This window comes from Hirundo rustica, chromosome 1 (genome assembly GCF_015227805.2).
Source record: "Hirundo rustica isolate bHirRus1 chromosome 1, bHirRus1.pri.v3, whole genome shotgun sequence".
NCBI classification, from domain to species: domain Eukaryota; kingdom Metazoa; phylum Chordata; class Aves; order Passeriformes; family Hirundinidae; genus Hirundo; species Hirundo rustica.
The window spans coordinates 139,286,027-139,574,384 of NC_053450.1; the positions used below are offsets into that span (position 1 = coordinate 139,286,027).

Consider the following 288,358-nt stretch of genomic DNA (forward strand, 5'->3'; position numbering starts at 1 on the left):
ATTTGTGTTATTCCAAGGGGGTTTCCACAGAGCAGGAAGAAAGCTGGGAGATCAGCCTGTGCTGCTTCGGCTCCACACAGGTGCTCTGAAGGTCAGTGTTAAAAGCCACTGGATTAAGGGCTTAGTTTTGAAAACAGCTGTAGGAATTAGCACCTTGGAGTTAAAACACTAAGGGAAAAAAAAGATCATGGTTACAGAAATACAACCAGCCAGCCACCGTAGTTGCCGGGAGAGGGAAGGTGGCCCGTGTCCCTTCCGTCGGGATGCGCTCCGTGCCTGGGGCAGGTGAGGAGGGCGAGTGTGGCAGCCCGGGCGAGGGCCCGGAGATCCCGACGGCGCTGTTGCCATTCCCACCCAAACGCCTCCGTCCCGGGCAGCCCGGCTGGCCCCGGGCGCAGCCGAGGAGCCTGTGCCCCCTCCACCCACCCTAGAAAAGCTAGAAGCGAGAGCGCTTTCCCCAGAGCGGCACGCAGCCCTGACAGGCATCAGCCCACGCTGCGGATCTAGCTGGAGCTCTCCTCCCGCGCAGCGCCGGGCCCCTCCCGCTGCCCGCGGCGGCGGGGGAGACGCGGAGCGGGATATTTTGGGCGCCTCGACCCCTCTGCCGCGCTCGCCCCCGGCGCGGAGGCGCAGTGCCAGGGCCGGCCACCGGGTGTCGCTGCCACGCGCCGCGGGCCAGCCCCGGCCCGGGCCCGGCGGAGCCCCCGCGATTCCCGGCCCCGAGCCCCGGGAAAGCGGAGCGGCTCCCGCCGGGCCGGGCGCCTGCCCCGCCTCCGTCCCGAGCCGAGCCGGCTGCAGGTGAGGCCAGGTGCCTCGACGCCTCTCCGCGGCAGCAGCACCGCCTCCCCCGGCACCGCGCGGCGCCGTCCTCCTGCCCCGTGAGTGGCTGCTGGCTGACTGACAGGCGAGGCGGCCACATAGGGCGGCCGCCGCCTGGCGTACACCTATAAGGGCCGGCGGCGAGGGGAGCCGCGCGGTGCGGGTTTGCCCGTGGCGGAGCCGCCCGGCGAGCGTCCGTCCTCCCACGGCCGCGCGTCCTCGCTCGCAGAGCCGAGCGCCGGCGGAGGCGGGCGCCTGCCCGCTGGCTCCCCGGCAGCAGCCCCGCCCGCCGGTCCCCGCAGCAAGTGGCAGTTCCGAGCCCCGGGCCCCTCTCTCCGGCAGCGGCGCCCGAAGGATGCGGAGCGGCGGAGCGCGGGCGGCGGCGGGGCTCCGCGGGGGGACCCGCCGCTGCGCCGGGCGCGGGCGCCGCCGCCCCTGCGCGCTGCGCCGGGCAGGAGCTCAGTGAGCGCGGTGGCCGCGGCGGGAGGAGGCGCAGGCGGGCTCGGCTCCGCCGTCGCCGGAGGGGCTGCGCGCCGCTCCGCGCAGGCGGAGGGGCTGCGCGGAGCCCCGCGCTGGGGAGGTTGCGGGCGGCACCGCCACAGGTGACTCGCGGGCCGGGGGTCGCGTTCCGCCCCGCTGCCGCTCGGCCGCCTCTGCGCGTTCGCACTCTTTCGCCGCGGCCGCCTGCGCGGAGCCCGTCTTCAGCCGCCTCGCCGTGCCGGCGCGACCGGCAGCGCCGGGGGACATGGCTTTGCTCCGGCTTCTTCTCCTCTTGCTCCTCTCCCAGCGCGGGTTGGGGGCTGCCGCCGACCAAGGGCAGGCGGCGCGCGGCCGGGAGCGGGCGCTCGGAGGGAAGCAGCCTTTTTACAACCACATCAAGAGCCGGGAGCCTCTGCCGGCCCCGCGGAGCCGCTCTACGGAGAGCACCATCTTGGCGCAGCGGCTCGCCGAGGAGGTGCCCCAGGACGTGGCCTCGTTCCTCTACACGGGAGACTCTCGGGAGCTGCGGCGAGCCAACTGCTCCGGGCGGTACGAGCTGGCCAGCCTCGCCGGCAAGTCGCGCTTCACCTCGCACCCCTCCCTGCACGGCGCCCTGGGCACCCTCACCCACGCCACCAACTTGCTCAACATGATCCTCCAGAGCAATAAGTCGCGGGAGCAGAACTTGCAGGAGGACCTGGAGTGGTACCGCGCCTTGATCAGGAGCCTGCTGGAGGAGGACCCTAACATCTCCAGGGCCGCTATCACTTTCAGCACGGAGCCTTTCTCCTCCACTCCCCAGGTTTTCCTCCAGGCCAGCAGGCACGAGAGCCAGGTTCTCCTGCAGGACTTGTCCTCCACGGCTCATCGCCTGGCCAATGCCTCTGTGGAAACAGAATGGTTCCACAGCTTAAAGCGCAAGTGGAGGCCACATCTGCACAGGAAGGTCTTAAACACGGGCCCTAAAACTTTGGAAAACAGTTGGAAGAGGCGGGAGAGCTTCACTGCTGATAAGAGCCACATCAGGTGGTCCTCACCGTACCTGGAGTGTGAGAATGGGAATTACAAACCCGGCTGGCTCGTGACTCTCTCGGCGGCTTTCTATGGGCTGCGGCCAAACCTCCTGCCCGAGTTCAGGTAAAGAGGAGTGTTCTGCTTGCTTTCTGTCGAGAAGGGGAGGGGGGGAAGCAGGATGGGGGTTTGGTTCTGCGCCCCGCCCCCCCCCCTTGGGAAGGGCATTCTGGTCTCTGGGTGACCTGATCAACCCCTGCCGCACGGGCTGCTCAGTCACACCGCAGAGCGACCTCGGGCCTTCCTGTTGAGCTGTTCCCTCGTGCCTTCGGGAGCTGCTGCTCCGTGAAAGAATCGCTGTCGTCTCCCTCTGTAAGACGGCGTTTGCTTTACCTGCTCCCATAGGAGCAGGCGAGAATGTGGGTTACGTTCCTGGTGTGCCTGTGGTGGGAAGAGGAGAGCAGCAGTTGCCAGTCGAAGTTTATCTGTATCTGCAAGAGCAAAATGCTCACTGAGGTGTTCTCTCTTACTATACTGCGAAAGTGCATCTAGCTTTACCCCAGCTATGCTTTAACCTGCTGGGAAATAACACTGTTGTGCTGGTAAACTGCTCTTTCTGCTCTCCAGAGCGCATCTGTTGTGGGGTGCTTGAGCCTGGTCAGTGGTCAGTACACTTGTAGGTAAATAACTGTTGGTGGCTGCAGTTCTGTCATAGTTCATGTGGCTATAACCTGAATTGGCAGTAGGAAAGCTTTCCTTTTACACCACCAGCTCTATATTTGATACCTGGCATATGTAAGTGTTTGCTTAATGTTTATTGCTTTAGATACTTTTTGTTGCTTTGCCACTGCACTGCAACAGAGAGGAAGCTCTGTTAAGGAGCTCCTTAAAGGCTCTTCCTTGTGTCTTTGTATTTTGACACCAAAGAGAGGTTCGCTCAAAGAACGGGAGCAACCTGTAGAGTGTGAGATACCACTTTTCCCCCCAGCAGTCCTGTGGGGGGATCACAGGTAGCTCTCACTGGACCATGGGGAATGCCCACTGCCAGCAAGCAGCTGGCATCTCTCAGGATGAGAGAGGAACACAAGATTTCTTTTGTGCTATGAATTAGTACTAAATAAAGATTGATAAGAATGTAGGCAGACGCTAAAGAGATTTTGCCTACTTAGGTGGCAAGGCAATAGTGTCTGTAAATGCTGTTTCTCTTGGCTTAGTCTGAAATCCTATGAGATCAAAGAGATACAAGTGTAGTCGTAAATCCTTGAAAAAACACATTTGTTGAATGGATAATGGCTGCTTATTTCTCTGTTGAATTACTTTTTCCCCTGAAATTTTTACACTGATGGGGATGGTAGGGTTAAGGTAAAATGAGCTCATCTGTAGGCTGTTTGTTGCTGAATTCCTCTTGAGACAAAAACCCAGGAATAGGTTTACTGTAGAGCTCTTCTGAACCCTAGGGGGTCCAGAGAAGTCTGGAAGCTTATCAGAGATCATTGAAATGCAATGTTCAGCATTTGATGAACTTTGGGATGTGGATGAAAGTTAATGTAGGCTGCTATTCTCTTGTTGGGGATAGAGTTTTGCAGAACCACTAGGCTGGAGTTGTGGTGGCAGCCACAAACCAGCTCCCTGAGAATATAAATTTTGATATAAAGCTTAACTCAAAAAAAACTTCAATCTTGATGTAATTGAAGAGGAAATAAACCCACGTTTTAAGCAAAAGAGCCTAAAGCTCCAATCCCAGCTCTGTGCCAAGATTCTGTGATGCCAGAAAGGATCTCAGTGATGTAGATTTCTGCTGCGGTAGCTTTGGCGTGCAGGACACACCAGGTCTGTTTTGGCATAACCCTGGCCAACCACGACAACCAGTAGATGTCCTCATGGATGCAGTACACAGCGCTGCCTTCCCTGCCTCATCTTCCCAGCCTCTGTTTGCCATGTGGGGCTCACTTCCACTGAAGAAATAGAATGACCTGATATAACTCTGGTACTTCAAAGGGTGTTCACTGAGCTCATCTGAGCTTGGAGAACCACTTCTTAGAAGATCTTGAGAGGGAGCATGCTGTGCAAGTTCAAAATGTTGTGTTGCTGTTATACTGAACAGTTAGGACAAAACTAACAAAGATTTATTGTATCAACAGAGATGAGTTTGCAAGCTTTTCTAGAAAATGGGTTATGTTTTTTTGGCCAAACTGTTAAAGAGGCAGGTGGAAGAAGTAAGATCATAAATACATACACACTCTGGCAAGGCTAAAGGATAGTTCCTGTGTTCCTGATTTGATGTATCCTAGATGAAAGATGGGGTTTAATATAAGATTATTACTTGGGATATTGAGAAAGTAACTTCTCAGCTACACAGAAAATAGTATACACAAAATATGCTTCTGAGACTTATAGTTTGTTTCAATATTTACACAGTGTTTTCATTGCTTAATAGGTACACAGACTCAATGCAAATTTTTACAAGAAAAAATGGTTCAAAACATGAACACATAATAGAAAAATGTAAAATCTAGTGTGGTTACTGGAAAATTAGTGTGAATTACTATAAGATGTCTCTTCAAGTAAGCTTTATTTCCCCTCACCATCAGTCTTTGAGTGACATAACATTTTGACTTCAAATTCTTATTTAAGGCCCATATGAAAAAACAGTGTCCATTAACCTCCATCTTTTGAGACAGCTGTGTTGTTTCTCCCAAAAATATATCTTTGAAGCATCTATTAGAAATATTTTAATGAATCAGTTACATGTTCCTCCTATTTAGTAGTCTTGCATGATACCATTAATGGTAAATTAGTGTATGACTCTTTAATATTATTTTAACAGTTTGTGTAATTTCTTTGCTTGCATTAGGTTTAAGGCATGGTACGGTAGGGTAAGATACATTCAGGAGCATGCTATATCTGTGCAGAGTTCTTTCACATTTCTTTCTTTCAGAAGGAATAGCCATTGGTCCTCCTTGATATCTCTTCTGTGGCAGTAACAGCTGGGTTTGTTCATGTGGCATAGCAATGGAAAGAGTTTGCTGAAGGCAGTACTGATAACTACTACTGGCTGTGTTCAGTGCATGCTGCTACTGCAGTGCTGTTGTCAATGACGTTCTGGAAGTGCAGCAGAGAGCAGCAAGCTTTGTTCTTAACATTGTGCAGAGTTCCAGTGCTTTTGGCCCGAGGATGCAAGTGTTACAGGCCAGGGGGCTCTTGCAAACAGCTCATCTGTCTTCAATTTCACCTCTCCCCTTCCCAAGAGATTACTGCCAAACTGCCCCAAGTGAATGCCAAGGAGAGAATGTGGTTAAGTTATCTTGCCATGGCTCTAACACTGTAGACAAATACTGAGATAAAGTGGAGGAACCAAAGGCAACTTGATTGTGCTGATAAATTTACCAGAAGCTGCTCAGTCCCAGTGGGGCCACATTAGCCTAGTACAATGCTAAACTAGCAGTGCTGGCTGTCTGCAGCTTCTTAGCAGTTCTTGCTGGTATTTTGCGATCTGCATTTGCTGGTCTTTGCACCCAAAATACATGGAGAGAACATTACTACTACCTGCTTATTAGATGCAGTGTAGGCTCTCATTCAGAAATCAGGATCCACAGAGACTCGAAGTAATCACTTGATGTTAACCATCCCTTCTGTCTAAACTGATGCCATTTGCAGCTTAAATTCACCACTTAACGTGCCTAATCACTCTACTACTGTAGTGCTGCAGGGGGTGGAGCACAGTAGCATCTGTCACAGATCTTCTGTGTCCCTTCTCTGCTGCTGCCTATCACACGGTCAGAATGAACCATATTTTATGGCATGTGACGACCCAGCTTGCCCTCATTGCAGCCTTGTTGAGAAAGTGGAAAAGTGTGAGGAGTTGCATGTTGTAAATATGATTCCTTTTCTAAAAGTATTTTCTTGGTGCCTGGAGAGGAAATGAGAGGTCTTCATTGCTCTAGCAATCCAGGAGACAAGTGGGAACAGTCACTTCATCTAGAAGAAAGATGACAAAATACTCAGCTAATAGGAACGCACAAGTTTAAAAAAAAAAATCCTCCCGGGTCACTGAGTCAGTCTTCTGCTGTCACAAGCCCACTTAATGTCATCAGATGACAAATCTCCATCTTTAAGTAGGTGGGGTTCCCTCTCGACTCTTCAGTTCACTGGCATGAACCTAAGGGTTGGATAACTTCTCCTGATTTCTGATCGGAATTTATTCCCAGTCAGTTCTCATGCATTTATTCTGGTCCAGAACTGTCTTCCATCTGACTTTGCGCTCTTAGCTGGTGTTTATTGCCCTGACTTATTTATAGGCAGTGGCTCCTTCTCCACCTTTGTTTACTAGACTACACAAACTGGCTTTCTTTAGTCTCTGTCGTAAGCTCTCTGTTGCCATGGTCCCCCTTTCTCAAGTCCTGTTCCAGTATTTCCTGAACGTGGTTAGTCAGATTCGTGTGCACTGTTTCAGCCTTGTGCAATGACATCAATTATCCCCAAACTCTGATGAATGAGTTGCTGCTTTTGCAGTTCAAAATGTTCCCTTGTGTGCTGTTCTCACTTTCTTCAACGTTGTAATACGTCTATGTTTTGGGAACTGGTCATCGGTCTCACGTGACTTCTCATCGTGGAGGTCAGATAGTTTTCAGAATACAAAGCATTGGATTTCTTTCCCCCTCCCACCATATTCCAGCAAGTGTTTTTCCAAATCCAGCACAGCATTTGCTATTTTTTAAAAAAGATTTTTAGGGAGGATCTAATGGATTAATATCTGTTTTGGCAGAAAGGTACCTAATCAGCAAGCTGAATAAGTTTGGGGTGGCTTTTTTTTTGTTGTTTTGTTTTTGTTTGTTTGGGTTTTGTTTTTTAGTTTTATTTTATTTTGAATGGTTTTGTTCTAGATTATTTACAGGTAACTTCATTCTGAAGTTTGGCCAGATTGTGCTGCATCTTAATATTTTCTGTCTTCCGGAGGTTTGCTACTTCTCTCAGTTATTGGAAAAATATCCCTTGATGCAAAGATAATCTTTACTGCACAGTTAAATGGAGCTGTTTTTTCCCTAAAGGCAGTGTAATGTAGTGATTTGCACTGTACCGTTTACAATTACTTGGACCACTCCAGTGTTAGAATATGATGGGACTCTGTTTGGGAATCATTACTAAAGGCAGATTAAACAATGGAGGTAGAAGTATTTATGGCAAATAAGTAGTTTCTTAGGGATTATATAAATTATATGAGTTATTATTCTGCTAAATATTTCAGAGCTATTAAATTGCTTCATAAAAAAAATCTCCAAACAATTGTAGACATGCAAAAGGGAATTTTAAAAATGGGTAACTTTTTTTCTTTAGATATGGTTTAATTTCTTCCTTTAGCCCCCTTTTTTAGTTTCCCCCAATGTCTCTTTAGTCTGAGTACTGAGCTAAGACAAAATTAATTTTAATTGTTTAAGGAGACTTTAATTTTTTGCACCATTATGATGTGACATTACTTATATAATACAGAAAATACTTTAAAATGGTGAGATTGACATTTTTTATAACATGTCCTAGCCCTTAACATGATTGAAGGTGTGGGTGGATTTAGAACAGGTTTCAAAAATGAAAAGGAATAATTTATTTAGTAGAATTTCTAAAATGCTTGGATTTGTGTTCCTGAAAAGAAGCTAAAACAAAGGAGCCTCTTATTATACTGTCTGTTTGTGGAAACCCTCAGGATATTCTAAGTATTCTCTAAGCAATCAATTATGTCCCTGCCAGAACTTCTCATATGAGGTCATGGCTAGGGATAGAAAAATGGATGTTGATGAAACATAGGAAAGGAACAATAAATAAGGGATTTCTCCTTTAGAACCATGATTCAGCTTTCTTCATTATTGGAGAAACTGATCTTTGAAGAAAGAAGTTAAATATGGCCATGAGATGATTGAAACACATACTGCATTCATGTCCACAATTATGTAGCACATGCTAATTTGCAATAATTTTTTCTTTGGGTCAGACTTCTGTTTCCACTTCCTTTGTTCTCCACCCCTGTCTCCCTTGGGCTGTCCTTCCAGCACAGCAGGTTATCAAAGCTCTTTTGAAGGGGATGGACATGTGGCAGTCCTTACTGAGACTGAGCTCCGGGACTGTCATCTGTTCTATTTGTGAGTGTGGGCCGAGATAGAAATCTTCCTAAAGGTAAGAAAAAAATGTACCGCTGTGTTAGGTCAAACCAAAGGTTTCCATAGCTCTTGTTCCAAAAGCAGCTTCTGGTAGGTACTGAAGGAAAAATGTCAAGTTCTCCTATCCTGGTTATATCCACTTTACCAATAAGCAATAAAAATGGATTGTTTTTCAGACTTTATCTGAATGACTGGATAGTAAGTACATATTAAACTGACCTTCATGATTCTTACCCATGTTAACAAATTTTTGTCTTTTGCAATGTAGTTTGGCATTGTGTTCTGTAATATATTTATATATTCAATAATACCCACCTATTATGACTTCCAAAATTTTCTGTTTTTTAATTCACCTTGTGAATCTAAATTCATTGGGAGATCTCAGATTCTTGAATGGATACTTTCCAAAGTGTTTTATTGCATTTTTTCTATGCCAGCCACGTTTAGTTGTGGGTTATATTAGGTTTTTTTTTATCACTTGCGGACTTTGTCACTGGCCACTCATTTGTGAGATCCTGAAGAGACAGTTGTCAAGTCCAGCTTGTAAACTTCTCTGCATGTGAAAGCTGACTTTTGTTTCATTGATTCTTTCCAGAGTGATGAAAATAACTCATTTTCATCAAAAGCTGTCTTTACTCTGAGCTATTTTTGTAACTTGGTTGTGTATTGTTAGAGATTCTACTTCAGCCTTCCACCTTCTGAGGTATTTGAAATGGTTTTAATTAGCAGAGCCTATCCTTTTAACATGCTGTGTCTAAAAATATCTTGGTTTTGTCTTTCATTCTTGTGATTTGTATGTTCCTTCTTGCCCAGGTTTATGCCTTTCCATTTACCTTTTTTTTTTTTTTTTTTTTTTGAGGTTGTCTTCCACTTACTTTTGAGTGTAAAATGACCTTGTTACCTTTAAATAAATCTTCAGGGTCACAGGATTTGGTATAGTTAGGCTGAGACCATCCCTCCTGTGTAGGATTCTTCTATTTCAAAAGCTCTTTGTGTTCCTAACATATTTTCTTCTATCATGCTCTGTTCCTTGGGATCCTTTCCTTCCACCTGCCTCTTTGACCCCATGGATAGTAATGGAAACTTAAAAAAAAAAAAAAAAAGTGACCTGAATTTGGCTCCAGGACCTCTTTTCATAAGGACAATCTAATGTAAGTGATACTCTACCATCACTGACACCTGGCATTCCTATACAAGGTAATGCTTTGTGACAGAGTTTGGATGCTAGCAGCAACTTGAACATCCTCAAGCAAAAAAAAAACCAAAACAACCCCTGCCCCTCAGAGTATCTAAGAAACTCTCTGACTAACTGCAGGGGAATCCCCAAGGAGGCAGCACTGCATGCCATAAATCTGAAGGCAGATTTAAATTTGAAAATATTCTTCAGACGACAGAGAATTCAGCTTTAAGTATTCTGCCCTTGTAGCTGTTTCAGATGGCCTAGAGGGTTTTTCTTTGCAGGTGAATCCTAAGTTATGTGTCCACACTGCTATACTTTATTCCTCAGTTAAGTTCATTTTTGGTGAAACCTGGTTCTCCTATGAAAATGTGTGCTGAAATGCAGCAATCATGCTAGAGCCGAGGAACTGGGGAAGTGTCTGTCCTGTTAGTAGGGAATTTGTGGTAACTCTGTGTTCAGGCCAAAATAGTGTCATATCCCAGTAGCCTTTTGTGAATCTGGCTGGTTATGCACGATAACAACTTTAACAATGTCCAAGTGATGCAGAATTCTAAATCTTTACTTTCAAAGGCAAGCTGAACCTGCAGAAGCTGCTGTTTGTCAGTAAGACTTGTAGCTGAAATTCACTTGTGAATTTGACACCAGAATTATTTTTGAGTGCTCAGGTGATGGTACATGGGAGGGAGCATGGTACGTGTCAGGCAGTAGGCAGTATTTGAAGATTAACATTCTTGAAAGTGGCAAGATCCAAAATGAGAGTGGTCAGAAGAGGCATCTGCCTTGAAAACACTGGCTATGCTAAATACAGTGTGTTTGTCTAGAGGAGTGGGCATTTGCAGATTTCTGATGGCTGTGGAGAGCTTGTTTTTCTTATCTCCTTGTTTTGTGGTAAAGAGGACTTCTGAAGGACAGCATGGAGGGCTGAATGAAAATGCCAGCAAGAATCAAAGCAGGTGTTTGGATGTGGGGGATGATGCCCACTTTGGTGCGTGATAGCCATGCCTTATACCTTAACTGTGTGTGCTTGCAGCGCTTACGGGCGCAAAAGTAAGTGTACAAACTTAGAAGGCAAATTGTGTGTTTAGCTGAGCTGTGATGACCTCTGCCAAAAAAGCTTTTGAAGATGTAGAGCACAAGGATACTGTTTATCACCATTTAAATCTTGGCAGACTGTTATTTTGTATAGTTCTGGCTTAAGTTGACTGGGAGAAAAAGAACATGTTCCTTCTGTTTTTTTAATGATGTAACAGTAGAGGCAAAAAATTATTCTGTAGATAGGTTTTACAACATGTTGTTACAATGAAATATTATAACTACTGAAACTATCAAGATAGCTAGTAGGTTGGGAAAATAAGCTTAAATCAATTTCTGGCACAGATTTCAAGGCAAGCGGCATGCCAACAAACAGTAGTACTGGAAATACAGATAGACATTAAAGCTTCTTAAATCAAGCCTCTGACCTGACAGAAAATCCTTGATGACATCATTCTGCAATGATTTTCTTATGTATAATTCAATTAATTCCTTCTTAACTGCATGTTTAACATGGACATCCAATCCTCAGTTACCTCTTGTGCTTATAAGGACTGTAAAATTGTGTCAGGAAACAAATATCTATTGTTACAAGGAGATTAACAAAATATACTTACCTGCCAGATGGTCCACAATTACCAGTAATACTGTTATTAACTTAGGGCTGTGGCTTGGGTTCAGCCAGGCAGCCGTGCCAGTGTGGATGGAAGTGTTACGCTGACGAGCTGAGTGTACTCTTACACCCTTGATATTTGTCTTGATTGCTTCCACCAAGATAGCAAGTCTGCAATTATTCCCAATTAGTTCGATAAATATAACACAGGGAGTTGGTCCATATACATTCTAGGAGGATGTGTTCTTCCATATGCTCCATTTTCTGAATGCTGAATCAAAAATAACTTGAAATGTGGGTGGGTAAACAGGCTGTGCCAGCTACTGTATTAATCACAGATGAACTTCAGAAATATATCGTGTACATATTAGTGTACTCTGTGTAACAGCCGTGGGGTACCAGTCTGAGATGATGTTTTAAAATGGCAAAGGATCTCAAATGAACACAGTGGAAGTCTTGTACCATCCTGACACTTTTTGTAAACACCACATATATGCTTAAAGAAACTTTGCATATGAAAGCACTGTGTCCTTGGGTAGTTTCATACCCTGGTACTACAGAACCGTGCTGTTACTATGAAACACGTATTGCAGAGGTCTGGTGAAAAAAGAAGAATAATATGGGGGGAAACAGTTGAAATCCTATGGCAGCTTGTAACATTAGGAGAGATTGCTTTCCTGTTCCTGCTTCTGCACTGTCTGTTTCTTCTTCCTGTTGATTTTCACCCCAGGAACTCACAAAGCTCTGAGAAAAAGGAAAACCAGAACAACTTAACTATATCAAAAGTTTAAGTTGTGCTACAAAAGAGATGCAGTTGGGAGAAGAGTGTAGGTAAAAAAGTTTGCATTTAGCTCATGAAGATTGGGTTTTGTGAAAGACAAACATTCTTATAAAAGAAGTTTTAGTACAAGAGAAGTAAAAGGAACATGGATTTAGTTGGAAATGAAAGAATTTTATAGTGTTTCCGGAAGAAGTATTATGAAAATCTTTTCAAGATTGCATGGCTTAACAGGGAGATCCTGAAAAAACTTAAACATAAATTGAAAGTGCAGGTGGCAGTGGGGCCAGGTAACCGGGGAGGAATATGGAGACACTGTCTGAGCATGACTGTGATCATGGGTGTCTTGTATCAGCAACGGTGTGGCCAGCAGGACCAGGGAAGTGATCATTTCCCTGTGCTCATCACTGGTGAGGTTGTACCTCAAATCCTGTGTTCAGTTTTGGACCCTTTGCTGCAGGAAAGACCTTAAAGGGGCTGGAGCAAGTCCAGAGGGGGGAAGTGGAGCTGGGGAAGGGTCTGAAGCACAAGTCCTGTGAAGAACAGCTGAGGCAGCTGGGGTGTTTATGCTGGAGAAAAAGAGGCAAGGTAGGGGTTGGTTTCTTCTTCTAAGTGACAATTGATAGGACAAGAGGAGATGTCTTCAAGTTGTGCCAGAGGAATTTTTCAGTGGGTATTAGGAAAACTTGCTGCACTGAGAGGATTATCAAGCATTGGAACAGGCTGCTGGGGTTGAGTAACTATCCCTGGAGGTATTTAAAAATGTGGCACTTAAGGATGTGGTTTAATGGTGACTTTGGCAGTGCTTGGTTAATGGTTGGGACTCAATGATCCTAAAGGTTTTTTCCAAGGTCTTTGCTGGTGAATGGAGAAGTGTACTTTGTGAAAAAGGATGTTGCAAAGTCCAGGGTACTTGACATCTCCCAAGAGCTACAGGCTGATCAGTCTCACCTAAATCCCTGGGAAGGTGGTGGAGCAAATGGTTGTGAAAACCCCTTCGGGAACACAGGAAGAGGAGGAATGTGATTGGGAGTAGTCAGCATGGATTTCTGAGGGGGAAATAGTGTTTAACCAACTCAGTAGCCTTCTAGATGACTGGTGTCCAGTTGGAAGTCAGTCACTTTTGATGTACTCCTGGTGGGAACCAGTTTGACATGAATCACCAACGTGTGCTTGTGGCAAAGAAAGCCAACAGCCTCCTGGTCAGTGAGAGGAAGTTTTGCCAGTGGGTTGAGGGAAGCGATCCTTCCTCTTTACCGAGCCTGGTGAGGCTCCATCAAGAGTGCTATGTCCACTTCTGGGCTCCTCAGCACAGAAGACAAGGATATGCTGAAGCAAACCTAGTGAAGGGCCACACAGATAGTTAAAGGAGCTTCTGACACACAGGAAGGACTGAGTGAGCTGGTACTGTTCAGCCTGGAGAAGAAAGGGCTAAGTAAGTACCCAGTGAAAAAGTGTAAAGGAGAGAGAGACAGACCTTTTTCAGCCTTATTCAGTGAAAGGATGGAAAGCCCAAGAGGCACAAACTGAAATAGAAGAAATTTCATTTAAGCATCAGAAATATTTTTTTTCGGACACTGAGAGTTTAGTTAGTCACTAGATCAGGTTTCCCAGAGATGGTGAAGTCACCATTATTGAAGGTATAAAGAACCCCCAACTTAACTGAGCCTCCTTTGAGCTGATTGGATCGATCACAAGAGGCTTCTTCCAGTGATATTTGCTGTATGAATCTAATTTTCACATCTATTTTTAACAAAATAATAGTATTAAAGAGCTTTGAAAGGATGTAAATTCTTTAATCAATTCTGATGTAAAAAGTCCAGAAGTATATTCCTTTCTTTCCAGTACATGGCTCTGAGTGTTAGGATGTTCTGCGTCCTGATGCTTGTCCCATTAGAACAGGCCATGGATTCTCCAAACTGCAGCACTTCTGGTGCAAGGCCATGCTGAAATGCTTCTTCAGTGTACTTACTGACCCTAATTTCTCTGGCTTGTGTGTGTTGTCTTTCTCACAAATTTTCTTTTGAAAATATTTATAGCCTTTTTTTACTGGCACTCTGCTTCTGCAGGGCTTGCTCATGACACCACAGAGCAAACTCTTAAAGGTGTTTCTTCTCTTCTGGCAGTGATTGGTTTGTCCTTTATTTGCAATCTGTACTTCCCTTTGCAGAAGTGTTTGAGGAGGGGAAGGTGAGTTTCCTCTCCTACCAGTTAAAGACAAAATGTACACAAGGGAAAAACTTTCCATGTAAAGGAAATAAAACCTCCCCTCAGGTGCTTCAGGTCTCCCAGGTAAATGGGTTGCATTTCTATTAAAGCTGAATCATCACTGCTTTTCCTACTGTATAAACTGGTATCTTTGGAGCAGTCAGGATGATGCTAATCCTTGATAGCACTCCCAATGTGACTGATGTATATAACATGAATTAGGGGAGCAAGGAGTAGTGTTGCTCCCGGTCCTGCTGCCTGCTTTGTGCCTCTATGCAGCCATGGGGAGATTATTCACTTGCAGAACAGCTCCTGTCCTCATCCCACACACTAATATTTGTATTATCTCATAAAGGTCCAGAAAACCTTATAGGAACCTACTGGGTGGGGTCTACACATGACTTGATGAGTGATCTGTTATCTGTACTGCTATGGGCATCTGAATCAGGCACCTTCTTGCCAGGTTAAATTTGTTATCCACTGATATCAGCATTTTAAAGAGATAATTGTTCAGTATGGCAGTTTTTCCTCTTGAGGTTATTGCTTACCCAGAACATGGGAAAAACAGTTCCTTAGGGTAGAAGTATGGTTTGAGCAGTCCCTGATGAAACTGCTGTTCAAAACAAGTGTACAAAAGCACAAAGCTGTAAACTAAAAATGTCAGAATGTTGCAGAAGTGTGGTGTGTGATACTTTAAATTTAGCTTGCTAGAACCAGCACTTAAATATTTAAAGTAATTTCTATATGTGCCTAGCATTAGATTGCTTAGATTCTAATCAGGAGACTGAGTGGGATTAAGTGCTCCTGTACTGCCTAACTTCCTACTGTCTGTTTTATGTAATTTTCTAATGCATTCTCCTGACCACTTACATGATGTAGTTGTGTTTCTCCATTTACTATATAGCATGTCTGAGGGTGAATGTCTGAATTTATCTGTTGTGGACTCTTGTACTGGGGTCAGGTATGAGGGAACAGTATTGTCCTGGTTTTGATCAAGCTCATTCTTATGCCTGTTCTAATTTTGTTTGTACATATCCACTCAAATATATGGCTCTGTAGCTATCTCGTTACTATTATTGAGCATTAATTAAAAGAGAGAACACACTTTGAGGTGAATGAGGTGCTTCTGAGATGGAGGCGGGGCCATACCCTTATTAGTTCATGGCCTGAAAGAAGGGAGATGATGGTGTTTGTAGTTGTGGAAATGAAAACATCTGTCCCAAGTGTCTGAAATGATTGACTTGCAAGGAATAGTATTTAAGAAATTAGCACAGAGCATTCATCCACTGTGAGTGAGTTTGTGTAATGCTTTAGCAGCTAGAAGTTGCATATTGACATTTTCGTCAAGTCTCGACCGCAGCAAAGCAGTCACAGATGATATGCTCTGACAAAATGATGCTATAAATGTCCTGGGTCATTCTGAAGAGTATGTGAATCTTTGAAGGCTGCTTTTTTTTTTTTTTTTTTTTTTTTTTTTTTTTTTTTTTTTTTTGGCTTCACAGACATCAGTGGTCTATTGCTGGCTTGTGCAGCTTTCTGATGTTGTTTCAGGTTTTATTGCAGGGCCAGGTGGCAGAAGTGTGGGGAGAGGGCTTGCATGCTTGCTGGAGGAGGATGTTGAGCTGCAGAGAAGAGGCTTGAATGTCTCTGGGAAGAGTACAGAAAAAGGCTTTTGCCAGTTGTTTTGGCAAATAGGATTCCCTGAAGCAAAGGGGAGAATGTAGTTTTTGCTGGATATGGGCGATGTGCAGGGTCTGGTACCTTGCACTCAGAACTGGCTGGGAAGGTTGCTGGCTTCAGAAAAAGCAGTGCAGGTCTTTCACTGTGTTTATATTGGGTCTTTGCTGCATGGTAAAATGTGAAGAGCATTACATTGTTTGAACATACAACTTGTTCTTAACTGCCACCCTACTCAGTAAATTTACTGAGCTCTTGTCATAGAACATCTCAGTAAAGTCTAAAATAAGAATGTGTTTCTGTGACCGTGGCTCTAGGAGCACAAAACTTCTCTGGTTTTAGACGTTTTATCGAATTCCATATTTAGGAGAAAGATGTCGTTCTGCTTTTCAGCCTACAGCATCATAAAAAAGTTTAGCCTATTTCTGTAGTTGTGTTCAAGGCTGTTTCTCTCTGTTTTCAGAGGTGTTGTCAAAGTCGACATCAATCTGCAGAAGGTGGACATCGACCAGTGTTCGAGCGAGGGATGGTTCTCAGGGACGCACAGGTGTCACCTCAACAATTCTGAGGTATGTCTGTCCCTAAGGGACCTCGCTTCAGTAACAAAGCTTTACAGAGTAGTGTTCTGCAGTATAAGTGTTAATTATTTTATTGACATTAAGTGTGGTTTGTAGGGCTGAAGAAACCTTTGTGTGAGGTGCTATGGATGGTATGGGTTCCAGGAGTGCCTGCATTTCAGAATTATTGGTGTTAAAACAGAAGCAAAGTTGTGAAGAGATAAGTTACAGGGAAAAAGATTACCAATGAAATAATTTGACGTTCTGCTTTGCAGGTCAAACAATTATTTTGTGCTCAAAATCAAAATAGGATTTTAATGTCAATGTCAGCTTTGCTTGGACAGCTTTGCAAAATATAGTAGAAGTAGTTGAAATGCTAATGGTAATTATTCAGAAAAACATGGTTATTTGATGGAGTGATACAGAATAACAGGCAGAATTGGATACTGTAATTCCTTCTTAGTAGAAATGCCAACATTTTGACAGAGCTGACTAAAATGTTTGTGCTCAGCTCCTTCCTGCTTCCCCTTTCTTCTGAAGCTCTGTGTCTGCTTCCATCTGTCACCAAATCATTGATCATTCAGACTGGCCAGTTGTATGTGTTCAATGAAACTTTTAAAGAAAATTCATTTTGATTTCTCTTTTAATTCAGCTGTGTAAAGGTGATTTCAAAAGCACACATTTGTTTTCCCTGAGAGTAGGTACCATGTGCCCTTCTGCACTTTTGGAAAGGACAATTAAAATGCAGGCAAAGTTGACATTTGTCTACCAGAAGTCAGGAGTTGTTTGCCTAATTTTCTGTAAAATTCCAATTTATCAAAGCCAAGTCTAAATGTAGAAAAACAGTTGGCTTTGGTGAATTCAGCTGCTAACATATTTGAGCAGGAAGAACTCAGAGGTTTTTGTAAACTTTTTTTTTGTATTTTTGTCTTTGATTTTTGTCATAAAATAAACTGGAAATGTGAAATGAAGTCTTTGATAAAGACTGATTTATGAGTAAATATTTCTGCAAGTGGAAAAATGTTTTTCTTTGTCAAGTACTTTTTGGCTTCTGAATTCAAGGCAAAACTTTTACAATCACTCCTGTTTTTTCCTAGAAGAAAATATGGTTTCCCACGAGGTCTGGTAAACCTCAATTTTTAATATGTTCTGTGATTATATACTTTGGCAAGTGCTTCTCCTTCCCCTAATGCTTTGTGGCAAAGTATGTCAGCAGAGGGGTGGGATTGTAAGTTGCATCTCTGCAACTGAGAATAAAAGGGGAAAAAGCCCAGTCCTAGATCTCCTGTGGTTTAACCCTAGTTGGCAACTAAGTGCCACACAGGCGTTCACTTATTTCCCCTGCCCCCACTGCCATGGGGAGGAGAATTCGGGAAAAAAGATAAAACTGCTGGGTTGAGATAAGAACAGTTTAATAATGGAAACTAAGTAAAATATAACAGCACTAATGGTAATAAAATATACTATTACTAAAATGATGGGAAAAACAGGAAAATGAAACCTGAGAATGACCAGTGGTGCACATTATCACCTGCTGCCCGATGCCTGTCCTGTCCCCCAGCAGCAAGTGACCCCTCCTGCTCAACTCTTCCCAGTTCATATAGTGAGCATGATGTTCCATGGTGTGGGATATCCCTTTGGCCAGTTCAGGTCAGCTCTCCTGCCTCTGCTTGCTTCTTGTGCACCTCCTCGCTGGCAGAGCATGGGGAACTGAAAAGTCCTTGACTCAGTGTAAGCACTGCTTAGCACCTGTGTTTTGGCTGATACTATCAACATTGCTCTCCCAGAGATTGCAAAACACAACACTGTACCAGCTACTGAGAAGAAACTACCACAGCTGAACCCAGGAGATGGTTCCATGTGCTGCTTTTCATACTTGTTTCATTGGAATCCACTGTGTGAAATAAGGGTGACTTACATAGCTGTGCAACAATATTTTCCACACAGTTTTGCTTATAAATGCTAATGAAATCATATTCCCTGTGCTCTCTCTTTTCTGCCTAGGAGCAGTTAAACAAATACCTGCTGATGGCTGACTGCCCTGTCCCCATTTACAGTCTGTCTCCAGCAGAGTAGGAAGAGAAGGGAGATCGCTGGATTTCCAGTTCTGCTTTAGTTAGACCCTCCTTGCTCACTTAATTTTTGTTAGGTGACTGAGTATTTACTGCAGCATAGCCTCTGTGCAGATTGTTTGATAAGCCTTTGCCATAATGAATTTATGATTTAGCTCTGAAAGTGTTTACTGCATAGCCCATGCCATGTGGCAATGGCACCAAAAGCATTAAACCAAAGGCATAAAGCTCAGTATTTCAGAATATTTAAACATTTCATAAATAGAACTCCCTTTTTCCCTAATGCTATGGAAACATAGAGTGTAACTTTATGCAAGAACAAGAGGAAAAGACCAAAGTTATGGATTAATCAAAATGCTTTTATAGTGGCTAAAATCTATGAGATATATGGCAGACAAATTCTCCTACTTCCTGTGCTGTTCTGAAGTGTTTATTTTCTAAAAAAAAAATCAGTTGAAATAAGAGAGATGGAGGTGCATGACAGTGAATGGAAACATATGGTAAGGCAGTGGTCTGTATGTGCTAGACAGAAAAAAGGGAAGGCATGGATGGGATCCAACTTCCACCAGAAAATAGAGCCTGCTGTTGAAAGTACTGTAATTTCCTTCACATAGTCTGGCACAACAGGATTAGGAGATGATGCTAACTGTGGCACTGGGATTTGTCTTTGGAAGGTCATCAAGAACAACGTGATTGTGATGGAATAGTACTAGTTCTTGCTTGGGGAAAAAAGTGTCATGTTGAGTGATTTAAGAGTGTTATGACTCAAATATGCAAAATGTTGAGACATACTAATATTCCTTAAACTTCATCTGTCCTTAGATTTAGGTTTTCCTTAGGATTGGTGGCTCTTAAATAACTTGCTTTATGTATGGTGCCCTCAAGTACAAAACAAAAACAAGCACTGAGAACTTTGGATTCCCCATTTTTAATTCAACTACATAAATTCCTAATATGTAATCATTTTTTTTCCTGATTTGTTCTTTTGTGGACAGTACACATACATCTCTGATTTCATAGCAGCCTAGATGAACAAGAGTGCCCTCCTTTGACCTCAGGGTAACTGGACACTGCTCAGCCTAATTAGACAGGAAGTTAGGTGGTACTTAAGACAGGAAAGCCAAATTACAGCCATGGCTAAAGTCTATTTCAGTTGTTACATTTTTCTCCTTTTTTTAAAATTACTGGATCAAAGAGAGGCTGATGGCCAGGTGTTATTTTTGTGTGAGAGATCTACATTTTGCTTCCTGCCTTCTAACTTGACTTCCAAATAGGCAACAGCTTCCCCAAAAGCTATTGGGCAAGAGATTTGGTTTCTCTGGGGCTGCAACAAATATGACAGGTAATATCTGCAAGTTAGAAATAATTAAGTTGGGTAGATTGTAAAATGATGCAGACAAGTCTGAAATTAATGAACAGAAAAAATGTCGTACCCAATAACAAATGCAAAGTAATTTCATTGTCCAGGCAGTGCTGTGCGATGTACAGTCAAGGCTGGTTATGGGAGTAAGAAAGCATGCACTTTTACTCTGTTTGAAACCCTTGAAGGCTCTTATAATATTGGATTTCTTCTCCATAAATGCTGACAGCAGCTGCTAGCACTTTTAGAAACAACTTTAGAGTCCTTGTGGAGACACCGGCAATAACGTCAAGGCTGAGGAGCATCTGAGGAAATCAGCTGGTGTGGCCCCTTGAGCTCGGCCGGATCCTTCCAGCCATCAGCAGCAGACACCACGCTCTTCCCCGGGCCTTAATGAGCCTGCCAACAGCTTGCAACGTGAGGCAGGCTCAGCTGACATCCCTTTGGGTTTCAACAGTATTCCACAAATGACAGCATGCAAAAATATCTAGAGGAAACGAGGGAAGCAGAGTAAACAAGAAAGCTGCATTGCTGTCTGTATACTGTGGCTGATATCTGTGTTTGTAGAAGGATGCATAGGCCTGCTGCATGTTTGTTTATTGTGCACAAACACAAAACCAGTTGAGAAGGGAAATCAAATGAGCAGTGCAGCCAAAATCTTTTTTTCTATTGTTTTGCTAAAACATTTAGGACCATCATATTTTATTATACTGTGTGCAAGGTTACAAACAGCTGAACAAAGGGGGAGTCAGGGGCTGACTAAATATAGAATTGTAATGTGGACTGAGTTGGGGGAGTGGGGAACCCAGTGCTTTCCAGGTTTTTCAAGCAAATGCTTTTCAGTGCCCTTGTCAGACTGGGAAAATGCTATTAATGTGCACAGTCTGTGGGAGGGGAACCATGGCAAGAGATTAGCATCTGAAGTCATAACCCACTGGGTCATACTCCGTGTCATTGATTTTGCTTATTACTTGCATGTATTTTCTGTCCTATCCATTAAGAAAAGTGCAGTCAGAATTAGAAAATTTTGAAAGCAAATACATTTGATGATTCAGTCTGAGTGAATGGTTTTATGGACTATAGTTAGCTTCTAATTTGGAAATAATAATTGTTCTTGAAGCTGCAGATTGCATCCAGTGTCAGATAAGAGCAGTACCCAACCAGAGCAGAGAGCTTGTCAGAATATATTTTGTATTAAAACAGCATCTTTAATGGTAGAAAACAAATATTAAATGCTATATCAAATCCTGGGCTGAAGAGGGAATTTAGGGCAGAAAGGGCAGTGGCTCACTTCAGTATGCAGGTAAAGAAAACATAGCCAGCAATTCTTGGATTCAGAAGCAGACAGGTGTATCTGGTTCTCTCCACCAGATCAGGGTATTTGAAGAGCATGCAGTACAGACACAAAGAACATTTTGGATGCTGTTCTAAAAATAACTTTTGCATCATCTGCGTTCATGGGAAAAGTCCACTTATGACAGTAAATCAAGATTTAATCTGGCACTCCCTCAGACACTGTTACATAAAATAAGGTGGAGGTTCGTCGGAGTTCTCAGTGATAAACAAGGTGCTATGAGAACCAACTTTCCGTTTATGGAAGAGCCAGGTTGCTTAGCTACAGCATCTTTGCTTTAAAGACAAAAAATTTAAATTACTCTGTGTTTTGCAGGAGCTAATCTTGGTTATCAATGTTTTCTTCAAAGAAGAAAACCTTTGCAAAAATTCCTTTCATCCTAGTTAGCAGTCGTAACTTGAGCATTTAAATTTATCTGGTCAGTTCTTTTTGCTCTGTTTTTCCCTCCCCCAGGGCTAAAACTTGAAAAGGAGTAGATGGTTGGCTGAATGATGTTGTCAGTCAAATTAAAATAGCTGGGAGATTTTTGGTTTATCTTGCATATGACAGGTGATTGGTAGCATTTACATTCCTTTCCAATTCTTTCAGATCTATGATGGCAATTTTTGGATCTTTCTCTGCTGAACAGAGATGTTGAGATGATCCTGTCAGTTGAACTGGTGCTTCTTCCTGTTGTGTTTGGGAAGGGAAGAGGTGAGGCTCAGAAGTTTAGTTGGCTGGTGGAACATGAACAAAATATACCCGGTGGGAACAAAGGGGAAGTTGCAGAGAGGGGGATGAGTGCAGGGAAGAGCTCATCCCAGGAGAGAGATTGAGAAACTGTGACTGGGGCAAGAGAAGGGAGATCAGGGTGTGTTGGGAGGCACAGAAAACCTTGCAGTGAGGAGCATGGGGACTGTAGCCAGGCTGCACCATTCTCATGGCAGACTGGCTGTGAATTGTCTTTCCCAGATGTGAAATGGCAGAAGCTGTAGCAAATCCAGGTGTAAACAGCACACAGCTTCATTCAGAATTCTCATTTGTTATCACTACATTCAGAGGCCTGTAAAATGTCTGAAAAATGCCTCCAGTAGCATTAAGCAGAACTAGATATATGCAATTAGAGAAATATACAGCATTTTGGTTTCAAAGCATCTGGTCCATTCTGTAAGAGGTTTATCAGGCTTATCTTGGAATGTGTACTCCTGGACTATAACTTCCATTTTACAGCTGGCCCACAGGCAAAATTATTATCTCTAAAGTGATAGACTAGAATTGAAGAGTGGTCTTCAGATGTGTGGATTACCTTCTCCAGAGTTTGATTTCTGCAGAGAGGTGTGCCAACCATGTGAGCTGAGAGTCCTGATGTGCCCCAGCCAGGGCTCAGGCTGGATCATCTTCAGAATGGGGTTTTGGGGTGCATCACAGCATGTACCCACATCCTACTTCAGATACAGCCAGCAAGACTTAAGCATCCTAATATATTTTAAAAACCTGTGTCTGATGAGCTTCATAGGTTTCTTTGTGATCCTGACTTGTGGTAGAATTTTGGTCAAAAATGAAGTCACCCAAACTCCTCTTAGATAAACACACCGTTGCTGTCATTGCAAAGGACATGGCTTCCTATGAACTACGCAGACTCTGTTCTTGAGTTAACTATCAGTTTACTCAGGTAATAACCTCAAAGGTTTTTTTCATTGTTAAAATAGGAAAATTCTGCTCATGCATATGTACTGCAGTTAATTTTATTTACTTTGAAAAAACCTCGGGTTTTTTTTAAGACTTGAGAAACAGTTAACCAATAGAAAAAAAATTGTCTATCTTACTTTAAAAAAAGCTTTTTTCATCTGTAGAAACTGTTTTTCTTGCTTTTTTCCTACTTTGTCATTTCTACACAAGAGACAAGTTAAATTTAACCTAGAGAAGAAAGTTAATTCTTTATTCTATAACAAATTAAAATTAGCTTGAAGACATATTAAAGATCTTATGAAGAAAAACTGGAGACAATAGCTGCTGAATCTTTGTATTGAAAACAATGTACTGAATCCTAGTAATAACTTAATGGAAAAAAATTAGCTTTATTTTTAAGCACAATTTTATAACACTAGACATTCAAATACAGTCACTTTTATTGGTGACTTCTGGTAGGAGGTAAATGCTTTTTTGCTAATGAAAAATTACTGGTTTTGGGTTATCTGTGCTTTTGTTTAAATCTCAGTAATTAGTATGATTATTTTTCTTCTGGTTTGCATTTGCCAGTACTGTAAACTGACGGCTATCATGGACTGGCCTTCTGGAAATTTCTTAGTCTTTACTAACCTACTTGGAATCATCTTTTGTGTTTTAATACTTTCTTGCCTGTTGCTGTTTAAGATCATGAATATTCTAAGTATCGGTACTAACATGGGAATGCAAAACATTCAATTTTTGATCTTCAGATTTTTGAGTATTACTGCCTTTTTGTGTTTTGACTATTTTGTAAGCTATTTCTGCGTTTCATCCTACGGCATTTTGTTATTGTTAATCTATAAGAATTTTATTATTTTTTTTCTATCATTGAAAAAATAATGAAAGGAAATACACTTTGCAGCATTCTCTCTATATATAAACTTCCTAAGATAAATATTTGTCTTTATTCCTTAACTTATAAAAGATGGTGAGGGAAAGTAGAATTGCTTAGAGGCCAATCAGACAATATTTGTTAAACAGCGTGGTTTTCTTCTTGCCACTTCTTCTTCCTCCCCTCTCAAGTTAAATTTGGTCCCCAGACTTACCTTGACTATACTCAAGACAATCAGTTGCATGAAATAGGTAGTCAGATTTGCTTACTGAACTCTACTCTTTTTTGTCAGAATGTAATGGCTAGGTTTTTTTCAATACCAATTCTCTCTAAACATTCTAATAATTTTTCCTCTTTCAAATATGGTTGGCTAGGGGAAAAAAGTATTTGTGAAGTGGTATAACCATGCATTCTAATTTAAGCAAAGGGAGTCCCATATTTTTCATCTTAACCAGTATTAGTCTTACTGTTACATTTTGAAATAAAACAAACTCAGTTGGCTTGACCTGAGGCTGCAGGGCCGAGCCACTGGCAAGCAGCTTTGTGCAAAAGGTGCAGGGGTCCTGGTGGGCACCACATTGACCATGAGCCAGCATTGTGGTCTTGCTGCCAACAGCTTCAGGGGCTGTGTTAGGCAGAGCTTTGCCCAAGGAGCTGGTCAAGGCCTCCTCTGCAGGGCTGTGTCCTCTTCTGGGCTCCTCAGTTTGAGATGTGGATGCTCTGCAGGGAGTCCAGCCAAGGGCCACCACAGTCATCGAGCGTTAGGAGAACCTGTTGAATGAGGAGAGGCTGAGCAAGCTGGGACTCTACGGTGTAGAGAAGAGAAGGTTTTGGGGATTTTCTCTACGTAAAGGAGACAGACAGACTCCTCTCAGGGGTAGTCAGTGACAGGGCAAGAGGCAGGGCTTCAGACTGAAGCAGTGAAAAACCCCGTTGTTTTCATTACACTGTGAGGATGGTCAGGCACCAGAGCAGGTTGTCCATAGATGTGGTGGAGTGACCACCATTGGTGATGTTCAGAGCCTGAATGTACGTGGCTCTGGGCAGCCTGGTTCAGCTGAGCCTGCGCTGAGTAGAGCTTGGGTGATTTTCAGAGGTGCCTTCCAGGCTCAGCTGCTGTGTGATTCTGTGGTCAGCTGCTCTTTCATCCTTCACATGATTCATTTTTCCTGTCTGATTTATGTCCAGAAAACATGGCATCCCTTCTGAGCTTTGCATTTCTACTCTGCTTTATTTATACTTGTGTCAACACTGTCTTCCATTGCCAGCTGCTTTTGCTCATCACTTTTTTTTCTTTTAGACTTCTGATAAGTGTGTGAAGATGTGTAAGTTTTTTGAGAAATCATTTGCTTTAGACATTTTTTTCTATAACAAGCTCAATACTTCTTTCTTCTACTACAATAGAAGAAAGGGAATCATTATGTCCAGATTCTTATTTTTAGATAATAGCTGTAAGCATGTCAACTTATTTACTGTCAAAACTTCTCTGAAAGTTGATTTAGTAGAGATAACACTAAATTTTGAATTATACTGGCTTGCTGCTTGCGCAAGATTTGAAATATTTTTATGCCTTTATATATATTATCTAAGTATCTAATGGTTAAATCTTTGAGTGGAGGGAAGATCTAAAATAAAGATTTGGTGGTACATTTAACTGGACAACAAATGCTGCATTATAAGTTGGGATTTTTCAAACTAGACTACAAGCTTTAGAATACTGTCATAGAGTTGGAGGATTGCTAGGGCTGGTTTAGTAAATTGTTATAGGTTCTTTTGAAATGAAGTCATTCTATACTTGTTTTTATCCTGAAATGCAGTGAAGAACACCCACAGTGCATTTTCCTGAACTGACAATTTTTAAAAAAATGTAATTTTGAAATATGATGGCATGTATTTTAGGTAGCTTGTCTTGGAAAATTGTATAATTTGAAAGACTGGTAAAACTTGATTAAAAATGTGCATTAATCTTAATCCTTTCTTATGGGGAGAAAATTAAAACAACAACAAAAACAAACAAAAATGAAAAAAACCCTCCAAAAAAACCTCTTGGAGAGAGTCCTGCTGTCTGATAATGGCAGATGGCTTTGCAATACACTTTGAGCATTTCTAGAAACCTATCTATCAGTCAAAGTTCTACCAAATGCATGTCTTTTTTTCCTCTTGAAAAGTTTAGAAACTTTTGATACCATTTGTCTAGTTCCATCACTAATCATATCTTATGCTGTTGGATATTCATTGTGCTGTTTTAGCTTATCCAAGGCATCTTATCTCTCTTCTGAGAAAGGAAGTCAAAGAAAGCAGCACTCCAGAACCTGCAAATTTTTACCAGATGTGATAAAACATCATTACCTTCCAATATCTACAAGACATGGCACAAATTGGTTTTAAGCATGTGAGAGCAAATATTTGCTCTGTAGAGCTTAAACTCTGTAATTCATGTTGTTCCGCTACCCTTCAAAATAAATACTGCATTATACTGGCTGAAGGAGGCATTTCTTGGAGCTTAGTTATACAGATTTTTTCTATGGATAACTAATATATGATGCTTCTTTGAAATAAATGTCTAAATAAAATGCTGCTGCCATCCTGATATGAATATTCAGGAATATTTTTGTGAAAAATGGCAAGACTGAGGTTTTTTTTCTTGGTAGTAGAATGAATTTTAATATTTAAATTTGAGTTTTCTCTATAATGATTGCTTTCTAAGGAACCACTTTATTGCTACATAGATCTGAATTATAAAAAGCAATTCTCATGAAGTATTATTCAGTAAACTACTTAAGGAAGAAATATTTTTGCATGTTTAATAGACATCTCAGTTATGTTTTGTTTCCATAGGTGATTCATAGTTGCCTTTAATTACGCATAAGTGGATTTTTTCTAACTGCTTTCTACATTGTTTTTTAAAAAGGTTTGTGTATCTTTGTTGTAACACCACTAAATGGTGAAAACATTGAAATACCTGTAGTAACTGAGATGCATCAACTTTGAAGTCCTTACTTCTCACTGAATTTCCCATAGGCTTTACATTAATTCTGTGTTTAAATTCGTATGTGTGTAACACAAGAAATGACTGCCCCGGGTCACAGATGGGGAAAGAAAGGGAAGTTGATGTGGGTGGGAAGCACTGTGTTCATCACTGGGGCCACGGGAGCTGTCCCCATAACCTAGGGCCACAACTTTCAAAGCCCTCTCCAGGAAAGAGTGATGGAAGAAGAGGAGGGCTTGAAAAGCGTGAATTCTGTACAACAGCTGTACATTTGCCTTTTTAGTAAGAGTTTCACGGAAGAATAACAGTTGCCATTAAGAAAGAATACCTCACTCGTCCATTGTAAACATCAAATATTTGACTGTGCTCTTGTTCCACTTTTGCTTTCTCCAAAGATATAAACACTGGTACAAAGAACAGTCCTTGTGTTTTGTGAGGGCTTTTTTTCCCCCTACTGTTTTTTTGCCTTGGGTAAGTCCCAGATAATTTTGGGTTACAAGTGTGGGAATGTTTGTAATTATCCACTCAGGTCATCCATAGCTGTATGACTTTATAGCAATAGATTTACATTAGGAATTGGTCTTTCAGAGTCTGTAGCATGCAGACAGTTCTCAGTAATGTCATTGTACTCCTTGTTGGTCCGGAGGAACAGAGGCAGTGATCTGTGATCTCGGCAGAGAGGAGTGGAGCTGCTGACCTGTTGTTTTGGCCCTCAGGACTCCAGTTGTGCTTTTTTCTAGGACCAGCATTTTTGAGTGCATCCTCTGTAGAGAGACATTTTAGGTCCTGGAGGGAGAATGAAGGCAGCTTGGGATATGTTTTTCCCTCTTGCAGCAAAGGCTAATCTGCTCACTATTCAGGGGGTCATTCTCTATATCACCTTTCCAGGTACTATTGATCTTTATGTTCAGTTTAGCTATCAGTACAAGCACCGTGCTCTTAGTAAGTACAGTTTTGTGGACATGATCCAAATCATTAAGATCAGTCTGGTTTCTGGCAGGCCTTCATTCTGACTTTTGGAGTACCTTTGTGCAGGTTAAAAGGAGTCTTTTTCTGCTTCATCTCTTTAAAAAGTTTAATTTTTTTTTTTTTCCTTTTGATACAATGTCATAATTGGGACAATCAGACACCTTTCTTTTTACCTTCTCTCCCTACCAACTCCCACACCACATATTGCTTTTTTGGGAAAAAAACAACCCCAAACAACTATATGAATTTTTGTTGAGTCTGTAGTCTTATTTTAAGTTGGAGTCTCTACTTAGATTAGCCTTGGGTTTGGATTGTGTTCCTTGTTTTGGGATGTAAATTCTGCTACCTGTGTGCAACTCTGCCTTAAATCTGGTTTTGCTTTTCTCCTCTCTGGATTGACTACCCAGTGAAAGGCTTTGGAGTTGCAGCTTTTCTAAGATGATTTATTTTGCCCTGATGACTCTGAGTGCAAATACATAGTGATGCTGGGGATATTTGCTTTGTTAACCAGGATAATCAAGTACAAATATGGCCCAATTTCTTTGTCTGGTGTTTAAATGCATACTAGCTACTTTCCTGGAAAACCCTTATTAGCCATTCCCATGCCACTGGAATCCAGACAGAGATAATTTGAATTTGTGTGGTGGGTTATTGTAGGTGGTCATATCATATCACTCCTGCTTTTGTCTTAAATTATACAATAAAGTCTCAGAAGAGCTGGATTGTTTTGTCATCTGTATCTTTGGTCCTGTGCTCTTACTGGGGAGCACCCCTGGACTGGTTACATCTCTTTCTGAAAATAGTGTGTAAGAGGAAAAACAACAACTAGATTTTGGATCCCTGCCTGAGACTGGCAGTTTGGCTTTTACAGAGGAAATGCTACAGACACGAACTGAGTGTATCTTCTTCAGGATAGATAAAAGAAACATCCCAGCTTTTAAAAAGCAGCTTGTACAGTTCACTCATTCACCTCAAATCACTGTGGCCATCTGTAAGGAAAAAGTTCAGAGTCAGAACAGTGAGCATTAGACTATTTTTTTTTTTTTTTCTATTTTTCTTTACTTGTAGGCAGTCGGTTCTGCCTAAACTGCTACTAGCACTGATCTTCTGAGAGTAGACTCAAGAAACTGTGCTCTGAGTGACAGGAAAAAGTTATGTGTTGGAAGGTTTGGTGAGTTGTCAAAACACCTAAAGATATTTAAATTGCTTCAAAAGTGACTGCCAAGTACAATCTAATTTTTAAATTACTGTCCTTATGCAAGAATTAAGTTGATGGGTACCTTTGAGGGGCAGAAGATGACAGGGTAGTTCAACCCAGGTAGTTGGTCAGGTAGTTAGATGTATTCATAAATATTTTCACTGAAGTCATGAGAAAGAGTAGTTACTTTCCAAGCTTCCTGTCCCTTTTCCTCAGCTTGAGTACAGTATACTTGGTTTCTAGTATTTCTAGTCTGGTTTACAGTTGCTTTTAAGAACACTTTCATGGCAATGAATGTGTCAGTATTCCTTCTGTCTGTGAAGTAAACCCCATCACACTTTTTCCCAGTAGAAGTGGGCTTTTTAGGCAGGAGTTCTTAACGTTTGTTTCCACAACTTCATAGAACTGGAACAACTCTGGTATATTATCAAATATATTCTCATTTTCATTTCTCCTGAAGAAACAGCGGCTCTTCCTATGAAGGTTAGATTGTGTCTCAACATTCAGGACCATCAGAGCTGAAATCTCAGTTAATGGCATTCTGACAAAACAATTCTTTGGGAGAAAGAAGAGTAGATAAAAAACACTATTTTGAAGGAGTACTGGGAAAAAAATAGTCATTTTTGAATGTACATTGAAAGGACTGATGGCCAGTTTGTCAATACACGCAAGCAAATTCTGACAGAGAAGCTGTGAACTATTGCTTTGTGCAGCACATCTCAGCATCTTCTAGGTCACAATGAGAAGATCCTTTCTTAAGGAAAAAACCTCCTAGAACTCAAAATTTACAATAGTAAGTAAAAAGTACTCATATATAAGAAGTAATGAGGGAAAGAGGTTAGCTAAAAAAAATAGTATAATGGCAGATAAATAACAGGAGCCTCTTACTTCTAGATGTAATTATTTGCAAGAGCATAGTGATGATATCAGCTAAATAAATCAGATGGGAAAAAACCCATTTTATTAAATTTCAAATATGTAAACTGAGAAAAAATGCAGTCCTGGGAATGTAATTGTTTTTATTAAGACCAGTGAACCATTTTTATTCAGTAGGGCACTCTTTAGAAAGTTGTTACATGCAAGTTAGAACTAAGTTATATTTTAGACTCTAAATTTAGACTCATATAAATCTTTATCAGACACTAATTTTTATTGGTAAATCCCTGGGTTTACTGTTAATTTTAGGTTAGCTAGAATGAAAGTAATGCTGGAATTGTCCTGTAATAAGACTTTTTTTACCCAATAAATATAGTTCTGCCATTATAGGAGACAAGGATTCCTCAGCAATTTTCAGACAAATCAGAAAAAGAAGTTGTTCCCACTGAGATGCTGATGAGCACCTGTAAAGTTAAGTTTGTCCACACGTGATCTCAGGGTTTAAATATACCATGTGCCTGCACCCTGAAATCCTACGTGAGAGTCATTTTAACAGTCTGGGCCGGCCAGGCAGCACTGCTCAGCTGCTGGAGCAAACCTCCTCAGTTCTGGTGTACAGACTTTAAGCACTGTTCATAGGACTACAGAAATTTGCCAACTGGCAACTTATGTTTTGTCATGAAATGAGGGGGGAAATACGCTATGGTTGCAGAGTTATGTCTTGGTTATCACCTCTTTGTCAGTGGTGTTTGGCTGTATTTTTTTATGATGGCAGAGTAGCTTCAGCTGAGAAGTAGAAAAATTCTTTCCCTACTGCAGAGTGTTCTAGCAGAAAATTAGTGCAGAGGAGCCACTAAGGGAAGTGTGTCTTTTGGTTTTGAGGTGACTGTCGTCCTTTCAAGAGTAGTTTAAAATATTAAAAAATGGAAAAAAAAAAATGTGGGCAGTAACCTGTGTACCTGCACAGGACAGGTAGGGCGACTACATGTAAAGTCAACAGAAGCTGGTCTGGTCAGGTGTTTAACTTTTCCTCATTGGAGGGTGCTGCCCTTGACTTCAGTTTAGGACTGAACCTTTCACTACAGAACTTTGCTGTTCAAATGATTGAACATTATCAAACAGCATTTGAATTCATGAAGTAGTGACAAAGACATTTGAAAGCATTTAGAAGTTTCCAGAGCTTTCAAAAATGCTTATTTGGAGAGAAATTACTGTATTAAAAATTCCAAAAAGTATGTTTTGTTTATGGGTAAAAAGACCCTCAACCTGTTAAAATAACCCCTCAGGAAGACCTTTGTCCTTTGTTTTCTCTGCCGTCTGAGCACGAATGGACGCTTGTCTGCCACCTCCTGCATGAGTGCTTGAGCTTCACTCATTAAATCAGGCAGAGGTGCCCAATTATTGGTATCCTACCAGGGGACAAAATTGCCCCAGTTATTTTACAAGCGTACCTGCAACAGCTGGAAGTTCATTAGTATTCTATAGCATCCTGTGGCCTTTCAAAGGACAGGAGTTTCTGAGGACTTTCTTGGAAAAAGTTGGGAAAACCATTATGTTTTGGTTTTGCTCTGCCTGAGAAGTCAAAGCAGATGAAATAACTCCATTATGCAAACAAGTAGTGGATGCATTATTTATCTCTGTCGCTCTCACTTCATGCATTTTGTATATGATCTATTTCTTTCCATTTAATGAAGAAGATAAAGCCCCCTTGGTCCTGCACTAAGTAGCTCTTTTTTTCTTCATTTCCCCCCACCCCCTTTTTATTTTTATGATGTTCTTGCCAGTGTTGTCTGGTAATATGTCAAATCAGGGTCAGGGTGTCCAGTTTACCCAAAGTGAAAAGACTGGACCTACTTTTAATTCAGAACTCCAGCAGTGGACACAATGGTTGAGATTTGTTTTACTGCTGCAGTTGGTAATGTATACATAATTACATGCCTAGATGGAATGAGAAACACTGGATTTGAGAATTAGACATTCTAAGAAAGAACCCACCCGGCTCATGTGGCAGTGAGCGTATCTTGCAGTTTATTTCACACTTCACTCTTACCTTGATGGGAGGAGTTATAGAAACTTGATTAATAGGCTGATAAAGGGTTACATTTTCCCCTTACTTACACAGGGTTTACTTGAACGGGTCTGCACAGATTTCAAGGAGCTGTGTCTGAATTCATAGGCTGTGAATTCATCACCAAGTTTTGTGTTTCTGAGCAATTTCAACCTGAGGCATTTCGCTAGCAACTGGCACGTGTAAGGTGTTTAGTTCTGCCAGAGCTTTCAAAATATGACTCAAAAGTTTTTAAAATCATTGCTTCTTCCCTTCCTTGTTGTTTTGTACTTGTGCCGACTACCTAATTTCTGTGTTCACATATTTTCTACACTCTTAAATTCTACCCATCCAAACTCAAGATCTCAAAATTAATCTGTGCTCTGGCTTCTTTATATGAGACAAAATCAGGTTTATGTTTGTCAAACCTTATTAGTGCATTTTATAGATACCAAGGATTGAACTTGGAAATATTCATTTATTCACCTGAAACTAAGTTACTTTGTCTTCAAGAAACTTGAGGAGCATCTTTCTCTGAGGTTGTGTGTGTGTTGTGTGCTAAAATTAGGGGGAAAGATTTTCTGGACTTTCTTCATATCCAGGTCTATTGCAGGACCAAACTTACAAATAATTTGAACAATTCAGTACTGTGTTTAACACTGAGTGTTAACTGCAGGTATATATCTTTATAATTTCCAGTTCAGTGTTTTAATATTCTAGGTGTTGTTTTGAACTTGCTTTTCTCCAGTATTTTTATGCACTTTGCCTACAATGTTTGTCAATTAATCATTAGGTAGCAATACCAGTAAGGAAAGGTAAGCAAACTAATATGTACATGTAGTCTGTGAAGAGGCCACCAGGGCTTATCTTGTATGCCTGACTGTTCCAAGATGAATTTTTATTTATGAACCATTGCTATAATTATATTCCTTTTTTTTTTTTTTTTTAAGGTTTGTATATTCCCACCAGAAAATGAGAAAAGGAGGTCAGAAAGAATGACTATAAATACAAACTGCTTTTGGAAGCAGAGCTCAGCTCGTAGGGACTTTGAAAGTTTACTTCCTTTGTGACAGATAGGTGCTGACCAGTCTAAATATTCTTTTTCTAAGAGTGTAGTGAAAAATAAAGGAATTGCTTTTCTTGGGGATTTAATTACAATTATCTGTGTTGTCTTTAGTGGCTGTAGGGTAGTAAGACCTTAATGACCTTATTTAAAAAAATCCCACCATGTTGGGAAGCAAGGTTTGAAAGTGTTGTTTCAGTGTAACAGTGCTAACAATATGAGAACCAGCAATAAAGGAGCCAACAATGCGGTTGGCTTTCATCCTCAAATGAAGACTTTGACCTTGAATCTTTTATCCAGTTGGTTCAAGGTCCTAGGTCAGACCTCTTCTGCCTAGAGAAGTTGTGGATATCCCATCCCTGGAAATGTTCAAGGCCAGGTTGAATGAGGCTCTGAGCAACCTGGTCTAGTGAAAGGTGTCTCTGCCTATGGCAGTGGGGCTGGAACAAGATGATCTTTAAGATTCCTTCCAGCCCAAAGCTGTTCTATGATCAGGAACACATTAGGAACAGGGTAGAACGGCTTAAACCTCAATGGTATTGAAATGCCACCTTAATTTTCAGCACAAGCTTAAGTGCATTCATGATATGAAGTCTGGCTTGGGAGTGACTGAAGAAATGAGGTCAGCACGCTGTAAAACTCATCTTCAATTAGAAAAGTGTATAAGAGCATCTCTTTGGATTTGTGGGCTACTGCCTCAGTCGGAAAGATGGCTTGTCCTCAGGACAGCTGTCCTCCTGGGTTGGTAGATGGTGTCAGGGAGCAGAATGATCCCCCTGTTATCCAGGAGGAGGCAGTCAGAGAATTGCTGAGTCGCTTGGATATTCATAAATCTATGGGCCCAGGTGGGATCCATCCCAGGGTGATGAGGGAGCTGGCAGATGAGCTTGTGAAGCCACTCTCCACTATTTTATCAACAGTCCTGGCTCACTGGTAAGGTTCCAGATGACTGGAAGCTGGCCAGTGTGACACCCATTCACAAAAAGGGTGGGAGGGGGGATCCTGGTAATTATAGGGCAGTCAGCCTGACCTCAGTACCTGGTAAGGGAATGGAACAGTTTATACTGAGTGTCATCACACAGAATTTACAGGCTGGCCAGGGTCTCAGGCCCAACCAGCACGGGTTTAGGAGAGGTAGGTTGTGTTTGACCAACCTGATCTCCTTTTATGACCAGGTGACCCACCTGGTGGATGCAGGGAGGGCTGTGGATGTTGTCTGTTTGGACTTCAGCAAGGCTTTTGACACTCCCACAGCATGCTCCTGGATAAGCTGGCAGCCCGTGGCTTGGGCAGGAGCACTCTGTGCTGGATTAGGAATGGCTGCATGGCCGGGCCCAGAGAGTGGTGGTGAACAGTGCTGCATCCAGCTGGGGCCGGGCACCAGTGGTGTCCCTCAGGGGTCTGTGCTGGGGCCAGTTCTGTCCAATGTTTTTATTGATGACATGGAGGAGGGTATTGAGTTTTTCATTAGTAAATTAGTGGATGACACTAAGCGGGGAGCATGTGTTGAGCTGTTGGAAGATAGGATGGCTCTGTAGAGAGACCTGGACCAGTTGCATGGGTGGGCAGAGTCTAACGAGATGAAGTTTAACAAGTCCAAGTGCCGAGTCCTGCACTTTGGCCACAATAACCCCCTGCAGCGTTACAGGCTGGGGGTGGTGTGGCTGGACAGTGCCCAGGAGGAAAGGGACCTGGGGGTGCTGGTGCCAGCAGCTGAACATGAGCCAGCAGTGTGCCCAGGTGGCCAAGAGGCCAGTGGCATCCTGGCCTGGATCAGGAATGGTGTGGCCAGCAGGAGCAGGGAGGTCGTTCTTCCTCTGTACTCGGCACTGGTCAGGCCACACCTTGAGTGCTGTGTCCAGTTCTGTCCCCTCAGTTTAGGAAGGATGTTGAGATGCTTGAGCGTGTCCAGAGGAGGCAACGAGGCTGGTGAGGGGCTTGGAGCACAAACCTGTGAGGAACGACTGAGGGAGCTGGGGTTGTTTAGCCTGGAGAAAAGGAGACTGAGAGGTGACCTTATCACTCTCTGCAACTCCTTGAAGAGTGGTTGTAGACAACTGGGGGTTGGTCTCTTTCTCCAGGCAGCAGCTGACAGAACGAGAGGACACAGTCTCAGGCTGTGTCCAGGGAAATACAGGTTGGACATTAGGAAAAAGTTTTTTACAGAAAGAGTGATAAAGTACTGGAATAGTCTGCCTGGGGAGGTGTGGAGTCACCATCCCTGGATGTGTTTAAAAAGACTGGATGTGGCACTCAATGCCATGATCTAGTTGAGGTGTTAGGGCGTGGGTTGGACTCAATGATCTTGAAGGTCTCTTCCAACCAAGACATTCTGTGTGGTTCTGTGTGTGAACTTTCATCTGCCTAGACCAGTTAGCAGTGGTAATGAAGAAAGGTAACACAGAATTTGGGGCAGTTTACTCAAATCCACACAGGTCTTTATGCTGCCTGGTTAGCTATAGGCAGCTGAGTTGTTCCTGGTCATGCTGAAGATAAGATTTCCTGCGTGTTGCATAGATACATACAGGACACCACACCTCATAAATAATGTCCAAAAAGTATGAACACTATCAAGAGGAAAATACCTGAGGAAAGTACCACAATGGACGACATAGCCTTGTCTGTGGTAATCAAATGGATTTGTCAGTATTTGTCTCAGTAATTGAACACTAAGTAATTTAATTATGTTTGACAGACACAAGGCAAGCCATTTTTATTTGAAGACTGATAAAAGCATACAGACAATGCTGAGGGTGCTTAGGTATCATCTAGTGCGATGAGACTCCTCAGGAAAGAAAAGCCATATTTAGAGTTTGTTTCGTGGTGGGGTCAATAAAAGAGGTTTGAGGAAATCAGAGATGGGTTGAGACCTGTGGCTCTCATTTGTTATCTACTGAGAATCTCTTCAGTCTCTCTTCTTGTCTTGGTTTGAAAAGACAGATGTTTGCTAGGGAGAGGTGGGGCCTCTCTAGGAATGGGGAATTCCAATCCCTTCTCTCCGTGTTATTATAATTTGAAAGATTAAAAAAACTTTTCAGGCAGAGCTATGGGGAAAGGAATAACAGCCCTTTACTACTAAATATAACAGGACAAACAAACAGCAACAGCAATAATAATAATAATAAACAGAACCAAGAACCCCGAGGGGCTTTGTCTCACAAGTCCCGGGCAGTCTGATCCCTTGCGACCCCGAGAGCACCAACCCAAAACGGTGGAAAAAACTCCTTCCACCGGGGGCTGATGGCTGGAAACGGTGGGTAGTCCCGGCAGGCAGGGGGGTGTCCCGGCAGGCAGGGGGGTGTCCCGGCAGGCAGGGAGGTGTCCCGGCAGGGGGGTGTTCTGGCAGGCAGGGGGGTGTCCCGGCAGGCAGGGAGGTGTCCCGGCAGGGGGGTGTCCCGGCAGGCAGAGGGGTGTCCCGGCAGGCAGGGGGGGTGTTCTGGCAGGCAGGGGGGTGTCCCGGCAGGGGGGTGTTCTGGCAGGCAGGGGGTGTCCTGGCAGGCCAGGGGGGTGTCCCGGCAGGCCAGGGGGGTGTCCCGGCAGGCAGGGGGGTGTCCCGGCAGGCAGGCGGCTGTGTCCCGGCAGGCAGGGAGGTGTTCTGGCAGGCAGGGGGTGTCCCGGCAGGCAGGGGGTGTTCTGGCAGGCAGGGGGTGTCCCGGCAGGCAGGGGTGTGTGTCCCGGCAGGCAGGGGGGTGTCCCGGCAGGCAGGGGGGTGTCCCGGCAGGCAGGGGGTGTCCCGGCAGGCAGGCGGGTGTCCTGGCAGGCAGGGGGTGTCCCGGCAGGCAGGGGGGTGTCCCGGCAGGCAAAGGGGGGGTGTCCCGGCAGGCAGGGGGGTGTTCTGGCAGCCAGGGGGGTGTCCCGGCAGGCAGGGGGTGTCCCGGCAGGCAGGTGTGTCCCGGCAGGCAAAGTGAGCAGTGCTGAAGAAGCCGCGACGGCTGGATGGGGCTGACCCAGCTCCAGCAGGGCAGGCGAAGAGCTCTGAACTGCCAGGCGCTCCAGCGGATGATAGAATTCCCAGGGCCAGGCCCTCCGTTAACCATGGACTCCTCACGCAGCCAGCAGTCGCCCGACCTCCTCTCTGAGACCGAGGGCAGAAGAGACCGCCCTCAGCTCCTGGAGCCTTTTCCTCCCTCTCAAACTAAGTGATCTACTACCTTTTGTGTGGGTCAAGTACCCTTTAACTGTCAGTATTTAGTCTCTTAGCAACTTATGGGGGGGGAAAATTCTATAGGAAAACTTAACCCCCAACACCAACACTTCTCTGGCAAAAATTATATTTTCCCTACTAAAATTCACATTTTTTGACTTACCAGCATTGTCACAGTAGTAGGACTGATTAGCTTTAATAGACCAGAAAGAAATTTTAGAATTTTATTGTTGTGGGTCACTGTCTCTACCATTGCTTGGTAGAAATAGGGAAAGCTTTTTATGTATTCAGAATGATGTGTAAATTGTATCACAACTTTGTTGTTAGAAGCATGATGAATATAAATTTAATGAAATACAGGACAATTTCCATTGCATTTTCTGAGAAAGATGCTTATTGCCCTTCTGTATGTTTGTTACACCTCAATTCACAGGCTAATGGGTATAGCCAGGTGATACTAGAAAAAAGTGCTTTTAAATATAAGACTTGCAGAACCTAGGAATCTTGATTTCTTTGTTAAACAAGACAGAGTATATTTTAAAGCATCAATTTTTATTTAATGAGAAATTATTTTCAAGTTTGGTTGGTTTTTTTGGTTGTTGTTGTTGTTGTTGTTTTAAATCCTTCTACCTTCAGTATCACATCTGGGCAATCTTCAGGTTTCTTAAAATATAGAACATTTCAGGCTGAATAGTACTTTTTTCAAGGTCTGGTATTAGCTGATTCCAAGGAATTCCTTGCTGAAAAAGGAAAGAAGAATATTTACTGGGTGGTTAACACAGATAAGATATATTGCCCTCTGTATCCACAGCTTGTTCTCATTAAGATCAGTTGACTTGCCATTGGATATTCATTTTTCATTAAGGCTTCATAAGGGCAAGAAAAAGATCTAGTTTTCTGTGTGTCTTTATGGCTTCTAAAATAATTTATTTCTATTTTTTTTTTTTTTTTTTAATGAACAGTGATGCTGATTTGTTTCTTAGGAGGAATTATTCTTATTGTCACCCTAGTTGCAACTAGCCTTACCTATCATGAACATTAAAAACAGACATATATTTTTAAATTAAAAACCCCTAAGGTATTCTGCTATCCATTTTTACAGAAGGAATAGCCATATTCCATCAGTCTGCTGTTACTTTATTTCAGATTGCTTTTCTCTTGCTCTCAGGAAATTTTCCATGGCTGTGTTCACTATATTATTGTAATAGACTGGAGCTGCTCTTTCACTGTCTCCCACCTTTGCAGGACACAAAGACTGTAAGTATTTCAAGGTGAAACAAACAGAAATCAAAGGCACCAGCTGAATTACTGAATTAGAAATCATGGAGTGGTAGCAGGCATAGGGACTGAACAAGAAGCATTCTCATGTTATTACTGAGAGTACCCCAGGCTTTTTTTGTTACATCTTTTGTGAAACTGTTCTGTGCAGTAGTTTCCTGAGAAAAGGAGCCAAAACCCAAAACACACTTCTGCAGCACAAGTTCACAGAATCACAGAATATGCTGAGTTGGAAGGGAGCCACAAGGATCATTGAATCTGACTTTTTCAGCAAGGAATCCCTTGGAATCAGCTAATACCAGACCTAGCAAAAAGTACTATTCAGTCTGAAATGTTTTTCTATTTTAAGAAACCAGAAGGCTGCCAAGATGTGAGACTGAAGGTAGAAGGATAAAAGGAAAAAAAAAAAAAAAAAAAAAAAAAAAAAAGGCTTGAAAATAGCTTTCAATAATTTCTCATTAAATAAAAGGACCCAAGAGTCTCACCATGTTCCTGAGAGGAAGATCCCCTTTTGTTTTTAGATTTCAAATGGAAAATGAACTGTTTGGTGGCACGGTAGTTTTTTCAGCAAAAATCTCTTACTCTGTATCTCCTTTACTGTTGGCTAACTTGTACTATAGATACTTGGTAATCAAATGACGTTTGCCTTGTATGTGAAAATGTGTTTCAATCTAAACTATTCAGCCTTGTTTTATCATGAAGTAAGTCTTCTTGAAAAGCCCGTTTTCTGGTGTTTAGCTCATTTTTATGGGTCTATCTCTGGGTTTACTCTTGTGTGCCACTGATTGTCACAAAATGTATACACCAAGAATGGGCACACATTCCAGAATGTGCTTCACCACGGCTGAATTCAGAGATGATGTAATATCCCTACTTCACTATTTGATATTTTTTGTGGCATTATAGTCAAAGATTATGTTATCTATTAGTATTTCAGGTGACTGGAATGTTTGCCTTTGGCATTTTGAGTTCTAAGTGGATCAAAACTTAGGAAAGAAAAAATTTTAAAAATTGATTGGTATCTTTGAATGGAGCATTTAGTGAAATAGAAAGTGGTTTTCATAAGTTCTCTATGCATTGATATTTTAACTCAGCTTTTTGCTGCTCTTGAGAAATTAGAATACGAATTACATGGAAGTATTGGGTTTGTATACCTGTAACTGATATGAAAAAGTAAAAGAAAAGGAAATTTGAAGTGAACTGCACTTTCAGATCCATAATTCTCCGGTATGTAGTTAGGATGCTTCCCTAAGCAGGTGGAACCTGCTTGAACCAGCTGTGATTGTCTTTTTGTTTGGCCAGTCACTGGTATGTCTATTTCATCTTACAGCACTTAAAAAGTGTCACTGAAAATAGCAGGTGGCATAATACCAAATGATTTTACTTAAGATTCTTCTGAGGCAATGTTCAACAATATAACTTGCCTAGGTATGGTTTTTCTTAAAACTTCCCAAATATATTTACTTCAGATTGAACTGGATGCTGTCAGCTGTTATGTGTTACTCAGAGGCATTGTGCCAGTGCTGCATGTCAGATGTATTGAAGTGAGTCTTGGATAAATTACCTGAAATCAGTGAAGTTGCCCTGATGCACTGAATTTTGAAACTTAGGAGGGAGAGGAACCACTGTTTTTGTATCACTTCAGTTAAAAATATTAATTTGCCTCCGCAGCATGTTTGTAATTACTTATTCAGTTTCAATAAGGTTTCTATAAAGGTGTTTGGTCCTAGTTGAATTTCTTAGAGTCATCTCTTACCAACCATAGCAGGCAACAGGTTGTTTCAAAATTCTTTAACTAGCAAAAGTAATAAACTTATTTACATTTTGAGCTTATGTAACATCAATTTCTAGTAATTGAAATCACTCAGGTCATTTTGTTGAATAAAGACAACCAGTAATAGAAGTCTGTCTGGCAGGAAAGTATTTTTGAAAATAATTGATTGTTACTTTATTTTTTAAAATAAATTATATTTTCATTATCTCCCAACCTTTAACTCATTCCTGTAGCAGTTTTTGACATTTTATTTGTCCTTATCTTTTCTGATATTTGGATGCTAAGACAAGACGCTACCTTTTAATTATGAATGCCACAATATGATATTAATGTTGTCTCTTCACTCTTGCAGTATTCCTGTCTTCATATATGTCATAGAAGTCAAAAGTAATTGGTGATGATCTTTGATCACTGATTTCTAATCATTCAAAAGTCCTTCAGAGTTTCCTTTTGCTGATTTCAAGTTCAGATTAGCAGTTAGCAGATTCCTGCGGATTTTCTGAAGATCTGAACTTCAGTCATGTTCTGTGTAACTGCTTTCTCTGGCACTCTTTCATCTGTTTTAGCTTCTTGCTCCTTTAAGTGTAAAATTCAGATTGCATGCTCTGTGAGCCTACTTAATTGGCTATGAAATTCCCGTTTTTCCTATGTCGTCTTGGTAGCACTTTTTTCTTGATTATGCCTTGCTTTTAAACAGTGGTTTTCCAAGTTTGACTCTACATTTCCTACATCAGGAGGAGTTTTCCATATATTCCTCTTTTGTGATTTTTTTTTTTTTAATATTAACTACTTATGCATTTGCTCCTAGAGGAAGAAGATGATTGAATTTATTCATTCAAATTAGATAACCTCAATATATGGCTGAGTTACCTCCCTGAACTTGGTTTTCATTTAAATATCAGAAGACTTGAATAACACTACCCAGACTGCTGGCCCTGGATTTCTTGCTTCTAGGAGTTAATGCTTGTTCTTCAGAACTGAAGAATTTTGAATCATCATTTTGGGTAAAATTTTGTCCCACTTATAAAGGTGGGAAATGCAGGAGAAGGGCAGTGTAGCCTTTTGGACATATACTCTTCCCTTTGTAGTTTCAGCAGTAGCCTGGCAGCACCAGCAACCAGGGCACAGATGAAGTTTCATGACTGTAGTAGCTACATAACAGGTCTAGACATCCCTGTCTGGCTAGGACAGTTCTGAAAACAGAATATCCTGGCATCCTAATAGAAATGGTCAGGATGGTTTTGTGCTGTTTCTCAGGGCAGGAGGTTTTCTTTCTGCCCCCCTGCCCCAGCTGCAGCTGTAGCAATTAAGTGGTTTCTGGAGCTCGAATGTGAAATGTAATCTCTGCACTGGGTTATGGAACCTGACACAGAACAGGTCCCTGTCACATCTACTAAGTGGCCATAAGGAATACAGGGGAAAAATTTACAAAAATTGCAAACAGGAAAAGAGAAAGCACACGTATTTAGTAATAGAAGAAATGACTTTGTAATTCTAAGGCTGTTCATTGAATGTTTGAATTGCCTCTAAATATTAGCTGTTGCTGTTCATTATAAATCTTTCTTGATAAAACCGATTATCGCATGTTCTGTGGCCTTTTAAAATTGACAGCATTTAATTTTCAAGACCTACAAATTAATAAGGTCCAGCCAAATGAGTGAGTCATTAAAGAGATGCAGCGTCCTGTTCCTGTCTGCTCTGTAGCCATATCATCACCCATTTCTTGTGTGTTAGAGACACCCATAGGCGCTTCTTCTTGGGTCAGTAATTTGGAGCATGGAGATCACAGTCAGTTGCTGAAGCTCCCATCAACTTGAACAATTTAAGATCAACGGTGGGAACAATTTGCAGGCTGATTAGGACTAAATCTTTTGTAATAAATTTTCTAGATATCTTGGCCCACATTCCAAACAGAGTAGCTGGATCTCCATTATCCTGAAGATGTTGACCTGCTTCTGCCCTGGGCTACTCTTGTCATCCAAATGCTTCTCTCTCTCTCTCTCCTCTGTGATACAGTTAAATCTTTCCAAAAGGACAACCTGGTGGGTCAAAATCAATCTTGTCATAAACGTAAATGGAAAAATATATGAAATATTGTGAATCCTTTATGGTCTATAGAGTTAGGACAGTTCTTCATCTGATGTAACTGTTGGCCTGGGAGAAGCAGATCTGCCTCTCTTAGCACAGAAAGGGTAGATCTGTGATCTTCAAAAGTATTCTCAGCTTTTTCAACCAAGTTCTGAGAGTTTCCTCTGTTCATGTTTAGTGCAACATATTTTGCTTTTAATTAGCAACCACTGCCTATGTAGAACCAGAATTTTCTGAAAAATAGATATTTTCTATGACTGTAATTTTTGGTTATATCTGGAAACTTGCTCATTGATATTTTTAGCCTTTTCTTCTCTGCACATTTCTAATTTTTGCTCTATTTTCTTGCCTGTGTCTGAACAGTTTTGTTATTTCCTGCTGGCTAATGGCTTCTAGTAGGAATGGCTGCTGCTGTTGTAATGGGTTTTGATAGGCACATTTCAAAACTTCAGGAAAACAAATATGGTCTACTTAGACTGTCTCTACTATAGCAGAAGAAAGATAATTCTGTAGAACAAATGAAAGGCCTGTGGCCTTATGAAATTTTGTTTCTGCTCTTCTGGAGTAATTTTTCTAGAACTGATACTCTGCTATGTTGAGAACAGCAAAACCACTAACTTTATTTATTAATATTCATGTCTGTGATTTCTCTGTTAAAATCAACACACACAAAATCCTACGAGGCTGATCAGAGTTCAGTACTGACTTGACTGGGATAAAAAGTCTCAGTTCCTTACCCCTGCTTGGTATAGTACATCTTGTGGGGGAAAAGTAATTTTCTTCTGGCTCCAGCTGTATTATCAAAAATTGTGATTTGTCCCTCCCTGTTTGCTTGCTTGGTGTCTGTCATTTTGAAAACATCAGTAATACCTCTAGTGAAGCAGGATTTTGCCGAGTGGGAGAGTCAGTGAAAACACTACTTGGAATACATGTCTGGTATGGTAAACACCAGCAGAACCCAGTGGATAATGTTTGAAAAGCAGAATGCACAATTTGTCATCAAGTATCATTCCCAAATTTAATCAGTTACTAAAAAAGTAAACAGGTAGTAATCAAAACTAAATCAAATGGGATTAAAATCAGAATGAAAAATCTAAAGTTGCCCTTACTTGTTACTAATGTCTGGTTATTTTTACTATTTAAGCATTAAATTGAATTTCGTGTTGATGAAACACATAGTGTGAGATGCTTATGATATGAACAGTCAAGTGAGATGGTGAGTAAATAGGAAAGGGAAGAGATCTTGGATTCTCTGCTGAACATATCTCTGTTCTTGTTTTGTATTAGTGCAAACAGCACAATTTTACATTAGATGGACAGAGTGTTGAAAATTGTCTTGGGAATGTGCCTGATTTTGACTGAGGGCTCTCTTTAAAACAGTGAATGTGAAAAGGCTGGCTCTGTGTGTATGTGTGTACATAACATAGATGCTGAAGATGTGCATTTTATTTTGGACAGACAGTTGTTTAAAGAAGGGTTAACAGAAAAGGATATTTATTCCTTTCGCCAAATAACAAAACAGAAAAATGCGAAAGCAGTAAAATCTAAAACATAATATGCAGCAAAGTCAAAGTGGAGCTTTGTTTTTAAAATAGGTGAATATCTCTTAAGTTCAGAGATCTTTTTTAAACAGTTCTGTACGGTATGGGCTAGGTGTCTACAGGGGATTTTGTGTATCATGTGCAAGAAGTGCAGGGCTGCTCTCCTTGTTGGAATGGGGGAGGAATTCTTGTGGTAGATGACATCTGCCTCTAAGCCCGAAGTGTGCTGTTCCCAAAGTGTGCCATCAGACAGACTGTGCCTTTCCTGGGATCTCAAGTACAGGCCAGCTCTGCTCCCTGTGTATTCATAGTTGTGGTTGTTATTTTTAAGCAGAATCTACTGTCTGTCTCCCAGGATGATATGACATTAGTGGATGCCTGTGGTGACAAAAGCTCTGCAATTTTTCTTCTTGTTGTAGGCTGGTTATTTTCTCATTACTTTCAGCTCTCTTCCTTGGGATTTGCTTTATATTAGTTAAATTTTCTTAGTCCATGCTTATTGACCCTCACATATTTAATTGCCTGCCATGGTCACCCGAGAAATGCAGTTGGAAGGAGTTTTCTTGTAAAAATATGAGCATTTATTTCTGTTTCTCCTGTGAATATTCTTTCAGCATTTATGTAAAATTCTTGTTAAGTTGCTGGATATAAATACATACTGGAGCATGCACATAACTCCTTTGAATGTGAGTAATTTTATTAATTAGTCTGTTGTTATATAGTGTATATAATGTTGTCTCCCATCACTCCCAGAGAGGCTGAGAGACCCAGAAACAATTCAGGTTCCTCTCTGGCTGTGACCCGTGGCAATGCCTTTCTAACAAGAGCCCAGCTAGGCAGAGCCCTGTGATCTCCGCTACTGACTACAATCACAACCACCAGCTTGAATTGTTTGCTGTAGCCTTTTGGATACAGCTCTGTCTCAGGGAAGAGAGGTCTATTTTTTCAGCTTGTTAGGAGAACACCATCCTTCATTGTCTTTCCCTTCCAACACTGGTTCGTTATTGTATACAGTAACATCTGTTTTATTTTCTTTAGTCCTTCCTGCTCAAGTGGAGAATAAGTACCAGAGATACTTTCTCTTTCCATAATAGTGACAGTCTGTGAAGGAAGATACCAAAGGTATCGAGCGGGTGACGAAAAGAAGAGACAATTCCTTTGTTTGCTGAGTAGTTCTGCCCTGAAATTCCTTGAGAGGGGGCACTGTGGAGGCTAAAAGTTCACGTATGTTCAAAAACTGTCTGGATACATGAAAGGAAGCAAAATCAGATGGGGATTAAATCAAATGGGGATTATGAAATTCAGCAATATTGCCTCCTCCCCCTGCGCTGGAAGTTGGGGGAGTGTTGTAGAGGAGTATATTGCTGTATATTATTCCAGTCCATATGGGCTTTCCTACATTTCCTCCTAGCCATGGTACCATGTTGGTCTGATTTAATGTGACTGTCCTGTCCTCTTGACAGTTTTCTTTAAAGGGTGCTCATAATAATGCCAGATGAGGTCTCTGGATGTGTGGAACAGAAAGTAGGAGCATTGTTGGCACAGTGTAGCTTTCTGGTGGTATGGAGAATGAGAAGGATTAAAAACAGTAGTGAATTCCTAATTTCTCTCCTTTGCTTAGTTTTTGGAAGTCTCCCTTTGTTCTCTATCACCATGCCTTATTGAATCCTAAACCTATCCTTTTTTATTATTATTTTTTATTTTAAAGAGATCCTCTTAAAAGCAAATTTTGGACAGGATGCACACAACTGTACAGGGATCTCTTAGAAGTGAAAACAAAAAAAATTCATGTTAAAACTGAAAATCTACACCACAAATCACACAAAAATACATGAGAAGATGAAAAAAAAATATCCTTCTGCTGAGTATGGTTACATTTTATTTTTCTGCTATGTCTGCTGCATGCATGGTTATATTTTGATTGTCAATGGCTGATAGCTTCTTGAGTTCTGCTAAAGTCACCTTGTGCTGTCCCTCAAGCCAGGAGTGGTTCCTAATGCATGGCTGGCCCACTGGTCTGCTCATCTGGGGCTGTGCTGCAGATGATTCAACCCTGGGTTTTCAGGATGAAAAAAAGAGTGGATGATAATTTCTTCTTTTCTCTGCAGTTTTTTTTTGAGCTGCCTGTCGTGAGCTGGTAACTCCTACCAACAAGGGGCCTTACTGACTTTTCTGCAACTCTCTCTGTGTGCAGTTACTCTCTTCCTGGAGCCGAGCAGCACCTCTGCATGATGCATCTTTCCATGGCGAGCTGTGAGCTCGCTCTTACCTTTTAGCCTCCACAATTTCAGGGCCATTAAGCCATGAACATGATCCAACAGCAGAATTCCCCCACAGATCCACACAGGGTAAGCTTTGCTACCCTGCATCTTGGTTCATAGGTCTTTTCTTATCCAGTACATCTCCCAGTGCATCACGTCAGGCAATTGCTACTTTTCACACTCCGCGTGCATATTTGTGCCCAGTGCCAAAATATGGGAAATTTGCTCCTTTTATTCCTTCATGTTTTGTGTACACCTGAAGTCTGTAGTTGTTTCAAATTATTATGGTAGGCAAAAATTTATATACTGTCGTTACAAATCTAGTTATTTTCAGTTAAAGAAGCAAGTACTGCAATTTAATTGAAAGCATTCTATTTTTTGTTAGCTTTGCTAGATCTACCTGCCTACTCAACCTTGTCTGTACTACTGGGATCATCATTATTATTTTAACTCATCCACTTTGTGCAGTTACCACAGTCAGTGGTAAAACAGTATTGCCTGTTGCCATGTGCACTATATGTTATTTCAATGTATGAAATATCAAGCTGTCTGAGACCCTGCTGAGCTGTCATAATAACACAGCCAAAAATCCCACTGCCTGATATCCATATGGCCAGCTGGCAACATTCCTCAGTCATGTGGTTTCTTTGGGTGAAAATGGTCAAGAGCTCATAAGACTTTTGATGATACTTGCAGTAATGTCAAACTGGTGACAAATCCCTTCACTGGTATGGAGAGATACTCTGGGTACTCCTGTCATCTTGGGTTTGCACTGTTGCACTCCTCACCTCAAGGAGACTTGGACATGGCATCTCATAGAAGCTTGTGTTGGACAGCTACACTACAAAATTCAGAATGTTATTCTACACCACCATTGGAACAAAGTAAGATTTTTAAGATCGTAGTATTTTTTTTTTTTTTTAATCTCTGTGTAGGTACTGAAAAAAATAGAGACTTCAAATTTCATGTGTAGTGGGATCACTGGATGATTGCTACAACTTTGTATTGTTTCTATGAATATTTAAAAGAGATTCTAGTCTTTTTCTGGTCAATTTTGAGAATCCTTTAGAGTGAGACAGAAAGTAGGACAATTTTATTTGACTCCCCAGATTTAAATTTCTTCTAGATTAAGCCTGAATAGAGCCTTATATTTATCCCCTTTTGCTGCCCCTGGAGTGTGATATCACAGAAGGACTGAGTGTGGTCCCTGTTTACTTGCCTTGCTCAAATTTAGCCTTAATGATATTTTTTTCATCACAGTGGTTTCATGCAGTGTAAAAAGCAATGAGACGAGTATATTGCAGTTGGTAGCAAAGTGCTTTATGGTGCTGCTACAGAAAGAGCTTTTAGGGTGTACTTGGAAATTCTTATGTAACCTTGTATCATTTATGCCTTTGCCAGAGTATTTACTTACCCTGAATTGTGAGATGTGACTCTTTGATATCAGCTTCTCGTCTTGCCTCTCCCCAGTTCAAATATAACTTAAGGATCTGGTATATAACAATTTTTCTAAAAAATTAAAGGAGAAGGTTAATGCTTCATAGCCTTTGAAATGTTTTTAAGCTATTCTTGGCTAGTACAAGGTTCTGATTTCTATTTCTGGCTGCACTTGAATTATTGGTTGCTAATATTGCATCCAAATTGAAATAAGGGGAAAGAAAAGTAAAAATGTTATAAAATTGAAGTTATGTGATTTTAATATCTTCTATTGTGCCATTTGCCAGGAATAGAATAAAATGCTTTCTCCTATTTGGTAATTGAGAATTGCTGTGTTCCATTAGCACAGCCGGTATTCTGCTGCTGCTGGCCCATGAGGTATTAACTTTCCCAGCCTTGAACGATTTTCTGTGGAGAGCTGTGGAAATTTGAGTTCACTGAATCTTGCAGTGTAACATTTAATCTTTGAGTTCTTCAAAGACATAAAAGTAGTATGCTAAAGATTACAAAATCACTTAGTATTCCTCTATCTCAAAATAATTGCAGGCTAATAGTTATAAAAATTAATGTATTAATGTTATTGAAAGAAAATATTGGTGGGTTTTGCTTTCTTTCCCCCATACAATCTAAACCTGATGGTTAATTTACTGTAGGGCCATGGCTCATGCATACGTGAAATGTTTCCTGATTTTGGACTTCAATGAAACCAAAACTGAGAAACATGTCATTGGGGGTTAGGTTTGTTCCTTATTGTCTTAAAGAATTTTTCCCCATAAGTTGCTAAGAGAAAAAGTACTGGTACTTAGATGGTGTTTGATCAACACAAAAGATGTGGCCAATCGATCAGGAGGGGAAAGATGACACGAGTTTTTGAGGAGGGAAAAGGACAGGGCTGGGGGAGCTAGGTGTTTTTTGGTTTTGCTCTGGACATCAGAGAGGACGCCCAGGCTGCGGTTTGCTACGGGAGAAGTCCATGGTCAACAGAAAGTCTGGTCTGCTCGTGTGCCCAGGAATTCAGAGCTCCCTTGCCTGCCCTGCTGGAGCGGGGCCAGCCCTGCCTGGGAGTCACGGCTTCTCCAGCACTGCTCTTTGTGCTAAGCTGTAGCCCTGCACCCACTGTCTGCTGGGGACATCCTGCCATTCCATCCACCAGCCCAGGAGTTTGCACCACTCCAGCTTGGTGCTCTCGGGGTCCCAAGGGATCAGACTGCCCTGGGCTTTGTGAAACAAAGCCCCTCGAGGTTCCGAGTTCTGTTTATTGTTAATGCTGTAGTTGTTGTTTGTTTGCCTTGTTATATTATCCTTACTAGGAAAGAACTGTTATTCCTTTCCCCATACCTCTGCCTGAAAAGCCCCTTTAATTTTCTAATTTATAATAACTTGAAGGGAGGGGATTGGAATTCCCCATTCCTAGAGAGGCCCTGGCCCTCCCTAGCAGATACCTGTCTCTCAAACCGAGACACATGTTCCTATCCAAAAATACTGGGAGTTAGAATCAGTCAGGACCCGGTAACTTGATGAAGTGGGCCACCTTAAAATTGTTCTGGATGAAGACCAGTCGGTAAAGTGAAATATTAATTTGGAAGGTCTAGGCCACATCAAGTGACATATTGACTTACTAGAGAAATATGGGTATTGATCTAGTATCGATACCCAACTGTGATGGACAAAAACTCTCTAACAGTTTAAAGTTAGAAAGTGTGTGTTTATTACGGCCGGGCAGCACGCGGGATAGTTCCCTAATACACACTGCGAAATTCATAGGTAATTACAAACCTTTTATTTACAAAAGTGTTGAATACCCAAAATACAGATACATATTCATACCCCTGTCACCTCCCATTCCTCCCTTCGTATGCTAACTGGAAAAAAGGCTATTAAGCATGTGTAGTTTGTTTCTTAAAATTGGTCGGGGGTCTGTTCTGAGGAGGGGTCACCAAAAATGAGGAAGTAAAATGAGTCTTCCTCATCCTGACCTTTCTACCTTTTCAATGCATTTGTGACAAAGAATCCTTGGTAGAACTTATAGTTTCCTATGTTGAATGGGTTCTTTAAGCAGGAAGTCTGCAGTTATTTATATCTTATTTACCGCATATTACAAGCGTTTTGTTACAAGCACAGCTACATAAACATAAAGCTGACAAGCAATTAGTTACTAAACCTGGGATATCTTATCTAAGGTCTGGCCTCTGTTAACTACAAGCAAAGCTTATCTACCTACTTCAGCTATTCAGCAACTTATTATCTTAACTTTCATAAAATCCCTAATTCTTCAAATTTAATGTCTCAATATCATGGCCTCGGCTGTGGCTCACCAATCTCAAGGCCACAAAGAGAAAATACAAATAACTTTTCTGATTGCTGCATAATTCAAAGCACAAAATATCACTCAGTAATTCCTGCTGTGGTGGAAATTAATCTGTTCTAAGATGTAAGTAAAAGCTGTCAGGTCTGATAAATTGTAACTGAACTCAGTACCTTTGAGAGAAACCTACCATCTGAAACTAAATACTAATCAAGGAATTCCTTACTTCCTTTGGTAATCACTTTGTTACTCATGGCTGTGACCAGCTCATACTGTGCTGTTGGGCTGAGTCGAAGGAGTTGAGTGGATTAAATGTGTGCTAATGCTGTCCTTTGTCCATTTCTGCCTTTCTGGTAGCACAGGTTTATCAAACTGTAATTCTTCACTTGGTGAAAAATGTGCACAGGGATGTGAAATGGCTAAATTATAGTAGACTGAAAACTAGCAGGAAATAAAATTACCAGAGAAAAGACAAAGAAAGGAGATAATATCAACCATGGAAAGCACCTCACCCTGTGCATATTGCAAGTTCTTTGCCAATGGGCAGAAGTGGTGCATATCAACTGAGATAATTACGTAGTGGTGTTGAAATCACCAAAGTTGTTTAAGTTTCATTGAGAGCAGAATTTGGCCACTTGCAATCCAGTTTTAGCATATTACGCATATAAAACCACAAAGATCTGTTTAGTTTTATGAACAGATGTCCTTAATGTTTATTTGAGCAATCCCATCCAACTGTTGTGGAACTTCTGCTCATCATGTAGGGTATTTCTTGAAGCTCTAATTGAAAAACTCTTGGATAGGGAGAATGATGTTAGGTCTTGCAATGCAAGTGTGAATTTAAGACTACACAACCAACCTGTATTTTGAACTGGAAATTGTGGACAGGGTGATAGGAAGTTATCTCGCTTATCTCTTTATTGATTCAGGAAGGCTTAGCAAGGCAGGATTTTGAAAAACACATCTCTGACTTGAATTAGCAGGCCTCTTCCTTGTCTGCTGTGCTTAGGTTATTTTTACTTTCTCACTAATTCTCACCCAATCTTTTGGTAACTCTTCTCTTAACAAGCTGTTAATTTCTGGATACTGAGCTCAAGAATGTTTTGCTATAGAAAATACTTTGGGAGGGGTTGTTTTTCCCAATGTCACCTATCTCTGTTACACTTCTCTCTCTCTGAAAATCTGATTACAAATGAATGATCGTGCTGTAATTCCAGCCTGCAATATGGTGACACCATTTTTGGTATAGTCCACTACTTTGTCAGAATTAAAAAACTGTAAAGTGATTTTATAGAGCTAACTTCTGAATATGACATACTGTAGGTTTCCATAGATTCTTCCAGTTTCAGTGTAGCCCAACATCTAGGATGTTGAAAGATATATTCAGATATGCTCCTTTATCCACATAACTTTACATTATGTTTCAGCTGGCTGTGTAAACAAGAAAAATCACAATATAATCTAATTCTGCATATTTTTATAGTAAGGAACATTGTATAAAAAGTTTTAATTTCCTTCAGAACATGTTTACAATTATCTATGTATTATATATACAACCACTGTACATACTATTGTATTCTGAGCTGTGTTCTTAAGCAGTGAAAACCATTTACAATTTCTTTTATTTCAAATTTAACAAGACACTGGTCTAGTACCTTAAGGTGTAGACAGATGTCTCTAGCAGTATTTATTTATATTCAAACATAATGCCAACAGTTGTGAATTGAGTTTCATCAGCAATGTTGTTCTGGAGAATTTAGATGGGTTATCCTGATCCCTGAATGCAAGGGGAATCTTTAGCATCCATGTGCTCAGCCGCCAGGGATAGGCAGAAGGGACTTAGTTCTATCCTCTTATCAAGGCTATAAATAGCTTTATAATTAAAACATACAGCCTTTGTGAGTTGTGGTTCTGAAGTAATTTCGGTGTTGAATAGCATTGATGCCTTATCGTTAAACACATGGTCTGCTAATTATGTCTGATTTGGGCTGTGCCTGGAGTCTCCTGGTGAGGACCTGAATTTTGGCCTTGGTTTTATGGAGGTTGTGGATTAATAGAGGCATTAGCACTGCTGTGTAGAGGCTCCCATTTCTGTTGTTGATGTAACTCAGGATCTTATCAATTGCCTGCAGAAGCAGCTTGTTAAGGTAGGGTGTGATGCAGGGGATAATAAGTGTCTTCCCTGTTCACTCAGCATCTTTGAGTGAGTTTTTGCAGAGAGAATGATAAGAGCTAAGGAAAGAGCAAAGTTTTTTGCACTGGGAGACTGGAGGGCTCACAGATTGAGACGAGAGTATGGACAAGCCTGAGCCTAATCCAGGTTTTACTCCCGAAGCTGCTGAAGTTCTTTTTATCAGTTCTCCTTATATGTGTGTACTTGCTGAGGTGTAAGCGTGTTTTCTAAGCTACAGTGGCTCCACTGTTCTCCATCCCAGCTTTACTTTGCAATAGCTCCTGAAGTCTCATAGAAGTTATTCTAGCTAGTGGGAGAAATAATAGCAGGGGGACATGCAGTGGCACTGAAGATGCTTAAATATGAAAGAGCACCCAAATTAGGAAAGAGCCACTCTGGCTCAGGAAAGCTGTACTTTCTTGGAGCAGCCTGGAGTTCAGTCCTGGCTGTGCCGCCTGACTGCTCTGCAGAGAGCATGGGCAGGTGGCTCTGCTTCTGCTTGAGCCTTTTCCACATGGTTTGCACAATGGCTGAGAACACCACCATTGCAACCTGCTTCAGCATGCCCCCATCACACTGACTTTGACTTTAGCACTACAGTCAGGGAACCAGGGATTAATGAAATAACGTCTTTGAAAGTCTTGAGGTGTTAGCATGCCAGCCTGGGTGGATGTGCTGGTCCAAACTGGCGCTCTGTGCTGCTGCAGTACCGTGGTCTCCCAGCGTGCCAGCCAGCTTGCTTAAAGATGGTATCTCTGTGCTGCACTGCGTCCTGCAGCATCCACACACCCACTGTCTCCTGCTGTTTGATTCCTCCTGTGCTCAAGGAAGTAGGACTTTTATAAATATAAACACACTTGTGTCAGAGGATTTTGTGCATCTCTAATCAATTGTTTCTCTTTCTGCAGACAGCCCTCAAGCCACTGATTTTAGTAATGTGTATCAGAAAAAGTAGCAGTATCATGCAGTCACATACATACACACAGATTAGCAAGTCACTTCAGCTTGTTTTGTACTTCTGTTTTATTCTTTTTCTTCTAAGCTGCCTTTACTTGCTGCTTCAAGATAAGTGCTCTGTGGTGTGACCTCAAGCTTGCTTCTAAGAGGTAACCAAAAAATATGGAAAACAGAGAACTGAAGGGCAATATGTCTGTGTCAACTGAAGTAGAAAATCTGCAAGAAAATGGTCTGAAAATTTCTATTAGCCAGTGGAATTTTTGCTGATTCACACCTGCCACAGGTCTCCTAATGAAGAAGAGTGAAGGAGACAGATTGAATGTTTTGGCTGTGCAGAGGGACCGGGGGCTTGGCTTCCTCCACATGACCTGCTTCTGGAGAGAGATGGCACTTGGTGTGTTTGTTAACAGGGTCTTTTCAAGTGTATCAAGCTGAGGGGCTCTGGAATCAGAACACACACAAAAGCAGGCTGCTGGAGAAAATGTTACCAAGATTTTCAGATACCTTTGAGGTAGCAGTAGAAATGTCAGAGGGTAGCGTTACTCCATCTGCATCCATAGGAAGAAAAACAATTATCTGAATTTAAGTCCAGGGAATTGGCAGATGTTTCCTAGCAAACCTGTGTATGGTAGATTGAAGCACTGCTACCCCCAGCCTTCTATGTGTCCCTGCTATCAGAGACTTACACTCCTGCCACAGGGTGCTGCCAAGAGATTGTGGGCAGGTACATTACCTGCATCATCCTAAGCTTTAATACAAACCCACCTTTACCAGCTAATAATGATAAGGCCATCAGTAATTCAGCTGTGTCTGAGGCAGAATAAACAGCCAGGGCAGCACTGTCCTCAGCAGTGGCAGCTGGAGCCAGCCCTGCTGACTGTTGGGCTAAATATTCAAGATAATTAACAACAGGTAGGTTCTTCACAGAACATCTGCAAAACTTGTCTGTTTAGTATGTTTGTGTGCCTCCTTTCCTTGTGAAGTACTTGAACACGGCCAGCCTTTTGCACAGCCCTCTGTGTGACTGCCCATGCTTTAGACATGTGCTGTTAGCTGTGCCTTCAGATGTTGATGTGGTCTCAGACTGCTGCTTTTTATTTGAGGCACTGTGACTATCAACCTGATAGACTGCCAGAGTGATTCACACTGGAAGGCCCTCAGAAGTTTATTTAGCTATTCCTAGTCTTCCCAAGTAAAATGTATTAACTTTAACCTTTTTGCTGAGGTTTTAAGTGAAGCTACATTGCCTCATAACTTTAAGTCAAATGTGGGGAATTGAAACATAAAAAGAAATTTAGGGGAATGGGAAGCAAGTTGAAGAGAAGGTATTTAGAGACAGCCATTGATTAGTCTAGTCCATGAGACAGTGTGCTTAAAGGACAGTGCCAGAACAGCCATGGGTAAGATGCTCAATTTGAAGGAAGGAAAATCAGATTTCTAGTGCCAAATCTGGCAGCAAGGGCTGAATCTTGAAGAATAAAGTGATTTTAACACCGGAAGCACTCAAAGGGCAGTTTAATCAACAGCAGTGCAAACCCTGTGGGCAGCAGTAAAAAAAATGAATGAGACCATCTTCCAATTGTTTAGAAAAAGAAACTGTTGCACATTGTGGTTCACATAGCCTACATATGGCCCACAGCTGGGAATTAGCAGGACTTCTGCCATCACATTTGGGTTGTGACTTTAGATCTTTGCACAGTTTCTGATAAGTAGACTTATAATTTCTAGTTTATATGTAAATTATGATAAGCAGACTTGTATGTTCATGCTGTTTCAGATTATCCTGTCTGATACTTTTACTACCATCGTGTGGAGCACAGTGCATAAATGCCTAATCATGCTGACATCTAAAACCATAGAAATTTGTTAATCAATGTGTCATATTTATCCACTTCTGCTGACAGCTTTAATGAACAGAGGTCTTAGAAGTTTTATTTTCCCTGTGGTCACTCATGAAATCATTATTGAAGGGCCAGCAGAGTTAAGCAACCAAGCACTTCAACAGAAAACCTAACTCCATTTAATTTCCCATTACAAGAAAAGGAAGAAGCTATGTATTAAGTGGGAGATCTAAGAAGTATGATAAGTCACCATGTAACCAGTGGGTTTATTTTCTTTCAGTAATACACATGTTGTCTCTTTAGTTTTTGATGATAGAATTCCACATCAATCCTTGCTCCTCCCCTCCCCGATTCAATCTGCCCCTATGGGAAGCTCCTCTCTAAGTTATATATTTGGAAAAGTAAGAGAATTTCAATTCTTCCTCCCAGAAAGGTGCCTTCTTCTCAGGCTTCTGAGTCATCATGGCTGTGACTCACATGGTTTGCTTTCATGAAGATGAGTCACTACAAATTTTCTGGCATTAAGACTGTCCTACTCTCTATCAGTGTGTTATCTGCTGTACACTGGAAATGTTCTGTAGCACAGAGTTTGAAGTAGACAATAGTGAGGGGTAACAAATGCGAGGGAAAATCTTCAAATGATAGTTTGATTTATCTTCTTGGGGGAGACAGGAAGTGGAAAAAGATGATGGCGGTAAAGATTATTCTGGTGGCATTCTTCCTTGGACTGCCAAGTTCCATGGACAACAGTTCAGGAGACTGTTAAAGAAAAATTCTTTGCAAGCTAACTGAGAAGGAGAGAGAAAAATCTTTAAGAGGCTGAAATAGCTGATGTCTGAAAATAAGAAGCCCTTCTACCTTCCAATAGCTGTAGGAAGTGTACCAGCAGGTGTAACAAAAGCCAAAGTGGGATAATGATCATGTGCTGTATAAACTACAAGAGTAAATATTTACCTTTTTTGTGAGATGATATTTCTTCTCTTCAAAAGACCTAGAGAAGAGAGGTAACAGCAAAAATCAGTTTTGCTTTGATCGTGTGTCCACAGACATGTGCTCTGAAAAGGCTCCCCAGAGGCTGGGCAGGTTGTCTCATTGAATCTTCCTGCACTTGGCTTTTTCTCTCCTCTGTCCTTTCCTTGAATGCGCTGAAGAGCTTCAGGAGCCTGCAAGGCAAACTGAAGTAAAGCTGAGGAATCTTGGGTGGCTGGGCTCTACTTCAGCACTGAAAGTTGGGAGGTCAGAAGATGCAGCAGAAAGGGCTCTGGGTTAGGAAGCAGATTTAGATTCAGTTCCCCATTGTATGACTTCTGGCAAGTCACTGAAGGCAGCAATGAGGTTTCTTTCTGTCATGCTGAGGCCCCCCAGCATTATGAGCAGCCTTTTTTATGTTTCCTGTGGAACCTCACCATGCCTCACCATAAAACTCGTCTGGAGGAACAGTTCCAGCTAGTATCCTCATGCTGCAATGGCTCAGTGATTAAAGCTCTTGGACAAGAAGAAGGAGACCAGATTCTAATATTATTCTTTCTGAGATAATATATAAAACCACTAGATCAGAGGGGTAGCATGCCACCTGGCTTGTGCTATTCTTAGGTGGGACTCTAACCTTCTTCTTGTTGACTTGTGTAACCAAGGAACTAAGATGAATCAGATGGGAGAAAAGGTTGTGGAAAGCTCTGTTCTGGAGCCAGATGGTCAGAGACCTCACTAGATCTGGAGGAAACTTGTCCTCTTCCTCCTGCATATGTAATTTCTGGGTCTTGTACAATGACTCTTTAATTGTGTTTAATAATATTTTAGCTACATGGCTGAGGAGCACTCTTACCTCCTTCTGCCCTTCATCTCCTGTCACATGTGCAGAGTCTGGTGATTAATGCTTTTTCTTGGGATTTACATGGTGAGGGTTGAATCATGTTCAGACAAGAGAGACCTAAATCTATGTCTCTCCATGTCTTGTACAACTGCTCTGTTCCAAAAACAGCTAGAAAAATGGTGGAGGTGGCAGGATGCTCAACTAGGCAAGTGCAGCAGCTGCCTTGGGCACGGACCTGCTCCTGTCGTCACCAACATGCCTGCCAAGTACCGCTGCAGTAAGGTCGGCAGTACTTGAGTTCTACACCTTCCTCAGGTGTCAGCATCTGTTCAAAGAGTGTAAAAGCCTGGTGAGCTCTTGTTAAGGGACACTGTCAACAGACCAAGGGCCTTCGGTACTCTGTGAGCCAAGTTCTGACTTTTTTTGCAGGGGATGGGTGGGTGGGTCATTAAGGTTAGTAATGGAGTGTGTGTTAAGACTGAAGTCCACCTGCCATTTTTGGGTGTCATCCTGAGTGGTCTGAGGTAATGGATACTCAGAGCTGAAGGCTGGGGAAGGTTATTGTCACTGAGACCAAAAAGTTTTCAAACTTAAAACAAGGTGCTTGAGCTTCCTTGCAGTATTATCTTTTCTTTAGAGCAATCTCTTCAGAAGATAGCAACAATGGAACAAAGAAAGATCTTTGCTTGGCGATGCTTGTGCAAAAACAGCAAAACATTTAAAGTAATTTAAGAAATTCCATAATTTTGATTATGTGACAGAGTTTACATAATTCTTGCTACTATTTATTTTTTTGGTCATGTTTTAGAAGGGGCTTCACAATTTGTGGAAGATAATTTGAAGGAATTCAGTTTATTCTGAATAAATATTGTTATTTGTTGCAACATGCATTTTTGTTGTTATTAGATTTAACATGCAAGACTTCCAAATACATGCTGAATTCGAGTCAAACCAGTTGATAGTGTCTCTTTAAATTTGTTGCAGTGCTTTCATCAAGCTAACTAGCACAATAGTCAGTGCCATGAAGAAGCTTAAAACATGCATATTTTATGAGTATTTCAGAGAACTGCCACACTAAAAGAGAAGTAGGCTATGTCTACAGCACTATCACTTCACCTATTGTAATGTCCTCGAGGGTTTTTTTTAGATAAAAGGAAAGCTGCAGTGTATGATCACTGGAGAGCAGGGTCAGAGATCATAAGAAGTGAAAGGAAAACAATGGCTTGTGTCTGAGGACAGTTTCTTCTTGTCACCTTGGCGCATGCCATCTGATCTTCAAACTGTTCAGAGCTTTATTCAAAGGTTATTGTTGAAGTCATTAAGAACATATTAACACCCAACACTTGTTTCTGGGTTTTGGTTTGTTTTTTCTTTTCCTAAATGGATTGAAATGTTGGCTGGGTGTTTCCTGTTTTGCGTTAGCTCTGAAGGCTTGTGACAGCTGGGAGCCACACAGGATTCATAATATATATAGCATCCTTTACTCAGTTTCTATGAATCCCTGTGAAAACATCTTTTCCCTTTAATGAGAATGAAGGGAAAGGCTTGCTAGAATGAAATGCAGTAGTTACCTGTTTAAAAATAAACCGGCACAGTGTGTGTCCTAGAATATTCACAGGTTAATTCACCTGTAAAACACCGTTGGGAAATGTAGCTTAGATCTAGCATTACACAAGTAAAACTGAGTGTGCAATGCACCTTGTGTTTACTAGGCCATGCAGAAATACGTGGAGCAGTGTTATTGCATATAGATATGTAGGAAGAACTGCAGTTGTTTTTATCCATTGTCAAAGGCGGCAGCCAGGGACACGGGTGACCTCCACACAAGATGTAGCTGGTGTGTGCATAGTGCTTTGGGGCCGGGTGGCTGCGCAGGGAAGCCAGCAGAGCTTGTTCCTGCTGCCAGCGCTGAGTGGTGTCAGGGTCTGTGTGGCTGGGAGGGTGAATGAGCGCTTGGTGAGTCCATGAGGATGGTGCTTCATGTGCAGGATGCTCCTAGTCTGTGAAAACCTGCAGGCTGCTGAGCACTCTTGCCTAACATTTATTTCAGATTTCTCATGAGGTGACCTTTGAAGGACTATTTACACAGAAGTTTTAGAGGCACAATTAAGATAACTCTCCCTGGAATTATTTTCCATTTTATATTCCTCGGCTTTGTTTGTATGCCATCTTTTCTTGTTCGTGCGCCTGTCTGGCTGGTCATACCACGTGTGATTATCAGACTTTCAGCTGGCTTCCCTCACAGCAGCAAAAATGTGTGATTCCAAAGGCATCTGCTGGGTACTTGTTTCTTTCTTCTGATCTCTGCTGCTTGGTTCAACCAAAATCCTTTGAGCCGAGGCTTTAGCAAATCTCTGCCTCTTGGAAAACTCTTATTTTCCCCATCTTGATAGGATAGCTGTCAGGAGGAGTGCCCTAAGCTGCACAGCTGCCTTGCAGCAACTGTTGAGACAGGGCATGAACTATCCCTAACTATGATGGAGCTCAGCCTAACAGACCTCAGTAGAAGTCATGTTCTTAATACTTCACTAGACTGATTTCAGACACTTTACATGCAGCCAAGAGCCTGAGTTCCTGCACAGGGCCTGGGCTTTGTGCTCCGGATGTGGAGTCTTGGATCAGCTCATTGGCAGGGTGAGCTCGAGCCTGCCAGATTGACTGCAGTACCCTTTGCAGCATGGACTGGAACAGGACCTTGTTCTTCATAGCTAACTGAATCATGATATCGTCCTGCAAACCCTCTAATGTTTGCCTCATTTTCAGTGTCCTGCTCAACTACAGCAGCAAATGAAGCAAAGGCTACTCAGAAAGCAGGCACTGTCAGCGCTGAGATTTGTCCCAAATCCAGGTCTATCCTGTGTCCTGAATGAAGAAGAGGCAACAGCCTTGGACAATTATGGAAACTATTGTGTGATTATTTTGCTTGTCTCAGTGTTTGCTGGGCCATCCTAAATTTCTCTCCTTGCTTCCACTGTGAGATAAAGCAGTCCTATAAGGGTCACAGAAATATGAATTTCTGATCACAACTTCTACCTCCACCCCTTTCAGTGGGGTGCCGGTAGAAGATGTTGATCAGACAAGCTATCCTAGAAAGTCTATTGCAATGTGAAAAAATAAATTTAAAGAAGTCTAGATAATTTAGTCAGAAATGGCATCAGGATACAGCTGGATGTGATTTGTAATGGAACAATCAGTCACGGAATTCAGAGCAAGTAGATGGGTAATATTTATAGTATATAACTTGGGAAAATGGTAGGAAAAGGATCCAGTGCAGGGCATTCAGAAATGCAGCTAATGGCAGGGTCATGAAATGACAGTCCAGGGAGTCTGCAATGGAGACCAAGGCTGGCATGTCCCCAGGAGTGTCACAAGATGGTCATCAGGAATGGTCCTCACCTGCTGGCATGGTGTATATCTTGGTGAGCTGTGTTGGAAAAATCAGAAAACAAAGGGAATCAGAAGAGGGAAGTGAGGCTGCAGGTTGCTTCCCCCAGCTTTCCCAGGAGCAACATTTATCTCCCCTATAGGAAGGAACTGTGACTGAGCAAGAGAGCTCCTCGGAGCCATGGTATAAGGCAGAGCTGGGACACTGTGCTGGCTTGAAGGCAAAACCAGTGAGAGACTCCAGGTCAGAAAAACAATTTAATAGGAGGAAAAAACAAACAAACAAACAAACAAACAAAAAACCAACCAACCAAACAAACAAACAAAAAAAACCCAAAAACCAAACCAAAAACAAAACAAAAAAACAAACAAACAAAAAAATGCAATAGTACAAAAGATCACTGACAGAATCAGAATACAATCTGACACCGCAGTGGTAGCAGTCCAGATGAAGCGGTCTTGTTGAAGCAGTGATCCTGTACAAAGGTCTGGTAGCTCTTGTCCTCTGAGAATCCAATGGGTAAGGCTGCTTGTGCTGTCCCAAATCCCAGATTATATCCAGGTGGGAATTCCTGGCTCCTCCCCCTGGGCAGAGCATCTCACAATGGGCTGATATCATTTTATCAGTCTTGTAATGGATCCTTGATTAGCCATTAAACAGAGATAGCTCCTGGAGAGAGTTACCTATGCATCATGCAGCAGGGCATTGATGGGCCATTAACAGAAGATAGTCTGGAGGGAGGGGGCAAGGGAAACACTGCCCAACCTAGTTTCAACAGCTCATGTAGATAGTGATAGAATACATACTTACACATCTTACATTGTAACCTAGGACAGACACCCAGCGAGTAGTTGCTCCTTCCCATCAGTCAGAAGCTGCAGCTGGTCAGAACTGGAGGCAAACTGTTCACAGTTCACACTGAAATCCCTTGAAGTGTGAAGTATATTTTGTGTTTGAGACAGGCTCATGCATTCTGCAAGCAAAACATTCTAAGTATGGGAAGATGATTTTTTTAGTCTAGAAGATAGCAGAGAGACCAATGATCTCTCATGTTTCTGTGGTCTGGTTTCCATGCTCCAGCATCACTGGTTTACATACATAATGCTACTCCTGGCAGTCTAATAGTACAGCTGGTAGAATTATGTGTTATATGTCTATGAATAAGATGATTTGCTTTGCACCATTTGAATGAGCAGTTTCTCTGAAAGCTTTCTAAGGTGGTGGTGTTGTTGCTGCCACAAATTGCTCAAATGGCAGGAGACAAACCCCAGCATAACTGTGAAGCATTGAATAGGTAATACTGGAATTCAATTTAATGGTGAATAACAGGATGGGTAACAGCTTCTAATGGGAATGAATGGCCAATAATGACAAATGATCCTGGGGCAGATTGAAATTATTCCCATATGGTCTGAGAAAGATTTGTGGTATCTATAAATATGCAATTAATCTTGTGAGGGAAGGAAAAAAAGAAAAATAAAAGAAGGAAACTACCACTACTTGAGTAACCTTAGTCTAGCAGTTTAAAAGAGTGATGAAATGGGAAAGGAGTAAACAACAAACAGCAAAGATGTTATGCAACCAATTATCTAGTTAAGGCAAAAAGAAAACAGGATGCTATGAACTATTTTTCTGCAGAAATTTGTAGTGTCTTCATGTTGATATCAGTTTAAAGCTTGTTTCAAATGCAAGAGGGGTTTACTAACTTTGACCATATTTAACTTAAATTCTTTATTGCACAACTTTTTTTTTTTTTTTTTTAATGCATACTCGTTAGAACTGTGTAGTGGTTTTACGTTCATTAAATTCTGATCTTAGTACTTACTTTTTTTTCTGGGAGAGAGATTAGGAGAAAAGCAAAGCAGGCTCCACTTTAAAAATTAACAAATAGTTTTATTAATATGAATTAAAAGAATAGAAAAGAAAGTTGGGAAAAAAACCTAAACCAAAATAGAACGAAACTCTAAAAACACTCTTCTTTCCCTTTACAAACTGTTCACTTTTCTACAAAACAACATAAGAGACAAAACTTGTAATTTTTAGTCAGTTTCACTATTTGATAATAGTTTTTTATTTTTTAGGAGAAGAGTCTTTCTTTGAGTCATTGATCTTACTGATAACTTAAAATGGTTCTCTTGTGGGTTTTTTAACTGTCACAAAAACAGCCACTTGGAGAAACCTGCTTTTGTGATCCTTCCCATTAGCAGGTTCTTAGGCTGCTTATCGGTCATGGGTTTTATACTTTTGCATATTGGGGTGTCAGCTTTTAAAGATGAATAACTTTAAAGGCAAAGGATTTTTCATTTCAAGGTACAGAGATATCTTCTCACTTCTTCACTGGTGTAGAGGGCTTCTCATCTTTATCTCTGTTTAAGCATCTTATAAGATTAATATTACTTAGTCTATTACAAACACCTTTGCTTAAATCCACACACAAATCTATATAATCATCTCCTTAAATGCATATCTTTCCTATGATTTAAAGGAATGATCTAAATATAGAGTTCGTTTCTATGGCTCAAATCAGAAAGGAACTTTTCAACTTTCTGTCTTAATAGTCTTTTCACTCTCACTCTACTGACTTCATGCTGTTTCTTCTTTATGTTCACTCTGTTTCTTTCTTTTCTCTTTCAGAGCAGGGCCAAGCTCTGGAAGCTTCATGTTGTTAGGAAAAAGTTAAATCTGCCCAGAGTCTTTGTCTCTCTCTCTGTAGCTTGTGGTGTTAGATGTTCAAGGCCGAGCTGGTGAGGGAGGAAGGACTCACAGAAACATCAGAGATCGGAGCACTCGGGCAGTCCAGAATCACAAAAAAACCCAGGCAGGGTCATAAATGCCTTCTCAGTCCACTCCTCAGTGTAAATCGGGGTGGCCTCAGTCTAAATAGTGCCCATAGCTCTTATCAGGGCCCGGCAGAGATCTCTCCCTGCTCCACTTAGAGAAGGTAGTTGTTGTAAAGCAGCAATCTCTCCTTCCCTCCCCTTCACCGGGAGCCGATGGAATCCGGCCAGGCCTCAGGCCAGCTCCCATCCCCCAAAAAGGGGGGAGCAGCAGGCCCAGCTCAATGTCACCTGTCTCTCTCTGGCCAAAGGAAATCAGGAAAAGGACCCACCCCCAGGAAATCAAGGGGGTTTATATGGTACTTCCCAAAGTTGCAGCTAACAATTTTCAGTGGTCGGAACAGATGCCAATATTCCAGCTAACCCTCTGATAGGTCCCTGTCTTTTCTAAAGCAATTCCCAGGTCCTGACCTGGAAAATTACTCTACATTCTTCTATAACTAAAAAACTAAACTGTACTAACCCATGACAAAATGAAAAAAAACTGAAAAATGTACAGGTTTGTTTTAGAAATTGACTTTGTAGATATGGTTTTTTCCTTGATTTTCTCCACAATGTAATATTCCAAATTCAAGGAATCTCTGTTGGTTTTCTTGGAACATATTTGTCTCATATGTTCTGTACTCTTATTTATCTTACAAATATCCATCTATTAGGCATTTGTCATTTGGTTTTCATTGTTTGCACTGTTACTTCTTTTGGTAAACTGCTTAGCTGTTTATATGTGGGAGTTTAAATAATGGAAGATTCACTGAAACTTTTACTCATTCCACAGTATTATGTGAAAAATATTATGAAAAGATATCAAATTTCCATTTAAAGATTTATATCCATTCTTATGAATGATAAAGATAATGTATATTTGGAATGATACCTATTTATACTGGTAGAGAATTAAAGAAAGCATGACTTGTTATTTATGAGAGCAATTAAATGGTCGTAATATAAGCACTTTATTCTAAATAAGAGCATTTCTTGAACTGCACAATCAAAAACGAAGAACGTATATAAAATTTAAATCCTCTTAAATAGTCACTTCTAGAGAAGTATCAGCATCGTGTGCTATCAGTCAACATCAACTGAGAAATTAAATGAAAAATCATGTCATTTCCAGACCAAAAAAAAATCAAAAAGTCCTCAATTTAGCTGAATGAGTAAATACATGTCTGCTAATTAGAAATCTTATTTGAGTGTTATTAGAATTTCCCAATACACCAAAAAGCAAATCTTAAATTCAAACAGGTAAGCACAAATGCAAATTCATTACCTGTATCTTCACTGGAAGGAGTAGCAGCACACAAATCAAAGACATTTTTATTTGTCAGTAAGGTTAGTCAACTTTGAACTTTATTTTATTTTTTTTTAAATTATAAAATTACCTTAGTGAATTGGCACTTCAATTCCTATGTTTTCTTGCTATTCATGTGTTTCTCTTCTGACATTGAAATTCTTCCTTAGCGAAGGCATCTCATAATTGTTAAAACCCTGGAGACTTACTAAGAGGAAAAAGAAAATAGATGTTGCTGTGTCCTAGACTCTGACTTCTATTTCTCCTAGAAATCTTTTGACATCATTGTTGCAGTGCTTAGGGAACAGCAAAGCAGTGTTCCTCATATGTGGGAGAAAGAATATAGGTGTCTTGCTGTGTGCTTGCTTTTAAACATAGCAAACCAGAATGTCTTGAATTGAATCCATCAGAAAAACAAGACTAGAAAGTACATTTTTTTTTTGTTCATAAGCATTTCTCTGTAGGCCATTCTCCTGTTATGCCTGTAAAGTTGCATCTGCAGCCTTGGTAAGATTGAAGACAGTCTGATTAACAGTGTCTGTCTCAACAAGGTGCAGCAGTCCCCCAGCTGTGAGGAAATTTCCAGTGATTCTCCAATTTCCAGTGATTCTCAAAGTGGTAAGGTGCAGGTCAATGCAGATCAGCTTGCTATCAAGGCTACAAAGGTGGCGGATGATGGATCAAATGCTAATGTGTTTTTTGGCTGGGAGTAGGACAGTGGTACTTACCAAACTGTTTAGGCTGATTTGTATTATCTTTGGACACTTGGATTTTAGGACAGATTCTTTTATACTGCAGGTGAGTGACCTCTCTGGTTGGGAAAGGTTCATGAAGGAACAATTATGGCAATTATTAATGCTTGCTTTTTTGCCTTTTTTTTTTTTTTTTTTCCCCCCTTTTTTTTATGGGGGAAGGATAGAGTATCTGATGGTCGGGCTGTTGGATAAATTTTGCTCAGAAAGCTGGTTTCTGCTGCTGATAAATTCATTAACGATCTATAAGCTGTTTGGATTGTATAATGATCCTTGCTTCATTGATACTTTGAAATGGTTGGAAATTATATTAGAATCCCTTTACTCAGAAAGCAAGTTTTGGGCAATTCTCTGTCTTTTCAAGATACCATCAATCAGTAGGTGCCCATCTTCTTTCTGTTGTTGGGTACCTGCAGCAGCTATTAGTGTGCTAATGACTTTTATCTGATATACTTCTCTCAAGTGGTGGTGCTGGACACAGGAGACATGCTCTTGATTAGCTGTAGTGACATGACCCAGTCTGCAGCCAGGGTAGTGCTATGATAGAGATAATTCTAAGAAATAGAATGTTGGGGGTTTTTTTCTGATGATTTCTTTTAAGGGATAAAATGTCAAACATATAGGAAATTTCCATACTTCTACAATCACTTTTCTATCCAGGTCACACAGTTGAAGTGATTGCAGAAATCTAAAAGCTCAACAGTAAGGAGGTGCTGAAATAGAGTCCAGCACCTCTGTAATAGTGTCCAATGCAGCCTTGGGATAAAGAGAATCAGAGCTTGTCAAATTTTGTCAAAAATATATCAACACATTCCAATATCACCATTTTACTAAACTAGAAGTCCACTAGAAGTGTTCCAGAGGTCAGCCACCTGGGTTGAGCTGGGACAATCTCGTAGCTCAGTGAGTAATAAGCACAACAGCCTAGGTCTGTGAGTGACAGGAGTGGGGGGAGACTGTTGTTGTTGGATGTATTTCTATTGTAATTTTGGCTTGGATTCCCACTGAAAAGATGTATTCACCAACCATGTTGTGTGACTATTAGGTCATCTCAGAAAATTTTGAGCTGCTTGTCAAATGAAGTCACAAATATGTTCTGATCGTGTGTGTTTTATGAAGAGAAAAGAGTGAAGGAAAGGGGAAGGTCTCCATGAGGTGAAAGATGTGGGGTAAATTCATGTGTTTCAGGCAGGAGATGTTGTCAGAGTCCCAGCCACGTGAGATGATTGGAACTCACAATCAAAGATGAGGTACATCTGTTAAGAAACCTGACTTCCTTCGTTGCACTGACTACAGAGATTTTTTTTTAGATGGTAACAATGGCATCCAGAGTAGCAGGAGAGATGGTGAATCCTATTGCCAAGCACCCTTTATGTAGTCTAAGGTCTAAAAGCAGGGACTTTGTATTCTGTCAATACTATGAAGCACTGCACAACCTGGACAAGCATTTTTCAGAAAACTAATTTCTAACAAAATTCAAGGGACAAAGCTTTGTTCCAGCCCATGAGCTTGCTGAATTCTTGCCTACTAACCACAAAAGGTACTTCTGCAGATTGCTTTGATGGAGCTCTGTTCCTATGTGGCCTTTTGACGATTTGCTATTCCTATAGCACACAAATGGGTAGTAAAGTGTTACACAAAGCAGCATTTCACTTGTCAGCTGCACCCTGCTGTTGATGCTTCCCTCCAGGGAGCCATTGAGTTAAATGCTGCGTAGTCAGCTGGATGTATTTTTCTTCTCTCCCATACAATGACTTCACCTCATTACCTCCCAGGTGAAACTGGATCTGTCTGCATCAGCAACCTGCTTCTGATTTCAAAGAATGAGTTAGAATTTATGACTTGAGTGTGTGAGGCCAGGACATTGGAGCACTAGTCTATTTTAAATCTATTAGACCAACTTTCTGTTGCAATAACTGCTTCTGGAATTAATTGTTGGACTTTCTTGGTCAGTTTTGTTTTCAAGTACTACAGTAAAAAGTTTAAAAATATAGGAAAGGAAAGGAAGGCAACACTACAGAAGAGAATTTAAACTTTTCCCTGTGACTCCTGAGAAATGGCACAGTAGTCTTAGATGTAATGTACAAATAGTTCTTGCAGGTCTCAATTTATCAGTTTAAAAAGTGTATTGCTAAAAATATGCAGAACATAAAAATGCATTAGGAAAAGAAGGGGGAATGATGTTGGTTTGTTTGCTTCTCTGCTCTAACAGCTTAGATAATACAGGCTGAATGCTTTAAATTGTCTTTGTAAGAGATGCTTGAAAATTCTAAAGCAGTTATTTAAAAAGATGTAAGTCCTTTCATTTCTATGGAGATGAGCAGTAACAAGTGTAAGCTAGGAACCGGTGTATCTGCAGTTAAAAGCCTGTGCTCTCCCAGGGTGTCTGCATTTCCAGAGTGCCTGAATCCAGGCTGCCCAGTGTGAGATTCCGTGGCATTCATCTCATAGTAGGCTAATCCTACAGTCAGCTTTTAAGAAGATACCTTGTTTGTTCATTCGCCTTCAGCATTCAACATAACCTATTTAATGCAGAGGCAATGGCTAAAATAAAAAATAACACGCTCAGCTGGTTCCATTACTCTAAAAGCCAGTGTAGAAACTGAAGAAGTTGGATCACATGGAGCAATTTCACATGTATTTACGGCAGCTGCAAGCAAAAAATGAGTGGACTGAAAAAACATTGTCAAATTCTGTCCCCAGGTGTTGTTTCATACTACTTCATGTGGTGCTGTTTGCAGCACTGTTTCTTGGAGAGCCCAGGTGGGAGAAGCATTTCCCACGGAGCCCTTGGGAGCGCTTAGTGTGGTGGTGCTCTACCAGCCTGCAGGCCTTGTTTCTATTTCCCTTGGAGCTTACCAGCTCTCCATTAGCAACTGCTCTGATGGCACCAAAATGCTATGTGATAGAGATCTCTGGAGACAAAGTGCCTGGGGAAGTGGACAGAAGTTGTTCGGGGTTGTAGGGAGCTGGTTCATCCTGCTTGAGGATGCCCAGCTTCTCCAGCCAATGTAAAGATGCCTTCTGAGTTGCTGTTCTTTTTAGATTGTGTAGTTTCTTTGCAAAATAGTTCACATAACCCTCTGCTTGATGACTTCTTAACTCTTAAGCAATTCATGTGACCTGTGTTATTGTGAAGAACAGTATGTTTGAGTTTGTTCTTCATTCATTAATCAAAAGTGGTAATCGTATCAAACTGATCTAACAATAGAGTTGAAAAGAAGGGAAAAGTCAGAAGCAGAAGAAGATTCTGAAGGAAATTAAAAAATGAAAGAAAAAGATTAGCAGAGTAATTTCTGCAGACACAGCTCAGGACTGCAAAGATGCCTCTAGAAGGCAAGTGCTCCAGAAGGCAGACAGGAGAAGATGCAACACTAAGTGAATTCCTGGGCAAAAGCCTGGGAAGGGCGTATCCCAGAGCTCAGAAATTCTGACACTGACTGCTTCTGCTATTCTGCTGCCTCGTCCCTGCTTGTTTCTCCAGGCTGTGAGTTTCTTGGGCAGGGATCATGTGTCTCTGCCATCCAGTGCTCTTGTGAGTGCTATAAAATATTTCAGTGCTCTGGTGAAACATGAAAACTGAGAGGGCACCTTGAGGAGGGAAGTATGTGATAAAAAATGTAACAGGTTTTTTTGGTGTGAGGAAATGGGACACTTCAACTATACCCTACTATGTGTCACTTAATAAATTACTTAGAGTGCTGCCATGAGGCATGGAAGCACCAAGGAGGTGTGAATGGATTAGCTGCCTGGTAGCTAAAGGGTGCATTTGAGAGATGAGATGCTTCTTCTAAGGCACATTCAGACACTTGAACTAAAATGCTCAGAGATCATTATTTTACATTGCTCTATTGAATCTGAGACAAACTACTCCCAGAATAATTCTGAGTGCTGGAGTAGTCTCTGGGGATGGGAGATGCAAGTTTGGGTCCTTCAACACAAGAGAAGGACCTGCACCTGTGATGCCTACAGTTCAGTGGTACGTGTAGGTTCTCCTGGTTTTTTAGTGTCCACTTGGAAATGACCGGTTCTGCAGCCATTATTGAATCCATGTTTTAATCATACAAAATTTAAACTCACCTTCTCCTCAGCAGTATTTTTTCACTGTAGTGGATTCAGACAGTTAAATAATTTAAATATGACCCTGACAATTCTTATTTTGCAAATAAAAGTTGAAAAGTATTTGCTCAGCCCTGACCTGAGGTAGTACTAGAGCTTTCCTTCAGCCTATATCTCGTAGCTGTAAGTTAACACAACAGGAATGACTCCCATTTTTCAATGAAGGCACTGATTCTGCTCTCCTCAGTTGGTAAAATTCAAGTATTTGTGATACATCCCTCACATTATATAGGTTTGTTTGGGAAAAGTTGGTGTCAAAGCTGCATTGCTGCCATCAGCACTTGCAGGCAGATCTGGTGCACATCCGTGGGATATGGCATGAGGAGGTGTGGGAAGGGTCTTCAGTTTGATCTGCTGAGTAGGATGACTGCAGGAAATGTGTGTGGATAGCCTGAGAGATGGTCCTTTCCTCCTGAAGAAGGGTGGCTGTGGTCCCTGTGTAGTCAGCAGGGACCCCGAAGAGGCAGCTGGGTGTGAGGACAGGTGCCCAAATCCTCCATCAGGCCGGAGGGGAGGGGGAACACAGGGGAGGTCAGGAACATCTGTGCTGTTGGCTTCCCAGGTACAGGCTTAACTTCACTTTGGAACTGAACACTTTCCTCTTGCTCTTGTTGGAATAAATTATACTCACATCTCCCAGGCATGCTTTTGAGGCAGGATTCTGTCTGGTAAAATTGGGGTGGACCATGGGCCGCAGCCTTTGCCGCTGGGTGGGATTGATGCTTTCAGACCATTTACTACCTCCTTGTGATCCACATTAAATAGGGCAGAAAGTACCATAGTGCTGTGCTAGGTATTTTTTTTGGCAGAAATATTGTGATTTGCCGATGGCCTCTCCCCAGTTAAATGCTGTTCAACTACATTCTTGTAATTAATATTTAATCAGACACTAATAGTACTTTATGCAGAATTCAGATGTGCTGGTGAGACCTTGCTGCATCTCAGAGCTTAGAGCTGTGCTGCTTAGAGAACAGTTGTGTCTATATTTTAAAATGGTACATTGACAGATAGCTCTGCTTGCATCTCTGCAGTCAATGTAGAGGAAATCTATTATAACCGATATAAGCACGACTGCAGTTTGCTTCTCTCTAAGAAATTTAACAACACTGACAGAAAAACAAGACCTTTGGGGGCTACATTCCTTCAGAAGACTGGACAGTGGATTTAGAAAAATATCATGATTATTGGAGTGGAACCAGTATTTACTATTTTGTTTGGTTTGTTTATAGTTGGTTACTGTTCTGAAATTTTTACCTACAAAATTGAAAGTTAATAAGAATTATAGTAAGTTTTCCTTTCCTTCCACTCCATTCTGACCATCAGATCTCTTAACAGTGCTGTCGGGCAATGTGGCTTGATCTCTTGCTTTCCTGAGAATAAAACTTTGGGCTACACTGCCAAACAGAAAACCTCAAAGTCAGGCTATGATTAAAATAGTCAGTGAAATCAAACTGAAAGCTACTTGTGTACAATTAAGAATAATAATGGGGAAAATCAATCTTCCTGGTGAAGCGAGTGTTGACATAGTAGATACTGCCTTTCAGGTTTGAATGAGACTGCTTATAATGTTTTTCTTTAGTTGTCATTCAACGCAATGTTAATTACACTGAGGGGTTTCCCCCATGCCATGTTTGTTGAGCTCTTTGCAAGTGACAAGATGATTATGTCTAAATGATTGGTAAATGTTTTGGCTTTGAGGGCTTAAATATTTGTATAAATGATTCCTCCAAAATCTGAGAAACACTTGATATCTTCAAAGGATAACAGCTTTGTTATGCACCTTATTTTAGGGCTATATTTTACTTGTCTTGCTCATTTTCATAGTTTCTTACACCAGCAAAACAGCCGTGAGAATCCAAGGGGTTATTCCAGCATAAGAAGCAAATCAGGGTAGGGAAGGTGGCAGACTCTCCCATGCAATGAAGAAATTTCTTTTGTAGCCATAGGACAAATGCAACCATGACACCTACTTGTGTTAGAGCAGATGAGGAGAAAATCTCTCCAAAGTTAGTGTCTTCAAGTGCTTTTTACCTCTGTGAAAGGGTTTAATAGAATTCTGTGGTTATTTTAAAGGATGAAATTTTGAATCCTGACTGAAATCTGAAATGTGATCTTAATAGGAAGAATATTCTAATAATTTTCATTTCTAAGGAGCTGCTGACACATCCAGTTAAGGAGATGTGTAAGGAATATGAGTTCCAGGGTGGTTGCCTAAAAATATTTTGTGACTTTCCCCCAGTTTTTGTATAAATTAAGAAGCATGTCTTGGACTGAATTGAAAATTGGAACGAAGGACTATGTGAAGTGGAAAGGAGAAAGAGAGAGTTTTAACTGGCACAATTTCAAGTTGTGCAGGTAGGAAAACCCTCCAAGGCAGCAAATGGGCTGCAGACAGGGCGGGAGAAGGCAAACCTGACCTCTGCTTTGAGAAAGATGACATTTTCAGTCCGGCAGGCAGCTCTCAAGAAAAATGAGTTAGGGTAGAGTGGATTTATACAGTGAAGGAAGAGGATGCAATTCGTAGAGATCAGGGTGATGACTGAAATGGGAAATTCTCACAGCTCAGATGAATGTTACTGCTGTGTAAAAACAGCTAATTTACTGACAGGGAAAAGTGCCTCTGGGCTGTTAATTCTGCCAGTGAAACTGCTTTTTTCCAACAAAGGATTTTGCAACTTAATAGCTATTTTGGTTGTCTAATAAAATAGGAGTCAGGCATAGCACAAAAGGCAACAACCAGAAACTGATGTGTAGAAAGTTCCACCTGAATATGAGAAGAACATCTTTTCTGTGTGATGACCATGCACTGGAACAGGCTGCCTAGAGAGGGTGTGGAGTCTCCCTCACTGGAGATACTCGAGAGTCATCGGATTACAGCCCAAATTAATGTGCTTGTAGGGAACCTGCTTAAGCTGGGAGGTTGGACCAGAGACTTTGAGTGACGCTTTCGAACCTTAACCATTCTGTGATTGTGTTCTGAGCCAGCTTTTGCTGTAATCTCAAGTGATGCTATAAATAAACATTCCAAAGTATATTTGGTTGTCATGGTAAGCACTCATAGAATTGTATAATTCTCTTCCTCCCTCAAAGATCGCACAATCCACTTTATTGAGTTCAAGAATAGCTCAGGGATTTTTTTTTTCCCACCTGCTAACACTGAAATCCAGCTGTTTCAATGACAAAACTTGGCAATTGGTTGGCCCCTCAAGGCGAGTTTGCAGTTTACAACAAGGAGAGGGGCTTGCTCAAGCTCTGGATTGAAAAGGAAGATTTTGGCATTAAACAGTTTTAGGAAAGTATTCCTTGATAAAGCTGGAATTTGGTGGGGACCTGGGAAGTCTTGTGGCTTAATGAGTGTTATTTGCTACTTGGCAGTAGTAGCAGGGGTGCCCTACTTTCTGTCCTTCTAGAATCCTCTGGAAGCTGATGTCAAAGGTGGCACTTAATGCTAAGGTGATCTTCATCCTTTAGGTTTTATGATTTCTTAATAGTCTCAACAAATTAGTTTATATTAAAGAAACTAAGTATAAATTAAAGTATAAAAGCAGAAGGAGACAAGGTGGGTTTGATTCAAGCATTGTTAACCAGCAGTTTCAGTGAGGTGACTGGAAGCACTGGAGTCACTGGAATTTTGGTTTATTTAAAATAAGGGCAAATGAGAATAGAATTGGATCCTTCTCATTTTGTCTTCCAAGTGTCTGTTACAATAAACTTCATGCAACAAAGATTGTATATGTCTTTTGTTCTGTGCAGCTCTATGCATATTATTGTGATTCTGAAAATAGCCACTAATAATTTCCTGAAGAATTGTCCTTTTCGATGAACTGCTGTGTATTTTCAGCTGCTTTTGATATGCCACTAAAAGCTGGTTTGCCTTTCAAATGTTTCCTCACTTCTAGTTTGGGGTTCATCAGCACAGGATAAATGTCTTTGTCTGGAAGATTTAGAGACTGCAAGAAGTATGAGGGAGAAAGATACTGTATGGGGTCCATTTTCATATTAACTTTATATGGTTGGTAATCATGTGGATTTATATAATTCATTTTTATTATTGTAAGTTAACAATAGTATTTACTTTTATTGCTGAGAGACTAGTACAAGATGAGATTTTTTTTTCACTCTCCGTGTATTTATTTTGGAGTTTTATAATAGGAGTTATTTAGGATAAATAACACAGGCTGAGGAGCCTGTGCATATTTCTAGGGAGAAAGACAGTTTTAAGAATGCTAATAATTTGTATTAATACAATGAAGGGGCACTGGCACTCACCTGGCTGCTGCTGCAGGGATGTGTTCTGTACGTGGGGGTGTTTAATGCCCACTCATGTCTTCCCATTTGGTCCTTACACAGGGAACTTTGTGTTCACAAAACTAATCACTCTACCACAAGCCTATAAACACGGTGGATTGCAATTTGAAAAGTAGCCAAATGCTGAGTGCATCCCAATACCTTTCCCAAATTTGCTTTAGTTTGACTATAATTAATTTTAGTGTCTATAACTTGCTCTGTCATTACCAGCATCACTGCCAAAATTTAACTGTTTGGGCTTTTCTTTTTACAAATCAGAGTAATTATAGCAGCATAACAGTCTCAAAAGATAGCAAAACCCAAGTACAATTTAGCTTGTTAGGTGACTTTCTGTATGTCACAGGAATACTTTAAAAATATTTGCGTTAGAATGGCAAGTTACTGGTGTTTTAGATCAAGAAAGCTGGTGAGGGTTTTGTGGGTTTTTTGTTTGTTTTTGTTTGGTTGGGTTGGGGGGGGGGAGTTTTTTCTTTTTCTGTATTCCCCAATGGGTATGATGCTGACTAAACAGCCAGGTATATATACTACTCCACCAAAACATTTCTCATGGTACAAGGCTGTATGAAATCCCTAATCCTGAGATGTCTTGAGAATTGGAAAGTGGGATCAAAACAGAAAGTTCCCCACCCCAGAGAAGTCCATAGATGAGGCAAAGTATCATCTGCAAGACAAGTGAGAAAGAAGCCTGTAAATAAGCAAAGGAAACATTTTCCTGGTGAGAGGTAAGTAAGGATTGTTAGTAAGTAGGTCACAGTAAGAGTCTGTGGAAGCATTTATCCTGGAGTGACCACAACTGTGAACTTTTGAACATTTTGAACCTTACCAAGAACCTCCAAACTTGACCTGGAAGCTTGCAGGCTCTGCAGGGCTCTCGTGCTGCCAATAGAGAACGCTTTGCTTTTTCCTCCGATGTTTCTGAATTTTTTGAGCTTTCAAAACATTGCCTCTGGGTTTTTGGGTTTTGGTTACATATTCTGTCTCACTGAAAGGTTGATGTGAGAGAGAGTAGGATTTCACCATGAGCTTCTGCCATGGTCCATTGGCAGTTTTGTAATTCTATAATACAGTGAATGCAATCCTATAATAAGATAACTATGATGGAACTTTTGGATATAGTTATCATATTATGGGATTGTATTCACTGTATTATAGAATTACAACTTTAGTTTATAGAATTCAGAAACTTCCTGGAATCTCTGAAGCAATAACAGTACTTTTTGAGAGTTTGCTCAGACTCAAGAAAATTCCGTAGAAACCCTTTTCTACAAACTTTGCTGGTTTATAATTTGCTTACCATGCAGAAGCATGTTAATACAATTTATTTTTTATTATATATATATATATATATATAATTTTTGTTTTTATGGTTTGTGCTGGTTTGTTTGTGTGTCTGTTTTAATAAAGGGAATGGTTGAGATGGAATTTTTCAAGTCTCAGGATAGAAATCTGGAAGACCCAGTTTTATGTCCTAATTGCACTTTTAGAAGATTGAGAAAAATACTGATCAGTGCATTTGAACTGGAAAGGCTCTTCAGACTAAATGGGCTGGTTCCTGGACTTGTGTCTTGCTTCGTGTTTGAAATATGAGTCTGTTGGAGTGAGGAAAATGGAGAGTCTGTGCCCTTCCTGGGGATGAGGTGGGAGGCTTTTCTGGGGAAGTGGGTCACAAGTCCCATGTCTTTAGTGATGTGTTGTCTTTGGCAGAATGAGAGATGAAAGGACAGAGGGGGGAAAACAGTAACAGAAAATGTAGTAGTAAGGTTATTTTACAAGCTTCTGTGCTATAATATTGTTGTTTTGGAATTATGAACCCCATAAACTGTGACTATTATTTATTTATAAATATGAAACAAAATCTGGAAATAGTTTCCTCTTCCACTGTGAACTGTATAACATCTACATTGTTACCAGCTAAAATCTATGGATGCGAGAAAGGACTTGATTCCTCCTTGATTTGTGCCGGCAGTAACTTCACTGGTCTCCAGGATTTTTCTAGTGGATAGAAGTGGTAACTGTTGCCACATCTTCAAGTTATTTCAAAATGAGAGTTACAAAGTAATGATAGAGGGTGAGTGCCTGTGTGCATACGACTGTGTCACATTAAGGCTGGCAGGTCTTTGGTGCTATTTCTGTAGCAGCTTCCAATAAAAATGGGTTTGCTCTGTCAGATGAAAAGTAAACTTGACATTTTGTTCAGTCTGAGGCAAACTCTTCCAAGCATCCTGTTGTCTGCTGAGGTTTATATGTCTACAGTGTACTGCTAGCAGATGCTGTTTCACCATTTCTGAGAGCGCTGAAGAGGGACATTTCTATAATTAATAACGGAAAACAATTTCACTTTTAATTTTAATGATGTCAGAAAAGATCTAGTCCATCATGCTTTGTGAATCAGCTCCTGGCAGCTGCTGAATAATAGAGAGAAAAGTCCAGCTTGCTTTCTCTTCAGATGATGTACCACGTTACTTGTTATTCATTAAGCCCTGTTTTCATGCACATTCATTAAATAGAATTGGTGAGTGATAGGTACTGTACTGCCTGAAGACCACTTTGATTTCTGAGTTTTAGTGTTACTCTTCTGCTACTGTGTACTTGCCAGTGCTGGAGGAAGAAATAATTGCAGTGCAAGTAAACTTGCTGATGTCTTGACATTCTTAATGATTCCTAGGAAACTGGCTTCCAAATTTGCAGTCATGTGTGTTTCAAATAGTGTTATCAGTAGTTCCCCTGCCAGGGGAAGGAATATAAAGTTCCAGAGTTTCTGGTTCTAGAGACTAATGCTTTGCTATAGCTTCGTGCTGCAAGCCAGAACATCATTGTGCATCTCTGTGGTGTGGCCATATGCTGTTTGGGTTAGCAGGGAACTCCTTTTGGAATTGGGCAATCTGTCTCAAGGTTTGGGACCTTGGCTCAAAAACAGGGCGTTGCTAAACCAAGGGAAAGCTGTACTGAACAAATTGAAAAAAAAAATATGTATTTCATCTTTCCAGCCTACATTTGAACTTAACCATTGTTTTGGAATGTGTAGTGTTATACATCTCAGAAGACTGATTAAATGTGGCTGCACTTCTGTGATAAAGATTAGTTATACTATAGATTCATACAAGAAGAAAGCTGTCTTGCTCAAAGATCTCACAAAAGAGGAGGACTGCTACCAAGATTTCAAGCCACCTTGGCACACTTATGAGCCTGGACTGTTCCGTGGATTCCCTGGGGTAACGCTGTCCCAAAACCCCTGCAGGGCTCTGGGACCGGTTAAGCTGTGGGTGATGTGCTCCAGCAGACATCCACTTAGAATTCCTGTGGATGCAAGAGAACTCTGTGACATAGGGACTCCCTCTTGGAGACAGGACAAGGGAATATTTCCATTCCTATAGATATCTGGCCACAACCCTTGTTCTTAGTCTGAATGCTCTTTGCAGGGCTGTCTGAAAGCTCATGTGACACTGTGACCTTCAGAGGGCAGCTTTATGGTGTGTGGCTTTCCTGATGTTGAATGGAGGACAGTTGTAGCCTTGTATGAAGGAGGAGCTCAGCTTGGGCAGGAAATGGCAGTCAAGCAGAACAGGGAAAAGTGTGTTTTAATCACCAGGGCACAGGAATAGCCTTGTTGGAATAAGTGCAAACCTGAAGGAAAAATAGTGATGGGCAGAGAGAAGCATAATTAAATATCAAAAGCAGCCATTTAGAATGAAACTTCTAAGGAATCTACATTCATGGCCAAACCCTCCAGCTCCAGAAGGCAATGGAGGAGTGAGATATGAGTCATCAAGGCTACATTGGCTTTGGAAAAAAGTAACAATCTAGATTTGAAGTAAGTGAAGCAAAAGAATAGAGGAAATATTTTCTAGGGGTCTGTCTAGAATATGGTGGCTTCATGTATGGTGCTTGGTCACCAACCCTCTGGCTAGCCTTAGACCTATAGGACTTGCCTATCGAACAGTTGCTACTCAAAATTAGGACATTTTTCACCAAATCTGATAAAGATTGCAGGAAAAAGGCAAGTATTCCGAGCAAAAGCAGGATTTCATTTTCCTGGCTGATCTCTGAGGTGTCCTGGATGAGAAGCAGTATGCAGCCAGACAGGTAGTAATTTATCAAGTGTATGACTGTTCCATATTAGGTTGTTATAACATTTTGTTTCTGATTTGTTGCCCAAAAGTTTAACTGTCTTACCCTAAGCATTTTTAAAAACTCTTGGGCTTGCCTAGTGCTGAAGAAGAGGTGGAATGAGCTATCAAATAGCTCATATTGTGAGCTATGTAGGCAAATAGTGGGTGCTCTGTTTTCATGGTGCTAGTGGGACATGCAGCACCTCTGTGGGATTTGTGCCTTGTAATGAGTGAGTGTGCAGCTCCAGGCTGTGGAGATCAGTATGAAGCTGTTGCTGTCAAGTAGTGGGATTTGGAGAGGATTTTTTTTCTGACAGCAACAATATGGTGCTTCATCTCACTGTGGGATTGAAAGCAATCAAGAAGAATGTGTAATTTAACAGAGCTCAGATCATGGTTAAACCCAGAAACTGAACTTAGGTTCTGATGGGCATTCCAACCCTGAGGCTGACAAATAGAAAAACTGAAATTCTGATAGTATCTTGTATGTAAGATTAACTTTTCATGATGAGTTGACACATTGTCAAGCTGTAGAGGCTACAGTCCAGAATGAACAAAATTAATGAAAAGAAATTGATCAAGTGGACAGAGCGAGCGCTCTGCTGCAGGACTTGACTGTCTTTTCAAATTAAAGAAATACACATTTAAAATGCATGCTGCTGATGGACAGAATATAGCTGTGTGTTTAGTTTTACCAATGACCACCCAATAGACAGAAAGACTCATGCAGTTGACTATGTCAGATTCTGTTTTGTGGTAGAAGATGCAGTGTCTTAATTTAAGTAGTAACGAGGTGGGTATTTTCGTTAAATTTCTGTCTAATGTGACATCAATATAAAAGGGGAGGAATGGTGTGAAATTGACCAAATCTATTAAAATTTGAGCCTCTATGTAGCTGTCTTCTCAACCATATTTCACCTAAATTCCGCAAGTAGAATTTCAGTAAGAAATAGTTTTGTAACTAGGAACATAACTTATTCAACTTTACCCAGTTGGGCTCAACTCAAGACTCCTGGCAGTCTTGAGTAGTCAAAACCTCTGGAAAAATAGTGGGAGTCCTAAAGATGGGCTGAATACCAAGGCACAGGAATATCACATTATTATAGCCTGGTTTCCTAATATATTTTCTTATCACAGATCACAGAATGGGTCAGGTTGGAAGAGACCACAGCAAGTTATCTGGTCCAAACTCCTGCTCAGTCCAGGTTGTTCTAGAGCACGTTGCACAGGATTGTGTCCAGATGATTCTTGAGGACTTGCCCATGTTGAATTTCAGTCAGTTCCTCTCTGTCCATCTCTCTGACCTGTCAAGGTCCCTCTGAAGGGCTGCACAGCCCTCTGGGGAATGGGCCGCTCCTCCCAGCTTTGTGTTGACAGTGAACTTGCTGAGGAGGCTCTGCCCTTTTATCCAAGCCATCGATGAATAAATAAAACAATTCTGGGTCTGGTGTTGAACTCTGGGGGACTCCACTAGTGACAGGCCTCCAGCTACACGCTGTGCTACTGATTATCACCCTCTGGGACCTGATGTTCAGCCAGTTTTCAATCTACCTCACTGTCCCCTCATCCATTCCACTCCTGCTGAGTTTGTCTATGAGGACTTTATGCTGTTCACTGATGTCTAAGACAGCACCAATGCCAGCTAAAGCTTTCATTGTGAATGTGGCATGTTCAAAGGGCATTCTCTGGTGTCTAATAAAAGGTATGTCCTTGTGGTGCAGTCTCCCCCTCAGCAGGGACACTCTTCTCTAGCAGGATATTAATTTCATGAAGCTTGTGGGAACTTAGCAAGTTTCTGACCCCTGCTGCACTGCCTGGAACCATGCAGTAAGTCCAGAAAGTGATTGTGGGCTGGAAGAACAGACGCAAATTTTTGCAGATCTTCTCAATGTGGTTATGTATGTCTTACCTAGTGTGTGGAATCAGCCTAAAAATTATGGTTTAGGAATAAAGAAGTAATTAAATGAATGGTTGCTAGGAAATGCAATATAAATGACAGATACATCTGCTGGCTAGAAAATGTTGGTTTAGCAATGTTGTCCACGTGAACTTATTAAAATATCATGCACTGATACAGTTTTATTCCCCTCTTTAATTATGAGTCTAAATTATCTACTGATTATAGCAGCTATTTGTTAGCTGTTGGATGAACCATATGAAATTTTTTCCCTTCCCTGCTAGCAGGGCCAGCAGGCTGTCCATGCTGGAAGCTCTTCAACAGTCAGACTCTTTCCAAAGAATGGTGCAGTCTCCTGGATGTTTGGCTGTGCCCTTCTGTGCGATGAGCTGTGCAATTCCTGTGCACCCCCACCCCCTGTTACTCTTTCCTATCCTGTATAAGTTTTCTGTGCTTAAGCACAATTGTTGTGATGAGTTACTGGGTTGGATTGGCTATTCTAGTATTTCCTACTGGCCTTTAGAAGAAAATGTGGAAGTCTGGTTTTAGTACTGTAAATAAATATTTTTAATAAAGTTTATAAGCGTGCAGAATGGATTTCAGAACAGAACTAGTTTGCATTGTCATAGAGCCACTAATTGCATTTATTGGCAGAGATGGACCAACTGAAAAATTGGTTAAAATATTGACATTGATAAGTAATACAAAGTTAGGGGTTTCTGCATTTCTTAAAACACTGCGTCTTTTGTAGAGATCAGGAATAGATACAGCTTTCCTCCCTGCCCCCCTCCCCAAATGTTTTCGGAAATGACTCATATTCTTGCAGATATTGGCAAGCTTTCTTAATCCCCTGTCTCACTGTGTGGCTCATCTTCCAGGCAAACTTTGCAACAGTTGCTGCCAAGCTACAGATGAATGCAGAAGTAGCTGGCAGAGCCAGACATTCACAGGTAAAGGGCCTCTGTGTGTTTTGGCATATTATTTGACAGCTTCTGGAGAGTCTTCTGCTGATAATGTTTGATATTTCTAGTATTTCCCATGTGTGGAGCCTGCAATTACACTAGTGATAGGAAGAAAGAGTTAGAGATAGTATGAAGAGAATTCTCTCTTGGTTAAGATACTGAGGAAGTGAACTAAACTTCGCTCTAAATGAAGTTTAACCTATGCTAATGGTGAAAAATGTCTTAACTCATCTTCAAAGCCAAGGATATCTGGCCCTGAGAAAGTGCCTTTGAATTAATTACTCTGCATTATTTAATGGCTATAAAATTCTCAGTCCCTTTGGTGTCTGTTAACAGGTTCCCCTGTAATTGCAGTGCAGTTTTATAGGAGAGGAGACATTGTAATTTTATTGTTTAGTATGTTAACCAGAAGTGAAGTCTGATGAGTTTTAAAATGATATTCAGGTTCTCAATGTCAATTCCACACTATCAAATAAAGAGATTTTTATTTTAAAGTAGTCTGATTGTATATTGCACAGATATTTTCAGCAGTAATGCAAAATCTGTCTTAAAAATATCGTTGCTGAGAACCTGTGAGTGTCCAAGCTACCCGTCCTCTGAAAATTCCTGTGATTGTTGTACTTTGATCTGTCTGTAAAGAATCCTGACTATGGGAAGCTTAGTTTGTAAGTAGACCATGGGTTCTCCATGTGCATGACAACAGCTGTTGAGTTTTCTGCTCCTTAGCCCCACCATGGCCCTGCTTTCAAACATTGCTAAATTAAACTTATTCCCCTTTCACCATCTTCCAAGAAGGTACTATGATTTGTACATATTTCTGATCTCCTCTCTTAGTTTCTTTGCAAGATGTTGCACTTCCACCGTTTGTTTTTTTTTCACTAGTGCTTGCATGTTTGTAGTGTTTCTCCACCAAGGGGGTGATAACACCATCACCATTAAATTGAAGGAGAACAGAACCAGAAGGGAGTCAGTTCTGTGTGTCCTCAAACCTGATCATCAAACTGAGACACATTTCAAAAGAAGTTAATTAGATGTTAAAGACTCTACAGTCCCTTACATTTAGTGAATGACATTAACTTTTCTGCTCATGGTTTGTCAGTAGTCATGTGTCACCTATCATTATTTGTGTGAATGAGCTGAGGCTCCTTTCCATCACTATTTATTCTCATCCTATGCTTAACAAAATCAGAATAATGAAAAACCAAATTAAAAAGCACTGAAGAATTTTTAGCAAAGCATCAAACTATAAAGAAAAACATTGTCCTGACAACTACCTTTGCTCTAAGCTGAATCAGATCATCTGTTGCTGTTCTTTGACTGACTCAGATTTAAACAAACCAATGTTATTCTAAGTCTCTTGTTGCTGGAAAACACATTTTTAACTTGAATATAAAAAGTAATTAACTCCACCAATGCATTCAGAAGGAGGAGAAGAGCTACAGGGACCTAACTAACCCAGCAGTGAAGGTATAGAGTGGCCAACCCTGTCCTGTCTCTTTGAACCAAAATGTTGTGTTTGAAAAGAAAAGTTAATGAGTGGTGTGGTTGGCAAGCTGGCTGCCTCCCAACTCTCTGGAGGCAAGCAGGGCCTTCCAGGTGATGCACAAGGTTCTTGGATGCATGGATTCTTGGATGCACTGCTCACTTGTGAGGCTGCAAACACACTAACACAACACTCTGGTCTTGAAGGGTAAATAAAGTGAGAAGAGACAATGGGTAAAGCCTTTTCAATGACAGAGCTATCACTGACTTAGGCAAAGAGATTTTGGCTTTTATCTTATTAAAAAAATATTTATTATTCAACAATTATTATTGTTATTGTGGGGTTTCTTTGTGTGTTTTGTTTTGCCTTTTTCTTCTTTTTTTAAGAGTGAGTGTGCTTGACTTGAGTGATAAACGGTATCAGAAAAATCCTCCTGGGTTTTTGTAGGACACCAACCTTCTCCAGCTGCTGTTGTGTGCCAGGTTCAAAATGACTCTATACATTGCATTTTCTAGAAATCCTTTATGTGCTGCCCCTAAAAGAAACATGGGCTTACTTGTATTATCTTTGTTGACCTTTTCCTGTCGTGACATTGCTCTTACTACGTCCTTTGAACAAGGAGTTGACTTTAGAAAAGGAGACATTCTCATTGCTGTATGCATGTGGAAATACAGATTTTGAAAGCAGCTCTTTGAAAAACTTGAAGTACACCACTCAAGACTGGCTGTATTTTCAGTCTTTTCTTTCTTTCTTATCTTTCTTTCTTTCTTTCGTTCGTTTGTTTGTTCGTTCGTTCTTTTTCTTTCTCTTAATTTATAAAACTACTGGTTTTACCTCTCTGCTCCAGAATTCCACGGTATGGATTTGTTTAGTTCTTTATCTGAGTTTCTAAATTACATCTGGGACATGTTTTCTCTTGAACTGCTTGTTTGTTTTTGCCCTGTTCTCCCTTCTGGATATCTCACCTGCTTTGTGTGTCTGCTGAATACTTTGTCACTTGGTTTCTGGCTAATCACATCTGATGAATGGCTTTGTCCCTCTTGTGCCAGAAGATTTGGCTCAGCCTTCCAAAGCAATTGCACATGTTATTTGAAGGGTTTATTTTCTTTCCAACAGAGATAATCTTTATCGCATTAGATTTTACTGACTTTATCCTTTACAACAAGCAGCAAAAAATTAAACCAATAGAGACTTTTAAAAAACTGGTTTAGATGTTGTGTTTAAATGTGTTAGAATCTTGTGTTGGTTCAAGAGCTATTTGTTTATAAATAATCTCAAAATAAACATTCACAAAATACCTAAGGTTTTTTTGAGCTGAATGTATTATTTAAAACTTACTATAAAAAGCTTGGGAGTCATTACATTATACTAATACTGTAAAGCTAAAAATATAATACCAGGGAAGAGACAGATGAAATAAATGCTCTCTGTGAATTCTACAGACACCAATTACTCTCTCTTTAGCAAACATGATGATAAAGCTGATCTTATTTGTAACCAAGCCATCTATAAGAACTGGAAGTTAAAGCGATACAAATTCCATTTAGGAGTGTGGTGTCCTGAAGGGCATATCAGTGAAGGATCACTCAGTAGCCACCTGCATCTTTCACTATTTGCCTCAACACTGGCTGCTGGCACATAGGAGGTGTGATACAAGCCTAAATTGAGCTTCTGATCCAACCTAAGGTAGCTGCTTTTATGAATTGATTAAAGCATGATTTTTTAAAAGCTGATGACTACTGATGGGGCAAAAATACTCAGGAATATGGTGGATTTATTACCAGAGCTGTGCTTTCACATTTATAATAAAATTTGAAACCAGGTCAGTTTTATGCTTCCTTTTTTTTTTTTTTTTTTTTTTTTTTTTTTTTTTTTTTTTTTTTGGCTTGTGTGGAAGCAGATATTTTTCACACGTCTGCTTTTATTCAATGCTAAGTTCTATATGTATCAAATCTTAAGTAACTTAGCAGCACATGAATATTTTACTGGCTGTGTCTACAGAGCCTATTGTGCACTACTCAGTTCCTGTGCTCCTGAGGGTCTGAAGCCCATGGCCATTTCTGTGGGCTGGGCTTGTACAGCTTTGCAAGGCTTGGGCTCAGTCTGCCACTGGGGCCACTGGAACCAGGACAAAAGCTGCTTGCTTGTGCCTGCTGTGTGTCCTGTAGATTCACCTACAGACAGACAGGAAAAGCCTTTATCTGTAAATAAATAGAACAAACAAATCTGGACTTTGTTTGCTAAACTCCTTTTGTACAGCAGAAAACAGTTTATTTATTACCTTTTTGCACCATTGTATTTGTCACCATTTACTGTTAAAACCATTACTGTTAAGTCTTTTGTAAAAAGAGGGGTGTTTTTGTGTTGTTGTTGTGTTTGTTTGTTTGTTTGTTTTTGTTTTGTTTTTTCTTTCCAGAGATTTTTTTTTCCCATTTTTGGCCTCATAGTATTTAGTGTTTTTTCCTGCTTAGGTGCTGCAATTTCTTTTAAAAAGTCAGGCTGTAAATACTTCTGTTTCCATGCAAAGCTGAGCACAGTGGAATTTCAGAGTTTGAAATTGCGTCTAGAGGGATCTAGGCTTCTTTCTCTCCTTCTCCCCATCCCACCTGTCAACATGATATTCTGATCCCTATTGCACCTTTGCCTGGGATCATGTGGACTGCAAGAAACAATTTGATGATGGTTTTTAAGTTGTATTACAGCTGCCAAATTCTGGAAAAAAGGATGATGTCCTAGACCAATGCAAGATAACAGCATTTGAAGTATTTTGTCCATTTTCAAGTTCTAGACTGGTCAGTGACAATAAAATAAAAATTACAGGTTTTTGTTTGGTGTGAATATTGGATGTTTGTGAAAGATTCATCAGTAAAGCATTTGTTTTAATGCAGAAAAGGTTCATGAGCCTGCAGCATAACCGATACGAGCAATTCTGTGATTCTATAAATTTGTTCAGTGGCAAAGGATAACGGATACAGTACTTGGGGTGCTGCATAATTCTCATAATACAGTAGGAGCTACTCTTTTCTTCCTTTTCTTCAAAAGGAAAGTGCATTCTCTACAGCAGCATGTACCTTCATCCTACAAAGCAAAAAGCCAGAATGCAGAGGAGAATTTTTCTCAGAAAAATTCTTTTTACTATTTTAACTAACTTTCTGTGCTTGGTTAAAGAGGTTTGGCTGTCATTGGACTTGCACACACTCTCATTCCACTTCAATTTTTCCTGTCCTCCACCCTATCAACAGTCATATTTCTGCAGGGTGAAGATAAAGTGTGAAAAAAAAAAATTAGTTTTGGACCTTCTCTCTCCTTTTTTTTTTTTTTTTTTTTTTTTTTTTTTTTTTTTTTTTTTCTTTCTTTCTTTCTTTTTTTTCTTTTTTTTCTTTTTCTTCTTTCTTGCTTTTACAAAGGCTGAATGAATTTCCAGTGTTCTTGCACACCAGTTTCCTACTTACTAGCTGTTTTCCAATAGCACCCACAGACATGCACTGCCTGCACTGACATCAGATTGGCAAAGAGTGTGAGAGAAGATGATGCCATCTGGGGAACTGAGGCAAAGACAAGCAACATGGTTTCCTGACATCAGGCAGAATTATGTCACAAAGCTGAAAGCTGAGATAATAAGAAATTCAGCTTTTTTTCCCCTGAGTTTTTCTAGAGTGTCTGCTGTGCAGACTGTTCTCTTTTGGTGTACATTTGATATTTTTATACAGGTATTTTTTACGGAAACCCTCTCCTCTGCATCTTCCTCCTAGTCACAGGCAGTTAGATGTTGAAGCATATCCTAAAGTCATAGTCACAAATAAGTGAAAAATATGGAGGTGAGAGGACAGAGGCTGTTTTAGTTAAACCATTCAATGGGTCATTGAGGAACTGCCAATGTCTAGTTCATATTCATGGTGCACCTGTACTCACAGGAAAGACATCTAGTCTAGCAGTCTACTATCATCTGATGAAGTGAAATAAACTGTACTGGAAATCATCATTTTATGAGTGTTCCTTCCTTTATGTTGTTAGACTGTTTCTTCCCTCTGTACTAGGCAAAGTCCATTTTTGGACTTTTGGATGTATAGAATGGTCTGACAGTAGATGTTCTGTCATGGTAATAAATTTGCTTTGGCTGACCTCATGTCAAAACTAAGCAAGAGTGAAGCTGAGTTTAAACAAAATTTGATTCATGTATTGCTACCTTGTAAAATTACAAGATGTTTTAAGATTATGGGGCTCCTGTTGGGATAGTTTTTTTCTCTTTCAGCCTGGTCAGATTTATGTCTGCAGCCATTTTTCTCTAACAAGTTATTGTCTTTCTCTTAGCTGGGCGAGCTCCATTTTGCTGTTGTGGGTGCACTGGCAGGTGCCTCCAGCAGAAGGTTGGGGCTTGGCTGCAGGTGTTCATGTTCTTCCTCACACAGTGTGAACTCCAGCTGTCTGAAACCCACCTGCTGTCCTGGGGAAAACTGCTGGAAATCCTTCAGGAAAAAAACACAGCTGTCTAATATCTGCCTAGATCAAATGTGCAAGAGTCAAATTTGTGACTTGGTCAGTTTATCAGTGGGACAGGCTTGATTACAGCTGTCTTTGCTGTTTTTTGGAGATGAACAACAAGGCAAAAAACCTGGAGTGATATATGACTATGGGAAAAGCTGCTGAGAAAATACTGTCAGTCTGTAAGGACTGCCTATTTGTTCTTAGACATCTGTGCAGAGTATCTTGTAATGTTTTTATGCTTGAACGTACATCTGAGTATACAGTTGTGTGATCCTCTGCATGACTTTTCTTTTTTTCCTTTCTCACAGTGCATGCCAATTAAAGGCCTTGGATTTGTGCTTGGAGCCTACAAATGTATTTGCAAGGCTGGATTCTATCACCCCAACATCTTCTCAGTGAACAGCTTTCAGAGTAAGTGCCTCTGCTTGAGTTAAAAAAAAAGAAAACAGAGCTAGCATTAATAATGCAGGGCTGCTTTTTATCCTCATCAGGGTTATACAGTAAAATCCCAGTGGTTTGCAACTCTTGGATTATATAATCACTTAAGGAGTTCTAGCCCTTTGGTTTGTCATTCACGATGCTCTTGAGGATCCTGTAAAACATACCCACTTGAAGAATATTTGATTTGTAAATAAATTAAAAAACATGAAAAGAAGCCTTGCTAAGGGGAAATACAGATTTCTGGCATCTGTGCTCATGCACAAGTATTCTGGAAATTAATCTACTCATTTTCTGTTTAGCCAGAGGAAATGAGAATGCCCTAGCCTCTGGCTTTGTGCGGGCTTTAATTGTTTTCATTTACTCCATTTGCAAAAGAGAATTCAAAGGAACCTCCAAACTCTAATATGTGCTGATGAGGTAATAGAGATGCTTCAAGCCTGGGAGTCTGTATGGCTGGATGTATGGATAACATACATCCTACACCTGCCCAGGACACACATTGCGTGGTTCTTAGACTGAATTGCCCACAACAGGAGAAAGAGAACTTGGTTGATGCTCCTCAGGGAAGATAAACAAACTGCATGCCCAAAGCTGGTTTCTATTACTGTCATCATGTGACCAAATCTCTGTATGGATTTTGTGCAGAAATTATTGCAGTTGTACTGGTAGAACTCAGGCTGCAGTCGCAGGTGCAAAGCTGCTGCTTGGAGGTGTAGCAGGACATCCTTCTCTGCCTCCTGCTTTCAGGTTCATCTCATGTCCAGCTTCTTTGCACCATCCTTTAGTCAGAGGTTCATAAAATCAGCTCTTGCTGTGAGATCAGTTTGTGTGAGATATCCAGGGAATGGCAGTGAGTGACTTTCACCGAGCTTGGTCCAGGACTGCATGTATTATCTCCTGCCTTGTGTGAAAACAGCTGTTTCTGTTCCCCAAGAGAAATACCTCTGGTACTAATCATCCCTTAATACACACACACACATATAGAGGATATGTCTCCTGTACATATTTGTAGAATAAATAACACGGTTTGTTCAACAGTTTATCTGCTGAGTGTTTTCCTTGTCTTTTCATACTGTAAAGTGTTGCAGAAGGCAGCCTTGTGCTAGTACTATTTCTCTGGGCTGTGTGAATCTGTTGCTAGAGAAAGGAGGATGTTTGGTTCTTCCTGAAGTGCAGTGAGTTCTGGTTGAGTTAGGATTTAATTCCTTAAGAGAGCATATAAAGAAAACTTCATACCAAATGCCATAGAACACACAACAAAAAATGTGACTAGAGATCATAACAACATTGATCATTAGGGATGAGATTAACTTTATTTCATACCAGTTGTGCAAAATATATATGCTTGGTATGTATTAGTCACCTTAGTTTCAACTGCAGTCAGCATCAAGAGCATGGCTCCCCTGGAGGGTGAGTTGTCTTCAGATATGGATAAAGCAATACCTCCATTATTTCTCCATTTGCTATAGAATGGAGAGCCTTAAAATGGCTATTTAGCTCCTAATAAAGTGAAATTTGTCTCAAGGAAGTTTGTAAATGCTGATATTGTAGGACATAGGGGGCCAGTTTGATTTGAGCCTTTGTTGCTCTGAGGTAACCTGAGTTTTGGAACAGTAATGAAGAACTTTTTAAATTCATCCAGATGCAGCTCCATCTGCCAAGTTGTATAGATGATTTCAAAAAGTGAACAGTGAGACTGGAAATGACCAAAGTAATAAGAAAAGCCTGTGGTTCAAAGGAAATTTGGCTCTGTCACACAGCTGCAGTCCGTAAAAAGAAAAGAGGAAAAAAATGACATGGCTGAAATGGCTGTAGTATGTATTTGGTAGTTCAAAATGATGTTAACATAGGAATTCTAGACACGAATTCTGCAGGCAATTTTGACAGAAGCTGTCTGACCTAAAGATCTTTTTGTGGAGCTAGGTTGGTGAAATCTGATGATAAAAGAGATGAAACTGAATAGGAATGTTAATCATTTAGAAAGTATTCCTAGTGGAAGAAAATAAAGAGGCAGCAAAGATTTTCAGGTCTCAAGATATCAGAAAGGAGATAGAAAAAAATGTCCGGCTTTGTACTTCACTGAATTGAAAAATTGGATTGTGTTGTGTCTTGAATTGGGAGCATTTCTCAATGATGCTGGGATTCTGCACCACAGAAAATTATGGATAACTACAGTTTCACATTGTGTCTGAGGTGTCCAGCTTTTGAGTGGGGGAATGGTTCTGCTTTTGGCCCAGATTAGTGTTTTGGTTTGAGTCTGAAAGAACTGTTTACTGGCAGGCTCTGTGGGAACCTGTGACATGACATAAACAGTGTCCTGTGTAGGATAAGTTCTGCAAATCTGTTGCTTTTCTGTCTTAAAGCAGCGTGGTGTTGCTGCTCCCAGGGAGGCTGCGCATGTTGGAAGTTCCCTAAGAGTGTGTGGGACAGGGGCACAGCTGGAATTCAGGTTGTTCTCTTACTGAATTAGAAGCCAGGTAGGAGGGCATTTCTCTCCCAAGTCTGTGGTCATTCTTCAGAACTGACGGTGCCAAAATATTTAAAGCCTTTCTATTTTTTCTGCATGTGTTAATGAGGACCTTGGGTACTAGAAGGGGACAAAGTTATTACCATACTTCCAGGGTGTCTTTTGAGGTTGGAAATTGATTTTAGAAAAAAGCACATTTCATGTACACAGGTTATATTAACCTGTAAGTCCTTGAATACATGGTTGTGCACTTTCTCTTAATGGCTCATTTTTAGGTAGCACTATTAATATAGGTAGAATAGACTAACTGATGATTACTTATATTTTAACATTCCTGTAACACCCTTCTCCAAGGCACTTCTGTTCTCTGCCTCATGGAGTAATGAGGTTTGCATTGAAATAGCAGAACAACAGTGCTTTGTTCAGCCTTGAAGTTTGCTCTTTAGCAGTGCATCATCCACACTGCGGAAAATCTCAGCTCGTACTGTTTGGATGTAGAACCTGCCCTGCTTGCACCAGAAGTGGCTCTTTAGTCTGAATATGGGACTTTGCTGTCTCTTGAACACTATCATGATCACATAAAAATTTTCAAGAAGAGTTTACAGTTCAACAGGAATTCTCATTTTTTACAGCTGCCCTTTGGCTTTGGTTCTTCAATAGAATCCACACGTGCAGATCTTTGCACACATGAAGGTTGTCACTGACTTCAGTGATCCCTTTCTGGGGTGAGGCTTATGACCATGTCTGATGACCAGGTTTTGGTGCCAAGAGGTCCAGTTACATTCTCACCAAGTTTCTGCAACATCTCTGATGCAACTGTAGCATTCCTAATTTACTCTGTTATAGAACAGGAGCAGAATCAGTCTTTTGTTCTGCTCTGTGCTCAGCATGCACTGTGCTCTCTGTGTCCATGTGCCGAGTTCTATCTGGAGTGCGGGATGATTTGGTTTGGGACAAAGCAGTCCCTGCCCTGCTCTCAGCAGTCTGCGGTGCCATTCTTACTTTGCAGGAAGATCTCAGCTGGATATGTCACAGCTGCTGAGGCATCCCTTGCGTGGCAAAGTGTCCTTAGGAGACCCAAAGCTGATGAAGAGTTACCCTCAGGAGAACATTTCAAAAACAGATGGACCAATCAGACAGAAAAATTATACTGGGATGGAAGAGAGGAGAGCTAGGAAAAAAAAATAAATGGTAGAGTGGAAATAGATGAAACATTTAAGCTTTTTGGTTTATCTTATTATGCTTCATGTAATTTGTGTCCCTATTCCTACTTTTGACCTACTTTGCTTTATGCTTTTCTCCTTCCTTTTTATCCTTTCAATTTTTTGGTTACTACATTTTATTTCTGTTCTTTTCTTTTTTTACACCTTCCTCATTTTCCGTTTTAACTCCTGCAGCACAGTGTTACTTTCATCTCATTTGTGACATTGCTGAAACTGCTGCTGCCTTGCACAGAGCAGAAATTACTTCTTGTCCATCTACCTTACTGGTGTCTAGAATATTTTGTCATCTTTTGAGGAAGAAAAACTGTTTTTATTCACTGCAGGAGATGTAATCCCAAAGAGCTGCTGAGTTAGTACAGGGCACAATGAAATGTCTAGCAGTTCTGTTAGAGGCCCCTCCAGCCTTGGCTTGGGCTGTCTGTGTCTTGAATTGATGTTACACTGACTTCAGTGAGGGGACAGGACCAGACAAAAAGGGCAGAAATGTTCAACTATGTTTTGGGCAGCTGTACCCTGAGACATATAGTCAGGGCAAGCGTGTGGGTGGACAAGATTCGTGTCAGTGTTATATATAATGAACAGTTCTTCCCCAAGAAATTATTTTAGAGGAAAAGTTTTATTTTAGAGAAAAAAAGTTCTTTATTTTTGTAAAGGAGAGGAGAAAAAAAAAAAAACAAGAAAAAAAGAAAAGGGGTGTGGGATTTGTCAATTGTTCCTCATTGCATTGTGGAAAATTTCATGTAGACTTTTTTTTTTTTTTTTTTTTTTTAAATCTTTCTTTCATTAGCTATAAGTAAGAATCACATAGAGTCATGGAATCCAGTAGGTTGGAGAAGACCTCTAAAATCACCAAGTCCAATCTGTGAGCAGCCCCCACCATGTTAACCAGACCAGAGCTCTGAGTGCCACATGTGGTTGTTCTTCAGACACCTCCACCTCCATCTGATAGTCAAAAGATATTCCCACAAAAATCAGTCCTGGCTGGCAGTGCAGACAGTGCAAAAGATGTGCATCAGTGATCTTCCTTTGCATACAACTGACATTAGCAAAGAAGCAACAGATTGGAAAAGACCTCTGAGATCATTGAGTCCACCCTATGACCAAACACTGCCATAGACTAGAGCATGGCACTGAGTGCCGTATACAGTCTTCCCTTAAACTCCTCCAGGGACAGTGGCTCCACCAGCTCCCTGTGCAGCCCATCCCAATCTCTAAACATGACACCAGACACTCTAAACAAAAGCTGGCTGTTTTGTTATGAAGTCATATCTGTGGGATATTTACTTCAACATGCAGTTTCTTTAACTGTTATCCCTGTAGTATGTGATGAGCATCCACATGAAGATACTCCCACATATGATTCAGCTAAGAAACTGCTTGATAAAATGGAATATAGTATATTTGCAATGACTTTCAAGGTTGAAAATTTCAGAAATAAAGTAAGTGCATTGTCTTGGTTTGAAAAGACAGGTGTCTGCTAAGGAGAGGCAGGCCTCTCCAGGAAATGAGGAATTCAAATCCTTCTCTCCGTGTTATTATATTTTGGAAGAATAAAAAAAACCCAAAACTTTTCAGTCAGAGCTATGGGGAAAAGGAATAACAGTCTTTTACTAGTAAATATAACAGGACAGACAAAAAAACCCAACAGCAATTATAACAATAGTAGAACAGAACCAAGAACCCCGAGGGCAAACGGTGGAAGCTCCGGCGCTGATGGCTGGAAGCCGGGCGCGGCGGACTGTCCTCCGCAGGCAGGGGGTGTCCTCGGCAGGCAGAGGTGGCAGTGCCGGAGAAGCCGCAGCGGCGGGACCCGGGCTGACCCAAAATCCAGCAGGACAGCGAAGAAACTCCGAATTCCTGGGTGCTCCAACAGATGGTAGAATTCCCAGGACCAGACCCCTTCATTAACCGTGGACTCCAGCAGCCAGCCGTGGCCCGATCGGTGCTCCCCCGGGAAGATGAGAGCCGCGAGATCCCCCCACCCTCAGCTCTCTCCGGGAGCTTTTCTCCCTCCCCCAAACTAAGTTATCAGTTCTTTTGTCCAGGTTAAGCACTCAGCACTTAGTCTCCTAGCAACTTGGGAGGGGGAAAAAATTCTACAGTAAACTTAACCCTCAACAGTGCATCAAGTTTAGGATCATGCTAAGTTATCAAGCTGTATTCATATAATATTTATGACAAGTAGTCTCATAACTGTGGGTCTTGAATTATATATTTTTTTTTCTGTGTAAGTATTTTTACTGCAAATAATTTATTTAGTTGACCAATAAAAATGTATTAACAAATGGCTTATGGGGCTCAGAAATGTGAGGTTTTAAAGATATGGGCTAATTGAACAGCAGCTATAGTAATGATAAAGGAGCAGATACGTGGTGGAAAAGCAGGTTGGCATGAGCTTAAATGTTGATGAAATGAAGTGGAAAACTTGGACAGTAGGGAATGCATGCTTGGTTTGGATATGGAGATGGGAAGTGGGAGACTGACTTCTGTCTTCCACAGAGGACAGTGTGGGTCTGCTGCTCTAGCTGTAATTAAGAAAGCAGGGATCCAATATTAGGTTTGGAGAAGGTGGTTTCTGTTAAAGCTCTTGGAATGATCATGGGCTGAGGTCCATGGGTGCGTGCTCTGAAGAGAAGTTTGCATCCTAAAATGTCTTCAACATTAGAGTTCCTTAGAGGTTCTCTGTCTGCTTGGTATGCCAAAGCGTGGTTATTTTCCAAGATTTCCAATCCTGCCTCACACAGTCTGGGTCAAAAAAGCACAAGATCTCTTCTTGCTGACTCCTTGTATCTAAAAATCTGACTTCCAGCACGAGTCAGCCCTACTCTGCTATATTCAGGTTTCTAACATCTTAGTTTAGAATAAAGTTCCAAGGAGAAATTCACAATCTGCATGAGAAATACCATCCTGTTCTCTACTCACTCTGGGATGTGGGAGTGAAGCATTCTACACTCAGGACAAGGAGCATGGCCTCTATCCCTTTTCCAGGCTTTGCTTGGCAGCAGATGTGGGCTTCTGTGCATTCGGATGTAGAGTTGAGAAAGCAAGAAGTAATTACCCTTGTAGATAACCTTCTGCTTCAATTGTTTCAAGCTAAAAGTCTGAAGAGAGTTGCATAAGCCTACATGTATGTGCAGCATAGGTGTAGGTTGTCTCTTGAAGGACTCAACAATGTATAATTTACTACTTTCACTGACAGAGAAGGAGAATTTTGATCAAAGAAATTGGAGTGGTTCTCTAGCATTGTGAAAAGGGGGAGGACTTATCACACATTATAACACACCATTGATTTTGCTTCAGCCACATTCTGTTTCTGTGAGCTCCTAAGGCTGTCTTGCCTATAAAAAACATTTTCAACAAGTTAATTTTTTCCATTTATTTAATAATATTCTTCCCCCCTTTCTCTTTCACCTTTTAACTCTATTCATGGCCTGTAGGGTAAGCAGCCTTAGAGGGGTTTATGGTCAGTTGTCATGAATCAGAAAAACTAGGAATCCTGTGTGCGCTCTTGATGGGTTCACATTGATGGATGAGATGTCAGTTAAAGAGTCATTGATTTTCCTAGACAAAATATTAACTTTCCAATAGGTTTTCTTCCTGATGTGCTTGTGTGAACAACAGAAAGCTATACTTACTCTAAGTGCACTGGTTTAGCTTTGGGGACAGAGCAGTGCAATCATGCAACAGCCTGTGGAACAAATGTTAATTAAGAAGGGTTTCATCTAATTTGAAGCTCATTAATTCACTTGATAACATTTTTATAAAATTGAGGAACAATCTGAAGTAGGATCAGTGATTGTACTATGAACATTAGGTAGGTAATGGGTCTGCCCTTAATCTGTCTGTGTAAAATCCTTTCCTTATTGCCAAATATTTAATGTAATTTTTTCCCCATTCAGAATTCTTCTTCATAGAATTTCCCGTGCAGATTTAGCCCACTTTAAATATAACAAGAAAGCATTTCATGTTTAATAAGCTCACTTTTCCTCATTGGTCTGCATTTTCTGAATGTTACAAAGGATGGTTCAGAGAAAAGCATCTCTGGCCAAGCTATTTTATAACCTATTGAGAGAGAAGGGGAGGGAAAGGAAACCCAGCAGAGGCCAGGTGATGAACTCCCCATCCTGTACAACTGAAGGTGTCTCCCCTCGCTCTTCTGATACTTTCAGGAAAGGATGCAGAAAATCGCTTTTCTGGTGGTGAATTGTCAGAAGAAGTCTACACGTGCCTACCCTGCAGAGAAGGATGTTCTTTCTGCACAGATGATACTCCCTGCTATGCACAGGAGGACAAGTATTTACGGCTGGCTATCATCTCCTTCCAAACGCTCTGTATGCTGCTGGATTTCATAAGCATGCTGGTGGTCTACCACTTCCGCAAGGCAAAGGTAAACCCGTGTGTTCTACTTCGATGTTCCTCCTCGCTGTGTGGTACACGCTCTTCTGTCTCGGGTGTATAGCTTCCCATTCTGAGAGCCAGTTTCTCAGGCAAGGAGCGCAGCTCAAGGGGAGAATGGGATTTCCAAACAGGAATGTTTTCCTAAATGGTTTATGTGGTTTTGGGGAAAAAAAGTAAAAAGGAAAAACTAAGCAATTTGTGTCTTACAGTGAAATATGCTTGCACTTATAGATGCTCAGCAAAAATCAAGGAAACTGTTAAGTAATTTTGGAAAACCAGGCCAATTACTTATGCACATATCTAAGGGGAGATGGAGTTTTTAGAAACTTGGGATCTTGAAAGTCTCTGCATTGCCACTACTGGGAATGCTGTTTGGTTTCAATGTATTTGAGAGATTAGCTGGAAAATAATTATGGCAAAGAGAAATCTTTCTGAATAATCCTAGTTCCTAGAGAGTTTAAATGTTATAGTTAAAGATTATTATTTTTTTCACTAAAGCATGAGTATACTAAAGAGTGTCTGTAAACTGCTGATGCAGCATTTATGTACTAAGCTAATGAACTTTCTGCTTTTACCTCACTGTAAATCAGGAAATATCTCTTGGAATGTCACAGTTACCTCAGTAAATGGAGAATATTCCCTGGAACTTCAAATTTGCAAAAAAGAAATTAACTGAAGCTGGCATATATTCACTACCTACATTTGGGAAACGTAGGTGTGCACACAGTATGCTACATTATTGAAATTAATAGCTTCATCCACTTTCTATAATAGATAAGTATTTCCATTTTGGTTTTTGGAACACTTGATCCCACAGTCTTCCTGATCCTGCAGTGTCTGTGTTACAAATGCATGGCTCATTTTGGAAGACTTTAATATCCTGTCAGGAAATCACAGAACGAGCAATAACATTGGGGTTTTTTCCCTGTTATGTTTCTGACAGTGTCTTTGTATTTAATGATATTATATTAAATGATTCAAATTACAGACTTAATTGTATTCATAAAGTTTTTTGTTATGAAAAGTTTGTTGTTGGCATCTGCTTAGTTGCTTGACATTAGCTTAGCAGAAGAACGGATTTTGTTAGGTTTTAATCTGGTGATGTTACTCAGACACTGTCACTCTGGTGATGTGTCACAGACAACATCATGACAAGCATTTCTTGTGAGTGGAAACTATATCTAGACTTACAAAGTGATATGTAGCTATTACAAGCTAATGACTTCTTTTTTGCACACTGAAATATTGATTTTTTTAATAGAAAATATTTATGTTTTCTCACAAATAGGTTGAGAAGCAGTTTTCACTCTTGCACTTGTACACCTGTATATGTTCTGATAGAGTAAAAAGATATATCTTTATTAGACATAACCCAGCAATCTTGGGTTTCACAAAACCTGCTGGTCATGAAAAGCACATTTTACATTTGTGATGATTAGTTATGTCTCCAAAGTAGTCTATGAGTAAAGAGACACATGAAATCTTTGATACCAAAGAAATACTAAAGAGTCATATACACGTCTTCCATTGTTTCTGAAGTGCTTTTCAGTCATTAGGAAAAGAGTATGCTTATTTTTTTCCAGATTCCTTCTTACCATTAGAAATCATGACATGTGAATAAGTGAGAATCAGACAAAAAACAAAGCAATTTTTTTCTGAAAGAAAAATGATGCCTTTGAGACATTGCAGTTCATTCAGTTGACCAGAGATGGATTCAGTTACAATTTTGGTACCTTACAGGAAAGCCGACTTTTCTCTAAATATGTATCTCACAAGGAAAAGGGAAGGAAACATGAGACAAAAGAGATAATATGGTGGTTAACAAACCTTTCCATTATGATTGATGTTTTCAAGGAATAGAAACTGATAGATTTTACATTGCTTTTCATGTCATTCAGTTGAGTTTTTCTTGGATATTCCTTCAGTGTTCTTTATCTTGTCGGTACAGCATGAAAATGATCTTGTGTGTTTACCATGAAATGAGAAGTTGTATGAGGGGCAAGCATACTGAGAACAATGAGTATTTGCATAAGAAAACTGCTGGTTACATTGGGAAATGACAGAAATTTGGAGTGAAGGAAGAAAACTAGTGGCTTACTATGTACTCTCTGCCAAGGAGGTAAAATCATGAAAATGAAAGAACACATATTGAATTTTATTAAAAATATCTGCCTTTTTGAGAATTTCCAACTGTTAGTGAAGCAAACCACAATTAGTTTAGTGTATATGTCTGTGATTAAAGTTGCTGTGTTAAACTGCTCATTTCCATTGTGCTGTGTGGGAGTCAGAAGAGCATTTCTTTGGATTCTCTCCCACGTGTAGCACTACAATATTCAAATGGCTGCAAAAAATAGGTTTTAATGCAACATTTCAACAGAAAGAACAGTGTACTGCTACTATATCAAGAAGCAAACTTCAAAGTGTTTGAGGGAGCAAAAGATGGGAGTTGAAAATAAAAGATGTTAAATCAAGGCCCTTTCAATGCTGAAAGGAATGAAGAACAGGTATGTGGCATTTTGATCCCACTGTTGATCAGTAAAATCAGAAGGTAAATGGGACCAGGTTACCTCTTCAGTAAAAGTGACTGCAGAAGACTTCTCAATGCTTGTACTTCATGGGGGCTCCTGGTAATTACTACCTTCAAAAAACTAAGCTCATGAAAAGTTAAGGTCTGCCAACAGAAAGCATTTGGGAAGAAACACCTCAAGCACATTGGCAGTGATATTCTGAGTATAATAATTCACAAACAGAATTATAAAGGTCCATAAGCATCCTTTAGCTTATGACAGAAGTGTAAGACATTTTTTTGTCTTAAAAAAAAATCAACACATCTGTAAGAGCAGATGCAGATCATAAGTATTTTAGGGAAGTGAAGAAATATGCCAGCTATTCAGATCACACTGGTTGCACTTCTTATAACCAAGCAGTACTTAAAATGGATAATAGCCATCGGCCTAGTTTTGTCAACAGTGTGGAATATATGTGAGATCCAAGGCAGTTGCTGAAAGACCTACCACGAGTAAAAGACGGAGTGCTGCACTGCCACAGAGCATGGCCATGAGAACAAACAATTACTTTAGGACAATTACTGCCAAAGTGTTACTGGCAAAATGTGATGATACAACTTCCATTTTGACATGATCTTTATTGCTGACCTGGGCTGTAGTAATTAGACTCTACAGAGAACCTGGTAAATACCAGCTCATGAGTTCCCGCTCAGATTGTGACAAAATGAATGGTAATAAATAGGCAAAGCCTATAGCAAGCCAGATGACTGGCTTTTAAAAGCAAGGCTTCTCTTTAGAGGGACTTTTACGAGTTTCTGAAGTTTTAAGTCTCTTCTCCTAGAACTTCTTAAGGTTCTTCTGAATAACCCTCTTCAGACTTCTGTCTAGAAAACTACTCAACTATTTACTGTGTAATAAGTTTACAATAATAGCAGTAGAGGAGCAATAGAAGATAGGATATGTGACATCTGTATTTATAAAGGTTCCCTATAATAGTGACAAGAACTAAAGATCATTAAGTCCAACTTAGACACTTGCAAACTCAGAGTAGTGGTAATAAATAATAGAACTACTGAGTGCATGGGAAAGTGTGGGAAGTGGGCTTTTATGAAAATGTGATGCTCTACAAATGTATTTGTAGCTCTGTGAAGGGAGATTATGAGCATGAGTACTTCTTCCAAGGTCTGCCACCACAAGCTCTTAAAATGTTGGTCTCAAGGGTCTAGGGGAGCTGCACTTTTTGTAGGTAACCAAGGGGTGGCAGAGGAAAACACAGGGCAGGAAATACAGTATAAAATCATGTACAGCTGTGAGATGTTGATGTGCCAACAAAGATAAATATTTGTGGCTCCTCTTAGGGTTTCACTAGAGGGCTTAAGGATCCAGGGGTCTCTCAAATGTTCAAGGGATCTCTCAATCATTTAAAAAAAATAAAGTAGTTGCAATGATATTCTTTGTCACTCATTGGCAAAGAATAACACAGATCCCAAAGTATAAAGCAATTCAAATAGGAAGGAAATCATGGAGGATATTTCTCTCTCTGTATTTCTACATATGTTTCTATATTTCTAGGGTGTTTAAACACAGTAGTTTTGGTGAAAAATCGGTGCAGCAACGCCATAATTTTATTGTTGGAAGCTTGGAAGCTAGATCAGGAAGGATCACTCTCAGCTTCTTTAATAATGAAGCACAGGCCATGAAGTGAGGTAGGACACTAGAATCTCAATCAGAAAATCTTTTGTTCACTTGGCAAAGAGTCATTAAGTTAGATTTCATGTCTGTTCTTGAAAACCTAGTAGTTACTCATGTAGACTTGCACGTTTGATAGGTGACAAGACAAAATCCAGCTGTTCTTCCAAAACACAGTTGATCCAAACTACCTGTACCTCTGACCATCTGCAAAGTAGTGACTTCAAGCCGTAGTTGGAATTGGCCAAATGAACAAAATGAAATGGCAAAAAGATACTGTGATAAAGCTCCAGTCAATGTTGTGGAATTTCATTTGAGGCTTTGTCAAACACAGGTGAAAGTGACTCAGCAGCCCTGAGATCAGCTCAGCAGTGATGTTATTGAATGCGAGAGTCATAACTGGAGAAAGTCACAGACAGAAAAGGTGGCCCATTGCCAAGAGAAGGAAGAACTCCAAAACGATAAGAACAAAAAAATTTGGAAGAAGGCACAGAAGGAGTAGCAGAAGCTAAACCACTAGTGAAAAGCTTTGTAGGGAAAGACTGAAGAAGATGAAAAACATAACGGATAAAGAGGAGATGCTACTGCTCTGATGGGAAAAGACAAAGCATTTCAGCAGAAGAGTAAATGGGGGAAATACGCTGAACAAAGAGAAAAGAGGAAAAATACTCATAGCTAATACAGAAGGGAAATCAGATGTGTGGGTCACTTCAAAGAAATCTTTGCTGTGGACAGCCCTCGTGCCAATCAGTAGTGAAAGCTGGAAACCACGAACCTGATATTGACACAAGGTGCAAGAGGCTCAAAAACTCAAGGGAGATGAAAATTTATGAAATCCCATCAGAGAAGCTGACAGCACCTGACAGCACCAGTTTAATGCCACTGAGGGGATTGTGTGATGAAACCTGGGAAAAAGAAATCTTTCCTCATTAGTGACAATATTGGAATTCTATTTTGACTGCTCTGACAGTGATTTTCCTGACTCTGACCTGGGAAGATGGTGAGACTTCTGAAGTATCAGAGAACTAAAGGGACACTGGATGCAAAACAAGGAACAGGCTCAGTGCTGTTGATGGTCATTTTATGTGTCTTTGCAATGACAGAGGAGTCTATAAAAGAACAGGCTCCTCTTATTTCATTGGTTTTCAAAGGCTTTGACGGAGTTTGAGTATGAGAGGATCTGGCAGAACTGTCAGCCTTACCAAGTCAGATTTTCATGGCTGTGTACAGAGGTGCAAAACATTTTCTGAGCTGAACGACGAAGGAACAAAACAGCTCAAGGTGATACTAACAAACATTTTTATGTGCTGTGGCATTATTATTGATTTAATAATGCAAACATCACTACAGAAAACACATCCAAAAAGTATGAGGCTAAGCTAACAAAAGTAGCTGGTTAGACAAGGGCAGAAATCATGGATATTAAAACAAATACTCTCAAAAATGAAAAGCTGAACAGTGATTTTGTAAGAAAAAGCATCCACAAAATAGGAGAATTCATCTGTGTGTGCAATGCTGTATGGAGCAAGGGAGAGCTCAAACAGGGAGTGACCAACTGCAGCACTGATTGCATGCAGTGTAAGGGTAGCAAAGCTACTGGAAAGAAACTGAACATGTAAATCATTATGAATAATAATCACTTTTTTTTTTTTTTTTTTTTTAAATTTCATACTTAACATAGGACTAGAAATCTACCTGAGCCTTAAAGAGAAAACCAGCTGCATTGTAATAATGCAGTTTTCATAGAAGTACTGGACTATGGAAGGACATTACCTGCAGAGAACCTAAAAGGCTCATCAGTTACCAGGCTGCGTTTTTAAATGAATCAGAAAGAAGAGATGAAAATAACTGACCTTTGCATGGCAGCCCACCACCTCAAACAGGGAGCTCTCGGGCAGAATACAACTGCTGTGAGGAATTGCAAGTGCCCTTAAGAAATGCCAAGAACCTCTACTGGCAAAGAGAACAGAGACGTTGATCTCAGCCATAGAGTGGAAGAGACTAATTGCTACTTTGTGATGAAGAGAGATGAGAATGTGCTGCCAGCCTTGACTCATGCTAGACCTTTTCAGAGGGGTCTTGTTTGCTGGGAATTCTCATTCAGATCAATGCTAAAGGCTTCAGAGTAGTTGCATTAAAGCCAAACTACTTTGCCCTCACCTCACTACCTTGTGGTGCTGCCAGGTTCTGAAAACAGGGGGACAGAGAGTGAGCAGGGCATCTGGTCTTTCCATCTTCCTGGTGCACCGGTGGCCAGTATCTCTGGATTTAAATCCAGCATGTCAAGGTAAAATTGGTAGTAGTGAGCACACATGGAAAAGGTTGTTTTCAGCTCTGAAAAATAATGGAAAAACGCTTAGAGTTCAACAAAGTAATTTGGAATGGTGTTTTCATATGGCATTAACAGTGCTGAAGGACTGTGATAGAGCCCATTGGAATGAAGCCCATCGGAATAGAGCCCATGGGAATGTTTTATGGTACTGATCTTCTCCACCCCTACCGTCCCCCACCCCCTTCTTTATGAACATTCAGGAACTGTTGGAAATACAGAAATACAAATACTTTTAATAAGAGGAGGAAAATATACATCCTGAATGCTGATCAAGGGAAATACAGTTAACAGGACCATATGGCTAATCATCAAGAGGAATAAATAATTTTCCCTTTCTTGAGGGAAATATGGCAAATAATAGCTACGAATTGTTTTTATATGATTTTTATTCTGTCAAATACAGATTTTCAGTTTGGAGTTCAGGGTGGCTAGATACACTCTGCCACCACTATCCCATTTTTTTTATTTAGTGTAAATATATTTAAGTGTTCTGCTAAATATGATTTCAAAACTGTGAAGATGGTCCCTAAGCAGTGCAATTTTAAACACTGCACAGAACTGCATATAGATGGAAAGGCAACATGCAAATTTTTGCTGTAGTTCCCCTTTCTAATATTGAAAAAGCAAGAATGTCTTTTCACCCTTACTGGAACTGTGATAGGATACAGTAATTTAGAATGAGGTAATCACAGCCTATTGATGTGTGATACATCTTTAAATATTAAAGCATGCTGGCTTTGCAAACATACCTCTTTTTCTAATGTAAATCAGCCAATCCTTTTTCCTTTTTTTGACTCCACCGTGGCATCTTGATATGCTTATGCCTGGATGGCTTTCATCTTTGGTGCACATTCTGCTTTTTTCTCCCTAGACAACAATTTCTGACATTTCAGCTGAAGTGGAAACTTGATAGAGGGAAGAGATCTTGCGCAGATGGAGCAGCTGCCTTTACATGCTGTTCTGGTGGGCATACCTGATAGTTCACTCAGCATATACACATTCTATGCAGTGCATTAGACACCCTTTCTTCATCCTGTCCTAGGGTGAGAACCATTTCTTCTGATTTCTCAGGAAGTTTATTGTAGTCTTCAGGTGTGCAAGTTTAAAGACACTGCCAATATTGTTTTCAAAACTGTTGTTTTTAGTGGAATTCTCCTTTCCTTTATTTGCATGTCCCTTCCCATTTTTCTGTGTAGATAAGATGTGCCTTTAGGAATGCTGTACTTTCTTCACTCCCACATAAATAATTTAAGAGTCCTGTATTGGTGGGATAAGAAGTGGAGGGGCTGTTAACCTGCAGCAGCAGTTGAGTCCCAGGGAGGATGTACTAGCTGCTGGCATTCCCAAAGATAGCAGGCACTGGTAGGCATGGTTGCAGTGTTTGCAGAGTACTGCGTGTATTCACTTCGCAAGGCCAAAGGTTTCACAAGTTGGTATTTGCATACTAATACACAGTTTAGCGGCCTCAAGTACTTGTGAATAGAAAAATAAACTATAGACACTCTAGGCCTAATGAATACTGAAGCATGAAGAAAATTAAGATCTAGGTATGAAATATGTCCATTGGTTTCAGTTCAGCCTCATAAAAAAGAGCTAATGAGAAGAGCCGTGTTGTAGAATGCAAAAACAAAGTGCTCTAGATAGACTCTGCTCCTAATGGATAAGGTAGGTCATAAAAATAACTTTTCATCAATACTCAGAGTAGCTCTAAGGGTTCAATCTTTTCTGTATAACTTTATATTAAGCCAATGCTTGTCTCTACAAAGTTGAATTGCACAACACCTTCGGGGGCCCATATGGAAAACATTCATGGTTTTCTAAGGAGTGCACTGCCTTCAAAGTGATGTGAGTCAGCCATGGATTGTGACACATTTGCTCCACTTTGACATTGAAACTGATTCCTGGCCTTTGCTTTGTTAATGTTTTGCTGCATAAGACCTTGCAGACTGTGAATCATTGTTACCTTGTATTTCACCAATACTCCACAAAACTCTGCAACACAGAGCCCCAAAGTTCAAATGAATGGAGCTGGTAGAGCACTTTCAGTGTAGGGTGCTGGCCAAGGATTTAGCTGTCACCAAAGAAAAACCTGTAGTAGCCTTGAAGGCCTATGTTCATTGAGTTCTATTACACTATGACTTCACTTTAAAAATAAATTATGAAAAATTAAGTAATTGAATTCTTGAATTCCAGCAAATGTTTTCCAACAATGACAACTATTATATAATGGAAAAGTTTTTCCAAGGTTTTTTCAGAGTCATCTATTAAACTGAGCAAACTGCTAAGATTTTTGCTGTTACTCTCTGATGCCTGCTGAGTCTTGTATTTATAGCCCTTATAGGGTATCTGAGTAGACTGAATGGTCTGTCATGTGGTAATAATCTTTCCCCCCTGATTCTTTGATGCAGTAACTTTAGGACAATTGCATTTGTCTGAAATTTCATTTGGGTTCCTGAATGGGCATTTACAGATTTGCTGGGAAGAGACTTCCTATCATGTCAGCAGAATAACGGCAACATTATTTATTTATCCTGCTCTTTGTCTTGGAGTTGTATCCTGCTGTGAACCTTCCTTGTACAATCAATAGCAATAGCAAATGCTAGATATCCCTGGTGGCTTGCATGAGGTCTTTGGCATGCCTCCCTCTCTAAGAGAAGGCTTCTGTTTGAAGCAGACCTTTCTTTTTGTTTTAAGGGTCTAATAGTAAGACCCCATTTTGATGTGAAAAAAAAAAATGATTTAACCAAGGAGAAGCTCTTACGAAGATGAGAAAATAGGGGTTTTTAGAAGTTTTACCCAGAGAGAAGAAAGAAGTAACATAAATTAAGAAACAGGGGAACGAAAACACAAAAAAAAAAAAAAAAAAAAAAAAAAAAGTATCATGAGAACTTTCAAATAGTGGAAATAAAACTGTATTGGAAACCTTATTCTAGGAAATGTCTTGCATTTCTTACTGCATATTTGTGACTGCAAAACTTTTAGTTAATGGTAGAATGTTCAGAGAAACTTCATGCTGTTTTTAATATTTTGATTGTTTGGTTGATTTTGGCTATAGCATGTGGTACAAGCTAAAAACAAATCACTCAGACTAAGACATATTCCTGTTCTTCATTTTTTTCTTCGTTTTTTTGGGTAAAAGTTGAAGGTTTTCAGAAGCAGGCTCATTCTGTCAGCTTCTCATTAGAACTTTGTGCTATGAATACGGTCATATTGCTTTTTGCCTTCCTTGTCCCAGCCATGCCTCCCCTATCTGGAATAAAATTATGACATTTTTCTCTGACATCTTCTCATCAACTTCAATATAGCAGAAGAGAAACCTTGATCTCCTCCAGCTTCCCTCTAGGACATCCCAGCTACTGCTTTCATAGTTACTGTAACAACCTGCTTGTTACCAAATGCCATTTTGGACTCTGGAGCTCGCTGTGCCCCCGGCTATGTCTAAGCCTTGCTGAACTCCTTCTGAGCTCGCTTTTAAGACATGTTTTCTGCTAGTCTGCAGCCCTAAGTTTATTGTCTCAGCTTGGTGTCTTGACTATTGCGATGTCCTTTCAGCTGGCCGTGGCAGATGCACTCACAGCCTGCTGCTGTCTGTTCGAAATGATGCTGCACATGATTTACTGCTCTGCCACTTTCCGTTGTCCTCGTTGCATATCCCTCTTGACATCCTACATGAGCTGTATATCTCTGGTTTTTTTCAACTCCCAAATGAGCTTTTTTCTGTCTCCTAATGCCATTTCTTCGATGCAGAAGTGTCAACACCAGCCTCATCTTGTCACCTTTTCCAAAAAACACCCCTTCTTCCCTTCATACTTTCCTCATGCTTGGTGGAGGCTTTTTGAAAGCATCCCCCTGCTCTCCATATCATTTCTTCAGATTTAAGTGCTGACAAAGTATGTGACTAAGAGTGGGATAATGATTGGCTGGGACTACTAATTGCTAGTTCTGAAATGTGATATTGCCTTGTTCTGTTGTTCTTCTCGTCTGCCCTTATCCATATGCTGTCCCTTGTCTTAAACTCTTAACTTTGTGCAGATAGCATGGCCATTTTCACTTTCTCCTTGTGCAGAGTCTGCACTACCTTGAGGCTTCCCTGGGGCTGGGCCTTTCAGCAATACATTGGAAAGAAGAATAATTAAGATGTGTATAGCAGTATTTCCTTCAAAGACAAATGTGCTTTTATTTACAGTGAAACATACGTTCCATGAGCTAAACTTAATGAGAGATTGTTTATCTTAATAAATTCTGAAGAGCTGAAAAATCTCACCATTTTTGGGATTATGATTTCTAAGATGCAATCTGTGAAATTAATACCTTATATTAATTTGGAGTGGTTTAGCCCTTGGTTCTTGTACAGTAAAAGTGAATAAAATAAACTGAAGTTGGATTTAAAACCTTCAGAATTATGAGGTTTTGATTGATCTGAAATTAATATAATGATTTTCCTCTATAATTAATTTGCCTTCTAAGTCATGAAAATAATGAGATTTTTTTTATCTCAATCAGATTTATTCTAGTGCTTCTCACATATTTTTCAGTTTGTTTCCTCTGAGATGTTATGAATCTTAAACTTTGCAGTCAGGTTGGGTTTTTTATCCTTTTACCATAAACAATTTATTTCTGTAATTGACCTACAATTTACACGGACAATTTTAGTGAGCTGTGGTTTATCTTCTGTAATAGGTTGAATAAGAAAGCTGAAATTTAGTTCAGGTGTTCTGGAGCTATTTGTAAACTAAACAGAGGAACATACTTCAGTGTTAATTGCATGCATAACCTAGTGAAATAGACACTTTAAGTGATCCAGAGTTTTGATGATTGTCATTGTAATATTCATCTTTTAAATTAACCATAAAGCTGTAAATAGACTGAAATTGAACTTGGTTGTTTACTTCATTACTAATTTTCTTTCATGTATATATTCACCACTATTTGATGAGAAGCAGGTATCTTGATCTAAGAAGTATGTCCTCAAGGAAGGAATTTCTGCCCTTATAAGAAAAGATGTCCCTGGGACAATAACCATTTTTACTGTGAGGGTTCTTCACCAGCAAATACTATTTTCTCAAATGTCTGTCTTGTAGGTGGTGTAGTGCAACTTAGATGCAGCAATGCCCATGTTTCTAAATGCAGAACACCTTACCTTCATCATAATATATCTCAACAGAAAGGATCAAGGGCCACATGAATTGAAAAATAAAATATTTTGGGATTTCTTGGATGCCTGACATCTTGTGTACTTTTAATGAAATTGCTTTATGATTGATGGCCTTTGCTTTTCCTGACTTTTTTTTTTCAACTAAAATGTAAATTTAGTAATTATATGCTGTTTGAGCTCAGCTATAACTAGTAATAGGAAAAGAAATCAACTTTCATGTAAGTATTCTTCAAAAGCTTGAAAGGGAAATGAAAGAACATGAGGATTATATTTGGTTTAGGAATACTGCACAAAACCTGCAAATGCCAGAAAATTCCAACAATTTGTCACTACAGTTTAAATGGCAGCCCATAACATAGGCCTGTCTTTGGAAAATTGGCCTTTGCTGTGACTATTTCTGTACGTGTAATCTGTATTCTATTAGGAGGGTTCAAATAAGTTAAAAGTATTTGTTAGTGTGATGAAAGGTAGAGCAGGACACACAATTTCCTCTTTATTATTTTACAGAGAGATTTTCAAAAGAGGTACAACTCTTTCTCCCTTGAATTGATGAGTTTTTCCTGCAGTTAGTTGGGAATGAGTTATTTGAGTTTTGTACCTCAACCAACAATTATAAAATTAAAGCAAAGCCTTGTTATGGAATTTAACATTTCTGTTTTCCTGGGTGGCAGTCCTAATCAGTCCCTGAATTTATTATCAAGACAATAAATAACTTATGACACTACTGTTGTAGGGTACTAACAGAGGATTCAGAGAACTCCTTCCTATTGCTTTTGTGCCCATTCTTTAGTCCTCAATATTTCTCTTCCAGGTGTGAATAAAATTAGGATAATCACCACTATGAAATGTAGTTCCACTCTTTTCTGTAACTCCTAAAATCAGTGTCTGGGAACTGGAAGTCCAAATTCTATCTTTTAACAGAAGAGCCAAACATGTTGCTGTTACTCAGCCTTGGGGACAGAATTTCTGCTTTCTATTTCTTAAAAGTAAGCTTTAATTGAGATAAAATTCTTGAAAATTAGTACTCCCTTAGTTTTTCCACACAGCTCTTTCACTAAGAAAGATAACAATGTCTTTGTGTTTGGGAAAAGGTAAATGGGATAAGATGGAGGAAGAAGGTTCAATGGGCTTTAGAAAAACAGCATGTGGAAATCAAGACAAAAATATAGTCATACTGGAAAGAAGTTATTTGTTGGAAAGGTATATTTTAGTAAGAAAAGCCACTGGTAATAAAACATTTCAACCAGCTCCACTTCAGACCATGTATTTTCAACTTGAAAAAATCTCTTCTCACTTCTTTCATTTAATAGAAGTAAACAACCACCTGTACCAGGAATAAAAAGAATTTGACCAGGAAGGGTTTTTTTCAGAGAAGTAAGAGACAGATTTGGGAATACAGTCCTGTAAGGTCTCATCACACCTCCTGTGTCCTCATGTGCAGATGGGATGGATCTGCCAGGACCCTGCACCTCAAGGGTCCTCCTGGGAGCACTGCAGAGCGAGCACATTGCCTCTCCATCTACCTTTAGCTACACTTCTTATTTCACTTCTTTTGGGACTGTTTGCATAGCAATTTCTCTAGTCACTTCCAATATATCAGCTTTTCACAGCAGAACAAACCTGTGCCTGTTCTCTGTATTCCTTGCTTCTTTACCATTGTCGTGTATCCATATGTGCTTTTCAGTTACACATGGAGTGTAGATACCCCTTCCAGTTTAATATATATGAATGTATTCAAAGTTGAGACCAAAGTGTATCTGAATTTTTCTCTAATATGATTTTTACTATTATATATATATAAATTTTATATATAAATATAAAATAATATTTCTATGTGATAGATATATATTTTTTTTCTGTTATGCTTTATTTATCTGAAAGGCAATCTCACATTCTGGTGAAACGACCTTTGTAAAAGGAAATTTTCTGTAAATCACAGCCCTCTTTGGTCATTCTTTATATTACAGAAGTGGCAGAACTGTTTAACAAAAGTGAAAAAAAATCAAAATATGGTAACATTTCCCTCTCACTAGGTTTCCATGGTACCAAGCTCATATAATACACAGTGACATATGCCCTGGAGGAGCCTGCACTGGTCCAGTTCCTGGACTAACACCAAAAGTCTGCAGTTCAGTTACTTCAGTGTTACATAATGTAACTGATACAGGATGACTTTAATTGTATTTTGGCTTTTATTTTTTTTTTCTCCACTATGAAAATACTCTGACACTCATATCACTCCATTTATGTGATGACATTCAAAAATTCAGTGCTAATTAATGTTGTTGTGTTTCCTGGATTGCTTAGGCCAACAAATAGTTGAAATGTGGCATCATCTGTGCTTGTTTATACATAATTTCAGCTTTTGTTTTGTTACACTTGATGCACCTTGGGCAGCTACACTTTTTAAAATTTCCCTTGTGCAAATAATTATTAAACATTTATTTATGACCCTTTAGCAGTAGCCAAGAGGCATGTATGACTTTTATTTCTTAATGGGATTTTTCACAGAAATGGTGTTACTTTCTCAGACTCAAGGATAAAGAATGACTGTTTATCTCAAAGGCTACTAATGTGACCTGGATAGAATGGATGGATGGAAGACTGAGCAAATCCCAAGACATAAATCAGTCCTTCAGAAACTGTACTCTTTGCAGACCTAGATAAGTGAATGGTATAGGTAGCTAAGTGTGCAAGTTAGTATGAAGCTAGAAACAAAATAAATTGCAGTATTGCTTCAGTGTCATCAATGTGTAACCATCGAGTGAGACAAGGAAATCCAGAAAGGACAGTTCTACTGACACAAATAAGAAAAGATAGAAATGAAAGTGGCAATAAACAAACTGAACGTAAGATGAACAGCCAGAGAAATAAGTAAAACTAGGAATAAATGCCAACAAGCAGGACAGATGCAAAACACCCCAAGCAGCTGTTAAAAAGAAAAAAAAAAAAGAAATAATAATAATAAAAAAGCACAAATATTACACGCAAGTGGAAGAAATTCTCACTGTATGAAATTTCAGGGCTGTGTCCTAAAATGCCCTAATTTCTGTGAATTTCATTGGAGAATTTTATTTGTGCAGCCTGTACAGGCGGATACCAGCTGGTGGAGACTTTGGGCAATCATTGGTCTCCTTTCTTTCGTTTATTTTCTTAAAGGAGCAAGGGCTTTTTTTCCTAGGTGTATGGGCATATTCACTGCTGTGTATGTTTCAGATGCCCATAAAGTGAAGCATTTGTGATCCTGTGCCCAGCCATGCCTTAGGGACCTGTGTTTGCAAAGTCCATACAGTGGGAGATTCAGCTTTCGGTGGAAAAACTGTTATTCACAGACTTCTGGAAATACCTGTATAGCTAATAAAATATTTTCAGTAAATTAATTTTGGAACATTCTGCTTTAGTTTGGTTTTCTTCTTTTAGTTAAACCCTGTTATTAAATTTTGAGTGCTGGATAATTTTTTCTTCTGAACTTCTTGGGCAATAGTAGTCATTATGGAAGAAATAAAAATATTTTAAGTGTTAAAATATCTCTTTTTCTTTGCAGTAAAGAAAACCAACAGTTTCAAAAATGTAGTTTGGGAGAATGCTTATACTTCAATTTCCAACCTATTTTTTTTTCTTTTCTCTGTATTTATGTAAAAATAGCTGTACTATTTTGTATTTGAAGTTTTGAGCTTTTCTTCATCCTTGTGGATAGCACTCATCTCTGCTATAATATCTATTCCATTTGGCAAGGAATCCTGTTTAGAAGAGCAGTGATACCTGTAAACATTAGGTGAACCCACCCCTGTTCTCCTGGTACCAAAGGCTGAGGTGAAAGTACTGTCAAAACCTGGATTCGAGCCCATTTTGAATTCCAGCATTGCTCTGTAAACCACGCTTCTTTTAAGGCAGGAAGCAGAAGTGCGTAGATAGAATTCACAGAGAATGGTCCCTACCAGAGCACAAGTGAGAAGAAAATCACGGGATAATTTATTGTTATGGAAGAAGAGCTGGAAATGCTGAAGTTCTTTGCCCTAGCAGGTTGTCTATGATCATGCTGCCCAGAAACAAGCCTGATAAGAAAAGACTGATCAGGATGTGAAAAACTTACTTAGAAAAGAACGTCCAAATTGGAGTTAAAAGCACTTTAGATGTTTTAGATAATTTCCATCTTCTCTATATGAAGCTCATTTCAGTTGCTTTGTTGGCCATTCTGGTATATTCATTGTACACAATAAGAAAAAAAAAAAAAAGTATTCTTTCGTAGTTTGAGTATTGCTCAGTCATGAGGGACATGAGCTCACTGACCTCTGCCAGTGTCTCGCATGCTGTTGGAGCCACTCATGGAAGGGAGGGCACTGGCATGATAAAAAGTGTTATCCCACCTCTGAGGATCTGCTTCCCATTGGCTTATCTGGCTCAAACCCAGCTTCTTCCTGAACAAAGATTGATTTGTTGTGGTCATCATCTGGTGCTCACAGCCTCTGCGCCTGAGCTGCACCTCACATATCAGCAAAGCACCTCTGCTTTTGCAGTGGTCAATTCTTTGAGTCACTAACCCTTGGAATTTCACAAGTGTTTCATATTTCTCACAAGTGCTGATGTTTTGTCACTAAGACAAGGCTCTAAGGCACAGTTGCACTGTACATAAATCATCAAACTTATTGGACCATACTTTGTATTAAGAAAAATAATTGATTTTTTTTTTTTTTTTTTAATTTTAAGATTTAAGAAAACCATGTTGGTTTTCTTAACCAACATGTAGTAAGGAAATGGCGTAGTATTTTACAATCCTGATAAGTTAATGAATCAACATCTTGGTACAGAAATTTCAGGGAAAGTAAATGCATTTCAGTCTAAGGCCATGCTCTATATTCAGTAAAATCGTAGATTATTCATACTGATTATGGAAGCCAAGTCATTAATATTAATTGAGCAAAAATATTCTAGGGACTTCTTGAAATTTAAACAATGCAGAACAAATTCTACAGTTAAATTCATGTCTGTAATTTCCCTGATCCCTAAGTGTTGAGAGCAAATTTAGCAGTTTCGAATCATATCCAGCTAATGTCTGTTGAATACTATTTAACATAGGAAAAAGATTTTTTAAATTGAACTGTGTAAAACACAACCACTGTAATGGGCCTGTGATTTAAAGAGCGTGGAGCATGCAAGCATGACAGACAGCTTAATGAACATTACTGTGGAAGTGTTATACTGACAAAAGTGAAGGTACCTTTATGAAAATGGCAAACAGAGAATTTTCTAATATTTTGTGTTGGTTTTTGTCTTCTAGAGTATCAGGGCTTCAGGACTGGTGCTGTTGGAAACCATTCTTTTCGGATCACTTCTTCTGTACTTCCCAGTAAGTCAGACTATAACTTTTTTTAAAAAAAATACACCCTTGCCAACATTTTAAAACATTTTGTGAATTACTCTGGTGAAAATATAAATGTAAAAGTTATTTATTAATTGTTAGTTTAATCTGACTACAGAATGTGCTGTATTCTGTAAATATTCTTAAAAACACTCAAATGTTTTACTATATTTGTAACAAATCTCCATTTTCAATTTGGTGGAAATTGCCAGTGGTTTAATTGGAGGGTTTGGGGTTTTCTGGCTTAAGAGGAGATTGTGCTTTGGAAGACAATATCTCTCTGCTCTATGGTATGGGGGAAAAAAGCAAGGTATGTAAAAGAAAGACACTGATTATACCAAATATTTCTCTGGAATGTAGTATAAAGGAGATTAATTATTTCAGTGTATTACAGGCATGTATTTTGATGTTTCTGAAGGTATGTGGCATCTTCAATACCATGTCTTTGGGGAAATTAGATGGCTTTACCCTTATCCTGTAAGTGAAAAAAAAAAAGTAATTTCACAGTCACATGAGAAATATATCACAAAACTCACAGAAATATGGGTCCATTCTCTTTTCAAAAGTCACAGAAAAACTGAGTTTGCTAATTGCCACATAAACCCAAGACAATGACTAGATAAAGCAAGACATCCAAGTGTACTTTGAACGAAGCTGGCAAGAAAGCATGCAGGTTGGGAGACAAAGATAGAGTTGTGGACTATTTTAAAATGTGTTTATGTTCTCTTTTCCTCAGTAGTCAGAATTTTCTACGCTTTTACAGACCATCATGTAGTTACTGAAAGATGAGCTAGATAACAAAACTCTTCAGTTGCTGCAGAACAAGCAGGAAATAAACTGCAGTAGAATGTGTGAAGAATATTATAAATAAACACAAACCCTGGTGGAATTTTTATACATTCTTTTTTAATAGTGTGCGTCTTTCAGTTCTAAGGAAAAGTGTGTGCATATTTAGGATAGTTCTATGTATTTTTTTATCTTTCACTTTGCAGAAGTCAAGGAAATTAAAGTTCTTGGTTTTTTCATGTTGGACAAAAGTTTTTTACACCTTGCAATAAATACTTCTCCGATGGGTTTTCAGAGCTTCTTTCATATATCTTTCCAGTGAACAGAACAGAAAGCCTATGCACTGCTTCCTCAGATGGTGCTGTGGAGCATTTACAGAAATTAGTAGCTTAAAGCATTGTGTAAGGGATTTCCTTTCCATGGTTATCTCCTCTTTGGTGTCTCAGAGAACCCTGGGGCCAGGTAATGGCTTCCTCAGGCAGATGCTCAATTAGAACCAGTCAGTGTCTGTACAGCCTCAGCTCCAGAGTCTGAGAAGCCTCTTCATGGCTCATTGGAGTTGTGTCTGTGGTCTGCTCACCTGTCACCCATTCTTCAGTTCATTTCCCAGCTCTTGTCCTGGTCCTCCATTTGTTGTGTTTCACAAAGGATGAACGTTCTTTGGTGGCTGCCTGTCTTCATGCTTCAGGTGCTCAGCACCTGGGACACTGAGACACCACTGTGGAGAAAGATTTCTCTCAGCAGTTGACTTGAGGGACCATGCTGTTGGATGCAAGAGCTGGTGACCATCCGCAGCCTATAAATGCAGGGGGAGAAGTGGTTCTGGGAGGGTAAAGTTCAACAACCCAAGTGTCCCCTCAGCTCTTCATTGACATTTAAGCTCCTCCCCCCCCTTTTTTTTTTCCCCACTGACGTTAAGGATGTTAAATGTACAGCGAGTGCAAAATGACAGTTTAATGTATTATGAGGAAAGAAAAATTGATGGAAATTCCTATTTAGCCCATGTCTCAGATGGGATGTAGATACTTGACCAGAGTTTATCTTTCTCTGTGCATCTCCAGCTCCTACTATATAAAACTGTCCGCTGAGAACACATTCTAATGGAAATGAACAGGCAAAGTGTACGACATGGCTTCTCTCTTCTAGCAGTTTTATGTTCCCACACTCTTTGCTGGGGCACTTTTCTTTCTTCTCTTAGTAATATAGGGAATTGGTAATCAGGCTGTTACTCCTACAGATTTGGGGGAAAACAAAGAGAGCAATTTTATCATTTCTATTTTGAGGGGTTTAGGGGAGGGATGTAGCAAATGTGGTAGTGGGAGTTCCTTTGCAGTTTCAGACAGAGAAATTATTCCTGATTTCACCAACCAGAAAAATATGGTTTCATAAAATCAAAGATCAGAAAGATCAGCTTTCCAATATCCCTGTCCCTCAATTTCATGGCAAGGAAGTTTTCATCAATTTCTGATTCAGGGCAAGACAATGAAACAGTAAATGTGTGAAAGCTATAAAGCATAGTCTTTTTAAGAAAGAAAAGCTGCGAGGTGTGAATTATGAGGGGTGAGTCCTTGGAATGGGAATTCTTGATGTTTTGCTGTACATGGACAGAATCTAAATGTGCTCACCTGCTTATTGTCTGGGAACGGAGCACAAAGCAGAGCAGAATGACACGAGAAAGACAACCCAAGCTTTAAACAGTCTTGTTTGCACCAGCTGACATTCACGCTGATATTCATTCATAGCAGGGTGTACAGCATATATTATCAATACACGTGTTGGTCATAAGTCATGTACCTGCAAAGCAGATTTTGTTTTTCCTGGGTCATATTTATTTACCCCTTTGTGTTATTTGGTGTTTTTATTTGCTTCCGAGAGGAATTGAGAATATTTTGTGACCTAATGATGTGGTTAAAGATGTGCTCAGTAATATGTGCCCAGAGGTCATTGTTTCAGCTATTTGATTTGATCCTCATTTTATGCTAGAAGAGTACATTAGAGCTCTAAGACTATTTAATGTAAATCTCACATCTTATACACCCAAATTAGGCTGTGCTCTCCCCAGATAGTGTGAAATGCGAGTTAACGTATGGAATGGAGTTCATAAGCACCACTGCAGTAACTGGGTGTTGTCTTTCAACACAAGGCTATTTTCCTTTGCTATCATCTCTTCTTCTATTGTGATTTGGAACGTAAAACTAAAAAGCTTTACTTTCACACTCAACCAAGTGTGGAATTACACAGCTTGGCTTAGTGCATGTAACAATGTAAAGATATTAAGGGATGGCCTTTCAGTTCTAAATAACTGAAATCTCTATTCATGTGAGGATTCAGTGCAAAATTACATTCTTATTTCAAAACAAAATCCCCTTAGATATTCTCAACACTGCTTTAAGTCTTTGGCATCTTTGTTCTCCACTCTTCTACACTTCCCTAATTCTTTCTTTTTCTAGATCTGTTTGCTCAGTCTGTCTCAGATTGTTTTGAGAGCTTTCAGCATACAAATTTCACTGTGTCTAGAAGGGGTTTATTGCATCTCTGACTCTCCCTACCCTCCAATTAAATGGAACCCAAAACCTACTTTGTTACATTGCTGAATTTTTTTCACTAATTGTTGTTGTTTTCATGCCTACATGCAGTAATCTATTCATAGTGTAACATCATTAATTGAAAAATAATATCACCAGTCAGCTGCTTTTGGTGAGAAAAACAGCTGTTACAATGCCCTTCTAACCAAATGGGAAGTGCAAATGATGGTCTCCACCTAAATTTATTATTCAAGTTCTGCTATATTCATAACAACACTGATCTTTCCTGAATTATAAGCAGGCAGTTGAGCTTTGTCTATTACAAATGCATAGATTTTACTCAGAAGTTGCTGGGCAGCTCTCATTTTTGAAACTCTTATTTCTTATGTTTCCTGTAGTCTCATAGTAACACCTCTAATTGGCCTTTACTTAGTTTTTCCAATTATCAATGGATAATTGGCTCCTTCAAATGAACACTAGGCTTTCTAATTGATTTTGTTTATATTTCTTAGTTCTTAGATTTTGAACAGAAAGCCAAAACCCAACTATCTTATGGATGAGTCCCTTAATTTCAGTACTTGGCATTTGAGGGGAGGAATTTCATTGCTTTCCTTGTCCAGAAATACTAACTGCTTTGAAACCTTTAGACCTTTCTTAATTCCCTGTCTTGCTAATGCTTGGAACACAGTGCAAGTTTAAAGACTCTTTGCTTGCTACAAATACCTTCAAATAAAGTGAGCAGTAGCACAATGTTGTAAGAGAGTAGCCTGTTAATTGCATTTAGGGTCAGACCTCAGCTGATTACAGACATCTGTAATGGGCACAAGTGGAAAAATAGGAGATTCTGACAAGATATGAAGAAACTTTTTTTTAACTGTGTGAATTGTCAATTACCAAAACGCTTTGTCTGGAGTTTATGAAAAATCCATCTTTGGAGGTATCAGGACTCAACTGGGCACAAGTCTGAGCAACCTGACCTAGTTTTGGGCAGGGGGCTGGACTAGATGACCTCCAAAGTTCCCTTGCAAATGAAATTCTCTGAGTCTCTGTTTTTTATGTGTGCATCCATAGCTGAGACAGTCACCCTATGCTCACAAAATCCTGAAGAGGAACTGAGCCTTTTATGACTTGTTTTAGACTCGGAACTTGAAGATGAGGTGCATCATGGCCAACACTTCATGGACTATAAATGAAGCCTGAGGTACTTGCCTCAAATGGTGATGAATTCCACCCTAGGAAGCTAGGATTACCTGCTATATTAAATAGCTCCCATACTGCTAGTCTACATTAACTGAAACTCCAAAATACATGCAGCAGGTTGCATGATATAATGATATGATGTAATTTCGACAGTCAGTGATCAAAGTGAGCATGATGATGCAAAGACCAAGGGAATAATTTCTTCTCCATGTTCTTGATATAACAGATAAGAAGTACTAGATTTAAATTCCAGCAAGTGAAAGTTGTTAGACAATGAAGCTGAACCTTGTAACAGTGAAGTCAGCTAGATCATAAGATGGACTAGCTTTGGAAGCTGCAGAGTATCTTTTTAAAAACTTATGATTTTTTTCTTTTACTCTTCTCTTCCTTTGATTAAAAAGTCCAAATTCATTACAGCTTTCCCCTGTTTTTCCAAACTGCACATTATAACAAGGCAATATTGTTATCAGTTTAGAGAAATGGAGCTGTGGGGTGGGGGACATTGACTTCCTGATGCTCATGAAGTAGTTCAGTAACGAATCCTGGAATAAACTTTGTGCTCAGACATCTTGTTGTGTGTGTTAAGATCAGTTTCTGGGGCTGTCTTACTCCCTCTTTCACACTCAAGCTAAAATCACCTAACTTTTTGTGTTACGAGAGGTAATAGAAAGTGGGGAGTCATGGAGCTCAGATAGGGATATGGGGTTTTTTCCCCCTCAAATGATCTGTATGTGTGTTCACATGGAAGAAATGAGCTGTGAAGTTTGGGAGCGTGAGACTGTGGTAGGTCCCTTAGTGATAACAGTCCTGACCAGAGCAAGGTCACTGGAAAGCTCTGGTTTTGACATTAATGAATGTGAAAATAGAATCCTACAAAATACTCATGCATTTGGCCCTCAAATAAGGGATGTGCTACAGAAACACAGTCACTGTTTATTCCAAACATTGATGTGTACTGAGGCCAACTGAAAAATTTGCTTTTCAAACACATTTAGTGCTGGAAGTCTGCTCTGATACCCCAGATGTTTCAGGTTGATTCTTTTTCAGGATATAACTGTATTACCTTTACTCACAAAAATAGCGTTCAAAGCTTTTAGAATGAACAGTCATAATTTTATTCTTGTTCAGGTAAAGAACATGCCTGTCTTTGGTGTTCATGTCACTGAAGTCCAAGGACACATTGTAAATGTCTGCTCTAAAATAATCACTACAGATTTCTGTAGTACTCTAGGAAAGGGTCTTTCTGTTTATTTGAATCATAATGGATTAGGTATCCTGTTACCCTGGTTTTTCTGGGTTTCTTTATTAGCCTTTTGATTTTCATAAATGGAGTCAGATCTTTTAGTTACTGTAGAATATTAGAGCAGTTTTTCTACCTTTCCCACAGAAGTAATATAAACAAATCCTTTGTTTTTCATTCTCTGTCTTTTGTTTGCATATTTCTCACCTGAAAACAATTGTAACTGACAATTAGTCTGGCCACTGAGGCTGAGGGGTGGAAACCCCAAAAAGCCAATCTTCTGCTAGACCCACAAATGTATAAAAAGTAAAAGAATAAACAAAGGGCTCTCTTGTCTCCGCTCTTTCAGCTGGGAGCTGGATCAGAGGAACCTCTGCGAAAATCTCTTGTCTGCGTGTGATTGCTTTGTGTGTCTCGGTGACAGTATCCAGTCAATGCAAAAGGCAGATTTTAAATACCATGTTGCAAGGATTTTATATGTACATTGTATGCTTGGGCGTAGAGGTGAGGGAACCAGGCAGAAGATGATGCAGTAGTTAGTCTCTCTTGGTCAATGTCCTTGTCAGATGAACATACTTTCTGGAGTTAACATGCAACCAGTAAACCATGATCTTTTTTCTTGAGACCCAGCTTACTTTAAATGCAAAACCCAGAAGTCAGCTGGGGTAGCCTCTGCATTACAGGCTACAAAGTACAGAAACCTCACAGGTACTGGAAACACTCGTGTCCTTGTCCTGAACCATTCTAAGAAAAAATGTTTATGACTGTTTTTACTGATAGGAAGCAAGCACTGAATATTTTCTGCTTTTTGAATATGTTTATTTAAAATGTCAGAAAAAATAAGATACGTGTAATGGTTCTTCATGTTTCTGTTCACTAATCTACATAGCTATCCTAAAAAATTCAGGCAGCTAATGTCAGGGAGATAACTAGAGGCTGTTATATATGTGATTATCCACATTAAGAACTATGATTGGGCAGAGGTGTATGTCTCCTGATCTTAGTTACATATTGGCATCTCTTGTGTATATGACAAAAGTTTACGGTACTGGAAACTCAGTAGAGCTATGACCTCATAAATTCTAAGGGATTATATGGGTGGAATTTGGTGAGGAGTATTTGTGTATGTTCTCTGTGTTTGTGTATGTCTGTGGGCTGTGTTCCCTGGTTACCTTAAGCTGGGAGGGACCTCAGGAGCCTCTACTCCAACTTCCTGCGCGAAGGACAGTCAGCTGTAAGACCTTATACAAGACAAGGTTACTAAGGGCTTTATCCAGTAGGTCTGAAAAGTCTGCAGGGATGGAGACTACCCAACCAGGCAGTGTGCAGGCAGGCAATACAGTCACATGGTTGTAGGTTTTCTGAATAGTGATAAAATATGGGACGTTGCTGGAACATATCATGGGACTTATACATGGCAGGCTGAAGATATGTCAGTGAAGGTATATGTACTGATTTTACTCTTTTATTCTTACACATCTTGGACTCCCATGCTCATCTTTGTGGCATTACTTGTCATACCATGACAAAAGTTGATCTTCCCCTTCTGCCAGTTTGAAGGTGTAGTAGGTATTGTAGGAGGGCATTGCTGGTTTTGCTACTCCGAAAGCTTTTTTTAAGTTCAAAGGGCACATTTGTATGAGTCTGGGTTCACTGACTAGCCAAGTATATGTGTGAAGGACTTGAGAGCAGGAGAGGAAAGGACAGCAGCCAGTGACCTGAGCCAACTGCCACGTTGGGTTTTTGTTGACCTTTTTATTTTAAATTAATATCTGCACTGCCAGCTAGCAGGCACTTATGTGGTGCAGTCTTGCCAGACCTTCATTCAGAGGAATTAATCTTGTAGTGAGGGGAGCAGAGCAAGATCTTTCCTCTTTACTCATAGTTCCATTGAAGTAACTTGCATGAATGAACTTATACATAATATGAATTTGTAGATTTCTTTTCAAAGAAGTGATGTAAAACCGGACTACAGTCCTGAAAAACGGTGCATGATTTTTAGCCAGGGGATTTAAAATTTTTTGATACAGCTTGAGCAGCAACATGTGCACAAATTAAAAATGTGCTACATTTGAAAAGTAAAACTATGGGGAACTCTTTTCTGATCATAAAAATCTTTGAAACACAAAAATTATCAGAGGGTAAAATGTAGGTGCATTCAAATGGAGGAAAATAGTGCTGGGACTGGTATGTTCCATACTAAAGCCTGGAATCATGCTCTAATAATCCATCCTCATTGCTCTGCCCTCTAAAGCTGAACTGTTTGGTGCTTGGCAAGCACTCGTGCAGGAGACCACAGCAGGACCACTTCCATGCCAAAGAATTACTGAAGAACACTTGATGAAAAAATTTAATCACCGAAAGCCTTCATTTGGCCCACTGTTTCTGCTGAATTAGAGTTAGAAAAGAGGAAGAAACTCTTTTATGTTTAGCCTTTTATATATCTTTTATATAATTCTTGTGGGTCTCAGTGCATATAAGCTAGAAAGGATTGGAATCATTTGCTCAGCCAAACATTTTGATGATCACATTGATAACTTGGCAAGTGAACTGAGTTGATAGCAAGATGCTTAGAATATGTTTGAATTTTACTCTAGTGACTTAAATTAATGAAAAAATTGACTCATGAGAAAAAGCTACTCTCATGTATTAGTTCAAAATATGTGATAGAACTTTTACAGGGAAGTTATTGAAAGACAGAATACTACATTTTTATTAAATTGTAAAACTAAAGAGGCAAGAGGTTGTGATAGTATAGAGGAGCTAGGATTGCACTGTGCCAGAAAGGAAAATATTAAAAATTTCAGTTACCACATACATATTCTCAGTAGGGCATAGCCCTTGCATCAGTGATTTATCTTCTCTCATTAGTTTAGCACCTGAGAGACTGAATGTTGATGAGACAGAAATTTCAGTCATCCTTTTTTACTTATCCAAGTGTCTTTCAGTGAAAGTTGGGGGCATGTTCCTTTTTTTTTCCCATCAAATGCCTTTTCTTTTTGTTTATTTATGCTTTCATACCCAAGATGCAAGGAACAACACCTACAGTCAAGTGAAAGGCCTGTAGGTTGTCTTTAATCTTGCTGAATTTGCTGGATTCAGTTCTTTTGTGGTTGTTGTGATCTGCATCAACAAGAATCTAAAGCAGAACGAAAGCAGAAGCAGTTCATGCTTAAGGAAGACTTGAGTTAGACAAGCTGATACTACCATGCTCTTTCTGATGTGAAATTGGGTGCAGTTGTAAACCAATGCTGTCAGGGGGAAACTGGTCATATTATAATTCACCATGCCTTGGAATATGAGGTTGAGATAAGATGTTGATCAGTATAATATGTACAGGTGAGTGATAAAACATTATATCCTACCCATCATCTTCCATGTCACTTGACAGACTACTCTGCATCAACACAGAGGAAAAGAAAAAGAGAGTCTCCATCTCAAAGCTTATTTCCTGTGAATAATACAGGGGCTGAATTATGTGGGTTTTTTTCTCCTTTGGTTTTTCTTCTCAGTCTCTCTTCTTTTATGTATGAATGCATTAGGTATTTCCTAACCATCTACTCAGATTTTAAGTGTTGCACCATGAAGGATGATTAGTGGTCAATGATTAGGGAAGATAAGAAATTCAGTGCATTACAATGGAGAAAGAGAAGAGTTGATGTTTTTGGAAGAGATCCTTAAGAAAGGAGACTTCATCCATCACAGATGATCCCCATGGTCATTCTACAATCTGAGAACTGAGAGGATGCAGGCAATGGTATCTTTATGGTTTTTCATATCAACTGCCAGAAGTTAAGCAGTTTGCAGTATGCAGGCAAAAGTATATAACAGCTAGTGAAATCTTCGAACTGAAAAAATTGTACAGAAATACAATACTGATAGCGCAAAGTTTTTATTACTGTGTAGCACTTCTAAACATCTCCTTTCTAAACTCTGAGATTAGAGATCAGTGGAATTTTAATCAGTGCTTTTAACCCAAGACTACATATCATCCAATGTAAATAGGAAATTAGCTTTTTGCTTGTAGAGAAGAACTGGCAAAAGTAATATAAACTCTTATGAGAGTAGAGACAAGTTTACAATATAACATATTAGTTGCAATATGAAATTATCAAAATACATCAACAAATACCAGTGTATAAGCTATTCTGTATATCTGCTAGTACTGATAATAATAGAGTCATCTGGCAAAAATACAAAAATTCTGGTTTGCCAGGGTTTAAAAAATGTAGAGTTAGGGCCCAGCAGGTCAAAAATTTGCCATGTAACTAGCCAGATGGATTTCTGTAAAGGAGACATTCAAGTGACTAGTGCCTGGCTCTAAATCTACATCATATCCAGTAGGGAGAGATGAGATTTCTGTTCTTAAAAGCAACAACAGTATTGCAGATGCAACAAAAGATGTTCATTAGAGCAAGCAGCTCTTCTTTACAAATAGCAGCTTTTTCCTATATGATATGAACTTTCTCATTTCTTGGATATAACTCTGCTTATTAGAACCACATATAAAAAGCACTGTTTTCAGAGGTTTTTTTTAATATAAATTCTTTAATTTCTAGATTTCCTGGCTTTGTGGGACTAAACACAGATCTGCAAATATATGCAAGTTTTGAGGAAGCTATTAGGAAATATCATGTCCTTCATAACCAGTATACAGTATCCATATGCTGATCGCTCTGAAATCTGAATCCAGAGTAAATTTCTTGCAGTGGCATGATGCTGTGCCCCTTTTGATGGGGAAAAAAGAAATAAAACAAACAAACAAAAAAAGGCAGCAAAGAGAAATATGTCAATTCAATCAAAGCTCTTGTCAGAAATGGATGGCAGCATTTCCAAGGTAAAAAAAATTAAAGATATTCCAAGGTGATAGATATGGACAAAATACCTACAAAAAATTAAAGGATGAAATGAATCTTTAATTCCACATAAGGTTGTAAGTGGAAGAAAATAACATTTTATGCAGTTATACAGTTCTCTTACATATCATTACATGGTAATTTATCAAACTTAAATTACTTCAATCATTCACAATTTTCATTACTATTTGATGTTAATATTTTAAACAAGTTAGGATGCCAGAGCCTTATTGCATGTGATTTAATCAGTAAAAGCAATGTAAAGAGAAAAGGAAAAAAATGATAGTGAGAAAATAGAATAGAGAACTTTCCCCTGAGAATTAAAACACAACAAAAAGTCTAATATAGAAACTGGAAAATTAATCCAAAACCGAGCAACCAAACAGTATAAAAATGAAAACAAGACACAAATGACATCTTGTACCTTAATACAGTCAGGACTCTTATTCTCACAACAACATGTTATAGAACATATTTATAAAACCACAGATTGTACATTCAGTGCTTGTTCTTTGCTTGCATACAGTTATTTCTCACTACTCTTTGCAAGCTTTCTTCTCCTTTCCTAAAACACCACTTACATAATTGTAGAAGATAAATCTTTTATTCTTTTCCTTTTGCTTCCTCTGTATTGATGTGTGGTTTCTCATCTCATATTTAAATTATGAACCCTTTGGTACAGGGATGCTTGGCATTGCTGTGCCGTGCACAGCAGGGTCCTGATCAATGGGTAAGAATCACATTACAAATGACTGTTACTAATAATAACAACAGTGAAACTGTTTAAAAATATTTTATTAAAGATGTGAGCAAGGACACAGTTAATGGTGAATTTCTCATATCTTCAGAGGACTGGTAGCTTACAACTGTTCTTATACTTTTAGAGAGTATAGGTACTTTATGAGAATTATCTGAGAATATTTGAGTTATTCTTAAAAATATTAAGCCATAAAAATACTAATAGAAAAAAGCCTAATACTGGTTCTATGGGAAACTGCTCTACTAATTTCTATAGAGCTGCACCCAACTTGTATGAGAAGACATGCATTAGATAATAAACAAAGCAGTTGGAAATAGTAGAAGAAAATTCATTGCGCTCAGTAAAAAGCATCAGTCTGTGGGATTTAAGGTAACAGAGGGAATAGTGGAAAAGCTGGCAATATGAAGGGGCAACAGCAAGAAGAGGTCCCAGTTCTACTCAAATGAATATTTCTGTCCTCTTCTGAATAGACACGGTGTTGAACCTGCCTGTTTTTGGGGGCCTGGCCTGAGCTCGTAAGGTACAGACTGTGCCAGTGAATGCATTGAAGCGTTCCACGTAAACTGGAGCAGCTCTGGTGGCGTGGGTTGAAACCAGGCCAGCTTCAGCTCCCTGAGCTGCCTCATGGGGGGCATGCCTTTACACATAAGGGACTTGGGACCCTCTCAAACTAACCAGGGATTTAAAACTGCTTTTCCATGGTCTGAGTAGGGTTACTCAGTCCTTGGTTTGTCCGTGCCAGCAAGACTGGATCCTACACATTACCAGCTGAAGAGGGCTCAGAAAGGAGTTAGGTGTTACATAGTTTGGCACTGGTATGGGTTGGGAGGGCTCAGATACACACTAGATTAGACAAGGGTTTTGTGGCTTACATCAGCAAATAGCCTTGAAGTTAGTCCTTTAGATGCCTTAGACCCCTTGGCAAGTAATGATTACTGGGTTACTTGCCTTGTTTTCTCTTATATATTGCAGACAGTAGAGGGTCCTTGCTTTGTATGTCCCATGTGAGATTGACTCAAGGCTGGTGAGAAAGGCAGTGAGCCAAAAAGCAGGCAAAAGTAAACCTAAGCACTTACTTTGAATACTTGGAAACTTTATCAGTGTCAGGGTCATTGGTTTTAAAAGTAATCTTGAAGGGCCAAATGCACTGGATGAAATGCAAGCCATAGTCGCAGCATACACACACATAAATTGTGAATGTGTCGCACTGGTGCACATGGGCAGATCCACCACAAAGGCCGAGTGTGTTCCTTGGGTGTGCTGCAATCTTGGTGCTTTGTGGTGGAATGCAGTTGTGTTAGGAATTTCTGACAGGAGAGCATTCCCTGTGCTGCTGCCGTGGCTGGCTGCCCCGTTCCAGCAGCAGTGCTTCATCTCTGACAGCATTTGCCAACTGAGATGATGTTACAAAGAGGTTTGGGTCTACTTTGTGGTGTTTACAAAGTTTGGAGAAGAAATATTTTTTCATAAAGGGATTTTACTAGGTCTTCGTTTAACTTCTTATTTTCTATTAAATTTATATTGATACAGTTTTTTCCTATATAATCAAAGCATTTTTGATCATTTTCACTGAAAGAAATGTTTAAACTTGTTAAATGTATATCACATGGATATATTTTGTATAGCATATGCTAGTACTTATGCAGACTGTGTTGAAATCATTAGAAGATATATTAAAAAGATAAAATAAATATAAGAAAAATATTAAACTATGAGAGAGTGTCCAAAGGAGGGCAACAAAGATGGTGAAGGGCCTTGAGGGGAAGCTGTGTGAGGAGTGACTGAGGTCTCTCGGTCTGTTCAGCCTGGAAAAGAGGAGGCGGATCAGAGACCTCGCTGCAGTTACAACTTCCTTGTGAGGGGAAGAGGAGGGGCAGGCACTGATCTCTTCACTCCTGTGACCAGTGACAGGACCTGAGGGAATGGCCTGAGATTGTGTCAGGGGAGGCTTAGGTTAGATATTAAAAAATGTTCTTCACCCAGGGAGTGTCTGGGCACTGGAACAGCCCCCACAGGGAAGTGGTCACAGCACCGGCCTGAAGAAGTTCCAGAAGCATTTGGAAAATGCTCTCAGGTTCATGGTGTGTTTCTTGGAGCTGGACCAGGGCCAGGAGCTGGACTCCATGATCATTGTGGGTCCCTTCCAACTCATCATATTCTGTGGTTCTGTGATTCTGTGACATTTACCAAGAAAGGTAAAGGAAGTTATGCTGGCATGAGGAAGTCCTTCTCACTTTTCCTTCAAGCTTTTTATCTTGTTCAGACTTTTTTCTTCCTTTTAAATTTTGTAATTTTCTATAGGAAATAATTTGTTCTAAATAACCACAGTTTTTAAAGCATGGATCTATGATTTAACCTTCAGACCTCTTCTTCTATGTCAATTCAAGTGTATAAGTTGTCACATTAATCAGAGTCAAAAAAAAAAAGTATATATTTTAGCAGTATGTTGTTGAATGTAAAAATCTTGCTTAATTTGTTAACAACCCAATTCCCAGCACATACTGGAATGCTATATACAGAGAAAGTGTTCTTAATGTTCAACTCTTTCTCTTACATTCTTAATCTGGCATCACCAGCATACTGAACCCTTGAGATGTGGGTTTTTTAAAGAATCTGACAGGGTTTGCTGGACCATGGAGTCAGCTTATCCTTTTTTCTGTCTTTATTGATGGCATTTCCTTGAAATCTGTAGAGAGCTGATCTATAAAAGTCTGTGTAGTGGGTTATTTAGTCAGCTATTTATATCTATATTTATTAAACTTGTATCTGCTTTCCAAGCCTTAAGGCATTTTTACATCTTTGAAATCATAATCAGAATAAATTACTGCCACAGTGACAGGCACTCAGTTCAAGCAGTCACCATTTGTTGCTACAAGAAGGCAAAATGCTGTCGTAACAAGTATTTTAAAACCCTAAGGAACATGTTTATTAACCATTAATTCAATGTAAGGCTCTGTTAGAATCTCATATGCTCAGTTGTTTGAAGACCCAGGAATTCTGAAAGATAGCTGAATCAGAAACATACTCTAAATGCTTACTGTGTGAGCCTTAAGCAAGGTTAATAAGTTAATTATTGACAACAATAAGGTATCTGCCAATTTCAGATGTCACCAAGAATACATTAAAAACAATAAAATTCTCTTTTAGCTGTTCTTCATGTGACTTTTCTGGAACCAAAACACATTCCAATTTACTAGATTTGCAGGACAAGAAACCTGATCTGTTTTGATCCTGAGCTGAGATGTCTTTATATGAGCTGCAATTACTGCAGTTGGTTGTGGGATTAACAAATAAAGAAGAGCAATTCTTTTCTAAGGCAGGATATCTCGTATGTTTAGGATAAGGGACATCAGTACTTACCGCATCTGAAAAGGAAATATCTAGTATATTATATTTTTCTAATATATTATTATTATTTAAGTGTCTATGAACTAGGCTAACCTGATAACATCGAAAGCCTTTCATATCAAATGGTGTAGTTGTGCAAGGCACTCATTTCTGGTTTGACTCTCCAGTGTCTACAGCAGACATCAGATGTGATCAAGAACTTGTAGATGTGAAATTGATAGATAACTAACTATATTTGATACCATAATTAGAATGTGTTACTGTTAATAGTTCTAATAATAATAACAGATCAGATTAAACAAGGACATCAACAGAATGAATTCTTGAGAAGACAGTAAAGGGGAGAAAAATTCTCTGTTACATTCAACAAATGCAAGAAAAGGTTTGGAACCTTGATCTATCTTCGAGTAGTGTTTAGTCTTAAATCATTAAGAAATAGGTTAGAGAACAGAAAAAAGTTGAAAAAAGTTGAAAGCATTCAGAGTGAAAGAGAGAAAATTGTATAGAGCACAGAGAAGTTCCAGTTGCTAAACACTGAGTGCTCTGTTGGTCTCGAGAGCACAGCAGACATTCTTGGGATTTTGAGTTATCTTGAGTTATCTAAGCAAGTTCAAAGAAATGGGGTTTTTTACCCTTCATGTGTATCTGTTCTCAAGTAGATGAAATTTTGTGGCATGAACACTGAATCTGCTAGGTTCATTTCCTCAGACTGTTTAAAGTAGTGCATTTTTCTCAGACGTGTCACAAGCAATCCTGTCAAAATCTGCCTGAATGGATTTGTTTTAAATCATAAATACTTGTGTTATATATAGTAAATGTTCAAGAACCTTGAAGAAAAAGAAGGTCATGGCCTTCTGAGTGCTCACAGCTCCTCAACTAAATATGAGTCTTGAAATATTTGTTTTGGGCAGTCTCACATATGAAGTCTCACCACTTGGTTGGTTTATCTCACTGCTATCTCTCTATCTATCTTAGCAGCTTGACTTCTCTTTTAAAAAATTGTTATGTTTCTTCCTGGCCCTCTGCCAGTTATTTTGGTTTCTCCTTGCCATCTCATTCTTAGTTCTGGTGACAACTGCTAATTTTGCTCTTAAATATTTTGCCCTTCTGCTTTTATGCCGTTTTTACTGTACAGTTAGTACAAGAATCTTGGGAGGGTGGAGAAGGAAGTTCATATAAATAAATAATTGCCGTTAAATGCAGAGGACTGCCTAGCGACAAAATGCAGTGGAATATGTCTCTCCTGCTAGAAGGTGGGCCTTTTCTTCGATAAATCAGTGAAATGTTTGGAGGACTCCCCCTGTGCTCAGGAAGGAGTGGAACATTTGAAGAAAGCCGCCTTCTGCTGTTTTGTTATCTGTTAATGAATGCATTTCGTGGACCGTACAAGGGAGCTGTGCCAGGAATGCAAATAAGTAACCTCTGGGAGGTCTGTTGTTTCTAATGCCTTATTTTTGCAGCTGCAGCAACAGAGGGGAACCAGCAGGTACGGGTTATGGGTATTTTGGTTGGTGTCTCTCAGAGGAGGAGACCAAAGATGCTTGAATAGTTTAGCCATTAGCAGGGAACATGTTTCTTCATACACTTTCAATTTTTATCATGGCAAGTCTTTTAAGCACTCAACTTACCATTAGGTAAGCATTACAATCACAGATTGAAGTGCTCAGTTTTGGTGCCTTGAGGTCAAGTGAGGTACTCTTTACGTGAGAGGGCTGTGTGCTCAGTCAGGGACACAGACACCAGCACGCCTGCTTTGCTTGCTTCGGCAGCTGGATGTCCTGAGGTGGGAAGGATTTGTGCTTATCACCTGCCTAGTTTTTCTGCATGGGAAAATGCCTTCCTTCACCAGAGCTGCAGACTTGAACTCTCTTCAAGTACACCATACAATCTTCACTCTTACCAAGTACAGGTGGTAAAACCCCCAGCCTATAGACAGCATTTTTATTCAGTATCCCTCTTGTTAATGTTTTCCTTCTGGACATGACACTTGGGTCCTGTTCCCCTCTCTGGCTCAGAAGATACAAACTTATACCACCTTGAAGAAAGTTTTACTGATTTGTCTCTAGCATGCCATAGCATGGGAGGTGTTTAGCCTGTTGTGCTGATACTGTTCCATTTCACATTGCTCCCTTAAGCAGTACTAAATGGGTATAAGCACAAGTATTAATCCAAGTACAGAACAGTAGGAAAGGTGTTGTACCCATTGGTTAGATTACATGTTGGTTAAAATCGAGTGATCTGGCTTTATAACTGCTTCAGGGAATGGGTAAGTTATTTTTAGGTATGAGCAGAAAGTAGCATATGGGCCTCAACTGTTGTCACTGAAAAAACGTAGCTTGAATTTGGTTGTTTTCCAGGTTAAATCATTCACTGTCAAGAGCTTTCCTCAGAAACCTGCAAATTGTTGCACTGCAGACAGGTGTGTTGTTTTGTCTAATGGCACTAAATTTCCAAAATAATACAAATTTGCTCCTCTGAGGTTTTTTCCTCATTCACAATAAATTTCTTTATAGTTAACGTACATGTTTGAAATAAATGGCAGCTACAATCTCATTCAACAAACCGTAAGTTACAGAGGGAGTACAGTACAGCAAAACTAACTACAAGTCCTAGGGTTGTTCGGAGTGTCTAAGTTCAAATATTTAGGACCTGAAAAGACTTCATATCATTTGAGGAAAATTATTCAAAATTTTAATGATAACTGAAAAAGACATTAAATATCAAAGATATGCTTGTCTAATGCAACCTTACATGTCAAATGTTTTTGTGGTGTCTCTTTCTGAAAAAGAAATTGCCTGTGTCAAGCAATAAGAATTCATCAATAAGTCCATTTGGTAATGAAGTTTTCTGGAAAACCTGAATGCATGCAAAGGCTATAAAATGCAATTTGAAAATGTAATATTCGGAAGATGAAAGGTGCCTTAGGGATTCCTTAGGGATTTTACTGTTGCTGATAGTTCAGGTCATGAGCAGCTATAGAGATCATTGAGGTGTCATGAGATTTTGTTTCCAAGAGGAGAATTTACTACCTTTCGTTTCTCTTAGTCAATAATTTCACATTGTGCAACCTGATTCCTCTCTGTCCTGCATCATTGTACTTCAGACTTCTGATCAGCTGTGCAATGACCTCCACAGACTCTTTAAAGTTTTTCAAGTCTATACTCTACTTCCTGAAAATCTGCTTCAAGATTCATCTCTCCTACTTTCCACTTCCATGCTGTGTTTCCAAGGGGAGATTTCTGTTCTGAGTTGTTCTGTTTTGTTGGTTGCCACCTACACGTGTTGAAGCTTTTGAAGACTGCTCTTTCAGAGTCGAATATGTTGTTCTCAAACTCTTAAAGAAATATTCTTCTGAGGTCTGTAATAAAAAGTTCTTCTCAGGCTCTTCTCAGTCCATCCAGGTCTGGTGCTAACACATTGCTTGAGATTGCTCCATGACAGCTTGTATGCTTAATCTTGAGATCAGTGCATTTTAGATCTTCCTTTTTAGGACTTTTTAATTTTTCTTCTCTAATGGAAATGTCACATGTCCATTAAGAACCTGGCCCTTAATGTGCTAATGTCTCTGTGACTTTCTATACCATCTTATTTCTGTGTTTCTTCATTTTTCAAGAGTTGCCTTAAAATCCATGAAACATAACTTTTGTTCTAGGTCCATTTCATTCCAGTATTCTAAAGTTCTTTGCTTCCTTTGAGACACCCAGCTTAAAATAGCAATAAATATTAAATTAGGCTAAATAATTCTGAAGGTTTTTTCCAGCTCATTCTCTTCTCTGGTATATCAGAGTTGATGGATGGGCTTTACATGGTCTGACATGTTACTAGCTGCTGCCTGCACTTGAGAAAGAGGGGGTACTGAAAACTTTGAGTAAAACTTTGGAGTGGCTATTTGCAGTGCAGGATTTTTTTTTTTTTTTTTTTTTTTTTTTTAATTAATTTTAACTCTGAATATCATATTTAACCATAGGCTGTGGAGGGAAGTAGGCCCCTCTGGAGGACAGCACCAGGGGCCTGTAGGAGGATGATGTGGTTTGCCCTCTGCTGTGGTGCTCCCCATTGAATACAGAGGGAGCTTGGGCTGACTGTCTTGGAATTTAATGATTCACTTGTATTCCCTGGCACAGGTGTGTAGAATGTCTGCTCCAGATTTCTAGTCCCAATAGAAAAAGCTGCATTATAATATCAAACCACCCTAGCTGAATGTAGTGAGAGTGAATATAAAGAGTAAGACTTGCTCACATGCTGTGTGAAGGAGTGTTTTATGTCTCATGGAGACGCTCTGTGAATTGTTCTGCAATAAAGTGTATTTCAGGGCTGATTAGGATTGCAGGAGACTGATACTGATCTGTGTTGCTTTTCATAAAGCAGAAAACATTGGCACAGATACACTCAAATTATGCTGCTATTTTGGAATCAATGTGCTTTAGAATCAATGTGCATGAAAAATAATTTTTGAAAGAGAATCATGATTTTACAGGCAAAAAAGAAATCACAACAATGCACCAAATCTATTTCTGCATTTAAGTGTATATGTATTCAAATATTTATACAAGCATGTGATTAATTATATGCTGTTCTTTAAAAATCACCTGGGTGGCATATGTGACTGAAAGAAAATGAACAGCCTGATCATCTTGAACATAGAAATTTATTTTGCTAAATTTGTTTTAATTTCTCGGTTATAATAATTTTTCAATATCTGCTCAACACTGTATAAATATTTTTCATGCATAGATTTCTATTATTTTTTTTTTTTTTCCTTTTGACTAGACCAAAAAAATATAAGTACTCTGGCCCTCTTAGCCAAGTAAACTGTCCAAAAAATTCTTTTGGAAGGTAAAAGTGTTCATATACATGTGATTAAGAACTATAAAGATGTCTTCCTACTAGGAAGAAAAATAATGTTTCATTCCTATTTCCCTAGTTTCTACAGTGGAGTGAATTTTGCATTTGCAGATATGGCTGGCTTCTTCTGGACTTCATTAATTACCGATAATGAATTAATTATGTTAATAACATAATTTGCTTGATATGATTACTGTAGATTGAAGATTAATGTGGATCATGCCAGCAGAGTATGCCACTCATTTTTGCAATTCATCCAATTACTGGTAGCTTCAGTTTACCTAAAGCAGATTTATCAGACGGGCATCCAGTCTTCGTTCGGGAACATCAGGAGATGGAGTGCTCCCAGCACTTCTTCTGGAGGCTGGTCACGCCGTGGTCCTGGCTTGTGCCCACTGCTGCTGTTGCTACAGGTGCATAAGCTGAAAATGAAAAGTCAATAGTTCCAGCAGAGATGTCTGCAGTAAACTAATCAGCACCGGCTGGATTGAGATGTCTGGCTGGTATTTTGTAGACAGAGTTTTTCTAAATTGCTTGTTGTCAGAATAAATACCAACAAAAATTGTCCTGAGGAGGAGAGCAGACAGTTTTGTCCTGCTCTTTGCTGTGGTTTAGCAGCAAATTTCAAAGTCGTGGTCTGTCCCCTTTTCCAAATAACCATCTTAATAGTTGATGTGAATAAAATTCCTACCTTGACTCATGAACATGCCAAAATGTAGTTCAGAGAGAGCTTGTACAGCAAGGCAGGAGGTGTTTCTGAAGAACCTAAACCATCAGATAGCTTTTTTTTTTTTTCTCACAGAATTTGTGTTAACTACTTCTCTGGCTTTATTAGATTAAGATGACGAGATATGTATTTTTGGAACTCTAAAATACTGCATGTTTTCTTTTCCCCAGGTAGGAGTCACTATTTGGAAACGCTCAAATAACACTCCCCCCCCTCACGCCTTACACTGTATATTTGTAGGGATTTCAGCTATAGTGTAACAAGATCAAAAAGTCTATGTGAGTTTCTTTTATGACCTGTGTCTTGCATTAAGTATACTTGACAAATTGCTCTGAATAATTTAATCTATTATGTCTTGATTTAGCTGCAGCTCTTGCAAGATTTATTTTAATATAGACTATTTTACATTACGTTTTAAAAAGATTCCTTTTTCCTAAAATCACAGATGTGCTTTTAAAATTAATTGTTGGATTTTCTTTGGTTTTAATAAAATAATGAAAATGCATATCCTTAAAACTATTATTAAAATGTGTCAGTTGTTTGACAAATGAATAGGCTGAAGAGATATCAGGATTTTTTCATTTGATATGGTTCAGTTTGTTAAAAAGTTTCTCTTTCTGTTTCTTTGGTCATAAGAAAAGACAATAGTAATGCACACAATAAGTAAGCTTAGGGGTTTTTTTCACATACGAAGTAGGTAAACTAGGACATTCAGTTGACTGTTGTGATTTACCCAAGTAGCATGTCACATGGCAGAAAATGTATCTGAACAGATGAAGGAAGCAATTGGATTATAAAAGCTAACTGGCAGAAGAAGCAAATATTTTATAAGATATTTTGACTTTGCAGCTTCCTTTGATTTTCCACTTTTAAATTTTGCATCAGCATGAACAATTTTTGGCGTGCCTATACATTGCTGAGATAAAACGTTCTGATGAAATTATTTCTATGAATTTTGAATTATGTTTTTTCTATGTAATGCTAACTATGAAAATAGAAGCTTTGAATGATTAAGGAGCTCAGCTTCTTCTCTGTATTTCACTTGTGCTTCTCTTCTCAGCCTTAGTGTGCATGAAGCTGGAGCCCTGAATGCCCCCTCTGCTCATCTTTGCTTTTAGTGTTGCTGCTGGCAGATCACATCTAATAACCTTCACTCAAAACCTGACCACTTGCTTCATCAGGAAAACCACATTTTCATGTATCTTTCAGTATATAACTGGAAAGTAATTGAAGACCTTTTCGTGTAAGTTTAAAAACATCAAATGAAAGAGTGCAGATCATCAGTGCTATATACACTGCTTTTAGCACTCTTTTTGAAAACAGGAAGAAAGATATTTTTAAAATATTTTGGTAGTTGCCTTTCAGTGAAGTCAACAGCTCCTGATTCCCTTACTAGCCCTTAAGTATGTTTAAAATCTGATCAATTACTATGCATTAATTTTGTGCTTTTGGGCCGTGGTTGGTCACCTACATGGCTCAGGAAAAGCATTTTGCTCTGTACACAGTCAGCTAGGTAGATTCTGGTAGGCTTTAAATTTTCAAACACAACAGTTTTTGTTGTTTTTAAAGAATCTTGTTTAAACACATTTCAAACTTTCTGAAATAGTGTCTTGATTTCAGTGGAAATTTCAGACATCCATCCAAGTTCACATCTGGCCAGTTCAAGTGTCTGAATTGCTGAGGTGAGCCAACTCTCAGGTCCTCAGGGACTGACTTCTGGGCTGTTCAGGCTACTTTTAGGGTAACTGTATTAAGGACTGTGAGGTTGTCAGGAGGGAGTCAACGTATATGTGAGGGACAGACATGTACCAAAGACAGAGAAATAGCTGGCACATCAAAGGAGGTGGGTAAGGTCACTTGGGCCAACCAAGCTCATTACTTTTTGGACCCTCTGAAACGTATTTATTTGCTTCTTTTGCTTTATGGTACTGGTGAGCTAGACTTGAGTGAGAGCAGGGAAAGCGTAGTGTGCAATTCAGACTTTATATTCTCTTCTGCCTTACATGGGACATGATAAAAACTAATAAAATTTTTTTCAGCCTGGATTTTTCAGTGTTAGGTAATTTGTTTATTGTGCTACACTTAGGCATGGTCTCAATGGAACTTCTGAGCCTCAGACCTTCTCCCTGTCTTTTACTGTTCCTACAGAAGCATCCAATAACCAGCAGAGGTCAAGAAGACACCTTTCTTGGACAAACATTTGCCCCTAAGGACTTTCCACCTCCAGCACCTCAGTGCCTGTAGCCCCTTAGCCTGGGAGACCTCACACTGCCTGAATGATCATGTTTTACCTGTTTAGCATCACCACTCCCTGGGCCAGTACCATTGAAATCTCTCCTTGTATTTGAAAAGTTTGCAGCTGAAGTTAAATAGTTAATTTTATTATACTAAAAAGCTAAGCATTATCTCTGTGTTTGGAAGTAGATGCAGAGAACATACTTGATAGTCTGGTGTTCAAGGTGATTTCTGTTTCTCCTCAGTTCCTCAGAGAGTTCTCACAGCAGCCTGGGGTAGAGGTCTAGTCCTTTTGGTAGGACTTGTTTTTATGCTTTGTTTTTCCCCAGAGAGGGTGTAGACCTGGTGTGCTCTCTTTCTTTGTATCTCTTTTCTCTTGTTGATTGTGAATTGACACTTGGAGTACCCTTCAACCCTTAGCATTTATAACCAGCTCAGTGGGGGCATCAGTTGGTGTCTCTCATAAGATAGTGAACCGTTTTGTGACAAAGTTTTGTCCTTTATTAGGAAAAAGTCCTGGATTGCTCTTCTCTACTCTGTGGGTCTTATGGGCATAAAAATTAATTTGTTGTGATCAAATCTGTCTACAGAATGCAAGCATGTCTCTTTTTAAAGCCATTGTGTTGTTAATTTTTCATTACTTGATTTTAGAATACTATTCATTAGGCCAAAGGAAATAGGAACAGTGAAGCTGGATCATTAGTAAGGCTTAAGCAAAGGCTAGAATTTATGGTGAATAAATGCATTTTCAGGCCATGTGTTCAAATCACTTATAAATAAATATTTCCAGAGCTGGTAGGATCTGTGGCCTATCACTTTTTCTCTTTAAATTGGAGGAAATACATGACAGCTTCTTGGAAATCACATGGACGTTTATATTCCCCAAAATAGCCTATTCAGGGTGTCTTGTCAATAATTACTTGAAATCTCCCTTATAAACAGAGGAAGGAGGGGAAAAGAAAAAAAAAAAAAAAAAAAAAAAAAAAAAAAAAAAAAAAAAAAAAAAGAGGGAAAATAATTGAAGATATATCTGTAACAGACATCCTGAGTATGCAGTCTTTTGTCAAACCAGAATGATCCTGAAGGTTCTGTTTGCTTAAACTCCAGTTAAATATCTCAGTGTGTGAAATGACCCCACTGTAAAATAGGTATCAATTTAGATAATTGAATTAAAAGTTCCAGTAGCAGTTTAGAGATCTGTTGTTACTGTCTGATGAGTATGAATCCATAGTGTAATAAAACCTACTGATAGCAACGCATTCTGATGAACAAAGTTCTGGAAGTCTGCCCTTTTATTTTACTCCAGTGCTGGTGGTTATGTGCTTATACTGGATCATGGCCTTCCGAAAGACTTTACAGGCAAGACATGTCTTTGCTGAAACACAGACAGAGGTTTAATATGTATTTAATAGAAATTATAAAATCGGCAATGAAAGGAACACCAATATACAGTCGAAAGTATACTGGGAGGGGAAAGAGGATTTCAGTAGGCCAAATTTCAAGCTGGAGTTTGTGGGGGTGATGAGGAAAAATTTGTCTTCTTTTATGAAGAAGCCCAGAAGACCTTACTTAAATGGCTGCAAGGATTTTGCTTGTGACATACATCTTACCTGAAATGCATTGCCCCCAGCAGCAGAGTCCTTCCAATGCTGTGTACTGGGAGGTTGATTCAGTTCCAATTCAGAGACAAGAATAAAACCTACTAAGTAGTTACTGTGGTTTTGTGCAGCAAATGTGTGCTTTACAGTGGCATTTGAGCTAATGATCTGTGCAGCTCTGCTTTAAAATTGCGATATTTGCAAGGATAGCAGGGTTTGATGGTACTGCGTGCTCACAGGCCTATTATAGTAAGATGTAACATCTTAAAAAGCACATGTGGTTTAAAAAAAATGGGATGGAAATGGAAGGAAGTGTTCTTATGTAATTAGCCTAAGTATATATTCAGCTGCTGTCATACCTCTAAAATGCTGTGTGTAGCTGCAGTGGAAATATTTGTGGCTGGTACAGGGCTGGATAAGGAGCTGTGCCGTGGCTAATATTTAAGCAGATGATCTGAGCTGTGACTCATGTTTCGAGCAGGGGTATGTGGTGCCCGTAGTGTGCACAGGCTCATGAATGCCTTCATTCATCCCATCTGTTAAGATGGCAACGTGCCCACATAGAAGTGGATTGGTCCCTTTCCTAGGAAGCGTAGTGCCAGACTGTTATGAGGTTGGATGGCAAGCTTTTCTAACATTGCAAACGCCATCTCTGCTGCAGGAAATCCCTCCTCAGTGTAAGGATTGAGGCATTAATAGGTGACTTGATATCCTGGAGGATATTTGACATGTTGAAAGAAACTAATGAAGCACGGCAGAAGGAGGAAGGCTGCCCATCCCTCAGCACGGCAGGATACTGAGAGGAAGTATCTGATGGCTTGTTGCATAGCAGAATTGCCTAGAGACAGCCCTAAACAGCTGTTGCAGTCAGGCAAGGGCAGATGGTGTTGGGCAGTGGAACAGATCAGATGGATCTCTTCACAGTATCTCCTAGATGCTTGTTAATGGAATTAGCCCAAAAGGCATTATCTTGAAAGGCTGTCTCATGTCCTGCATTGAACTGTGCAGAGTACTTGCAGAAAATTCTGAAGTTCAATCTAAAAAGTTGATAGTTTTCCTGTAAAGTTCTGTGGGTTAAGTGAGCACATTTTTAAGATGAATTTGGGTATTTGCAAATGAGAAAAAAAATATTACTTTTGCATTGCTTTTGTCTAGTGTGGGTGACTTGCACCTCAGATCCATCAGTAGATGATGCTGATGCTCAAATTCTAAGCTCTGAATTTCATTTTCATCTATATAACATGGATAGCATCCCTGTCCACAGCACTAGGAGCTAGATGATCTTTAAAAGTCCATTCCAGCCTAAACCTTAGCATGATTTTACAACCAGGACAAAAAAAAGAAGAGTTCAAAAAAGAAGAGTTCAAAAATTTTGAACTCTCTGGGGCTTTTGGAGTTAAGGTCCTGCTCAAAATTTTTCATGTTTAGTTTTAGGATTTTTGGCACTGACAATGCATATATTTTTTTTAAGCTCTTTGGCTTATGATCTTTTGAGACATTATAGTGTTGCCCATTTCCTCTCTACATGAAGTATAGCAATTTGATGACTGTAGAGGAAAATGAGTTTTTGATCTATTCATTTGACTTCTATGACTTAAGAATTGAAGTAAAAAGTACTTATCTTAAATACATTACAAAATTGTTACAGCTGGCTATAAAATTGCTATAATATATAATTGCTAAAATTGCTACAGCTTGGCTTAGTCCTCCTAATGCAGATTATTAATTGACATATAGTGAAGCAAGTTCCCTAAAATAAATGCTGTAGTGCCTTTCTAGTCAGTGGAGATGTGTACTTGAAGCCTTTAGGCCAAACTCCTCTTCAAGGAGCTGAAGCTGAACTTTTTAAAGGTACTTGTTTTTATCCCTGGGTTATCTGTGGAACTTGCATTAGGTGGTCTAATTTACTAGATCCCCTAAACACTATAAGAAGAAATTATATGTTTGATTTAGGCAGACTCAATCCCAGTCAGTGCACCTTGGGGAAGTGCACAGTAGTAAAGTATTTTTGCTTGGATCTGGTGCCAAGGTGAAGGGCAGAATTAACCATCTTTTAATGTGCACAGTACAGTTAATCAGAAAGACAAAAGAGCATTTTGCGCTGCACAGTTTTGCTCGCTATTAACATTATAGGGCTGTAATAAGGTAGATTATTTTTTTAAGAATCTTTCTAAATGCTATTTATCTTTTAAGAAGCAATGGCACTGAGCCTGTAAAACTCATTAATTCCCTTTTTGTGTGTGTGTGTGTGTGTGTGTGTGTGTGTGTATGAACTCTGTTATGTTTTTGAATGTTCAGTTGTTCAGTGTTAGTTCTCTTTGCACTTTTGCTTTCCTACCTGTCCCAATAAGGAAAATTTGCTGTAATGTGTGAAGTGCTGTTATTGACTTCAGCTCTTGTCTTTAGGGGCTGTGTGTGTCTGTTCATCATGTCAGATGAATAGCTGAGCTGGCTGATCGCTGTGTCAGCGAGCTAAGTCCCTCTTCCGTGTCCGTAATTCTCCAACTCTAAGCACACTTGACAGTTAGCTGGTGACCTTAGGAAGTCTTTTCATCTCTGACTCCACAAGTGGTAGTGTGACTACTAGAACAATGTTTTGGCAAGGAGAGTAACAGCCTAAACCACACTGAGTTTAAAAGCAAACATCTAAATGCATTTGTCCAAGTGACAAAGACAAGTCACAGTTCGTGAAGTCTCACGCACAGCTGCAGTAACTGGGACATGAACAGCCGCTGTTTGGCTTATCTTCTTCTGGTTCCCAAATAATTTTCCCCAGATCTTTTTGTTTAAGTAGCAGAAACTGGTGTCTAATATTTAAATGGATGCCAGGAGCTGGCAAAACTGACGATAACACATTCCTTTATGAACAGTAAAGTTGTTTTGTTCCATCCATCAGCAAAGCCTCCCAGCATTTTTAAGAAGATCATGGTCTAATGCATCATAAATGCTAAAAGAGAGAATGAAATATTGTCAGATTTTTGGTGGGCACGGTAGTCTTTTAGAACTGAGGGATTCCCTTGTTCTGCTGAGAGCAGCCTGGTTATGTGGGTTGAATCTGGTGCTCACCCTACACTCCTCACTTGGAGCTCAGCAACCTTTTGCTGCACATTTGTTGTCACTCAAAGAAGATTTAACTCTGGGGATAACAAGAGGGAATGGGGGTTTTGATAAGGTAGAAGAGGCTGATACAAAACAAACCAAAGGCTTCCCTGTGTTGTGTTCCTTTTTGTTGTTGTTGTGGTTTGGTTTGGTTTGGTTTTGGTGTTTGTTTGGTTTGGTTTGGGTTTTTGGTTTGGTTTTTGCTTGTGTGTTTGTATGGGTTTGTTTTGTTTTGTTTTTTGTTTCTTGCTTGTTTTTGTACTAGGGAGAGTGAGGGATGGAGTGCAGCAGTCATACTTTGGACCAGATTCATGGCAAGAATTGTATTCCACTTGGATTAAAAAATTGAGCAAGGCTTCCAGGGCAGTGTTTCTACAGCCCCCTCTGTCAAATCTATTAAAGATAGTTCCATTTAAAATTCTGTTTAAAAACTGTACCTCTAAAATTCATGGTGCTTATAAGAGACATAATTCTGACAAGAGCTTAGAGAGGACAGTTACCTGAACATCTTGGTGAGCCCTGATGGGAATGGGAATGACATGTTCTAGAATAATCTTCTGCAATGCCTAAGAAGAAAACAAAATGTACATATAGCAATTCTGCCTCTTCAAAGCCTGGCTCCATGACAGACCACATGCAAGAAGAGGTAGAAATGGATGCTTGCCCTTGTGAAGGCACTGTTATTATTCTCCATCATATAAACACAGGAAGATCCAAAAGAGGCTCAAACTTGGATGAAGTCTTACTTCTGCAGTATCCTTCACCAGTGGGTGAAGGAACAGTTAAAATGTGTCTATTTCAGACAGGAAAATGAGAACAGTTTTCTCCAACAGAGCCTTGCCTCTGCAGCCTTCCTGGTGAGCTGTCACGCCAGCTCACGCCAGGCTGCATTTGAAGTGGTGGTTTCTTGGCTGATATCTAGCCAAATGCCTCAGCTGCTCATACAAATGATTCAATGCAGATCAATGAGATGTTCTAGACACAAGCAGTTAATGTTTCAACAAGCAGCGGCAGATGAAAATGCTGTGTCAGATTGCATGGCAAAGAGAGCTGTTGCCCTTGTTCAGAAAATTCTATGCCTGGAGAGTTTTCAGACCTTCCCATTTCAATTATCTGAAAAATTCTGCTTTCAAATCAACTTTGAAATGTTCAGAGTCCCTGTATGCCAGTCTTTTTTTTGACATTGTTTTCCTTGTTTGAAAGAAGCAAAGATGAAACATGGTGGTTTTTACCCTCTGGCAAACCTCAGGAGACAAGTTACTGCTACAGACTTTGCTCAGGTTCTGCAACTGTCCTAATGTATATAACTGTGTATTAGGAAAAGAGGTCATTGCTGCCATTCAGATCTTTCTGAGAATTTTTTTGCTGATGCTCTGTTTGCCCAAGCATGGTCATGCATATGTGGATGCATTTTGGTTTTCCAGCTGATTTTCCAAGGAGAAAAGCTGCTGCCTTTCCTACATGCACAATTTGTCAGAATCCCAGAAAATGTTTACATTGAAGCACGTCAAATCAGGAGAAGGTTTTTCACCCAAAGGATGGTTGGGCAGTGGAACAGGCTCTCCAGGCAGTGGTCACAGCACCAGCCTAGCTGAGTTCAAGAAGCATTGGGACAATACTCTCAGGCACATGGTGTGACTCTTGGGGTGTCCTATACAGTGCCAGTAGTTAGACTTGATGATCCTTGTGGGTCCCTTCCAACTCAGTACATCCTGTGATTCTATGTCAGTCCAATAACAGTAAAAAAAAAGCAGATTACATTTTGCAGCACAGTTTGCTTCAGCAAATCATATTTTAAAAAGAAATAGTTTGATTCTTCTGTATAAACAAGCATTCCAGCGAAACACAGCAGCTTCCATCTCTCCCAGCCTACATCTGCCATTTTTGCCCCCACTCTTCTGAAGAAGTCTGTGTCACCCAAAGGATGTAGTCCTGGGCTTTTGGCCAATATCCTGAACTTGAATTCCCACATGGAAGAGCATTTACTTAGGAAAATAATACGTGGCAGCCAGTAGGCCCAATACTACCACTGCTGCCAGAATGTACTGACTGTAAATGAAGCTGTGACAGATGGCCTGAAGTGTTTCAGTGCTTGCTTTCTCTAGACCAGGATTACCTAATTAATTTGTACTATGGTGCATTGGGTTGTTTTACCAGGTTCTGGTCAGACCCATTGAATGCTTGGGATCTAGGTTTGCTGGACCAGGCAGGGTCTACAGATGGGGAAGGGGCAGTTTTCTGACAAATCCCTGGGACAGCAGGCTCCTGGTGGGACCAAATGAGTGGGGAGGAATATGGGAACAACCCTCAGAACACCAGGGACAATGTCTGCTGGAATGAGAAGAAATGGATTCCTGATTGAAATTGTGACTGAAGTCACTTAGCAACCCTGTTTTAGGGAAGAGTAGTATTTTACTTGATAGTGAAGCTTCTATATGCACTATACCTACAGTGGTAGCTTTCTTTTACTGCTAATGGAGTATTGTCCTTGTGGATGGTTCTTGGTAGACAGGGCAAAAGGCTGGTAGGACTTTTTTTATTGTGATTAGAGAAATGCATAGGTGAAAAAAAAAGGTTTTTTTCCTTAAGAAAGTGGTGATGCATAGGGAGATTTGATATAGTTTAGGTGAAATATATGGGGAGGAAAGAGTTAAATGTGTCATAAATATTTCATATTTTAGATAGAAAGAGGCTAGTGAAATCATTTTTAGTTTGGCAGAGAAAAATGAGCAGCTATCATTTTGCTAGGTTTATTAGGAATGACTTTGAAGTGTAACCTAGTAAATACAGCCTATCAAACCAGAATTAAACCAGCTGCATATGACTTGAATAGCTCAAGGAAAAAGTCCTCGTCTGTTCTAGCCTCCTTTCTGGGTACATGTTTTCACTCAGTTAAGAAAAGTCAGTGGAATTGCATTTAAAAGTGTTGTCACTTCCCAGTCTGTCACAGGGCTTTTGCCAGCTCCCTTCAAAAGGGAGTTGGTGCCTAGAACTGTGCCAGCTGGTTGATCTGATCATCCCAACGCTTTACTAGAAAATCTAAATATACAGCAGTACGAGCTGAAATGTGTCTGCTGTCCTGTTTTGCAACTATTCTGCATTTGAATGAAGAACTACTTTCTCATGAAAGCAGTACTGAAGCTCTCTCTATCTTTCTGTTCTATAGGTTGTCATTTTGTATTTTGAGCCAAGTATATTTCGCTGTGTTCTCCTAAGATGGGTTCGTCTTCTGGGCTTTGCTACTGTTTATGGAACTGTGACACTCAAGCTGCACAGGTATTTCACATGTTAATTTCCATCTCTGTGGGAGTTTGTGCAATCTGTGTGGGTACTTAGATGGAAGGGCTGCAAATATTATCATAAACAAGTGCTGTTTCTGATTTTAAACCCACTGTGTATTTCTCCTCAATTCTCCTGCTCAAATTATATGCGACTAATCTGAGTTGGAGAGCTGTGAATGCTGACAGGATTTGACGAAAAATATGTATACATTAACTGTTAAATTGTGCAAGAACCCCTTTTCACAGGAGGTGAATGTGTTTTCCTTGAATATAAAAAACACAGAAGTATTCATAGAGTGTTCAAAAGTTTTCTGATGAAGTGTTTGTAGAGAGATGCTTTTGAAGTGTTTAGACACAGCAATGGTGGGTAAAGCAATAGACTGTGGTCTGTGTACTCACTGTGTTTTCTTATGACTCTTATGTCAAGGGCTGTTTTCTTCAGGCAGTCATAGCAGACAAGCTACACACTCACAAGCATCAGTACCTGCTAGCAAAAGTATGAGGCAAATTCTGGTTCCATGGGCTTGGCCGTGCATTCACACATGACTCAGGGATTTAAGATTTAGAGGCCCAACTTCAATTCCCACTCCTACAGTCCCCTTAAAAATTGAAGCCTTTTCTGTGTATGCTGGATAAAATCCTAGTACTTTTCCCTCTTTAAACTTTAATGAAAAAAAATACTGATAAATTCTGTAAGTATTTTTATTCAAGCAAAGAGATAAGCAGTATATTGTTACTTGAACATATTGGATGAAGTACACTCACTCATTTTTTATCTTCGTTTCATTACTGTGTTGGCATGTTAGAGGAGGTTTGATATTATGCTCATAAACTGAATGAGAACTGAAAATATCTCGCATTTCATGATCCATTATTGACTTGTCACATTTTAGGTGGAAACCCTTGTTTTCCCATTAAAACAGAGCTCTTTCTTGTAGGTCCCTTTAATTTGTGTCCCTGGTTACAAGCATTTACTTAGGCTTGTAAAAAAACTGTAATTGTAAAATGCTGTGTCTGGCCACATCTTTGCATTGAAATTGACCAAGAAAATCCCACACCCCCATAGTATTTTGAGGAACAATTTCTGACGCAAAAAGTAAAACAAGTAGAGCAGTAGACATGGAAGAGCTGGGGGCTTCGCTTGGATGCTTTGTTATCTATATCTCAGACAGATAAAAAGCCTGAGACTGAGTGGCTCATGTTGTCACTGCAGTTCTGCTATTCTACCAGCTTCATTGTATGATTGCACATGATGTGAGGAAGCAGCTACCCTGACAGGACTGTTGATCTTCCATTCATATTAAGTGAGGATAGGCTGCAAAATTGGGAAGAAAATCTTCTGCTTTGCTCATCCAGCTGTTTGGTGTTACTTGGCACCTGTGCTGACAGGGTCAGTAAACAAAACAAAATTGAATAAGAAACCAAGAATGCACTACGTCCTCATCCTTGATCATCACAAAGCAATGCAGGATAGCAGCAGACTGGACTGTATCAATGGGACAGTAGCCTGAAGGCTGAGGGAAGTGATCATTCTCCTTCACTCAGACCATATCTGCAATGATGTGTCCAGATGTTAGCAAACTTAGATGAGTTCAGTGAAAGGCCATCGAAATGGTCAGGGCTTGGAGCACTGGTCCTGCAAAAGAGGTTGAGATAGCAGGGCTTGTTCAGCATGAAGAAGATAGAGCATTGGATGCGCCTAACACAAGCTATCCAACACCTACAGGGAGGTGAAGCTGTGTTCTTTACAGCAGTGTAAAGTGGGAGAGCAAAAGACATTGACAAATTGAAATAGATTTCAACTTTATACCATATGAATGAATATTGGGGTCAATGTTATACAAGAAAAGCATTTTCAGTGTCAGGGTGATGAAGTAGTGGAGCTGGTTGCTCATGAGGTTATGAATTTCCGTACCTGGAGATTTTCAAGACCCAGCTGGATCCTGGGCAAGACCCTGAGCAACCTGGTCTGGATTCACTGTTAATCCTGCTGTGGGCATTGGCTGGCCTTCTGAATAAATCTGTATTTCTCTGCGTAACCCAAAGAGGGAAAAAAACCTATTTAGTATGTTAATCTAGAATTACTTTCTCTAGGAATCTATCTTTTGTTTTCCACCCAGATATCCTGACCATTCCTTTCCTACATTTTTGATATTGTAGTCTTCTTTAGTGCTGAATATCTCAGTATCAAATTTGGTACTTAATATCATACTCCTAGATGGTGCCTTGCAAAAGACTGAGTCAAGTTAGATATATATTTCATTATACACATTCACAGCAATTATGCTGTTGGGAACAATGTGATATTAATAGAAATTTGGTAGAAATTTTTGGCAAATCTAATTTGATCCACAGGTCTTAAAAGGTGGAGGAATATCTTACTGCAGGCATCACAAATACTCCTGACAAGCACTGCTTCCCTCCTGCAGCTAAGCTGTGTTCTGCCTGGGGGAAGAACCAATTGCCAACAAAGAACATGTGATTTTTCTGAGTTAAATGGGAAAACCAATATGGTGTAAAGGTAGCTATTAATGATAATGAGAAAGTCTAATACTCTAGTTCTCAACAAATGAGGTGCTTTGAGTAGCATTGGAGCATGAAGGTTAATCAAAGCCAGGCAGAAGTCACTAGACATTCCTGGGGTTTTTATAGCTCTTTAAATTTTCCCGTAGCTCCTCACTTCCTAAGGAGGTCTCGGAGGTTTTGTTAGGGTCAAGCACCAAGGGGAAATCAGAAAAGAAGTCAAAAGCAGATGCTTAAGGAAGAATAAAAGAACAGGGAAGTCAAGTACTGATTCATTCTTTGAACACCCGTCACAGTCAATTTCTACAGTGCCTCATCCTTAATTGCCTCTTTCTTATTCACTGTGCATTTTTAAAATAACGAGCTGATGTTTATGGGGGTGGAAGGATGGGGGCATGGAAATGAGCTTAATTTAAGAAATCTAACTGAAGAGCTCTGAACGTAAAATACAATACTTTCCTTAACAATGGATTTTTCAAAATAATTCTGTCAAGAAATAATGATATTTCAAATTTAATCTTCTGGGTTTAAAAGAGCTGCTGATGTTGCACCTTTCAGTATATTTCTGTAACTGAAGACTCTCTGTGTCCTTTTTCAAACTCTGTATTTTGTATGAACAGGTTATCTCATTATTTTTAATATTGTGTGACCTTCTGTCACCTTCGTGGCAGGATTAATACAGAATCCTTAATTCTGGACTAAAGCATAAGAATGAAACTAGGTAACATACATACAGACAAATGTATGCACTTGTGTGCATACATAGGATAGTTTTCAGATATTTTAGGAAAAGGAAACCCAGGAATGGGGGTCTCTAGCTCATGGGGATCTCCATTTCTTATATTAGTAAAAGAAAGAGAGGAGAGTGGGAAAGTGAGGAGAAAGAGAAGATATGGGGAAGGTGATGTTTCAGGTATGAGAAACATGACAATGACATAATCCACACTTTTGTAAGCAGCGATGGTGGGATGGGAGTGATAGTGGGAGAACAAGATGTTAACACTATGATGCAATTCTGCATTTCATCTAAATGCTGTGCTAAGATTATATTGCTGTGCTTTGCCATCTGGTACAGTTGGAGCAAGTAGTGGACCTTCCTACAGGTTTTGGAGGTGGTAAAGAAAGGAGGAGAAAAACAGTGTGGATAATGTGTGGGTGTTTAGAGGTATGTTTTAGTGGGGGACACGGATTTGTGGTTAATTTGTGTCAGATTTATTGTTGGACTTGATGATCTTAAGGGTCTTTTCAACTGTAAGCAGTTCAAAGATTCTGTGATTCTCTGAGTTGTGGTTCAGTATCTTACTAAAGAGGAGACTCATGCTAGCAGAGAGCCCAAAGAAGATGTCAGCTTGCTTCTTGAAGCATCAGTGTTGAGGACTTGATGTCCAGTTCCAGCCAGGACAGGGTTAAAGTCAGCATCAGCTGGGAGGGGCACAGCCAGGACCCTGGGTTGTTGGATATCACCTCACACCATGTGCATGGGGAACCACGGGTGGAGCGTGGGTGGCACATGGGGACCACTCACCCGTGAATTGTTTGCCTAAAACTCTGGGTTTAGTACTGTTTGTTGTTACTGTTTCTTTTATTGTTTCATTGCTGTTTTGCTAAATTGTTCTTATCCTGTGATCTTTACTTTTTTGTACTTCCAGTTCTTATCTTCATCCTGCTGCAGGGGGAGGTGGGGGGAAGTGGGCAAGTGGCACGTGGTCTGGGGTTTTACAGTGAGAACACTAAATTGGGCAATACCATTCCTAACCACAACACATGGCATATATAACCTCCCCTAGGTGAGCTGGGGCTGGGAAAGAGGATACAGATGATCTTGTCTAGAAGTGTCTGGTGGGAATGTGATGCAGAAAGGAGCAGAAGGTACCTTGGCAGTTGGAACCTGTAGGGCTGGATTATTGCATGGCCAATATTTCACTGTTCATAGAGCCAATAGGTGACGGTACCATAGCGCAAATACTCCACTACCCAGTGGTTCTGTGGAATGGAACACTAGTGATGAAGCACTGCAGAGAGAAGTTTTGTCTTGTAAGAGTGGTGACTGTGTAACTCGGCTTAAATCAGCAAGCAAAGTGAGATGAGCACAGGCTGTAGTGGTGAACCACCCTATTTTTTGAAATGAGTCAAGCCCTAGTGGTTATGTTGGTTGAGCACTCAAAAAAAGGGGAGGATTTACTTCCTATCAAATGATCCTTTTTCCTTGTGGAAGGTGAGAGTGAAATACCTTTAGACAGATGCACTCACTGTTGGATTTTTCTGCTGGATGTGGTCCATAGTGATTTCTGTAGTCGTTATCTCACATGAAACAAAAGGAGGAAGAATTGTTTTCAAGGCACATGTTACTGTTGCAGAAATGCAGTGTCCACAGTGCTGGTCTGATACTGCCTTGTTGAATTGTTTGGGTTTTTTACTGCTTTAACTTGACTGACAGGATTTCAGTCTGTGCAATATAGGAAAATGAGTGGTTTGGTCAAGCTGTACAGATTTTTACATCATAGGGGCTTTCTATAACTATTCCAATCTTTTCTCTGTCTCTTCCCTAGAAGTGGCATGTTTTAGCAACTGAGGTTGTATGAACTGAGTCCTACAAAGCTCTGCGAAAAACAGTTTTGGGGCAGAAAACAGACCTTATGTGTGCTCCCACAGAGCAAAGGCTGAAACCTGCAGCACCAGGAGATCCTTCTTTGCCTGGTCTGCCCTGGGTGGTCGGTGGGCACATGGTGCTGGTTGCCACACGGTGCTGGTGACTCCCAAACTGTGCTGGTGCCTCCCACACTGTGCCTCAGGCCTGGCTGCTGGAGAAAATGGCAGAGAAACGAGGATTTTAGGGCTGGGGTACAGAGTGAGAGGCTGGGGGATGCAGGTTAGGGAGGGAAGAAGCTGGGCTTGCTGAAAAAGTGTCTGCACATACAGTAGGAGTTCATAAGGAATGAAGTTTCATTAATTAGACCAGTCATGGAAAAATCTGTTTTCTTGTTAGCATGCCTTAACCTAATTAATTAATTTCATGAGTATAATTCATGCCTCATGTCTGCTGCAAACCTTTGCTACTTTGTTTACTTTTTTTTATGTTATACAACAAAACAGGGCATGATACAGTGAACTCCATATAGCATTCTTGCATGATGCACATTCAAGATGAAATTCTTGTTGTTGCAGTTCTTCTAGATTAAATGAGTCACATTCTGTTGCACTGTGGCTTTTTTCTCAATAAAACCTACATTATTAAAATCCTATTTAGCTTTTTTGTATCCTTGCCAGTCTCAAGCAGTAACTAGCCTTAACTAGACTGTATCATGGTTCTGTTTCATATTTCTGAATAAAATATCTACTTTCTTATATATAAACTAGCAAAATGTGGCACAGCTGTTAAAAAATACAGTGCAGAATTAATTGTGATGGAGCACCATATAAAAGTGGGACTAATAAACATTATCTTAAAGCAAAAAAATCTGAAGCATATCATGTATTTAAGATTAATAGGGCACTGAGATCCTGGAAAATATTCTCATCCATATTCCTATTAATATTTAATTTATATAAATTGTTGTAGCTATAGCTGTACAGTTCCATGGGCTGGTGTTTTAATCACCTTAATGTAGCAAACATTCTGCTTTATCATAGCAGACTAAGTTTGGCTAGGAAAGTTCAAAGAGAAGAAATTATCTGTTTTAATATTCAATTACATTGTTATCCTGATTAGAAAAAAACCAGCAGTGAGTTGGAAGGCACTTTGTAATGATCCACAGGTGTCACAAGACCTCTCAAATGTCTTTTGATGGCAGGCAAGAACACCCTGGCGGATACTGTGAGAAAGGACTAGTTTTGTACATCAGGTTAACACGGTAGCAGAAGGGCTTTAGAGCTGGAACTGGAACCTATCCTTTCCAAGGATATCCAAGTCCAGGACCTCCCTCAGGTAGCAAAACTTTGTGCTGGGAGCCAATACCTTCCAGGTAGCTGTGCATTTGTGCGTGCATTTGCGATGCCAGTAATAACAGTGCTACAGACTGGTTTTTCTCATTATGTGGGAAGGATGGAATTGGTCATTGAAACTCTGCTGGGTGGGATTACAGCATAAAAGGGAAACCAGGCATTACACTGCAATACTTGAGTTACAGCTATTTGTGGAGAAGCGTGATGAGGGAGTGAAGTATGTGACTCACAGATGGGCTGATCACAGTGGAAGCAGGGATTTGCAGATCACATACACTGATTGTCAGTGAAGAATCATGACTGGAGAGGAGACTTCTGGTGGGCTACTGGGAACGATGAGGATAAGCTTGATACTATTTAGCATTTTCAGTTGCAACGAACAACCAAGAACAAAATGATTACTCACAAAATCTGTGGATAATGAAGCTTGGCAAAATAGTAAATTCTGTTTTAGAAAGTCTAGTAATGAAAAGTATTCTTTACTGGAATCATAAAATATCTTGAGTTGGAAGGGATCCATTAGATTCATCAAAGTCCAACTCCTGCCCTGCATAGAACAGCACCAGGAATCCCGCCATGAGCCTGACAGCATTGTCCAAACACTTTTTGAACTTAGACAGGCTTGGTGCCATGAGCCTGTTCCAGTGCCCAACCAAGTTTTCCTAATATCCAGCCTAACCTCCCTGACACAAACTCAGGCTGTGCCCTTGGGTCCTGTCTCTGGTCACCACAGAGAAGAGATCAGTGCCTGACCCTCCTCTTCCCCTCACAGAGAGCTGTGAGGTTTCCACTCAGTCTCAGACCCATGAGCCAGTTGCTCATCCATCACATGATGTGTTTATCCAGATGTGAGCCGGACATCTTGTGCAGAAGATGTCTGGGAGAGACAGCATTGAAAGCTTTGCTGAAGTCCAGAAAGATTATGTCAACTGGCTTTCCTTGATCAAATAGGTGAGTTACCTTGTCATAAAAGGAAATTAAGTTTGACAAGCAGGATTTTACCCTCATGAAGCCATGTTGACTGTGACCCACAACTGAGTTGTCCTTCGGGTGTCTTTCAATAACTCTCAGAATAATCTTTTCCTGAATTCTACCAGTCACTGAAGAGACACTAAAAAGCCTGTAGTTTCTAGGGTCATCCTTTTTGGGACATGAGGACAATATTAGACATCTTCCAATGAACTGGGACATCCCCAGATTCCAAAGACTGTTCAAAAAGCATTACAAGAAGCCTTGCAATGAATCATCCAGCTCTTTGTTCTTGGATGAATCCCATCAGGCCCTGTAGACTTAGAAGGATCCAGCTGGGGCAGCAGATCCTGTAGAAGTTCAGGGTCAACTGGGAGTGTTTCATTCTCCCAGCCATGATTTTCCAGCTCAGGGCATTGGGACCCTCTTAGCCCATCATCAGTGTTGCAGACGGAGGCAGTAAAAGCATTAAACATCTCTGCCATGTCCATGTTTTTATTGTCTGAGTCAAAGAGGTGCATTTGAGTGCAGCCAAAATGCAAATTAGAACTAGGGACTATTTAAAGACAAAAATTTATGGAGAATAGAAGGTTAATCAGTAGGGAGTTGATTTTTCAATAGGAGAGAACATTTTTGAAACTCATATGGATGCAGTATGTCCTATTCTTGAGATGCATTTTTAAAGGAGGTATACTATAGGTGGTGGTGGTTCAGAAAGTATTTGACAGCTGAGAAAATGCTTGATACTGTGGGAGCTAATCTGGTTATTAGATCCGCAAGAAGATTGAGAGATGACGACTTCTGTGGTGTATAAACAAGCAGGGAGAGGAAAAGTAGTCACAAAAGACTCTTTAATCTATTGGACTGAGGTTTAATAAGAATTGGTAGCTGGAAGCCAGAGCCAGAGAAATTCAGATGAGCAATCTGGTATACATTTTTCTCAGAAGGGTGCTTAGCTATTGAAAAATCCAAATACATTGGAGGAGCAATGAGAATTTTTTGTGCTGCTTTCAGTTCACGACTGATTCCTTGGAAGATTCTGTCCTTAAGTACTACTATGAATGGCAGGAGTTAGTTTCAATAGAAAAAATGTAGTGGTCTGTGTTATACAACTGATCAAGCTATATAATTTAGTGGTTAGTCCAATACTTGGCCTTTATTTTACAAACATGCAATAAAAATTATAATTAAACATTATTTCTAGTGCAGATCTATTAAGATATTAAGCATATTTATAGACCGAAATGACATATAGTGGTACTGTTTGTTGGAGTGTAGCAGCTGCTTTGACATTCATTATTCCTGATCACTTACTCTAATGTAGATCTTAAGTACTGGGGAAACCAGTCCCTGGACCAAATATTCTCACATATTAGTTGCCCTTTTCTGGATTTCTATGAAGAAAAAAATTACCATTATGTTCTCGAAGAACTAAGTATCTGATCAGTGGTAACCAAGCACTGGTGACATAAAATACTGTGTTGCTCTGCTGTAACATGCATGGGGTAAATCAGCATTGTACCACTCTGCATGTTGGTGAGTTATGCTCATAGATGCTTTTCTGAAAGAGGCATGAGATGCTCTAAGAATTTTACATGCAATATATTGAATCCATGAACTGAGCTGGAAAGACCAAGATAATGCTGCCTTGACTGCTTGAAGCTTGGGAATACATACAAAGTAGGCTCTGTAGAAAGTTTCAGTATTAATTCAGTTGTAAGTATTGAACTATTCATTTTAGAACTAATCTGTAACATTTTCACTTAATATTTACTACCAAAGAAAATTGTATTAAAATTTAAAACTGTTTTTCTGCTCTAGAGTATTACAGCACCGGACAAGTTTTGTATGCTCTTGAGCCCTGCACACTGTGAGCCTCTGTTCATTACTTGCATTTCCTGTATATGGTTCAAGCTGGAGCCTCTGTTTCTGGCAAATCTAAAATCCTAGCTGTTAATAATCGGTGTAAAATTTTGAGTGCCTATTTCCAATGTGTGAATTGAGTTAGCTATGAGTTCTAATGCTGAGCTCCATTACTCAGGGATCTCTGAGTCTCTCCCCAGCCATCAGCAGTGCTATGCTCTAGTGGTTCAGGGCAACACAGCTGTCCTGGTGGAGCCATGTTCTGCTCTTGGCCTCTGCTGCAGCAACATCTGTTCTTCTTCTGAGTTCTTCTTGAGCAAAAAAATCCTTCTCCCCCTTGCTGGCCTTTTGGAGAGATGCCACCTGCTCCTCTCAGGTGTGCCTAGGGGAGGTTAGAGTTTTGTGTGAGTGCAGGGCTGCTGGTGGGCAGGCCCCTGCTCTTGGCAGGCTGTGCCTCCAGTACTGACTTGCGCAGAGTTGTTGGGAAGTGGCAGCCACTCTTGTGACCACAAATCTTACTAAGATTTTTTTTTTCTCCTTCCCTGACTTTTGATACAACCATTAAGCCTCTCTGACTGGTATCAGTCCTTACCAGTGCATGTATTCATGTTTTCACCATTCTGTTCTAAAAAATGTCAGGCATTGGCAACCAGGGATTCACTGGTTCTGCCTTGTTGCTCTATGTGGATCAGGGTCTTTGTCATAGATGTTTTTCAGCATTTCTTTGGTATTATTTTCTGCTGTTCACTTGTGAATAATGCAAATAGGCATTACATGTCTGAAATCATACTTTAGTTGAAACTACATAAATTCACGGCCTCTAAACAAAGAGGAGTGTCAGAAGGTACTGTGGCAATTTCACCAGGGTTAGCAACAATAAAGTTGGTATGTATTAGCACGTATTGGTACCTCTGTTTTACTGAAACAAGGCTAAAAATCTATGAACTGTTTAATTCCAGATGTTTCAATCAGATTTGTGATCACATTTTTGCAGATCTTCTGTTCTTCTCCTTGAATTGCTTTTCTAGTTTTTGCATGTGACAAATGTTTAGAACTTTTTTTTATGCTACTGTTTTTTAAATTTATGTATTAAAACTTAATTATTTTTCTTAAACCATGTATTTTCTAGCTCCCCTATGGTTTCTATCAGTCTGTAGATGACCATCATATATTCCTGAGATATTTCTCTAGCACCTCAGAAATTACTCTCTCGTTGGCTTTGAACAAAACTCCATATTGTGCTCTGAGGCTTGAAACTGATAAAAGAGCTGGAATTACACTGTCCTAGTCATCCCTTAGTAAAAGCCTTAATTGCTTTAAGCAGGATCTTGCCTCAGCAATAAGTCTGCCTTCTATCTTAGACTGGACAGGTTTTTTTTTTCTTTTAAATCGGATTAACATAATCCAGCTCTGGACTTTGCTCCTCCGCACTTTTCCAAATGCTTTGGAGAATGTGGCTGCAATGACCAAATCTCAGTTCTAGGTTTCTATTCAAGTTGGAAATGATACTTTGCTAGTTGAGAAAATGGCCTGTGCTGCTCTGGGATCCTTGTAAGGGGATTGTCAAACTTGTGTTAAAGTAGCAATTGATGGTTTCTGGTGAGTGTCAGCTGCCATTGGCCTGTGAGGAGCAAAAGCCCATTTGTGTTGATGGGTAAACCATGACATAGTTGTACCCAGGAAAAAGAGACACTGGCTGGTTTGCCATGTAGGAATGTATGGAAATGTAGGGGTTTGAAAGAACATTTACTGAGTAATGCTCAGTTTTGTCTCTGGCTCAGCCTCTTGTAATGAAATTTTGTCAGTGTGTAACCTCAGAAATATTGGCTGGTGCACAGTTGGTTTGCTTCCTAAGATGTTGCCTGAAGTCTGAAAGCCCAATCAACAAACTCCTACTGTTTTTTGCATTCTTTATTGGGATTTGCACTCATGTGCTGCGCAGCTGCACCATCAGGACCACAGATGTTGAGCAAGGCACAAAATCCATGTTGACCATTCTGTGTTTTCATGCTCTTTTTAATTTGGGTGGCAAACATGATTGTGATGCCCACTGACTATTTATACTTGTCTTTTAACTTTGTTTCTGTGCTTGCTGTTTCTCTCATGTGGCATTCTGGTATTTATCTTTGCTCAGAACTCTTAAATCTCATCAAAGATTCCTAGGACCTTGGAAAACTATTATAACTGTCCTGGAGTTCTTCCTGAATAATTTTTGTGCTAACAAGTGGCTTTTGTGTTTCTGGCTGAAACTTTCAAAGATAAACTTGCCCAAAGGAGAATGTGAGTATGTGCCATGCATAAAAGCATGGGGCAGGACTACCCAAACAAATGCTATTTTGATTTTTTTCCAAGATACAACATCATGTGGATACCTAAAAGTTGTAAAAACCTGCAGCAGTGTGCCAAACACAGAATCATAGAATCATTTATGTTGAAAAATAGCTGTAAAATCATTGAGACCAACTATAAACTTAACACTGGCAGGCTCACCACTAAACTGTGTTCTTGCATGCCACACTTACACGTTTTAAATACCTCCAGGGTTGGTGACTCAACCACTTCCCCTGTCCAATGCCTGACAATCCTTTCCACGAGGAAATTTTTCCTAATATTCAATCGAAACCTCCCTTGGCACAATTTGAGGCCAAACTGAAAAAAACCCTAACTCTTAACAAATAGCTGAGGTGTGCATCTCACTAACATAGGGATGATACTTCCAGTCTTGCTGCTGGTGTGCTTTTTGGCTAATACAGCATTTCTGTGCCACACCTGTAATGTCTTTTGAAGATGAGACTATTGCACAGTTGCCTTAGCATTGGCCTAGTCCATGTCCTTCAGGTTTTCCCTGGTTAGGGCACCCAAATATTTCTTTCTAATTCATATTTGTATTTAGCCCTACAGAGGCAGAGTTGCATATTTAGCTGACTTTATTTGCCTTGTGAAGAACCAGAACTATCTCCTTCCTTGCTTGTTTGTGTCTGCACCAAGTGACTCTCTCTGTTTAAGCTATTGCCCTGTGGCAAGCAGCATAAATCACCGTAAAACCATAGGTCATTTGGACTCTTATGAATGTGCTGTGTTCTGCCAGAATGTTCCTCAGTTGTTTGTTCCTTGCCTCTCCAAAGCTGAGCAAGACCAAGAATGAGGCATGATATTATCCTCTTATTTCATACTTTTTTTTTTTTTTTTTGGTAAAAGCTATAAACTAAGTAATTTCCAATTATCTATTATCTATATGTATATTTAACTTGCCAACTTATAGGATGTTTCATCACTAATTAACTCTGAAACTACAATTATTTTACATTAGCTGTACATTTAGTTTGAGCACTAGGCTTTATTTCAGCTGCCATTTTGACTCGTGAGCCCTAGATCACCTTAAGCTTAATCTTATGATCCTTTGTTGGTTCATTCATCACTCCATGGAGCCAGCAGCATTGCTGGTTTAGACCTGTGCAGTGTGTAAGACAAGGCAGGCTTGTGTCACTCTTCAGTCTTTCTTTAAGCAGACATAGCTCTAGGTAAGCCATCTTTTTCTTGAAACACTGTGGCTGATGTTTGAAGAATATAGATGTCTTGTCTAGCACCATCAGGTGCAGTACAGTGTTTATTGTAGATTTTTTCACATGCCTTTTTGCCCCACAGATCTTCTGATCCCAAGTTCTGTTTGGGTAATTTAATTGCTGCACAAATTCTAGTGGCTGTTTGAAGGGCTAATTCTGGGATCCCAGTAATTCCTTCCTGAGTTTTTTTCAGTTGAATGTCAGCCACAACCGGGTCTGTCGCTCAGTTTCTCCACCTCAAATGACAAGACAAATTCTTTCTCATAGGTGTGTTACAAACTCTCTTGTTCCCTCCTTCTTTGGGCTGTCTGTCTGAAATACCACTCCTATTAAATCCTGCACTTTGAAATGTTCCAGAGCTCGCTGCCACTGTCTGTGCCTGCTGCCCCCACCTCAGTGCTCCTGCTTGCACATGCACAGTTTGCCTGGGTTTAACTCCAGGCACCATGAAGCACTTAACCTGCTGCTTGTGCCGAGAAAGGTAGATTGACCACAGAGAACTGAGAGTTGCCTGCGTTTTGTTTGTTTTCCTTCTGTAGTGTTCAGAAATCATGCAGAGACAAATTCTGCTTTACCCAGTGGGCACAATCCAGTGTTGTGTGGCAGGGAGGGCACAGCTGCCAGCTGCAGTAGCTCTCTGCCACATTTTCCTAAAGATGCAGAACCCCTCAGCTGACTAACACCTTCTTGAACAGAGTCGCAGAGCGGCCACTATGTCCTGTCTGTGACATCTGGAGTCCAGCCAGAGTGCACGGGCCTTCTGAACAAAGCCAAACAAAAACTCAACCCAAAGCCCTTGAGAATTCAGCTGGGAGGCTTTTTTGTAAGAAAAAAAGTGATATTTATAAATCAAGTGAGTGAACTTTGTAGTTGTTTTCTTCACCTTTTTACTAGAAGCATAGTGGCTGTAGTAAAGGATGACAAAGGTCATTCTGCAAACCCAAACAATACTATTTATCCCAAATCCCAGAAGGGTTTCTGGAATAAACACAAGACTGTCAAAAACAGCAAAACTGAGTACCCTGAAAGGTATTGGAAATCAAAAGCAGTGAGACAGGTTTTGTAGCTGTCTTCTCAGAATGCAGTCAGCATTGAAGCTCAGCTGTTCCCCGGGCTTGCAGCCTGGATGCAGCCCTAGCAGGCTCGGATGTATGAAGAGCTGGCAGCACGCCCTGCCCTGGACAGCCTCAGGTCTGTCATCATTCATCGTTAGCATGAAAAGTTAGAGGCATCAAGGTCATTTGCAAGATTATCAGATAGAATACAGAAACCAAATTATGTATCAAGATTGTTTTCAGTGAAAACAAAGTGTATGTTCTGTTCCTTTTTGTCTCCATGCTCAGTTAGACCAGGCTTATTTGTTTTATTTTCATCTTCATGCTACATGAAACACCACATTTAAGCTGTTTGTTATATTCCAGAGTCCATATCTGTTTTTTGCATAATTAGCTCTTGTTGCATGGATGTCACCAAGTCTGAACTGGAGTCAATGTCTCTTAATTAAAAAGCAGTCTTAGTAATTCCTCCTTTTTTCCCCCTGTTTTCTTCCTTGGGTTATTTGTTGTGAAGCAGGGTCATTGCCACTGCATTTCTTAGCACTATTTGATGTCTCTCTAATTGCAATATTTCTTTTTAAATAACTGCTCTCTGAAAAACAGCATGGCTATCAACACTTCTAATGTGTATGTGACCACAAAGGGAAGATGGGATTCTGCCCTTAGTTTATCTTTGTACATATTATGGAGCTTCAAACTTACTGCATTTTACTCCCATTCTGTTCAGTCCATGTTGTTGGCAATAGGGTCTCATTGCTCCGTGTGTGGAGATTGCCTGTACCTGTATTTTTTACATCTTTTACATTTGGTTTCAGTGAGAATACAGGAGTTTTATCTATCTCATAGCAATCGACTGTTGTTGCTCTTTTGTCCTGAAAATTCTGGCATTTAGATTAGCTCTCCTGTGTCTCATTAAATGGGAACATTATTCTTGTTTTCCTTGACAACTAAACCTTTGACTGCAATTTAAAATATAATTTCTTTCATTATTTTATGGTGAAAACAGAAAACAACAGTTTGTGGAATTCAGCGTGGCAGATGCTATTTCTTCCTCTGTGAGACAAAACATAGAAGATGAGAGTTAGTGTTTCTTGCAGTTGGCTTTTTAACTTGAGTATTTTATGGCAGAATGACAAATAAAGAGAATGTTTCATTTATTTATTGAAGTTGTATGTTGCAGTGATGTATATAACCATGCAGAAGAGTCTGAGTAATTGCACTGCCCTCTTCATTAGAATGGGTGACAGTACTATATAGTAATAAATTTGAAAAATAAAAGTTAAAATGTGTACTTTAGTGGGCCCCTAAGAGCATAATTTGTGATACCTTGTAAAACATTCAGTCAAAGCTCAGAAGATCATAGAACAAGTTATACAAAAGAGCTTCTACTCCTAACCGAGCTTTTAATACTAATACAGTTCTAAAGCATATTAAATCTTAAGATTTAAGTTCTGATTAAAAAGCTCGTTACAGAAAGCATACCAAGAAAATATAGTTTCTTCCATCTATACATCTGTATATCAAGTGCACCAAGATTACAGAGCCACAGAAAAGCTGAGGTTGCGAAGGACTTCTGGAGATCATAGAGTCCAACTCACCTGCTCAGAGCAGGCTCAGCTGGATCAGAATGCTCTGAGCCGTGTACAGTCAGGTTCTGAATTTCTCCAAAGTTTTTCTTATGTTTACATGGATTTTCCAGGATTTCAGTTTGTGCCCATTGCCTGTTATGTGGACATAGGGCACCACTCAGAAGAGTCTGGCTCAGTCATCTTTACTCCCTCTCATCAGATAATTATATATATTGGTAAGTTTTCTCCCTGAGCCTTCTCTTTTCCAGGCTGAATAGTCCCAGCCTTCAGCTTCTCCCCTTGTAATGTGATCAAGGCCTTCAGTCATCTTTGTGGCCCTTCACAGGGCTTATCTCCCTGATGTCCATGTCTTGCTTGTACTGGGGAGCCTGGAGCTGGACACAGCGCCCCAGCTCTGGTCCCACCAGCGGTGAGTAGAGCACAGGATCACCCCCTCAGCTTTCTGAGCGTGCTCTGCCTGGTATGGTCCAGAAGGCTCGTGGCCTTTGCCACAAGGGTTCACTGCTGGCTCATAGTCATTTTGATGTCTACCAGCATCCATCCCCTAGTCATCCTTGGCAAAGCTGCTTTCCAGCCAGTGGGCCCCTGGAATGTGCTGCTGCATGGGATTGGTTTTGGCCAGCAAGTAACTATCAAGACATGAGACTTTAATTATTTTCACAAAATTGAAATTCAGACAGATATTTGGAAACCAGTTTCCAAGAAACTGTAGCTTCCTCAAAAGTACTCACAATAAACCTAATTAGCATTTTTTTCTGATTGTCACACATGCTGAGAGTAAACATAGTTGATTGAGCATTTACCTGGCAATAGATCATGGAAGCTTATCAAATTTTCATCAGATATTGCTGACGCTATACAATGATTCCAGACTACTATAATTTAAAACTCTTATAAATGTATGTTTTATTTTATATTCCAAAACAGGGGGCTGTTTTGTACTGCTGTGCACTGTGCTGCTTGCACAAGTCAAGCTGAAGCTAATCACAGCACAGGAATCCATAGGGATGCATTTTATCAGGTGTCAGTTTTATACAACTGGGGCTTTTTGAGTTATTTGTCTTGTTACTGTGGTATTATAAAGTGAAGAAGTGCATCCTTCTCTTTCTTCTGTATTTGACTTTTTTCTGACCAGAATTTTTTTCTGCTTTAGCTGAGAAACTGATTCGCATATACTGATCTTCATTTTCTTACACAGGCACTTGTTCTTCCATCAGGAGAGGTGTTTGGCATAGTAAAGCACCTAAACAATTCTATTTTGGTCTGCTTACGTTTACTGTAGAGTTTTATTTTTCTAAATTTCTTAGTGAAGGAAACAAGTAAGTTGGGCAGTTTGTCAAGGAATTCATGTGACTCTCAGCTTGGTTATGAACTAATGTCTGTTTGTCCTCTGCGTCATCTGTATTTAGAAGAAAAGACAGGAGTTTGAAGTAATGAAGGAACCTTTGGCATTGTTGCTTTTGAGAATGGAGAATGTAAAATAAGATGACTAGCAAAGCAAGGAGAGGTCTGTAGTAGTACTGCAACCTCCAATAGCCATACCTGCACCCCTATATTGATAGATTAGAGGCATATTCATATATGATGTTGTTCCTTCATGTTAAGTATCTCCTGAGAGTCTGGAATTTGCAGTGAAAGACATGAAGCTTCTGTGGAAACCTTTGCTATTTAACTTCATGTTCGACTTTCTGTTCTACAGAGGGTCACTGCTCCTCCATGCCAGCAACTGTCCTCTTGCTTTACCCTCTGTAGGAGATGCTTAACACAGTTTAATAACTCACACCCCAACTGTACAAGGTCCTCAGTAACCTGGTGTCATTGATTTGGCTTGAATAATGGTTGTATCAGAGAATTTCTCAATTTCCCTCTTCCAACCTTGGCTATTCTGTGAGTTAATCAACCACAGATGTAATAACTCCCCAGAGGCCTGATGAGCTTTAATACCCTTGCCAGCATTTTCAGTCCATTTGATGTAAGCTACTCCAGGTGCACATTTACAGAGGAATATTTTAATAATGACAATATTTTGTAGCATGGAAATTTTATTCAATGAAGTTAACATTGTTCATAGTATCCATTCCTATTGGTGTTGACACTGCTGTATCTTGTGACAGGTGGAGATGTTCTTGATTTTATCTGTTATAAAAGTGGTTTGAATCTTATCTTTTGCATGCAAGCTGAAGAATAAACTTTCCTTTCAAATACACATGAAGGTCTTAGCCATGATACCTGCTAGCACAACCAGAAGATAAAGTTAATATTTATTCCACAAGTGGAAGGGAAACACAATGCTGATAAAGAGCTTCTTTTGCAGTAGAGTTGATACAAAATACTGCTGCCTGTCAATCATGTTATAAATTGGTAAATATTTGTTTTATTAAAATGGGCACAAAACTAGAAACAAATATTATAACTAAATAATGCTTACACTATGTGTTATGTGTCTTTCTGTACCACATTTCATTAACTCCTATCAACTTAGCTTCTTACAGTAAGGGTGTTGGCAACCCAGCACCTCTTCTGAGCTCTGCTGAGTACAGCAGTCTGCATTGTGGATCTGAGGGAAGGATTGTGTCCAGTAGGTGAGATTATTACTCTTTCTCACACCTAAAGGAAGTAAAATAGTCAAGACGAGTTCTTTCTGCTACATCTGAGATGTTTAATTATCTGGCATGGCAATGAAAGTATCGAAGTGAGAGCACAACTCATCAAAGACTGGATCTTTCAGTGTATCCTCCTCTGTCCTCATGGTTCAAAAGAAATGTATATTTATGATTATCAATGAAGTGATAAGATTAGGAGGATAATATGTTTAAAAAGTGAACATTTATATGGCTTTATTTGGGTATGTAAAGATGTACATGCTTCTGGTCATTCAAAATGGAAGCAATTGAACCAGTTCACAGTAAGTTCCAGCACCGGAACACTCTGACAGGAGGAAAGTGAAAGGGCAAAAACACACTCCAGAAGATATAAGGGCATTAAAATTGTGGCTTGTTGTAGTGTACAAAGACAGGACAGGCTCCTGACCCTTCGACTGCTGATGTTTGCTTCCTGCATCTTTAATAATGAATTGCCATTTTAAAGTAGTGTGTAAGAATGTCATTGCACAGCAGATAAGGAAGTGCTTGCAGGTAAATCTGTGAGACAGAGTAGTGTCAAAAGATTTTGTGTATGGTGCTTTAATCAGTGCTTCATGGATAGAGATCATTTCCTAGTCTCCTTCTTTATATTGTATTTTTTTTCAATGCAGTATGCTTAAACCAATTTATTTGAAAAATACTTCTCTTGAGCATTCTCTGTAAATGCAGCTGGACACACAGTCAGTGACACCTTGGTACTGTGTGCAGCTGCTCCTGCAGGATCCTCCCCCAAAAAGACAAAGAGAAAACTCAGAAAATCTGATTGATGGGTCAATAAGCTGACTTATTTTTTTAATGGAAAACCTCAAAGCAATGAGGTGCATTGAAGTACCAGAAGTAGCAGTGCTTATGCCTAATTCTTGATTTGTGTGTCATGCTCTTGCAGGATGGTCTTGATTTGATCTGGCTTCATGAATTTTGAAGTTACATGAAATTCTCCACAATCTTCTGTTTCTTAGGAATTTTGTTTCCAGATTCCTGCGTCTGCTCCATGTCTCCCACTAGTATCTTCTGCTGTCTCCCAGATCTGAGCTTGTTCAGCAGTCTGTAGATCAACAGAGAAATAACACTTCTGTCAGAGAAGTCTCCCGACCCCATTGTTTCTTAAAAAATTGTATCTTTAATGTCTTACAAATATAGGTAATCCCAGACATCACATGGAGTTTGAAGATCCACAAGAATCTCATCATCATGAGAAACTTTATAAAGGAAACACAAATTGACTTCCAAGGAGAAATCAATTTTCCTGCTTTTCATCTCCTGCAAGTGGAATATTCAAAAAAATCATTAGGTTGCTGAAGCTTCTGTGATGACAAAGCCAAACCCAAACTCTGTGATTATATCTTGTAAATCAAAATGTATTTGTTCCTTTAAAGCAGGGTTGGGAAGCTCCTCCTTGCTGTGGATGTGGAGAGCGTGCAAACGTCTGTACTGGTCTGTGCATTAATGGGGTCCCAGGGATCTCAGCCATGAACTGTTGTCAGCCTTGGTGAAATGAAGAGCTACATCTGCCCTGCAAGCTGCAGGATCTCAGATGCTGCTCTAGAAAATTCAGTAGCATAGTTGAACATCAATATTAGAAGAACACTAATAAATAGGTTTTAATTTTGTTAAAACAGTTAATAAGAAAAAAGATATCACATAGCAACACATTTCATTTCATTCTGCTTTAGTGTAGAAACTTGCTATGTAATTAGGACCAAAAATAAGTAAAGGATGAGATATTTTTAGTGAAAGCTTTTTATCTTGTTCAAATCCACAATGTACCACACCCAAACTAACAGTTACAGTATCACATTAACCACTAGTGAAGTAGGACACAAAGGGTAAAACAATGTGGTGTCTATCTGTGAATGTGAAAACAAATAATTTATCTGTGAAATTATGGTTGTTTTCCTTCAGCTACTGACTACTGTTTAGTGCAGTTCTCAAAAAAGAAAGCATAGTGATCTGTAAATATACTATGGATATATAGTTCAGTCCTTAAAATAAATAACTGATGTTACCCTGGTTTTTCTGAGCCTTTTGATTTTCTTAAATGGAGTCAGATCTTTTTAGTTATTGTACAATATTAAGAGCAGTTTTCTACCTTTTCCCACAGATGTAACATAAACAAATCCTTTGTTTTTCATTCTCTGTCCTCTGTTTGCGTATTTCTAACCTGAAAACAATTGTAACTGACAATTAGTCTGGCCACTGAGGCTGAGGAGTGGAAACCCCAAAAAGCCAATCTTCTGCTAGACCCACAAATGTATAAAAATAAACAAAGGGCTCTCTTGTCTCCGCTCTTTCAGCTGGGAGCTGGATCAGAGGAACCTCTGCGAAAATCTCTTGTCTGCGTGTGATTGCTTTGTGTGTCTCAGTAACAAACTGCTAGCAGAGTGAATTCACTCAAGTCCACTAAACGTTTATTCACTTTTTTTTGATCCAGTGAAGAGTCTTAGCATCTTCTTATATAGTAGCTGAATTAATTATTCTAATACATTTATAGAAGTGGTGAAAGACATAGTACGGCTCCAGTGGATTGCTACATCTTTGTTAAAGCTGCAACTTTTCACATCAGGCAAATGGATCAGAATATTTACCACCTTTAGCTTAAGAAGAGTAAGGTATTTTGGTTTTCTGGCCACATTAAAAATGCTGGAAAAGTACTGTCTTTTTTAAGTGGGGCTTATAATTCTCTGATCAGAAGTACAATGCTTGCCAGTGAACTTAAGGAGGAGAAGAAAGGAAAGAAAATCACAGAATATTCTGAGCTGGAAGGGACCCATGAGGATCATCAAGTCCAGTTCTTAAGTGACTGGCCCATGGGGAATGAAGCCCAACCTTGGTGTTATTAGCACCATGATCTGTCTATATCAATATAAATAGCCACTTTCAAATTTACTTTGGTTTGGATTTGTGTTTTATCCATTTCAAGACTTTCCCTGTTTGTAGTATGACTATGTTAAGAACAAAAGTATGAGCTTTGGTATGAGCTTTTGCCCAGCTACCTTATTGATGATGCTAGAAAATGCCTCTGAAAACTGAAAAGGTTGTTGAAATAATCTGTGAATGTTTTCAGTGGCAGAGGAGCAATGTTAGATAGAGCAGCACTAACAAGGAGGGGACTTTTTCATCCTAGCTTCAGCCTTTGTTAAATGAAACATTGTGAGCTAGGTTCACAAGGGGGGTTGCCTTTTGTACATTCCACTCCACATTAATCTGTGAAGAAAATTTTGGAATGAAAGCCTTGAAAACCTTCTTGACCGGTTGTAGGAAAATATTACCAGGAGGCAGTTCTTGCATCTGTTTTCACAATGTAAGCTTCCTGATAAATATTGACCTTGAGATCTTTTGTACTGCCTGATCTGAAAGTCTTTGATAAGGGTAAAGAACTCAATGGCTTTGGATTTGCAAAAAAGATAATAACCATCTGATGAATTTTAAAATGCAAATAATTAACTTAGCCAGACCTTATATAGGCTGAAAGATTTATAATCTTTAGACCAAACTACTAATGGCAGGAGTCTTGAGTTTATGTGAAGTAAAGTTTTTGTCGCTAAATCGCTACAAATTTGAGTGAAGGAAAAGACTTCAACAAGATTGGTTTGCTTATGGAGAAAATCGTCTGAGGACCTGACCTCATTTTTCACTAAGTGAGGGATGTAGTTATTTAAACATATCCATCAGGAGGAAAGTACTGAGACGGCTATGTTAACCATTCAGCAGCAGACTTGGAAAGAGATGGCTTTGTGCCTGTCCCAAGGACCTGGGATTTTTAGAACTTTAGGGATCAGATTCTGTGGTCATGAGCTCTGCCTGATGTAACCTTAAGCCCAAGTAGTTGACAGAGAGGAGACATTAAAATGTTCAAGACCAGGTTGGATGAGGCTTTGACAACCTGTCTAGTGGACAACATCCCTGCCCATGACACCAGGGTGGAATGAGGTAATCTCTAAGGTCCCTTTCAAACCTAACCATTCTGTGACATGTCACTGCTAGTTGTCTGGGGACAGATTGATGGGCTTTTTATTTAATGGTTTATGGTGTGCTCTGTAGCAGTTCTGCCTCATCAGTGTTTGACAGTGGAGTGTCAGACATTTCACTGGCACTCTGTAGTTCTGCTAATCTCAGCAGGATTCATGGGGGTATTAGTGCAGTAAGTGGTTTATTAGAAGAGATCATTAGCACAAAGCAGATGAGGATTTAATAAATAAGGAGACTTGGTCTGCATCACTGAAACCTAGTTACGTGACATGGAAAGTCCCCTTGTTGAGCCTTCTTACCTCTCAGCTCCCCAGTGCTTAATGCATCCATTAGCACACATTCAGGATGGGCAAATCCTGTTGAGGAGTGGCCATTTCTGATGAGACCTACCTGGATGAGATGATGATACAAACCAAAGCACTTCAAAAAACAACACACACACAGAGGCAGAAGCTTCAGTATCTCCTGCAATGGGAGCTGGGAGGCATCTGGAACAGATGCAGGCATCAGGGCAATGAGCTGGAGGGCAAGAAGGCACTGGGGAAAAGCAAAGCTCAGCTGGTCTGTCAAAAGACTCCAGCTGCAGTTCTTGGAACCAGCTGCAGGCAAAGAAAGCTTTTTGTTCTATAATCCACCAGGAAATTGAGCTTCTCTCAGGTGGGAATTTGGACTTGCAGGTGAAAGGAGAAAATAAAATCTATGCATAGCATGAAAAATGTCAGAATCCTTGGCTATATTTAAAGAAATAATGTTGTTTGCTCACTTCAGGCTTACCTCCAGATTGGCAGACAAAACTACTTCAAATGAATAATTTTTCATCAAAGCAAGTAATATTTTTAGACCTTTTCCATGTTATTAAATATGCAAGAAAATGTTAGTCCAGTGCTGCTCACATGGGAGTGAGTGAATGAGTGGTTCTGATTGCAGTGTGAAATCTATTGTTGTCCTGTTGCCTCCCAATACCCAGAGCCTTTCCTTGAAGTGCACGTGATTTCCCTCCCACCTTCCTCAGTCTGCTCAAACTTCTGGAAATTATGTCAGTGTTTATCCAGAAAGGGAACTTTCATTCAAGCACTGTAGGATTACCTTTATATGTGTAGCATTAAAACTAATCTGGGAAAATACTGTGCTGAGTAGGTTAGCATGAAGTCATGACATGTCTCTTTGCCTGCTGGAGGTAGATTTTACCAAGCACTGAGGTAAAATACATCTTCACAGCTTGTTATTCTAGCCATAGATTATATATTTGTATTGCATTAATTTCCTGCAATAGCAAATCACTATAAAACTCTAGGGAAGATGTCAAGGAAACTGTACCTTCAAAATCACATTTTTGAAAGTAAATATAATTTGTTGCAGAAAATATTTTTGCAGCAGAAACATTGCAGAAAATGTTTCAGAAACAGCACTGCTTTTCTCATTACTCAGTACACAAAATAATCTGATTGGGAATTTTTATTGTACCATTTAGATATCTTCACATATTAATATTGCCGTTTATTAAACACAGACCTCCAGGTAAGGATTTGAAGTCAAGTACACTTCCAGTAGAGAGGAAACAATCCTGCAGCCCAATCTCCCTCCCTGTATTTCCAGTTCTATTGGTACCTATAGTTTACCTTGTAACTATGGAGCAAGCTTATGATACCATTAGTGGCCTCAGTGTGCAGACCAGCCTTCATAGAAGTGGGTCAGGTTGGAAGGGACCTCAGTGGTCATCTGGTTCAGCCTCCCTGCTCAAGCAGGGTTATCCTAGAGCGCATTGCACAGGATTGCATCCACGTGATTCTTGGATATCTCCAGTGAGGGAGACTTCACAGCCTCTTTTGGCGAGCTGTTCCAGTGTGTGATCTGCATACTGAAGAATTTCTTCCTCATATTCAGGTGGAACCTCCTGTGCATCAGTTTCTGCTCATTGCCTCTTGTCCTATTGCTTGGCACTATTGAGAAGAGCTTGGATCCATCCTCTCGACACCCTTCCTTTAGATACTGACAGATACTGATGAGGCCCCTTCTCAGTCATCCCCTCCCAAGGCTGAACAAGCCCAGGTCCATCAGCCTTTCCTCATAAGAGAGATGCTCCAGTCCCTCAGTCATATTTGCCACCCAGAGCTCCATGTGCCTCTTGTACTGAGGAGCCCAGAAGTGGACGCAGCAGTCCAGATGTGGCCTCACCAGGGCTGAGCAGAGAGGCAGGATCACCACCCTCAACCTGCTGGCAATGCTGTTCCTAAGGCACCCCATGCCAGCATTGGCCTTCTTGGTCACAAAGGCACTCTTGTGCTCTGTTACTCAATACAAAATCCAGTGCATTTGGACAGGTTAGTCAATTCTTCTAAGTGTTTGTCTTTCATGGAAGTGTTCTTGACATGTATTTGCTATTGCAAAAATCTTTTCTGAAGTAAAAAGGTGGGAGATTTCCTGTTATCTGCACTGTAAGATGTTGCATGCATAGTGTGAAGGAATTGAGATAAATTGATGGCTGTCAGTGATATGTGGCAGTTTTCTGGCTACACACAAGATGGGGACTCTTAGAAGTATCCATGCACTCACATAATTGCCAAATCTTCTTTTTCTAGTTGTTGTATATTTTCACTGAATAGGACATGATGTACTTGATGCTGGTCTTGCTCTGCTGTTGTTGTGCCGTTGACATGTCATGCCTCTTAGTCCAGGTTTGCTCAGGTTCGATGTGGTCAGAATCAATAAAGCAAAAGATCATCCCATAAAAGTATTCTCTTTAGTACTGCACTTCTAGTTTGTTCTGTGCTGAGGTCTTGAGAAATCACTTGGGAAGCAGACAATGACTAATTTGGACATTTTCAGCTGGGAAGTTGCTTAGCAAGCTGTTAATTTCTCAGGTTTTATCCTTTCCAGCAAGAGCCAGTAAACTGATGGTATGAGTCTATCTAAATATGATTGCCGAGGTCTTGGGCCTTAAGTGTCGATATTCTTTATTCAGTCACGTTTCCTGATGTGGAAATTATACCTGCACTCAGTATTTGTGTATGTGTGTGTGTCTGTGTGTCAAGTGTGAAGTGTAGGCACTCCTTTGTATCAACATGGTGCCATACACGTCCCACTGGCACCTTTTCACTTTTAATAGAATTACATCAGTTTACTAACTCAAAGTAACTAGTGGCATATTCACAGTTAGTCCAGAAAAGTAGATAAGACATAATCCCTGCATTGTAGGAGGGCAATATGCTTCTGAAGGGCTTGACCTGTTATCTTTCTGATGTAGCTATTGTATCATAATAAAAATCACCAGTCTGGAACAGAGCAGTTTGACACAATGACTCAGTAGAGTCTCAAAATGACAGATGCTAGAAATAAAAAATAAACTCTGCCAGGTCATTGCTGTCAAAGCAGGATCCTTCACCTGTTGTTCCTGCTGTTTATGCAGTCAGTGGTAGGTTGGGGGCCATCTTTTTGTTGATATGACATGAAAATTTAATATGGTTTTATTTATTTTCTAAGGTTACACATGGCATCTTAGGATATAACTACAGCAGCAGCCACGTTCTTCACTTGATGTATCTAAGCTGGTGTTCCCAGACAGTCCTGTGAACCAGTGTGCTCTGTCCTTCTGCTTCAGATCCCCTTCCCAGCTGCTGGGCTTCCCTTGGCTCTCAGTGTTTGCAACCAAGCCCTCCCCTTCTCCATTTGTACAGAGCCAGGCACCCCAATGAAAATCCTCAGACCATGCAGCTTAATTCTCCCCAGACTTGATGGTGCAGCCAGCAGAGTTGGGAGTTACATGCCACGGTCTCTAGGCAGTCCATTCAGCCTGAGCTACACCTTCTGTTTACTCTGTAAAAGGAATGGCTGTTGCATATCAGCTTTAATCCTGGCTGTAGCTGTCTGTGAGTCAGAGCTCTGCTCGAAGGCAGCTGTGTCTTCCAGAAAAGCAGGTAAAACACATTGCAGTGTTCGATCTGATCTGCCTGATCAGACCTAAACAGAGCTGATGACATGTGACTGGAAATGATTGTTCAGTTATCCAACAACACTGCAGAAAACTGGATTTCATATGCAGAGTGGTTTTATGTGGGACTGTAGCTTGAAGATGCTGAGGAACATGGTTAAGTTTCCTCTTCTGCTTTAGATCAGAGGTCATATGTCTCAAACAGACCCCTGAGCTTCTACCGGAGCACTGACTGGTGCTGCCAGTTATTTTGGCTGTAGACAGGACAGGAGGAAAAGTCTATCCAGTTTGCCTTACTTGATACTCATAATTAAACATTAATTTGCTCAGGAACTTGAATCTGATGCTACATCTATATTCATAAATTAAGTAGCATCTGAGAATATTCCTGGGCACTTGGACTCCATCTTCTGCCCTGCTGAATTGTAATGCTGAGGGCAATAGCATGGATGCTGCCTCTTCTCTGCCAGTTGGCTTCAGTACCAGGGATGACCTAGGCCATATTTGATTTCCTAGCAGCAATGCAGCCCACTTGTCCCACTTCTTGCCTCCCTGTAAGAATTCTCTTTTATTTGTTCAATAGCTAGTTTGACTCAGTATAGAGATTTTAACCAAATGGAAAAGGGGGGCTTGAACATTGTCTACCTGGAAATCAGGGCAGGGATTTGAATCAAGAATTTCCCTGTTTACTGACAGAGGGCATCAGTAATCAAACACCATGTGTTTGCTGAGGCAGTCTGGTCTCATACTACAGCAATTCAACTTTTTTACAGTGAACTTTGATTGTATGAGTCAGAGGCAGAGGAAAGATAACAAACCTCCAGTCTGGTAAGAAGATGTGCCCTTGGGAGAGGAACTCCTGGGCAGTTGTCTCTGCTTTGATACATGTTCAATAACGCATAGGAGATGAGAGCAGACTGAGCATGTAAGTCAGTGTTGAGGCGGAGAGCAATGAGGCTTTGGATTCACATTGTGGCAGGAGGATGAAGGAATTGCAACTTGGGAGCTTGTGTTCTGCTTGACTGCTTTTATACCACAACCTCTGAAAAGGAGATTTGCAACATTAGTGATCTAACCCAACTTTTTTTACAGCTTTTCAGAAAAAGAATGTTTGAAAAAAGAAGCATAAAGGTTGGCTTACATGTAAGCCTACGAGTCCAAGGTAGAAATGAGTGTGGTAGGGGATGCTTATTTTTGTGAAAAACAGGAGGAAAAAAAAAAAAGTGATTTGATCCAAATTGGAGGGGGTTTGACTGCTGTATTGCAAAATATTATTTGTTTCACTGTGCTTAGGTAAATAATGTAACAGCAGCCCATGTCTCTCCCTTAGAAAGCTGTCTCACAGGCAGCAGTTAATGAACTAGTACTGAAAAAAATCTGATGGGTTCTGCTCTATTATGCCCAGAATAGGCTCACATGTTGACTTTCAGCAGAATCATCAAGAATTTACTTTGGAGCCAAAATACAAAAACTTTCTAATAGTTCTCAGCTGGTTTGTGTGATTTCTCTAATAATTAAACATTCATAAAAATGTACGATGAGATCTTTCTCAAATGAGAAACTATAGCTGTGAAATTTACCGGTTCATTACAAAAAACAATACATTTTTCTTCCCTTCAGAGAAGCTAACTATTGACCACCATTCACAACAGGGAGAAGGGAAGCCTTTGCTTCCTAATTTTAGAAAAATCAGGAATTCAGTGTTTAGAAAACTAAGGTTCAGCAGTGCTGCCCTGGAACAGTAGTGCTGTGGCTGAGCAATATGGAGCGAAATGGCCTGACTTTCCTCTGTGGAGTTTTCTGTCTCTCCTGGATGAAGTCTTTGGGAGTCTGCTTCCAACATAAGGCACTTAGCATCTGTAAAGGGAGAGCAGTAGATCTATCAAACATGGAAAGATCAAAAACTCTGACTCCCTGTGGAGTGACTGTTGGGAGGGAAACAGCTGAATAATGTTGAACATATTCAGATCTCTGACTTCACCTAATGCACACTGTGAAGGCTGTTTGTAGTCAGATGCTGATTCATTGTTATGGATGCAAAAAACCTTTTGTGCTTCTGCCTCTAAAGACACTGCTCTATTAGTTGTTTGAGATGCAACACTGGTTGCTTCTGCCTTCTCTCAGACAAATATAAGCATAAATGTTAATCTGAAGTGTGATTTTGTATTGCTGAAAAGCCAGGCCTGGTTGTAGAGTGTCTTGGGAGGTGGCTTGATGCGTGGTACACTGAAATAACTGAAGAGCTTACAAGGGCATTTAAAAAATCAACTTTAGGAAAAAAAAATCACGATCCCAAAACCTCAGCGATAATTTGTCTCTTAGTGGATATCAAGACTGGACATGCTCAGGAGTCAGGAACCACTGTAGTTTGGAGGACAAAATCGCTGAAACGGTTGAACTCTTCACTTTGAAAAACTCCTCACCCAAGTGTCTAAAACAGCCTTGAAACTTCAGTTCATCTGCTTCTAATGGTCTGGGTACATAAAAATTTCCATGACAGCCTTTCCTCAGTGCTCATGCTTGTTAGCTTAGCAGGGAAGGCAGGAGCACTGCAATGCTCCATAAGATGCATCTGGCAGATCCTGTGGTGCAGGCAGCACAGAGAGATATTTTGTGCTACATGAAGAATCAAACTACTCCTTCTTCCCAAGGGGATTTCCTCAAATCTAGGTTGTTCTCATGTTCCTAGGTGGGCCTCTTTCGGCATTAGCAGGTGGTGATGGATAGAAAATGCAGGTGCTATTTCCTTAAACAGTTCTTGGTGAGAGTAAATTTATCCTAATAATAGGTGCAATTATTTTTGAAGTGAGTGTTGTATGTTCAGTAGCTGTAATGTGGTATAAGTGCTTGATGTGTGGTGTGGCTTTTCTTATGATGATTCTGTCCTAGCTCAAAAAAAATGTTGTTACCTCTAAACAAATCAAACTCCTTTTAATTAGCAAAGTGCCTTCCACAGTCATTTCTATGATGGGTGGGTTATTGTCTCAGCAGCATTAAACTCAGTGGGAAAAATATCTAAGATGTGTTAATTTGTTCTCTGGAAACAGCAGGATTGGGGATGAAGAGACAGCATCAAAATGGAATAAAACCTCACGTACGAGGTTGCTGGTTTATGGAAATGACCTTTCATCTTTCAAAGACAGAAGTCTTCCACTAGGAGATGGAATGTACAAAACAGCTTGACAAGGCAGCCTGTAAATGCGCGTCTCCAGCATAAGCATAGCTAATATTTTATATTATTGCTGTGTAACATTCTCTGGGCAGCAGTCAGTTCCATTCAAATATGATTAATATGAAAGTAATAATGTTCCAAACTTCGCTCTTGTATGTACTGTCAGAGGAAGGACTGTTGATTTGTTTTTTAAATAATCTGGTACCGAAATAAAATGAAAGTCTAATTCCTGTAACACTACTGCTCTTCTTAATTCTGCACTGTCTGAATTTTTCAGGGTGTTGAAGGTATTCCTGTCCCGAACAGCTCAGCGTATTCCATATATGACAGGTGGGAGAGTGATGAGGATGCTGTCTGTTATTCTTCTGGTAGTCTTTTGGTTTCTCATTGGATGGACTTCTGCAATAACCCAAAATTTGGAGAGAAACATTCCACTCATTGGTCAAGGGCAAACATCTGACCATCTGATCTTCAATATGTGCCTCATAGACCGCTGGGATTACATGATGGCTGTTGGTATGTTAATTTTCTATCTTATCTTTAATTTCTAAAATAAAGTTTGGTTGCCTTTTAATTTTTTTTTTCTTTTAGAATATCTTCAAGTTCTGTTAGAATGCTGAATATGTGAGAACTATTGCCGTAAAATATCAGCATATATATATTTTTTAAATGGGCTGAGAACTAAAACAAAATATACTGACACTTCTATGACTTTCAAAGGTTTGTAACTTGGATTATAGTAACAAAGTGATAGGTGCTCAAGACATTTCATCCTTGAAGGGAGAAGGAAGAAGTAGCTCTTTTACTATTGAAGTTCTTCAATGGTTCTTCCGCTATTGAAGAGAGAAATTGTGACTAGTTTAATGAGGGCTTTTTGATTTTGCACCACAGAACTGGGCAGAATTCTTGTGTGAGGAGGGAGAGAACTTAGGCGTAATTATTTGTTAGATGTACTTTCTGTGCATGGAATAGGCAGGAGCTAAAAATGATGCCCTGCACAAGTCATATAAAGCAGAGAAAGGGTTAGTTTTCGTTTCCTTAATTTTGTAAGAAACAGTGTGTTTCCTGTGCCAGGGTTCAGCTAAACAGTGTAATGTGCTTTCTCCCATGCAGTGCTTCCACCTAGAGCCAGTGTTTCTTTTACAGCTCAGGCTAGCCACCCGCTGTCTCAAATACTTCAGTGTTTTGAAATCTGAAATAAATTCCTACTTTTCTGCCCTTTCCCTGCTTTTCCCATGGACATCCCACTGACAGAGCTCTGCTACTGAGGATTAGGGTGAGGTAATGGTGGCTTCTCCACATGAGAGTGCAGATGAGATGGACTGAAGTGTTTTCTCTGGGACTGGCGTACAGAAAGTCAGTGTATAAGAAAACACTGCTTCCATCTTCACTGAGGAGCTTCCATGGCTCCAAGTGCTCTGTTTTTCTCTCCCTTCTGTAAGATCTCAGAGGCAGTCAGGCACAGGGGTAACCCATCTGTCAATATGCTCACTGGTAAACCACGCAGAGAAGAGTAGAAAGGAGAATGTTCTGAAATGCACCTCAAGTTGGGTCCTTTTGGAGGGTGTACTTTCAGTAATGGAATATTAGCATTGCCAGAGATGTTGTAAAATTAACAAAAAAGAATTAGATGTGGAATACTTGATGATGTCATCTGCACTAACCCATTTTGGATCGAAATGCTGATGCATTTGACAGTGTAGTTTTATTAATATTTTGATAGTGGTGGTTTTTGCATAATGGCAACAAATGGTTTTAGTCCCTGGGTTTTATAATTCTGGTGGTGTAGAGATTAACAATTCAGATCTTAATACCCAATTATGATCAATTGCATATTTTGGCAAGAGATTACATAAGTTGCTGTCTGCCTAGTTTTGGAAAAAAGTAAGGATTTTTTTTTTTTGAGGTATGTTTTTCAAAATACCCTCAGGGGTAGTAGAAGCGAAGTGAGCTCTTGAGCCTGGAAAATTGGCCAGAATTTATTTTTTTGTCATTTTGTCTTCTTACCCACGCTCTCTCATAAACAGAATTATGCACCTCTTCAGTAAACTATGCAGTCATATTAGTGGTACCAGGAGATGTGCACCTACAAGACTCTAGTAACATGTGTGGTCTATATATATATATATATTTATATGTGTAAATGTATGTGTGCATGTGACTTCAAGATTTTTATTCCTAATAGCAGCCTGAAAAGCTTACAGTCAATAGGAACTAGTCGCAAAATTAGATACTTCATCTCAGAAATGTGTCAGATGTCCTTAACACAGAACTCCTTTTATTTCTATGGCAGCAGCCTTGCAGAGTATAATATGTGATAAATTAATTGATAGATTCTGCTATTTGATTTCAAAATGCAGTGGATGGTAATTTATTGAAGACTTGTTATTTCATTTTATTTAGTCGGGCACAGTATTTTTTTATAAATCTAGTGACTGTTTTGTGATATATTCTGTCACTTGTAGCCCTTGCTGGAATACTTCCCTATTTCACTCAGCTGTCAACACTTCACTGAAATGCGGACAGGGAATTTTCAAGGTCACAGATTAGTGAAGTGAGAATTAACAAGGCTCTGCTAGAAAGTCATGAATCCTTTATGCTACCAGAGATTATTGGAATTGGGATTTATGAAGCATTTTCCATACTAATCACGCTACTTAGACTCTATCTCCGGAGACTTTTATTGCGGTGAATGTTTTATATTTACATTTCCATTAAGTTTAAGAGGATGGTCTCTGTGAGAGACAGAGGGACTTATACACAATGGTTATCACCATTTCTAGCATTGCCTCTGTACTCAGTGATATGCTGATGAGAAAAATTAGCATTCAGTAAATCTTATTTTATCTACATAATGTAACGTAAGTTACTGTGTATTTTCCTTCACGTTTCTAAGTTAGTGTGCATTTTCCATGGGGTTGGATACTTGTGTGTAGCTTATTGGTTACTTGCCTTATTCTTTTATTTCCTTTGTGTTAGTTTCTGCATCCCTTTCAAGGTCAGGACATCTGTCTCATTGAAAAGCCATGGCATGGTTGACAGTCTGAGATTGCAAAGAAAGACCTGAGGCCTCGAAAATACTCTCCTACAAAGCCTTTTTCCTGTGGCCTAAATATATTCTGTACCGCTACCTGTCACCATCGGATTTTGACTTAGTAAACAACTCCAAGTGATAAACTTCTGGTACCTAAGGGCTTGCAGTGTCGCAAATCAAACTGTTATTCTTTATCCTGAGGGGAAAACATCCTATAAGTGTAATAGATATTGGCACAGGATTTAAAAGAGCTTCCCAGAAACTGGAAAAAGAGCCAATATAATCAGTTTAATGAACAAAGCCCGAGAGAGGAGGCAAAGGTAGGCAGAGAGATAAACATGCATGCACAAGCACAAACAAAAAGCAGCGATGAAATCTTGACAGGTTCCTGACTTCAACAGGGCCAGTTTCACCCTGATTGGATAGGGAGGTTTTTAAAAGTCCCCCATGCATTCTGTGTGTGTTCTCCAGTTTTTACTTAGACCAGAAGTGAATGACAGGTATTAACTAGGCACAGGGAGGTGTTTTTCCCCTGCACCTGTTTGACTTCTGACTGGCAGGAGCAGTGCTGCTCCACTGCGCTGAGCTGCTGCCATGGCCCACACATCCATAGGTTGTGCTTTGGGTCTTGGGCATCAGGAGGGTTTCAAATATGAAACTTCCTCATAATTACTGCATGCTCTCAGCTAGAAAAAGGAACAAAGTGAGTATTTTTGGGCTGTTCCCAGAAGAACTCCCTCCCACTGTTCATTTGGTGATATTTAACATACATAATATTTACATCTGAAGAGGACATCAGGTGCCAGGACAGGCTCTGGCAAATTGGGCATCAAGACTACCCGTACAGTTCTGAGCTAGGGCATTGTGAGGCCCTTATGAGACCCTTTCATTAGATTTTCTACAGGCTCTCTGCTGCATTCAGTGAAAAAGTGAATATTATTTCTTTTTGTTATCCCCATTTGATATGGCCCTATGCCATATTTGGGGTGTGTGGTTCAGAGCATGCAATGAATAAAGAACTGCTTGTTTCCAAATGGATGTTTTTAAACGTGTTCCCCTTAGCATTGATGCACAAAGATTAAAGCCAAAATTACCCATTTTCAGTGTCTGTCTTGAAACATCGAGGGACTGGTTTTTCAGAGTAACGTTTATATCCTCCTCTTCGGAAAGAACAACCAGGAGCTGCTTAGAATTCAGCACTGGAGTGGATCTGGCTTCATTTCTCACATTAGACACTCAAAAAATGTATCATGTAAAAATAGTGATCACTTGTGAGAAGCTTATTTTAGGTGATAAGTCCAGGGCGGTATAAAATATTTGCAGCAGAAGTAGGAAAAGAATGGTGTTTTACAAACTACCTTCAGCTCTGTCTCTTTTCTGTTTGTAAACCACTGCTCCTGCCACCCTGTGCACCTCTTCAGCAGTCCTTCCACAGTCCACATCAACGGCACCCTGCGCAGTTAGATGCCACTCATCTCTAGGATAAGGTAAATCTGGAACAGTCTGAGGGACAGCACCAAAGGTGGGGAGTGCTGCTGGAACTCCCAGGTTTAGCAGTTTGAGTTGCATTACCCCCTTGTTTTACCTTTCTTGTTACCTGTTACATGATAAGTGAAGTCCCATAGCTTTTATTTAGGCATGATTTCTACAGAATATTTCTGCTCAGGAAACCACGTTTGTGTTGCCTGGACCACGTGTTTATGTATTGGTGACTGCCATATTTAGTTGCTTCTGCATGTCCCCTGTGGTTTGGGAGAGGCTAAAAGGTGCTCTGACTTCCTCTTGTCTTTGCACCACTCCTTTTGGAGTCCGCTACTGGTACTGCTCCAAATCTTTCCAGCATTTTAAATACTTTGGATGCCATTGGAATTTGCTTGCATCCTCTTTAAGATGTGAGAGAAGAGGCCCCACACTCAGCCAGTTTTCGGCTGGTCCTGTTCTCCCTCTCATCCACACACAAGTGAAGAGGATGATGGGGCACATGGAGACAAGAGTGTCCAGCTGGCTTTAATTACAACAGTGAGCTGTGGAAGTCATGAGGCAGGACAGCACATCTGTCTAGAGAAATTAAGAAAATGCTTGAGTATAAGGGTTAAAAGAAGTACAGAAATGAGAGGAGTTACTAGAGATCTGAGACTGGCATGTGTTTAGGACAGTGAGGCTCCTAGGTCTGTGGCTTCACACTCACGTCAGTGGATATGTCTCCACTGCCAGCAAAAGCCATCTCTAGGGCACCCTGAAGCCATGGGACCCACAGCCCATGGTCTGCATGTCCCTTGCATCACTTTGAGTAGATCTGCAAGACAATCTTGTAACTGTGTGGGGAACAGAGTATGATGGGCTTCCCACCAGCCCAAGGACCCCACTCTTCTTTCTCAGCCTTCACAGCCATGGGCTATGGAAGTTCTGGGAAGAAAAAGAGTCTGAATCTGCCACCATCAATTCTTTCACCACAAATAGCTCTCTTTATTGCTGTGCATAGCTAATTAAAATGATGCTGAGATATGGTGGGAGAGACAGATAAACCTCTGGTAATTTATAATTTGCTAGGAATAACTCAACACTAAAGACTTGTAATCACAGTTCATTGAAATATATGAAAATCCTTTCAGTTGAAGAAAAAAAGCTTCTCCTATGACATGGTGCAACTCTCCAGGTGGGAGATTGGACACAGCGATGCAGAAAGCGATTGCGTTGGCTGGCAACGCAGGAGCAATCGAGGACACAATTTTTTTCCAGTTTTAAAATGGTGCATGCTCAGCTCCAGCTGGCACCCTGAGTGAATGAACGGATGGAAGAGCTGTGCTTCCAGATCCATAGCTCACTTCATTCCAGTAAACAGGATTTCAAATGTAGGGAAGTGTGGTAGAGAAATAGATGAGCTGGCGTAGCTGTGTTATGGATGTAAGTAGAGTGGTAATCAGTAATTAGAGTTTAAAACCTGGGGAAAAAATGGGATAATTGTTGGAACAGCGCTATTTTACCAACAATGTAAAGTTCAGAATACCAATTGAACTTAGGTAAGTCACAGCTTTAATGTAAGCATCCCTGGGGGGCAGTGGCCTGGTTTTGGCCTGTTGGGGTGCTTTTTAAACAAGTAAGTGCAATCAGACAGACATAAAGCTTCATACAGAGTCATGAAAATGGGCTTTAATCTTTCAGGGCTGCCTTCTTTTTGCTAGTAGTTTCTGGACATCAGAGTGCAAGTGAGCACATGAATGGGTGTCCTGTCTGCAGGGAGCCCACAGCCATCCACACCGAGGGGCTGGCATGAGGAAGAGAATGAAGAGAAAGGTAGGGGGACTGAGAAGCAGCCAAGATAATCTGAAATAATTCACTTTCCCCTCCTGACCATGGCAGGAAGGAAGCACACAGTTTAGGACTCAAAGCTCTTCACAAATATGAGCACATTTATTTCCACTGTTGTCCTGCAATGGCAGGGTGGCATTATCCCCATTTTACACAGGCAAAGCTGAGGCACAGTGAGATTAGGGTTATATGGTCCATTTAATGTGGTTGTCCATGTTGCAATGCCTTTGGCTCTGTTACAGAGCTTAGCCAAATATATTTGCAACATTTGTGTGGTCTCACTGGCTCCAAATGCAGCCCTGCATGCTTATTTTTGCTGCAAATCGCAGCAAAAATGTGTATTGGCACCCAAATAGCAAGAAAAATGCTCCCACTTCTGCAAAAAAATTATCATCTCTGCAAAGTTTGGATTGAATGGGGACTTCAAATGGGTTTTTTTTCATATACATAGGAGCCTGAGGCACAAGCAGAGATAGAAGTCAGTTTGCATGTGTGCTAGACCACTTCCCCCCTTGCAGTCTTTCCTGTCATTCACTAGATATCCAAATGACATTTGCAACAAACTGCAGAGCTTTTGTCACTAGGCAGCCTTGATTAGGTGAAGTACAGACATCTGCATAGCAGGAGTGAAAGCAGCAATGGATTAACGTGGGGATTTCCTTCTGCTCAGAGCAACACAGACCCCTGCATGTTTAGCAAAACCTAGAAAATGTATTAACCCAGATCTTTTGAGAAAATTTGATTAAGTCAGTAATAACAACCCTGAGTCCATCGTTTTCTGTAAAGCAGATACATACCACAAACTGTGGATATAAATCCTTGTCCTTCATTATCAGGAGGTGCAGAATATGAGCAGTGGCCTAAAAAGACCTCAAGTGAGCAGACATGGCACACTCTTTGTTGTAACAGACCAGTGGCATCACACAAGTCTGGCCCAGTGTATTGGATGATCAAGCTAAGTGCTCCAAATTGCTTAATTTTCTAAAAACACAATCAGCATCATGAAGACAAGGAAGAATCCTGATTTTTAAGCACCAATGAATATACTAAGCAGGTTGATCAGATAATGCAAAGACCAGATAAAAGGTTCTGTGGATAAGAAGTAGGTAGTGACTAAGAAGAGAGATATTTAAAGACTAATTCATTTGTGCACATGACATATTGAGGTCACCTTAGATTTTCATCTCCTACCTTCCATTCATATCTGTATCCATTTATGCCTTTAAAGCAACTGTGCCTTTTGTTAACCTCTTATCTATCAGAGATTTTCTCCCAAATCTGAATGCCTGTTTTGGATAATTATATAGTAACTACTGCAAGGTTTTTTTCAGAGCTCTTTTATGTTTTATTGTTTTGACTCTGGATTTGCTGTCCAGAGAAAAATTGACAGCTCTCTCTCCTAGGAATTTCCATATTTTTTTCAGAAGGGGAAAGGAAGGGTTTTTTTGGTTTTGCGTTTAATATGTGAAATGGGATCATTTATAAACCTTGTGCTAAATCATAGGAACAACACATGATCATCTGTTTTGACTTTGCTCTTGACAGGTATGCAGTGTGCTAAGACACTCCTTTAGTGGTCAGAAAGTCACTTTTCTACACCAGACTTTTAGTGGAAAATTATTCAGCAAGCCAAATAAAAATTTCATACCACATTTCCCAGATTTTGACCATTAAAGATATTTCCTGCAAAGCAGCAAAGTGCTGCTAAACCACCTAATCAGAGATGAATTGTACATTAGAACCTTGCTGCATGGTGGCCAGATGTACTCAATTATCTATCTATCTATCTATCTATCTATCTATCTATCTATCTATCTATCTATTGTTAGTTATATCTTTGTTATTCATTGGAGGAATAAATAGATTAATATGTTACCTTATTTTATATTGAGAAAGTAAAAAGGCCATATAGGAAAATAATGCAGCAAAAATTTATAACACCTTCAGATTTTTGTTGCAAATTGCACTAACAATCTGTAGTGAATTATAGGAACTTGACTTTCCCCCAAACACAGCTTTTACATGATACATTTAAGCTGTTTAATTAGTGGTTTAGATAATAAATTGGTTTTCTATCAGTCTGTTTTGTTTTGTCATTGCTGATGAAATTAGTGTAATGTTGGACTTAGCAAGTAAAGTAACTCTGTTATTTTACCTTATGTTTTAAGAGCTCTTCCGTATTTGTGTTCCAAACCAGATGTCACAGTAATTATTATCTGCAGACAGGAATGCCAACTCTGCTCTAAATATAAAGCTTTTCTAAAAGCATTATGCACTGAATGGTACAAACTACTGTTATGCTCCAGTATTTTAATACTTTGAAATTGCCTCTTGTCTTAAGAACTCCTTGTAACTATGATTGTGAAACTGAAAACTGAAATTTTCAGAATTAATCAGATGTGAAGATCAGACGCTACCTGCCTTCCTACTTAACCCAGCTAACTGAAATGTTTAGTTGCAAGGTGCTGGGTTTTTTTAATGGAAGTATGGGGTTGGTTTTTGGTTTTTTTCGTTTTCATTTGTTCTATATGCAAAAAAAATCCAAAATCCACTAATTCAAAATTACAGATCTTTTATTTTTTCTTCTAAAAGTAAGCAAAATTTGGCCTTCACTCTTTAGTTCAAGTAAGAATGCCTTCAGCACATGAAATTTTATATGGGTATTTTTATTTCTTTGAAAGCCAAACTTTTTTTAGCACTTGTAACTGATCTTTTCAGTCAGAAAGAAATTTGGGGCCCTTCTTACTTCAGCTGAGAAAGAGGAAGAAGAACAGACCATGGGTACCAGACCATGGAAGGTGCCTGTTATTGCACAATTAGCTCATCTATTCAGTTGTCCTGCTCACGTTGGGGAGTGGGGGAAGTTTGGATGAAAGGCAAAATGTGAGGAAATAGGCATTGTCTGGCATGTTAGAGGAGCCCTCCCGAAGAGTGTCAGTATGAAGGGTTTCCAAAGAAGACAGGACAGTAAGATACAGTGATCTGGCTTTAGCAGCCTAATTCTTACAAATTTCTGCTTTTCAATTTTTTCTAAATCATTATGGAGCAATTAAAGCAATAAATTACAGTCATTTGAAGAGCAATACATTTCAGTGCCATGATTCTGCATATGTGAGGCAACTACCTAAAGAACAAAACAAACCAAACAAACACCCCCCCCCCAAAAGCCCCAAAAATAAAACAAAAACAAACAAACAAACAAAAACCCAAAAACAAACACACACACACACCCACACCTGCTAAGATTTGTAAAACATCTTTATTCTTATTTCATTGAAGCCAAACTTGTATTCTACTTGGTCAGGAAAGACTTTATGATCAAGATAGCTTGGTAAGTCATTTTGTGCAGGAGGTTTTTAAGAAACCAGAATGATAGACTTCATTTATCACATAGCTAATTTTCTAGAAATGAAATGGAAGTAGCAGCCAGTTTGCCCAAGTGTATGAGTAATTTGGGAAAAACATACCTACATGTGTGCTCTTGTTGAGCTCAAACCCAGGCTGGGACACCGTCTCAGAAATTCATACCAAGATTTTTTTTCATTTTGACACTCAGTAAGGCCTCAAATCATACTATTACTTAGTCAAAAGATCAGAAAGTTTATTATTGTTAGGATTTGGTGAGGAAGAACACAAAACCAGCAGTATGGAAGGATTATGCCGCTTCAGGTGTTTGGGTTTATGTAACTGGTAAGGCTGCTGGGTCTATGAAGGATTTGTTCTAGTAAAAGTTATGATCTTGGAGATAGGACATACATTTTTCATGAAGAAATGTGCAAAGTGTTGTTCAGAGTTCAAACTGAACTCTTGTCATAGCACAGAGAGATTTATATAACTGAATTCATTTTATCCAGACTTGTCTCTTATTGATTTTAGCTGGAATTAAGAGCAAAATTAGGAGTTTCAAAATGGTATAACAATATACTATAGGTAAGTTACAGCAGTTGTGAACTACTAAAAATGGAGGAATGGGAGGACCTGTTCTAATGAGATATCCAGTGTTGATGCTATATTTTAGTCCGTTGTTAATTGTGGGGTTCACAAGCATTTGTGTCATTACTGAAACCAGACCAGTAATTATTTGCTGATCACTTCCACAGGGTGATGTCACTGATCACCAGGTTTAGTTACAGTATAGAAAAATAATTGGCAAAAATAGGTCTGAAAAAGAATTAGTATTCTATTATTTAATAGAATTAAATTTCTCTTATACGGCATTTAATTGTAGTTTTTATTGCAAAAATTCAACAAGACCAAAGCAATATGTGAGTAACAATGGGATCATAGTGTGTGAAGCTGATCTGGAGCAGTGCTGACATTGCTGGGGTCTAACATGGAACTGCACATTGCTGGGTGACACCTAAACACTTCCAGCCATTGTCAACCCAGACTGCAAGGCAAGAGGGACTGGCACCATCTCTATTCATAACTACATGACAGAACTGTAGGGCTATTTTTTCTGGGAGTTTTTTCAAGATGGTTAGGAAATCACTACATTCATATCAAGATCAAAATGATGTCGCATCAGGCTGTCCACTGGAAGCTGAAGGTGGCAATCTGCTGGGTGCGGATGAGCTACCTCTAACTGAATAGTTTAGACTGATCCAGACACCCTACTTTTTCTCCTTTCTTCCTTTAGTCATTTTTCTTCTAACAGAAACACATCATTTGTTTTTAAGTGCATTAGAACCTCTGAAGTGACTTGTCATATTATGGGTACCAGCAGAATTAACTGTCATGAACAGAGGAATTTTTTAAACACAAAATATATTGTTTTATCTAAGTTATAAACCTTTGAAATGAAAGTCTTGTCTTAAAAAGCCTACAGTCTGGTAGTAGCACTATTTCTGCCTCTGTAACAAGAACCAGAGCTACAACTAAAAATACTTATTATTTGAAGTTATATCAGACTTCTGTAGTACCAATTATAAAAGCAAGCAAGATGTTTTTAGACATGGTCTCAGTCTGTCAATTGAAAAACAAATACCATGAATGCAAAGGTTCCTGATCTGGAAAAAGACATGTAAAATTAAAGCCAAATACATAATTTACAGTGACAATATCTGAAAGAGTTTGAATGCCTATGTGTTACTTATATACATGTGTACTGTCTTTGCATAGATACACATACAGAAGATACTGTAGTGCTTCAAATTTCCTTCCATCTATAAAACTAATTGCAAATTATTTCTTTTTGTTCTTCTCACAGCTGAATTTTTATTCCTCTTGTGGGGTGTTTATCTCTGCTATGCAGTGCGGACAGTCCCATCAGCATTTCATGAGCCACGTTATATGGCTGTTGCAGTTCACAATGAGCTCATTATCTCTGCTATATTCCATACAATTAGGCAAGTGATCTGTAGATCTAGTAATTAACCATTTATCTTTCAGGTTTCATATGATACAACTTAGAATGGGTGAATGGGATAGGATGCATAATGGAAGGTCTTATAAATATTTGTTTCTGCAAATTAAGTGCTTACTAAACTTAAAACTGTTCCCATGGGATTCAAGAACATGAAATTTTATAATTAGGGTTTTTTTTCCAATATAGTTAGGTGATATTTTCTTGCCTCAAACCTCAGTATATATGATAAATTAGGTATAGCAAAACTGTCTGTCTTCAGTCATCTACATACTGCTCACTGTTTTGTATCCCTAGAAAAACAGCAGGTAAGAATATTGGTTTGTATGTACTTTTTTTGGTGTGCAACAGATTGGTGAGCTGCAGCTGGTTGTATTGTATTGGTTTGGGCATGAAGCATAGTGTTTTATATGCTGACATAAAAAAAATTGTTATGCATATGATGCTGTATCAGTAATATAAAGCCCATGTTTCTTCCAAACTCTATAATGAGCTCTACATTTCATACTTGTAAATTACTTGGGTAGTAACAAATAAAAAATGGTCTTTGCTATTGCTACATGAAAATTTATTAAATCTGGCTTTCTTACAGAGTACCTTGTAAAAATAAATTGGTCCTAGAAAATGTAAAAGAGCAAGATAACATGAGTTTCATCTCATCCTGTAAAAACTCTTAAGACTTTCTTCTGACATTCTCACATCATCTTTTGCCTCCTAACATACTTTATCTAAGTTTTTATCTTTTTTACATTTCTTCAAATATTCCTCTCTGTTCCTTGGTCTGTCTTGGCACTAACATTCCTCCTTGTCTTCTTGATTTTTGCTTTCGTGGTTTTTTCTGAGTAAATATCAGCAAAGCAAATCCTTCATCCCTGTTCCTTCCTGGTGCTCTTTTCTCTTATCATTGTTATACAGTTCACTGCATTTTTCAGGCATGCCATTTCTTTTCCTTCCTCTTCTCTTAACCCTGTATCTCAACACCCACATACATTCAAAATCTATACTCCCTAACACAAACATCTGCAAAGTTATTGTTTAAAATCTTTATTTGATGGAAGCATTTTTCTTTTAATTCCTGATAGATGTAAAATTCACTTTTGAGCTTATTATAACCAATATGGTGGCTTCTCAGTCAATTTTTCCCCCATTAATTTATATTAATTTATATTAATTTATATCCCTAAGCAGTGCTGAGCCATGTTAGAAGATATAGTTCGGAGTTATTTTGTGGGCTGCAAGTTTCTTTTAACAATAGAACAATAAGCAAGTAACCTTGGATGGAAGAGAGGGGAAAAGGGGAAAATGTAGCATTTTAATACGTACCTTATGATGGAGACACAAACAGATTAAGTCTTTCAGTTTGTCTTAGTGACAATCCTGTGCCTGCAGCCTAAGGTCTGCTGATCCTATTTTTCCTTTTTTTTTTTTTTTTTTTTTTTTTTATGTACATTTTATATTGATTCTTTCCCATCTACCTGATATATGCTGGTTTGTTGAAGAAATATTGTGCAGTGTTTATAGATAAGATTGAAAAAAAGTGTACACAATCCCTCCTGAGATTATGTCCATTTCTGTGTGCACAAGTCTTAATCTATTTCTCTACTTTTTTTTTTTTTCCCCCCATCTTCTTTGCCAAGTTCTGGATGCAACTGGAAGGGCAGAAATGTACAACTTAGATTTAGATGACGTACCTGAATTGTCATGAAGCTGAAAGTACTGGAGCCTTGAAGGACACCTACAAGGCAACCATCCAGTTTGAAAACTCCCAAAGCTCATATGAGAGCACTAAATAAAACCTTGAACTGTTCGTGTTTTGTTTTCCTTTGAAAGTATTCCCATTTCAGAAACAGAGGATTCTGGATTATCTTCAGATCTGCATAGTATTAAATTCCTGCATTGCTCTTTCTCTTATATTACTGAGAAGCCCAGAATTTACATGGAAAAAATCTCATTCAAATAGAAATCCTATCTTTGCTAGGGCTGAATGGCTACTACAAAAGCGATTTTGCGTTCAGAGACATGGTATGGCATGGATACCTTAATCAGTCAAGGTCTCGAGCTTAAAGCAAGCATGAGATCCTTCACAGAATCTGAGCATTGGATCTGTTAAGGGTTAACTAAATCCAGTGGCCATCAGGATGTGGGTGTTTTCTCCCATCTGTCTGATGGATCTGGCTGCTGCTGGCTCCAATGCAGGTTGAGCAAATCCACGTCAGGGCAGTCACACAGCACCTGGCTGGCCGCAGGGGCCAGCGCAGGTCCGGCACTCGCAGCCTGGTCCTGTTCCTCCTCTGCAGCTGGGCCTGCACTGACACTTTGGGTCTTCCCAGGGGCAGTGACCCACGTGCTGCCTGAGGCTTGTTCATCAACTGCACGTGCACACCATGGAGAGGGTGGTGTCACACATAAGAAGGATTGAATGAGAAGATGGGAGATACGTCAGGTACAGAGCTCAGCAACAACTTGCTTACTTGTCACTAGCCATTTTATCCCCCCCTTTTTTCCATGCTTGTTTTTCCCCCACCTACCTTATCCCCTATCTGTCCCAGTCCTTGTCTTCTCCCAAATAAACAACCCACCCTCATTATTTATTTTCTTATTGGTCACAGTTTTGCTACATCTGTACTCAAATTTTGGCATTTGTGATGCCATTAGCTAGGTAGTCACAATCTTATCTGCCATTACTGATGTGGTTACACCAGTGTCACTGACTTTGCAAGTTTTGCTCCCTCAAAGGTCCTTCAATTACCTGTGAAGTCTGGCCATCTTTCAAATGACTCCCTATTAACCACCTGTGAAACCTTCCCATCCTTTACAGCACTGTCTGTAACTTTTGCTCACTTTTTGTTCTCTTATTTGTTACATCCATCAGTTTCTCGTGTCATCTTCATCAGTTCAGTTGTGTTCAGTTTGCTAAATCTCAGGCCTGAGCCTCCTCATATTCCTGCACACCCCAAAGCAACATATCTCTCTAGGAATTAATTAATTGGAATATTTTGTTGTGTTCATAAAACATTGCATTTACAAAGTATTAAACAAGTAATTATGACTGTATTATTACAGCATGTAAGCCAGTGTTTCATGCCAGACTATTTCTGTTAACAAAAGCTTCTTCAAAATGTGCATCTGTGAACTTGGATAAGTTGCAAATGTCATTTCTGTCTGAATGATTTTTGTAAACCTGGAAACTGCAAGCCAGCAGTACATCCCTTCATCCGCTGCACTGCTTACTGCTTCTGTCTTTGGGAGCTCACTAAAGCAGACGAGCCAAGCATGCTTCAGCTTTAACTGCACCGCTTGTTGTACCACTCCTTTGGAAAGCTCAGCAAGGCACTGTTTGGTTTGAGAAGTTCAGCCACTCATTTCCAAGCATTCACAGGCTCTTGGACCCCGCAGCACTCAGCTGCTCAGTCCTGCAATAAAGACCATTTCTCTGCTCCCTGCTAAAAAGCATTTCAGTTCAGTTCTCCCTTGGATAGCTTATCAGCTGTACTCAGTAGCTGTGATCTGTGGACATCCTGTGTTTATAAGGTGCACTGCAATTCATCATAGTACATGTGCTTAACCTACAACCATCCCTTCAGCTCCTTAATGTATGTAAGCTGCCATAACTCAGGCCAAAGAAACTCTGCAATGTACACAAAACAAAAGGACAGCTCAATAGAGTGAGAAAGATGGAATAAGGAGGATAATTTAAGGTCTGTTGATTCTTTTTATATTTTGGGTTGTTGATTTTTTTTTTCAGAGTTGTTTAGCATATAGTGAAAGCGTATGGATATAATTTTTAGTCTGTATGAAAGCAGTACAGAACAAAACCAGTTGTTTGGCCTTTCAGTGAAAAGGAACCTAAGGAATACTAAAGATATTAAATCTAATGCACTGGAGAAATGCAGTGAATTGCAACCCTGAATTCTATTTTCAGATTCATTCTTGCTTCAAGACTTCAGTCTGACTGGATGCTGATGCTGTTCTTTGCACACACACATTTGACTGTGACAGTCACTGTTGGGCTTCTTCTGATCCCTAAGGTATTTGAATCTGCTGTCTCTTTTCTTTTGCCAAGACTGAGGAACATAAATGTTGTCATGCAGAACCAATTCTGTGTACATCTAGCAGCAACTGATAGAAAAGGAGGATGTAAAATTTGGCTATTTTATCTTGAAAGCTGTATTGTTTTTATTTTAAAAAGTATAAACTATTTTCAAAGTTTCTTTCTTTCAGCTTTCAGAATTCCAGGAGTTTAAAGTACTTAAAGTGTTGATGTGATTAATATAAGAAGGAAAGGAACCTGCCTAACTGTGCTTTTCTTTTTAGGTATTTGTGTGACTGTGCTGCTACCAAAGCTGGGAACAGACAAAGAGTTTAGGCAAGGGCATAGAAACACTGGAATCAGGAGATAGGGAGGTAGGGATTTAAACCAGGCAGTTACAAGCTCAAAAAAGAGAACCCTTTGCAAGTCAGAGCCTGGGACAGACAGATGCTGCATACTGGGAGGAGACATGGCTGTGACAAGGAGCCAGGAGTGGTACTGGTGTCAGGATGTGTGGGGGGGGGGGGGGGCACAGGTGGAGTCAGGGCAGAGCAGAGAAAGCCCCCGAGCTGCAGCCCAGACACCTCCCGTGGGGCGCCAGGAGCGAAGCCCCAGTGTCTCACTGGGGACAGGAGACCTGCAGGTGGCTCCTCCTGTCCCTAGCAGCAGTCCCCAGCAATGGAGTGGAACTTCCTTCTTAGGACAGTACCCCAGCAAAAGTAATTACTTTCTAATGGATTTTGAAATGAGTAATCATATTAATCAAACAAAAGTCAAAATAGCAGTAAAAGTGAAAGCTACATATGAAGAAAGAGCATTAAGCAGTTCAGGTTAATGAATTTTCTGGTTAATGAAGCTGCTATTCCTGCCTTTTCCCTGTGTGTCAGTACAGGGCATGCTGATGCCTCCCAAATATATGTACATTGAACAGTTGTAACAAGGGACTCATTGATGCAACCTTAATACTGCATAACCTTGTTTTATTTTAAATTACTTTTCTGGTCTTTAGCAATAATCTTATATTTCCTATTTTATATTCATGTATTTTATCTTCAGAGGAGCCTTTCTAAACTAGCCTAGAAAATTTGTTGACCTTTAAGAAGCTGACTCATAACTACTGATCAACACTTTCATTTTTAGCTTATTATCTGTGTTACACTGCACAGACTTTTCTTCCAACACACCAAAGAACTCAGAGAATTAAGATCCACAAGGTTTAGTTCTATTCACAAAGTCCTGAAGACAGATGACTATGTGGACAATAATAACTTCAGCAGAATGAATCAATATGAACAAAACAGTAATGACAACCTCACTCTAGCTCCTGATTCAAGGATTTGGTGAAACATAGAAGAAAAAAGTTGTCTACTTTTTCATTAGTTTCTTTCTTTTATCTTTTTCTCTTTTATGTTTGGTTTCTTTCCCCACCTTATCCACCCTTTCCTTTTCAGGGTTAGGATCTAAAATAGGAGAATTGCTTTCTGCAGGATTATTAAGATGTATGTTGTATAAAATAGTGTCTTACTGCTTTAGCAGCCTAATTGGAAATAATGTCTGAAAGTCTATTTTCATGCCAGTTTATTTGAAATGCCATTTAAGGAGATTCAAACAGGTATCAAAATAAGTAGATTTTTTTTTTTCCTTATGTAGATCTCTAAGACTTATCAAGTTAAGCCATCATTAATAAGAGTTCCTTCCATACAATACTGAGACTCTATAGGACTCTACTTAAGCCAATGAAGCTTACAGTAATGTTTTGCGTTCTAGAATCACATTAAATCTATAGAAGGGTCATTGTGCCGTAAAAACTGTTGTAAGCTCTTACACTGATGTTGAAGTAAACTTTTGTACTCATGGCAACATATTTTTTGTGAACACTTACAGTTTTCACATTCAAGCAATAATCCAAGAGATGATATAGCTACAGAAGCTTATGAAGATGAGCTTGATATGGGTCGGTCTGGATCCTATCTGAACAGCAGTATCAACTCAGCATGGAGTGAACATAGTTTGGATCCTGAAGATATTCGGGTACATATAACTCATTTAAATAGCATTCATTTTCAAGGACACTTTTTCCTACAAGAAAACTCCAACTTGCATGCATTTGTTTCTCTTTGCAGATATCAGCTGAAAAATGCCATCTTAGATCTTTTATGATTGTGGTATCAGGTCATGTAAACTCTCATGGGAAGTATTTACTAGTGTGAAGAGATGCTGCATTACTAGTTGCAGTAAAAGTTATAATGGTGGCTAAGGAGGAGGAATCATGCTCAGCAAGAGCTGTTACGCAGTTTAGATAGATTCTCAATTATCTTGAAGTGCAAACAACTTTTGGTTTCAGTTTAATTAGTCATTTGTATGTAATATATGCATAAGCATACATAACTATAAAGATAAAATTTTAAAAACTTGATTAATGGAAAAAAACTACTTTATTCTTATTTTACATGATAAAAGGCCTTATGTTCTGAGAACAAAAAACAGCTATAGAGTTCAGCAGGAAAGCATACACTATAGCACTATGAAATCTGAAACAGCATAAATGAATCTGAAGTGTGCTTGCTGTGAAAAGTAACATGTTTGAGCACAAGGGTTGAATTTTTTCTAAAGTGGAAAAAATCGGGATTCGAGTTGATGGAGAAATGGCATATTCAAGAATTAGAAAAGACAGTGAAATGAGTTTAATGCCCTTTTTAGAGCAGTAGGTCTTGCCTTCATCAGGCTGCTTGTTTCACTGTGTTCACTGTGTGGATACTAGTTTTCCCATTCACTTTGCTTTGCAGGATGAGTTGAAGAAACTATACGCTCAGCTTGAAATCTATAAAAGAAAAAAGATGATTGCTAATAATCCACATCTCCAGAAAAAAAGGTGCTCTAAAAAGGGCTTGGGGCGCTCAATAATGCGGCGTATTACAGAAATCCCTGAGACGGTCACCAGGCAGTGCTCCAGGGACGAAAAGGACCCGATGGAGCACAGTGCTGTGAAGAACTTGGCCACACTGAAGAAAAACCCACCGGATTCCACAAGTTCTGCAAAGCCAAAAGAAGAGACTTTGAAAAACAGAGTCTTTTCCTTAAAAAAGTCCCACAGCACTTACGATCATGTTAGGGATCAAACAGAAGAACCAAATGGCTTAACTACAGAAAGTGCAGAAGTTATAGCTGCTGAGAAAACGATTCTAGACTCCTTGAATGGTAACAAATTAACCAAAAATGCTCCTGAAAAAGTTGAAGCTGTCTCCACTGAGTCAGTCCCTTTGGTGTGCAAATCAGTAAGTGCGCATAATTTAAGTGCCGATAAGAAGCCTCTGCATCCACGAACGTCTGTGTTACAAAAATCCCTCAGTGTTATTGCTAGTGCCAAGGAAAAGACTCTGGGACTAACAGGTAAAACACAGAGCTTAGAAGAAAGCACTAAATCTCCTAAATCTCAGCAGAAGGGTAAGGAGGCCAGCAAAAAGCACTCAGCCTCCGATAAAGGGGAACATAAGGATTCTCACCGGAAAAACTCTACCCAGTCTGAAGAAACAAAGAAAACCCATAAATCCGGAATTATTAAACAGCAAAGGGTTAGTCAAACACCTGCAAATCCAGACACAGGCCCAGGTAAGTCTCTGAACAAGGACAATTTCAACATAAGAGAAGTTTGTCCTTGGGAGATATATGACCAAATTCCTGGTCCTGTGCCTTTTGACTCTAAAGCTCAAAAACATGTGTCTATTGCTTCCTCAGAGCCAGAGAAAAACCACCCTTCCCAGCCAAAGGGGAAGACTCATCATAAGCTGAAGACGCCTGAGGGGTACCAACAGTCAAATCAAAAGAGCTCAGACAAGGTGGAAGCAGCCACTCAGGAGACACAAGAGCAGCAGATCTTTGAAAATGAAAAAAATCAGTCAAATTCCAAGTCCCAGGTCTCTCCTGGGCAGAAGTGTGAGACTGTGAATAGGTATACACCTAATTCCCGTGCTGGGGAGCGGGAGGAGCTGCCCCAGAAAACAGCAGAAAAGGAAAACATCAATAAATTGGCTGAACAGAAAAAAATTGCCTCTTCTGAGGGAAATGTGCTTTCATCTAACTCCCATAAGCCAAGTAGTTACCTACAGCAACCTTTAGCATCTCGAGCTGAAGTCTGCCCTTGGGAGTATGATACAGCAGATTTACCAAATGCAGAAAGAAGTGTAGCTTTATTGAACACCTCTGCTATAAGTGCAAATAAAACAGCAGCACCTCGAAAATAAGAGGCTTTCAGACTGAGGAGAGTAGCAACATTGAGAAGACAGACAACAGAAAAGACAGAGGGGACTTAGGCCAAAAGGATCTGAAAATCCCTAAGGAGCATCACTTAAATCAAGGGAATCAGCACTACAAATAAGTAGGAGTTCAGCAAAGTAAATTATTGTTATTGCTGTTATTATTTATATGTTGAGTGCCAACAATGTGATTAGCAGTGCCCAGAATATGGTCCCTGCTCCAAGGATTTTACTGTGTCAATGAAAGAAATCTGCCTTTGTGAAATCAATTCTCTTTTAAAAGAAAAAATAATAAGATGATAACAAACGCACAGTGTAGATCTTAACCAAATTATTTCTGGATGCTGTAACTGGCTGTAACTTGCCCTTGGGACTTTAAAGATCCAGCAGAAGTGGGACACAGATATCCTGATGGCAAAAAGGGGTATCAACGAGCAGCTTATTGAAGTGACGAATTTTCACTTTACATATTTAATCTAAATAGCGCTGCTAACTAAATGCATCCCAAAATATTTTATAAAATTGTTGCTTTAATTTTCTTATTACTGTGTGTTTAAGTACATTGTTGTGTCTCATATTAAAGCATTCCAGATTGTATAATTTTTGCAAATAACTTTGATAATCTGTGACACAACAACATATTTATGCAATCCGCAGATACTGTCTTCTAACTGCAAGTTAAAATACCTGCTGTAGACCTTTTTGTTTATATATATAGAATTGCAGTAATCTTTCACTGGCTATGGAAGCCGTAATTCATATTGGGAAATTCTTTTGGGCTTTGGAGATTATTTTTTTTTTCTTTCCTGTGATTTATATAGTGGGGTTTTTTTTGTTTACTCTCTGTTATTTATATTTATAATTTGATACTGTATTATTCAGGGGTTTTATATGCAGTAAGTTATGCACTTCCCTGTTAATGCTCATGGATTTTGTTAATAGTGGAAATTCAGTCATCTTAGCTGCATATACTGGTAAGTCCTAGGACAACTTATTTGGGTCTTTTGTTACTTATTGGAAAATATCATCTAGGAGACAAGAAATCTTACTTTAAACATCAACGGTGATGATCTTGTTCAGTATTTCATACTGTTAAGTAAGACAAGCAAGAATGACAATGAATATACCCCAGAAATTATCACCTGTTTTACTAAAATCAGACAGCGCTGGGAGATATTTTATTTATGGAACAACACTCCACTGTTTATCCCTGTTGGCAAACCTCAAAACATTGGCTCTTGTAATGAGGAGAGAATTCCAAAATATTACTCTTGCCCCATATATGCAAATGTAAGCGATACTGGGAACAGAAATGATGGTATCTCTCTCCAACTCTCCAAAATGCTTTGACTTTTTTTAAATTTATATGTACATTTACAGTAAAAGTTGGTGTTTGATACAGTGCTTCTTTACAGCAATAGCTGCAGTCCTCATCGTGCATTTGAGCTTAATTCATAGGTGGCCCATTCACAGCTGTGAATCTTAGTGACAGTTCACCATCAGGGCCCGAGGACGTGTTGAACGGTTCTGAGGAGTATCAGTAGTAATGAAACAGCCCCAGCAATCTCAGTGCAGTACCAGTAAAGTGCTGTTCACAGGAATTGGCTACACGTAATGTACTCCACAACAAAGACAGCTCAGTCCTAAAGAACTTGTGCATTTTGAGAGAAGTGGTGGGATTTGGTGGAAGAACATGAAATGTGGATGATTGAATAGAATGTGTTGTTTAATATATATATAATATATATAAAAATAGGTATTTATATATGTTTAATATATATATATAAATGTCATATCTAATACACACATGCACATACACATATGTAGTATAAACTGATTTTTGTGGCATCATAGAAGAAGTGGCTTAAGATAAAATGCAATGAGCAGAGGGACTTAGACAACCTGGGCATGAGAGGATTTTTTTCTGTCCTTCAAAATGGAGAGGAGTCTATGGGAATGTCTAGACTGACAGATCAAGACGGATCTGCTTTTCCTACTGCCACTGCTAAGCCCAATCCTGGAATGTTCCAACACCTGAGCCAGCTGGGGACAAGTTGACTCAGGTCTTGGTGCTGTCTAAACATGTTACCTCACTTAGAAATTTTGCTCATTAATTCCAAATTAAGTGAACTGAACTGCCCCAGCTAACCAGGTTATCCAGGATAGTGCTCAGTTCCACCATGGGGATGCGCTGACTTAGGTCTTTACTACCCTGGGCTCGTCTGACTCTCCCACCCCTCTTTTTTAGGGCATAATTATGGTCTAGGAGATCTGACTGGGGACTCTTCAACCCAGAATCCCTGTTCCACCCATGGAAGGGAGTCAGGCATATGAGTCTGGGTGTTTCAGACATCAGTGCACCCACTTTGCACACGCAGTGCCACTGGCATCCTCTGTGCAGCCCAAATCCAGCTCTGTGTAAGTGTGGAAAAGAGTTGAGATTAGACCTGGTGTGCTCAGATTCTCCCTTCCCAGTCCCAGATACTCATGGGGATTTGTCTATAACTTGTCTTGTCAGCTTCAGTGGGACTTGATCAGCTTTTCTGAGAGAAAATAACCCTGTATTTCCATGGGAAGAAGTCTATCCTGGGAAAAGAGCTTTCTGGGAGGCCTCCAGGAGCACACTGACCCTATGTGCAGAGAAATGTACAATTTTAAACCTGCTGAAATGCTGATCATCTCACACCTCTCCTATCCTTGAAGGGAAGTTCTGCAGTCTCAGCAGGGGTTTTTGGGATTGGGATGGTGGGACAGCTTATGGCAGGCTGCCCTGGCTCATTTACGGGAGCCCGAATGTGAGGTTGGAAGTGGGCATCCACAGAAGGATCATAAAAGGAAATATTTGTATGTACTCACTGCCCCGCTTGGAGACAGGTGGTTGCAAGGAGCAGGCACCAGCCCTCATGCCCTTGCTCATCTGGCCCTCCATCCTTTACCTCGGAGCTGAGCAAGGCCACACTGCCCATGCCCTGCTCTGCAGGAGCCGTGTAGGGGTGCGTTGTGCACCGAGGATGAGGGGATCCGCATCGGCAAAGTGTCCGCACAGTACCACTGCCCCTTGCGTTACTGGCAGGATCAAGCCCTTTGTGCATGACTGTGTCTGTGCCACCGCTATATATCTGTACTTGCTTGGTTTCTTTTCCCTTTCTTTCTGTTTGGAAAGATAACTTCATTAAAAACATAGAAACAAAGCCCATACCTTGGCTGGTGTAAGGCAGCCCGGCTGCACAGCAAGCAAAAAGCGATGGCTGGTTAACCAGGGAAGGCATTGGCTTGTATTTTCTCTTTTGGTTTAGATTTCTTTCATCCTGACCCTTTCCCTCACTTCTTAAAAACGGTCTGTTGTGGTTCTTTAGGCTCATTGTAGTCACATCCCCTAAGACTGACACAATTGGAAAACTTTCCTTTAGAAAACAAAAAAGCTTTCCGCAATTTATTAAGCGACTGATCTTTGGGCTACAGATGCAATTGGGACTTAAATTATTTCACATTTAAGAAAATAAGGGGCCAAACTTCACTCAGCTATCCTATTACACTATGATGCTGCTAGAAGCACTGCTTAATGAAGACATACTAAGTTAGACATAAATAATGTTTTGTATTTCATAGATTTTTCTCCACCAGCATATATTGACTAGATTGCTTAGATGTCTTTTTTCTGGAATTTCATTGTCATTGTTCAGCCAAGAGAAGTGCAACTCTAGAGTAAAGATGTTATGAAGATGTTTTCTAGCAGATCTGGTAAGAGAAAAGACAGTAAACATGAAGGTCACAAACATTTGCTAGGTTGTCCTTCTAAATGCATGTGCAAGCTGCATATCTCCTTTATTTCTGAGCCATGGTTTATAAATAATTAGATTTATACCAATCTTATTAGACTTGTATAATTTATGCAAGATTACGCGCTTTAAAATATAAATCAGTACACACCTATCATCAGCTTTGGTGGCATCATAGACCTGAAACCAGACAAGACGTTTATATTTGCTCTCCTTAGGCTTTTGCATGCATATGACAACGGGCAGGCCTGAGCAAACACTGCCTTTGACTTTTAAAATTTTAGCTACTCCAAGTTGTAGAGTATATAAAGCTGTAAGTCTCTTCACTTTATAATGTGGTTCTTATGACAACGTTATCTGGCAACCAACAGCATCCACCATGAAATACTTGATAGATTTATGTTGTAATGTGTTGCAGCATGTAAATAATGTAACTTCTCTGCAATAAAGCACATTTATATTAAATCTGTCTGCAGCCTTTTGTGTTGTGATTTTCTGAAGTCCTTACTAATCCAAACTGAACAGGTTTCCCATTAAACGTATAAAGTAACTAACTTTACAGCTTCTATGATCAGATCATGCCATTATCATTTTCTGGATTTTCCTTATATTTTCATCAGAGGAGGTATGTACTATGTTCAGGATTTCATGTTAGGGAAATAGCTCTGTTATCTCAGTGATTGCAATTTTGAGGTCAAAATTGTAGAGCCCATTCTATATTCTTTCAATTTAATGGTAACCACAATGTTAGAAAACAAGAGGAAATAAATAGACCACATTTTACTATGTCATTGTAAAATCCTATAGCTCATCTGTACTATGTGTGTGCATTCCTGAATTCCTCATCTCAAATATGTGTCTAACAGGTATAGGAAAGATACAAAGAATGGGAACAAAAATGATGAGAGACAGAGAATGGCAGCTGTGTAAGTGCAATTTGTTTACCTTGGGAGAGAGATGACTCACAAAGAGTGATGAGGCCTATAAAAAATTTTGAATGATTCAAAGGTAATTAGGAGTCTGGAATTTGCTGGATTTTGTTGTGTGGGAACTACAGAACACCCAGGGTGGCCATCATGCAGCAGCTTAAAATAAATGAAGTTCTCTTCTGCATATGTCGTAAATGAATTGTGGAGCTCATTTTAACAGATCGCTGTGCATATCATGGGTTCAAAAAGCATAGAAGAGGTCACAGAAGACAAATCCATCAAGATCTCTGAACATGGTGGATAGAAAACTCTTAAATCCCTAACCTCTGGATGGCTGATAAGTAGTATAATTCTCTTTGCATAATCACCCAGTTCTCTCACCTTAATCACTCACTGCTCAATATGGTGCTACATGAACATTTCATCCAGCACAACCTCAGTACATTCTGCATCTGCATAAATACAGATAGCTTAGGCTCACTTAGTTTATTTTCAGTTGTCACCCTGGTGGTTTTTAATGACTGATTACTGATGTACGAGTCCTGGTAGGTTCCTGCATGATCATATATGTGTGTTCACGTCTCCCCATGTCTCCTGGGTTGGAAAGCTGCCCTTTGGGTAACCAGTCTGACTCACGATGTCAGGTGTAATGGAAACATGAGGTGGAAAGAAGGTAAGAAAATTACTTATGTTCTTTAAATGAACTGTGTACAAGTCCTTTGAAAGCAGGAAGTCCAGATATCAGAAAAAAATAGAGCTGGAGATTTTTCACTGAACCACTTCAGGGCCCTCAGCTCAAACTGAGGGCAGCTTTGCTCTCTCGAGTGCTGGGTGCCTTTTGAGCCCCACTTCTAAAGTTTTCACTGGTTTTAAGAAGTAAGGAAATTATTTCCATGGTTTTGTGGCTTTGGAAATTGTCCAGAGACGTGTTTTCACACACCCTCTTTCTTCTCCTATTTCATGAGAAGAAACTGTGGCTGCACCTGCAGAGCCAGGAGAGGCTGGGGCGGCGAGTGTCCCACTGTCAGCCTGGCACCCAGGGGCAGGGTATGGAGACGACAGATGGGCTCTTCACAGTGCTGCACGGTGGGAGGGAGATACAGTCGTAGACTCCAACAAGAGAGGCTCAGAATGAATACTCAGAAAAATTTTCCCCAAGAGAAGTCAAACAGTGGAGCTTACTCAGAGGTTGTGCCATTCCCATCCTTGGAGCTTTTCCTGGATAAAGCCCTGATCTTGTAGCTTTGGGCAGCAGGTCGGATTGGAGACCTCCTGAATGATCCTATCATCCTATGAAGAGTGCTTGCTACTAGAACTTATTCTTCCCATTATCCTCTGAAAGCCTGTAGGCAGATCCCAGGCAGCTCCAAGGCCTGCCCAGGAGCACAGGACACAGATTCATTTATATCATAGCTAACTCTGGGCAAGCCCTCCTTACTAACACCTGCTGCTGAAATAGAAAGGCATTTGGCTTTTCCTCTGACCCCACAGCCCAGAGTTACCGTGGTAACAGTGATGAGGAAAATAATTTTGTTTAGAGCTGGTTGGGAAGAAGTTTTCCTGCCTGTGTTTAGTGAGTACTTGAGCTGGTGCACAGTTGAAAGAAACCTTATAAAAATTGTAATGTTTTTCTCTAATAATTTGAGGACTTTTTAAAAAACAGTACTGGATTGGATTCTGAAGGAACCATTAAAAGAAATTCTAAATTTTGTGGGGATTTGTGAGTGCTTTTCTTCAAAAAGGCGGTTGATTCCATTCAGGGTTACAGATCTGCCTGCCTGTCTGCAGAGAAGTTATTTCAAGCTGATTGTGCTTCTTTACAATAAAATAGGATTTCTGACAGGTTGAAACCCACTTTTTCCAATTCTGAAGGAGCATTTTCAGAAATTAGCTTTAGCAATGCTTGAAATTTAGTAAAAGATAGTGATCATTCACTGGGTTGGCAGGCTGCCATCATGTTGCAATATTCAATCTTTTGGTTCTTTTAGTACCTAGAAGATTAAGCATTGTCTCTCCATTTATGCAGATTTTTTAAAATTTGTTTTTCATTTATTTATCACTTAGCTGTTTCAGTCACTGAAAGTATATGAACAAATCAAACTGGATATTTTACCATTAAATTACTGGACTTTAGATTTCTGGATATATTAATTAGGTTAAATTTTTCATTGTATCAATGCATGAAAAAACATTACATTGTACCCAAAATAGCCATATATGTCTTTGAAATGTGCATTTATGATCTTCTGTGTGATGTAGATATACATATCTTATCTAGAAGGCACAGAATCATTCCTGCAGCCTCGTAGCTGCAGAAGGCAAAGTTTTCCAGCAGATGAGTAGCTGCTTTTAGAAGCAATTAAAAGAGAAAATTGCCAAGCCTGCTTAATGGAAGTCTTTTAATGAAATGCAAACCACTGAGTGTCTCTCAGATCTATGGGTGTAAAATGTGTGTGAAGTTAGGGCTTGCCTGTTCCTTTGCTTCTTGGCTGTTGGGGAGTTGTTCAGAGGAAGAGCAAATGCAGATGCTTCTCCGGTCCCTCCACAGTGTGGGTTGTCATGCCCACATGTGTGACCTCTCGCTCTTCTGCTTACAGTTCACCTGCTGTGCCCTTACTTAATGATGTTGAATCATGGAGAAGACTTAAAAACCTGGTTTTGGCTGATCTGCTTGGCAAACACCCATGGTGGCGGTTCCCTGCGGCTCCTTCTCCCCTCTGCTCCGCAGAGGTGACAAGAGCAGTGGCCATGAGGTGGGTTTGGATGCTGCAGGGTTCCCAAAACTGGGCAGGGTAGGAGGCTGCCTGACTGAACACTATTGTACTGCTTGACAGATGATGTTGGCAGGGAGTTTAGACTGGCTGCGGTACTACAGATAAAAGCCAGGTTGTTTTGACATACTTCAGTAGTAAAAATAATATCATATCCATGTCTTTGTCATGGAAGTTTTTCTTAAGCTGTAGGGGGGTAAGGACTGTGTGCTTCCAAAGAAGTCATCTTGGAGACATCAGCAAAGGAAAATCACAGCAGCACTGGAGCAGCCACCTGTCCAGCTCTGTTCCTACTTCGTGTTTTATTTGGCAAATACACAGGATTTGTGTAAGCCAGCAAAATTGGCTAGTGCTACTCTGTATGCAATGTATTTTATGTTTATATTCCCTTTAATGCTTTTGGTTTACAATGTTTTGGTTTCTCTTTGTTTATAGCAGTATTGTTATCTCTGTGATTTTTTAAAAAAATTCTTTTACAGAAACTTGCTACTAAACTTGATTTGTATCTTAGCAGCTCCATTGCAAGGCCAGCATTATCCCCACAAAATTATTTGTGTTTGAAGTCAGAAAGAATAGTTTCACAATTCATGTAATTTTCCTTCAGAAACAGCTAAATATTTCAAAATACAGATTTTGTGATTTTTATTCTGATTAATTATTTATTCTGTTTTCATGACCAACAAAATCGCAGTAAGTAAGAACTGGTAGCATAAAGCTGCATTCATTATTTTCTAGGTGTCATTTGGATGCATTTTTCTTTCTAGGATTTATGATGAATTGTAGATTGGAATTGTGCATTGCATGACCTTTCCATGCAGCTGTTGTCTACAGTACAACTAGAATTGCAAAGTCATATTACAAACAATCATTGCCTGTGTAGGGATTGGATATTTTGGATTTGCCATCCCATCCATGTAAGACAAGAATTCTTACACACAAACTAAACTACTTTCTTTGGTGTTTTATTCGTTGCCTTGTAAATGTAGATAGTATTCTTAATTCCTCAGGAACAACATTGTAATTCAATATAATGGACAAGCAGATAACAAGCAAAAATTGATGAGATAGAGCTGCATATTCTTTATGTTGTTAAAAATGTGAGAGTGAAAATGTGAAAACCTTGGCATCTCTGGGGAAGAAAACAGAACAAAACAATGAGGATTTTATTTATTACTTTCACATTCAGAACCAATTATTATAGTATTAAGGCGCTTAGAGAAAACTCGTGCATTTCTGATGATTGATCAACTAGTGCTCTATACATCCCATCTATTTAAAATAGTTGTGATTTCAGCTGAAACAAGTATGCATCTTGTAGTTCTTGCCCCAAACTCAATTTCTACTAAGGATAAGAATTACCCAGTGGGCATAGATTTCAATAGAAGATGCAGAAACCACATATATATATTAAAGTTCCCTGCCTACTTGTGATTTTTGGGTATTATGCACCTTTTATGCTGTTCCTGCTTTTACTTTGCAGGAAATTGCCTTTTTCTGGAAGTAAATTATTTGGATAGTGTTTCTTCAAAAGTGTGTGCATGTTTGAAGTGTCAAGCAGGTTGATTATAAAAGGAAGTACATTTACATAAAACAAACACTGCAGCATTTGAGGGGCTGCTTCAGCAGAGCTCCCACTTTCCTCTGCTCATTTGTTGTCTCCTCACGTGGAAAACATATTTTCTACTGTAATTTAATATGACCCAAAAGAACATCTAGGGGACGAAGGGGTTATCAGTTACTGAATGAGAGGCAAACTGTAAGCTAATTCTTAGCACAGAAATTACTGATTTGCATAGCCACCAGAGAAGGAATTTAGTCTCCATTTCTCTCTGAATTCAATGACTTCTTTGAAAACTCCAGTCTGACAGTCTGGATTATTGGTTTTGATGCCATGCCAAATCTTTACAAATGGCAATAACAAATCTGGAAAGTCAGCAATAGAGTCCATGCCCTTGTACAACCCCTTGGAGAAACAACCTGGTGGGAAGCCAGGTGGACTCTTGGCATGGGAAACTGTTGATAACAGCACACAGGACCACACATTGACTATATCCAGAATTAATTCTGCACTACCAGGAATGTGTTATTAGAGCCATATTAGGAAAGAAAACTTTTGATAGCAAAAACACCTCTTCAGCCAGAGTGGGATGGAGAGTCCACAGCCTCATACAAACTAGGCCAGCAAATAAGCTGGCCTGTGTTAAGTCAGGATCTGGTTCATATTCATACCAGGGAAACAGAGACCTGCTGTCAGCAATCCACTGATACAAAACTCTTAAGGAACAAAAAAGCATTCATCATTCCAAGAGCTGCCACTGCCCGTTCACTTCCCTGCTTTCCAGCTGGTGGTCCCACCAGGTGCTTACTGCCCTTTTTCACCCTGCAGGTAGTACAAAAGGTTTGTCTTTTCATTGGAAATGTCGCAGTGGTTTTTGCTTGCTTCTGCTCTCTTTTCAGCCAGAGGCCAGAAGCATTGTGCTGCAAACTAAAGCTCCTTTCAGCTTTTTCTCCTGGCTGTTCAGCTCCCTTCAGGTCTCTTTAATCACTTTTCCCAGCTCAAGTCCTGGCAGATGGCAGCATTATTATCCTCATCTCCTTCAAACATTCCACTTTATTTTTAAAAAACATGCTACCACACAGACTAAGACCATCCTTGTGAAACACTTCACCCCTGTCCCAAACCAGGACAAAGCCACACTCATCCGCTTTTCTGCCTAGCTGTCAATTCCCAATGTAATATTTGGCAAACCATTAAGGGCACGTTTTTTGCATAGGCACTGGTCTGGCTCCCAGGCTCCCTGTCCCTTGATTTGCTGTCATTGTGTGAGGAAGACCTGCCTGCTTCCTCCTGATGGGAAACAGGATGTTGATAAAGTCTTACAGTCTTCAGATACGTTTGATAGCATTAAGAAACCCATGTATGATACTGCTCCTCACCTTCTACAAGACAAAGGATTATATAGTGTTGAATGACAGTAAAAGGTGATTCACAAAGCAGGTTATGATGAACTTTCAGGTTATAGAAGCATGGTTATTGAAAGCCATTTTACACTGTGTGAAATTTCCTCTTGGCTCTTTTATAATTTGCATTTTTTCTTAGCAAAATAGACAAAAAAAAGAGAAACTCAAAGCTGAGGTGACCTGACCTTTTCCTATATGAAAATTAATACAGTCTCCTGAGTTGTTTAGATGTGGGAAATGAAGTTGATGGTTTTAACACCAGGGCAGGAGTTGTCCAGAGTTTCCCCTGCCCACCTGCACAGCTTGCTGGTTCTATTGCAGCATCACTGTGTACACGAGCAAATAAAAAATCCTTGCTTCTTCAAATACTACCCAAAATGTCACAGGGCAGATCTTGGGTATTTCTGTCTCTGGTACATCTGGTATAGTTTTATATGTCTGTTTAATTTCAGTAGGTCTTCACCTCTGTTCAATTTCATGGAGCCAGGTAAACTCAAATAAATTATATCAAAGGCTGTTCCTCTTTACAACCTTAACTAAAATAGCTGGGCTGTGTTAAACAGAGCTGACTCTGCTCAGAAGAAAAGTTGTGGCACAGTGTAGAGATCAAATCTGTCATAAGCATTCAGTTTGTTTGTGTTTAATGTCACCGTCACAGCTTTCATACGTAGCAAACTCAGATCTTGAAGAAAGCTTTAAATGCATTTCCTGATCCTCCTTTCTAGTGTTCTCTGCTCTCTCCTTCAAGGGATGCATTTTCTCTCCCTCTTCTCTTACAAAGAATGATCACAACAAGCTCATGTACCAACAGTGGCTCAGATGCACAGATGTCTCCTAGGCTTGCATATTTCTCATATTTCTTTTGTAACCCCTTGGCACGCCTGATGTCCAGCTCTCGCTCAGCCTGATTGGAGCTCTTCCCCTTCAGGGGGATTTGTCAGCTCAACCTGTTGCTTCCAAGTAGGACACCAAAAGTAAGAGACACTTAGAAGCCCAAAGAATTCGTGTCCTCAAAAATGTTATTTACCCATCTCTCCCACGTGCTTCCTTGTCTTTTATTCTCAGCTTCTCCATCAGACACAGAAACTTTGTGTTACAGTTTTCCTCTGCCTTTTCCACTAGTTCTGTGCTTGTGCCTTTGTTAAAGCCCCCAATTTTTTTCCTATTCTTTCAGCTTCATAATCATTTCTGCCAGCAAAAACCACGTGCTCCATTTTGACATCCCAGACATTCATCACCCCTCACCTTGACGTTTGCTCTGAATTCTCTTCTCCCTATGGTTATGTGTTTTGCTTCAGACACTGCTACCCACCTGAGCAAACCCCTCTGCCTTGTCCTCCCCAGTCTTTCTGAATTCCCTGAGCAGCACAGGCAGGAGTGACAGCATCTTGCATCAATTTAGGTTGTGCTGGGAACTGTACAAAAGTGTACATGCAAAATTAGGTGCCAATTTTATTCTTTTTTTAGTCTTTACAGCCTACGATTATGGGAAGACAAAGAAAAAAGCAAAATAGGAAGAGGGATGACTATCATGTGAGTATAATGAACACATCACTGATGCTGAAAAAAGATATTCCTCAGTTATTCAGCTATATTTGCCTATTAAGATATTGTTAAAGATCCATAAAAGGTATTTTTCAGGGAAAAGTAGAATACAAAAGAGATAAAAATAATTTTAAATTATTAAAATAATTCTGTTGATGAAACTAAATTTTGCGTGTTTCCATACTGATTCATGAACCAGGAGCTCTGCAATAATGTAGGAAGGTTCCATACTTGTTTACTTACATAAACTACAGATTTTTAAGAGAATTTTGTAGCTCCTTTTTCTAAATACTTTGCTGACAGCAATGTAGCCATGTGCACAAACTGCTGGTTTTTTCAGGTCCAGCTCCCAAACCCACAATTTTCCTTTCTTCAGACCATGCTGGATTAGGATTTGCTTTGTTTAGAAAAAGCTGTTTCAGTGGCAGCTGGCTGTAGCAGGGGCTGTTGTTCTGATAAACGAATCACGCTGAAGGACAAAGTCTCTGCTGCTGAACCTTCCAGATACATCCTTTGAGTGTCTTGAATTTCGTACTGAATGCTCCTTTGTTGTTATTACTACCAGGAGGAGGAGTCCTTTGGCCGTGCTGCCATTGTCCCTGTGCTGTGTGATGTTCTGATGACACTGTTCATATGCTTTGCTTTTCCCGGCTCTGTGTAATGCCAGACTTCTCTGCCCTGTTGCTCCACACCAGATCAGCTTTCTGGATGAGGTACTGCCTGTCTCCTGCTACTTTGCAGTGAATTTAATGCTTTTCTCTTTGGAGTCACTAGACACCTTTTATACATGTCATGTAAGTGTGGTTGTGGTTAGTAAGTTGTCCACTTAACTGGACATTTTCTCTTGCATGCAGCCCTACAGGGACTTTGACAGGGGACTGCAGTGTACAGTCTACTCATTGAAGGGTTTTGCTCTCCCTCGGTGTCTGTGGCAGACTCAGCTTCCTCTGGAGTGTATTGCAGTGGTTTGGCATTGCCAGGGAGGGATTTTGCCCATTTTAGTGGCATTGTATACTGGCAACTTGGTGTTTCTCCTGTCTTGTGGTACCCAGCAGGAGATGCTTTTGGGTGTTTGGGAATGCCTTGAATGAATCTCCCCGTGTGGAAACCTACATGTAGGTGATTCTACTTTGGGCCCTTGTATGGTCAATGGAGACTTATTCAGTATATTCCCTGGATTCAGTGGCATAATTCCTTTCACACTAAAGACAGTGCCTACAGGAGGTAGTTGCCATCCATCCATTTTCTGAGGGAGATTAGGATGACTATCTCAAATTTAGAGGTATCCAAGATGTCTCATACTAGGTGAGATGTGGGATCCCACATAGGACATGATTCATCCTGTATTGTACATATTGGCACTGCCAATGCCTTAGACTTCATTCCAGCCTCCCAACTTTTCGTCAGGCAAGGATAATTCAAATGCCTGATCTTACATCACTGGTGACTGACTGAGTAAGGCAGAATAGACACAGGCCAGAAAAACCCCTTCACTCTTAAACTGAACCCATCGTACCTGATAGTATTCAGTGTAGAGTGGTCAGGTACACAGAAATAATGCACTTCTTATCATTAAAAGGGAGCTCTATCTTCTGTGATCTCTCCCAGGAGCTGAATAGGGTTTTCATTAAATTGAAGTGTATCCATTTGGGTACTGCTCACTGTTTATTGCACACTTTGTATGGTTGCACGTTGTATGTATGCTCTCATTTGTTCCCTTGCACCCAGCGAGTGGGCACCAGCCTACCAGTGGGAGATCACCAACCCCCCCAACAAGTTCAAGAAATAATTAGTCTACTCTTTCTGCAGCAAGGAAGATGTTGTGTTTTCTGCAGTAAGAAGTGTCTGAAGGAATAAAACGTAATTACAATTCCACCTAGATCTTGGTCAAGCTCCATCTGTCTTGCTGAGATGAACGTTACAGCTAAAGACTGCCAGGAGCTGATGTGTAGGAGTCTGCCTGAGTTACCAGCCTGTTGTCTGCTCCTTTCATGAGTGTGCTTCTGTTATTTAGTGGCAGTCTGCTAGGAAACCCAGCAAAGCCACAGGCAGTCTTTCCACTGACTTAAGTAGGTTTAAATTAGGCCCCACAATACAAAATTCACTCTTTAGAAAACAGGATATAACAGAATGGTGAGGAGCTGTGAGTGGCTTAATCATTACATTTACTCAGCTTTATGACTAATGCCTGTGTCAGTTAACAAGTTTTATTAACAATACAGTGACCTTGAAAACTCTGTACATCTGACTAACTCATTCTTTTTTATGACTAAATGCTCTCTATATTGATCAAGGATGTAACTGAAATGATGTCATGTAAAGTGACGGGAAGCTTAAAATTATTTAAATAATATATGGATTGCAATTTCACCTGATATTGATATAGTTTTTAAATATTGGAATAACACTAAATTACTGAAATTAAGGAAGTCAGCATACTATCAGTATCAGGTAAAATGTATGTGTATAGTGAGATGAATATTAAGGCTATTAATCATAGGTATGAAGTGTTAGGTAGTACAGTATCACTCCAGCACTGGAGACCATTAAATGCGGCTATGATGAATTTGGGGTCTATAATTTGTCACAGTTGAAAATCTGTACGACGGTGAGACTGGATACCCATGAAGTGTATGGATTATAATGCTAATGTTGTGGCAGGTCATGCTTAATGTGAGGAGAAGCTTTAAAGATGCTCCATGCAAAAACAACTGCAGAAAGCTGGACAGTTACTGTGAAGTTATGAGGAGCAGCTGAGATTCACTGTATCAATGGTGAGGGTAAAAATTGTGCATCATACTCCAACCCACTCAGAGATCCAACCACCCCTTTATTCTGCCCCTGAAATGTCACTTATCACTGAGGTAAATCAGCACATCTACTTAGCCGTTTCAGTTCTTTCTCTTCCTCAGAAACTTACATGACATAGCACAAGAGTGATGTATGCTGTGTGATCACACCTCCCAAGATACATAGCTGGTCTGATTGCTGTTGAAGCCAATCAACTACACCACTCAACAAAATAACATTCTTTCTTTGAGAAATGAATATCCATATGTTTCTCTGTGTATGAATTTGTGGTTTGCCCTGCATTATAGCTGCAGTCCATAGCAACCATCAGTGTAGTAAACTATTTGTAGCAGTAATGCACCGTGGTCAAGCACCATTTCATGTTCCCCCAATGGCCTCATTGACTCAAGAAACAGACACCAAAGCCACGCACAGATGAGACCTGACCTCCTTCCAAACACTTTCTTAGTTAAACCCTCTATTTAACCCTGCTTAAATGTGCAAGGACAGCTCTCCCGTGTCAATGTCTTCATTCATGGCACCAAATGTTTCTGAATGGCAGCGGGATTCCACAGCTTGGGGTGTGCTCTGTCATCATAGAGAGACTCCTCTCATGTCTTAAGCACATCTCATGTGGGGGGGTTTGGCATCATGACCTGGTGAAGGGGCTGAGCCCAGTGCAGGCAGGTGAAATAGAGCTTTCTGTCAAACCTGCTGTACACATCACAGTAGTTCACTAAGAGATCTGCCTTTCACACCACATTCCAGCCAAATCTGTGCCGGGAACCATGAACAGCCATGATTTTCATGTGCTGCAGGGGCTGGGGAAAAAAGCAGCAAGACGGAGAACTCCACCATGGAAGATATGTGGGAGGGATGAGGGAGGCAACTGTGGAAACCTGGGAAGTATCATCAACTTACTTTGCAAAGACTCCCCAAAATAGTATGCATCTGAGTAAGAGCCAACATCTCTGTGAGCCTCCCTGGGTCGCTTTTACAAACACAGAATCAATAGAGCTGATTGAGTCTGGGACACAATTTGTCTCCTCTTACACTCCATATCTAAGGCATCAAATAAAACACCTACTAAAATTTCTTGCAAAGCATTGGAACAGGCTGCCCAGGGAAGTGTTGAGTCACCATTCCTGGAGGTATTTAAAAGTTGTGTAGATGTGATGCTTAGGGACAGGGTTTAGTAGTGGGCTTGGCAGTGCTGGGTCAACAGCTGGACGTGATCCTAAGGATCTTTTCCAGCCTAAATGATTCTGTGATGGGATTAATTTCTCCCTCTTGTGCATCAAGGATGTCAAAGTTCAAGTTCAAGCAACAATGCTGATTATGTATAAGTCTAAAGGTTAATGGGGATAAAAGCCCCACTGTTGCATTTACCGAGAAAGCCACATTTTCTTCCCAGAATGCTGTTAAGCAGGATTACTACTTAATTATGAGTAAAAACACCTTTGTATGTCAGGTCTGTCAATAACTGCAATTGCTAAGTTTCATTGAACTTTAGTGGGTATGCTGTAATTTTTTGCCCCAGTATTCCAGAATGATAATTTTCTGTTTTAATCTTATTTTGAATATGCTTGAAACACTTCATAAAAGTTTGTGGCAGTCTCAAGTTTGCACCAATGCAATTAGTTTACTGTCAGTAGGTAAGTGAAGTCCTTATTCTTCATGCTGTCCCTGTGCCTGCAGTCCCTCACCACCTTCCTCCTGGCCACCCTGTGCTCTTCACTGTGCTCTGCTCTCCTGCCCCATGAAGGCGGCTTTGACTTCAGCCAGAATCCCTCTGGGAGAATTGACAATAAGCGGCCAGCAGTGGGTCATAACTCTCTGCCAAAGGTCTTCAAGCTCTCTCTTGTACCATACTTTCATGTATAGCCAACCAAAATGCACAGCAATTTATGTGGAAAAATACTTTGTGCATGTGTTTATACATATGATGTATATACTTGTATGTATATATGTCTGTGTGGTGTGTATGTGTGGGTGTGTGTGCGGGGGTGTGTGTGTGTGTGTATATATATATATATATATATATATGTGCATTTAAATACACAATTATATCCAGCTATCCCTGATTCATCTCCTAGGTGCTGCCTAAAGACTCTATCACATAATAGCAGTTATTTTAAAAAAAAATCCAGCCAAAATCTCTAAAAGCAGGAGGCTGGTACTGCATGGTAACTTTCTTGTTATGAAGATGTATCCCATGCCCACTGTAGCTGCAAATCCATCAGGCTGCACCTTTCCTCGATGATGTTTATGCAATGCTCCAGAATTTAATTGATCAAGTAAGATGACAGCCAGTCCATGTACATTGAATAGATGTTACTTTGGAAAACTGTGACTCAGAGTGAAGTGCTGTTGGGGAGGTTTTCTGTCTTCTATCCACTAAAGTGAGTCACTATGGAGTGAACTGCTGCTTTTTGCAGGCAGACCTTTAGACAAGAGACTGAAATATCAAGAAGTTCTGAAATATGAGCCTTGTTCTAGAAATCCTTTAATGTAAAAAGAAGCTTATGTACTCCAATGTACTCTGGCATGAGATGCTAATCCAAGTCAGCTTCTGTCTCAGTTTATTTGGTCATATCTGGCAGTGTTTTTTTCCCGAGTTAGGGAAGGTTCTGATGGTGCTACCTTTCCCATTCAGAGGTTACCAATGTACTAAATGTATGTGTATTTGTAGATGGGTGTTATAGATGACTATAGTATTGCAGCTCTAGTCTTGATTGATGCTGGCAATATACTGTGTTCTTAGGATTATACTGAACATTGTTAAGGTTCATCATATAGGGCAGCAGCCTGAAGAGAACTAAAATGTTTAATTTACAAGAAAACCTGTAGCAACTTCAGCCTCTTTTTAAAATCTAAAACAAGCATTTTTGAAAGTAAAGCAATGCATAGCTAAAATACCTTGGAAACCCCAGCTCTAGCAACAGCAACCCAACTTCCTTCTTCCTGATAGAGCTTCTCTGAGATATCTGTACTTTGAGTGGACACACAGTGTGTTGCCATTAGGGATGGACTAAGGAGAGCAGAAATAAAAACCCTTTTCTGCAGAGAGTATCATTATTGCTAATGTGGGTTTTTTTCAAGCTTAATTTAAAAAATCTGGGAAGAGTGACTGCAGCTTGGAAATAATGGCAACATCCTGGTGTTTCTGTCTCTTGTTTGACCATGTGTACATTATGAATTCAAGAAGCTCCTGCTGAGGAAAGGTACATCAGTACATTGTCATCAAAACATTCAATGGGATGGCATTTTCTGGCCACAGTATGAAAGGCTTCATGAAAAATAAACCTTAACCATCTCAAGTGAGGGTGTCTGTGCTATTGTCCTGGAACAATAAGCATCCTCTGTAGCCAAGCTTTTACCCTTTGATATGCTGCTTCCAGAAAGGCATAAAAAAAGCTTCCTGTAGCTATTGCTGCCATCTCCCACTAAGCCAGATCTTTGTGTGGCATTACTTCTCTCCTCAAACCTAATGCTGAGGAAGTCAACAATGCTGAGAAAGTCAACAATAAGATGAAAAAGTGATCTTAAAACTGTGTCCAAGAACCATTGTTTGCTAGGAAGGGAGCTGGAGGGGCGGCTTAACTTAGGTTTTGCACATCTGTAGTTGAATCAGAGAGAAATGCATTCCTTCCCTCTCCTCCTCCTCCTCCTACACCCTTAAGTAATAATGCATGAAGATATTTGAAATAAATAGTTCCTTGATAGAAATGTCTATCTTTAGTTTCCTTAGTTAAATGAAGGGACTTTATTAATTGGAAAAAGATCAGCTTTTGTTTACATGAATTTGTATGAAATAAATAGCTGCAAGGTGGACCATAAAACCATGAATCCTAAAGGCTCAAACATCAGAGGCAATTAAAACTTAAGGCATTTCACATACTGAGAGAAAAAATGGCTATACAAAAATAACTTTGAGGAGGATATTTCCACAGCAGAGAAGTAACTAACTCCTACATGCAGCAACACATACATGCAGCCTACTTTTTGTCAGGAATGGATTCCAGGGTCCCGGGGTCCTGTGTGAATATTATCACTCTGCATTCACAGCTTCACGCACAAGAAAATCCACTGCAACCTGCATTTAATCCTTCACAGGAGCCTGGGAAACTCAGCCTGGACTTTGCTACGTTTCAGAAATTTTCTTACAAATCCATGCCCACCCCACTGCAGGTTTCATAAGGACCTCTTCGCTGCCCAGGTGAGTTAATTCTTCTCATCTCCTCCTCCTTTTCCAGTAGCGCTGGTCTCTGGGAAGTAACAATTCAGGCAATCATCAAAACCTTTCCTTCATGCAGAGGTGGATATACCTTGGTGAGTATTTAGGCCACCTAACAATATGAAACTGCACTGTTCCAGTCCTTTCCCACACAGCTGGGGCATCACTGATGTTAGCTGCTGAGTTTTCAGCATCTCTAAAATACTCTTTTTACAACATTCTTTCAGAAAATAAAACACAATAAACACTTCAAATTCCTAGTCTGATTAAACTATTCATTGGACTCTATTTAAATCAGGTGCATAACAACAATATCTCCAACACCAGTGACTGTATCAATTAGTAAAAGATGATATTTTAAGCAGAATTCTCTGTGGGAGGCTCCATTTTCCCATTAGAAACTTCCTGATCCTTGATTATTTCTCTGTCATCGCTGGTGTTTATAATTGTCCTCATTTGCTGAGAACATCATTAATATTATGCACCAGATAGGTAACAAAGTGACTTTTAAAAAAGGGTAAACTAATTCACAGTAGGAATCCAGAAGTGTACCAGGCTGTGGATAAATCTGTACAAAGGATCTCCAATTATGAGGCCAGAACCTCACCGCTATGTATGTGGATGTGTATTTACAACTGTCTCTTATTAATTTATTTATTCTTTCCCTGAACCTCAACTAATGGTATACCCCCTGTGAGGCTGTGAATGCATTCATATGTGAATGCGTTAATAGTGGGCATAAACTAGGGAAAAAATTCATCCCAGCATGTTTCCATCCGAAGATGTGAAAAACTTTGATTATTCATTAGGCAAGAAAGAACAATAATAAAATCCCTTTTCTTGTATTACAATTAAATCAGAAATGCAGGAAAGAGCAGCTTGCCACCACCCTGATTGTCCCAAGGGCTGCAGTTTAGGCCAACACTGGGGCAAGTGTATTTTTTAATAATTTATAATTTTAAAAAATTGTAATTATTTACCTAATTCTGGTGGAAGACTGTCAGACCCTCAGGGCTTGAGAAGTCAGCCTCCTTTCCACTGTATTTTCTTTATTTCTCTGTAAATTTTTTACATCCAAGTCTGAATCTGAAAGATTTTTCTGTGTGGGGTTTGTGTATATTTCAGGTGGCTTTGTTAAATTAATCTTCCTTGGGTACCACGATACTTGCCATGTTACAAAGAAGCACTTGATGCTCTAAGAAATTTGGGGTAGAAACAGATCCTTCTTATCTTTGGGCTTTCCACTTGGGTCTTATTGCTTCCTTTCTCCCCTTCAATAGGGAGCACCAAAATCCATGTTTGGGTCATTGGCAGCAGAAAGACAACCTGGAAATGTCTTTCTTTACTATGGCAATTTCTGTAAGTCAAAACAGGACAGGTAAAATATGTGAGACCATTTTCTCACTCAAGACAAATGTAATTCTTAATAAAGAAATAGTTTTTTCAGCCAGGAATAAAAATATAATGTATCTCTGATTAGCAGTTTTCCCTTTTAAGTCCTTCTAAATAAACTATCCATATAAACAAATTATATTGCACACAAGAGGTCAGTGAAAACATGCAAAATAAGTTAATGAAATTCCTTCTATTTTGACTCCAAGAGTTAACATGGCTACTGCCTTCAGAAAATAGAACATAAGATATACCAGTCAAAACTGTAATAGTGGTTGGAATAATAATGTTTAATGTGAGTGAATCATAATACAAAAACATAAATACGCCTCTGACCCAACAGACTGACTCAGAAAGGAACCGAGAGGAGAATCCTAGAGGGAGAACACAAATAGGTCATCGTTGCTTTCATAAGTCATTACAGAAGGAGCAGCCAGTCAGGAGGAAGCCCTCACTCACAATATCTGTATCCTGACGTTCACTTTCCTGTTGTTAAATCCTGCTTTGTTGTGGTGACCAGATTTTATTTCTTTTTTCTGGTCGCAGATTGACGGTGTGTGATCTGCAAAAACAAACTCCCAGTGCAATCTCTTATGCCATTTTCTTTTCTATTGTCTGATTCTTCCTAATCTAATTTTCCCTGTTCCCTTCCCTGTTGCCACTGCATGCTGAGCAGAAGGAAAGCCACTGCCAAGCTTGAGGCCCTGCCTGTTCTGGGTGGTTGTGGAGCGTGGAGGGCCCCTCAGGGAGCAGAGGAGAGGATCCACCACAGGCCAGCCCAGATCTCCCTCAAGCACCTGAACTGCAAACCTAGTTTTTAACTGGCAGAACTAATCCAGATTAACATAAACTCCAGTTATTCCTGCCAGCCACCATGCTCTGCATGGCATGTCCCACCTCATTGCTCACACAACTTTGCTGCAGTAAGGCTTCCTGAGCTGTTCTCCATTTATTATATTTTAATGTAAATATTTTTGGAGGGCAGTGATATCTGCAAATGATCTCATTTTTTGTACTTTTCCCAAAGTACATAGTAAGCAGATTACATACCATCCCTGAAGAGAATATTGTAGGTTTGCCTTGTGCCTGGCAAAAAATACATGTATTCTGATTATTTCATTAACTGCAATTGACTCTGGTAGAAAAAACAAACAAAAAACCCAAACCACAAAAACCCAACAAACTTATGTAAAAGAGCCATCATTTTTCTTTATCAAAGTTCTGGCAAGAACCTCCTGATACCATGACTAAGTAACAGTTTCACCATTTCACATTTAAAATGATTGTTACAGTGAGTTATATGCATCCGAAAATAACCCTAGGTGATGTATGTTTTTCTTGAGTTATCCCTATTTGTTAATGACAAGGACAGACACCTGTGGCTTTCTGTTTCTTTATTACAGCCATTGCATTTTAAGAACTGCAAAAAGCAAACTGAGAAGTGGGAGATCCCGACAGCACGGAGGTGTTTAAGCCCACTGCAACTGGGCCGTGTCCAAAGAGACTGTGTGAGCAGACGTGGTGCACAAGTTGCAGACAATGATTCAGATCCTGGTGATGTAGGACACAGTACTGAGCGTAACATAAGACTCTAAAGAAAACAGGTAGTGCCCTACCCATACTAAACACAGCATGAGGTATCCAAAATTTAGCCAATGAGCGTATAGTGGTGACACTTGATTAAAAACATGGTAAGATATACAAACCAGGACTTTTTGTCAGTCTATTTGTTCTGCATTTTTTGCTATCTGAATAAAGCAAGCCTGAGGGGATATCCTGTATGAAAAACATTGCTTGTCTTGAAAGTTCAGTTCATTAAATCAAATTCTGACCTTTTAGAGTTTATGGTAGCTGAGCCTTTCTGGTCCCTGGATAGCAAAACAGTTGGTCCACAGATCTGACTTTTTCATCAAACATTCCTCACCTTCCTGACCATTAAATAACCCTCCTTGTTCTTGAAGTGTTTTCTAATGCATCAAAATGCAAACAACTACAGGGCATCTATGAAGCAACTGTTGAAACAACATGGCTTCAGTTCTAAAGGAAATACTTTGCAAAATAAAAACATTCCTCCAATCACAAATTTCCAAATTGGCACAAATGTATAATTGTAAGAACATCTGCACACATTTATAGGCACACATGTCTATATAAAAATCTATATGTAGCCACGTGTACACTCGAGCAGGTAAGACACGCTTTAGCTGGCTGTGCTGGCTGTACTGGGACCCTCACCTGAATGTATCATGTACCTTTAACTCCAGCCCAAGATGAACAGATTGCTGGCTGAATGGAGTCTTTTTATAGCACTAGTCCACGGGGAAATTCTTCAATAAAAATGCTTTTCTGATCACATTTGCAATTCATATATGCTATGAACAGGATTCTATTAATTGAACACTGAAAAACATTCCTAATTATTGCATATATTATTAATGACCTCCATGCCTCTACAATAAGCAAACCAGCAATGTTCAGTACTGGTGTACATGCTGAGAGTTTTCTCACTGTGGATTCTGCGCAACTGCTCTTCAAATGGTTATTTTTTCCTAAGGATTTCTACATTTCAATGACAAATCAAGCTTCTCTAATTGCCAAATTGTATCTGCTCCTTCACCAAGAGACACCTTATAGAGTTTCTGAGTCAGAGTAACCAGGCAACCCTAAGCCTCTAGACTAGGAAGCAAAGGAAAATGCGTACTCCTACAGCAAGAAGAAAAATTATAATTTCAATCTCTATTCAAAAATTTGTCATAATAGAAATAATGTTTGCTGTGACTCAAACATTTCAAAGGGTGATATAAATCCTCAAGCTCAAGATGTCCCAGTCAGAAGCTGAGGAGTTTCTTGACAGTTCTCCCAATGCTGCTGGGCAAACTGGAATCCTTGCAAGAGCTGGTCAGACAGCTCTGGGCCTCTGAGCCCCGGCATGGTAATTTCTTTTGATTTCTGTAAACTGTGTAAAGTCATACCAGGGAGATGCCAAGTGCCAATCTGCTGTTTTTCCTGGGTAGAAATCCCCTGCTGGTCCAGTCAAAGCAAAGGCTTTACAGTACAAATTTCTGCAAATCCCAATGATGACCTTCCACCAAGGGCAGCTGCATAAGCCCAGAGAGCACAAAATCATATTTATTACAAAAAAACCCCAACCTTAAAAATAATTATTTTTATATACATATATGTGTGTGTATATATATATGTATCTTGGAAGAAGAAGCCCGAAGAAAGGACCATCAGCACGGGTCATGGTTCAACAGGTGGCTAAACTGAGAAGCCAGGGCATTCCTTGTGGTGCTCCCCCTCCCTAGAGAGTGCTGTCTCTGTTGTGGGAAGTGCAAAGAAGAGTGCTGCCTTGGCTTCAGCAAGGAAAGCAGCAGTCTGGAGGGCCAAATATTCCATGGTGAGTGTGTGCGTGTCCCTCTCCCAGAGTATCTACCACAGCCAGGCAGTCGGGAGACCTAGATGAATTCCACTTTCCACAGTGGCAGAAGTTTAGGCCATCAAACCCCTGTCCTGTTTCTGATCAGCTTGGCAGCTGGATGCAGAGTGCTAAAATAGCAGTAAAGTGGCAGATACTCCTCCCCTCAGCTCTCCAACTTTCCCTGCTCCAAAAAGATGTGTGTGCTTGCTGAAGCCCAGCCTCCTCCCTGCTCCCTCTGGGGAGCTTTTCCCCCACTTGTGGCTGTCAGTGAGGTCTAGTGAGTCTCTTTTGCATCGGTGGCTGTGATTTAAAGCCTTTCATCGCAGCCTAAAGAAATGCTCTTCTGCCTTTAAAAGGCTGACACGGCACCCCCAGATCATTCAACAGCACTTAGGCACCACAGGGTGCCTCAGCTTCAATAACACAAGACCATGAAACGTCTCAGCTACACTGCAGGTACACAATTCCCAGGGGAGCAATGATTTCTACAAGTGAACGTCAGACTTGCTCTATCTAAAAAAGGAAAAGGAAAGCTAAATACTGGAATGATCTTTGCATATGCGTGTTGCATTTAGTCTCCCGTTTTCAATGCTGGAGAGTTACCTTATGGCAAAGACTTACAACAAAATCCTCTGTGACTCTTAGTCCTTGCACCTGTTTGCAGGTTTGTTCGCTCCCTGGGGGGTGCAGGAGGGAGCAACAGACTTTGGTGGTCCCTCTGGTATCCTCGGACAAGGCTCTTGGAAGATACCTACAGATCTTGGAAGAGCCTCTCCCTCTCCCCTCCCTCTCCCCCCTCTCCTCTCCTCTCCTCTCCTCTCCTCTCCTCTCCTCTCCTCTCCTCTCCTCTCCTCTCCTCTCCTCTCCTCTCCTCTCCTCTCCTCTCCTCTCCTCTCCTCTCCTCTCCTCTCCTCTCCTCTCCTCTCCTCTCCTCTCCTCTCCTCTCCTCTCCTCTCCTCTCCTCTCCTCTCCTCTCTCCTCTCCTCTCCTCTCCTCTCCTCTCCTCTCCTCTCCTCTCCTCTCCTCTCCTCTCCTCTCCTCTCCTCTCCTCTCCTCTCCTCTCCTCTCCTCTCCTCTCCTCTCCTCTCCCCTGACACTGGTGCCTTTGCCACAGAATTCCACATCCTCACAAAGAAAAATTCTGTTCAGAGCATTTCCCCTCATGGCTCCATGAGGTGAGGAGGAGGAGGAAGAGGACGGGCCCCAGTCCTGGACAGCAACCAGCTGCATCTTAACCTCAGCCCTGGACCTAGCTCTGCTGGTTTCACTGGAACATACATAGATATTTCCGTGATTTGCCACAGGTACAGGTATTTAGATATCTGTAAAAATGCTCAATTGACCACTTATTTTAAGTAAGGTTGTTCTTGGATTTAGATGTAGTTTGAGACATAAAGGATGTGACTGGGCCTCATACAGAGTAATTTTTGATTCCTGCCATTTTTAGAAGCATATTGGATTACTCTCTTGGTGTGTTGGGAAAAAAATCTCAGCATGAGAGATGCTGTGACCCCGGTACCTGACTGTGCAGCCCGGCCGGGCAAGGCCGCACACGGCAGCAGGGAGGGGAACATTCGAGGGGCACAACTGAGCGATGGGCCAAAGACACGGGGCAGTGTCGGGTTCCCGCAGCCGGGCTGGAAACCGGGAAAGCGGGAGTCACGGGCAGAGACAGGGCAGAGACGGGCACGGGGCGCTTCCCTGCGAATTCCCCGCCCGGGCACGGCAGCAGCCCCGGAGCCATTTACCCCTGGGCACGGAGGGTGCTCCCGGGCCCGTGCCCGCAGGATGCGCGGCCTCTCCCCGGTGCCATTTACCCGTAAGCACGGAGGAAGCTCGCCGGCCCCGCCTGGCAGGAGGAATTTCGGGAATTTCGGGAGCTTTTCCAGGCTGGCCGCGGGTCAGGGCGCCCCCTGGTGGCGCGGCGGCGGCTCCGCGCCGCTGCCCGCGCCCCTCCGCGCTCCTTCCGCTCGCACCTTCTGCCCGGCAGGGCCCCAAGGCTGCTCACAGTAAAGCAGCGAGAGCGGGGAAATCCATACAAATCTACACTGATTTGTGCCCGACAATTTCTATCTTGACGTTACTCTAACTGTTCACAGCACCGCCGGGTTCTCTTTCGCAACTAAACAACATTTCTCCTTTTGTCTAGGTCATGATACAGTTGAAGACTAAAAGAGGTCTTTCAGTGCCAGTTCAATGATTTATTAGACCCTCACTCAAACACAAACTTTCCCAAACTATACGATCAGAGTAACAAATCTAAAGAATGCCTTATCTGCAAATGTCTTAAGTATTTGACATTTCTTAGGGAAATCTGCTGGATTGCTGTGATATGCAGTGCTCATAAAAGCAGCTGAGTCAGATCAGTAGGTATTTTTAATAATACAGTCTTTTACCTGTAATTAACTGCAGTGGGAAAAGTTCCCCCCAAGTGGTTTCCAAGTCTACTGCAACATAAAGTAAAAGATGTGGGTGGCAGTGGAAGGAAAATTTCCTTTATTTATATGATGGTTACAAAATAATAGAAAAGATTGGGTAGGCAAGGTAAGTAAGTGAATATATAAGGATGCTGCACAGTATTTATGCCTCTCCTTTACTCTATCGCCGTTATTTCCAGGAGACATTTTGGTAGTCAGAATAAAAGGAACTACCTGTGTTTCCAGGACGGGTGTTTTACACCTCGGTTTTAGGCGATGAGAGTGCACATGGAGCACCCTCCCCTCGGGCTGCCCTTAGCCCAGGCTGCAGAGGGCAGGCACAGGAACTGAGAGCAGCCCTGGTGCAGAGAACTGTGTGGGCAGCACTTTGTCACACCCATGGGGCAGCCCCCTCTGAGCAGGCATGGGATGGGAAAAGCAAGTCACCACAGCTTATTTCTGGCTTTGCAAGGACTGGACAGCAAAGGGTAAAGAAAAGGGCAAAAAGTGATGGTGGGGGCTTAAAACACTCTTCTTTTTCTCCTGTGAGCAACTCTGTGGACTCCTTGGGTTCTGCTTGGGTGCGAGGCATGGGATAAGGCAAGGTACAAGGCTCAAGGGACTTCATCATACAAAACAAAACTGCAGCATCTATAGCTCATGTTCTGGTGCTTTCTGAGACCCTGCAAGTAAAGAATGACAGCAAAAAGAGTTTAACATTCAGGATAATGTGTCTGCAAACAGACATAAAGTCATATTGGTTGTAGGGAGTGGGAGGATAGGACTGTTTAACCAGGTCCATCTAAGGCGTGGGCTAAAAAGCACCACACTGTCCATCCCATAAAATCATCTTCACAAACAAGAGCGGATGCAGAGTGAAAAGGAACAGTATCTACCTGAGCATTACATGCAGCTCTGGGGGCTCTCATCATAAAAAGCAGAAGCTGGTCTTTGTCAAAATGCAGAGTAAAGGAACAAAAAGTAGAGCAGAGACAGTGAGGATGTAACAGCTGGGACACATCAGCTCCTTATTACTTCCACACATCCTCTTACTCCAAGAGGGCATTTAGCTTACAAGCTAGTGAGCACAAATTTAGGATTGGAAAATGGGGGGATTTCATTTTAAACAAATAGCTGAAGTTTGGATGCCAGGTTGCTGATGGCATTGAGGTGCCAGACCTTGCCAGGACCCATAATCCTCTCAGGTCGTGCAGGTGGCCATGCCTTACCCTTGCTGCAGGAATGGCAGGTGAGCAGGACACAAAATACAAGCTGCAAATGGAAAATGGCCCCTGAATAAGTGAGAGAAACTTCTCAGAAAACTTCAGCCCTATTCCTGACAGCAACCAAAGAGAAAAACTAAACATTCAGGAATTAACAGCAGGAGAGTAGTAACTAAAAGAGGCAACGCCACACACCACAAGGTAAATACCATAAAATTTGGAGCCACCTTCTTTTCCTGCACTATAAAAGCATAAAATAGGACTAAAAATATATTCTTTAAGATGATCAGTGTATGTAGCAGCTACTGTTTGAAGAGAGTATCACTGAAAACATTATGATCAAAGAGAGAATCACTAGAACATTTTATTAGTGGCAGCTTTTACAAGGTGAGCAGTTGTTCAGCAGGACTATACCTACAACAGCTGGGAGTCCCTCTGCAAAATTTGTACACAAAAGACTTAAACAAAATGAAGGCATTTAAAGATTTCTTATTCACCCACTGTGGGAACGACAGCAGAGGAGAGTGGAGCAGCAGCCATTGCTCCTTCCCACGGCCAAAACCCTCGGAGTCACACATATTTTCTTCATATTTGAAATTCAACCTGTGGATTTGGCAGCATGTTTTGCACAGTGGCAGCTGTTTCTCTTATGGCTATTACATCCTCTTTCTGCCTCAGTTTCAAAACATGCACTTACTACGAAATTAGCAAAATGAGAATGTTTTTAGTGCTGTTTTAAATGGAGGTGGGCAGGTTTGGGTGGCAGAGGCAGCCTTGGCAGAGCTGCAGGGGTGCTGTCAGCTGAGCTGTGCACAAGGAGGAACTAAAACTCCTTGTGAGCAGGGGTGACATGCGAGGTGGCGGGGGGAGCCCACAATTTTTTTTGCAGTGTGAGTTTTGGCCCCTCCGGGAAGGCAAAAGGAGCCAGAGAGTTCAGTCAGGTTCCTAAGTACCAGGAGATGGTATTTCTTAGAGCTTCAAGTTTTCATCTTTGAGCAAAGAGCATGAGACAATGTACGTTTCAGTCACGCTTTGAGGGACAGCAATGGGCTTAGGACAAGTTCATCCAGTCACCTCTGAAGTTGGGTTTCCACAGAAAATTCACGAGGAATATTAATTTTCCTTCAGTCTGCCCTCATAGTCATACTCCAAATCTGTTTTGTTGCAAAATTGTTCTTAGAAATTGTTCTAAGCATACTATTTCTGCCTCCTTCAGTAGAAGTGCCTCCCTATGAAAAATTGCCCCCGACCTTGAGTTGTTGTGAGCCATATAATAAAAAAGAGGCACCAAAATGTGGTTAAATTGCATCAGTTATTTTCTCATGGTGGGGAAAGACCACTGGAAATACCAAGACATGTTAGTTTCTGGGACGGAAGAAATGAGATACCGAGAGTGGCAAAGGTCTCTAAATTTTCCAAGCACATGTAATTTTGAAGGCAATATAGTGGTAAAATAAATATAAAATACTTACTAGATCTAATTTCAATACACAAAACAGGAGTCAGTAAGCATCACTCCCCCTTTCTCATAAAAAATGTCTCTCTTTACTCCTCTCAAAAAAAGAGATACATAAATCTTTTATGTGACTAGAATAAAGATTGTGAGATATTTTATTCAAGGAAATGTCTATAGAAAGAAACCTAAAAACATTGACATAGCCTAAAAGGACAACTTTAACAAATGCCCTCATTACGAGTAATTCAGTTCAAGATGCAGAGCTGTGTATGAAAGTCTGTCATTGAGCAGCCATAAAATCAGGACCTCATTTAGGCTGGAAGGGACCTTCAGAAGTCCAATGTGTGGTGGCAGGATGGCCGGAGTGAGCAAATGTCATACACTTACAGCACAGGAATGGAAATCAGAGCACAGCAGTTGATCTTGTTCTTGGCATTCTAATAAGATGTTGCCAAGGCAGATCACAGCATCTTTCAATGAATTGAAAGAAAGCTTTCACTAAGAGACATTCAGCTGAGAGTTCAGTAAGAGGCCAGATTGAAAATAGTCCAAAACCCAATTTCTTAACTTCATATTTCACCCTCATAAATTTGGATTCCAAACAAGAATACTTGGAATATAACAATTTTATAAAGGCCACTAAACCTCCACAACATGCCAGCTACAGAGACAAGCAGTTATGTGACAGGGCAAGCACTGTAGATGTATGTGACTGCCCAGGAGGGTGTGAGTGTTCCCTAAAACCAGTCTCCATTGGCCCATGGGATGAGAAGTGATTACAACAAGTTGTGCTCTAACACATGTGCTGGGTAGCAAAGACCATCTGGGTGCCCAGTGCAGGCTTTCTCTCTGCTCTGACACAGGAGAGCATCACAGAACATCTGCCAGGGGAAGGAATGTGGATGCCAGGGCTGGCTTTGCTTTGGCAGCTGCAGCATCTCCCTGACGCCCCTTTAGTTTACATTTGAAATGTGAAATATCTCTACTCTGGATCTGGGGAAAATAATTACACTCACAGTTATGTGCCACCTTCTGCTCCTTCCTGTTTCAGTCGTGGGGACAAGAAAGGATTCAAATAGCAAAAAAATCTAGTTTAGAAGGTAAAGTCTGGCCCAATCTGACATGGTTTTGTTGTAATAACATGTGAACTTGCCTCATTCACTCTTGTCATCACAGGTGGACATCACTCACATAAGGTGATGGCGATGTGTTTTGGTAGAACATCTTCCACCTTCTTCCTCCCTGCGGGAATGTTACTTTGCCTCCTGCTGCTGTGATCAGAACATTTTAAATGACTGTTGTGATGTATTAATACTGTGTTTCGTCGGATTTGTAATCAAGCAGTTTGTCCTTACTCAGCTGGAACCCAACTCTGTTCCCACCCACTTTCTCCCTGATTGGGTAGTGGTTTGTCCCTGCCTCTGAGCCCTGTCCCCTGGGGAAAAAGCCCCAGCACGGGGGCGGGGGGGCAAGCTCTCTCTGGCACCGGCGAGCTATTGGGAAGATCTCCAGACAAGCAGGGCAGGACTGGAGAATAAAGCAGTATTTTCCCTCCCAGACAAAGAGCAGGCTCTTTCTTTTTGCCATCGGCGGTCGTCTAGTCTCGTGAAGAAATACCACAAATGACAAAGTGTCTGTCAGGTGCCCAGACATGCTGTGACTCTGGGCTCACACCCCAAGGTGGCATTGCAGCCATGGAGCTCCCAGTAGTCAAGAGTGGGCACTGGGCAACCCTTCCTCCCTCCTGTCCTCTCCAGAGTCACTCTTAAGGAACTAAAACACAGGTGTGTCTTTTTTTTTTTTTTTTTTTTTTTTTTTTTTCAGGGGGGTATGTTTCCCTTGTCCATGGGTCAGCAGAGAAAGCTGTGGAGGATAGAGGGAACCTCAGCTGGACAATGAGTGGCACCTCAAAATAGGAAGCCTCTGTGGTGATGTGTTAGCTTCTGGTCCTCTGCAAATGCCTGCCTTAAGTGAGCCTGAATTCTTAAGGCCTGTCTTGAGCCACTGATTTTTCAGTGAGGTAATTATTTCAACTGAGATCTTTGCATTTTAATTTTCCTAAATTACACAAGAAAAATCGCAGGGACAGACAGAGAACAGCACAGGAACAGACAAGGACATGACAGAAATACCAAGGATGACTGGACAGATGTAGACAACAGCTTAAAGACTGTTCAAGACTCTAGAATATTTCCTGTCTTTCTCCAATATAACTTAAAACAGGCTACGGTATTCCTGTAACAATAGCTGTGCAGGAATACTCTTTACCAACGCTATTTTATTTATATATTTTTCATTTCTGAAAAAGGCCTATCAGAAACTAGACTTTCCCATAAAGATATTGTCATTCACGTTTTGATCCACTAAAAGAAAGATCCATCCTAATACTTAAGAAAACACGAATAATCCTGTATCCAAGAGGCAGGGGCAGAGTGAGGAGGGAAGGTGGAGGAGCCTGTGTGGCTATGCAAGAGGACTGGGTTCTGTCCATTCTTCCTGCTGCTGCTGCCAATTCACAGAGTCAGTCCTGCCAGGGATTTGAAGGAAAACAGCCAGTTCTGTGTTTTCTGCAATCCCCATCAAATCCAGCTCCCTGGCTTTTTCACAGGAGCTAACAAACTGGTGACAATGTAAAGAAATATCTTTGACACTGCAAAGAAATGACTTTGAAAGACACAGAAACAAGTAGATCACGACGTGTCCGCAAGCCACTGTACAAATGTCATTTAGCACTGCTGCTGCTTGTATGAGCTCACTCATACCTCAGCACAGAAATCCATTCAGCACCCCCACTGTTGTCAGAAGGGTTAAAGCGCTCAAGCTTCTGTGCATTTTCTGATTTAATCTTTTTGAGGTGCAGATGTGGATGGAGATGAAAAGTTTTTGCTGTGTTTGAAAAACAGACCCTTGTAAGTGCATTCTTCTGACATACAGAGCACGTCTTTTTCTATCAGACCAGCAATTCCTGCACCTGATACCTAGATTCCAGAGTCAAAATTTCTCATTTTCAGGAAAGCAGGGCTCCATCCCACCTAATAGTTTTTTTGGAAGGCGAGCACCAAATATCCCCGCTTTCTTCTTTTATTATCTCCAGATTTTATTTCTGAAGACCACATAATTCAGTATGAGATATCCCTCTGGTCAGTTAGGGTCAGCTGTCCCAGCTCTGTCCCTGCCAGCATCTTGGCCACTGACAGCACACTTGCTGAGGGAGGAGCATGACAAAAAGAACAGGTAAAGAAGGTATGTATTTTTGCAAGCACTCTTAAGAAACAACCAAAACATTGGTGTGTTATCAACACTGTTTTGGTCACAAATCCAAAGCACAGCACAATCTGGATTGCTACACAGGAAATAAACTCCATCCCAGCCAAAATCAGTACACACAGAGAGGACATTTGTGATACCTACAGTCCCTGTTTATGGATGAACATTGGCACTCGTATTACCATCACTCAGCACAAATTAGAACTTGCAGGTTGCCCTCCTGTGGCATTCTGTAATAGACAAGCAATGAAATTGCTCCACTGGTTGCTCCCCTAATCCAAAACTGGAATTTAGTCAATGACAACATTATATAGACATTTTGCTTCCTTTGAAAACTTACCATAGCCCCTGAGAAATCAACACCACCACATCTTCCTACATTGACTGCTCTGAGCAGTCACAAACTGAGAGGTAGTATATGGATCTAGATTTGTCATGCAGAAAGCCAGTCTGGTCAGCTCAGCATTACTTACTCAGGAGTGCAGGCAAATTTACGATAGAATTTATGATAGAATAAACCAAATTAGCTAGGAGGCATTTAGCCTAGTCTGGTAGTAAATATAAATTGCTCTGAAAGCTGACACTTCCCAGGTATAAGGTCATGCATATTGGAAGCTGCCTGCTTCCAATCAGGTACAATTCCTAGAGCCTTTCTGGAGAAAACCTGTTTTACATGTCTTGCCAGAGCCAGACAGATATTTATGGCATCACAGCACACCAGTACCACAGGTCACCAGTGGGAGGGAATGGCTGGTGCTCCTGGGGTGAGCAGCAGCAGGCCCCAGATGGCTCAGCAAATGCACACCCAGTCCAGCTGTGTGCACACCGAGAGCCCTTTGCTGGTGAGGGAGCACCACTGTTCGGCTGTGATACGCAGACAGTGCACTGCAGGCTTCCCTGGGGGGCAGAGGGAGTCTTAAACTGGTATCAGTCGAGTGCTTTCTGTTGGAGTACTTAGAAACTGAGTGCAGGCCACTTCATTGCCAGTTAGTTACTGACAAAAGAGCTAAACAAATGTCAGGGAAACAGAAAACAATGTTAATTACACAGTTTTTGAAGGGTCCTAAAAAAATATAGTATTCTACAATAGCCAGGAGGCAGAGGAGTGACTCCCTGTGAAAGCACCACAGTAGATGGCAAAGTTCAGTAAAAGACTGAAAATGATATAATTTTGCTTAAGCAGAATTTTCGCTCTTAATGTTTAAATCATTCTATTAACCAGTTATTTTCAGCATAAAATTTTGCTTACTAAATGCTAAAACTACCCAGCGAATCATGTACATGCTCAGTTCAAAGGTAAAGCACTTGGGGCTCAGATGCAGCCTCAGGCAAGCACAAAGCCTTCATTTAACCAGTGCAATGCCAGAAGCCCCCACTGATCCAGGGGAGTTAGCAGGGATGTCCAGAAGTGCCTTGGTCCTGATCAGGGAGTGCTGGTCAGTTAACAGCCCCAGGTGGAGGCACAACAGTAGAGTGTTTGTGAAATCCAGGCCCTGCAAGGTTTTCAGAGGAGAGAAAATTCTACACATCATCCAGCGTGGGATTCTGCTGATGTCTGAGACATTGAAATGTAGATGTGGCCAGTGAGATCTGGGCTCCACTAATTTCAGCTGCATCAGGGTGTTGGGGAGCAGAGCTGCCTAACCCACTCCCAAGGCCAAGTTCCCAAACAACCAGCATGGCTGTGGGCAGTCTGGCCCTTGGAGCCTGAGAGGGGTGAAGCACACTCTGACAGGGAAACCAAATCTGTGACAGCCTCAGTCACAGGCTACATTTCACCAACATTATTGACTTCTGCTGTAATGTGGGTTACATGCTTACCTCACAGATATATGTGTGTATAGATATGAACTACTCTTATGCTGAATTCAACCACATGCAGAAGCCCAGGTAGTCAAAGACAACCAAGCCACTGACTTCCAGCTTAATTATAGAGCTACATGTAAATTTAGGAGAGGATAACTGGAACAGCTTAATGTAACACCATGATAAAGGATGGGGAAACTCTTAGAGCTGTAAGGCTTCTTTATTTTCCCTCAAACTAAGAATAAATAAAGGAAATCTAGGAGGATCGAGGAAATCTAGAGGACTATGCCGTGTGTTTTCTCCCTCGCACAGCATAAGTCAGATCATGATTTCTTCACCTGACACTGGCATACCTTGCATACAGTGCATACTAACCTACTCCCAGATGGTGCGTGACTGTCAGAACACAACAGGATGAGCCCCTCTCCTTGGCTGACCTTCTTCTTGATGCTCCTGCGCTCACAACCCAAATTGCAATTGGCTTCCATATCAAAAAGCTGCAGAAAAAAAATGAAATGAAGGCAGGCTGCTACATTGAGGAGATGCCAGCATGGCCATAACACTGTTGCCAAGTGAGTGTAAGTGATCCCAGCTGCAAAATAGACTAGCTGGCTGTTAGATCATCTTTTTAAAGTAGCCCCCCAAGATACTAAATTCTATCTCATATCTTAAATATGTTTTGTGCTACCACTATGACGGAGCCAGCCTTGTTAGCTTTTCTTTTTGACAGGCTGTGTCAAAGCCCCAAACAAAAATACCATCTGCTGCGCTGTGCCTCATTTAAAAATTATAATTATAAATGCTCCACCTTAAATGTTTGTTCCTAAAATTGGTGCATCTCTGTACGAATGCAAAGTAGGTGACTAAATGTTCTAGGACATGTGGCATGGTGACAGTCTAAATCAGGTGCTGTAATCACCAATTTGTTTATCCTTACGGGTATCCGATCTGAGCGATTCAACATCCTGAACTGTGCCAGCTGTGAGCATGGGTGCCTTGCAACTCTACCCTACAGATTCAGGATGCATTTTGGTTTCCTTCTTGTACTCCACCAGCAGGTGTATAAGCACTGCCCTTGCTGGTATGCTGTCACTGCTCTGAGCACTTACCTGTTTACTCTTTGGCCAAAGGTGTATGACAGCAAATATGTCAGAGTTCAGTCACGTTATGCATGTGCTTTTGGACTCCTGAGCAGTGAAACTGGTGATAATCACACAAAGCTCAACAAACTTCCTCTCCTTACACTAGGCAGATCTGCTGATATTTAAGCAGCATTTACCTGTCCACCATACCCAGGGCATTTTGCTTCAGGCTTATGGATGCAAAGGGAGGAAAGCAGAGCCAACTGCAGTTATAAGCACTCATGAAGGTGCTGATTCTCCTTTCCCTGCGACTTGGGACAAGATGTGAACTGTGAGGTTTGAAAGACCACTTGCACCTGCTGCAGCACCCAGAGCATGGACATGTCCCCTGGGGCAAGGGCAGCACTGCCTCTGAGCAGCTGTGACACCAGCACAGGGGCTCTTACAGTACAGGGTAACTCACAGTTACCCAATCACACAGGTTTTATAAGTTGTGGATTCCCACTCAGCTACTTCTACAGGCTGATCACGGTTTACTGAAAATTTTATTTCACTCTTGGGTAAGAAATAAAAATTGTAAATTTTTTGTATACTTGAGGGTACTCTCAGGCTTATCATCTTCATTTGAATGCTGGCTGGACTTAATGGATGCTTTTCAAATGAACAGAACTTAAAGATAATTAAAAACTCCAAAGGAGGGAAAGTTACCAGTGATATGGCAGTTACTTGGTACAGATTTGTTAGAAATAGACTAACACTTGCACAAGGCTGTATATGCCATCCAGAATATAAAACTCATACTTGGCATGTAAGTCACAACACTTGAGCATTTCAGTCCTTTCTGTAGCCTCAATAAATATTTTGAAAGTTAAGTATTGAAACATATGGTCTCATCCTACAGATTATGAGAATGGAGTTCAAATGTTGCAGTTGAGGATTTTAAAAATTATTCTTGGCTAAAATTTATAAAATAAAGCAGAAACTGAAATTCTAAGGATGCCACTTATCTCCAGGAACTGAGATTTTAGAAGAACACAAATATTAAAGGAAAGCTGAAAAACTTGTGAGAGTTGGCACAGGTAAAACACTACATAAACAGACACATAAAATTGCACTAACTGCCAGGCTGAGCAAAAAGCTGTTTTGACTCAATCAGAAGTTAAAATAAATTGCACAAAGCAGCTGATACTATTTTATTTAAGGCTGCCATATCCATCTTCTGTAAATGTGAAATGAGGTAATCTATTAGCTCACCACTCACTGTGACACTAGTTCCCAGTTCCTGCATCCCACACATCTCCCTGTCAGCATTTTACTGCCCTCAGACACTTAACAACATTTCTTGTTAAGAGTCAATCTATTACACAGCTGCCGTGGAAATTTGTGGTGAAATATCTGTTTCTGCTTGAAGAGACTGGGTCTTCAGTTTGTTCCCCTGCTCTGCAGTGGCCTGGTAGCTTCCACAGGGATCTCCCAAGATCATGCACTGCCAAAGCCAAGGACTTTCTGGAGGTAAAGCTGCCTGGATAACATGACATTTCCCTCTGAGGAGCTTCCTTCTGGTCAGCAGTGTAAAGAAAAGTCCTTTTTTTGTCATTCCACCTGGCATGCCATTTGGGCATTCATTGAATGGATTCATAAAGTCGCAAGAGCAGTTTTTGGTGACTTGAGGCAGGCAGCCGGGGAAGAGGAGCTCCCGTCCTGGGGGTTTGAATCAGTAAGCAGTAATAGCAGCACGTCCCCTCTCTTGTATGTCTGGGTGGGGGGGCAGTGCTGATATCTCACACTTTAACTAAAGTCAAAGTCCCAGAAGATTTAAGCTGCAAGGTCTGACCCACTTTTCTTCTGACAGCACTAAAAGACTGCTTTGAAGGCTCACTTGCACTGGGCCTGCCCTGTGCCTACAGCCATAGCTCTGCAAGGAACTTTCCCAGCCACTCTATTTTCCTCAGCAGGTAAATTGTAAAGTAAGTATCAGAGGTGGGACACACAGAGGCAGTGTCCTCACAAAGCTATGTCTCTTTAGAAGTAGAGAGGCCACTCATGTGGTCTCTGATGAAGAAGTTCTGCTGATGAATCCCCAAATTCCCAAGTCTGGCTCTCCCATCAGGGGTCATTCCTGGAAGCATTCTGGAGATGGTGGAGAAAACATGTGCAGGGATGGAAAAAAACCCCAGAACTAGGATGTGACTTTGGTGTCAGGGTGTGCACTGCCCAGCCACCCACCTGCTCATGCTCCCCTGTTCCACACCAGGTGTGGTGGCCTGGGTGAGTACACAGAGAAGCCTTTAGCACCCTCCCAACCCAAACCTGCTATGCATAATGGTTGAACTGACTTTGGCTGGAAGGGGTTGGATGAAATTACTTTGTTTTCTACTGATAATATTGACATGAGTTTGGAGGGAACTGCTTTTCAATCATCTCTTTGAAATATTTGGGAGAGGTGTGATCCATGTAGCACCACTTCCTTAGGACTATGTGTCATGGAGGGCGCAGTCCTATGGCTGTGTGATCTGTCTTTACCATGACATGCAGAATGCTTCTACCAGCTCTTGGAGATGTAGGATCGACAAATATCTCAGCTTTCACCTTTTAAAAAATAACTGCAGTTGTGAAGACAGATATGAAAACAATGCAGGAGTGGCCTGTAGGTATAAAATGGAAATACCCATCATCCTTCCACCGTATAGGGAGTCAGTTCATTTTCATTTTTATCTGTTAGTGAGATGGCTCAGAAACTTTGCAGCATTTTCAGGCTCAGAACAACCAGGAGAGTACTCTGTTTCAGAAAAGCCTGGGCTGCTGAAGTGAAGGCAGTGAAGTCAATGGTGCTAATGAAAGTGAAGGTTTGCAAAACCAAACTTTTAAAATGCACATGAGCAAAACAAATGAGATTTTTTTTCGTCCTTTCAGAGTCTCTCTAAGTAGTTGCCTTTTCTGCAGTGAATGTCATCTGTTCTGCAATGAGGCCGTGATACCACAACCACCTGCATCCACTGTGACTCCAAATCCAGATTCTCAGAAATTTCACCTGTAAGAAATAGTGGTGTCAGTTTTGGGAGCCCAGGCTGCCCTAGGGCTGCACATCACAACAACCCCACCATTGCTATTCTCTGGCTGAGTGCAGAAATGCACTTTCTAGGTACTTTATGACACCAGATGTCATCTTGACTACGTTGAGATGAAGATTATGGATTTCTTCTATTAATTGACTGCACATATGAAGACTTGTGATGCAGAGCAGCAGGTATGTGTCTGGTATATGGAGGCACGGGGCCTCTGTTTTCACCAGGAGTGTCCACCCTGTCCAGCCATCACTGCCCACCCCCATAACAGGAGTCCAGATCCCTTCCCACCCACTGAGCCCAATGTAGTTGTAACTTTGGCTCACCCTGTACTTACAGCTCTTAATTATAGAAAAATATTTTGCTTTTTTAGCAAAAAAAGTTCTGGGGTAAATTTTTTACATTTCCATGATATTAACAACTCTCAATTGTTTGTTTCTGCTGCAGAACCCATTTATTTATGAAAAGGAATGTGTCAGAAAGTACCAGCAAATTATACCAAGGAAATCTCAAGATGGTTTCACAAGTCATTATTATCATCCTGTGAGGTCAGGAGGAAACTGATTTGTTTTGTGACACATTGTTTGATTTAGCAGCTGAGTGACTCACACCAAATTGAAGATTTGTTGCTACATTGAATGCTTAATTGCAAAGATAAGCTGTGCTGTTAGTTCAAAGATAGTGTGTAGGCTGAGATGAGCAGATGCCAAAATTGTGAGGACAATTGCTGAAGTTTAAATTACAAAGTCTGAATTGAAAGCTCTGATTAAATAAGGACTGTTCTTCATTAATCACTATTTAGGTTTTCCCCTCTTTGTTTCATTCTTCACTTCGACAGAAGCAACACTATAGAGAGGACCTGAAGCAGAGCTAAATATCAGTGACTGATTGGAATCTTGCTTACATGGATCCTCCATTTCCACTATGTAATTAACACCAGTGAAACTACCCAGGTGCAAAAGTAATCAGAATTTTGGCTTTATTCATTCATTTATTCTGAGATGGGTTGGCAGCACACAGACCCCTCCCATCACCTTTGTGTCCTGTGCTTGTCCCAAAAGGCATGCATGTGAGCGTCACATAAACTATTCCATGTCATTACTGAAGCTCACTCCTTCCTCACTTGCTGTCTCTGCTGCAAACAGGAGCAGCTTAGCTGAGCACCCAATATGAGTGCTGGCTCACTGGTGGCAGAGAGTCAACAGGGTCTTGGAAAAACTGGGATGTTGAGTTGAGTTCAGCTACAGCTCTCTTTGTTGGGGCTGCCCGGGGCTGGGCAGGAGGACAACGGAACTGAACATTGCAGGGATGGGAAAGAGCCACTTCTCTTAAGAGTCAGTTTTAAAAGTGCTGGCAGAGGCAACCCTGTTTCTTATCTGGGAGTTGAAAAGTCTTGTTTCTGTGTCCTGATGTCTTTGGGGATTTAAAAAGGAGGTAACAGAGATGAAGCCCTGTCCGGAGAATCAACTATGTATGTTTAATCTTAACTTTTCATCTGGTAAATCCAGGAATGACATAAACCTTGGGGGCAGGAAAAGTGTGTTTGGTCTCGAGCAGCAGGTGGAGGCAGAAGGATTCGCCACGATGAGTTGGCAGGACGAGGGACTCCCAGTACCCTTGGGGAGCTTTGGGCACCAGAAATGGCCGAGACACCCCTGTCCCCCGCCTCCGGTAGGGGGGACGAGATGCAGAAACTCCCCCTCGTTGCTGGCGAGCTTCTTGCTTTGTTCACCAGCAGATGGGGTAATGTCTGACACCGGCAGCAGCTCGAGGTATAAACCAGGAAAGGCTTAACGATTCATACAGGAGAGCCCGGATGCTCCCCGCTTCCCCTCCTCCCAGACTGAGGGCTCCCCGCTGCCCGCTGGGCTACAGACGAGCGCATTCGCTGTCTAAATCAGGTGCTGTAATGTCGCTGTGGCCGACAGAAGCAGCGATGAAATTGTGCGGTGCGATGATGCCGTGACTCCATCAGCGCCGTGTTTGCAGGGCACTGCTCGTGCTCATTACTGGACCATGGAGTCCAGCACGGGCTGGCGGCTCCCGTCCAGGTGCCTCCGTCACGCCAGTGTCCTTGGGTGACGGGGCGGGATCACCGCGTCCTGCGCGTCGGGAAACGCGTCCGACACAGCACTGCCTGCTTGTTTCCCTTGGAGGACACCGGCTTAAAAATGCCCTGTGCATTTCCCGCAGCCCAAAGCAGAAGGAGCACGCTGTTCATCGCCGTGGCTCCCCGGGAAGCTGCAGCAGGGCCGCCCGGCTGCTGTCGGCGGCGTGGGTCGGCTGCCGACCCCGCAGCATGAGTTTGGCTCGGGGAACACTAGAGGAGGTTTTTCAATAGGGAAAGCACACACTGAAAGCTAAGAACAGAAAATCATCGATAAATAAACCCCAAAGCTGAAATCCCATGAAATGGGCGTCAGGAAAGGCGCGGGCGTAGGTCTGTGATGCTGTAGGCACGACGCTGCGTGGTTCGTGCCATAGACCAGGACAACATCCGGAGGGAGGCGACGCGGTTCTGTGTGCAGACAGTCCCTGACTGTCACCACAAAGCCAAACCTGAGCGGAGATGACAGAGCCCTTCATCTGCAGAGGGCACCCCAAGCACAGCCCGTTGCTCTCATCGCACCCCAGAATGCAAGACACGCATCAGAACTCAACAGATATCGTAGTTTCATGGAAGTTACAGAAAATAGTACTTATTATCAACCCAAAGCCAATCCAAAGTTTCCCATTGCCTTGGGGAAGATTAAATAAGGACCTGTGAGGGGGATGTAAATAAGCAAAGCGATTATTTGATTCAGAAATTATGGGTGGGGGGGGCAAATTTCAAAGCAAAGATTTTCCTTTTTCTAAGAAGGGGTACAACAGCACCGAGTGAATCATCACTCCCAGGGGAAAAATAGGAGGGTGAAAACCCTCCTACCTCTCCTGTGAAAGCGCTGTCTGTGCCCAGTTGTTCCCGTGAAATAACAATATTGGCTGCAGGGCTTGTTCTCCCTTGCAAATAGATTAGGCTGCTGCGGTTTAAGCTTATTGGAGATATTGCTCTCAACTCCCAGGATTACCTTATCAGCAGCAACCAGATGGAGCGTATCAGTCGTTCCACACCTGTTGATCCCACATGGGAGCCAAAAAATTAATTGCTTAGAAATGTAAAAGTAAAAACCTAAAATCATGGGGGGGAAAAAAAAAAAAAAATCAAAGGGAACTTCTTGCCTGATACTGGTATGTGTGCCAGCACATTTTGGAGGATGTCTTATGCGGCATCTGGCGCAGTTTGCAAACGCGAGAGGGTGGAGACTCCAGAGAGCAGATATTTTTGGCAAGAAATACCTATTTAGCGGCTACCAGCCGTGTTTTAATTCGCATACATATGACTCATGGAGATAACGGCAAATGCAAAAAACTTTCTAAAAGGACGCTGCGCAGCGATGCTGTCAGCTTCCCGCGCCCGGGGTGCCGCTTCCCCGCCGGGAAGCGCTGCCAGCGGGAAGGGGGCTCCCCGTCGGGAGCCGCGAGGAGGAGCTCCCGCGCCGGCGGAGTCCCCGCGCAGGGCCGGCTCTGTTCCCGGCCTCGCTGCGCTGTGGAGCGCGGAGGAACAACGGCTCCCAGCCCGTGACAGTCTCCAAGCGCCCGAGCCACCAGCGTGAGGCAGATTAGAGCTCCGCGGCTGCCACGGGAACGTGTACCATGAGACAGCTTGGGAAGAAAATAGATGAGGGAAGGATCAGGCTTGTTCCATCTTCTGTAAATCACTAGTCGGGTTTTGAATGATGGGAATAATGGGGAAAAAATGGGGAAAATTCATACAATGAAAAATATAGAAAACCTGATATTTTTAGTGTTGCCCTGTGTCCTGGGGAGCCCCGGAGCTGCGGACGAAGTGAAGGTACAGGGATGTTACTCAGCTCCCGCAGCCTTGGGGCATCGTGCAACCACCGCAGCCCCGGAGGAGGCAGCGGAGAGGAAACTCACCCTGCCCCACACTTCGCACGTCTCTCTGGGCACTCTGCAGACGGCTGCAATCACACAGGATGTGACTGCAGCTCTGCCTGCCAGGTGCGCGGGCTGTGGCCCGGCCGTACGGCAGCTCCACGGCGGCGAGCAGGGTGCGCTGAAAGCCCGGCTCGCCCGCGGCTGGGGGCAACACGGGCTGGAGCCCCGCAGCACTGCGCAGCTCCCAGGAGTGCCCCAGGCACAGGCACAAACCTCCTGGGAACCACCAAAATTAGACCCAGAAGATGCAGTTAGCGTGCGTGTGCCCACACTGGGGAGACAAGTTCCCCACCTTTGTCTTTGTAGGTAGCAGTAGGCCAAAGATGCAGGTGGAGGCAGAGGTCTGTACCGTGGGGAAATGGAGAAATTGCCTGTCACACCCCAGAGGAGCTCCACTCTGAGCTATTACTCTATAAAGCCTTATTTTTAGAAATGTCTTATCATTACAATTCCCTGAAACTAAGTTTGCACGATTCAGACATTTTGCTGTGCTGAATTAAATGACAGCAGTCTTTCCACACTCCTTTATGGATATGAAATTAAACGAGTCCTGCTAGAAACAGCCAGGACTCAAGACTCTCCTGTTCAAATTTGCACAGCACACATTATTCCTCCTTGTTGTTTTAGCATAATTTTAATTAAAATTGGCAAATCTCCTAGGCCAGTCTGCATTTATGACCTTTAGCCCCAAATATGTTAACTCCTCACTGGAGTAATAGGCATTTATTCTCAATCTTTGTCTCTTCTTCTCATTTTCTCCCATTAAGCAATACAGGCAACTGTTAGAAATTTCTTATTCTCCTTATTTACCCTATTCAGACTTGCCTGACCCTTAAGAGCTCCTTAAGAGGAGCTGGACTCTCATACTCTGCTTCTGTACAGAAGTCCACAGCTGCTATCTCACTGCATGGACAAGTCATGCTGGGGAAGGCCGATGATGTCCTAAAGAAATCTGTAACACTGCTGCTTGAAATGGGTGTGAGAAGGAGAAGAGTTAACAGAGCTGAACTATTTTCAGGCAAATAGAGGACCACTTTATCTGCATTTTATTCATGTTCTATAATATGTAACAAGTTTTGTTGTCCTCAGTGTACCAGATAAACTTGTGGGATCTGGGGACTGAAACAGAAGTCTTTGAAGCTGCCGCCAAAAGAAACCCCCCCCCCCCCCCCCCCCCCCCCCCCCCCCCCCCCCCCCTTAACTGCAGCACTGATTATGAAATGGCACCAGAAGCCTTGTTGGGCACAGCAGTGCCCTGTCCATACTGCCAAATTTTTGGGTCAGCTCCTGGCGTGTTTCAGCAGGGCTGCTGAGGGCTCTCTTGATTCATCCTCAGTCCCTGGATGGAGATAGCAGAGCTCCTGATGGGCAGTTTGGGGTGAGTCACTGGGCATCATGTGCCTTTTCTGGCATGTTCAGCATTAGGGAAATACATAGAAGGTTGTCTCAAAGATGATTAATAATGGGGTGGACTTTGGTAGAAAATGTTTGTATACTGCTTCACAAAAAATCTGTTGTAGAAGTGCCTATACCAGGAAAAATGGGTAGGAATCTTCTTGTGTGACTGGTCACTGAACGTTTCTGTGGTGTTACTTGGTAGAAATAGATGCCTAAAAGCCTTTACTTACCTCACCTGTCTGTTACAAGTGTTCTATCAGATGGGATGAATCACTTTCCTGGAATAGCCTGTTCCTCTCCACTGACTCTAAAGAGAGCTATTTGTCTTCATTTGGCCAGCTAAATACAACCCCAGGCCATCAATGGGGAAGAAAAAAGAGCTCTTTCCTCTGTAAGGAATAGGGTCTGAGTTTCTCACTGACTCTCAGGACAGGAGGTACAGGAGATTTAGGGTCAGTCTCTGCACGCTCTGTAACAGTGGAGGGAAGCAGATGCCTCCAGGGTAATCCTGATTTATGGGCAGTGTTGCCCTGGCAGTGCCCAGCTCTCTGGGCTCCACACAGACAGCACCAGATGCTGCTGCTCCACTGGCAGCTCACCCCTCCACCCCAACACAGCTGCAATCAGTCCAGCTGAGGTGAGTTGAAATAATTCCCTGGAAATAAAACAAGTGGAAAAAAAGAAAACCCCAAACAACTGAAATCTATTGTGGCAGCTCTGCCACACTCTACATCTACTACAGCAGAAAGCAAGCCTTAATGGAAGAGATGCCTCTTGGAGTGCCACAAAAGGACCCATACACACAGTCTTTTTAAAAATAGTAATCAAAAATGTAAGTGAGAGGCAGAAGGCTGCACAAACTTCCTGTAACTTCAATCCTTGTGCAGAAAAGTTGTGGAAAAGAGAACATAAATACATGTATATATTTATATACAAAACGTTATCTCTCAAAAAGATCACAGTAAGATTTTTGTCTTTTATGAAACAACAGTGACATCCAGTGGTACTGCAGGTATGGCCGAGGAAAGGTAAAGCTTTTCACCCTGGGACAGGCTCCCCGTGCCCTGCCCCTCGTGGGAGGCTGGCAGGACGCAGGCAGCTCCAGCTGCCCACAGCCCCGAGCCGCTCCTCTGTAAGGGATGAACCTGCAAAGGAAAAGAGAGAGAGAAAAAAACCGGTGTTTTTCAGAGCACGGAGTGAGGGCACACGCATTTCAAAGGCTTTGTAACAGCACATACAGGTTAAAAAAAAAGCATCCGGTTTTCAGAAAAACAACGTCTTCATGTCAATTACTTCCATGTAAACAAATGCATCCTATAAAAAAACCTACTCCCAGGCACTTAATTTCACTTACTTTAAGACATAATTAAAAGTGCTTTTTCCTTTCTTTAATTTCCCTCCCATTTGCTGTTTTGTGTACTGACTGTGTACCTTCTTAAAAATATTTTCCTTTGGCTTTCTCTCTAATCTCTTCCAATTTCCCCTTATTTTTCTACCATTTAGATTTGGATTGGCTCAATTAAATTTTCTTTTCTACTTCTGACTGGTTCTCTTGAAGAAGCTCTCAGAGAGCATCTGCCTCTTTCTGCTGTCATTTTGACTTGCTTGCTTACCGCTTTCCATCGACTTTCCCGTAGGATTTAATTTTAATCCAATTTACCGTGTCAGTAATCTGGGTAGTTTCTTTTAGTTAGATTCAGATTCCAGCTAATTTCCTTTCCACTGACAACTGTCCAAGTCGCTCCATTTAAATCATTGTACTCACTCCGTCTCGGCCACGCTGTTCCCTTTCCAGCTGGGGCTTGCTGGCTCTCGCCTGCTGCTGGCTGGGAAGCGGAGGGAAGGACTGGACGGCTGGGAGATCAGGTGGCAGGAGGCAGGGCGTCCGAGGCAGACACCCTCTCCACACTGGGCTTCAGTTACTGACTTGTGGTCAGAGCACAAATCTTTCCTCTGTGGAAAGTGGGAGCGCGGATCTTTCCTGCGCGCCGGCACCGCCGGCAGTCTCACGCCGAGTCTCGCCGGGTGCGGGGCTCAGTGCCGGAGACATCCCGAGGGACACCGGATCCAGCTTCCCACGGACACTGACGGGAGCCAGGCTCCGTCTGCACGGGTGCACGCTCCTCGGGTTGGTCGAGGAAGAGTTGTTTGCAGGGGCACAGCTAAAGAGCCATTAACTAGTGTTGTGAAGCCAATACTCAGTAACAAAAGCATTTGAAATCCTCCCCCTCATCCCTGAATGCACGCTCTTGTTCCCAGAGTAAAATGGTCAAAATTGGTTTGTCAGGCATGAAGCTACAGTGAGCTGTGAATGCTCTTTCCAGGGCAGCTCCAGGAGGTATTCGTAGCTATATGATGCTTCTCTCACTTTGTTTTCTTTCTTTTTCTTCTGTCTTATTTTCTTTCCTTGCACAATTCACTCATCCAATTCCTTCTTTGAAATGTAAATTAGGACGCTGTTTCATCAGATTTATATGGAAAATCATAAATGCTCTTATCTCTAACAGCCTAACCACACATTTGGGGGGAAAAACCCCCACACTATAATATTAATGCGCTTTTTTGTTTGTTTTTCCCCCAGAAGTGTACTTCTTTATAATATTTAATTAAAGATATAAAAATAGTCTCTCCAGCTATTTTCCAACAGATCTGTCTTGGCTGTCTTCTGAAGAAATATTATGAAAATTCTTAAAAAGCAATTAAAAAGTAGCAATGCTTGTAAGCAAAGCTGCAATATTTAGTGCAGCTTACATTGAATATCGCCACCACAAACCTCAGCTGAATCTATTAGAAAACATTATGTGCTCCTTCCCTGCCATACACCCGTCTTTTGTCCAGTTGCCAACTGGTTTAATCTTTTACCAGCAAATAATTTTCAGTTAATGGGAATTTAATCTAAAGTGCCTTTTCCCTCAGGAACATACATTTCCCCTTCATCCAGCATGAACCTTCCTATGCAGATTGCAGTGGTTATTGAAGCATGATAAGCCTTATTACAGATATTGACTTGTCTTAGGCTGCTGCCTGGACAACTATTTGCACTGAACCACCACACCATCACGTACAAGGACCTGCCTTCTTTCAGTGGCTGCTTGTTTTCCTCGTGGGGGCATGGGCAGGCTCACCCTGGTCAGCTCCAGTGGTGCTCTGCAGCCACGCTGCTCTGTGCCTTGTGAGGACACTGAGCAAAGGCAAGGTGGATGGAGGCTGTAATGGGCTGTCACCTCTCACAGACTATGCAGGGATATTTTTAGACCTGCACATGAGACACATTTTTGATGGGAGCTTGCTTTCAGCTGCCCTAAGCGACTTTTTGAAGTAGCTCCGTGCTGCTCCCCACAATGACTCCTCTGGGTTTCCACTCCTCAGAGCCAGGAGAGCAACGGCTGCCTGAGCACTGCAGGAGGAAACTAGAGAGAGATAAGAGGACAGCAAGGGTAACACCTTGTTTTAAACATGGACAGGGTGAAAGTCATTATAAATATCTTCAAGATGTCCTGTAAGTTCTTATCATGACATGGGCCCACTTCTTGCTGTAATCCATGCACTTGCTTAACTTTTACCAAATGACAGGTCCCAACAGCATCTAATAATATTCAAAAGCACTTCAAGGAAGTAGCATGAGCAATATCCTATTATTGTTCTGCACCTCTGCATTGATACTTGCTGCTGTTTCATATTAAATGTGTAAACACTTGCTCTCAATCCATGCCTCACTTGTGAGGAAACTGCTGCCATAACACCCTGAGCCGTACGCAGTTCTGGGAACAACTCTCTGAGGAGCAATTTGCAAACAAAAAGAAACTAATTTCCTTCCCAAAAAATTCTCTGAGAGAGATGAGTCTTGTTTCTTAACTGTCCTAACATCACACTGAGTCTGGTATTCGCGTACCTGGAGGTCTTTGCTGAAGTGCTGTTCAGTACATCAGTTCAATGTTTGTACCTGCATTTTTTAAGGGCCACAGTGTTATTTGCAGTTTCCATTTTTCTTCTTTTAAAGAGGAAAAATGAGCACTATTGTCTTGTCTGGTAAAAGACGACAGCAGGCTTTCTCTAGAACAAGTTTTAAATCATGAGGCTGTTTCTGTTTAATAAGGTGTGTTATAGGTGTGCTTTATCTCCTGCTCACCTCTGCTGGACCTCTGGTCTCAGCTTCCCAGACTGTGGGAATGAGAAGCATGCCAGGTTGGGAACAGAGCCTCAGCTGCCTCCTCTGCAGGCTTCTTTGGGCTACACCGTGAACCTGCAGGCCCCCCCGAGTCATCAATGCAGGGAGGGAGGCTCTCACATGGGGTGGGATAGGTCTGTACCTACAGCACCTTTCTTCATGGGATACAGAAGATGGGAGAGCCAACAATCCCTGCCCTAAGGTTCTGGGCACACTGCAGCCAAATTAAATCCAATTAAAGCCAAATTAAACCTAAAGCGAAGACAGGTCTACCTCACACATACCCTAGAAACACAGAGCTGCAAGGTACCCTTCCCTTCTCTGCTGTCACCAACTTATCACGTTACGACATTAGGCATAATTGGCTTTACTGCTGCATTTGCAATCAATTTAAAATCAGCAACTTCATTCTGTTTGTTTGTTATCAATGAAACTATCCGAGGGTCTGAAAGCAAGAGCAAATTAAGAAAAAGTTGCAGAGGTTTATAGTTCAAGTCAGGCAATTTCCTTAGGGATTTGGGGACTGTTTAAAGATACCTGGCTTTAATCACCACTGGACCCTGATCCCACCAGCACGTGTATGCACACAGTCAGCAGCTTACATTTTCAGAAATGACTAATGGTCACTGAAGTTTAATATGAAGGAATTGCTATCTGCCTGCACACACCTGAACTCAGACCTCAAAAATGCAGACTGGTGAGACCACTGGCAGCTTGGTAAATACAGGGCAAAGTACGTCTGTCGTTTTCAGGTCCTTGGCATACACATTTAGGTCCTTGTATTTCATGGACAATTTGCAAAGTAGTGTAATAGAACCACGAGTAAATCTAAGATGCAGAAATAGGTATCTGGGTGTTCAACCCCAAGTAGAAGAGGTGTATTCAAAGAAATTTTCAATTTTAAATGACATCATTTGTATGCATGCTCCCTTAAAAATCTTACCTTGAAGGGAAATTATCTGGAAAAAGACTATCCTGCATTGACACAGAAACAAAAGGAGTGATTTCATCATGCTTGAAATGATGGTGGCTCTTCCAGTGGAACTCGATGGGAGCAAAGCTGGTGTTTGATGCTTCAGTGCAGCTCACACGAGCATGCAGCTCTGTTACCATAGCACCAGGCTCTCCTGCAGCACATTTTCCATCAAGTGCTTGTTGAGATCTTTTTTTCTTAAATCCAAGAATCCAAAGCAAGTGACATGTTAATGTCTTCAAAAGAAAATATACACTCTTATATTATTATACTGTAATAAAGATGCTGAATCTGCAACTTTCCCTTTGATTTTTCTGTCTCCTCTCTCTCAAGATTTTGAATCACCTTCCATCAATATACTATAACTGCCACTAGCTGGAGTGGAAATTCGCTATGAACAATGGAAAATATATAAGAGAATAAATATAGGTGCTCCATCTTAGCACAGCACTCTGGATTTGTTTCTTATCATGGCTTGTATTATAGATACTGAAAAAAACTGATGGATAGTAAGGGCAAATCCCTATCCAGTCTTGGTTCAAAACCAAATTCAACATATAAAATAACAAAGGAATGGCAACATCACAGTAATGCCTCGTTATAGATTCAGCCTATGGTCTGGATTTAGGAGCTTCAAGTATTGTTGTGCATTATAAAAAATAGAAGCCTGATCACCCCAGATCACCCAGTCCAGAGTAAAGAAATAGTCACCTTCAGAGCACTTCTGATCCCATTGCACTAAGAAATAGCCCAGGATGTTGATGGTCAGCCAGGTGTTATAATTAAATAGGATAATGTCAGCCCCACGTTCACAGTTTTTAAGGAGGGAGAGATTTTAAAAAGTGTTTAGTTTGTGTCTCTAAGTCCAGGAAGAAGTTCATCATTTACAAATATGTAAAAGCATATTTTTTAGCTCCACCAAAACAGTTTTGACTCAATCTCTACATTTTTATTGGATTCTCTGCTCTCATAAATCAGTTTGTTCTCAATAAACATCAGGAAGGTGTATCACTGCTGTCTTCCCATAAATTTAGTACCTTTTAATCAAAGAAGGAAGTTTTGTATTGTAGCAGGCAGCTTATAAAATGGCTTTTACCAAGCTGAGCCACTTATTTGTAAGCCTCTCTATTAGGGAGCTACAGATAAGCCATTTGAGAACTGAGCAAGGTCTGATGGCTGGAGACCAGGAGCTGTTTCCAGCGATACTGATGCAGATTTGGAGCAACTGCCCTGGAGTTAATAGCTGGATGGATAAAAGCTGTAAAGTCCACCAGCCACATGCTCATCTCCCTCAATGTGCAGGTGTTTCTTCCCTAGAGCTTCCTGTTGTTATAAAATGAAATATTTTGTTCAGAGGGGAACAGGAACACCACTTTGTTTTTCGGCACCCTTTTAATCTTGCAGCAGGATTAAAATGCTTTTTGGTTTAATGCTAATCATATGCCCCCTGATTTTAGAGTGGCCTGGAGTTCCTCTAAATGGTTTGTGTGGCGTGACAAGTCTGCTTCTGAGAGGATTAGAGAATTGTGCATGTCATTTAAGGTCAAAAAGGCCTCCCATTCATTTTCAAAATAGCAAAACTTATTTTCCCAAAAATTCAGTCTCCCTGTAAATACGTCTTCTTCTTCTTCTTTCTTCTTCTTCTTCTTCTTCTTCTTCTTCTTCTTCTTGCTATTATCATTATTATTATTATTGTTAATAATAATAATAATGATGATGATGATGAAAGGATATATTTTGTCCACCACCCCACATGTGATCAGCAGTGATTACTGCGTGCTCTCACTGCCAGAGGGGATGCCCTGAGGTACCCCTGGCCTTCGTTCCTGGGTGATAAATCCCCTTTGGCACCCTGGTGTCACCAGCAGGACATATCCCAGGCATGGGGCTCGTTTCTTAGGAGACTTCTCCTTTCACCAAGTTGGGTATTTCTTTCATGTATTCCTATTTCCTCTACCTTGTTGTACCCCTCAGGCAAGGCCACTTGAAAACTTGGGTTCAGGGGTGTGCAAACATAGATTAACATCTCCTAAAGGGCCAAAAATATCTGTCTGAAGATCTACTGCACATTTTAAAAAGAGCTATTTTGCTTACATAGCCTGCTAATTTCTTAGACACAGTCATGAAAGATAGACTAAATCACCTTGGAGAATGAAATTATTTTCTTATAAATTAGCCCTTGCCACTTTTCTGGTTGATAAATTTAGCAAAAATTCTCAATATCTATTCTTAACCCTCTGTTACATTTAATTTTAGTTCATTCATTATAGCATGATGCAAGATATTTGAGGGTTTGGAGTCTTTTTCAGGAGAAATGATTGACAGCAAGAAGCAAAAATAACTCATTATAATGGGAAATATATAGAATAGATTAATTTCTTTTTGCATTCAAATTATTTTGGGGAGGGAATTTTCTATGTTAGGTTAAACCCGTACTCCCTTTCCTCCCACCTCCTCTCACTTCTCTCACACATACTTAGGTGGTTCCTGCTGATATTTTTACTGCTTCTTTATTGCAATATATATATTTTCAAATATTTGAGTGTTCTAATTTGTCCCAAGAGCAAAGGATCGAGCAGTGAAAATAATCTTACCTATTTCAGTACGATCTGAACTGATCTCCATCTTAAAATAGGTATTCTTCTGAGGCGTATTAGCTTTATTTAAAAACATTTCATTAAGTTACTTGATTTGCAAATTAGTCATTTAACATTCAAGTCTTGTCTGTGGGAATATGTTCCATATCAGATCAGATTAAAACTCTTGACTTGCGAAAGAGATGTATAGAGAAGGTGAAAAGGTAGCCACTGTTTCTCACTAGCAGCAACTAAAGGACATTAAATGACATTTCCAGCAAGTCTCAGAAGAAGAAGTAATTTGCTACAGAACCCATAATGAAACTGTGGAATCCATTGCTGCCACAAAACGCCAAATGTGCATATCCATGCAATGCTGGGCACTAGAGATATGGCAATGAGCTCACTTAAGCTTTTGTCCAGCTCAGCCTGTTGGGTCTTACACTCTCAGGTTCATGTTGTGTTTCATACTCTACATCTAGAAAATAAATCTAGTTTCAGAATAATAGATAATAATCCATGGTAATCCATGGATGTAGTGGGAATTCTTCCTGTGGATGCTGAAGGCATAACTCCCTCACTCCATGGGGGCAGGACACATAAAGCTCAGGATAACCTCCTAGTCTTATCTTCATTCAGGATGTGAAACAGATTCACCCTTTTGTTTCTTAGATTTCAAGGAGACTGATTACACTCAGATGCTAGATGGCTTTTTGAAAATAAGAAAATAGAAGTTGAATAGACATGCACCAACACTCTGGCAGGGAAAAATGTTTCCTTTCTGTGCCAGTCCTTCATTGTCCTATCAGGTAAATACACTGCCTGCCAAGGAGATCTACTCTTCACATAGACAGAAATACGCAAATCTTCACTACTGGGTTCTAGGGAAGGCAGTAGAAATTAACCAACCCACGCTTGAAAAATCTAATCATGGTCAGACTTCAGATTCATGTCTTTCCCCTCCCTTAAAAAAGAAAGAAGACATGTGCATTTCTTGGAAAGTTGTGTCAGAAAGCTGCTGGCAGTAAGTGTTTTGCATCATCCACAAACAAGCCCAAACCCTGGCGAGGGGAGCGTTGCAGAGTCCCAGGATGTGGCTCAGCAGAGAAGCCCAGCTCAAGGCTGCTTCTCCCTGATCTCTCTACTCCAGGGCTCTGGGGGTAGGAGCATTCATGATGCTACCAGACAACACTTTTTTTGGAAAAACTTGGATGCAGTAAAGTAACCACTGCCTGTTCTTGGGGGTCAACTATGAAAGGCCCCTCAAGAAGCTCTGTGCCCTCTTCTTCTTTTGCAAACTGTGCACCTGTGGATTAGCTAAACTGAGGACATGACCTGAACTCCATGGTCACGAACTCCAATGATCTGACCTGAGCTCATGGTCAAGCTGACCTCCTCCATGGTCCTGATCTGAACTCTGTGGTCAAGCTAGGTTAGCAAAGATAAACGGAATTTTCTTTACTTCAAGGGAGATCATGTGGCTTGGTAGCCTGTTATAAGAGAAAGAAAAATTTTATCTCTTTGATTCCTTGTGCCCTAACAACTTAAAAATATCAGACTTTCCAGGTGGGTCCCACTTCCTTAGGAGTCAAAGTGTGCTGTGATTCTCGCCTCCATCCTAATTAAAGCAGAGCTTAAAATAGTATTGATAGCTTTTTATATGTATAGCTTATTTGTGCTTTTTGTTGGTGTTGGTGTTGTTTTGTTGTTGGTTTTTTTTTTTTGTTTTTTTTTTTCCCCAGTGTTAGAAGAGTATTTGACAGCTCACAAGAGGAAGTACCTCTGTCATTCTGTGGCTGCCCATGTTGGCAGTGACCATTTGCCCACCAAAAAAACAGGACTGCCTCTTGCAGAAAAGGAAGTCAGGCAATGCAGTGTAGAAGGAAGCTTCACAGCATTTCCTCAGCACTTTGGCCTTTAGGACTCCCTGAAGGTTCAGTTCATATCCATTTGTTGTAACACTGGGGAAGATATAATCCTCCTTTACGGTCACCCTAACACAGTTTTTCTAGGCTGATGCACTATGTCAAAGTCAGGCAGCTTCACAAGGCAACGCTTTGGCTCCTTCTGATTGAGTTCTTTGTCTCCTCCATCTTGGCAGCTGAAAAAATCATCTCCATTTAATTTGAAATAAAGACAATGGATGTCAGCATTGAAAATTTCCAGTCTTTGAGAGGAGAAGAGGAGTCAAGCAGCTGCCATGTACACAAGCTTTCTATGAGGGCTTTTCTCAGACTCAGCAGGGAAAATGAGATTCGAGCAGACTGTGTAATCAGTGATTCTTTCCAGCTCCTGAAAAAGGGCAAATAGACTTAAGCATCCAAATTAAAAAATGCAGTTGAACAGTCTGTGAAATACAGTACCTACAAAACTGGTCTGGTTTGAGCTGTGCTCTTTGCAGAGGATGTGGCTCCTGTGCATGAATAGCTGTGAGGAGAAAAGAAAGAAAATAGAAGACAACTGTGCAAAATAAATATTACTTTACTTCTGTTTTAAGAACAAGATATCTCTAGGCTCATCTGGAGCTCATCTCTAGAGTTTGTAATAGAGGGGTATTATTTTTTGTAAATGAAAACGTTAGAAGTCCAACGTACAGGTTTGTGAGTTTAATAGAAATGGTTTCTGTTGTGATGATAAGCTTTATATTCTAGTCACGATGCATCAGCAGTTTATTCTGGAGTTCATTCTGAGGAGGTAATGACTAGGAAAATGACAAAGAAAACTGTTACTGACCATTAGTGAGCAATCACTCTGTCATATTACCAAGATAATTTAGATAAATATGGGGTTTAGCTGTCTCCAAGGGAGACAGGATGCTGATATCTTAGATAGTGCTGCTTTTTAAAGCTTTTCCATTTGATGAATATATATTTTTGCCTCAAAGACACAGACTAGTTCCCCATATCTTCCTGATGGAAATAGTAATAGCTCATTTCAGTCCTGTCATCTTTGCTCAGTTGTGTAAAGCATGAGGCTACAGAGTTTTGCAGCAAATATGGAAAGCTCTGTTTGGAAACATAAGGTATTTAATAAATGAATGTAGAGTATACCATGTTTTTCTTCAATTGGCTTCCATTATTTTAGCAGCTGCTAATTATGCAGTGTTGATATTTAGAGAAAGAGTAACAGATTTATCTGTTCCATCTGGATAATCAGGCTTTTAGGGCATGTCCTTCTACCAGCATCGGACTTAACTCTTCCTGTTTCTTTTTTTTGATCCTGAGGCCATATCAGGTTAAATTAAAAGGTGCAAATTTCAGTTGGGATAACTAAACAATTTTGTTCTAGTTTTTTAAAAGTAGTTTCACTGTAGTCATCACTGGCACTGGCATAAGATGGCTTAGGAGTTGCATTGGATCAGCTGGATATTAAGATTTGGATTCAAATACATACAGTCCAAAGACTTCTAAGATCCATCTGCCAATACTAGGTTTAGGCACTCTGTATAACATGGGGTTTTCCATGTTGTACATCAAATATCACATCTTTCTCCAAAAGCATATAGCTTTGCAGGAAGGTTTTGCAGCAGCCAGATGATTGCTCAGGTCTAAAATCAGATATTCAGATGCAGGAGACACAGAAAAGCAGCATTTGCACTTTGTACATGCAGTTGCACTATACAGTGTGAGGCAATCCTGCCCAGCAAGTGGAAGTGCTATAAAACCACTGTTGTAAAGAATTCAGTCACCATTGTACCCACAATCTCCATATGCCCATGAACAGCCCCAAAATGGATGTGCTACACATCATGCTTGGCATGAGCCACTCAGCTCCTGTTCCGTAATCTGAGGTTTGATCTTTAAATTGACTCCACATTCTTGAGCATTGTCAAAGTGATGAGATCTACCTGGAGTGGAAAATATCCAGAGCCAGGACCAGAAGGAGGTACAAGTCATCCTGATTCACCTCCAAGGACATTAACTCTCCAGGCACAAATGTCAACTTGTATCTTCAACTTCTATAATCTTTTAACCAGGGATCAAATTAAACAAAAGAAGGGCTCAAGAGTCTCAAGAACTGATGTTGCAATAGATTGGGATCAGACCCTGATACTCCTAAACATGTGGTCAATTTTTTCCTTGCAGCAGGATGCTTTTGCATCAATTTAAGTGGCAGAGCTGTTGAGTATTAGAAGGTCAAAATTAAGTCAATGGATGGGATGTGATGGAGCTGAAAGTACAGAACTGGCACAAGGGGCTTGTCAGATGGGTGGGCTGGAGATGCAGACTACCGTGTCTTGGAGTTTGATGGGACAGAAATGATACATGTACAGTGCACCTGGTTTAATTTGGGATGTAGAGTAAACGGCTACAGGCTTTCTGTGGGGCTGAGACCTTATGGGGCCCTGCAAATCCATGAGAATAATCAGTAGCCCTGACTGCAGTCCCCATTCACACAGTCCCCTGGAGCAGGGAGCCTTTGCTCTCCAAAAACTACATTATTTTTTGCAGACTTAAGTAATGATTTCTCAACCCTTATTGTCAGCACTGCTGAGTGAGAGCATATACAAGCAGTTGAACTAAACATATACTCAGCAAAATAGTGAACTTATTTTGGGTATTTGGGGGCAAGTAATTCCTCTCTGTTGCACTCACCCTGCCTGATGGGAGGCAGTTCCTCTGCCTGCAGGCAAAAATGAGCCAATGAAAGCATAATTAATAAAGGCTAAATTTTCACCATTAACGTATCATTGATGTAATTCACTCAATTTGCTTACTCTGTTGTTTTATTTTACTCAGGCCAGACTTCCCAGTTTTTTCAACCTATTTTTAGCACAGCAGAAGTCATATTGGATGCCATGGCTATTTCCATAGCAACAGGCTGTTCTAAATCTTGATTAGGATTTCTTGGCAGTGCTGCTCTCTCAGTGTCTGCTTTTTGAAGAGGGAAGCTTTAGTCAAGCACAAACCTTTAAAGAAGACATACACCAAGAAAACAACTGTAAGAGGATTTAATTATTTTCTGGAAAAGAACACCAGAATTTAGTAGGATGTATATTTATAGGATTTTTGAGCAAAGAACTGTGAGAGAACGTTTCCTAAATATACCACACAGTACGTGGTTGCAGAAGATGAGTAAAAACATCAGCCTCAGGAGAACACTTGTTTCTTCATATTTAATCCATGCACTTTTCCCCAAAATGGTGCATTGCAATGCTTTGTGTCTTTCTGTACAATGGATTTTTCCAGTGTTCAAGTTCCTCTTTTAGTCAGGTGTGTTTTCACCAAGGCTGTCTGGCCTTTAACCAGGGACCAAAGGGAGATTAAGCAGGCACTCAATTTTGTTTGTTTTCTTTCCCTCATCTCTACTTTCCTGAATCTTCCTGCCTCTATGTGTTTAATTCACTGGAAGTACAGTTCTCAAAGGGGCTGGAGGAAGGATATATACTTGTAATGCAGTCAAAAAATTTGTGACTAAAGTTGCTGATGAACTGGCATTATCTCTGTAATACTGTGTAAAGTTTTCAGGAGCTATCATATTCATCTCAATTAATCCTAAGAAATAAAGAAAAATAACAAAGCCCCAGTGCACTTTCTACAAACAGTAGCATAAAGGCCAGCAATTATTTAATTTGGTTATCTTATATAAGCAAAAATTTTTCATTTATCCTAGCTGGTAAATTAATATGAGCATGATGGCCCTCCAGATTCCAGTCAGTTTTGTGCTGGCAGAGTAGAGCTGCAGAGCTGGGTCAGTTATAAAATACCAGTTTTGACTTCTTTGTCAGGCTGAACACTGCAGGTTAACTTCACAGAAAGTTGCTGTTTGGCCAGTGTGATGTTTGTTCAAAATATTCAAGCCTACCACAGATGGACAAAACATATAGATATGTATCTCCCAGACAGACCCTAGTGGGACAACAACTACCACAGGATCCACTACTTCATGGTAAGACATTTGTCATTTTACTACTTTTTCAATGATTTTCTTATATTTGTATTTAAATAATTAATATAAAATGTGGGAAAGTGTATTTATTGTTCAACACTTCTCTGACAAGAGTAGTAGCAGCCAGATCACAACCACAGGCAGTCCAGGGCCTTGCCCTGAGCAGTACCCAGCAGCTAGAGAGCAGTAAAAGCACAGAGCAAGCTTGGAATAAGGCCTTCCAGCTCTACCATTCCACCTCTGACATTTTTTGAGAGAGAAATAAATATATATTTAATTTTTCCATAATTTTCTTCATGGAATTTGTCTCATTGGTCCAGTGAAAACGACACTTAGAAGTCATAATTCTGCAGCAAGGAATAACTTTTAATAAGTTATTAAATATAATACATATATTATAATATAATAGTACGTTTTAGTCTACATTATGAGGAAAAAAACCCTTATTTGATTTGCTTTGGGCATATGAATTTTTCATCTGAAATCCATCTACTCTTTCCTTACTGTTATGTTCACCTTGTCTAGGACACTTGTGCTCTTACAGAGTAACTCTCCTTTATGGCTAAGCAAATGCATTCTAGTGTAATTAATGGAAGTTGCATTATATCCATAACCATCCTATTTCCCTTCCTCTAAACTTCTTCCAGTTCCTTTATGTTCCCTGAGGACAGAAATCTGTGGACCAGAGCTACCTAAACAAGTGAAATTCAAATTCATCATGCATTGTTACAGAGGCACAACATTGTTTGCTGGCTTGTTCTCTGGTCCTTTCTTGTGATTCCTCACCTTTGGTTCATTTCTTTGACTGCTGCACTTTGAGCCGGCAATTTTAGTATGAGACTTATAGCCCAAGATTTTGCTTGTCAGGTCAAACAAGTTTTCATTATGCTTTATATTTATCTGAATTCAACTTAATTTCCTATTTCTTTTTGCCCAGTCCATCATCGCTTTCAGGTTCTTCTACTGCTCTTAAGAACTAGCCCTAGTTTTTTTTCTGTCTGAATAACTTTGTGTCATCAGCAGACCACGTCACCTGCCTGCTCATTTCAGATTGTCATGAATCTATGATTATGCTGCACCACTCAGACTTCATTCATAATCACCTCTACTGTTAAAACTGGTCATTTATTCTCTTTTTTGTACCTTGAAACCAATGAACATGTTCAGGCCAGAGCCATTTTTCTTCCTTCCTTGCAGCTGAACTACTTTTAGAAGCCAATTGTCCAGTAGTTGTCCAAGAACTTTTGGGTGTCTAAATACACGGCACCATATATATAGATGTCTAGATCTATTGATGCTGGCTGGAAATTATCTGATCTTATCAAGTTGTTGCAGTTTGCTTTGTCCATATTTGCCCCATGACTTTGCTTGCTGGCCCTTCATTATGTTTTTGCACATGTATTTGTAACTAAGTGTCACTAGCACAGTCTGACATCTCCCAACCAGGACCTGGAGCCCAGGTGGGTTGGGGCACATGCTGTGCCAGAGCACTGAAGGCAAAACAACATGAGCATTACCAGGGCTTTCATTTCACACCTTTCTCATTTTTGAAAGTGCTTCTAACACTTGCACTTTTGTGGTGGTTTCAGGCAGATTTTGGGAGAAACCCTCCCACGGGGCCCCCCTCCCCTCCTCCAACCGGTTCGGGAAAAAAGATTTCCTCAGAGAGAAGTGGAAAAAACCTGTTTATTAAACAGGCAAAGCACTCCCAGCACAATACCCGATGACAAGAGCTTCGTGCCGCTTACGGAGGGATAACAAACTTAAAGAAAGTCTCCTCTTGAGGGTCGTCACTGTGCTCCACCGCTCCGTCTCCGCTGACGCTGGGAGAAAAGGAGATGTGCAGGGCTGGTCTTGGTGGGGTGGGTCCCCTGTGGAGGCCCCCGGTGCTTCCCCAGGTCCTTAGTCCGGAGAGGTTGGAACAGTTCCGAGGAGAGGGCAAAAAAAGCAAAAAGGAAGGAAAAAAGGACAAAAAAAAGAAAAAGACGAAAAAAGGACAAAAAAAAAGAAAAAGACAAAAAAAGCAAAAAAGCTTCAGCTATTCTACAGCGTCTAACTATGCTAGCACTAAACTAACTAACTGCTGGGGAAAAAAAAAACAGAGCTTCTTTCGTCTTGCCGTGTTCCAACTTCCCCGCTTCAAGGTCACTCCGATGAGCAGGGTTTTCCTGGGGAAAAACAAACCGCGCTTGCCCTCCCCCCTGCACCCAACAGACGATTGGGGATACACAGTCACCCCAGGACAACTTTCATGAACAATATAGACACAGCTCCTAACACACGCTTGTTCATTATTGACAACTGGATAAGTTAGTTAACAAATAAGGCAACTGTCATGTTGAAAAAAGGAAAAAGGTGTCATATTTGTAGACACCCTGACAGCCACCATCACAGTCAGCCCTGCAGATACCCTTACAGAGAGCCCTGCAGCCTTGTATGCCCCAGCTCCCCACAGCCACGCACAGCTGAACAGAGTGTTTTAATGTGGAGGAGGGAAAACACAGACAAACAGCAAAACCCACTGCCAGTCAAATCACCCTCCAAGCTGTTATGCTTCCCTGAAATGGTGATGCTCTTACACAGCCCAGGGAGATTTTTCAATCGGTGTTTCTCACAATAGCTTTATTCAGGTTGTGGGTACCTGATAGCAGAGAGGGACAGACCGCACTGATGGCAAAATGTGGGCAGCTGGGGGGAGACATGACACAGAGTTTCAAGATAAAAAGTACAGTCTTTATTTTCTTCTATTTTTAGTGGCAAAACAATTTGATGTTATATGTGGTAAATGACACTACAACATTATTTTGGTTTTCTGTCAACACACATTTCCCCCACAAAATCTTTATTTTACAAAAACAGAAGGAAAAAAAAACAGCCTTCTGTCACAATTTTCTAACATTTTGTAGTCAGCTACTTGAGGACACTATTACGTGCCAGCCCTTTTATGAGTAGGGATTTCAGTATATCATAGCCAGTATTTGTATTTTTGCATTAGTCTATTTGGGGATAGAAAATCTACGCAGGATATATGAAGTAAAAAGGTCTGTGGGAAGTAAATGAGTTCCCATTCTTGCTGAATCATGCATAAGATAAGGTCACAACAAGACAAAATAGGGTCACTTTCAGATAAAATATATGTAATAATGTCAGCAGAGATTTTCTTTAATTAAAGGTATCTTCTAGAGGAATTAAATGATGTTATGAAAATGATTTCCAAATATAGTTGCAAGATAACCTTTACTGCACTGCTTTTGTGACTATCAATTAAAATACACATCCCCATGAAATTTAATATGTCAGTTGTAATAGCTTTGTAAATCTTAATGTTCTTCCATCTGTAGTTCAAAAGGTAAACTCATGGCAAAAAAAAAAAGGACATACTCTTTCCTGCAAGGAAGTATCTGGCACCCCACAGGCATGCCAGGTGTAAATAAACATAAGCTTTTACACATACTATGTACAAATATGTGTGCAAATACATGAAAATAAGTTAATCAAAATCTTGTTTTTCATGTGCTGCTTCCATGGTGCTCTTGTTGAATTCGGGGATGAATTCTGTTATTTGGGGGAATATGATTTCAACACTGACCGTATTTTCCTTTGGCCATAAGTTCAGCATAAACTAGACAGAGATGAATTCTTGCTATCTAATCCACTGGAAAGAAGACAGAGAAATTACTAAAGAAATAGATGTCATTATTTGCTTAGGTTTATATTCAAAAGAGAGTCCTAAGCAAATCAAGCTTTTGGAGGACTGCTCAGTGCCCAGTGAGGTTTTAATGGGTTTGGTCCCTCATACCATCTTGCCTGCCCTGAGCACTTCAGCCCCTAAGGGTTAAGTGTGGCCTCCTAGCCCCACACATTTCAGATGGGGCTGGCCCACATCTGCCCTGCCAGAGCTGTGCTCACTGACAGGAGAGTCAGCTGACATGGTGGTGTGCTCCTGTGCTCCCTTAATAAGTCCCCCTGTCTCAATTTACCCAAGGAAATCGGCATCAATTTTCCCAAGCTGTCAAAAGGTAATCCTAAAAAGGACCTCTGTGGCAGAACTTTAGGAAAATTCAGCGAACACCAGAAAATATGCTTTGTGAGGCAGACAGAGTGTAGCAAGTCTAGCTATATTGCTTTGCTCTCCAGTAAACTTTTATTATTGTGTTACGGTAACCTGGTGTGCTGGTTTGGAATAGGGTGGAGTTAATTTTCTTCACAGCAGCTGGTACAGGGCTGTGTTTTAGATTTGTGCTGAACACAGTGTTGACAACAGAGAGATGTTTTTATTATTGCTGAGCAGGGGCTACACAGACCCAAGGCCTTTTCTATCTACTTTTCCTATGGGGACGCTGGCAAGGAAGTTGGGGTGAATGGGAAGGTGGTGGAAGACACATCTGGGACAGGTGACCCAACCTGATCAAAGGGGTATTCCAAACCATATGACATCATACTCAGTATATAAAGCTGTTGGGAAAAAGAGGAAGAGAGGTACATTTGAAATTATAGCATTTTTCTTCCCAAGTAACCATTGCACATAATGAAGCCTCGCTCTCCTGGAGATGGCTGAACACCTGCCTGCCCATGGGAAGAAGTGAATTAATTCCTTGATTTCTATGTTTGTGTGCACGTTTTGCTTTCCCCATTAAACTGTCTTTATGCCAACCCCCGAGTTTTTTAGGTTTTACCCTCTCAATTCTCTCCCCGATCACTGGTGGGGGAGTGAGTGAGCGGCTGTGTGTGTGTGGTTGCTGACTGGGGTTAAACCACAACACCTGGATAGGACAATACGACCTCTTTATGCTCAATGATCCCATGCATTTAACTAATTTTGCTTTCAAAATGCTGGTGAGGACATTTGTTCTCCAAAACTTGTGTCATGGACATGCCATAGCCTCAATTAAAGCAATATACAATATTCACCTGTTATCAAACGTTTTAAGTTTGGTGAGTTTTGAACATTACCACCATAAAATTTATGGGAACTTTTCTCCAGAATAATGAAGATATCTCAGGTAAATGCTGCCACTGTTATGACAGAATCTTTTATTCTCATAGAGCCTTAGCAGATTTATTATTAACTTTTCTTCCCTCAGATCTTCTCAGTTTACTGTATGTGACAAATATAAACCCAGAAGACTGACCCTTCATAAATGCCAAGTGAATATAAAAACCAAGTTTTTGATTTAAGTTAATGCAGCCTTTCGTACTTCATGTTTCTCTGTCTCCTTTGCCAGGTTTAGGATTGTGTCAAGCCCCAAGTGAGTGTGTTCTGCTTGCCCTACTCCTCCAAAACTCATCTCCTTCACTTCAATGGGAAAAGACTATTTTGCTTTTGTGCAGTTATCCTGCTTCCTTCAGAAGGTGTCCTGGCACATCACAATATATCTTCACTATGCAATAGTGAGCTAAGAGGATGTGACTTCTTTCATTTTGCATGGTAACCTCAGACCTCAGGTACTTTCTTTATGTGTGTGGTTTTCAGAGTTGCTCTCCAATTCTAAGAAATTGCTTTCTACTAAACAAAAATCTCAGCAAATTATGTGCAGCCTTTGGTTTTATAGGACACCAAAATTCAACAAAATGCTCACATGAAATTTAGTCCAAAAGTTGATCCCCTTCAGTCTGATGGAAATGTAAAGAGCTGATGGCACATATTTTATAATAAAACATGACACAAATCAATCTGTTCAGTGTCATGTTTGAATTCTGGATTCTGATCTCCCAGATGGCATTGATTACTCATCATCTAGCAATTTAGTATAAATTTTTCTGACATTCTGGGGTGTCCATAGATAGAGATATCAATGCTCTAATTTATTAGACTGACAATTTCTTCTGCTGTGACACAAAAAGAAAAGGAAGAATTGAATGCCAGCGTTCATCAGAATAGTTATTTCTGATTCAGTCATTGACTATCCAGAGCATAAATATAGTTGCTTCATGTCGGAGCAAGATGTATTGCTTTTAGCTTTGCATTTAGGGAACGAATCATTCAAATCCCATTGCATTTAATTTTACCATAGGGAAAAACTTAATGTGACTTATGAATAAAATCATTATAATCATGATTATTGAGGAAAATGAGAATAAATTTTGCCAGGAACTGAGCAATTTCAATTCCTTGGCTTCATATTCTATTTACTGAATAATAATGTCATTTGGAAAACAAATGGAGACTAAAAATAGCCTTGCTAAAGAGAAGACAAGAACTGCTATTTAGCAACATTTTCTTTCAGGTTGTTAGAAACAATATTCCATATGTTTCAGCATTTATAGTGTTGTAAATATTTTTATTTTTACATAACTGACTTAAAACATATGTCCTAGAGATTAGCCAGATCCTGCTATCATCTCCAAACTGGTTAAGTCAAAGTCCATATCAAATTGGTCATGGGAATCACAAGATGCTATTTTTCCTGCTTCTTGAAGATCCAGTGCTGATTATTATCTGAGTCAAGGCTTCTCTTGGACTGGGGCATTTCTGTGCTACGCTAGTGATTGTGTGTCCACATCACCGCTGTGGTTTGATCGTGAGACTGCAATTTAAGCAAATCATCACCACCTATCATGCAGGGCAGTCTGAGAGCATGCAAAGTGTCTCTCTTTTGGGTGAAACAGAGCAGAAGCTGGGCTCTGCAGGAACACCTCTGCAGGAACATCTCTGCAGGCACTTTAATCAGCCCTGGGTATTTGGAGATTGCCCAAAGTGGCCACCAACTGTGGGCGGCATGGAAATCTGGCCCTCAGCACCTGCTGCTTCTGTTGTGCCACTTTTCCTGCCAACAAAGATAGAAGTTATCTATTCATTCCTCAAATTAGGAAAGTTATGTTACATGAGAAATTGAAGATAGGTTTGAGATGTAGCTGGTAGGAGTCACAGAACTAACAGACCAGTCTATTGTAAGGGCAGAAAGACACTGCTGCGTTTGCTGCTGTATATTGCAAAGGAGAAGGATCCCTCCCATCATTAATATCTGAACTACCCAGTAATAACACCTGTAACAGCTGGAGGAAGCAGGGCAAATATTTCAAAAAGAAACCCAAGATTTTACATTTTCAAGTGGTGGCAGCAAGGACACTTTGTATGTAAAGATTTGTTCCATGGCTTATTACTCTCCCTACTTAAAAAAGATTTGATTTCAAAACTGTTCAGTTTGCTTAGCTTCAGCTGCTTGTTTTTGCATCTGTGTAGCAGTCAGCTCATCCTAGATTGCTCGGCTGTCTTGTTGAGGCTGCCCCATCCGTACTCAACCAATGCTTCATTCAACTCCTCTCCATGGCCCCCAGCCACGTCTGTACATGGATTGTTGCTGCACTCCTGGCCTCTGCTGTCCCTGTCACATGTAACACATGAAGTTTTTGAGGAGAAAGGGAGTAGTCTGAGGATTAAGCTCCTTTCCCTGAGCACCACAGCAAGAGCAAAGGCAATGTGTTATCTCTGCAGGTGACTAGACAATCCTTGAGGCATTGTTGGTCTAGATATCTGGAGCAAAGAAATGCATGTAGTAAAGAAATTCGTTTTCCAGGTGCTACCACCAAGTTCTGAGACATGGGTATAGACTCAGATCCACCTCAGCCTCAGAACTGAGGACTGTCTCTGTGAGGAGCCGCTGCCTAAAGTGAATAATCCCTCTGGACTTCTGTATCAGCATCCACTGGTATTTATAATGTAAAGGCCAGCTCTGTATCTAAGAGATTAAAAAAACCCCAAAAACATAAGTTAGACAATTGCGTGTTATACTGGTTTAAAAAAATTGTGTCTTACTTGACTCCCGTAAGGTGGCCTTTGAATGAGGGGTGTGTGGAGGGAGGAAAGCGTTGTTCTTATACCTGTCTTTCAAAACTTGTATCCAAATAATTGGATTTGGATACAAGTTTTGAAATTAAAGTTAATACAAGTTAAATTGCATAATCCCACCCAGGACAATTGCTTGGATTCTAATAAAACATGTAAATATGGTAAAGATTAAGATTCTCCTGTCAATAAAGAATTTGAATCTTTAAAAGTTCACACTAAACCAGTGGGAATATCTCCTGACAAAGGCATTTCAGATTGGCAGGATGCCATGACTGTGGCTTTGCAGAAGATGTCTGGTGAAGAAACAAACTGCTGTTCTGCTGTTCCATCTACATCCTCCTGTACACATAATAATGTCAATTAGCTGAAGGGCTCGCAAGGCTTTCACTGCTACTGTGCACTCATTTCAGTTCTGCAGGCACATCTGGCAGGGTCACACTTCACTAACACTAAGTGGTAGCTTATAAATAGGTGAAAAACAAATGGAGGAATATTATTAGCCAATATGAAACTGCATCAGTCATGTTAAGACAGTTTTATTTAATAGCTAGTATCATTTTAATTAGAAAAATGCATACCATTATTAGTATCTAACAAAAAAAATGTAAACAGTTCATCACCAGGAAAATGCTATGCCTGTTGATTTTGTATAGTACCACTGAACTAAGTCGTAACTCTGAACTGCTTTAACAAGAAGTAGCCTCATTTTTGTAATATATTTGTATTTCAAGAGGTGGGTTTTGTGTGTTTGGGAGAATGTGGGATATTTTACTTTTTTCTGTTCTTTTCTATATAACAAAAGACCAAATATATTTGTCTTTTTATAAACAGGATTATGCTAAGGCTGAACAAAGGTTTTGTGAAACTACTTGGTATATGGCAACTATTTTAGCTCTTTTGTGAAAACTTTAAAAAATACAAAGCTCATGGGTCTCTACATCCAGTAGATGCTGCTGAATTTCCACAGGCTACATACAGACTATAACTGAGCAATGAGCTCTTCCATGCAAGTAAGTTGCTTCCCAATTTCAGTATAACATTAGTGCCACTTAGCTGCTAGCAAGGCAGAAACTCCTCAGTGTCACTGGGATCAGTGAACTGACTCTTTATGAATGGTTGTATTTTAGTAAATTATAAAGAAGCAATTTAAGGATAAGTTTGTCAGGGAAATGCATCAGTATTTTGTCGTGATGATGCCTGGCTTTGGGGGAGTCACATAGTTCAATCAGCAAACAGATGAACAAACAAATCTCAGCTGACTGTAAAATGCAAAGCGATGGAGTGCAATTGATAGCAGTTAGTCCAGCGGTGCTCCCTCCTCTTTACTTTTTTAGCTTTAACTGAAGTGCAGGTACCTCTGCTGAAATAATTAGATAACAATGAATTTATTGCTACTAGTAACATATAATTGACACATTTTATCTTTGAAATGTTTGTAAAGATTAACTAAGTAATCTTCAACACTTACCATCATGCATAGCCGAGGTAATTTAAAGTGATTTCTAGACCTTTAAGACAGAATTTGCATATTCTTGGAAAATTTTGAGGGTCTGAGCAAGCAGCTCAGATTGATTTTTTTAGAGAAAACTGTATTAAATAGGGTGATATCTCCACACACACAAATTCCAGTCTGGTTTTGTGACTTCCTGTGTCCTTAGGAGCAACTTTCAGGACCCTGCTCTGACTGCTGAGCCCTACAGCTCTGTATGGCAACTGCTGGCATTGAGGAAGGAAGATGTGAAGACTGGCAGAGAAGCAGATTCTTTCAAAAGATCTGTGATATATTTTCCCAAAAGCACTTACTGGCCTCTTTCAGATAGCAGCAGTAGCAGAGTAGTTGTGCTAAGAACCTTTTGCTGTTCCTCTTTCCTAATTCTCAAACCCAGTCTTACCTTGATCCTTGTTCTGTTGCTTCTCCGATACTTTCATAGCCCCTCTTCCTTAAAGAAGGAAAAAATAATTAAATTTGCCTGAACCAAGATTGTCAGCTATGTTCTAATTTCATTCTAGATGCACCCTGTGCTTGTGTTAGCAAGACAGAGAAATTGCATTCCACAAATTGATCTTGTTTGGGAAGAAGAAGGACACAGGCAGGGCAGCAGAAGGAACAGAGTTCAGAAGCAGTTCAGAGTAGAAAATGCATTTTGGTGTAGGTTCACGGTCCTCTGATCGTGTACCAGAGTAAAGAGGGCAGTGAGACATGGATCACACAATTGTGTCTTGCCTCTTTGATAGAACTTGACATTTCTAATGAATTCCAAAGTGGAGAAAGGGATTTTTGCAAATGATGGAGCCATCTATTTCCCAAAGTGATCCTCAGTTGTACCCCACAGCATCTTCAAGTTAGGAGATACAAGGAGGGATGCACATAAGAAACTTCCCTTCTAAGGCAAGTACCTGCACTGGTCTGGAGCATTCCACTGTCCAGGAAATGAGAAAGGACAGCCAAGAGGGATGTCAGAGAGGTTAAAACATGAGATTATTCTGGAATGTTTCCCCAGAATCTGGTTGAATTTCAAAGCAAACTGAGGCAGCAGCCTTGTGTACTGGCTGTGATACCTTGATAGCAAGCATCTATCACTCCTGCATAGCACAACTGTGACACCAAGAGAAGGACGCCTTCATTCAAATGTGTATCTGTATAACATCAAAATTGAAGCAGTCAGATTTCTGCAGTGTGAAGTCAAACACACAGAGAAGGGGAAACCCTGTAGCAGTGCTAGTGACCTGAACATCAGGCAGCCAGTGCCCTGGACCAGTAAGTCACTGGTCCAGTACCATTGTAATTAGAGAGTCCTGAAAGCCTGCTTTGCTGCAGAATGTTCCCTTTGGTTCAAAGTGAAACCATCTTGTTTGGGTACAAAGAAGAAAAAGGGGTCTTGTGAGGGAGCAGAAGCACAGAGCAGCTCAGGGAAGAGGTGTGACACTTGCGGGGTCAATAGGAGAACAGACATGTCATGGAAGTGAGAAAGGTTTGCTGCCATCCTCTGCATGGATCCAAGACCATAACATCTTTCAGGAGAATACACTCTAAAGTATTTATCACTAGCAAAGGAGTGATAACAGGAAACCCATGTCTTGCATTTTTTTTCTTAAAAAGAATTTTCATTTCCTCCACCCTCACAAAAATGGAGTGAGAATGATGCTGTCATCTACTGAGCCATATACCATTTTCAGTCATTTGGTTTTTGTCTAAGTGAATCTTCAAGTATTTTAAAGAGCAAGGAGGACAAAAGCACCTTTCACAAGGGTAATTACCTAATGCACCTGCATCAGAAGAGTATTTGATTACTTTAAAGAAGAAAAAGAATCCAGTGGCAAACAATGGAATTATAAATCTATTATTTGAGAACACACTATGACAATAAATCAATGGCTGCATCCCTCAGTTCCATTTTCAGCCTCTGTAAACTTCTCAGTACCCCTTAATTGGTTGGACTCTCTTATTGATTTTTACAGCTTGCAGGGGTCACCAAGGTTGTAGAGAAGCTGTCTCTCTCCTGTGCCCCTCTGTGTTGCCACCCACTGTGTAATAGGCCTCCTGCTATCTTTTAGAATCCTAACTTGCTCTCTTTCAATATTTGAAACAAATTGTCAAAAATAAGCATTAAGTATATGAGGAGCTCATTGTCTGTAAAATGTTTGATTTTAAAATAATTTTGAATGTAATGAAATACTGCAGAATCTTTCTACTGGAATTTTAGGATGACTGAGTTTACTTACACATTTCAATATTTATGTCTGGAAGAGCAACAAATAAAAGGGGGAAAAAAGAGACAAATAAAAAAAAAAGGAGTAATTATTCAGAACTCAGGGGCTGAATTACTGCTCACAGTAGATGTAGGACGGTGTACCTCCCCTCCATCATTGTTATCACCTGCAAGGGTTGCTAATAGTCATTATGAGGGTCTTTCTTCTATAGAAGTGCTAATAGATGCCATTCTAATGCTGTCCATCATAACCAATTATAATAATTTGCAACATGTCCATGGAGAGATGGGAACAATTCAAAAATTAGTAATTGAAATAGTGCAGTGGCAATTAAAACACTTGTGGTTAGCAGCTGCTCCCAAATTACTAGAAAGGGGTATTTACATAAACAAGGGCTTTCCTTTACTAGAAGGGGCTTGTGTGTCAAGTAGGGTTTGCAGTTCCTTTTTCTAGTTTCTGGGCATCCAGCAGCAAATGGAAGAGTTCAGCTGCATGATCATATTGATACCCTCCCCCTGTAAACAGCTACTTTGGGGCATTTGTATGACGGGGTGTCCCCGAGTAACAAAGTAATTAAATTACTCTGAATAATAAACTGTGTCCTTAACCTGTAATCCAAATACAGATATTTTCCTTCTAATACACTTTTTGAAAGGCCTTTCTTATGTATTCTGAGATTCATTCTGAGACTGTGTTCTAAAGAAATCTGCTTAGTATTCAGACCTTCAATGTGATTCCCATTTGAGGAATAGGATTTTTCTGAACCCCCCCTCTATGGAATTGCCTTCAATCCCAGAGGATATGCAGAGGAATAGTCTTGACAGCAAAGGTCATTTCACTGGAAGGGTTTAGTTTTGGTTTTTGTTTTCTGATTGGTCTATGTATTTTTTAAACATAAATAAGATAACATTAATAGGAATAAGATATTACTTTAATCCACTTAAATGTATGTAGGTAGGACTAAATTCCTCTTTGGTTCCAGAGCCTGTAGTTTCAAGAGGAATTTCATTAGCAAGGGACCAAGGTGTGAAGGGGCTGGGGCCAGAGTTAGCTGTGGTGCAGGGCAGAGGGAGGTGGGGGAGGAAGAGGGAAGGAGAAGGGTTGGCACTGGCTGCAAAGGAAGGTGTATTTCAGCACTTAGGTACCAGTGGGAGGGTGTGATGGCAGGGCAGGTGTATTTGACAGGCACGTCACTTGTGCCTTGTGCAAGACAGGGCAGGCAGAGAAGGTTGATACAGGGTAATATAATATAATATAATATAATATAGTATATTTCTGTGGCTGATATTTCTAAAGTGTGAGATAAGATAATCAGTGAGAAAAGAGGTTTGCTGACTTGTTTGCTTGCAGCTCTAATGAATGCGACAAGCCGGGGTAGAAGATGTTTCCAGAAAAAGCAAAAAGAGTAGTATTAGAGATCTAGAAACCTAATTTACTTCACTTTAGACATCCCTCTCTTTACCCTCTCTGCACAGAAATTGTACTCATAACATACATCCTAGGTAGGAAGGTTTTGCTGGTGCACTGTTTCAGACTGACAGAGAAATGTCACTGAGAAACATGTTGACAAAAGGCAATTTTCACCATATATTGACGAGATGATGTACTAATAAACTATTTTTTGTCTGTTTTTTCCTTTTTTTATATAAGGAAAGTCTAGATAGGAGGCCAAGAAAGAACTTATGTAAGAGAAAAAGAAGAAGTAAGAGAGAAAAGCTATTTTATCTCCAGGAGCTGAACAATGCCAGCTAAGTTATCTGATAGAACAATGTCAAACAGTAATATTTTAGAAATGTTTTTGTTAAATTTTATATACCACTGAATATGACTTGCCTCCTGTCAGTAAGCATCTGGAGGGGATAAGAACAGGTTCCTTTTTTTCAGGAAATAAAAGTATTTAGTCAAAATGTCATACTACACACAGGCAATACAAGCTATTAGTAAGAAATTAAAACTGGACAATGTCAACTTGATAAGAACCACATAATGGCTTGTGTTGGAAAAAACCTCATAGATTATCTAACTCAACCCTCCTGCAATGATCAGAGACACTTCCCACTAGACCAGGTTGTCAAAGCCTCATGCAACCTGGTCTTGAACACTTCCAGCGATAGAGCATTCACAGAGTGGTCCAGTGTTTTGCCACCATTACAGCACAGTATTTCTTTCTCATATCCAAGCTAAACCTACTGTCCTTCAGTTCAAAGCCATGCCTCATTGTCCTGTCACAACATGCCCTTGTAAAAGTTCCCTCTCCAGCTTCCTCATAGGCCCTCCTAGGTACTTGCAGGCTGCTATATGATATCCTGGGACCCTTCTCTTCTCCAGGCTCAACATCCCCAACTTTCTCATCTGGGAGAGGTGCTCCCAGCCTCTGATCACCTTTGTGGCCCTTCTCTGGACTTGTTTCAGTAGATCCATGTCCTTCTTATGTTGTATGTGTGTGGATACTGAAAGCGAGAGATCAGGCAGCAACAGCAGAGTTTAAGTCTGTGTGAAATCAAGTCACATAACTTTCTCACACTAGCCTGAGAAATTGTGAGGAAGAAGCAAAAACAATCCTTAGAAGGTGAAAAACCGTTAAGGTGGAAAACCATTAAGGTAGAAAACTGTAAGCAGGTGGTGTTTTTCTAACTTATTTACTTTTGAAAAACAGTTGAGGGGTGTTGTTCTGAGTGTCCAATTATGTTTCTCTCTCAGAACTATCTATAAAAAGGGTGGTGAAAAATAAAGATCACTTTCTTTTGTCTTAGAAACTGGAGAGTCTATGTGTCGTTATTACCGCTGTTCCTAATCAATAATGACAGTAATGTGTCCCTCATGATGCATGCCGGTTAATAATTCAAGTCAATGGAAAAGAAAGGTAGTGGTTTTTTAATTATTTGAAATTCTAAGAGTATTAGTTTTTCTGAAAAAGTTCTCTTGAATGAAATTCTGTAGCTACATTATGCAAGAAGGCATAACCAAAGTAAGATGGCAGTCTCTTTCTACCTTAAAACCACATACTTTTATTTGCAATTTTCCATCTGGGCAGAAATGCCAATCTATTGGAAACTTCTTCACAGATGTAGGAGGATTCTAACACATGCCTTTTGTTCATTTTATTTCTTGTGCACAACGTGCCTTGACTAATATTTTTTCTTCAAACATCAATCTTTTGAGTCACACATAATTTCAGTTTCATCTCTAGGCTGGAAACAATTACCCTATGGAAACTACAGAACAACTCTTCCCCTTATGGATTTCTGTATCTCTGTCTTGGCTATTTCATTACTGATGAAATCTGCACATGCTGAGATCTTTCCACTGTTGCCCACCCAGTCACCAGTAACAGCCCCATTTTCTGTTGTAGGAATAGTTATTTCACTCCTCACAGTTTATGACAGAAGGAGTCAATGGTGCTAATATGAAACTTTTTTTTCTTTTTTCTTTTTTTTTTTTTTTTGCTTACTATGAAATAATATATCACTCTTATGTGATAAAGTGTCAAAGTCATTATTCTGTGCTTTTTCCATTGTCATATATCCTTCAATTCCTTATCATTGATTAATGAATCTCATAGACTTTTGCTTTTGACTTCTTTTTCACCATTTATCATATTTTATGATTCTATGCAGATATGTGTGATAAAGACTTATCAATGTCAGCATCCTTCTACATCTGCTTTTTTCAAAAAAAATCACTGTATTTGGCTGGATCTCTGCTTACCCTTTTCAGAGAAGGGGTATTCAGGCCGTCTCTCACTGATGACTTGCTTTATGTTGGCTGCAATTAGCACAGCCGAAAAAAATGGAAGATCTAATATTTGGAGTTAGGGATTTTGGAGGATTGTTTGCTTTCTTGGTAGGATATTTCTCAATCTGAAGGTCAAGTGATGTCCCATTGCAGCTGACACAGCATTAAGGTTTTGAAAATTTCAAAGGAAAAATGTTCTTAATAACTATTTTTGTTTATTACAGAGTGCACAAATTCTGCTGATCTATTGGTCCTTATGGGTTCCTCAGACAGTGCCAGAGAGGCTGACTGGACATCTCAAAGCTCATGGCTGACTGGTACCTGTACATCAGTCACTGGTGGCAGCTGCTTTTCTAACTCACTTTATCTGCTGCATCTTCCAACCCCACAGTTTTCTTTGCCCATTTCCCCCCTTTTCTGGATGGCAGCTAAAGTTTTCTTCTTCTCAATGATGGTCTCCTTTGTTGTGTCACTGGCCCTCTTTCCTATCTTCACAACAATACCAGATTTTACTGTGCCTGCTCACCACTCATCACCACATGACACAAATTTATTCAAAGAACCAGCCACACCAGGGCACAGGCTCCCACCTCTCAGTCCCAGCATCTGGACAGTTTGTATTGCCTGGGTTTGTTCCCCAAAAATACAGAAGAAAGGATTGAAGTGAAGGCCCTCTTACAGACTGAAAGCTGAATAAGGAGCAAGAAGCAAGTGCTAGTGTTTAACAATCCCTTTTTAAGATGAGAACTGTGGACCAGTTCTGGGACTAGTTTTGTTTGTCTTCATAAATCACAGTGAAAATTCTAGGTTTCCAAGTGGACAAGGATCCAACCTAATTCTTATTAAGCAACTTCTGTATCTCTCCACTCTAAATCCCCAAGCCTCAAGCTGTTGATTCATAACAATTCATATAATGAAGAGCTAGCAATAAAAAGACTTCCTATGAGGCTGATGCTCCAGTTCCTGTGAGTCTAAGATGTCTTTTATGCACACCATTGATATGTGGCTGATTCTGTTTAAAAAAAAAGAAACAAAAAACAGTGAAGGATTTTGTACAGTTCTATCACTTTAAAGGAGCAGGAATATTAAAGACTGGGAAAGTAAATCCCAAGGTCAAAAGCACTGTTGTCACCATACAGTCTATGCTATTTTCATCCACAGTGCTTCTGTTAAGAATGTACTTCATGTGATGCTGCAGGGGTGATGTAGATGTTCTTCATACCCTTGAAAATTCTCCTCTGCACTGCTTGAAAGAGGATCAGGTACCTCACTGGATGGTGGAATCAGGAACCAAATCAGTCAGGATGTATTTCGGGAAGCAGACAGATTTTATCTACCCGCAATGTGCCAAAGTCCTTTAAAGGCCATTTTGGAAGAGTGATAAAAGATTTCTTCCTCTTTGGAAAGTATTATGAGCCCAGATGTCTAAGGGGAAAAAAATTAACTTCCTTAACAAAACACATGGTTTTAGTGTTCAAAAACTGGTGGCTTCAGTAAGGAAGATCTCAATTCTGATTTAACTCACAGATATTCCAGATTTTCTTTTATATCTCAAAACATTCACTTGAAAACCTGCCACCAAAAACTTATACTATAACATGGAGTGAGAATTTGAAGGACAGCCCAAATGTGAGATGGAGGTGTCCAGCCTGTGTCTGCCACCTCTGTTCAAGAAGAAGCAGAGCACAACATCTAACCAGAGGACAGATACCTTGAATCTTGTATGCAATGTCCCAGGAATCAGCTGTGATCCTTGGAAATACCTGTTCATCCTGCCACAACAGATAGATGTGATATGTAGCTGTCACTGCTGTTCTTCCCAAATACCAATCAAAGAAATCGTGCGATTCATAGGAATCTGGAATATAACTGCATCTGTCTGTGAGACAAACTGGACTGACTTAACATGTTTTCTTCCCTGTATATGTCATTGCAACTGACTATCAGTAGGGACTGCAAAACTGAGCTGTGGCCTAAAAAAAAAAACAACCAAAAAAAAAAAGGCACACACACACAAAGTGCAAAATCATTGCCTGAGCTTCTGCTTAAAGCTGGGCAGGCTGCCAGTTCCTACAGAAAAGGAGATTAAGAGATGAGAGAATTACCAAGTTCAAAGGTAGAGTGCAACTGCAAAACACTGAGCCTGATTCACTGCCTGTGGGTAAGCCCTGTGTGAAAACCAGGGAGTCAACCAGCTTCTAGTAGAGACTTTAAGTATTTGACTGTATAAAACTAAGAGAGGTTTCTGCCTAAATGTTTTCGTGCTTGTTCCAGTGTACTGCAATAACTGTTCTCAGGTTTAGTGGCAGTATGAAATACTCAGTGTTTCCTTCCAATGAAAAAAGATGTTCATAACAAGAGTGACATTATCACCTGATTCAAAGCATTGGAACCTCTTACTCTGCACAATGTTTCTTCCCAGATTATTTTAAATTAATACTTCTATTTTTTTTTTCTGGATCAGCCATTACATTTCCATACTCCATGGGAAAGTGTGTTTTCACTCATGCCATTTCACTTACGTTTTTGTCCCTCCTTTCTCCCTCTCCCTGGGATGAGTGGTCCCAACTCATCACTCCTGTGTTGTTCACATTGTCCTTTCTGAGCAGTCATCCTCATCAGGTTTGGACATTTCCTTCTTGACTCTGGGAATCTCCCTGGGACAGCACAGACCACCTGAACTGTGTCATGAGTCTGTTGCCCCTCTGGTTACTGCCCTGAGGGCAGAGCTAGCCTGTGTGGAGGAGTCGTTCACACTCCCCACTGGATGTGTCCCCAGTAGAACTGGGGTGAAGGATCTGATGTGCTGGGATTTTGAGATGTACACCTACCAGAGCACGTCATACTCGGACATTAAAGTTTAATGTTCACCTTCTCAGCACCAGTAAGAACTGCTACGGACATTACATGAAGAGGTGCAAAGCTTTGAAATGGACCACAGGATGACCAGAGAAGAGGATGGAAATGCTGGAACTGATGTGTTCTGCCCTAGACATAAGGGACTGAATTCTCCTGAGCTGAATTCCTTGGAGGAACTTCTCTTAATGTTTCTTTGTTTGAAGGCAATTGGACAGTTCAGAGGAAGAGGACAAAATAGAGGGTAATGACCAAAGTTTGTGTTAGGAGAGGACACTCAAGAGTGTAAAGATAAAAGCTCCCAGAAGCCAGGCTATCTTTAAATTGCAAATGCCATGAGCAGATATTCCCAGTAGAAGATTGCTCCTGCAGTCTATACATTACCTTTTTTCTTTGATCTGCCACATCTTACACACATCTTGTGATCTTGTCAACAGTGTGGGCTATTGCTGCAGACCATATTCACTGTGGGGCCTGTCTGCCCAGGATGTACAGAGTGGCAAACTGAGAAATCAAAGGCAGGCATAAATTCAGATTCGATCTTTCTTTTTCTTCTAATGTGTACTTCATACAACAACATGAAGCATTTCAGGGCAAACCCCTCAGCCTCAGATGTCCGTGTGCATTAAAGCAGCTGATCTGCACTGGCACAGTCTCAGACACAGTGCGTCTCATGGGTCAGCACATCCACCAGACCTTTGTATTGCACAAGACTTGATAGCAAGGAGTTTCTTCTGGCCTGGCATGACAAGAACCCCTGCCACACTGTGATTAATATGAAGGAGCTGGGAACACAGCAGAAAAAAAGAGCATTATGAGTGCACTGGCCTGGGGGATGGGCAATTCCACATGAGAAGGGGGCAGACAGGTGCCAATCTTCAATTCTGTGAGTATATAATGGCTGGCTGCAACCCAGTACATTGGTACATTTTTTTAAAAAAACCCCAAACATTAGCCTGAAAATACCCAATTTGTTAACTCAAAATTGTGGGAGTATTATTTGTGTCTTCACTTTTGCATTGGTATCAGAACAACATCATTTTATTTACACAATTACAATTTTAATATCTGATTTTTAAATGCAACAGTAAAAATCATCCATCTCTGCAGTTCTCTGTGAACATTCTTATCATCACACTTTCAATAATCTGTCTGTTTCTGGTCTGTTCTGGTCTGTTCTTTCCATCCCTTTCCTTCAAATTAGAAAATGACAGTATTTACCTTCCTTGTTCTTTCAGCAGAGAAAGATAGAAACTACCAAAATATTAGTACAGATTTCCATGCCTATATATGAGGCCAAAATATTTTCTTGCTGAGTTCAAAGTCCTCAGCAAAAGTCACTGCACTCAGCAAAATGGCACACACAGGGCATAACTAAAATGGCCTGAAAGGGCATGCTTATATTATATTCGTATTTCAAAATGATGCAGTCATTTCACTGTATTATTGACAGCATTAGACCTTACTTTGTGTTTCTGAATGACATGCTATGACATAGAGCAAAAATATATGTTTAATTGCTTGATAAAATGTTTTGAGGATATTTCAAATAAAACATGCAGTGCAGGAGTTTATAAAACTAAGCTTCCTTTTATGATCAATATATTAGTGATATTACTGACTTCTGTAGAAATTATTTCTGGTAGAAATTTTATACTCATCTTTCTTGTTCTACTAATTAATTCAGTAGTCAGCTGATATCAAATTCGTTCTCTAGTGATTATTTCCTTCTCTATAGGGTTTATGAGATGAGCTTGATGACTTGATATGATTTTCTAACCCTCATTAGGCTGGGTATGAAATGAAGGGGTATTGCTGAATGAGCCAGCCAAGTTTTAAACAATTCTTAAATCTCATTAACATTTGAGTTGACTGTGAATTGATGAACATAGATAAGACATAATGCATCACAATGCTTAGGCAAATGGTATGGAATATATACATTTTTTACACACACACACACACACAAAGATGTTATATATGCATATTTTATTTATATATGAATAGATCTATATGAATATTATCTAGATCTGTATGCATACATAATAGAAATATACTTTTTAGGAAGGTTGGGGTGAATCATTACTTGAAGACTTGCATTTTAGTAGATTTTCTCCTAAGATCTCCAAAGACGGGGTGAAGAGGTGAGTTCAGCAATTGTATTCCATTGTTGAGGGCTAAAAGTCAGAGATAAAATATCAGAAGATGTACCTCAGAGGCCTGAGCCCATTGGTAGCGTGGGATAAATGACAGCCTGTATGAAAATCACAAGAGATCCCAGGCAATTTCTTCCTCCTCGCATGGAACAAGAGGTGGGCCTAGAAGAGACCCCTCTCCAAATGCTACAGATCTCCACTTAATGGTTCTTCCTGGAATTATCTCTGCCTATCCAGCCTGCTTTCCCACAGCAGCTTTTAAGGCACAGTGCACAAGTCTGTGCTGCCGTTAATCACCTTTGGCTGGCCAAGAGACTGCAGACCTCACAGCATTCATCCATGACTCTGTCTCTGCCAGGTTTGTCTACTGTAGTGCAGCTGTTTTAGACCATTTGCTGAGCAGTGCTGCTGATGGAGGGAACATCAAAAGCCTTCTTACATCATTACCTCAAATAGGTATGTATTTTTTTCCGTGATCTCTCGTGTACTTTTATACTCCTAAGAAGAATTAAGTTCCCTTCTATATAGAAAAGTGGTATAGTGACTCAGTATTGCATGATTTTTGTGGTATCTCTGTGCTAATCACCTGCCTAGAATAACAAACAAAAAAGTACCTCTGTAGATGAGCAGGGGTTTGCACACATTGCATCAAATTATAGGCAAAAAAGCTTATGACTAGCTAATATGCTTTACAGTAAAAATGTTTGCTGATGCCAGTGCGTGGGAAAGTAAAATCCGTGTACTTGGAGGCTTAGAAGTGAGTCACTTCATTTATTAGCGGAAATAAGCACCCAGAAACTGTCTGACTATTAAGCTGCTCTGATTTTCTTTTACTTGCAAATATTCTTCCAGGCAGGCCCAAAAAAGTTTTGATGTTGTACAAATGAAGTGTACAAAAATAAAAGAGAGGCATAAACAAGGTGTAACATGGTTCTTCCTGGATTTTTCCATATACCTATGTCTGCAGAATTTGGCTGCTTTTCAGAATTATTCTTTCCAGCAGAGCTTGATCCCATCAAATCTTTGAAAGGGGCAGAGTTCCTGAGGTCACAAGCTGACCCAAAATTGGCAGAAATAGGGCCATTTTCCCACATTCTATGCTCCCAGCTCATACCTCACACTCATTCACAGGCTGAGTGGCAGAGGTCATGGAAGGCACAAGCAGCTGGGTAGCTGTGGCTCCATTACTTTTTCAGCCTTCCACTTTTGCAGGGAAATTGAACCCCAGCAACAGCACTGATTCCTATTTGCTGGGATTGCCCTCTGCTGGGCCAGAACAAGCTGGGCTCCCTGCACAGTGCTGCAGGCACCAAGGAGCCAGAAACCTCACTGCTCCCTGCTCACCACTGGCCATCAAATCCCTTGCCATCTTGACAGTCCCTGTCCAAAAAAATGATTCCTAATGGAACCAGGGATTTATAAAGCAAGGCTGCCTTTCATTGTAGGAAAGGCTCTTTAGGTCTTGACTCTTTTTTCTTCCACTCACTGGAAAAAAAGCAGAGAGGGTTTGATAGGGAAAGCCCAGGCACTATGCAGTCTGCCATGCCCCCTCAGAGTCATAAGATCATTAAGGCTGGAAAAGATCTCGAGGATCATCAAGTCCAACCTTTGACCAAACACCACCCCATCAATTAACCAAAGCACTGAGAGCCACACTGAGTTGTTTCTTGTTCGCTTACAGGGATGGTGATTCCCTCACCTCCCTGAAGGTCCCATTCCAATGCTTAACCACCCTTTCAGTGAAAAAATTCTTCCTGATGTCCAACATCAATCCCCTGGCACAGCTTGAGGCCATGTCCTCTTGTCCTGTCACTGGCTACCTGGGTGATGAGACTGACCCCACATGGCTACGCCCTTCTTTCAGGTGCTTGTAGAGAGCAATAAGGTTCCTTGAGCCTCCCTTCCACCAGGCTAAACACCCTCAGCTCCCTCAGGTTCTCTTCATATAAATCATTCTCTAGACCCTCTACCAGCTTCACTGGACACACTCCAGCATCTCAGTGTCTTTCTTGCAATGAGGGACCCAGAACTGGACCCTGGTGTTGAGCTGCAGCCCCAGCAGTGCTGAGTGCAGAGAGACAAACATTTCCTTGGTCCTGTTGGCCACACTGTTTTTTATTTAGTCTGGGACGCCACTGGCCTTCTTGGGCCCTGGGACAGACCTCTGGCTGAACATGAGCAGAAGTTTTGTTTGTTTCATTTTAGAGGTCGCGGGGCTGAAACTGCACCCATGTCTCATGGGGCTGGAAATGCTACTGATTCAGTAGATAATGTCTTCTGGTAGCCAGCTGTCACTGCAGCCCTATCAGTGCACTTCACACTAGCTGGGGCAGACTCCATCTATGAAACTCTGGCTTAAATGCATGAATGGGTGGCACAGTTGTTTAAAACGCTTTCTTGCATATTGTGTGTTAACATGTGAAAAGGCCCAAGAAAGGGCAGCATGATGGAAGGCTGCTCTTCATCCTGATGGCTCCTCTCCTGGTCTGAGGAAGCCTGTAGAGGAACAACTGTGCCATCCCTTGAGGCCACGCAACCCAGCTAGGGGTGGAGGTGTTTCTCAAACACCTGCAGGCAGGGCATGGGGGCATAAAGGCTGAGGAGAATGCAAAAGTTCTGCAAGGAAGCCAAATACTGAGAAAGGTAGGATTCTGCACTGCAAGAAACCACTGAAAAGTTGTCAGATGGAGAGTGAGAGGCTGTTAGACCCAGCTTCTGTTGCCCACATTTTTGAGGTTAAGAGTATTTCCTCCAGAGGGGAGAACTAAGTCAAATGCTGTCTGTCACTTTTCGTTTAGGCACTCAAATGCTCAGGCTGGTAACTCCTGTCCTGAATGCATAAAGGTCTTCCTCCTTTCACTGTGGGTGAACAAAAAAGGGACATAACTTGCAGGAAACAAGAAGTAAAAAGTCACCTGAGACCAATACGTAAAAAATTAGTTTGAAATTATAGAAATGACAGTGTGATCAATAAGTTCCTCACAGTTCTGGAGAATAATACAGCTATGACAGGAAATATGAAACATACAAATAAAATTATATGTCCCTGGGGATGACAAAACCTATGTAGTCACTAAATGGTCATAGCCACTTTTTAGCTTCAGGTGTCTTCAGAGAATTTATATAATAATAGTTTTATGTTTATGATCTGTGGTGTTATCACTATATGACCTGGCTGGATCTCCAGACTTGCCTGCATAGGTTATGACTGTATCAATTGAAATATATGTATGGACAGCCTGGGTTAGTGACTGAGTGAAGGAGACCTGGATCCTTCAAAAAAGCAGCAGGTAGCATTCTTTCTTCTCTATCTGTCTTATGTGGTACCTCAGAACAATTTAGGAACATCATGTTACTATCTCCTAGTTTTACAGAACAAGGCACTGAAGTAATTTGGGGTTGTCTGTCTGTGATTTCTCACCACATATACCTTTGGCATATGAAAGGATCATTAGGCTCAACTTCCCATTTTGTCTCTGCATGATTATGTCCTACTGTAGTGAAATGCCCCCCGTAATATCATGTGGTCATGGTAATCCACTGTGAATCTGAGTATGAACTGCAATCAGCCTCTGGGAGTTACACTGGTGAACATTATTTCAGATGTGGTAAAGTGATTTTTCTTGCACGCATGTTCATTGCAACTTGCCATTAGCCTTGTCTCATCTGGAACATTTAGACCGCTAAAATATTTCACACAGACCTATTGAACTATGGGCTCATTTAGTACTTCACTTAAAACAATATTGTGGGTGGACAGAAGCAATTTCTTGAAATACAAGACACATGCTACTATATGACCATTATAGTTTCCAGCTTGTTTCACACCATTTGCCAGGTGTTAGCTGTAACCTGCCCCTAATGCAGAGCATTTTACTGGAGCAGTTTACTGCACAGAGCAACACTATTAAGTCCCTTATTTACTCTTTGTAAATATTGGTGCTGATAGAGCTGATAGAGCTGATCAGAGCATTTGCAGTTCTGGTTTACAGTATTATTGACTGAAATTTTAAGGTGAACCTTAATAGGGGAAAATTAATCCCTCACTGAACAAGTGTGTACTCTGTCCCAGGCATGAACCACAAGACTCTAAGTAGTCAAGCAATGTCCAAACCAACCCAGTGACTGTTCTGAAGATCAACATGTCTGCATATATGTGGTGCTTTGACCCTGACTGGAGGCCAGGGCTGCATCAAAGCCACTCTATCACTTCCCTCCACAGCTGAACACGGGAGGGAAAATATAACAAAAGGCTTGTAAGTTGAGATAAGAACAGGAAGAGATCACCCACCAGAGACCATCAGTGGGCAAAGCAGACTTGACTTGGGAAAGTTAGTTGCATTCATTGCTAATCAAAATCAGAGTATAATAATGAGAAGTAAAACAGATCCTTCTCCCCCCATCTCTCTCCTTCCTGGGCATAACTTTAATTTCTGATTCTCTACCTCTCCCCTCCAGCAGTGCAGGGAGATGAGGAATGGGGTTTGCAGTCAGTTCGTCTCTGCTTCCTCCACTGGGAGAGCGATTCTTCCCCTCCTCCAGTCTGGGGAAGGGGTTGCTTACCACAGGACATTCCTCCATTAAATTCTCCAACATGAGTCCTTCCCACATGCACCAGTTCTTCTTGACCTGCTCCAGTGTAGGTCCATTCCCTGGCCTGCAGTCCTTCAGGAACAGACTGCTCCAGTGTGGGTCTCCCACGGGGCCACAAGTTCTGCCAGTAAACCTGCTCCACAGGGCTTCCCACAGAGTCACAGCCCTTTGGGCATCCACCTGCTCCAGCGTGGGCCTCCTTCATGGGTTGCAGGGGCACAGCTGCCTCACCACGTCCTTCACCATGAGTCACAGTGGAAGCTCAGCTCTGGTGCCTAAAGCACTTCCCTCCTTCTCCACTGACCCTGGTGTCTACAGAATCAATTGTGTCCCATATTCTCACTCATCTCTTCTCTGGATAAAATTGCTTCTGTGCAAAACCTTTTTTTTCCTTCTTAACTAGGTTATCAAAGAGGCACTGCTACCGTTGCTGATGGGCTCAGCCTTGGCCAGTGTTGAGTCTGTCCTGGAGCCAGCTAGAACTGGCTCTGTCAGACAGGGAAGAAGATTTTAGCAGACTCTCAAAGAAGCCTCTCCTGTAGTCTGTCCCTCTCTCCCCACACTGCTACCGAAACATGACCACACAAATCCCATACAGTATCAGAAAGCATCTATATACACATATGTAGATATAACTAGGAAAATGAAATCTCTTGCTCACAGGAAAATTAGTATTTTCTTTAGAGGCAATAGTTTAAGTTTTGATGACCTTACAAAGTTGCTTAAAATCATAGAGTTTTGATTCCAGAAAGGGCTTCGAGCAGACTGAAGAAAAAGTTTATGTGAGCCATTAGAGAAAAAGCAAAGCCAACAGACCACCTGGGCTTCTTAGTATCCTAACACTTCAGTGAGTAATTACAAGCCAAGTATGAGAGGAATCAAGAGACATATTGGTCCCTTGTATGTGATCTTTCATTCTTATACCAAATGATATCTTTTCATATAGCCTCTCCTCATTAATTACTTTCTGTAAGACTTACAGGACAAGGTCCATTGCAATTTAATCCCAGAGTGGAAGAATTACGCTCCAGTGATAGAGGTGCTGTGTGTGCTGAATGCAGACTTCTTACTTAGCTGTACTTAGATATACTTAGCTTGATTTTTCAAGCCTGAAAACCTGAATAAGTGCTTGAAGAGTGTGTTAACAACTCACATTTATCTGGGTTCATAAAAATGCATCCAGAACTAATACAGAAAACCCCTTTCTTTTAGGGAAGAGAGACATTTTCAGAAGGTTTGATTAGTTCAGTAGATATTCAACGTAGGCAGAAAAGACGAGTCAGTACTCATGGAGTGAGATAAAAGCTGCCGAGGTTTCTCTTCCATACAAGGACACGTTAGCAGTGGTCAGACCTTTGACAACATACTAATTCATTGATGAAAAGCTGATGCTTTGCTTTTCTGTCCTTTAGTGTTCTAGAGAGACTTGCTCAAAGGACTCTGTGGTACTCTACTGCTTTTAAATATTTCTTCCTATGGTTCACTATGTATGATTTTTTCCTGGACAAAAAGTAGAAGTTAATGCCATCCTGAGTTACAAACCACCTTCTATCCACCTGCAGTATATGTGCACATCCATACATTTAAATATAAAGTTTTGGTTTAAAAACCCTCATTTATTATGTGTGGGATGTTGAAATAAATAATACTTGATTCCTTCCTGCAGAGAAAGCATAATGTACACAGTAGTGCTGATAAATCCCTTAATGTTGTTTGCCAGCTGGTTAACTGTGGGAGTGTGGGAATGGACACCATAAGCAGATGGTTTTACCCTTTGTAGATGAGGGACTGCCCTATATCTTCTACTGAATGTTCATTAGTAGTCTGGCAACTCACTGACTTGGGACTCTTCAACACAGCAATTAAATAAAAAAATAAAAAATTTGGTAAAAGTAATTTGCCTGAAATCAATTATTTAATTGTCCAAGAATCCAAAAACATAGAGTAAAGGGGGAATACTGTGCAGAGCTACTGTAAAAGGGGAGACACTGAGCATATTAGGTGCTAACACTGGGTGTCATGTTCAGTTTTAAATGCTTGTTTATGTTCACAAAACAGAAGGGCCAAAGAGCTCATTCTGTTTCACAGAGCCTGTTACTCTGGTGGCTATTTCACAGTCCTAGCCCAGCTGGGTGAGCCTGCACTGCTCCTGTAAAAATAGAAGCATTGCAAGATAGAAATCAAAAAGACGCTTTCTGTTTTTCCTGCAGGCTCAGCATCCTCTCCTGTTTGTAGCATTGCTGCAGTTCTCTGTCTTGTCTCTACAGCCCAATTTTCTTTCTGGGTGGCAGCAGGATGTCTGTTAGGCAGTCTCACAGCAGTTTCTGATCTCTTAGTTTCCTGACATATCATGGCTCTTTTAACTACTCCAGAGCCTATTGTCTCTCACCCAACAAGCATGTGAAAGTTTGGCCCTTTGGCTCTGATGATTTCCATCAAAAGTTGCCATGCATATTTCTCACATTGCTCAATACGCGGATCTAATATCTGTTAGGCTGTCTTCATTGTCAAATATACTTTACTGCTTTGGTCTGTACTTTCTATGTGAATGCACATGGGCAAGTGTAGATATATGTTGTCAGCTGATGCAGCAAAGGAAATAGTAGCAATGACGGGAGCCATGGCCATGGCTGTTCTGTGTTTTTCAGTGATGTGGAAAGTCATGCTGAGTGACCCACTGCAGCTCAAGCTCCATCACAGCACTGCTGATCTGTGGTCTGTGACTGTCTAAAATCACATGATTAGTTAGTCTCCACTCAAGAGAAGTTTCTCGTAATACAAACAGAAAAGTAGGTATGCTTGGACAATCCTTATACACTTTGCCCTCTGTATTTCCTGTGGATTTCATTCATGGATATCTCAGTCTCTGGCAGCTGATGACATTCCTTACTTGAAGACAAACACACAACATAAATGCTCCAGACTCGTTCCCTAGGCCAGGTCTCTGGCTGTAAAACTGTGCTGTCTTAGGACTTCTAAGCACAACATTTTTCACCTAGAATATCACCATTTCCATGTCATGGATTGACACAGTTAATTTTTAGGTAAGGAAAAATGTAGAGTGTTTCCCTGTCAGGACCTTAGAGTTCTTTTAGAAAGGACAAGGATCTATTGGAAGCCAATTTGGGATATTGGCATCTGCTTTGACCACTGAGAATGTTGAATGTGACTCTGGGAAGTACCCATATAAATCCTGATTCTGTTCACATCAGGCCTTTTTCCTCCTGGTCAGCTGAACAGGTAATGCCAAGTTGGGGCCTGCTGATTCCCCTTTTTGTGGGGGGAGCCAGCCCCAAGGCCTTGCCTGGCCCCACCAGCTCTTGGCGGGAGAGGAGAGGTTGCAGCTGAACATCAACTACTTTTTGAAATTTGCCCGGAGCCACAGAGCCCCCAAAGCAGGGAGGGATCTCTGCCGAGCCCCTGATAGCAGCTATGGGCCTGTTTAGGCTGAGGCTGCCCCGATTGTCACCGAGAGGTGGGCAAAGCTCCCCTCCACCCCCACCCCACCCCTTCCTCTGGTGATTCCAGTCGAGAATAAAAGAATGGAGGGGGAAACTCGGCGGATCTGAGGTGCAGCAGGGGACAGACTGCTGTCCTGCAGAGGTCACATGGTCCCTGCAGGCCTGGGCAGATTCAACCCTTGCCTGGCAACATGAAGCTTCCAAGGCCTAACACTTCCCTGAGAGAAGAAAGAGACGGAATGTACGTAGAAAAGACATCACATGAAGTCAGTGGAGCAAGAGTGAAAGAGCTGATAAAGATTATTAGAAAGAGGGATGGAGGATGTGAACATTTTTTAACCAGACTTCTCTGGGGTAAACTACAGAGAAATAGACTGTTTCTTGTAACAACTTAATGTTGTTTGGGGGAATGCTGGTTCTAATCAAAGTTGGGGATTGATATGATTGAGATTTAAGTGAGGATCTCAAAGCCCCTTGCTCCTGGGGTAAAAGGAGGTCTCAGCCTTTGAGATAAAGATGATTTTAAAGAGAAAGTGATTTGAAGCCTTTGGCTCCTGGGGTAAAAGGAGGTCTCTATTTCTTTTGAGATAGAGACAATTTTAGAGATCAAAGAAGAGAATCCTTGTACTAGAAGAAGCATTCTTAAACAGTACCCTAGATACACTGAGAGGCCCATGAGTAGCCAGGGGAAAGGCTGCTAATAGGTGGAACAGCACAGTCTGCAAAAAACTCCAGGCAGCTGAAGATTTGTGACATTGGGAGCCACTAGATGGTTTTTGGCTTGTGGAGAATGTCTCCATAAGACTCTAGACTCCTCTCCGAAAATGATGAAAGATTATGTTTAAATGGTGAAACTGACTGAAAATCACAAGTTGTGTCTCTCTATGTTGTTTGTAAGAAAGTTAACAGTTTATAAGGAGAGGGAAGAGTGTTTTGAAGTTTCTTTTTTTTTTTTTTAACTTTTCTATTCTATTAGTGTGTTAATAAATCTATTTTTAAGCTTAAGCCTACTTTGCTTCTCCTGATCTCCCACAAAAAAAGAATAAACACTAAGACCACTACACTAAATTTGGCAACCAGAATTTGGCAAACGTGAAACCACTACATTAATTAGTATTTCTGCTGGGTTTTAACTGAAGCCACTACACCATCAATTTTGTTTTGGTATCCTTAAGGGGATAAATTTGTATTTCCTTTTAATCCAGTGTTGAGTAGAGAACCTCACAGGACTCTGTTGAAGATGTTATGCCATGGGCTTTGTCAAGACATGGGCTGAGCTTCAGCTAAGTTTGCTTTTCTGTTTCTTGACTTACCTGGCTCACTTCATACTCAAGACGAGTGCCAAAACTGGGGCAGCAGGAAAAATTGGGAGGTTGGCCTCAAATGAAAATATAAGCCCATAGCTAATACAACAAAATAGATTTGAGATGATTATAAAGTCCTCTTCCCATTTCTGCAGTTTGAAAGAAATTATCTTAGCAGCTCATAGTGGCAGAGTGAAGCTTCAAGACAGAAGTGAGAAAGTGAAGATTCTAGACCTTCTATAGGACATAGATTTAAGGGGAAGAAAGTAAATTACTGAACTACCAGCCAGAGTGACAGATGAAGTACCTTGCAGCAGCCTCCTCCCTCCTTTCCAAAGTGTAAGACCTGATCCTGCCAGCAGTCTGAGATGCTGGTGAGGAGATCAAAGCCTCAGAGAAAGCAGCCCATAGCAGCCTCCAGCTAGTTGCAAATGCCTGTCCCTTCTGTATATATGAGATTAGCTGAGACCTTTATAGGGAGAGTTAGTTAGGCTAACAAGAATGTTACAGACAACTCGCAGATGTGATATTGAATCCATGTACATGACCACTCATTTTTTTATAGTAAAAAAAACTCTCTGCGGGGCATCAGAACACATCCGGAAAGACAGGTGGGAGCTTACAGGTAAATTTATGTAGCCAAAATGTAGAAATTCCATTTTGGATGTTTTAAACCAAGAAGGTAGTCCGTGAATTTAGCCCCAGAAGCTGCCCTGCTCTTGGTTCTAGAATGGGCAAGAACACAGGGTTATGGTTGTGGTGGTTTCAGGCAGATTTTGGGAGAAACCCTCCCACGGGGCCCCCCTCCCCTCCTCCAGCTGGTTCGGGAAAAAAGATTTCCTCAGAGAGAAGTGGAAAAAACCTGTTTATTAAACAGGCAAAGCACTCCCAGCACAATACCCGATGACAAGAGCTTCGTGCCGCTTACGGAGGGATAACAAACTTAAAGAAAGTCTCCTCGAGGGTCGTCACTGTGCTCCACCGCTCCGTCTCTGCTGACGCTGGGAGAAAAGGAGATGTGCAGGGCTGATCTTGGTGGGGTGAGTCCCCTGTGGAGGCCCCCGGTGCTTCCCCAGGTCCTTAGTCCGGAGAGGTTGGAACAGTTCCGAGGAGAGGACAAAAAAAGCAAAAAGGAAGGAAAAAAGGACAAAAAAGGAAAAAGAGAAAAAAAGCAAAAAGCTTCAGCTATTCTACAGCGTCTAACTACGCTAGCACTAAACTAACTAACTGCTGGGGCAAAAAAACAACAGAGCTTCTTTTGTCTTGCCGTGTTCCAGCTCCCCCGCTTCAAGGTCACTCCGATGAGCAGGGTTTTCCTGGGGAAAAACAAACCGCGCTTGCCCTCCCCCCTGCACCCAACAGACGATTGGGGATACACAGTCACCCCATGACAATGGTAAACCACAAAACTCCCAGAGTCCTGAGATTTTACTTTGCCAGAAAGATTCAGGTTAGCCAAAGAACTGCATGATGGATGCTGCTTGAATTGCAGGCCAGAAGACAAATTAGGGGAGCCAAACAAAAAGTTCAGTATAAATCACAAGAAAAATATATTTTACATGTTTGAAAACCATAGTAAATGAATGTGATATAGGTAAAAGATGAACTGTCATTTTGAACCTATTTTTTTGGAAAGAGTTCACAAGTGTTCATACTTCCTCTAGTGGGGCCAAACTAGAAGTTTTAGTAAGTGAAGCTAACTTCTGAGCCCCACATCCCTCCGCCCCACTACCAAGAACCATGCCATGCAAAACCAACAGAGGCTTGTATGTTACTATGTACAAACAGAAGTAAATTTCATGCAGCTGTAGCAGTGACAAGAAATGTATCATGGTTACCTTAATTTAGTGCGTGAAGAGCTTCTTCTAGTGTGGTTGACCAGCTCTTCTCTTATGAGTTAAGGGAACTTCTCCTTTCATTCCCTCAAGAAATGCATTGTTTTTCTTGTCTGGGATCCGCAGCTTCTTGGAAGGCCTCCAAGGCATCCACAGGCTGCATAAGGTAGGTCTTCAAATATCAAGGAGACACTCTCAGCTTCACCCCCATTGGCAATGTTCTCAGTTCAGACAGCAGGACAGAGCTCTTCAGATGTGCCTCTTGACTCAACACCAGCCAGCATCAAAGCAGAGCACCAAGGAACTCACTCCTTTGCCCAGAGGTGACTTTTATTTCCGTGCACCAGAAGAGATTTGTCTTAGCTGGTGTCTTTCACAGTGTCCTTTCGATTGGCTTTGAATTAGGCTACAGCAGTAAGTTATATTTTATACATTTAGCAAATGCTGTTGCAATCAGCACTATATTTGTCATTCAAATGTATGCAGAAAAACTGGCTGAGTTGGTTCATTCCCCATTCCCAGTAAGAAGTGCTGCCAGTGTGTCAGTAAGGTAAGGCTGCATGTCCACTGGAAGGAAATGGGGCCCTTGAAGGGCCTTCCCAACCCCTCCTGTTCAGACCGTAGGGTCTGAGTGCTCCCACCGCACTGGTAGGGAGAAACCTGAGAAGCAGCTGGTCCTTGCAGTGCCCCCAGCCAGTCTGACTCCCCCGTGAGCCTGTTCATGTCTCATCTGTAAACAGCAAGGCATTTCTGGGGACACTCCTGGCAAGACAGCCTAGTCCCCTTCACTGGGCAGATCTATCCAGGAGAAGATGGCATTCTGAAACCACCCAATGTGCCTCTGAGTGGTTTGTGTTGACTCTCAACATGAACCAGATGTTCTCATAATATGGGAGTTTACTCATGAATATACAAGTGGCAGAATAGGACAAAAAACATTTGTCTCTTACAGACACATCTTAATCATTTAAACATCCATGATACAGAATTTCATCTGTCCTTGCAGCATCTTCAAATGTCTCCCAACATTAGATTTTACTCTGTTTTTGGGGGGGTTTAGATACCTACATGTCCTCTACTAACCAGTTAATAGATTTGAATCTTTCTCACAGTTGTCCCTTTAGAGTTACTGTTTTTAAACAGTGGAGCTAGAAATTTAAAAGATATACTGGTAAGACTGGTTCCAAGATAAAAGTAAAGATGCAGGATTTCAGAACAATCTTTGCTTTTTTTGGATTATGGTTGAGCTCCTGTAAACAAATAATATTTATTGGGAAGAAGGTATGAAATCATGCTATAAAAATAGAAAATAGCTGAAGAGTGACTTGCTGATTACTACAGATAAGCAAACATGATGGAAATACCTGCTTAAACAAGTGAATGCAAAATTTATTTGTTTTACCATAACAAAGGTAATCAAGACCTATTTTTTTTATCTTAGGTTTTTGGGTTTTTTTTATTGTCTTCTCTTCAGTTCTGCCTCTACAATAGGCTAAATATTTATATTATACATTCCAAGGTTTTCTTAGAGGCTGGAATAAGGCTGTTGCAATTTAACAATATGACACAACAACAACAAAAACACCCCACAGAGGTGGAAGAGTGGAGGGACACGTTGCATTATCTTTGTAACTGTACTGATTTGCACTGTACTGCACTGCATGGTGACAACTAGCCAAAAGTATAGTTCTGTTGATTGTTGCTGTTGTTAAATTGTTCAGTTTTCTATAAGTTCCTCAAACACTAACAGTATTTTTATTCTGCAACTGAACGGATTTGTTCTCTTCTCTGCACATTAGATATTTTGTCACATTCCTAATAGAATTATTAGGAGCTGCTTGCAAAAAATCTTCTGATGACGCCTAGCCAGGTCATTCAGTAGCAATGCAGACCTAATTCTGCTCTGGAGGAAGCTGGATGCTGTCTACAGATCTGTGTGAAATGAGTAAAAATGGTGTTGCAGACTCAATGTGCTGTATTGGATTCTTTGCAAGTCACCCTGTTGATGAACTGAGAGTGAAGCTCTATTGGCACTGAGGAGAATTCTCTAAAATAACAAACCTTGAATTTTGTCCTCCACATTTTTGTCTTTTTCTCTTTAAAAAAAACAACAAAACAGGCAACACCTCAACCCAGAGATCCAGAGATGTGGAGAAACAGCAAATACAGAGAACAGTACATAGTAAACATGGAAAAAACAGTGAACATGAAGAAAATAGTAAATAAAAACATTTCATTACCACTTTTCCCTTTGAGAAAGATTTCATGGAACATAAAAATACAGAAAAATAATAATAAAAAGAATCTTGGTGTTTTGTAAAACTGGAAAAGTTTTCTGCTGTGTATCTAACGTAACTTGTTTCTCTACTTGAATAGAAAACTGATCAAGTTAAGTTGTAGATGCAAAGTTATAAATAATAATTAAAGTGACTGATCATCCCACTTTATCTAGTTAGATTTAGAAACTGCAGAATGTATGATACATGTGAAGAAAAATTATTTGAAGCTGTCTGGAGAACAAAAGCAGAGGCCCTTATCTTGCAAACAGTCTTTGAGGTGCTAGCAAGGAAATCCAAGACAACCAACCTGGATGACAACAAACCTGATCTAGAATGACCAACATAATGGAGACTCAAAGAAGCCCAAAAGAAGCTGAAATGAGTTTTTTTGAACATTCTGACCTCAGCTGCTTTGCAAACTAAACAGGTTTTGTTTAGTTCTCAGTTTTCTGTAAGATTAATCTCATGGGTGACACATCTCACATCTCAGTCGATACCACCTCCTGTCTGTGGACGAAAGCATAACTATTTCAACTAAAAACTAGACATATCTGCAGTTTGGTTTGAAGCTCTCAGTCATGAATCTTATTATAAAACTGACACCGAACCTCACTACATTGCGAAACAAACTACAGACTGAGGATATGTCCTCAAAACTACTGAAGACAGAGATGCCTGTTTTGAAAAGAAAGAAAAAGAGATAATGCATCTGCTAAGAAAAGGCAAGACAATGGTTCATTGGTCTGTCTGATCATAACTCCACTGGTACCTAGATAAAATAAACCTTATCATAGCTGTGCAAGAAGACCACAGATCAGGAGATGCATAATCATCTGAGATTTGGTACAGGGCATCCAGAAGCAGCTCAATAAATATGGTACAAACTAGAACTAGTTTAAAAAAAAAACAAAAAACAACCAATTCTTTGAAGAATATTAACTCACCATTGATTTTTTTAATCCCCTTTTGCAGAAAAATGTTGTCACTTCTAGAGCGGCTGGTGACCTCAATAAGCCGTCTGTCCCCTAGTGAAAAACAAAAAGGCCCTATGTTTTAGTTAAACTGCACTTGGCATCAGAGCAAGCATTGTAAGATGGTACTGCCATCTTCATGAATAAGGAACATTTGATTTATTTATTAGTTTGAAAGTGAGAAGATTCTGGGAATTTGTTGTCAAGCCAGAAGAGTTTCTATTGTATTACCTGTTCTTCCAATTTGTATAATGAAGCTGCAGAGAAGAAGAAACTAGCAACTGAATTAGTCTTATGAGTTACTTTCATTATTTCCTAAGTAAACACATAGAGTCCTCTGTATTCATTCCCTCAGTCATGGTTTAGTACCTAAGACACTTGAGCTTGTCACCTAGGTCCTAGTTTGCAATCCTATGTAATAAATGCCTAGAAAATTAAAGTCTCCTGTCACCTACATGCCTGAAAAAAGTGGAAGATGGAAAGGTTATTTCCTACCTTGTTTTCTCATGGCTGGTCAAGAAACAGTGGTAAGAAAATGAGGAAATGCTCACCCATGTACCTTGTTGTTTACTATTTTGTCCATCGGGCAGTACTATTTGAAGGTAACATAGAGCATTTATTTAAATAGTCCAATAGAAATGCTCTTCATACAAAGTCTCCATCAGTTGTTGATACTTTGCCACTCTGAGAGCTGGTATTTTTCTATTATATCAGAAACTGTAGACCTCCTTCAGGTGGATGAAATACTTTTTATTAGTCCCAAGGGCTTAGCTGTTCAATAAATTAAGAGCAGGAAATCCAAGACATGTTATCTCTTCTACCTGAATTAATTGGCAAATTGTTCTCTGTTGCATAACAGGTGCAAAACACATCATATCCTGCGCCTTGCTCCTTCTGAGACAGCCATCTGAGATGCTCTGATGCTTTCTGGGCAGTGGGTCTTCTGTATCAGATTTCAGAAGCGAAATCTTGCTGGCTCTCTGTGAGCATGGAGGTCTCTACTGCCTACTGCAACACTTTGACAATGGGCTGGCTGATGATGTGCACATGGACTGCAGCCCATTCATAAATCCTAGGAATAAACAGTGCCAGAATGTGTAAAGTATTGCTCCTTATTGTTGTCTTATATCTAAAAAGGCAATAAGGGAAATAACTAATTTTCTTTTAAAAGTATTTCTTGTCAAGGGTCAGTCCCCAGCCCATTCCAAACCAACACAAGTTTCACTGTTACCTCGAATGACACTGGGGTTAGGAATGCTAATCTCAATAGGTGCATCTGATAATCAGAATCATACACGTGCTTCCCCAATCAGAAAACAGTGCCATAGTGGACTCCCTCATACAACCATAGGAATTAGCTGTTCCATATTTGCATGCAGTAGCATTCTGAGCACTAAAATAGAGGACTTTACTTCCGCATAAATTTGGGAGTTTCTTCCCAAGTCAAACAGGCCCAGGGAGGATAGAATCAGGCCCACTGTCCTTCCAGCACACTCAAACATAGCTGGCAGGAGGTTTGCATCGCATGGGAAATGCACGCAAAGCTCTCCTAGGTGAGATTTGGAATTTCTCCTAACATGAAGTCCATTTTTAACAACAACAAAAAAAATCCTAACCAAACCAAAACTAAACAAAATTAATTGTTTGTATTTGTGGGAAGTTTGTATGCAATTTTCTGCTACACACGGCTCCTTTCTTTGGATTGAAGCAGACCTGAAGGTAGAAATCCGAGCTCAATTGTCAGACGGCAGCAGGGGAGCGGTGGGTGGCCCTGCTCTTCGCTGTGCTCCAGCGGTGAGCATCAGCCTCCCCCGCTGCTCTGATTTACTTTCCCTCTGTGTCCCGCCGTGCCTGCTAAGTAAGGCAGCTGCCACAATCAAAGTCAGAACCTCAGGACACAAAACCACCTCCAAGAACAACCTTTCTGCGCTAGACAGGCTGATTGAGGATGGCAGTGCACACAGGATAGCAGCAGCAGCTCTGACCTCTGCATGGCTTATCAAAAGTCAAACAACACACTGTTGTCTCAATTGTGTGTAAAAACAATGGCTGACATTTATGTTTTAGCTAAAAGGAATAAAGCAGACAGTCTTGTCTTGTGCCTAGGATGCTCTCCATAGGAGGCTGTGTCAGGCAACAAAAGGATAGGAAAACACCCTAATCCTGAGGCCAAGACGCTGCAGCAGGAACACCAAATTTTCACAGGTGTGAACCAAACCTGTGGGCTACCCAGTCTAGGGTCAGGTCTCCAACAGTGAGCAATTTCAGCTCCATCTAAGAAGGGTGCATGAAGCACTGTAACAGGCAGAGATGGGATAAGACAGCTCCATATGAAATGCCTCATCCTAATACTTTATTTGGGACTGGCTTGACATCTGGAATAAGAATTTATGGTCTGGCCTTTCCAAATAGTGTGTTTGTGGACTGACAGTTGTGTAAGGACAGGTGAGGAAGGTGAAAAGAGCATTTGTTATTATAAATTATTATATGTATTTATTATATACTATATTATCTATTGAGCTTAGATAAAAAGAATGTTACTATGGTCACAGTCAAGAACAGGCTGTGCTTCAGACTGCCTGTGAGTGAGGCCAGATTATATTTTAAAAACAGCTGTTCTCAGTGTTACCTTTGTAATGGGGGTGAAAAAGCCCTACCTCTACTTCCAACAACACACTTTCATCCCCACTCTCTCATCCCTTAAGACACTGTGCTCTGGTGGGAAAACCAGTTGAAAGTCCAGTTCACACAGGGCTCTGTATGGGAAAACTGATCACCTACATGATGCTCATAATTTAGGGTGGATTAAAATAAAATTTCACTTTGCATGATCCATTCCTCTGGGACTTTTCAGCACTAGCAGCTGCAAAAGCTGCTGAGTCTGAGGAACAGTTTATGCCACTCAACCTGGACCTTACAGCACTTTCATAAAGACCATTTTCAACTTCAGGACTGAAAACTTCCACAGGATTAGATCCATTACAGCTCCTTTGCAGGTTTTCTTAACAATCCCTTTTAAAAAGATATTTTAAAAGGCAAACTGAAGATCTAACTCTGGCACTGGAAGGCAGCTAGACACAGAAACTGCTGGACCATTACACTAATTGCAACTTAAATGTTTTAAAGAACAGCCAGATAAGTTTACCTCAGCTTTGCAAAGGTGTATTATTTAACAAACACAGAGTACAGTCTTCTTTCCTGTCTAGAAAATGTGAAGGAGAAAAGTTTTTACCTGACTTTTTTGACCATTGGCTTTGGGGTTTTTTAATGTTGGTTTTTCCATTTAGTTTAGATCTTGTTTATTGAAAACTTCAGAGCTAACCTAGGCAATTTACACTAGACATGTTGTTGTGACTTACAACTCATATTGAATCATGTCAGATACCATCTGAGGCATAAGTGTACAGCAGCAAAATCAATACTACCTAATGTAGAAATTATACATAAGCTTAGAAAATTCATTCTGTGACTTTTTTATTTTAATGCAAATCATAACATAGTACAGATAAGGTACATTTGAAAACTAGGCCTCAAGTTAGAAAAACATGAGAGGTTATTAACTTTATCTTGATTGTCTTATGAGTGTTTTTGGCAGAATATGTTATCAGGTATCTTCTTAAATGTGAATCTTTGCTACCTGTAACAACTTACATGAAATACCACAGCCAGTCACTCTAGATATCTCATATTAGTCCTAAGAATCGATAAAGTCAGTCCATCACCCTTTGACAGACTTGAATCTGGCTACATGTAGGTTTCAAAATCTTAAGAGATTAAAAACCATGCTTTTTTTTTTCTTTTTTTCTTTTTTTCTTTTTTTCTTTTTTCTTTTTTTCTTTTTTTCTTTTTTTCTTTTTTTCTTTTTTTTTTTTAATGGAAGTCTATATCAATCTTTCTCCTAAAAAATTTTACTCCTGACAACAGCTGGGAAGCAAAATTATCTTCTGATACAGTTCACACCTAATAGCAGAAATTGAGGGAGTTAGAAATAATGGAGAGAGATGATCAATTGGGACCATTTAGCACACCAGCTGCCATAATCAATATGCAATTATTACTTCCAGGAACACAGAATTATTGATGCTTTAATAGATTTTCATTGTTTTAAATTCTTTGTCTTGATTTGAAGGTAATCTGAAATGGACAATATAATGGTACCTTCTGTATTTCATTTCAGTGTTTTAAGTTACCCTCAGTGTTTAAAAATCCATGTTTTTATTTCAAAAAAGTGTTTGTTACCTACAAATTCCTAATAACTATTTGCTTCTAAAAAGCCATCACCACAGAAATGTTAGAATTACTCTGTGAGAGCAGAGGACGTTTGGTTCTGCTCCTGATACCAGATGAGATTATAAGGCTTTCACATCATTCAGGGGAACAGAGTGTTGGAAATGCACATCCAGTTAACAGTAGAGCACTGGGACACAAGTGTGGTAACATAGACAGATAAGAAGTTTAAAATCAGGATGGCACACAGCTTCCCTCCTCCTCCTTTATTTTTTTGTAATCTCATTTTTTTTCAATTTTTTTTTTTTTTTTTCAAATGTGTTTACAATCAACCAGAAGAGAAGAGGAGGAACAGCCAGGAAGCCAGCGAACTGCAGAGCAGGAAAGCAGAGCTCAGCGTGTCTGTGTGCCACTCACATAACCAGGCACAGAACCCTTCCAAATGTAATCCTGTTTGTGTCACTGTTTGCTATACTCCCTAACTGGATTAAAAAGAAAAAGAAGACAAATCCAAATCCTCCAAGGGCTATCTTTGGAATATCCTCAGAGATTAATGACAGGCTCACAAATAGCAAACTGTTTATAAAACTCATTTGTGGAGTGCCTCTAGATTAGGAGGCTGAGGAATTCAAAATAGTATGGATAGAATAATGGAGAAAAACTCCAGAACAAGCCATCCAGGTTATTCTCAGATTATGTTGTCATTCTCTTTTTGTGTCTGTCTCTTCTTTTGCTTTAAAGAAAAATAATTTTCTAGGTTTATTTTTTTGCAACTGTTTGGGATTAATGAAGTGTCTATTTGTGAAATGTGT

At 40.5% G+C, this 288,358-nt stretch overlaps 1 protein-coding gene across 1 annotated transcript; it reads left to right on the forward strand.

Moving 5' to 3' along the window:
• Nucleotides 1–1,488: 1,488 nt before the first annotated feature.
• GPR158 (G protein-coupled receptor 158) lies at nucleotides 1,489–195,729 on the forward strand. Its single transcript, XM_040075372.2, has 11 exons — nucleotides 1,489–2,436; nucleotides 16,411–16,516; nucleotides 86,517–86,619; nucleotides 94,509–94,726; nucleotides 111,699–111,767; nucleotides 142,165–142,274; nucleotides 171,772–172,010; nucleotides 183,047–183,185; nucleotides 187,125–187,230; nucleotides 189,117–189,263; nucleotides 190,019–195,729. Exons 1-11 carry the CDS (start codon nucleotides 1,565–1,567, stop codon nucleotides 191,471–191,473), a joined length of 3,564 nt encoding a protein of 1,187 aa, XP_039931306.1. The 5' UTR covers nucleotides 1,489–1,564; the 3' UTR covers nucleotides 191,474–195,729.
• The last annotated feature ends 92,629 nt before the right edge of the window (nucleotides 195,730–288,358 follow it).

What these genes read in the sequence shown, in the direction of transcription:
- GPR158 (XM_040075372.2), top strand. Translation starts at nt 1,565, where the DNA reads ATGGCTTTGCTCCGGCTTCTTCTCCTCTTGCTCCTCTCCCAGCGCGGG. An exon ending in GGATTACATGATGGCTGTTG is followed by an intron (nt 172,011 to 183,046) that starts GTATGTTAATTT and finishes TTCTTCTCACAG; the next exon opens with CTGAATTTTTATTCCTCTTG. An exon ending in GGCTTCTTCTGATCCCTAAG is followed by an intron (nt 187,231 to 189,116) that starts GTATTTGAATCT and finishes GAACACTTACAG; the next exon opens with TTTTCACATTCAAGCAATAA.